A 272,688-nucleotide genomic window follows, 5' to 3' on the forward strand; every position below is an offset into this window, starting at 1 on the left:
AAAACCAACTCCTTCCTTTATCTATTAGATCACTCTCTAAACTACTTAGAAGTAGTATAATATTATATATATTTTTGAGTGAGACAAATCCATTCCTGGTGTAAATAGCTTGAAGTCAAGTGTCTTACACTAAGTCTGAATCTTTTTTATTGCAGTCACAAGTGAATAAAACAGTAAAGCTATTTTCAATATAATGCATTATATTTCAAACCAGTAAAGTCTCATTGGCTATAACAATCAAGTGCACATAAAAGACCGAGTGTCAAAATTAATTCTCTTTTACAGTGATGTAAATTCAGACTAACTCTTGAATTAAATTAAATTAAATTACACTGGTGTAAACGGCCCTAGACTTTGGCCTTAGAACTCTACGATGCCTATTATTAGGAGCTACAAGATGATTGTATTCCAGAGACTTAAGTTGCAAGTTCTGTTTAACTGAATGCAGATCTGGTGAGAGCTTAGAAAAATGTGTGTCGTTGATTGTGATGTACTTTTTAGACACCATGGCATATTGTCAGCAAAGTCTGTTAACCCCCTTTGTCTTTCCCTGACCAGAGTAATTTCTTGGGTGCAAAGCTACTGCCTCCTGGTTCTACCCACACAAGAAAAAAAAAGTCATGATGTCAAAAACATTACAAAGTCCAGAAGCACTTTAAGGTTTTTCAGCAGTCATAACATGGTGCTACAGATTAAATTGCAACAAGGAGAAACTCAATAGGGAGGGTGGTTTCTTGACCCAGCTGTTTCTTTCAACAAATGTGATAAAAAAAAAGCCAAGTGTTCAGGTATTTATTATGTGATTCATTGTTAAGTGAGTCAGTTTTTCCAGAGACAGCACTTCCCACATCTTTGCTCATATCCTCCTCACCCTATCCATTTTTCACCTTTGACATTCCTCCCACTCCTCTACTTCTCTTTTGCTATTCCATTTTCTTTTACAGTTTTACCACTCTCCTCAGTTAAACTGATATCATTGTTGTACATCCTCCTCTTGCACAATTGGATGGCCCTCTGTAACCACAGCATCTTTTCTTATCTGCTTATACTGAGATTATTGTTACTTTTCTGAAACCTTTTCAAAATGCGTTGTGGAGCACATTTCTTTTATAGTAGTCGCATTATGATTTGCAGTGAGCCGGCACCAAAGAAGGAGGTGATAGACTTTGGATGCTCTTATAATCCATGTAGGTTGTCATGTAATGGAGCCAAATAATTCTTTTGGAATAAATAGTGCATGTTCCAGTGACTACTGTTATTTACACTATTTATTGTAAGAGCGCCAAAGGAGATTAAAAGCTTGTGTTTCAGATTGAAGTTGCACAGAACAGCAGCACTGTGCATTAGAGAAATTCATTTTCTTGAAACATTCATGTGACCTCTGTCTAATTCTAGTCTGCACTTGGAGTGAAGTATGCATATCACTTATGAGTTGTGTAGTTCCATGTTTATTACCAGCTTATATTTCCAAACTATGATTTTTTTTCTTGTTGTTCCTATATGCTGGAGAGGCAACTTTTTGCAGCTACGGGGCATTTTTCATTTATGAAAAGATGTCTCCAAATGTTGTGAGATTCAAGACATATCATGAAACATATTATAGAATCAGAACAAAATAAGGGGGCAGCTCCTGCTCCCAGTTACACTAGACTAATCCTGTTTAGAAAGCAGAGATACTATATTATGACCAGAAATGATCTCATGAACTGAGACTGGCATTCATTTATATTTATTTGATTATAATAATGTACACCCCTGAAAATGCAAGGGCAGCTGGCCTTTAGGATCCAGGATGCCCAGAGCTTGTGAGTGGTCCCTGATCTGGGTGACCTAAGTTTCCTCATCAAAATAGCCCTCAAAATGCAAACTGATCTTTAGGGTTGAAATTTTGCCACTGCAAATTTTCCTAAAGATCATGGGATATTCATAGCCCCGCTAGTTGCCCAGGTCTGGACTTTGGGACCCACGAGACCTAAAGCCATAGGTCTTTTGATTTACATAGGGAACTCAAAATATCCCATCTTTTTAGGAAGGAGGGGTTTGAGGCCGAATTAGAGGTTAGAGGCACCCCAAGCTCCTTTCCCTCTCGCTGCTTGTAGTTGAGATGTCCCTCTGTTGAGCAATCACTGTAACCTCTAGCCACAAGATCTAAAATTTAATAAGAGACAGCCTGGACTAGCAGACTAAGCTTGGGACGTAGAGCAAGGGACTCCTGTATGCTAATCCCAATTCATTAAGATCAGGGTTGCCCCAAAGAAGCATTTATCTGACCCTCCCCAAAATCCTAGTCCTGTTACCATGCGTAGCAGTATAATCACAGTAGACAGGGGTTAATTACCCTTGGTGGAACCTGTAACATTGTTACCCACTATAAACATCAAAGCCTGGCTCTGACAGTGACAGCAGTGGGTCAATCCAAAGCTCTGCTGGGCTCATCTCAATTGTATTCTGCTTAGTTCTAAAATGGCGTGATTTATTTTCATCATACTGATATAAATGTACTAAACTATACTAAGAATTAAACATGAAAACAGAGCTTCCATCACCTTTACAAAAGACCAGCTTGAGCCTCTGGGTTAGCTTCAAAAAAATCACAAGATTTCCCCCCATCAAATCTGGTTGTCGGGGTCCCCCTGAGATGGGAGCCCTGTGCAGGTGCACTGAGTGCATATTGGTTCATCCATGCCTGAGAATTCTGGATTGCAGGAATCTACAGGAATTCTGAATTGCAATGAAGGTACTGAAAGAGTAAATGGCCAACTCGCCGCTCATATCAATGAGTGTTCCATTAAGAATAATGGACCAGCGAACGTAAATTCATTTCCGTTGGAAAAATATCTGCTTATCAATTCTGTTGCCTCTAATCCAAGTGGAAATGTATGCTCTGGGTGTAGCTGTGCACATCATCTGAAACGTTGTGCACTTTAGCAGGGTTACTATATGTGGACTTGAGCCCTACTGGGAACTGGCAGTATGCTTTAAAGAACATAACAGTATATGGTACTTAAACCACAAATCAACAATTGGATCAATGCTCAGCCAGAATTTTATCTATACAGTACAGGCCTAGCCTAACTCAAATTATCTACTTTTGTGATCAAGGCCTATTCCCCTGTGTATGCATTTACAGGGGGAGGCCCTTATTCTACAAGATTTTCTTTTCTATTTGTGTGCACATTTATACTTGCAGTTATTAAAAGTGGACATCATTTAATGTAGCATTTGCAATATTTCCTTTACTTACAGGGAAATCCCACAATAATTTTAACTACCGCCTGTGGTAAATATCCAGTTTTTCTTGGCTGACTGTATACATACTATTGAGTGAGATCCTGTGGGACTCCTGTGGGAGTAAGGATTACTCACATGAGTATGTGTTATTGGATTAGCTATACCACTACATTTTTTATATTCACTTTCTCTGGATTTTCAAAGATTAGTAATGCAGCTATTTTAGTTCATTCTCTGCCTCCGGTTTTACTTGGATGGAAGTCATAAGTACAAACACTCTGGTTGATGAAAATTAATGTAACCTCCACATCTTTAGCATGTTGTACTTTGTGTTCATTGTATTTAGAGCTGGCCAGATAATGGAAATACCTTCCTGTGAAATATGTTGTGGTTTTGAAAAATGTTTCATCCCGAACCAAGATAAAAAGAAAAACAATTTTATTTTTTTTTTTTGGTGGGAAAGGATTTCAAGAAAAAAAGTTTGGTTTCCTGGCTGCTTGCAAGAAAGGGTCTTGTCAATTTCACTTTCTGCTCCGCCTCCCCACTAGCTCCAGCAGCCAAGGAAGCAGAAAGCCCGGCTGCTCATTGTCCCCACAAGCCCCACATTGGAGAGGCAGAGAACTGAAGTGGTCTGTCTCTTTGATCTTGAAGCTGGGAGCGAAGCATTGAAGCAGAATCAGGGCACTCAGCCTCATCAGGCCTCCTAGAAGTCTGTTGTCAAGTTCACTTTCTGCCAGCAGGTGAAAGCCTTCTAGTCGAGCAGCTGGGGAGCCACCATTCCGATTTTCCCAACGAACAATCAAAAATGTTCAGCAAAATTGAAATGTTCCCATGGACAATTTTGACTTTGTGGAAAAGGGCATTTTTTCCTGGGAAAATTATTGTGACAGAAAATGCCCAACCAGCTCTAGTCATAGTCTATTACTTTGTAAGGTAAATAGGCAGTAATTTAAGACAGGGTATGCATTTGTCACCTAATCTATACTCACATCTTCATTGCATCTCAAGCCTTAATACAGCCATGTGGCTAAATTCTGCTTGAATACAGCAGGGCACTTCAAGGAGATTACACCAATGTAACAGACAGCAGGATTTATTGGCCTTCTGGGGATGAATGTAGACACTAGAGCAGTGGTTTTCAAATTTTTTTTTTTGGAGACTCAGTTGAAGAAAATTGTTGATGCCCATGACCCAACAGAGGTGGGGATGAGAGGTTTGGAGTGTGGGAGGGGCTCAGGGCTGGGGCAGAGGGTTGGGATGCGGGGCTGAGGGCTGCAGGATGGGGCCGGGAATGAGGGGTTCAGGGTGTGGGAGGGGGCTCTGGGCTGGGGCAGGGGGTTGGGGTGTGGGAGGGGGTCAGGGCTATGGGCTCAGGGTACAGGCTCTGGGGTGGGGCCAGGGATGAAGGGTTTGGGGTGCAGGAAGGGCCACCGGGTTAGGGGGGATCAGGGCTGGGGCAGGGGATTGGGGCATGGGGTTGGGGCACGGGAGAGGGTCAGGGCTCTGGGCTGGGAGTGCAGGCTCTGGGGTGGGGCCGAGGATAAAGGGTTTGGGTGCAGAAAGGGACTCTGGTTTGAGGGGGCACAGAGTTGGATGTGGGCTTACCTCAGGTGGCTCCCAGTCAGCAGGGATGCTAAGGCAGGCTTCCTGCCTGTCCTGGCACTGCGGACCGACCTGCGCCCCAGAAGCAGCCAGCATCAGGTCCGGCTCCTAGGCAGAGGCATGCAAGTGGCTCCATGCGGTTCTTGCCTGCAGGCATTGCCCCTCCTTCTCCCCATCTCCCATTGGCTGGGAACTGCAGAGCCAGTGCTCGAGGTGGGGGCAGGGGCCTAGGAGCAGGACCTGCTGCTGGCCGCTTCTGGGGCGCAGCGCAGTCCTCAGTGCCAGGACATGCAGGAAGCCTGCCTTAGCACCCCCGCTGCATGGCTGACCGAAAGCTGCTTGAGGTAACCCCGCAATGGGAAGGAACTGTATCAGAGCATTCCTTGGCAATCCTGCTGTGCAATGAGTCAATGCCTACCACTTCTTTGGCTGAGCTAGTCCCAGCAGAGGGGAACTTGCAGATATTCTGTGCTGGCAAAACCTTGTCTAGTGGACTTTCCATGGGTGGGGGGGGAAGGGGATGTTATAGTGTCAAGGGAGATCAGGCACACTTTATTAGTACTTCTATAAAAACAAAGAACAGCAGCTCCTTATAGGCTTGATCCTATGAATTCCCATGTGTCTTCTACAAGGTGCTGAGTGCATTCACTTCAGCTATCCTGAAAGAGCTCAGCAGTTTGCAGGATTGGGCCCTAAGGAAGTGGAACAGGAAACCTTCCTGCTGTGAAGTGTTTTCTACTTATGATTAAACACATTTCCAATAGATCTAAGTTACTTTGAACCATTAATTTGAAATGGTTAAAAAAAGGTAAGGAATATTTCACAAATATTGCATGCACATCTGCAACATTATCTAGAGCTATTGCTCAGAGAGACCGATTATACAAGTGCACAGTAGTTTCCCATAACTTGGTGTGAAACTGCTAATGAACTACAGTTATAAACAAATACATCTCCAACATGTTCTATATCAATACATCATCTAACATTGCTTTAATACATGATTTTTAAGAGCCTAATGGGAGCTCAGCACTTTGCAGGATCAGGCCCTAATTGCTTTTCAGGGAATTAAACTGTGTCAGATTATCTCCCTGTTTGCAAACATGGGGCTCGATCCTGTGAACACTGACTAGAGGGTTCAGCACAGTCACTGGATCATAGGTATTTGCAGGATTGGGCCGATGTGCTTTATGTTGCAACCACATGTGACAGCTTTATGCTAAGGCAGGGGTTCTTAAACTGGGGGTCGGGGCCCCTCAGGGGGTCTTGAGGTTATTACATGGAGGGTTTCAAGCTGTCAGCCTCCACCCCAAACCCCGCTTCACCTCCAGCATTTATAATGGTGTTAAATATATTTAAAAGTGTTTTTAATGTATAAGGGGGGGTCGCATTCAGAGGTTTACTGTGTGAAAGGGGTCACCAGTACAAAAGTCTGAGAACCACTGTGCTAAGGCAAGAAACAGTCAGCCAGTTTGCAAAGCCCCACTTTGTGACTTTATAACATGTCTATGCATCAGCCGAATATTGAAATTTTAGCAGAAAAGTGTTATGGTACCTGCAGAAATCAACGTGGGACCGCTCACTATAGAAGTCTGACAGGGGCTCAAACGTGTCCAGACAAGAACTTGCTGTTCACCAGAGCACAGTGGACTTAGCCTGGAAGCAGGGTTCCAGACATCAAAGTGAACTGCAAAGAAAACCGAAAACCTGATAAGAGAAAGATTTCAGCCCTTGAAATGATGCTACGTCCCCAGTCAAAGAAAGACGAATCGTTAATCCTTAAAGAAGTGATAATTAAAGGGTGATCTGAAGAAATAAGCAGTTGCTGTCCAAGTATATGAGACTATTGGAACTGCAGACATGAATTTACTGTGATGGATGGGGTGATTTTCAAGGGCAGTAAGATTGTAATTCCAATGAGCCTCCAAAAAGAAATGCTACAGAAGATCCACGAGGATCATTTAAGAACTGAGAAGTGCAAACAATGAGCACGAGAGGTGCTGTATTGGCCGTGGATCAATCACAACATTACTAACGTTGTAGGAAACTGCTTTTCAATCTTTATATACAAGCCATGCCACCAACAAAGCCACTGAGACCTCCTCCTGTTCCACAACGGCCTTATGAGAAGGTCGGCACTGATTTATTTAACTGTCACTCAAAGGATTATTTAATAGTCACAATTATTATTCTCTGTATCCAGAAATTTGCACACTGCACAGTACTAATAGTAAATCCATGATAGCCGGCATAAAGGGAATCTTCTCCAGACATGGAATTCCAGATGGAGTCTTTAGCGATAATGGGCCGCAATTTTCCAGTGCAGATTTTAGGCAATTTGCCATAGATTGGGATTTTCATCACAAAACATCAAGTCCAAATTACCCCCACCCCCAAACAAATGGTCTTGTGGAAAGGTCTATATGGACAATAAAGAACCTTATGAAAAAGACTTTTGACAGTGGGGGAGATTTGTTTACCAAAGTACACCCATGGAGAATGGCTTTTCTCCAGATCAGCTGTTAATGGTGTGGAGATTAATAGAAGGAGGAGGCACACATCAGAGCCCTAGGGAGTTTACAGTCAGGGCCCTAGTGGGGCTCTGGGTGATCACTACTTCCCACCACCCAACACAGATGTAATGAGGTTGAGTAGTGTCTGCAAAAGAGAAACTAAACAACTAATTATTCCTCAAGAAGGGTTTTTAATGACTTATGGCTATAAAGGCAACACAGACAGAATAAGAAAAACAAAATTAAAGACCAGCACTGAGTGAGGATTAATATAAATGGCAAGTTATACTGGAGACAAGCACAAGCACAAGTAATATTATGCATTAACTACCCATTTCTATAAGTGCACATATAAAGGGTAAATTATATTGAAAATAGTTACAAGCACATGCAACGCTACTATTACTGATTGCCTAACAACTTCACATGTACTGTAACCACCCTCAACAAATACAATTCTATATGCAATACTAATACATTGATTAACTATATTTTGCTAACCTTAACTTACCTATAACCTTATATAACAACTTATAAACTTTTATTGACTTTTATGATAAACTTGATGGTAACTTATACTGAAGACAGGCACAGCGACTTGTAAAGCTATTATGATTTATAAACTACTAACTTCACCAGCACTGTACCTGCTTCCAGCAAGGCACCAAATATATACAGTTACTATTGTGATAGACCCAGGCCAGTTGGGTACAGCAGAATAGCAGAAGGCAGATATACTGGCCACTGGATTAACAGTTTTCTGTTCCCTGACTGACCAGAACAGGGGCTGCTCCAGGCTAATGAGAACACCTGACTCCAATTAACCTGCAAAGAGTCAGGTGAGGCCATTAAGCTAACGTACCACCTGACTCTAATTAAGGCCCCGCTGATACTATAAAAAGGGCTCACTCCAGTCAGGCAGGGGAGAGCCAGGGAGCCAGAGGAGAGGATGTATGGCTGAAGGACTGGTTAATGAAGACACCCTCAAGTTATTGATAAGGGAGCCCTAAGGTAAGGGTGAAGAAGGGAGAAGCAGGAGAGCTGTGGGGAAGTGGTCCAGGGAAATGTAGCAACTCTGGCAGTGAAAGGTTGGCTGCCACAGCTGCTACCATTAGGGTCCCTGGGCCGGAACCCGGAGTAGAGGGCGGGCCCGGGTTCTCCCCAACTCACCACTACAGGAACACTTCCTGGGAGGGGAAGTCATGCCCCTGTCAGGACAGGAGGCTAAACTGTTCTAAAACAAGCCCTAGGGACAACAGAGACTATGGGAATTCTCTCACCAACCTCCTTGCTGGCTCAGTAGACTGTAACCCTGGCCCTAGAGAGAGAAGGGCTATGTGGAGGGTCACAGAGAGCCCCTGAGGCTAGCATAGACCGCCTAGAAGCGCAGGACCCACGGGGACAAGGTCAGAGCTCTGCCACACTATATATTGATTAACTATTGACTACTACTATTTTTAAACAATTTAAACAATTTACTAATATACTTAAACTATAGTATTAATACAGACTTAAGATTAATTAGCTCAAGCACAACCAGACCTCTTCACTCCAAAACCTTACCCTGCGTTCTTCCAAAGATACATTACCTTCAGTTGACCATTTCCTGCACTGGCCAGGCACAGATAGTCAGTGAAGCGCAAGTCCCTTTTGTTCAGGGGGTGTATGTGAGCCTGACAAAGAGTGATCTCTTTTAGGTCAACACACATACAAAACACTTGCGTCTTTACACCTTATTTATACGGCATTTGCTGGCCATGTTTCAAAACAGGTCAACCAATGAAGGTGGCCAAATGTTTCAGTGTAGTATTTGCAGTTGTTTTGAACATATGAACTGTGCACCTATGCTCAGTTCATCTCTTCTCTATATGGCTAATTGTGGTCAATTTGCTAGACTCAAAAATGCTTGATTTATCTTAAAGAGATATTTGGTTGCAGAGCATAGTAACCACAAGTCTGTATCTATCTGTAAGAGTTTCCTTTTAGGCTATAAAGCTTCCTAGCTAGATTATGCTTATGCTTGCAGGATTCAACTGTACTCGCTTCTTACAACTTCTGGAAGTTTTAGGCCCAACACTGCTTAGCCTGACACTACTTGACAAGGCTTATGCACATTAATCACAAATGGGAAGAAGGATCAGCTCTAATTTGCCATTTACTGATAACCTGCTGAAATCTAATAACAATGAAATCAAAATGAAAGAAAATCAGAAGTGGAAGCAGAAATATTATTTGACAAAAAGGCCCGTGATCTCCCATCTCTTAACTGAGGTGATAGATTGTGCTTGAGGAATCACACCTCTAATACTTGGCACCAAGGGGTACCATTAAAAAACAGCTGCATCCAAGGTCTTGTGTAGTCCAGACAGGCCAGGGGGACACATTTAGATGTAATCAAAGGGATCTATGAGTAATCCTAGAAAGTTCCAACACATTGCCAGTAGGTGTGGATGTTGGCATTTCCCATCTGACTGATCCTTTATCATCAATGTACAAAAAAGAAACTGTCAAGAGAACAACTCAGACTCTAATGAAAGGCTGATACTGAGAAGTTCAGAACAGAAGATTAAACATTTTGCAAGACTCATACAGATTTGCTAACCTGCCTGGAGAAGGGGTATTTGAGAAAAGAGAGTGGTAAAGACTCACTTGAGATTGATGTGCTGGTAACCTCTCCTCTGTAGGTAGTTGACACCTTGGGTTTATGGAAATGTACTACATGAGTTGAGAATTTAATACATGTGTTATTACATAGTTGTTAGCTGTTTATATATATATATGCATATAGCTATATGCATCCGAAGAAGTGGGCTGTAGCCCACGAAAGCTTATGCTCTAATAAATTTGTTAGTCTCTAAGGTGCCACAAGTACTCCTGTTCTTGTTATGAACATAGGAATTTGGAGATGTGCCTTGGAGGCAGGGGTTGGGAATACCACATGGCTGTGTGCAGCAGTTCACCAGAGATGCTCTCCAGTTTGTTTTATTAAAGTTTTATTCCTTTCTCATTCCCTGGTTTGTTATTTAATGAACCCCAAGATCATTACACATACAACTTTTCTTTGAAAATTACACTTGAATAACAATATGCATAGCTCTTTCCACTCTCCAACTACTTTTGAGCAGTGCAGAAAAAGCCAGGCAGGCACATTCTTGCATTCTCGCGTGGGTTAAATATGCCTTATGGTTGTTTGCTTTGTGCATGTCCACTTTCTAATTTCAGTGTGTTGCAAAGGCATGACATGTCTTGAAATTCTACCCCACAATGTCAAGGATATCATTGTAAAGTAAATATTAGCTGTACCAAATGAGACATTCCAGAGATGTATTTCTTCTTCAGAAGGAAAGCAATGGAGCTTTTCACCCACCTGTAATATAACAGAACAGATCAGGTATTTAGTCAGTTGATGAGTCAACAAGAGGATAAGGCCCAATCCAACAGAAAATTACTCATGAGATTAATCCGTCAGCTGGACTACTGCATGAGTAAACATTTGCAGAATCTGGCTCATCGTGTTTTTCTTGCAAGGCTGTTGCAAGAATGGAAGGCAAATGATGTTATTTTAGCCACTGTGCCCCTCTTTACGGATTTCCCATTAGAACTTTATTTGCAACAAGAACCTTAGCTCGTAGTCTATAAGAAGGAAAATTTTGCTTGCAGCAGAAATACAGGGTTTGTATCTTGTAGCCAAGTAAAAAGTACATTTGTATTTTTAAAACTCTACAATTATAAAAATAGATTGGGGGCAGGGACTGTCTTTTTGTTCTGGGATTGCCCAACCCCTAGCAGAGTGGGGTCCTGACCCATGACTAGGGCTCGTAGGTGCTACAGTAATATAAATAAATAATAATGAATGTACTAGACAATTCATTGTCACTAGGTCAGTGATGAGCAGTAAAATGGAGTAAGTCACATATCAGTAAATGGGTTTAGAAAGATCTCAGGGACTCTAAATTAGTGAAAATCTCATTTCAGATGATAGAAAGGTGCTAGTGCTCTGAAATTAGGTGTAACATCACCTGAAATCCATGCAGAAACATACACCTAACCTCTACTGCAGGAACAGTACAAGGTGAAAGGTACAATGAAATGTTTCCTAGCCCTACGCACAGCTCAGTCCCCACCTTCACTCCCTTGTGATTAGATGGGCATTGTATAGTGACAGTCAGAATGGGTAGGTAACAAAACATCTCGGACACTGATCAAAAGGCACCACTGTCATTATCAGCAGCTAGGACCTTGGTTCAGGATGTGTTTCCTCACTGGTGAGTACAACCATTGTTGCTGCAGGCGCGAAATCAATGGCAAAACTCCCATGACTTCAGAATTGCCTGGATTTCACCCCTCACATTTCGCAGCCGTAGTTTGTAATCTGATTAAATTCTGGTTAAGAGGTGACAATCATGGTTTACTGGTTTACAAATAGAGGGAAAAAAGAAATTAAAGCCCCGGTGTCAGAATTTTAGTGCCTCTGACTGAGCAACAGTCAATGATTTCATCATCTACAGAAGAGTTAGCATGGAAATAGCATGGACCAGGCTCGCAGCAAAACTATCATTCAGTAAAGTCTCACGCCACCTAGTGAGAGGAAGGTAAAAATATATTTTTCCCCATTGTACAGAGGGGAAAACAAAAACATGTGGGGTGAAATCCTGGCCCTTTCAAATCCAATGGTTTTGCTATCTACTTCAATGAGGCCAGGAGGGTTAAACAACTTGATCAGCATCATATAGAGTTAGTGAGAGACCTGGGATGAGACCTGAGAACCATCTGATAGAACAAGCATAGTTCTGGTTTCTTGGACATGCCAACTCTGCCTCTATACCCACCTTTGCTCACTTTGTGTGAGCACTGCCTTTCTGTTGCCTCCTGCTGTCTCCTTTCCTGAGTGCCACTCACTTTGTCTCATGTAATGGTCTGGCATTGTTTCAGCATGGAATCACTTATTTCTGGAGAGCTGGCGGTGTGAGTGTCTAATGGTTGATAACCATGTCAGTGACTTTGGGAACTAAGTTTGTTTCAGTGATGTGAGTGTAAGACTACTATTTCTGTATGATATTTTGAATTCTCCCTGTGTTTCCCTATGCAGCTGTCTCCTGTTATTTTGCCCAGTGTGAAAGCTGAACAGTTTCACTAAAGTTCAGTGGATGTTCAGATCTAGGGTCTTGGTTCAGGGCAATCTGTATGTATTTAAGATTATGCATGGGCAGCAGGTATAATAGGCCAGGGGAAGCTAAACCTCCCTTAATCTAGACTGTGGCCCCACCAACACTCTGCCCTGAGGCCCCACCCTCACTCCCCCTCTCCCTCGTTCCCCCTTAAGCCAGTGGAGGCTATCTTGGGCTGGCGGCATGGAGCTCGGAGCTCGGCACACTGGCAACTCAGGCCAGCTCGAGCATCGGGCTGGTGCTTGGGCCAGCTGGCAACCCGGGGCGGGTTAGGCCAGTGGTCAGCTGGCCGGACTGCCTGGGGGTCATGGTAGTTTGGCCGGGACTCCTCCGACCACAGGGGAGCGAACTCGAGGCTCCAGCAGGCGAGGGGGTGAGGTGGGGTGGGGCCAGAGACTAGCCTCCCCAAAGGTGGAGGGTTCACCCACCGCCTATGAGATTATGCATTGGATTTCACACAAAATAATACCTCCTTTTGATTTTCAGTGCTCCATTACATTCTGAAATACAGTTTTTTGATGAAGCGATATCTCCATAGAATTTATACATACCAGAAGTTATAAGTATACTGATATGACTGCTTTTTAAAGAGTCATTTAATCTTAAAATAAAAGTATCCAAATGCTAAAAATAAATATTTTAAAATAAAGGAAGTGTGTTGCCTTAATCATTCATGTAGTCAATTATTATCTATATGATTATGTGACACAAATGATGTCTGGTCCAGGTTTGTTTGTTACTAGGTGCACTCCTATGGTTTTATTGTCTTAGGTTCCTGATCTACCAGACAACTGTTGCTCCAGAGCAGTTAAAAATATGTGAGTGGGTGGCATGTTGAGCTTCAGTATTACAAGGCAAAAAAACATTAGTTTCAAGACATTATAAATGTGACTCCAAGGAGGAAAAGGTGGATGAGGTAATATCATTTATTGGACCAGCTTCTGCTGGTGAGAGAGACAAGCTTTCAAGCTTACACAGAACTCTTCTTCAGCTTTGGGAAACTAACTCAAAATGTCACAGTTTATCTCTATCACCAATAGAAGTTGGTCCAATAAAAGATATTACCTCACCCACCTTGTTTTGCAAATATCCTGTGACCAACATGGCTATAACAACACTCCATACTCTAACCAGGAGACATTTCAATGTCTTTCACTTTACAATCTGTTGAACACAATTGGATTTTATACAGAGCCTGATAGTTTTAAGGTGTTTTCAGAATGATAGCTAAAGTGAGGCCAATCTATATTTGGAAATTTCAGCATGTTAGATCACATCTTAACGAACATGATGTTAAATACAGACTGTCATATTTTAAAATTATGTCAGTTGGTCATTGTTGACCCTAGGGTCCGCAACCACTCGACATGATTTAAACACAATAGTCCTTGTCTACACTGAGTGCTAAGTCATGTTTAACATCGTGTTTGCACCATGTAATTTCCCCACTTACACAAACCCTGAATGAGCCAAATTCTCCCCTGACTTGCCTGCAGTGAGTAAAACCACCCGGAGATCAGCAGAGCTAACAGGGTTTAAGACAGGGTAGAATTTGGCCCTTCTATTAATGTAGGAAAACCAAGCAATCATTATTAAATATTATGATTTATTTCTGTATTATTTGTTAAGCACCAACAACATGCTGAGAAGCCAGGGTCTCTGCCCATAAAGCTTGCTATCCAAAGAGACAAAAGCATATCTCAGTCTCGTATGTGCTAGGATATCTAGAGCAAAGTCCTACTCCAGAGCTTTGTCTTGATTTTATATTTTCATTATGGGGGGTGATGGCAAGTCTGTAGTGACTTATAACCTATGCAGTCCCATAGTCTTCAGTAGGGTTGAATGCGGTGTCTAGCCACCATAGGATTTGTCTTTGTTTATATACACCTGCTTAGGACATCACCTATGTTTAGAATTTAAAATACTGGCCAGGACACTTGTGTTATCCCATAATCTTTTGGTTCTCCTCAGGCCCCCATAATATCCACCTAAACAGCCATCAGAGACAGAACAAGGACCTTGGGTTAACATCTCATCTGAAGGACATTACCTCTTACAGTATGTCTACACTGCAATTACGCACCCGTGGCTGGCCTGTGCCAGAGGACTCCAGCTCACAGGGCTCGGGCGAAGGGGCTGTTTAACTGTGGTGTAGATGTTCAGGTTTGGGCTGGAGCCTGGGCACTAGGACCCTGCAGCCCTCTACACCACAATTAAACAGCCCCACAGCCTGAGATCTGCAAGCGTGAGTCAGCTGGCACGGCCCAGCCGCAGGTGTCTAATTGCAGTCCAGCTCCCCACCCCAATACTGCACTGCTATGTCTACTGGGTCAACAATGTTATCAGCATAATCCATATTATCAGGAAGTTAAGCTCCATCTTCCTGAGCCCTTTGTCTCCCTCTTTCATTCACAGCTACGCATCAAGATGGAACAAACCAGCCTGGTATTGCTACACAGCAAAGCAAAACCTGTGGCTGGCCAGTGCCAGCTGACTCAGGCTCGCAGGGCTGTTTCATTGCTGTGTAGACTTCTGGGTTCTGGCTGGAGCCCGAGCTCTGGGGCCTTCTCACCTCACAGACTCCTAAAGCCCGGACTCCAGCCCAAGCCCAGAAGTCTACACCGCAGTGAAACAGCCCCGCAGCCCGAGCCCCGCGAGCCCAAGTCCGCTGGCACAGGTGTCTATACATATCCTAAGTAGACCCAGAATCTGGCCCTTTATCTGTAAAGATTTCCAAGCGGTGTAATTTAAAAGTATTGCACATATGTGGATTAAAACCATATAACATCCATCTATCCATTTTTATAATCTTATACTTGCCTAAATGTTATCAATAATCCTTGCAAGACTACATGTGTGCTGTTTAATATGCTACAGAGGCATGTGCTGTCACAACAGAGATAATGTAATTCCTTCAGGTAGGATATTAGGTGGGAACCTATTGACTATTATAGTTATTCCTTAAAACTTTAATAAATAAACCTTTTCTCTGGCATTAAATCTGTCAAAATGAAATTAATTGAAAGCGGAACTTTCTCCCTAATTCATGTCACTGATATAGTCTGTCTTTTAAAGAGGGCTATTGTTGTAATAATTAGTCATTTCACATGATCATAGAATTTTTTGTTGCTATGTTTGTTTTATTTTATCCAGGCTCCAGGAATTTCATAGTTGTTGCCTTGGATCTATCAATCTTATGACTCAACGATTCCACAGTTACTGCCAGATCTCTGTGGACAACGGAGCAATTATCTTGTTAGCTTCTATTACTGTAGCCCTGACTTCATGAGTAGCCAACACAATGGTTTGAGTCCCTGAACCGCTTTTTTGTATGCTTTCTGTTGCTTTTGCATTTGGGGTTCGTTTGTTGCTTGTTTTCACAACTTCCATGGCTCTTCTGTTGTTGGAATGCCTGTAGCACTCATTTATTTATAGATACCCCAATAGGGCCCCTGACATTTTTCTATGATGTTTCACATTTCTTGAAACTGCCCTCTGAAATCAACACTTAACAGGCTTGTGGCTAGTAAAGGTTTGAAGTGTCAATATTTACCCAGTATTTAAGGTACCAATTAAGTAACGTGATTATTTACCTGCCAGCTGTTATGAAGGGTGAACTTTTCTGTAACTAGTAACCTGATGATAATCAGCTATGATCATGACTCAAATTTCTCTAATAAATGTCAAAATAAAATCATGGTCCATTCTCTATAGTCCTCTCTCTAAATGGGCCATTTTGTCTTTTGACTACATGTAGGTTCTAAGGGACAAATTTTTTTGAAGTGATGATCTAGTGACAATTCTGACATAAAATTTGCAAATCACAAATATTAGGATATAGACATCTTATTAGCCTTAATAAGGCATTTGGATGTCTCCAATTATGCCCATAACTGATTGTAGGCATATAATTAGCGGGTAGGTTGAGACATCTTTATAAATTTGGATACAAAGCACTCAGGTATTGCAGTGAAAGTGCATTAAATATAGATAAATAGGCATGTATCTTGCCTTCTCCCATGGAAGAACCTATGGGAAGGCCAACATTAGGTGAAAAAATCTACAGGTTTGAGACTGTAGAGTTTCTGTTCCGCTATAAGATAGAGTCAGATTTTGAGAATAGAATGGGCAGGAAGCAATGCCATCCTGACCCACAGAGGACTTTAGATCCACAGGGATATCCTGAAGCTCTTGGGCATTCCTTGGAGGACTAGGGCAGCCATATGGATGCCCAGGCTCTCTGGGGCACTTGGCAGGCTGCTTGCCCTCCATGCACCACACCTTCTTCAGGGATTGTTGCCCACCACTGACCCACAGTGCATTCACCCAGGGATGGTTTCAAGATGTGAAGCTGTAGTTCATTCTGATACTAACATCAATAATTTAGTCAAGTAAATCCGCTGGGGTGACACCATAGAAAGCGGCTCTCCCCAAACTCAGCCCCCACCTCCCTGCCCAAAAATGCTTCCTCGGAACCCACAGAGGCCCAGCTGTGTGAAGTTCCATGGGATGATTTCCGCAGGAATGGAAGGAAAGAGGGCTAATGCTGTGTTGACTCAAATGCACTCCCCTCTAAAAGATTTTGGCCCTGATGAAGTTTTCCTCTCAGCTCATCCTCTCTGTGTCACCCGGAGAGATTACTTAGCGTTTATCCAAATACAACTCCAGTCTGCAGAAGTGCCTTCTCTGCTGTCCATTCCCCTATGACCCACTTGAGTTTTAAGTGGTTGTAAACATGTCTGAAATTAGACAGTTGTCTCTAGCCATAGTATGTTCAGTGCTGCCAACTCAAAGTTTCTAGCCCTCTTGGTTTCAAGAGAAAAGTTCAAAAAGAAGTGAGCACACACTAAAGACTCAGAAGCTGAAGGCAAATAAAAAGAACCCCAATTTTTTATTTTAAAAGTTCTGATGATTTTTAAGCCAATCTCATTAATTTTGTGGCCCTGACATGATTTATTTAATATTTGGGATTGGTGACACTGTATGTCCCAACCCAGTGTACTGTAAAAAATTACTGGCTTCCACTCTTAACACCTCTGTTTGGAAGACTAGGACTAAGGACTGTATAGATTCAAAGCCTGTTTGATTTGGAGTTATAAAGTACTGTGGCTTGACTGAAATGGAACAGGCCAAGGAATTCCCACCCCCTCCCTCCCTCTGCAATTTGAGGACATTAATTCAATGAAACTTATATGGTAGAAGAAAATAACTTATGGCTAAAAAGTTTTGCCCACTTCTTTCTGCTACAAGGCTCTGTTAGTACAGTAGCTCTAAACTGTGATGTTGTAATGAATACTGCTGTCTGGACTGCTTTAGATTGACAAAATACTAAAGTACTGCCTAAGAAGGAGTACTGCGGAAAGGGATCTGGGGGTCATAGTGGACCACAAGCTAAATGTGAGTCAACAGTATAACACTGTTGCAAAAAAAGTGAACATCATTCTGGGATGTATTAGCAGGAGTGTTGTAAGCAAGACACAGAAAGTAATTCTTCCGCTCTACTCCACACTGATTAGGCCTCAACTGAAGTATTGTGTCCAGTTCTAGGTGCCACATTTCAGGAAAGATGTGGACAAATTGGAGAAAGTCCAGAGAAGAGCAACAAAAATGATTAAAGGTCTAGAAAACATGACCTATGAAGGAAGATTGAAAAAAATGGGTTTGTTTAGTCTGGAAAAGAGAAGACTGAGAGGGGACATGATAACAGTTTTCAAGTACATAAAATGTTGTTACAAGGAGGAGGGAGAAAAATTGTTCTTCTTAACTTCTGAGGATAGGACAAGAAGCAATGGGCTTAAATTGCAGCAAGAGAGGTTTAGGTTGGACATTAGGAAAAACTTCCTAACTGTCAGGGTGGTTAAGCACTGGAATAAATTGCCTAGGGAGGTTGTGGAATCTCCATTATTGGAGATTTTTAACAGCAGGTTAGACAAACACCTGTCAGGGATGGTCTAGAAGATAATATTTAGTCCTGCCAAGAGTGCAGGGGAATGGACTAGATGACCTCTCGAGGTTCCTTCTGGTCCTATGATTCTATGATTAAATTGTGTTCAGGCCATGCAAAAAACATTCATTTCAAAATTACACTTTCCTTTGAATTCATAGAATCACATGGTGCTCTTGTCACTGTTGTGTTCCAAATACTGACTTATATTATTTCAGGCAAATTGCTAGGCAATGTACTCTAGAGCAGAAGTACTATATTCCTTGGGAAATATGAATTCTGCACAGTTGTTTGCTCACTCCCTGATGGGCAGTACTAAACCTGGAGGTCGTGTACATCCACTCTGTATCCCCCCGCCCCGTCAACTTTTCATCCTACCTAGTCTGTCAGTATAGGTGGTGTTGTTCAAACACTCAGCAAGCTGACTCCAGTCAGAGCTGAGTCGGGCCTTTTGTAAACAAATCCTGTACAGCACAAGATGTGGAGTTCACTTCTTTGTGTCTGTCTATTTAGGTAATTATATTGTATCCGTCTTTGTTGTGCCTGAGCTACTAGGGTGGCCATTTGGCCCATCATAGTTACCAGTTTGCATGTTAGAACTGCTGCACATCTGTCCTGACCTTGGAGTTATGCACCCAAAGTCCCTTAATATCCCAATCCAGAGTGGGTCTCTGTGTTAACAACACCCTTGTTTCAAATACTACTTTAGGAATGGGACACTGGACTGAGATTTTCCCACTCTACCACCCAGTGACATGCTTTGTGACCTTGAGCAAGGTATTTTACTTCTCTGCCTCTGTTTCCCCATCTGTAAAATGGGAATAATGATGCTTATCTTTCTTTGTAGAATGCTTTGAGATCTATGAACAAAATATACTTTATAAGAATGAACTATTATTATCTTTATCACCATAGTGCCACTCTGGGTATAAGGACTATTGTGCATTAAGAGCATTTTGCTTTGCTAAATTGCTAAATAGTCTGTAATCAGCAATACCTGTTAGGTATCTTCAGTGTACACACACAGACACACACACACACACACACACACACACACACACACACACATGCAAGAAGCTTTCCAAACAATCAAAATCTTTTCTTTAACTTCCAATAAAATCTTTTAGATTTCATGGTGGGACTCAAAGGCAGTCAAATATTTTGTTTGTTTTATTACAAGGCATGTAAATAAAAACTTGCATAATCTGAAAAAGATATTAGCTAGAAAACAGTATTAAAGTGTTTTTCTTGAGAAACCTGACAATAAATACATTTTCACCCCCAATACTAAAAATGCTTATTGCTTTGCAATGAAATAAATACAGCACAGCTCCTTCATACACAAGTCTGGGTACAAATGTCCATGTGGTTTCTTATAAAAGATCAGGTGGTTTTACAATTTGGCATCTCTCACGTGAAGCATTTTGAATTTTAATCTGATTTTTGTTGTTGCTGACAGTCCCACAGTATGAAAATCAGAGGGGAAATATCGTTTGGCTAGAAGTATTTTTTCCATTAAAATATTACTTTTTCAAAAGTAAGAGATGTGTATGTTCTTGGGGGTTACCCCTGGAAACAAGACAGTTTCTCAGTGACTATTCTAGAGAAATGCAGATTTTGGGTGCTTAAGAAAATCAGACCAACTATTTGGCAAAGGATCAGTTCCCAGTGAGTTCATCATTTCTCTACACATTTTCCCAAAAATAATAATGAGAAGGTGCAATTCATTCACCAGATCATGAGTGTTTAGGTTCTTACACTATTATCCAAAGGCAACAAGAGAAACAAGAAGTAAATTTAAAAACACACCCTGCTTAACTTTAGGATGTTAGAGAAAGCTTTTTAAAAAACTACTGACAAAAATATTAAGAAAGGCTTTTGTTTTCCATGCATTGTGCTATGCTTATTGCCAGCACATTTTGTCACCATCACAACTGTGAATCCAAGTCAAAAATGTTTTTCTTGTAGTCCAATCTAATATAGATTGATTATTGTTCACATTGTAGTTAAATAATGTCCACAGAAGAGAACATCTGTCATAGTCCAACCTTCTTAAAGTACTGATAGGTCATGGCAAGACTTGGACTTAAGTTTGAAGGCCATATTCTTGTTGTTCTTGGCAACTATTTTGCCCCAGAACCGCCTGGCTTTCTTAGGAATGCTCTCTCTCCTCTTCTGATATGCCTGCCTCCTCTCATTCTTTTCCTTGCTGTCCCTTCTTAGCCGGACTTGCCGCACAATTCCTTCAAACAGTTCCTTCACGTTGTGCTGGACAGCTGCAGAGGTCTCGATGAACTTACAGTCAAACACAACAGCACAAGCTCGGCCCTCTGTAAAATGGTAAGGGATTTATGTCAGTGGGCATAGCGCTCAGATAGTGCACGTTCCCTAGGCAAAAGGGAGAAGGGCAAAGCCATGCACAGTACAGAATGTGAGCTATCTATACATGCCATAACTAGAGTCACTTGTGCTTCACGGAAATCTCAGTGACTCACGTTCAGAGGCAATGAGGTTACCATTATTGAGAGCAATATATTGCTTGATCCATTTACAGCCATATTTTCAAAATACAACTTTTAAGATTGCAGGCATAATTTTGCATACGCCAAAACTCAGATCTCTACGTGCACACTTCGGGTACGTCTACACTGCAATAGAAACCCTCAGCCCTGAGTCTCAGAGCCCAGGTCAGCTGACTCAGGCTCACAGGGCTTGAGTGTATAGGTATAAAATTGCTGTATAGACGTTCAGGCTCGGGGTGGAGCTTAAACCCTCCCCCTCGCCCAGGCTCCCCCAAGCCCTAACATCACCTTGCCATTTTATAGCCCTGCAGCCTGAGCCTCAGTTAGCTGACCCAGGCCAGCCATGGCTGTGCCACGGGTCTTTTATCACAGTGTAGACATACCCTGAATGGGTAAGTTCCTACCTACCTGATTTGTATGTGTAAGTATAGGCCTGATTCTACCCTCATTGAAGTCAGTGGTAAAACTTGCAACTAACATTGAAAGGAGTAGGACTGGGCCCACAGGTTGCATACACAAATTGTAGTCTTTGAACAGCAAAAACTTTAGGGTGAACAGCAACATGTGCAAAAAATGAAGTATTAGCTAAATTATGCCCATAAATTTAGAAGCCACTTTGAAATTGTGGCCCTTATTTTTTATATTTGAACCTAAACTAACTCTAATTATCTTCTTCTTCTAAATGGATACCAGCATGCTCTGATACTCCCCTCCCTCTCCAAACACATCAGGTGGTTGACTCATGGAGTGCTTAAAATGAAACTCAGCTTCCTGCCTTCACTCCAGGCAAAGTGCCTTTAACAGCCAGCAGTAGGAAGAATGTGAACATGAAAACAAGAAGCCTAGTAATACTACTGAGCCCTGGTGCTCTACTGCTATGCCTCGCCCAGTGAGAAGTTTCATGTATGGCCATTGTGACAGGGGCCAGAATGCAGGGTAAAGTCCAGATCAGCTTTCCCTTCCCCTTGCATGGGGACCTGGGAAAAGGTCTTGGAAGACAGAGGAGAGGGTGAATACCTTTGGAAAGGTCAAGCTCTACAGTCAATAGTCATGGGACTGAGTTGAAACCTAAGCTGGGGGGAGTTTCTCATCCGTTTCAGGTTAACACTATTTTATTGTGTTGTTGTAGACACTACGCATCCAACACTCACGGATAAGTTTCCAGGAAGAGACTTAGCTGACCAAAGACTCGATCCATCTCCCATTAAAGTCAACGAGAGTCTTTTAATTCACATTTATGGGAGCTGAATCAGGCCCTTAAACTTGGGATTTGGGGGTTAAGGTTTTTTGTTTGTTTTTTGCTATTGAACCATTCTACCCATTCTCAGCCATAGAGTACTCCTGACATCAGTGGGAATTCTGCAAGCAGATCTAGGCCAGTACATGGCTCTTAAAGTTATAAAGTGGTTGTCATGGTAATTTTCCATACCTGACACAGAGACTTCACGGCACCTGACGAGATCGCTTTTGTTGCCCACTAAAATAATGGGAATATCTTCTGTCTGGCGTGCCCTGCGGAGCTGTATTCTTAGTTCAGAGGCTTTCTCAAAGCTCGCTCGGTCTGTGATGGAGTAGACAATCAAGTATGCATCTCCTACTTGCATGCAGTGATCTTGGATCCATTCTTCTTCACGCTGATAAAATAAAATAGATACCGCCAGCATTAGCAAAAGCCTGGCTTTCTTAACTGGAAGCCCCCAACTGAGTGTTTACAGAAAAAATGTAATATTACACAACCCAAATTCAACCATGGTGTAACTTTGCTGGGTATGGTTCTGATCACAGTTACACCAGTATCAAACCAAAGGAACATGGATATACACCAGCACAAATCTGGGCCAAAATTGGCCAATAGACTTCATTAACTTGTGCTTGCTTATGCCCAGGTCAAATGTAGCTTTGATCTTGTTTCCAGCATTTTTGTTTTTAATAATAAATCAGACAAAGAAATTTCTTTACCATTTTCAAATTTACATGGAGGAGCTTGGACATTTTTAAAGACCCCATGCTTTCACTGACTATAGAATTATGGATAACACCTCACTTGTTCCACAAATGCATGTTCCTAGCAGAACTATGGTATTACGGCTCATTCATACTTAATTTCCCTTGGGCACTTGAATGGAATGAATGGAATGGATACCTTATTTTCCCACATGTCAAGCAGTATAATGGTTGCGCTTTCACCATCTACCATCAAGGTCCGTTCATATGTATCTTCTAGAATAAAAAACCAAAGTGTTAGCAATACATCCCTTCCTGTTGTTATATATGTAGCAATAAAGAAAAATAGCCATAAACATATGATTTGTTCCAAGTTGAATTCAGTGAACCCAATTCACTGTTGGTATGAGTCCATTGATTTCAATGGAGTTGTATCCATTTCCATGAGCAGTGCATGTGGCCCTATGTCTCTTTACTGTTTTTTTCTTAGTTTTCATGGTAAATGAACGAGACTGAAAGATTTTGCAACTAGTGTTCATTATTTTGGCTGAAAAGCTTTTTAATCCTATGTGGGGCAGGGGTAGGGTTGGGGGAGGGGGAAGAGGAATATAACCAGTGAAAGAAATAAATCAAATGCTGAACATTTGACCCCCTGGGAGCAGCTGACAGACGTACAGACTCCAGCAAGGCTTAGTAATGGAAAATATTTGTTTTCCCTCTAGCAGGGACCCTTTCCGGGTGAACTCCGAGCAGTTCAGCCATCAAGCAGCCCTAGCAACAGGCAGCGGTGTGTGAGGCAAAGGTTGTTGGGCTCTATAAATCTATAATAGATGCTGCTATTGCAGTACAGATCTCTGAACTGTCCCTAATTCCCCTGGCTTTATTATGTCCCATGTTAGTGCTTCTCACTGAATGGTCACCTATGAACATTAAAGAGGTGATGAAGCATTTCACGGCAGTTTGGTAGGGTGTGACAGAACCTGCCTAACCCTGGATAAGGACCTGCAACATTCATATCTGGATTTCAAACCGCACCCAGTTCAGAGGTATTTAGATCTGAGGTCAGCGCCAGGCCATTATAGAGATCAAGGGCCACTGTAAAATTTGGATTCCATTCCCCGTCCCTTTCACTCCCTTGAAGTTTGTGGTGTCTGAATGCATGTTTTTGGTTTGGGCCCATCTCTAGTCTTGTGTAACTGCTAGCATAATAAAATCCAGAGTTAGGGCAGACAGCTTCTGAACTGCTTACATCCATCACCATGCTGTTTAGAGCACCTATCCAAACCACTCTGATGGAGGATATTGCTGTATTTTAAATAAAGGCTCTTCCCTCATAAACTCCGACTGTGCTTTTGTGAAGTGATCTTTCCCCAAGTCCTAATCTTGGACTCTCTTGGAAGCCAGAAAACAGTGAGTCCATGGAGTAGAATGAGCCAAAGGGCACTAAATAATAGCCAAATGTTTATTTTTTTAGATCAGTTCCGCCACAGAAACTTTAAAATGGAAAACTCTTTGTAAACAAAAGGACACTGGGCTGACACAGCTGGCCACCTGGGGGTGGATGGGCCTAAAAGGAAGAAAGCAAAAGGAAAACACTAACCAACAGGAGCAATTTGACTTCTAGCCCCGGTAGGTTCTCCTTGTGCTTGTGCCTCAGATTAATCCTGGGCAAATGTCTGAGTCCAGCAAAGCTGAACAGAGTGCAGGCTGTAGGAGACATAAAGCTCACCTTCACACTCCCCCTCATCTTGGGGCTACTCTGTGGAGGACTGATCCTCTGGAGTAAGTTTAGAGCAACTTGAAGGCTGCTCTACCTTCCCCTGGCTTCTGGCAGCTCCCAGTGTTTGGAACAACGGCATAGGAGCATCCCACCCATGTGCCCTACATCAGCAGCAGGAAGATAGCACAACATAGGCACTGCTACACTGATTCTACACTAACTGGAGGCTCCCTTTGACCTGGGGTGATCCTCTGAATTCTGGTTACCCCTGCTGTAAGGACACATGCTGCCCACAGTGCAGCACAAAGCACCAACACCCAACAGAAGATCAGATCCATCATATACCATAAAGCAGCTGTGCAAAATTCCACTTCCTTGGGGCAAGTAACATTTTAAGATAAGTAAAATATTATTGTTGGTTTGGGGATTATTTTCCCCCCATCCTCATAACTGTGAAGGTGGGTGACTAGGCATGGTGCCTGGGCTAGTAGATTTTCAGGGCAGTTTTGCAAGTCTGCAAGAAAGAAGAGTGGACGGGACCATAAGCATGTACTATGCCGTACTCTGTGTGCTGCTGGAGTCCAGGCTAGATAGCTGCTAGAAGGCCCATCCACGCAAATGAGGTCCTGCATGATTACAGGACTACTCAGTGGAAGATGAAAACAAAACACACCTGATTGGCTGATCCGTGTCCTGTGCATCAAAGGGGTCCTCAAGTTCCCCTCAGGCCCTCAAGACTTATATTTCCAGCTTGTGGTCATACACAAGCAGGATTTGGACCCAGTATTTTTCATTCTGGGGCATGTTAAGTGGTAAATCGTTCCAAGCCCGGCACAGAAAGGGAGAAGAACACAAGGTGCCTTCCCTTCTGGCCTCCACTGAACCATTGCATAGGAGCCAGACACATTCATGTTCCTGGTGCTCCTTGAACACAAAGACTGCTCTGGTGCTGCCTGTTTGCTAGGCATCCCAAAGAGGCAGGGCGACAAGGAGTAGTGGAGGGATGGGGCCATCTGCGCTGGTCAGTGAAACTGAGCCAGCCAGAGTGGGAGCAACCCCTGCCCTTTCTCCAAAGCGTGGCCGTATCCACATCTCCAAAGCCGCAGGACCTTCTGCTACAACACAGCTCCTCCCCAACGGTCTCCCGCACACAAAACATGGCCCATGGCTCAATGCCACTGTTTAGCCTTAATTGAGCCTTGGGAATAACGAAAATACGAGTCCCCTCGCTCTAAAGCAGAGGAGCATAGTAAAAGAAAGATGCCTAGCAAAGAGCTGCAGACCATGTCAGCCTCCTCTTTTCCCCAAATTAATTGGGGAGCAGGATTTTTTCCTCACACTACTGAGGCTCCGTTAGCTGCACTTCCCTTGTGGGAAGTGGGGGATCTGTGCCATGCAGGTGATATGAAATGCTGATGAGAAGAACCCAAATAGCTTATATTGAGGCAATTTATTTGCATACAAATTTGGTGAGATTACTTAATGACCAGCAAGTATTTTGTTTGTATCTGGAAAGCAGGGCAGGGATTTTTATTTTTCTACCCTTATCTCTTGCTGATAGGTAACTCTTAACAGTTTCTTTAAAACCCAAATGATTTTAGGCACTGATTTCTCATAGCATCACAAGGCTGGCAGTGCAGTTTACAGGCCAGGCTATTACCTCACACCAGGGTAAAGCAGGAGTTGATCCACTGAAGCTTATACCAGGGTGAAACTGGTATAAGATCTGATTCAGGCCTTCTATGTAATGTATTTACAGCACAGTCAAGAATTAATCAGATTCCAACCGCCCTTTTTACAAAGAAAGGGCTCCGAAGCTGTATTGTTCTCCTTTGTCTGTATTTCAGCTGATTTAGACCTTTGTCAATGAGTGTCTTTTTTCATAGCCCCTGATTTTTGAGACAGATGCATGTGCTGGAATCAACTTTGAAAATAAGGGCCAAGTGTGCATTACCTCAGTTTCAGGCACTCCAGATTAAATGACCTCACTAATTTTCTGAGTCTTATTGATGATGACTATTGACAAGAAAGGCTTTAAGTAAACATAAGCAGTGCAGAATGTAATGACCTACCTCCTAACACATCACAGTCACTGTCCATGCTGTCATGTACACCTGCAAAGATATTGGCCAAGGTAGATTTCCCCACTCCATGCTCCCCAATCATTACCACCCGGTAGTAGGTATTTCCGGACTCGGAGGAAATGACTGAATCGGAAGACTCTGATGACCAACTCCGTCGGTAATAATCATCGGGGTTCATAGTGTATCTCTTGCGCACGTTGTACTCATGTGGGGTTTTGTGGACGGTCAGGTGCCTTCCATCGGCAGGGATGCTCCAGCGTTGCTGCTGTGCGTGCAGCGCGCTGCTGCTGTGACGCATGGTGACGTTATTCAAAGTCATGGTTTTTCCCTAGGAAAAAATAGTGGAGTCGCAAACGTTACACACCAGGAATTTGAAATGAGCTCCATTTTTAAAAAAAAACATTGATAAGGTATATCCTTTGCATCTGCAAATGCCTAGTGCACAGACAAAAGAAGAATTAGAACCTGCCTCTTTCATTTGCCTCTAACATTTCTAATTAGCAAACCATAGTCATGGCTTTAGGATTCAGGTTGAAATCAGCATTACATATTAAGCCCTATCTTTGTCTCCCCCTAGTTGTGAATATTAGGAACAGCCCTGCTTTGGGGATGATGTGGAGCTGAACTGCCCCAAAGGGAGCAGTAGGAGGCAGACTGCCTTTCATAGCAACCCATCACATGGGGGACCGTGCCCACTGCTGTGTCCTTTCAGAGAAGGCATAATCCCCTGTGTGCTGGTCCCTGCCCATTCTGGGGCACTGTGTACCTCTAGGGGGGTGCAGAGGGAGAAATACAGAGACTGCAATTGTGCCTGTCTCTTACACAGACCATGCAATGGAGTGAAGGTTCTTTGCACCCTCTCCCATCACTGCATACCCATGTAAAGTCCAGCGGAATCTGCCGAGGGGATGTTAAACAAGAAATTGTTCTTTGCCTGCAAAGTATCATGGTTAGTCTCAACTGACAGTTGAATCTGTTGTGAGAACAACAAACATTATGCTCTGCACATTTAGATAATTTCCTCTGGTGGAAAACGAACCACATCAACAAGTCTTACTAGAATGGGCTTGATTTTGCACTCAGTTATACCAGTGTAAAAAAAAGGAGCAATTCCATTGCACACAATGGAATTAAGCTGGTATCAAACGGGTGTAAGAGAGAGCAGAATGAGGTCTGATGGGATCCCAGAGTATGTACCTGATCGCACCACTAGAGGAGATACCACTGGGAGAAAATAGCTCATAAATTTACAGTTTTTAAATCAACAAATGAATTGGCTGAGGAGCAGCTAGTCAGGTTAGCTCCTCTTGTCTAAACATGGCTTTTAATTACATTTAGCTTTTGAATGTATTTTGCCTTGGTTGGAGGCAGAATGTTGTGATGTCATTCCTAGTGGTCCACAGCTACCATTTTTAGGAAAGTTACTTTGATGCTCTCCAGTTCCCAAGGTGACAGTTATTTATACATTTTGCTTTTTTAGGCTTAAGTCTGATGGCTCTCAGTTCTCTTCTGCATATTAACAAAGAGATCATCTGCTATTAAAACATCCGGGGCCGCTTTCAAACTTTATTCCTCTCTTGTGTTTGCAAAAAGTGCAGCATCTCATCAAATCGCACACTAGCAATTATTTTTTCTAACTCAAACAACCCTTGAAAACTTTTTAGAGCAGGTACAGAGCAGGTCATAAAACAAATGTGCTGAAAAACAGCAAACTGTACCTATAATTTGAATATCAGCCTTTACCAAGGATATTGCCCCTTTTCTACAACTTGTGATCTATGCCATTTTCTATCTGTAATTACAGCATTTGTTGCAAAATCAGTTCATCTGTATTCCATACAGTCACATAAACTTTTGCCAGCAAGAAATGTTTTTAGCTGGAGACCAGGCACCAAACAAACACTGCTTCACAAACAAAATTAAATATTTTAACTTTCAAGCATATATTTTTCTGTCATTTCCCTGTCAAAAAGACAGAATGAGAAATGTTAACTTTGATTTGGCTAAATAATAAACAGTCTACATTAGTAGTGCTTCCTTAAGAGATTTCCACAGTTTAATAAAGTAAACAAGACAATGTCTTATAACTTACTGTAGTGCATTCAATTCCAAATTCAAACTATATTTCACATTACATATTTAATTTGTCTACTTAGTTCTATCATTTCTCTTCACTAAAGTAATACATTCAAACTAATACTTTTCAGCCAGCACCACCTTACTTTTCACAGTCTCTTCCACCAGTCAGCTCCTTTGGTCTTATTGTCTATTTCTTGCAGTGGAGTGTGATATATTGAACTGGTCTGCTGGAGTAAATCCTCTCCTGTTAAGTGGCTGCCTCTCTAATTCTTTCTCAGCAAACGTGGTTTATATTAGTCCATCTGACCAGAGACAGGGCTTTTCCGTTACGTCATTGGCCTGTTCACACAACAGCCAGCCCCCAGCTGGGAGGAAGCAGGCATGCAGAAGAGCAAAAACTTACAGACAGTAACACTAATGAAATCACTTACTTGAAGTCATATGATTTTTTTCTTCATTAATAATGCCAGTAAACCTTTTGTCTTCTTACAAAGTGGAAAAATACAAAAAATTCTCATCACAAGTCTCTTTCAGTTTTACACTCAAGTGCTCTTGAAATCAGTGATGTCTAAAGAATTGCTTGTGCTTTTCTAATGTCCCAAGTGCTACAAATATATTTCATTATCGAACTACAAAATGGAAGGGACCCCATCCGGGAATACCTCATCTCCTAAATGTAATCATAGATCAATAATTTGTAAATACCTGAAAATTAGGGATTTTATCCTATTTTTCAGTATAAGAATGACTAATACAAAAGATCCCATTTTTCATTTTCTTTAAAATCTACAAGTCACTGAACAGTTTGCTCAGACTCACTGGACTGCTTTTTGGATGCACAGATTCTTATTCACTGCAGTGTTATTCCAGTTTGATGCTAATGTAATTCCACTAGTATGAAAGGTGTTACACTCGCATAAAATTGGAGTAGCACAATGCTGCATAATTTTAGAAAAGCTGAAACTATATTGTACGTTTTACAAATGAGGGGCTTGATCCTTAAATCTTTACTCCTTCAAGCCTCCTTAACTGCAAGGAGTTTTGCCAGAGAAAGCACTGCATTATCACACTCCTAGCCTGATACTTTTAAGGCTAGATGGAAAATTTGTATTCATTCTACTGATAAAGACTGGGGAGATTCCCTTACCAAAGTGTATAAGGTCTCCAGGTGTTACATAAAGTCATATAATTTTTTTACTAATAAAGCACTATAGAAATCTGACCAGATGAAGTTAATCCATTTCTGAACATGGACACAGATGTCTTTGTGGGCATGATTCACTGCTGTAAATCAGGAGTAACTCCGTTTCAGGAAATAACCTAGAAACATTGCTAAGAAAAGATGCAATTTACAAAATTCTTCAACAGAAACTTGTTAATTTTGTTTTTGGGCAGGGATTCTTTCCATGCTCATTCTCCAACATATGAAGACAAGAACATTCTCCAAAATAATATTCTCCTATAAAGTCAATGGGAGTCACTCAAACCTGGCAAGGGGAGAATTGGAGAAGCAGAATATGTCCTTACTTTCACCTGCCCATGTCTCCGAATGCAAAACTGATTGCATGACAAACACTGAACTTCATCAGAACTCTGAATACTAGCTAGCTTTTCTGGATGACTGAATCACCAGCCAGCCCTGTGTTTGCAATATTGGGATTAAGCGTCAACGAGCAGCATGCACCATAAGAAACAGCCTTTTATTTGGTCTACTGGCCATATGGAACTGCTATGGATACTGGACTGTACAGCACTGCAAAGTCCTATCGTGCAGAATTGACTAGTCTCTTGTTGGAGGGACAACTGCGTGCCCCACAGGCCGTGCTCAGAAGTGACTTTACAGAAAGGGCACATGGTTCTTTGGCTGGATATGCATTTGGCTTCACTTTTCATTTTGCTAGCAGTTGTGGAACTACCCAGAGGTCATGCAGCTGACTAGGTGCCTGGACTGCCTTGTTCTGTAGCGCATGTTCATTTGGCTCCTTTTTTATTGTAGTTTGTAGTTCTAAATGTGAAAACAATCTTTCTCCGCCACAGCAATGGAAAGGTTTATGGCCAGACTAATCAGGCAGAGTCTGAGGCTATGAAGGTTTCACTGGAAAATTGTAAATAGATAATACTGGAAAGCATAGACAGTAGCGCTGTATCTAGCAAATAAACCCAGAGTCAGACAAGCACTTAGAGATCATTAAGGTTCATGTTAGACCCACTGTCTTCAATAATTTTTCATAATATTCAAGGGCCTTTTTAGGGTAGAAGAAGAAAACACAGCTCTGTAGTAACCTCACAGAACATCTCTTCCATAAAACTGTCAGTAAGGACCACCCTGGCCTGGTATGCGGCGCTGGTATTTGTGAAACTTGCACGCACGTTTTTCCTTTTGTTTTTTTCTCTTAGGAGCCTATTTATCAGTTTTTCTGATGTGACACTTAACCCCTTCGTTTCTCATTCTAGCCTAGATTCTGCCACCTTTAGCCACGTGGAGTAGAACTTTATCTCTTGAGCAACCTCTGTGATGTCAGCAGAGCAATTCTGTGTGAGGAGGGGTGGCAGAATCTGGCCCTCTTTGTTTTTAATTGTGTGAAAGTAGGGAAAATGTGCCGCATTTGTATACTGCAGTTACATAGACAACAAAACAGGAAGCCAGAGGGATAACTAATTAAACATGCGAACCAAGTCTTTATTAATAAAGCTTATTACATCCTTGGATTTCCAAATACAATCCAATTGACTGTTGCAGGGCCAGGTGATCTTGAATAGTTTTGCCCTCTTACCCTCCTAGCAGATCAACCGTTTTGCAACCAAAAGTCACTGAACAGCTAACTACTGTTTGAGAGGGGATCACATACATGATCATGTTACTTAGATGTCAGAAACCTTAGCACAAGGAACTGTTATACTTAGGGCCCTTCATTTTCAGTTTTTATTTTATTTAATTTTCCCCGGGAATTTATCAGTGTTTATTACCACCACAACAAACAAGGTGAAAATCAGTGTAAAGGACTATTCATAATTTTTCTGGGTAAATATCGGGGTTTATGTTCATGTACGGAAAGACAGGGACAAAAGTATTCAGTAGATTAATGCTTCGAATTCCGCTCTTCAATGTGGTTTGTTGCAGAACTAAAACAAAACTCAAAACACAATGCCACCTCTGAGTTTATCTCTAATCCCCAAAAACTTTTCATTTGAATTAACAGTTTACTGTTGTAGACTTAGAACTATTAGCCTATAAATATTTACATTTAATAATTGGGCCACACCATTTGCAGCACATACACTCAACTTCATTCTTTTCTCCTGTTTTTGTTTTTTAAAACTTTCGAATACTTCCTTGCATTCTGAAGCATATTCTGATACAGATTTTCATTTTCTTCACATTTTAGTGTGTCAACTCTTTAAACTGTTATCTGCTAACAGCTTGAAATGTGTACATGGTGGGCATTCATCAGTATGTTCACATGCGCACGCACTTCAGAGCTTGCCTGTTTGTTTATGGTGTATATCTTCTAGACTAATACATAGCCTTACTTCAACAAGCAGCTTTGCATATACACACAGATTAATGTATTATAATACATATATCTCATGCAACATTTGTATTTTCCTAATAAAATTAGTACTTTTTATATATTTTAATGATACAAAAGTAGGGTAAAAAATCAGAAAAAAAACTGAATAATACTTTTTGTAAAACCTGGGAATTTTTAGGTAAAAATCAGTTTAAACTGGAAATGAAGGGGTTTGGTTATACTGCAGCACATTTGATCAAAAAGAGCCCATAGCTGAGACATTTGAATTTAGTGCAGCATTTGGGGTAGGAGTGCTCAGATATCACAGGTGGGAGCCATATAAGAATTATAGATTGTTTTGCTCTCCTGCTGCTTTTCAGGCTTCTTCACCAGGCAGAAATAAAAATTGTGGTGTGACAACTTCCGATCCCTTTATGGTCAGCCGGCTGCACAGTGCAATTAGGTAGATATTTGCAATAGAAAATAAAATAGGGGTTTTTTTCTGCCACCAAGTTAACCACTATATTTAGTGTTCGTTTGCCAGGGGTAAGGCATCTCCTCATTTCTAAGATTGAGCAGCACATCTTGCAGGCAGACACATTAGAGTATATTTCCCCCCATTATATGCTTCAGTTGTGGTTGGAAATTGGGGGCAGGTGGATCTATATCACTCCAGTAATGCCTCAGCTATCAGTCTGTGCTATAGACAGAGACATGGTGCACCGTCTAGGTCTGACTGCTGCGCTGAACAATGCAGTGCCACTAGCCACCATAAGGGGAACCCTGGTGGGACTGAGCATCTCCAGATCAGAAGGTGAAAAGATTCTGAAACTGGGGGTGGTGATAGAATGAAGGGATCAGAGCTGGGGTGGGCGGGGCAGGGAGTAGTATTCACTGCCTGGGTTGTTCTGAGCCTGATGCAGAAAAGAAGGAGTTTATGGCGCAATGGTTAAATGTCCATTGACTTCAATGGGAATGGAGCCAAGCCAACACTGAAACTTCTGAAAGTCCCATCCCACATTTCTAGTAAAAGGATCAGTCTGTCATTCAGGTTTGTTTTCCCTCCGAAAGACAGAATTTGAGACTGCCCTTCCTGTAATCTCTCCTTTTCAAGTGCTAGAAAATTAACATCTACTCAACAAAACAAACATACCACCAGTCGCCATTAGCCAGGCCACAGCAACATTTTACATTTTTCAAATTGATCATCGAAAGTGGGAGGTTTCCCTTAAATACTAGAGGAAGAGAATGACAAAGAAGCACTATTTTGTACTCCTGCACATAAGATAGCATTGACGATAAAAGGTAACGTTAGAGCATTCAGAAGATGGGATTGTAGCTAATAAGCAAACTACCTGATTAAGTAGATTGGCATTACTATATTACTTGTAGATAATCTGGATTCTGACATCTCAAAGGTAAATTCTGCTACATATACGTTCACTGCAGAGCCATGAGAACTATGCCTACCAGCCACAAAGTGTCATCCCATCAATGCATTTGGAGGGCCCAATAGAACACTGAGGCTAAGACTAAGAAACAGAGAACTAATGAAGGGGTTCAGTTCACAACACATCATACATGTTTTTAATAAGTTATTTTCCAATCTAGTTTATCAAAAGGAAAGAGAGATATTAACTCTTTGAGGTTAGCTCAGTAAAGATAAACACAAGGATGTGGAAAAAGAATTTCCTTTGTGTCAAATTCTGCACAATGAGTTTTCTTGCGAACCCCAAAAATAATCCAATGAGGAGGAGAAATGCATGAAATATGGACGGGGAACAAACCCAGTAATGATAATTAAAGGTGATGGCAAAAAAAGAACCAATGATGAGCATTAAAGGCAAAATACAAAACTGTATTATTAGAGTAAGAAACGCTCAAAGAAGGAACTACTATGGCAGTGGTGGGAAACCTGCAGCTTGCGGGCCTCATGCAGCCCATTAGGGTAATCTGATTGCAGGCCATGAAACATTTTGCTGATGTTGACCATCCGCAGGCACGGCCCCCCCAGAGCTCCCAGAGGCTGCGGTTCACTGTTCCCGGCATGTCCCTGTGGCCCCTGAGCGGAGGGGCGGCCAGGGAAGCTATGCACGCCGCCCCTGCCTCGGGCGCCTGCAGTTCCCATTGGCTGGGAACGAGGGCCAATGGGAGCTGTGGGGGCAGCACCTGTGGAAGCAGGCAGCGCACACCATGCAGAACTGCCTGGCCACACCTCCACCCAGGAGCCAGACAGGCCAGCCACTTCCAGAAGCAGCGCGGAGCCAGGGCAGGCAGGGAGCCTGCCTTAGTCCCACTGCATCACAGACCAGGAGCCGCCTGATGTAAGCACCGCCTGGATCATATGAGCTACCTTTTAGCAAATGCTGTGTATCCCTGGGCTTAATTAATATATCTTAATACTTAGAGGATGGCACATCTCCTTTAACTTAAATACACCTATTCCTTTGTCAGTTGGTGCAGTCAGGTGCAATTGATTAGAGCAAAGTCCACTGTTCCCAAATAAAATACAGGAAAATGAACACAGACATAGTTTTTAAGGGCCTGAGTCTGCCTTTTGTTACATCCGTTTTGTGCCAGCATAATGGAGTAGAGAATCAGGCTAAATCCTGCCTCTCCCTAAAATGAGTTTGAAATGAGGCAGATGCTCAGAAGGTATCCTGCCATGCTATAGAAGAGCGCATTAGCACGTACTTCAGCCAACACAACTTGACCATAACACAGGAGGGAACTGGCATGTGTAGTACAAAATCTGTGAACACAAAGGCTGCCATCCACACAGCGACTGCACACCTACCCCAGTAATAGGGAATACATTCTTTATGCAAAAAGAAGCAGTAAAAACATTCCACAGCATGCTGAGGGGCCTGGCGGGTGGCAGCCCGACCCGGGATAACATAGTGTCAGCGTATTCAGGATATGGCTCTAAGAGTCCATCTTTTACAAATCATACATGTGAGAAGTACAATGTGTTACCCTGGTTCTGTATTAATAGATGCAAGTCAGCACTGTCAGGCCATGTGCCAACAAAAACAGAGAGAGAGGCCTTAAATAAAATGTGGGCAAGGGCTAGGTGATTATAATACTGTATACAGTCTGGGCAGAAATCCAGGCATCCTCTTTCCCGTACAAGGGGTGATCACAGCCAGTACTTTTTACAGGGGACATAGTTAATGCAATGCCAATAGCTACAGTACTTTTGGCATCACTCCTGCTTTGTATCCCCAAGGGGTGTAGCAGCTTGAAAGGTGCAGCATGGAGAAGTGTTAGAGCAAACCATACACACAGAGATTTTGGGACCCACTTTCATGCACAGGACTTTCATCTTTTCCTTTCTCCCTCGTCTTTCACAAAAATCTATTGATTTGTGAAAACAGACACTGAAGAAGAACAGAGGGGTTGTATGTAATACAAATATTATCATTACAACTTTATCTAAAGTAAAGTCAGTGCAGAGGATTTTCTAGGCTTATGATAACTTTTTAGTGCAAAAGTTCATCTGACACATCAATCGAAGGTATGTCTGAGAAAGTGAGTGGTATAGTATTGTCTCTCTTAGAGGTACTGAAATACAACAGCCCAAGGAAGTTTCTGCGTTAACCAGGATGTCTTGTACCTAGTAGTTAACGAATTATCTGGTGGAGGAGAGCAAGTCCCCCATTAGATAAATTTTCTCCACTGACCCTTTTCTACTTGTAGGGGCTTCACATGAGAGGGGCTGTTCTTGTGAAGTTAATTGAAGCTGAGGGCACTGAGAACCTTACAGGATCAGGCCCAGAGAGAGGGTCATTTATAGACAGAGAAGAAAAAGTGTTTCAGCAGCTGCTCAAGCACTGTGTTTACTTGGAAATAGCGCATTTCTATGCAAGCCCCTGTGAATGGTGCATAGAGTTCATTTGAGGAAAATCTGCCCTTAAAGAGCAAGTTTGGAGAAATGGGCAAAAGCAAGTCTTGAATTCTTGACACTATCAGAGCAGCTACATGTCCTGCTTTTAGAACTCCAGCTTATGTTGCTAGCAGTTCAAGCAATGGCCATGGGATGGACCTAGAAACAAGGAGGAAAGAGATAACCCAAAGTCAGAAGCACACGGAGCATAATTTTTGAACGACATAAATCAGATCTGATTGTTGAGTCACTGCAAAACTCAGCTGTATGTAGTTTACAGCTTGGTTATTCAAACACTTCCTGGCATGTATCATTCAAGGGCAGGTATTTACACACACTATATTGTATAGCAGTAGTTCTCAAACTTTTGTACTGGTGACCCCTATCACATAGCAAGCCTCTGAGTGTGACCCCCCCCTTATAAATTAAAAACACTTTTTTATATATTTAACACCATTATAAATGCTGGAGGCAAAATGGGGTTTAGGGTGGAGGCTGACAGCTCCCGACTCCTCCCCCCCTCCATGTAATAACCTCATGACCCCCTGAGGGTCCTGACCCCCAGTTTGAGAACCCCCATTGTATAGCAAGGTGAAAGTATCTTTTAATAAGTTTTAAACAACACTGTCATAATATAAACTAAGACCCAATGTGCCACATACACAGACTAAAGAAGAAGATGATAAACATCACTCTGAACAAATAGGAAAACTAGAAGGCAAAATATAATGTAGACATATCCCATTACACGAGGGACAGAAAATATTTTGACGTCCTAGGTACAAGCCCCACCTCTGTTTGACTTGTAACCTAAAACTACCCTATGAGTGAACACATCATACCTGCTAGGCAGTATGGTGCTGTTTCCAGACACTCCTTGGCTCTTAGTGGACAAGCTTATAGAATTGCATGGCACAGCAGAAACTTGGTGCCAATTCTTTCCTCAGAGCTGCACTGGATATCTTCAAAATATCTATGAAATTAAAGGCCCGATTCTTGCTTCACACTGGTGGAAATCAGCAGCAACCTTTGAAATCAATGAAAAACACGGCTAAGTAAGAAAAAAAAATCATATCCAAAGTGTTTAACGGGCTGACAGCAGTCACTTTTCTTAACTTATGGCTCACCAGTCCTGTGACCGCCTCGGTAACACAGGTCCATAGGGCCAATCTCTTGTAAATATGCAGTCAAAGAACCTAATTTGTAGTAATTTTGAGCAAATTTTGAGCAAAAACTCAATGTGCACAAGCAAATCAGATATTCAGTTTGGTACCTGCAACCATGTACGTGTACACTTTCTGATGGAGTACTTGAGTATTTGCATGACTAAGATAGGCATACACAAATGTACGCAAGAAATTGCACGTGGCTAACTTGGCTATGTCTGACCCTAGAGATGTCATGTTATTTCACTTTCTGTTGCCATTGTTCAAAGATGTAAGCCTCTTACAAGCAGATTTACTGATCTGAAGTGTGTCTGTGCTGAACCAAATGGTGGTAATAAATTCCAAATGTAATAACTGAAATACAATCCCAGTCCCTCCACTAGAAGCCCATTTAGTGCTGTGCTGCTAGTGGAGAGCAAAGGTCTCTGCCCCTCACTTCTGCTTCCAGGTGTCTCCCTGTAATTTCAGGCAGGGCAGTATCTGCAGAAATCTTGGCTGGGTGACTCATACTTGGAATTTACTTTCTCTGTGTCTAGGGGAAGATGGGAGGAGGTGAGTAGGAGAAGGACCTGGCAAAGATAGGAATTGGGATGGTGCGGGGGATAGGAGCAAGTTCTTCACCCACAGTAATACAGTGACTGACTTTGAGGGGGAGATTTCTGTGCAACCTGGGGGTTTCCCTTCATGGGGGAATCCCAAGCAGCCACATTTAGCTGGCTTTCTGCCTGCTTTGTACTTCTGGAGCAGCACAAATCCAGCCTGTGATCTGCCCCCTTTTCTGTTCAGGTTATAAAGACCTTTTCTCTGTTTTTTTACCATAATGTTTGCATTGCTGAATTAATATTTAAAATGTATGTTCAGAACAGTATAGAAAAGCTGTCGAGACATTTCCCCACTATTTTCTTGTAGATTTCTACTGAGAACTACTTTTTATTGTGGAAGGAAACACATGGCCCAGAAACAGTCTTTTGAAAAGTGTTTTTCAAAAGAGTAAACTAAAGAGCCATGCTCCGAACAGGAATAAGTTAGAGCAGGGTATGTGTTACTAAGGTACTACTCCCCACTTCTCTCTCACCCAAGGCGTGCATCAGTAGCCTATTAATGTACACTGTGACGTGGCTTTTTGCTACATTGTAACACCTCGGCTGTGTTAGCAATGTGGTATTAGTACCTCAGCTGTATTAGTAATATCAGGAAATCCTGACCGCCTGTGCTAAGGGGTTAATCTCATCCCTGGCTTTTCCTGGAAGCAATGAAAGGCACAGTGGACGTATATGTTTATGCTTTCTTAAAACCACTGATTAGAGAACTGCAGCTACAGCAGTTCTCTGAATCCTTAGATTACATGTTAGCAGGACCGGCTCCAGGGTTTTTGCCACCCCAAGCAGCGGGGGGGGGGGGGGGGGGGCCGCAATCAAAATTGCGATCGGCGGCACTCCGGCGGCGGCTCCACCGCACCACTTTCTTTCTTTGGCGGGAATTTGGCAGCAGGTGCTTCCCTCCGAGAGGGACCCGCCGCCAAATTGCCGCCGAACAGCCCGATGTGCCGCCCCTTCCCCTTGGCCGCCCCAAGGACCTGCTTGCTGGGCTGGTGTCTGAAGCCGGCCCTGCATGTTAGAGAAGGAAAATGCTGTTTTCATAAACTAAGCAATCTTAGGAAACTGACAATAAATAGCCATTGATTCTAAATGCAAGAAAGCAAGATATGATGCATTGTATAATCAAAATCCCGTGTACTACGGAATAGTATTAACTGCTAATTCCATTAGAAACAAGGAGGTTCCCAAATCATCAGGTAGTAACCTTTTGTTTACATCCCCTCCAGAGTAATACTGTAGAGTCTGCCTTACTGGTTTAGTAGCAGCCTTTCCTTGATGCACTCAAAGGTATGTCTACACTACCCGCCAGATCGACGGGCAGCAATCGATCCTGCGGGGATCGATTTATCGCATCTAGTCTAGACACGATAAATCAACCCCCCCGAGCGCTCTCCCGTCGACTCCTGACTCCAATGCTGCGAGAGGTGCAGGCAGAGTCGACAGGGGAGCAGCAACAATTGACTCACCATGGTGAACACACCACAGTAAGTCGATCTAAGTACGTCGACTTCAGCTACGTTATTCACATAGCTGAAGTTGCGTAACTTAGATCGATTTCCACCCCCCCACACCAGTGTAGACCAGGGCGAAGTGAGTATACATCATTGCAAGTGAGGCAGCAAGAATCAAAAGCTTTTTTAATCTACCGAATCCCTTCCAATTTAAATGCACAAATTTTACTTACCATATTTCAGAGGCGACAAACTAATTTAGCGCAAGAATACGTAAGTACATTCTTGCATCAGTTGAACAGAACATCTTGGGTTGCTAGCACCTTACCAGTTTGAAAAAAAAGTTTTTGCAGTGGGGTGAAGGAAACAGTGAGTTCAAAATTGAATTGGAAAATATTTGGTATTGCCATAAAATTTGTCTGTTTAAAGGTTCAGGCAAACAAATGACCTGGGCATCAGACACAGTCTGTGGGGCAAGCTTGAGATCAGAACCGAGCGATTTCAGATTGTGAGAGTTGGTGCTTGTCACAGTGTTTTATATTTATATCCATGTGGCTTCAAGAGATCACAAGCATACTAAAGCTTGGTCAAAGCTTTAATTAAACACAGTGAGTCTGAAACGCCTTAGTGACAGAAATAACCTCTGTTAATACCTAGTGTTACCCAACTGCTGAACTAGGTTAAGGTACTGTTCAGCTTAGCTAGGTATGTCCCAATATATAAATAGGTTGTGTTTATCTTTAGCTAGGCAACAGGATTCCTACAAGGGCTAGTGTAGTACACAGAAGAGCTATTGATAGACTACCCCAAGAAAATAGACTCACTCTTATTAATGATTAAAAATACAGCCTAGTGACAACACCAAACCCGAGTACAAGAGTGTCATTAAAATCAGGATGTTTACCAGTCACAATGGTTAAAATTATTGTAGTATTTGGGGAATTCCCTAGTCTAAGTATAGGAAATGCGACAAATACTGCGTGCAAGGTACCTCCATGTAGTAAACATTAAGGGCTGAATTATGGCTAGTTCCGAAGAGGCACACTGCGGACTTAGAAGGTGCAGGTTTTGCTCCTTGCGCTCTCTCTCTCCTTATCAAGGTATTCACAGATGTATTTGAGTGCTTGGTTTTCAATGCTCTGTACTTTCTCTGAGCTACCATGGGTAAATCATTAACATCTGTAGGCCTCAGCTTGTAAAACAAGTATAACAATGCACTGCATTGTAAGCCCAGGGTCAGGGTTAGTGGGACTCACGTCAGCAAACCCTGGGTTTGAGAGTCTACACTGATTGCTAATTCTATGTTAAGAATATTTTAACCCAGACCTGAACTTGGGGCTCCAGCAGCTACACTGCAGTACGCAGACCCAAGTCCAAACAACCATATCCCAGACTTCCTAGTACCCTCCCAAAATGCAGTGTGGGAAAACTTGACTGTCCATGCCCCCTCTCCCCCACATTACAAGAAGTTTGAACAGCCCACCAACACATCAGGCCAAGCCATCATCTTGGTCTGTGCTCTCCCAGCAACCAGAGCCAGCAACATGGAGGAATCATCATTTCAAGAACTTCTCTTGCTTGGGCTTTCACTCCGGTTTCAGGAAACAAGCAGAGCTTCCATGAGATGCTTGTGGGCAGTTCAGTGGCGTTTTCTGACCCACTGAAGGCACCTGACAGCTAATGACAGAGCAGGGGGAGGAAGACCCAGGCCTGGCAGACTCGAACTGGCTGAGGCTGCTCATGACACTCGGAACAGCCGCTGCTGTCTCCTACGTAGACTGGCGTTCCTGGAGTAGGGAACCAAACACAGACTGGTGGGACCACATTGTCTTGCAGATCTGGGATGATACATGAAGAAAGCACTGCAGCTTGCCCCACCCCTGCAATGTAAAGACATATGCATGAAGGTGGCCATGCCAGCTGCTGTAACCATCTAGAAGCTTGCTACCCCAGACTGTTACAGGTCCAGTGCCAATCAGTTTGGTGTTGGGAAGTCAACTATGGGTAATCAGGTGTGTGATTTACCTTAAGGTGGCAGGTATAAAAGATATTCCTGAGGTGACTGCTGGCTTTGAGAAAATGGGGTTGTCAAACTTGTCTGGGGCTTGTGCCCATAGTTGCCCTCTTCAAGGAACACATGAGTACATAAACTGCAAAGGGTACTACTCCATTGTTAGGCAGGCCCTCATGGACCACAGAGGCTGCTCTGGAAAAGTTCATGATGTCAGAGTTTTCTGATGATCATTCATGGAAAGGCTGGGACACTATTCACAGCACATAGCATTGTCATAAGCAGAGGTACTGTCCCCACAGTTATTCTGGGGGATCCTTTGTACCTCGGCTTATGAAATTGTACCGGGATCTCAGAGGCCCTGGCAAAAGAAGGTTTAATTACACTCTCAGCAGGAGTAGAATGGTGGTTGAATGTGCCTTTGGCTGATTGAAATCCCTCTGGTGATGTTTACAGAACACTTTGGATTCCAACGTTATCAATCCTGTCCGTGTTACTGTGGCTTGCTGTGCTCTTCCCAATCTTTGTGAAGCCAAAGATGAGCCAATCCCCCTGGACCTATCACAGCGAGGGGCGACCGAACCAGGACACTCAGCCAGAAAGTGCACCTAGCACAGCTGGACCTGGATGCACCCTGTAATTTTATGAAATGGGAGGGCACAGTTTGGAGTGATGTAAATAACTGATGTATGGATTGATGCATATAGCTGTATTGACACGTTGGTTTTTGCATACAACCTCCCAGTTTGCCCTGATCATGTGTTTGACTTTATTACTTGAAATACTCATTAGATGGTGTATTGCAGTGATGGCAATACAATTTCTTTATAAAATAAAAACCTCTATTTTTACACATTGCGGCGGGACAACGACTCACCAGTGTGGTGCCTCCTGCTGGTCATCCAGGGAATTAACTCTTTCCAGCCTGGAGCACCCTCTGCAGGCCAGTGTCTCGCCTGCCGCTGGCCCCGTGTCCTTCCCAGACCCAGGTGCCCTCTGCCCAGGAGTTCTGCCCACTGCAGTACCCCCTCACTATGGGTCTCCCCTTCTAGGGGAACCCCCAACCCCCTATCCCCACCTTGCCTCAGTGGCTACTGCCAGTCTCCAATTAGGCCCCGCTCACTGGGGCAGACTGCAGTCTGTAAACCACTCATCATCGGCAAGGGGGGGGGTTGGACCAGCTGTCTCTGCCTATTCCTGGGCTGCCCCTCTGCAGCCCTAGTACCCTTTTGTGGGCTTTAACTCGGCTGCAGCCTGGGGCTTTGCTAGGCTCCCCAGCTCCCTCTGCCCTTCCCCAGCACTGCTCCACCCTAGGTGCCCTCCTCAGCTTCCCAGGCAGCCAGGTTCTTCTCTCTCTGAAGAGCTAGAGAGGTGTGGCCTGATTGGGGCGTGGCCCCTCCTGTGGCTGCTTCCCCCAATCAGCCTAGCATTTCTGCGCCACAGCCCTCTCCAGGGCTGTTTTAACCCCCTCAGGGCAGGAGCGGGGTGACCATAGTGGGAAATCCCTATCACCCCAGCGTCCCTCGTAGCTGGGCCCATAGGGAATCCCTCTCCTGCCGCAGGCTCTCCACTATTTGGAGTCACCTGCTTCCCTCTATTACAGTCTGGATCCCCACCGTAGCCCTCTCAGCTCCCGCGTGGGTTTCCCTCCTGGCTTTTGTGTGGGTTCCCTGGTTTAGCTGGGGCCTTTTTGCCCCACCCCCTTTCTCGCTGGGGGCCTCAGTCCACACTGCCACTTCCCTTTGGCAAGTCTCAGACCCGGCCCATGTCTCCGACACCCCCCCCCCTTTCTGCTTTGGGGGGCAGTGCCATTTTATATGGCCCTTGTTGTGGCAGAGGAAGCACTTCCTGTGCCTGGCCTTTGCCACGGCCCTGCCATGGTTTGTTTCAGGCTTAGCCCTTCCCTGAGGGTTAGCCGGGGCCCTGTGAGTCCTGTAAGGGCAGTTCCTCCTTAGGTGCCCGGGCTCCTTGCAGGCCCAACAAGTTTGTGGCCGCCCCGTTGATCTCACAGGGGGTGCGTTTTCTGGGTGGGGCCTCTTTGTTCCACCCCAGTAGGGGCACTCCCTCTCATAGTGTCCCGGTGGCCCACAGGCGAAACAGTTTTTAGGCCCCAACACCTGCCTCCAGCCCCTGGTGCCTGGTCTCCCGAGTAGTCTTGGTGTCCACCCCCGCAGCAGCTGGAATAACCCCCTCTGCTGCTCGGCAAGCTGGGCTACCCATGCCCTCCAATACCAGTCCATCTTTTCTCCACCTTCAGTTCCGGATCTACGCAATAGTCCCACAGTCCTTGACCTGCCCCTTGTATTGGGGCAGACCGCATGTGCCCACTTTCTCCACCACTTGCGGCGGGACGACCAGCAGGAGGCACTGTGCCGGTGAGTCTTCGCCCTGCCACACCCATGTATTGGAAAAGTACACTATTAAACCATTGCCTGGCAGGCCAGCTGCCATTAGCACACTAAAACACCAGTAACACCCAAAGCTTTAAAAGTAACCAAGAACAAAGCACATAAAAATACAAACAGCTGAACCATGTACAGGATGCACACCCCTTATTATTGCATGGCCCCTGGTACCCCATTCTCAATCCCTCTCTTAAAAAACATTTCCAGCTGTGCAGTAGGAAACAACGCGTCTATATGGAAGGATGTTCTCTGCTGGCTTTTTCTCAGCTGTTTGGGCTTTCTTTGTTTCCCCTTCCTGCTTGATGACTCTGTTCACTGCTTAAATGCAAATTAAGCAGAGCATACATTCCTTTGCTTAGGACAGACCTATTTGCCAACCTCTGTTTGAACAGGGCTGTGGGGTTTGGATCACGTGTTAATAACATCATACAAGTAAATATTATTACTTCACATACAATGTAGCTGTACATATTTCACTTTCTTCCATGTTTGCCATGCACTTGGTGCCAAGGCAGGGGGATGGAGACATTGTAATATTTTTTGTACATGGCACGTCTTGTAAGGTATCATTTGAAAACTCATAATTTGCTGGTCAGTATTGTCCTCAGGGCCGGCTCTAGGCACCAGGCACCCAAGCACATGCTTGGGGCGGCACCTGGTAAGGGGTGGCGGGGGGGGCGCGGCCCGGCGCTTGGCGGGGGGCCTAGGGGGCGGCGCTTTTTTTTGCTGCTCCAATGTGCCCCTCTCTCTCTCCCCTGTCCATCACATTCACTGCATCTGAAGCAACAAAGGAAGCAGGCATTGGGCTTTGGGACCGGGGTCCTGACCTACAGAGTTTGGTCAGTAAGACTGCTGAAAGCATGTGGTGAAAAACTTTCATAGAATCATAGAATATCAGGGTTGGAAGGGACCTCAAGAGGTCATCTAGTCCAACCCCCTGCTCAAAGCAGGACCAATTCCCAACTAAATCATCCCAGTCAGGGCTTTGTCAAACCGGGCCTTAAAAACCTCCAAGGAAGGAGACTCCCCCACCTTCCTAGGTAACGCATTCCAGTGCTTCACCACCCTCCTAGTGAAATAAAATAAAATAAAACTTTGCTTGAATCTGATATAGTTTAAGTTAGGTATTAGTAAATGTTTTTATTTTTCTTGTAATCATTCTTGACTTTTATGCCCCATTACTAGTACTCATTTAAAATCTCTCTTTGTAGTTAATAAACTTGTTTTACTGTTTTATCTAATCCAGTGAATTTAAATTGAAGTGTTTGAATAACTATTTGAGATAAGAAGCGGCCATTTTATTGCCTTGAAGGAATAACAGGACTTAAAATATTTTGTACTGTCCAGGAGAGGGCTGGGCAGTACAGGACATACATTTCTGGGGGGAAATCTGAGATTGGGTGTGTTTTTTGGGTCACCCTGCAGTATAACCAAGGCTGGTGAGAGTCAGAGTGTAACCCAAGTGTGGCTGGCAGGCTGCAGGTGCATAGAGACACTCAGGATATGGCTTGCATACTGGAAGGCTGTTTGTGAGTGGCCCATGTGGCAGGGCAGGGGTGACACAGCTGCTCATTAGTCTGGATTGTACCCTGGTATGTCACAGCATCTATGGGGCAGAAGTTCAGCACTGAGGACTTCATAGGCACATTTGCCATGTCTAGCCTCTCATAGGGCCCAATTGCATGGGCCACCCAGCCATGGAGTTGTCCAAGCTGTTCCTGGAATGCAGGCCAGGGTACTGCAAAGCGGACACAGCACTTGGTCTCTATCTTCCTCCCTTAACCACCATTCCTGTTCCAGCAACTGCAAAGCAAGCACCAGCTCCCACGCAGCTACCATGTCCTCAAGCTGCAAAGCTAGCCTGAGACTTTCTTCTTGGCTCTTAGCATGTCTTTCCTCTTGCTGCAAGTCCCTTTGCCTTTGGTACTCAACCTGCTTTTTGGCCCTGTCGAGAACTTCAATCATAAATTCATCACGCAAATATTTCCTCATGGAACTGTCCATGAAGATATAGTGAGCCAAGCTTCTGCAAGTGCAGGCGAGCTGTGGAGGTAGTGCAGCCTGTAGAGGTTGAGGGGCCTGGAATAGGACAAGACACAGAGGGTTATTGTCTCAAATAGCTCAGTGCAGGAGCACAGAAAAACTCATTTTGGAATCCAATATATATAGGTATCAGTTGAACACCATGTTTTATTGCTTTATTTACAATTTTTAAGCAAGTCCAAAGCTTACCAGTGCCCTCAATCATAATAATAAAATAAAAATAAATAGAATTGCAATTTGTATTTCTTACATATACCAAATGCTTCTATGTCTGTATTTTATACAGAGGAGCCCCATTTATCCAATCTAATTGGGACCAGGGTCAGATCAGTTGAAGCCTGAGCCGATCCGTCCGGGGCTGAGAGCCGGAGCCCCGCCACCCAGGACTCAGGCTGTCAGCCCTAGTTTGGTTAATACGGAGAGCCAGATAATGGAGGCTCAGATAAATGGGGTTCTACTGTATGTTTTTATTTTTTCACAAAATGTAAAAACTAAAGATTCTCTGTAAAAATTCAAATTCCACGTTTTTCTGTGGATTACTATGAGCCTTGCTGAACAGAACATCTATGAGTGGAGTGGGCTAATGTGCTACTGAGGTGGCCCTGAAATATACACCCTTCCCTGGAATGTGACTACCTAGCTGGAGTTCCTGCTATGGGAAGAGTTTGCAGCTATCAGCACCTAGGATTGGGTCAGAATTCATGAGGTAACCAACAGCTTCCATGTGGGTTAAAAATGACTCCCCACAGCTTCCGATACAGACTGTTAGGGCAGCAGCAAACACACAGAACTCCACTCCCTTCTCCTCCTGACAAATTTCTGGATTGCATTCAAACCCCCACTAATACTTGGGACTAATGATTTTTTACCATAAAAATGAGGAGTCCTTGTGGCACCTTAGAGACTAACACATTTATTTGGGTATAAGCTTTCGTGGGCTAGAACCCACTTCTTCCGATGCATGAAGTGAAAAATACAGGAGCAGGTATAAATACATGAAAGGATGGGGGTTGCTTTACCAAGTCTGAAGTCAGTCTAACGAGATAAATCAATTAACAGCAGGATACCAAGGCAGGAAAAATAACTCTAACGTGAAGCTGCAGAACTGGAATTAATTTGCAAACTGGACACCATCAGATTAGGCCTGAATAAAGACTGGGAGAGGTTGGGTCATTACAAAACCTAAACCTAATTCCCCCAATACTAATTTCTCCCTACTGTTACTCACACCTTCTTGTCAACTGTCTGTAATGGGCCACTCTCTTATCACAAGGACTCCTAGTTGTTTTTGCTGATACAGACTAACATGGCTACCACTCTGAAATTTGTTACCCATGGAATTCATGGACTATATTTTACAGAAATGGACTACATTTGAACCTCTTCCCCTGCCCCACCACCACTCCCACACAGTTCAGGCTTTTCAGGTGGTTCATTACAGTGTTGGGTTGGTGCCAAGCAGGGTACATACAGGGAAGGTAATATAAGGTTCTTATTTTAACAAACTGGAATGTATTAGCAAAATGTGCACCTTCCCAGGAAAGGGCTGCTTCTTACATACTTTACGTTTCCAGCTCTCCCTTTTGAATCCCATGTGATGGGGGGGGGAGGGGACACTGAGACCTAGGCATGCAATTCTCCATTAGCAGATACACGCTGCTGCCCAAGGCTTTTAATATCTTGTGCTTTGGTTTGTAGGTAGAATTCCCTGCCATTCCTAGATTAATAAACACAAAAATGGAGCCAGAAATTTACCAGGCTCCAGGGCAGCTTTTCCCTCTTCTGTTTCTGCTGCCAGTTCCGCTGTGGGCTGCTCCTCAGAGGGAGTGGAGGGAGAGGTGTCTAAAAGCTTCTCTGAATACAATCCCAGGATGTGCTGCAGCTGCTCCTGTGGCAAAGCTTCCTCAAAGACCAGTTTCATCAGCAGAGGCACTTCATTTGCCTCATTCAACGCCTGCTTCCGGCTGCCACCAATTCCTGTGCTGGCTTCTGGTGCCAGCAGGGCACCATCCCTGATGGTGATGTCATCGTGCGCCACTGCTGGCTCTGTGCTTGGTGCAGTCCTTAGCACCGGATTGAACTCATCATAAAATGGGCATGATGTTGGCGAGTTGCCAGAGGTGCAGTTGGGGTTTTCCAGTATTCGGTCTTGAGCCATTATCCCATTCTGGGGTGCATCCAGAGTAGTCAGGGGTGGTGTCACCACCTGCCCTGCAAACGTGGGTGCCCCACAATGCTTTGCTGTTGTAGCCCCCCATCTGGGCTGCCCACAAAAAACCCAAAGGCCAGGTTGTGATTCTACAGCCCCTGGCCAGATCAGAATAAGAAGGCTGTGCAGTGCCTCCAGAAGAGAAGGGGAAAGCAACTGCAATGCCTTTAGATTTGATATTTTGTCACTGATAATATCCTACAGCTTTGTCTATTTCATACCTTTTAACCAAATGATTCCTTCAGCATACACAGAGGTCCTGGCAGATTAGAATGTGTACTGTTACTGCAAATGTTTCATCTGGTTATTTTTAGGGGCTTGATCCATCAATCCCTTCTATGCAATTGTGTGTTTGAGCAAGGGATGGAGAGTTGGACTCTGTGTCTGGATAAGAGAAAACAATCTCATCTGCTTTACTGAGAACGCAAATGATGTACTGAAAATGTCTGGCTGTAGTACAACTTGTATAGCAGATAACAATGGGCCAAATTGGGGGTATATAGCCAAAGCCAGGCATTGGAGGCAGAATGCCTCCAACTCCACCCCAGTGGGTGCTCTGGGGAACAATGTGCTTCCCAGAATTCCTAGTCACACAGTCACAACACCACCTTTAAGAGGCGGCAGTGTGGGGTCCACTATGTGGCCAACCAATTCCACTGAAACAGTAGCCCAGTTTTAAAGGTCTCGGTAACTGTTATTAAAAGAGTGGACAAACTGCTGAGAACTAGCACTGGGACAAAGAAGTGATTCCTTAAAGAAATCAGAAAGGCAGCAAATAAATATATTGGAAACCATAAAGACAGCGAGAAGCAACTACTAACTCTGGGAGCTCTTGGGAAAAGCAGGGGTGGGTAATTGAAGAATAGAAAAGGAGTAGAGTGGTGGCAGAGTAGAATGGTCAAAAAGAACCCTCAACTACTCTAACATTTCCCTCAGTTTCTCTAACTGAGTATGTTCCAAAGGAATTTAGATAATCCACCAAGAGGATCTATTTGTCAGACATACCATATGGAATGCTTATTTTTTTACTAGTTATCAATTCACTTTTTAAATGATTGCTGGCCTAAGAGAAGAGCTCAAAGCCACCTTTGAATTTAGAAGGGTACGGTTTAGCTTTACCAGTGGAATCTCTGAGTCTGGCTATCGAAAGAATGGGGTTAGCATCCTGACTCGCAGCTGCCAGCACTTGCAGTACACTGAACAGACCTGTCGGGAGCCATAGTAGCTGCCTGGCAAAGAAATAGAAATCCCAACAATGCAGAGCTCCTTGACATTAATCAATTCATACAACGTTTGCAGGGAAAACATTTCAGCATATCTGTAATTGAAAAGGGGCCTTTTATACAAAAACTCTGTAAGAAAAAAATAGTCCTATTTTTTCAAACTGTCTTTTCTTTGTGTATTTGCCTGAAAGCCTGCCACGATCATAACTTGAATACTGTCTAAACCATCCATGGGTATTTCAAATATTTCATAAGACAACAGCTGATTGAAACCAGATATTTACTACAGTAGCCCAAGCCAAATACACACTGAAAATGATTTCTTAACAGTTCACCTATAATGTGATTCCCTAGCCATAGTGTTTTATCCTATCAGGAAAAGGTGTACAATACAGTGAACATTCATCTGGGAACATTAACAGAACAGTAGAAACTATGGGAAAGAATTTAATGTGACTTCCAGGCCTTAGAAGGTTGTTGTTAGCAGGGTTACTATGGACAGAGTCCTAATAACACTGAATTCCAGTGGCTATGATCTTCCAGCAACCTGCAGCTTGCCATGTATTTGAGGAGATGAAAGGTGGGCAAGGTAATATCTCGCATCAGACCAACTTTTGTTGGTGAAAGAGACAAGCTTTTGAGCTACACAGAGCTCTTCCTTGGATCTGGGAAAGGTACAGCCACTGCAACACTGCAAACATGTATTTGAGTTCTCAGCCTTTGTTTTTCATCATCTCCAGTTGCATCACCCCTTCCTGTGTAGTTATCTTCACCATTCACTGCATATTTTGGCATAAGCTATTTTTCCTAGAAAGAATAGTTCTCAAACTGTGTTCCAGGAACCAGTCTGTGCAGGATAACTGGCAGTAACCAACAATGCTGGAAGGAAAGATGGGAACTGGTAGTTTGAGTGAGCCGCAACATGATCTCTCTGACGTAGTGCGTCGCAGAATGGAAAGCAATGAAGAAACGGTGATCCATGGCTAAAGAAAAAACACATAAACATACAAGCCACCCATTTGTGCCAATCTAGCTTATGTTTTTGTGTGTGTATAGAAGGGTATGTATAACACATACAGCAGGGAAAATAAATTGCATCCAGTGCATACTAGATGTGGGACAAAAAAAAAATCTCTATCATGATAATTTGAGATGAGTTTTTCAATACAAAGTGCTGTCCTAATCCAGGCCAGCCTTACCAATAGGATAAAAGAAATGGCACATGGCTCATACTCATGCTGGATATAATTCTATATGCATGATTTCACACCAGATCTTTGTATTCTTCAAGGCTTGGTCTCCGTTTCTCTCTATGACAAACGGTTGCAAATATGGAGTATACAAGCTGCTGGCTGATATATTATTCACTCCTGACATACCTATTTCCTCTTCCAATGAGTCTGTCTTATTTTCTGACTTGTGATTAAATGATTCCATGGATTTCAGGTATTTTGAAGCCCAAGATCATTTGGCTGACCACAGTCAAAGGCCAGTCTTGCATCTGTAACTCACACAGATATTCGCATTGATTTTATTTGGACTATGTGTATGAGTAAGGATTATTGGTGTAAGGGAAGCAAGATACAGAATTATAGGAAAAAGAAACAGAACAGACATTCCAAAAAGTTAGAGTAAATCATGTAAAATAGTAAGTATAGTACACAAACTAACTGTGACAAAACACAGTCTCAAATATGCACTTGTTTTTCCCAAAATATTTTTACAAATGGTTGCAATTGCATCATCAAGGGCCAGTTTTTCAAATTTCATCCATCCATGTGCACTCTTGAATGTGTTTGCACAGGCCTGTATGCTTGTGCAAAATGGTTTGGCTATGCATTGGCATTAGTCCGCGTGCAAGTGGGTGAATCCCAGAATGCATGCACACACTTCTGAAAAATCTCTTTGTTGTGTTAACATTAAGAGCTAATGTAAAGAGCAACCAGAGGAAGACATTTGTCCTGTACAGTGTTTTATTCTCGCTTTGTACAGTGCCTAGCACAACAGGGTCCTGGCTGGGTCTCCTAGATAATATGATAATACAAATAATAAATAATAACAAGAAGTTTTATTGGTTCTACAGACCCAGGAGCTATGCTGCATGTCCTTGAGCACTATCTACTGGTGCATTATCTATTAGCTATTTACATACATACATAGAAAACACTCCAATACCATATCCCTTCCATAATGGAAACCAAGTAATTTCAATCAACTATGTAATCCTTCAAATAACTAGGCAACTTTATGGCTCTTCCATTTTGTGTGGTTCCACTCTAAGTCCCTTCCTTCTCTGGCAATTTGCCTTTATTTTGTATATGGTGTTTCTCTCCTGTTATGCTTATAAGAAGCACATAGGATTTTTTTCAGGGAAAAAGGCAATACGCCACATTTATTGAGAATACAGCAGTTAGCATATGTTTTTCAGTCACACACACACACACACACACACAGTCCTGCGAGTTGATGTTTATAGTTACCAGTACAGAGTCTGGATCAATCTAGTAGCCAGCCAGATTGGTCATAGAGGGGAGCTGGGCTCTGTCAGTCGCAATCTGATGCTCCTGGAGTTGTGGCAAGATGAACCCAAAGTCCCATGGCCAAGCACCCTGTTCTTATAGTCTTTTTTCTCTGTTGATGTCTACGGATTTTGCTGTGTCAGTTTGTGACCGGTTACTCCTTAATTGGCGTTATCTTTTGATGTTAACATTCCAAAACACCTCAGAGAGGGTCATCCTGTCCTGGTTTCGATTTAATCAATTGTCTTGTCTTTAGGGGTGCCAGCCTCCACCTCAGGGTTGTCAATCTGCCCTTCCTCACTTATGGATGTACGTTGATGGTTCTCTGGTGTCGTTAAGTTTCTTCACTCCTCCTTCCTTGACCATCTGACTTTAACAATGGCCTTCACACCTTATCTTTTCCTGATGCATGCATTCCTCATTCACACAAACAGTCTTTTACAGAGACCTTCAAAGGTATACAGCAGTTTTTATGTTGAGCAAGAAAGGCATTGTAAATTAAACATTACTAAATCTTGTAATCAAAACAGTTCACATTGTAGCCTGGGCCTTCAACATTCCTCTAATCTCCTTAACATAGACACAATACAAGATCCTGTCTCTTACTTACTAAACCTTAAAACAAAGAAATGTATATTTAACTAAATTGCCTAATTTATAATACATATAGGAAACCACAGTAGACATTATAACTTATCCTAAAACAAAAGGATGACCATAATCAGTCATAAGGATTGTTCTGGTCTGTCCCTGCCTTAACATCAGTACAGACACTGGCAGTCTGTCAGATGCGTTTCTACCAATGTCCCAGAGGGTCATTCCTTTTTGCTATTCAGAAAGGGTGGCTGGCAGGATAAGCAAATCATATATTAATTCTTATAGTACAAATATAAAATCCTGCTCCTACACTCCTCCTATTTTGAATGCATTCAAGTACAATTTTTAGCTGTTCCTTTGTTTTTTCACTGCTGTGCCAGTTATCAACAGCATAGTTAAGTTGCAAGTGTGATTGTCACAATATGTGTGGGCTGGTTTTATCATCTTTAGTGCCTAAAAGTACTGCATATATGGTCTCTAATAAGTTAGTGTGGGATTCACAAAGGTATTGGCCCAGCCTGGTTGCATGTTGGTGTATCATTTCAGCCGTATTTTGATCAGGCATAATGAAAAAAAACCTCCTATATATTACATTTCTTTTCGGCACAAAGGATGGCATTCACAAGGGGGACTTGGGTGCCTAAGTCCAACATTTAGGTGTTACTGGCATTCATAAAACCCTGCTCAGCTGCCACCTAACTCTGTGGGCACCTAAAGATCCTAAGGGCTAGATTCACAAAAGGACTTAGGCACCTAACTGCCACTTTAGGCATCTAAATCCCAGAATCAGGCCCCACTGGCATTCACAAAACCCTGCTCAGCTGCTGCCAAACCCTGTAGGCTGAGGCTCCTACACTCATGAGGCTCAGCACCTATGTTGTTGCAGTAAAAACTCCCGTGATGCCTCTGGGCATAATCACTGCAGCACCACTCTAGGTGTCTGGACGCATAAGACCAAGTGTGAAGCATGACCTGGGGGTAGGATTACCAGATGTCCCGTTTTTAAAGGGACGGTCCAGTTTTTGGGGCCTTTTTCTTATATAGGCGCCTATTACCCCCCCACCTCCTGTCCAGTTTTTTCACAGTTGCAATCTGGTAATCCTACGTGGGGGAAGATAGGTGTTCTTCCGCCTAACTCACCTGCAGGGCCCAAGCCAATAAGTATGCTCAGAGCTGGCCTACCAGATCGGGACCCTGTCGGTAAACTCACACAAGCTGGAGCAGGGACAAGCACCCTCATAATTTTTAGCCCAGTGGTTAGGGTACTCACTTGGATGTGGGAAACCCTCAGTTCAAGTCCCCCCTCTGCCTGGGGGGGGAGTAGGGATTTGAACGGGGATCTGCCACCCCTCAGATGAGTGCCCTAACCAGGGGACTGTTGTTTCATTCACAAAGGGCAAAGCTGAATGCAGGTTAAGTTGAACAAGGGAAACTATATTCAGTTCTGTGCACTGCTCTGTCCATGTGGCTGAGTTGCTTTCAGCCTAACTCCTGCATTTCCTTTTCCACTGGTGTCCTGTCAATAACAGCCCCTCCGGGGAACACTAGTCTCTGACTCCAGTTCCGCTGATCATGATACAGCTTTTCTATTTCACAGATGTTTTAATACAAACATTAAAAACAAATAATTGACGCCCAGGCTCCCACCCCATGTCCCTTCAGACAGAGGTTGCTAGCACATAGCTAAATTGGAATCTCATCTTTATGACAGACTCTGAGATAGTTTAGTCTCATCAACAGACAACCACATGAGGTGACCTCTCTCTGTCTCCCTGTCATCAAGCCTAGCCCACTATCTCTCTGTGAAGTCTGCTCCCTCCCTGTGGGGAAGGCCTCCAGCTGGTTCTCTGTCTCTCTGTTCTGATCTCTGTAGGTTTTCTCTGGGTCTTGTGTCTGCTGGCTCTTAAGTGACTCCAGTTCTTTTGGATCACTTGTCCCTCTTGCATAATCACCATGTATGTCCTAGGTGCTCCAGCACCCCTCAAAACTCCTTCAGTGCACTGCTTCCAGTGTCTCTCTCTAATGACTGGATCCTCACAGGAGTTCCCATTTCCAAGGCCAAGTAAGTCTTTGGCTGACCTGATGTACTCTAGTGCCTACTTTCTCTGACCATTGGCCATTTCCTCTCAGCAGTGTTCCCATCCTGCTGGCTGTAACAGACCGCCCCTCAGTCATCCCAACAGTGCCTGCACTGGACTGCTTTGGCACTCCAGTGTGTGTGACAAAAATGCTAACAAGAGGGCCAAATCAGAAGAAACAGCCTTGAGTAACTCTCTCTTAGCTGTTTCCACAACTGATTCCACCCTATCATTACTCTGTGGGTATGCTGGGGAGGAGATGTGGTGGTCAAACTCCATTTGTGTGCAAATTCTTTGAATTCTTCTGAGGCAAATTGGAGTCTGTTGTCAGTGCATGCCATGTCCAGAATGCCGTATCTCACAAAGTGGGCCTTCAGTTTACCACAAACTGATTGGCTTCTTATGGCAAGTAGGGTATTTGACCTCCCAAAAGTTTGAGCAGTTCATTTTAGATATATTATATATCAAATGACACCTGCCATTAAGAAAGGTATCTTTGAGTCTTAGTTGAAAGCAGTCAAATAGTATTAATAATATTCCTAAATGCCTGAAATATGCTTTCTTTAGACCAATTACTGTATTTTTCAGTAGATTGTATTTCCTTTCTACTTTATTTATATAAGGCCAAATGATGTTGACATCAGGCTACTCAAACAACCTTAACTCTGCCCCAGACCATCATCAATCTCCTATTTCCCACCCAGCCTTCTCTACTCCTTCTCTGTAAGATGTGGGAGGGTTTTATTAAAGTATTTTCCTGCATGAGTTTGTAAGTACATTTTCATACTGCTAAGAGCTTCAAGAAGTTTGCTGCCTGTCTGTCACATTCAATTTGGAAAAAAGCCCTGTATTTCTTAAAGTTTCCATCTGGAGTGCTGCAAGTACACAGAACTGGTTTTATAGATGTTTGTCTCTGATCCAAAAGATATGTTTACATTGCAGCCAGGGGTTTGAATGGCAGCGTATGCAGATGCACCCATGCTACCTGAGATCTAGCTAACTTGCTAAAACTATCGATGCTGTGGGCTGCACAAGCCCACTTGACCCTCCTGGATACTCACCTATTTGTACAGCCTGCACTGAAGTCCAAGACTACGCAGCCTCACTTCCTTTTTTAGTGTGCTAGCTACCTTACACAAGCTGCCATTCACCTCTGGCTGCAACACAGATGTACTCTAAGTGTGATCTTTAGCAACCACACTAAACTTTGGTCTCACCTTTTCTGTCCCATCATTGAAGGATCTAGGCTAGTATCTGCAGTTTGTGGCCTAGTAATTTGAATCTGTAGATATGCTAACTGTGGCTAATATCATTGATCTAATAGGTGATGCTCACCTTTTGGAAGCAGTGGGAACTAAATACAGGCTTTAGAAAGGCAGGAATCCTTGGAGTTAGAGACATAAACACTGGTGCAGTTTGGTTTAAATTACATTGTCATGTGTAAGATTCTGTTTTATTATTTGTTATAATTATTACATTCAATATTATAAATAAAGAAAAAGGTGCCTTTTACAGAAATATATAAAGTATAGTACAGATATTAGATCAGCTGCTTACTTTCTCCTGCCCCACATAACCCGCACCAAGTCAGTTAACTTTAAAATTACCCCATCTCTATGAGCATACCAACCAGGCCTCCCCTCCCACCCCACCCCAAAAGCCTGGTAGACCCCCATCTAATTAGATGATCCTGGCTGTGGGCCCTGAGTGTCAACATGTTCAGGTTATTTCAGACCAGAGGCTGTGAATTCCACAGTAAAAGGTCCTCCATGGAGAAGTACCCTGCCAGCTGTCTCCTTTCTTTTAAATCATGGTAGCTCTAGCTTGAGCACCTCCACTGAGGCTAACAATGTCAGTCTGGCTCAGAGAAAGAGGCAGTGTCTCAGGTAGTTTGGTGTTAGGTCATTTGGGGCCTTTCAGGGATGAGGTAAATGAAGTAATTGAATCTGTGTGTTCTTATAAGAAAAGTGTCTCTCTACATTTCTGGGTATGCTGAGGATAGCAACATAGGGTCAGAGTTGAAGTTATTTGGGTGCCCTAGCGACATGAAGTCATTACGTTTGTTTGGGGGACCTTATTTGACCCTCTCCAGTGGCTGGTGTGTGTTTGTTGTAATTGAAACCTTAACTTGGATTTCCCAAGTTTCCTAAGTTAACTTTTTCTTTTTAACTGAAATATTCTTTGTCTGCATTTTCCAAAATGGTTAACCTCGCCCAACAATTTTGGAGGGGCACTTGGGACTATTTGTTCATTGGCTGAGCTGGATTTCTCCTATTTAGGGGTTCATTGCATTGTACCCTCATTCTACAACTTCTGGGAATATATAGCTGTATATGGAAGGCTCACTTCGCTTTTTCTTGTAAGGTGTATGTGGTTTAGCCCCTGCCCATTTGGTGACTGATAAAGCTGCTGGGTCAGACCTGTGGTAAAGTCCTGCATTCTCAAAGGTCGCAGAAGGGAACTTTGGGGCTTAGCAAGGAGGAGATTAGGGTAGAGCCCTATGCAGATACAAAATTTGTATTTGCATCTGATCCATGATCCAAATAAATGATCCGTGGATATCTGCACATAAAAGTGGATATAATCAGATTTGCAGGGCTTTAGATATAAAATTTGGCTCTGCATCCATCCACAATCTGCAAAAATGGTCTGTGGATGCAGATATCTGCAATATAAAGCAGATATCCATGGATTTGCAGATCTCTAGATTAGGGTTCTCCAGTCCAACATAAATGGGTGGGAATTTGAGAAAACTGAGCACCTAGGGAAGATTGCCACAATCTGTAAAACTGAACAGTATTTTATGGCTCCGTGACTCATTCTTGCCCCTAGCCTTGGGTGGACAACTAACCCTGTCACTGACAATCAAGTCTTACCTCCTAAACGTCCCAGTTTCCTGTCCTCAATTACCCTCCCTGAAAATCAGCAACTGTGTTTGTTGTGTTGTCTTTGCCCCTCTCCTATCACACCTGCAGATTTGTGCAATGTATTGCTTCATCCCAACAGCAGCGCATTGGCTTGTCAGGCATACTGTACTTTTGAATGGAATCTAAACTACATTTTGATAGAAAACAAAACAAACAGATTACCTACCTTCCGTGTTTTTGAGATGCCTAGAACCTGATTTTCTAAAGCACCTAATGATGCAGATATAGACATACAGTTTGTGTAGAGAAAATCGGTTAATTATTATACAGCTTATATTTCAGATTTGTTTTCCTTACCAGAATTTATATTTGCTGAAATTTAAGTTTGCTGAAAATGTGTGTGCGTGTCTGAGAGAGGAAGAGAGAGAGACATCACCAGTTTCAAAGGCTGCCTAACTGGTGACACCATTGCAGCAGTGGGGTTTTCTCTTTGGAATTCCCCATTTAGTATTGGCACTGACAGCAAACAGAGGGCACGATCACTTTGATTAATAAAATGTGTGTGACATTGCTTAGCAACCAGAGGTTGTTTCTCTGACTAACATTCTCAGGCAAGACTCATGTGAATGTAACTTTGTATCACCGAGGAATGCAGGAGTCACAATCTCATTTTCATGAGCTCAGAAGAGTATGAAAGAAACGTTATTTACCTAAATGCTTTATTACGACTGTTCTAATGCAGCAGAGACATTTTAGCAAGAACAGGTGAGACGACAGCAAGGGTTGGAAGGACACCATGTACAGATGGGGAGAGTGCAGCTGGGAACAGTGTGAAGAAACATCTGTTGCAAAAGTACTTGGTTTGCTATCATCTGTTTAGTTCTCCCCAAAAGGCTACTCAGTGTAACAAATGAATGACTAAATATCATTTCAATGTGGCAAATACAAGGAGGACCTCTAAGGATACAGCTTTGACACTCTCCTGGAAAGCATGTGAAACACTGTCTTTTTGTCATTAGGCTGGTGCAGTGTTAACTCCTGGTAAACAGCCGAAGACCAGCACAGCCTGGGTTTCACCCTTTCTTCTATAGTAATGTTCACACACTTTTGACACTTTGACACTGACTATATATTAAAGAAGGCTATAAGGCTACATATTCTATATATTTGCCCTCCCCAAAACAGTTGTTAAAAACCAACACAAGTAAAGATACCACCACCAAGCCATTAGAAAAAGCCAGGAAACCCCTGTTGACGCCCTCACTCAATCCCTGCAACCGACAGCCATGATTTCATTGTCTGCACATTACCCCACTCCCCGTACTAGGGAGTCTCCTCCCTCTGCCTCCACCCTTAAGTCATCTTCTGGCACCAGTCCCACCACTCCTTCCGCCTCCCACTTAGAAGAGGGGGCAGGCAGAGTGGAAAATTTGCACCTGGAGTGTCTGATGAGCAGCGGCTTCTCCCTGCACTTGGCTACAGGGGAATGCTTGTCAGACTGACCTGAAGAGGTTGGTCACACTGGGACTCCAGCTAGGGAGGGTGAAGCCTTCTCCCAGAGCCTGGGGGAGGGGGACACAACTGATCCTACTCTCCCCATCCTCCCTCTCTTTTTCATGGCTGTTTAACCCCCTTGATTCCCCTTGCTCCAGGGAGCCTGGGGGTAGACGTATGGGGCAAATAGGCATGTTGTGGGGCAGGAGAGCTGCTATCGGCCTACTTTAACAGTGTTCTTGCTTGCTTGTAGAATCAAAACAAAGCTATGACAGACATATATGTAAGTGCTGATAAATGCCTTAGCTACGCTAGCAAACTGAACCTTTGCTGGCAATGGCTGTGAGCAATGGGTCTGCTTAACCAGGGCAGAAATGGTGCAGCCCATGACAAGACTGTTTTCAGCATCCGGGAAGTGTGACTGAGATGTGGTGGTGCCAGAGCCCTGCACGCTCAGCGAGGTCTGGACCAGTGACAGAGAACTCTGTTTTGTACAGTTAAGTGGCAAGATTCTAGAGTCCATAGAAGGGTCAATGCGCTGGGCTTGGCAATCAGGTAAAAGACGTGAGGGCAGATCTTCACTACCCGCCGGATTGGCAGGTAGAGATCGATCTATCGGGGATCGATTTATTGCCTCATGTGTCCTAAGGAAGTTTTGTGGGAAGGGGAGATGCAGATGACTAGCCCGGGAGGAGGAATATCCCATCTAGTCATTTCATTCCCTCTCCCCCTCCCCACTCCCATGGCTCCACTATGGCTTTGATCCAAGGATTTTCTCCCCTCTACAGTACACAGTAGTGGGAGCATTTGGGTCAAAATTAGAGTCAAGACATGAAAACTGTGTTACAATTTACTTAGCAGAGTTAAGTTTCAAGGATAGTTTTTACAGCTGTGGGGAATGTGGCTTTGTCCCGTTCTCACTAGCATTAAATCCATGTTCGGGGGACAACTGTTGGCAGCAATTGCTGACTGCATGTCCAAGGGATTCACTGTCTCTTGAAACCCAATCTGCACACGAGTCCCATGGGCAGAGGCTGCTCAAGGGCTACATTGAACCAGTACAACTGTGCTGAATGCTGGGCTCCAACCTGCCAGCAACAGATTGAAATCCAGTGAGTGATTTAGAGCTCATGTGCCACTGCCAGCTGGTGTGGGGTACAAGTGGATTGAGAGTACCCCCACAAGCTAATTTCTCTGGGAAGAGCACAGTGCCTGTCTCTCTGAGAGCTCCCAGATGACTGGGTCAATGCAATTGCCATTTGGGAGGAGGAAGCACATCTTTCCCCTGCTCCCTGCCAGCCAGAAGGAACTGCTGTGCCTGAACATAGCTGAAGGACTGAAATAAATTAGGGTATAAACTGTGACCTATTGATAAATGGTTGACAAATCCAAATACCTGTGTATGTAAATTGCCGTTCAGGCTGGAACCTTTGGCAGTCAGCAAACCCCTGCTTGGATACCTTTTGGGCCCCACCAGAGACAGAGATGCATTTGAAAGAGAAGCAGACATAACCCAGGAGTAAAACCGGTTATGAAAATCTGCTTGTTACTTGAACTAGGAACTACAGCTCTGTAGGGCATTCCCCCAGCTTCCAGGCAACCTTCCAGGGCAAAAAACCACTAGGGAATCCTCTTAGGGAAGCCCAAGGTTCCAGACAGCTAAACAGAGAGATTAGTAGAACTATGGCCTAACTGGGCCTTAGATTATTATTCTTGTTATTGCAAGAGAGATTCATGGTCCCACTGCTTTGTCTGCTGTATCAATGCTTCAGTGAGAATTATTTCCCACCAGATTCTTACTTTCAGGATTTAGCACCAGACCCTAGTTCCTGCTCTGGCAACACAAAGGGGCTGGATTCCCAAGTGGGTATAGAGTAAAGGCAGCTCCCTTCCTGCCCACTACAGGGACATGTTTGGAGAGCACTGCAGTATGGGAAGTCTCAACCAGCATAACCACCCCTTTGAACCATGACCAGCCTTTTTTTTTTTTTTTTTTTTTTTTAGAGCAGCCCTGAGGCTGGTCTAAATTACTTCAAGGACTGCACTAGCTTTCACCCGCCCTGGAGATTAAGGGAGGTCAACAGCAAGTCGCAGCCACTTTTGCCCCTCCCCAGCCTGGCTAGACCCAAGGACTGGGACCTTGGTACCTGCTTATATCTGCTGCATTGAGTCCCATCTTAGGTAGAGCATTTGCAATGGGGTGCTGGTTGCAGCTGTGATTTACAAGATGTGACCTTTCACTTGGATTATAAATCATGTGGTATTGCCCTCCTTTCAATGAAGTTTATAAAGAAATTACATTTTATTTACAGCTGGGTTGTTCAGCAAACCAGTTTCCCAATATGCGTATCTCTGAGTTTACTGTAGAAAACTGGAGATCAAGCCTTATTTCTACCTGGAGGATAATTCTGTGCACCATGCTTTGGGTCAGTGATCAGTTTAAAGTTTAGTGTAAAGCACCAAAACTTCTGTCCACAATCTTTGGCAAATGCCTACATCCCTATTTCAGTCTTTTGTTGTTGTGCAGCTCTTACTTTACAAATTCACCCTGAAATCTGAATTATGGATGCTGCCACGTGAAGGCTTTTGAAGTCTGGTTAAATCCTAACGGCTTATGTGCAATCATTTGTGCATTGAATCTTGACGGCAATGAGAAACAGTACTATGAGCTGCTGCTGACACCATCAGGTCACCCTAGCAAAAGAGGTTGTCTTTCAGCCTTTGGAGAGTCTTGTCTGGTAAGAAAACATGCATAAGTTTGCAGACAATACCAAGGTGACAATACTAGCATACAACTGTTTTTTTTTTTTTTCAAATCACTGTATTAAGTTTATCCCTCAGTAACAGAACCTCTTTAAGGTAGAGCAGTTTTTTCCCCTTGTTACTTTGTACAGCCTCTCAGATTGTCATGCCACAACATATCAGTTATTTAAACTGCATATGAACAGAAACAAACACAGTTTACATTAAATTTTCATTCCATAGAAAGCACATGAATGAACTACTCTCCTTCCACATGCATTTGGCCTGCAAAGGCTGAAATCTCACTTTGCAAATTCCTGATGATAACCCTGGGCAACTGGCAAAGATTGTTCGAATTTGGCATTTTAGAACCTCCTGTGTTTGTCTGCTCCACCAGCAACTGTATTAACCGAATAGAAACATATCAAATTTTTATTTGGTCAATTTATGAATCAATAATGAGGTACTTCATGTGTATGTGTGTGAGTCAACACTGCCATCACCTGAATTAAAGAAGATGTGAACCAGGGTGAGTAAAGCTGGAATCGGGGAAACCAAGCACTTAGAGCTGAGGTTAATGGAGATTGAAACAATTTTTGTAATAAAACAAACATGTTTCCCCCTAAAATCAGGGTAATCCCCAATCCAAAACATGGTGCATTTGAGTCTCTCTAGCAATATGTACTGTAGCAGGAATAATAGGGTAGATTCTCATCTGCATCCAAGCCCTGTTTGTCTAGCGTAGGTGTGGCATAGAGCCTGTCATGTGTTGCTGATTCTGTGGCACACTTTGCCCTGCTGTGACAGAGCAGCACAGTGGCTGTTTTAATCTATGGTAGTGGAGTATGGGGTCTAAGGCACAGATCCTCAAAGTTATTTAGGTTCCTAACTTCCAGCCTAAATATCTTTGAGGATCTTGGCCCAAGACACTGTATGCCAGCTGAGCACTGGTGTAAAGGAGGAGTCCCCCCTACGTGCTCACATACCAGAACAGAAACTGGTAGGTGCAGAAACCAGCTCTCCTGCATTATGCCAGATGAGAGCTCCCACCCCCATCAAGGGAACTCTCAGCTGGAATAGAGCTGAGCTGGAATTCTAGCCAGTAATGGCCTAGACCGTAACTGAGAATCTGGGTGTGTATTAACTAAAACTGATCATGCAGAAAAATAAAAGGTTTTGACCAAAAATAATTTGCACCAGCTTATTTCATTCTGATCCTCAATGGAGGACACAGACTGACACACCAACACAACTTGTCTTTTAAAGTGTTTACATTTTAGTGCCCCCCTCAATCTCTCACTTCCCTCCCCTACTTAGACTACCCACAACCATTGCATTTAGAAAGTTCAGTGCTTTCTTGGTTCTTGTCATTAATTCTCTGCACTTAGATACCATGACAGGTGCACCAAAAAACCCTCACAGATTCACGGTGGAGTCAGTGGGAACCAGGACAACGGGAGCCCTAAATGTTGTGAACAACTAAAACAGAGGACAAATCAATTACAGTTATTTCCTGCAGGTTGCGCTTTATAGTGGAGACTCCAGATACCAAACACAGTTACCAACTGTTCTGTCTTTCTACAGCACCTAACACACTGAGGTCCTGATCAATGATTATGGCCCCTCAGCACTACCACAATACAAATAAATAAATACCAATGAATTCCAAATTACAATTTTAATTTTATTAAAAGTGATTTCACTTTCTAGAAACTTCTAGTATTCCTGGAAATAATGCCACATTTTTGTTCATAAGATTCCATTTTTCACATTTGTGAATAAAATATTCTACTCAGAGAGGAATTGCATAGCTGAGATACCACACAAGGTACTTTTAAAGCTACAATTGTTATTTCAGATTCTTATGCCTGATCACATAAAGAAACAAATTATTATCCTAATATTATACATGCAATTACATTGTATGAAATGCTTTGAGAGTCAGAAAAATATGTTCGCCATATGTATTTAGATAGAAATAACATGCACCTGCATTGAGTATACCTGGGGACCACAGAATGTTAATTTCCTCAATTAAATGCACTGTGCACTGCTGTTTCTCATAAAAGATGGTCAAGCACAATTAAGTTGTGGTCTCAGAATCTGGGCCTGATTGACCACTATGCTATTCTAGTTTTATGATGGGGTAACTCCACTGAAACCACGAGTTATATTGGGGTAAAGCTGGAGTAAAGTAGTGGTGAATCAGACCCATTATCTTTACAGGTGCAGAGACAAATCCAGTCAGAGACTTGTAAACATCACATTTATACTATAGCTTAACGTGCCTTCTAACATCCAGCTGCTATATTACTAATAATACAGAGATGACAATTTATCATTATCATTGAAAGAAAACTGTCAGGTAGTTTAGGTCTAACTGCGAGGTTGTGTAAAATAGTTTAACCACTACTAATTATTATACCAAACCAGCAGATATGTTGAAAAGCAAATTCAATTTTTAAAATTCTTTCAGTTATAACTATTTACTAATAAGGTACTTTTAATCCGATGGCATTTCTCTAACTTTACAAAAAACATCAACAGCTGTACGTTTACACAGAAACCTCCTCGTAAAAACACAAGGCCTAAACTGAGTTTTGGCAGTAACATAAAGGCTACTGCATACTTTATTTTTCTTAGAAGACTGGCACCAGCCAGTACAAGGCACATTATGTACATGGAAAAAATAATTGAGTTTTATGGGGTGGGAGTAGCTGGATTGGTTACATTTTGGAAAATAAAAGAAATATTATTCTTTATTCTTTCAAGGAAGGGATCAGCAAGTGTCTGGTGCTGCCCTGAAAAGTGTTTCCATTGCATCAGCTGTGACATAGAAAGAGGTTTCTTTGAATCAGCCTTCTCATGATGTTGTCCCAGCTGGCAACCTCTATACACGGGGAGCTTTTCTGAAGAAGGATCTGAAAAGTGATAAAGTGAAACAGAGATTGAGAACTACCAAGAAAGTTCTCAGTCTGGATCAGTATTCTATTTTCCAGAACAGCAAGTGAAACCTTCTATAACAATAAAAGCCACACACAACAAAGGGTAAATTACTTGTTAATTTTGTTTCTCAGAAATCCCCCTCTGCCAGCCCAGAGTATAAGTCCTTGTACAAGGAGATGTAATGGAAAGTTTCTTATCTGATAATTTCCTTTCTGCTAGCAGCATCTCCTGCAATTCTGTGACACATGGGCTATTCCCCTCTTCTCCGCAGTTCTGGAAGTGGTTCAGTGTTGCAGCCTGTGCTGGTACTACCCCCCTTTCTGGCTTCCTGCCAGGAGTCATTCCAGAGCTGTGGAAAATATCTTAGAATAGGAGTAACAATAACCTGAATGCCAACCAGTGAACTATGTACAGTGGGCTACTTGGCCCACAAACTGTAGATATAGAAATTAAATGTTGTTCTTTGGCTAATAAAGCCATACAGGGTAGGAAGAATTGTGGGAGATACTGCTAGCAGGAAGAAAATTACTGCTAAGAAATTTTCCATTCTGCAGCTCGGCATCTCCCACAATTCTGTGATGTAGAGGAAGTAGCAAGCAGGCAACATTCCCGTCCTCTTCAATTCCCAGGCACCTCCCCCCAACCAGCCTGCCCCTCCTCCTCTAATCAGCCTGCCCCGCCCATCCTCTGAGGCCCCGCCCCTGCCCCCCTTCTTGGAGGCCCCACCCCCGCTCACAACATCCCCCCTCCCAAATGCTTGCTCCCCCAACCCTCACTCACTCATTTTCATCAGGCTGAGGCAGGGGGCTGGTGGGGGGGGGGGGCTCTGGCTGTGGGTGCAGGCTCTGGGGTGGGGCTGGGGATGAAGGATTTGGGGTGTAGGAAGGTGCTCTGGGCTGGGGCCGAGGGGTTTGGAGGGTGAGAGGGGGATCAAGGCTGGGGTGGGGTGAGGGCTTGGGCTGGGCAGGAGGTTGGAGGGGGGGTGAGGGCTCTGGCTGTAGGTGCAGGCTCTAGGGTGGGGCTGGGGATGAGGGGTTTTGGATGTAGGAGGGTGCTCCAGGCTGGGACTGAGGGGTTTTGAGGGCGGGAGGAGGATCAGAGCTGGGGCGGGGAGGGCTCGGGCTGGGCAGGGGGTTGGGGTGTGGCGGGGGGGGAGGGCTCCGGCTGGGGGTGTGGGTTCGGGAGTGGGGCTGAGGGGCTTGGGGTGCAGAAGAGCGGGATGGGGATCAGGGCAGGGGCAGGTGGGCAGGGCATGGGAGGAGGTCAGTGGGTGCAGCCTCCAGGTGGTGCTTACCTCAAGCAGCTCCTGGAAGCAGCGGCATGTCCCCCCTCCGGCTCCTATGCGGCTCTAAACACTGCCCCGTCCACAGGCGTTGCCCCCTCAGCTCCCATTTGCCGCAGTTCCCAGCCAGTGGGAGTTGCAGAGCCAGTGCTTGGGGCGGGGGAAGTGTGCAGAGCCCCCTGGCTGCCCCTATGTGTAGGAGCCAGAGGGGGGACATACTGCTGCTTCTGGGAGCCTGCCTTAGCCTCCCTGCACCGCCAACTGGACCTTTAATGGCCTGGTCGGTGGTGCTGACTGGAGCTGCCAGGGTTCCTTTTTTAACTGGGCGTTCTGGTCAAAAACCGGACACCTGGCAATCCTATCTTCCCACTGCCAGCCTGCTCCTCCTCATCCTCTCCCAGGCACCTGTTCTCACCAGCCTGACACACACCCCATGGTTCATGAACCCCTGCACCCACCCATCCCAGTAGCCTCAGCCCAGCATCCACCTTTAGTATTTCTGTAACGGTATTTTTTGGCTCTTGCATCTTATTCTATCTAAGTGTGTGGCTGCTTATATGCTTACCCTTGGGATGGGAAAAAAATGGCAGAACTCTACATAAGATGCATAATGCAAACAACTTGCACTCTGTCATCTCCATAACTTCTTGGACAAAATCAGGGTGTGTGCGCAAATTTTTTCCCTCTGGGAAGGTCTAATATACTACTGTAACTGCAGCTCTTGATCAAGTCACTATCAGGATACTAGGTAAAAAAACAGGCCCTGCGCGCGTGCCCATAGAAAACATAGAGCTGGATCCACTAGGTATATTTTACCAGCTCACATGAGCTCCATTCCCCCCCAAGAACTGAAGCTCCAGCTTTTCAGCCATGAAAAGAACACAAAGACAATGAAATCAGTGGATTGCTTGTCAGAGTGCTTTAACCAAAAGTAAAGTGAAAACCAAAAAACTCTTCACTATAAAAGCACCCTACCTTAACCATACAAACCCTGCCAGACTTTAGGTGAGAAGAGGAGGAGAGGTGAAATGAGCAAAACTCTAGTCTATCTGCTGGAAACATGTAAACAACCAAACAGGATCAACCCCTTTTTTTATTGCTTAATTTCCTGTCTGCATCTGCTGGTAAGAAGACATGCACTCAGATGGCAGGCTTAGGAGGATTTTAGAAGAATAATTCTTACCAACTGCATTTTTACTTAGTGCTGTTAAAATGCAATTTTAAAATGTTGTAGATATTTCTTTGGGTCTCATTACTATGATAGCAGAGAGTGTCTATTTAGAAGAGATCAGCATTTGCACCATTGTCACACTAGTAGCGCTATTATAGATGAGCATCTCATGCCCATCAGAAGAAGGGAACTTATTGAGGCAACAGATGCCCTGTTTCTTAGATGCTAGGTCTGTCATAAAGGTTAGACCTGATGGAGAGCTACCTTAATGAAAACAAGATTAAGACTTTTAAAAAAAAAATATGAAAACAAAAAATCCTATCCCTAATTTAAATCAACTATATGCAAAAAAGTATTAAACAACACACCACACAGAAAGAGTGGAAAGGGAGGTATTAGGAACACTAGTGGAGGTGGCACTACTTATATCTTTGGCATAGGGCAAGCAGAAGCTAGGGGTCTGTTTTTGCACCCTTCTGCTGACTGTTCTAATCACTCTTTTCCAATTTTAGATAGTAACCTTGCCACAAATGGTTGTCTGTATTTTGGGCACTATTACACCTTTGGCCAGATCCTCAACTGATGTAAGCTGGTACAGTCCCAGTCAAATCAATAGTGCTACAGTGATTTACACCAACTGATAATCTAGTCCCTGGTTTGTATCATCTAATCATTCTTGCTTTTGATACTTTCTTTCTCTGAGTTTCATAAATAATCTTGCCTGATTATAACCATTGTCACTAGTCCAATTTGCCTTGATTGGTTTAAGGATTTAAGAGGCTGTTAAAAGTAGAGGTCATTAGTTCAAGGAATGACTCTTTTCTCATCATCAGCTGATGAAAGGGTCCTGTGGATCTGAAAAAAAAAATCAGGCATAAGGCAATATCATGAAGATCCAATAAAGAATTTCATTACTTTAATCCTCTTGTAGTGGGTGTCCCTGGAAATGGATGTACCAACCCTGCAAGTGCCAAAGAGATAAAGAACAGAAAGCTCACTTTGATGGTCTTTCTTTCCCATACAGTTGCACTCAAGTAGGTCATGGGTAACACAGCTGGAATCTTCATGTAGTATAAAGAGATTTTTAAGTTCCTCAATGGAAAAACGGATGTGTTCAGATGTCTTGGAAAGGTCTACGACTGCCCCAGAAAGGCCTTGCTTGCTGATCTGTCTCTGATAGATCTTTTCTTCTATTGAGCCTGCATTGAAAAACACTTCCGTTACATAAGATTAATTTTAAACCAGTATTTCTAAAGGTAGATTCCATTTGCTTGATAATTGCATAATTTGAAATGCTGGAATATTACCTTCAGTTACTAAAAGAATAATCAGAACAAAGCAAAGACATATGTTTATGAGATTTCCAAAAGTGCCCCACCCTCTTCTGATACTTGCCAAGATTTGCCTCCCTCCAGCCTATGTTAGAGTAGCATTTACATGTATAATATTTCTGACCTGTAGTTAGCAGTCTGTAAATATGCACAGTGTGTTTCTGACCATCTCTCCACACCCTGGCCATTGCCTAAAGAAGATAAAAAGTAAAGATGTTATTTGAAATCTCATTACACAAAGAACATTAGCTAAAACGTTTATTCTTTTCTAATCAAGTTCTTAGCACTTGCTAGCTCCTTAAAGGAACACTGTCAAAATAAATTTTTCCAAAAGATTGTCTTTATCTGTATTACTATTAAATCTTAGGTTATTAAATCTGAAATATTTTTAAAATCTAATTTGCTTCTACCATTTACTCTCTGCCTCTCACCTTGCTTAGATTACCACATGAAATTAGATTAGTCCATTTCATTTCTGCTAGCCCTAGTTTCACTTGTGGCTTTCAGGTATTAGCATGACTGTGTTGGATTTAGGTTTCTAACACTGCACAGGAATATTTAAGTTCCTCCTCCCTCCCCCCAAATATTTTTTTCAATATTTATAAAAACAGTGAAAACATGTTCATTTCAGTTGGGTTTGGAAAAATCAGCTTTTGCAGAAAACCTTTAAATCTTAAAAAATTACTTGACAGTGTCCACTTAAGCAAATTTTTGGCAACAATTTAAGGGTTACAAGTACATATTCAGCACAAGTTTCAGTATTTAGCAAGCTGTAATATTTGTGGCTGATTTTACTAGACTGTGTTTCAAGCAATACGACAAGTGACCACATGATGGTGCTGATGAAGATCAGGAACAAGAGCAAAGCCTTTGAGTTCCACTCAGGTGATAGCAATTAGCATTACGGTACAATCTGAGGCGATGTATTGAAATCGTAAGACTTTTTTTTTTTTTAAAGACATTTAACATTTGTTAAAAAACAGTTTTATCCAAGCACTCTTATGCCAGATAAAATAATACCTATAGAGCTACTGCAATCATTACAAGAATAGCAGTAACTATTTTTTTCTTGTAACATCTACTGCCATTTGATTTTGTCCCTTTCTTCATGCTACTCAGGACCTCTCCCCTTAGCTCAGATGTAGCTGAGCTCCCTGTTCATCAGCACACACCGCACATAATGATCAGTAGTTTTAATTTCATTTTCTTTTGGGAAACATGAGAGAGATGATGGCCATTCTACTAGAAAATCAAAGTCAATAGAAGACTGGGCCATATGAGAAACCCCTCCAGGGAGACCAGAGATTTATTCCCCTAAACTTTATGCTCCTTGTTTGTCCCAATCAGCTGTTCTAATTTAATTTTACCCTGAATATTCAAACTAGAGACAAGCATCTCCTGGCTAAATGTCACAATACAAAAAGAGATCCAACGGCTGATCGATATGGATAGCAAAGTTGCATGGGAATCCTTCAGATGTGTTTCTGATATGGAGACAAAGCTAATTTAAACAATCTGCCAGACAAATTTTTCCTCCTTTCCCCACATAATTACACTTGTCTAGTTGCAGGCTGAGCAATATTCAATATGGACCAGAGGTTTAAGATCTGACATTTTAGAATCTATCTCCTCATCAATTAAAATCCCATTTGGTCTACATCCCATCCCCGATACACACAACTGTATCAAACCTGAATATCTGTGGCTGGATTCCAGTCAATATCATACAGAATTAAATGAGATGCTCCAACAAGGTTCAGACCTACACCGCCAGCCTTCGAACTCAGCAAAAAGATAAATGCTGAACGGAATTTATTATTAAAACTATCCACAATCTGTTGCCTCTGGGAGATAGGAGTGTGTCCATCAAGTCTTGTATAAGAATATCCATAATGTTTGCACATCTCTTGCAAAATATTCAATGTCTGTGTATAATTAGATACCAACACAATTCTGTCAATCAGAGAAACAAAGAACTTGTTATGTTGTGCATTAGTAGTTAAATCTAATAAAGCATTATATTTATTTATTGTAGACAACTGAAGAAATCAAATGACAACTCAGATAAAAATTGCACATCAGCCTGATTTTACTCACCTCTCTTTAAAAATTAAGTATTTGGCATTGCAAATAAAGACATCAGACCTACTGTGAAGCATTCAAATAAATTATTAATGTTATTTTTTCAATAGGATTTTGCTTAATGTACAAACAGGACCAAGCACAGAGATAGGATTATAAAATTTCTACTTACACAAACTAGGTCTTGCAAGAGGAACTATATGCGCCTGTATGTGGCTCCACTTAAAGAAAAAGCTACTGTGACATCACTGCACAATTTGAGAGATTTCTGAGCGGGAGTGGAATTACAGATGGGCTAACTGGGGGTCATTTATCTGAAGAAAATTCCTCCTCCCCAAACTGGGGTTTGGCAAAATGGGATGAGGGAAAAAGGAGGGCAAATGACTTTGTAAATATTACAGATTTTTGGTAAACTTGGTCTCCTGGTCTTTTGAGCTATTGATATCCCACTTACTTCTACTACATCTGCCTACCATTTAGCAACAGCTTTTAAAGGTTTTCAAACTGTGGAGCACGCCCCACTAGAGCGGCATAGAAGAACATTCAGGGGGGCAGGCGGGGAGGCCAGATGGCTTGGGCCAGCCGCCCATGGTGGAGCTCAGGGAGGGAAAGCCACCTCCATTCCCTGACTCACCTCAGCGGGCCACCCAGCCTGCCAGGGTTGGGTGGGGAGGGAGGGGGCGCGCAACCAAAAATTATAACAAAGTGGGGGCTCAGCTCCAAAAATTTGAAAACGGGGTGGAGGTGGTGCTTCCTCCCCAAGCCCCGCTGCATGGGGCTGATGCCCAAGCTGCCTGCTTGCCCCACTGAATGTTCCTTTGTGCCCCCCTAGGGGGACGTGCCCCACAGTTTGAAAACCTCTGCTGTAAATTAACAGTAGGAGGAGACAGCAGCTCCCTTTATACTGACACACTGGGGAGTGCTTCTTCCTGACATTCTCTTTTGAAAAGGAACTTATAGACAGCTAATGTCTCCTAAAATGGAGTAAAAGGAAAACCCTGAATGACAGCTAGTCATAAACATGACTATACAGGAGAGAGCTCACAGTCTAGTAATTAAAAAATATTTTATTGAACAGTTTAAAATACTGAGCACATTAAATGATTGCCCCAAGAGATACAAAGTGCTGGAAAGTCTATGCACGTAACAGGCAGTATGTCACAGAACAGTAGTTTCAGTGTGAGACATCTGCTTAGTTGGTAGAACTCAGCATGAAAAAGAAAAACTAGATATCTGTCCAGAAATAACAGAAACAGAAACTTGGACAAGTGTCCACCAGCTGTAATTCCTATGTTAATAATTTTAACAAGAGGCAAAGCTATAGAGTCGAATACATGTATGTATGAATAAGTATGCTTGGTAGCTGTGCGGAGTGACAGATCCCTCAGGGTAAATATTTTGGCATAATGTTTGTGTGAAAACAGAAAGTGGGATAATCAAAGGGATCATCTAAATTCAAAAGTACCTAATATGTCTCTCCTTCCTTTCTTTCTCTCTCACCTTTCAGAAGGGCTGAGTTCACTGATCGCTGCCAACAGCTTTGCCAGGACCTGTAATTTTCCTGAGTCAGTTTCAGTGAAAGTGGTGGAGGTATAATCTTGTGGGAAAATATCTCTCAAACCTTCATAAAGATGGGATTCCTCAGATTCATCACAAGTTGGATTACATTCTTTTTCCTATTAAAAAAAAAAAAGATTCATCTGTGGTAACCGCATGACTTTTTGAAAAGGTACTTAAAAAAAAAAAAAAGCTTTGTCAATATTTTCATTATGATTACAGAAAGCATTAAAGAAAGACAAGACCAAGAACGAGCACACAGATTTTAATGAACAAACAAGTCATCTGGCTGATAACCTCTCATCATTGGCTCTACTGCAATTTTTACAAACCATTATTATAATAAAATTCAACTTGATTCTATACCCTATACACTAATGTCTCATCTACAACTGGATAGAGGATGGGGAAGAAAACAGTATTGCTCACTCCTGCTTCTCTGATTTAAAAGTAGTTACATGACATCAGAAACATATGAGAGGTAAAGTAATGCTTTGTTTGCTCCCGCTTCATTCTGTGCCAGCTTATTACAGAGCTCTATGGGCATTTATTTTTGAGAAAACTGTTCTCTTCCCAACCAGAGATTAAATTACTGAACTGAGAGGATGAAGAGCAGCTATCAAAGGGATAATGCAGCCAGAATGAAGGGGTAGAGGAAAAATGGTAAAATCACTTAGCTGCAGTCTAACAATAGCTATATCAGTGTAATAAAAATAACAGCAATAAAACCAACTTGTGTTTATCTCTCTCTCTCCATCCCACCAATTTCTACAGAAGTTAAGCTTTCATGTTAAAAAGTTTCTAGCATTTACAGTGGTGAAGCAAATTTATTGAACACAGTATTCTCTCTTTGAGTCACAGACAGAGACTGAAACAATAGCTCTTGCAATAGGTTTACACATCTACATCTCAATTAGATGTTGACTCCAAAGCAGAGGTCCCCAAACTATGGGGCGTACCCCCCCCCCGAGGGGTGTAGAGGAATGTCCTGGGGGACATGGCGGGGCCTGTGGGGTAGGGAGAGACCACCACCCAGCCCCTTCTCCACCCCCATCTCTGCTCTGGTCATCCCCAGCTCTCAGCCCCGTTCCTGGGCCCAGCCTTGGCCTGGCTGGCTCCACTCCCAGCCTTGCCCCCTACCGCAACCTGGCTGCAGCTCCACCCCCGCCCCCATCCCCAACCTCAGCCCCTGGCCACAGCCCCGTTTCTGGCTGCAAATCCACCCTCTTGGCCCCCTTCCCCCAGTTCCCATCCCCCCTTCCCCAGAGCCACGGCCCCACTCCCAGCCCCAGTGGGGGGCATAGATGGGGTAAGGGGGGCATGACCTTAAAAGGTTTGGGTCCTGCTGCTCTAAAGGCTATGGATATTAATTTTAATGTCAATCTAATTATGCCTTTTGCAGCTGACATTTTAGTAAGAATACTGAGGGAATCATAGAAATGTAGGGCTGAAAGTTACCTCCAGAGCTCAGCTAGTCCAGCCCTCTGTGCTGAGGCAGGACCAAGTATACCCTATACCATCCCTGGCAGGTGTTTGTCTAATCTGTTTTCAGAAACCAACAACAGGGATTCTACAACCTCCCTTGGAAGCTATTCCAGTGCTTAACTATGCTTATAGTTAGAAAGGTTTTCCTAATATCTAACCTAAATCTCCCTTGCTGCAGATTAAGCGCATTACTTCTTGTCATAACTTCAGTGCACACAGAGAACAATTGAACACCATCCTCTAGAACAGCCTTTGAAGACTATCAGGTTCCCTCTCAGTCTACTTTTCTCAAGACTAAACATGCCCAGTATTTTTAACCTTCTCTTATAGGTCAGGTTTTCTAAAATGTTTATTGCTCTCCAATTTATCCACATTTTTCTTAATGTGTGGCGTCCAGAACTGGATACAGTAGTCTAGCTGAGGCCTCACTAGTACTGAATAGAGCAGGAAAATTACTTCCAATGTCTTACTTACAAGACTCCTGTTAATACATCCCAGAATTATATTAGCCTTTTTTGCAACTGCATCACATTGTCAACTCGTATTCAATTTGTGATCCACTATAACCCCCCAGATCCTTTTCAGCCATTCTATCATCTACCCAGTTATTCCCCATTTTGTAGTTGTACAATTGATTTTTCCTAAGTATAGTACTTTGTACTTTTCTTTATTCAATTTCATCTGGTTGATTTCAGACTATTTCTCCAATTTATCAAGGTCATTTTCAGTTTCTCCAAAGTATTTGGAGGTGTCATCTGCAAATTTTATAAGCATATTCTCCACTCCATTATCCAAGTCATTATTGAAAATGTTGAAACGTATCAGACCCAGGACAGAGCTCTGTAGCACCCCTTATATACATCCTCCCACTCTGACAGTGAATCATTGATAACTGCTCTTTGAGTACGGTCTTTCAACCAGTTTTACATCCAATTTAATATAGAACACATTTCCCTAGTTTGCTTATGAGAATGTAATGTAGGATGGTGTCAAAAGCCTTACTAAATCCAAGGTATACCTCCTGCTTGCCCTCATCCACTAGGCCAGTAACCCTATCAAAGAAGGAAATTAGGTTGATTTGGTATGATATGTTTTGATAAATCCATGTTGGCTATTACTTATTATGCTATTATCCTTTAGTAGCAGTACATCCTTCCCATATCAATGCTGGTGAACAGGGTGGAAACTAGTCTCTTCTATTCCTCTCTGTCATTTGCTGCTGCTTTCATTTTCACTATGGCATTGAGATCTATTATTACGCCCTTCCTGCAAAGAGTTCTTCATAAAGTTTCTATTGGGTGCCGTTTTTCTCTCACACCAGTTGGCTTCCACTTGACAGCATCTATAATTGCTTTTAATCATTCCCCTATCATGGAGATTAGGGGGTTTAGTCCCAGGGTTCCCCCCACTCAGGCCAATCACTTCCTTCTGGGGTCCCCACTGGTTTTCACCCCTGCCTCCTTCTTCCACCTAGGACTCCCCAGGTGTTTGGCTGCCCAACCTTCCAGGGTTGGGGTTGAGTGCTTGCTTCAAAAGGAGCCTTCCTTGGGTAGTTGGGTCAATTCCCTGGCTGTTATGCATCTTTCTACCAGCGTCATCATCTCGTCATAGGTGGACGGCTCGTTCTGGCCTATCCATTTGCGAAGATCTGGTGGCAGTCCTCGCATGTAATGGTCCATGATCAGGGTCTCCAAAATCTCCTCTGGGCTGGATGCCTTGGGCTGTAACCACTTCCATGCGAGGTGTATTAGGTCGAATAGCTGGGACCTCAGGGGTTTGTTCCCCTGGTATTTCCACTCATTGAACCTCTGGGCCTGTACTGCTGCCATCACCCCTAATCGTGCTAGGATCTCTGCCTTAAGCCAGTATAGTCAGTGGCATCCATGGCAGGCAAGTCAAAGTAGGCCTTCGGGTCCTCTCCACACAAAAATGTGGCGAGAATGCTGGCCCACTGCTCCTGGGGCCACACCTCACGCTGAGCAGTCCTCTCGAATGAAATGCCTCTATGTCATCTTCCGATGTCATCTTTGGCAGACAGCTAGTGGCCTTCAGGGTTCGCATCTTGTCGGACCCCCAGGCCTGGGTGGTGAGGATCTTTAGCTGGTTCACAACCTCTCACAAGAGGGCACAATCTTGGGTCGCCTGGCCCATCAATAATTAATTGGTTTCCTGCTGTAGCCACATAGACTCCGGTTGTGCTATTGCCTGAACCCAGGTGACCTCCTGCTGGGCTGCTGTGGCTTGTACCAGGGCTCTTACCACCTCCTCCATTGTGGTACAAAGCAAACAAATGCCTTTTGAAAAATCAATTAAATTGATGAAGAGGGGAGCATGCCATTGTACATTCTTCTGTGATGGTCCTTAGTATGAATATCTGATCTACACTGGATCTCTTGGGCCTGAATCCAGCCTTTTTTCGGCAAGAAATTCTAACTTGAACTAAGGAACAGATTTGAGGCATCACCAATGGCAGAGGAAGATGAGACACTGACTGGACCTGAAGAAAAATAGGCAGTGTTCAGAGACAATGTGATTCAAGCTGCAGCAGATGGAAATCAACACAGACAGAGCAAGAACTGGATGTGGCATATGGAAAGTACTGAAAGTGAAAGTCCTGAAGGCTAAGATCAAACAAACAACTGGAAAAGACAGAGGAGTATAAGAAAGCAAAGCAGTGAAAAGCAATGCAAAGAAAGATGTGGAGATGTATTGAAGTTGACACTGAAGCTGCTGCTATGAAAGGAAACCACAGAGCTGTTTTCCAAGTGACTAAAACACTGTGTGGAAATTTCAAAACAGGACACGGGACAGTAAAAAGCAAAGATAGAAAAATGCTTACAATTGAGGAAGAACAGAAAAACAGATGGGCAGAGCATTTAAAATATGTCCTCCATAGACCCAACCTCACTTAGTACCAGATTTTGATTAAGCACGTTAACCTGATCAACTTGAAAATAACATCAGTTCAAGGAATGTCAGAAGTACAAACTGCAGTCAAAAAGCTGAAAAGTAACAAAGTGGTGGAAGATGATCAAATTACAGCAGAAATGCTGGAAGTACTTGATACCACCACCCTAATGAAACTGACAGAACTGACTTTCTAATGTTTAGGTTTTTTGAAAGCTCTAAAGGATATAATTTTGGGAGGGCATTTGTGGAACTTCACTGATACAGTTTTTAATAGTAACTCATTTTAATTACTTTTATTGTGTAGGAATGTCTAATTATTTGTGTTGATATATATATAGTAAATACCTTTATGGCTTTAAACAGAAGACAGGGATGGTTGCAGAGTTTTTTCAAAGCTCCTATACATATCAGATGAGGACTGTTTTCTAGTACTCCTTGTAGGCAGGATCTAATGACTCGAGAACTAAGCAGTTTTCTATAGAGTTCAAGCTGCAAGGCTGTTGGTCGGCAGAAAAGTATGCTCTCCTTTTTCGGTGGGAGAAATTCGTTTATGATCTCTTGTGTTCTTCTAAGAATAAACAGTCCAGTTAGGCGAGTGAGTTCTGCTGCTCTTTTCTCTCCTAACTCCTTTTCTTCCTAATATAACAAACAGAGGTTTAGATATGACTTCACAAGCATGTTCAGTTATATCACAATTCTTTGCTATATGATTCTTAATCAGGTAGTAGTGAACACAGTTTATATGTATGATACCACTTTCTGACACAGGGTTTTAATGATTAGTTCCTTCTCAATTAATATCAATGTATTTGGTTTGTCATAGGAGTTTTTAAACTCTTAACCTAGGCAAGAGCTAATGCACTATGAGTCACTATAGACTCAAATTATGTGGCAAGGTTCCTGATTTATGCAGCAAAGCTGCACTGAATTCTACAGAACCGTGCTGACGTGATATATGAATGGCATCATATCGCAATTTGTACAGCTCCTAAAATGTGGAATGGGCAGACAGTGGCAGGAGTTGAAACAGTGTCTCAGGGCTTGTCTACACTGGCACTTTACAACGCTGTAACTTTCTCGCTCAGGGGTGTAAAAAAAACACGCTCCTGAGCGCTGAAAGTTTCACCGCTGTAAAGTGCCACTGTAGACAGTGCACCAGCGCTGTGAGCCACACTCCCAGTGCTGGTAGCTATTCCCCTGGTGAAGATGGTTTTTTCATAGCGCTGGGAGAGCTCTCTCCCAGTGCTGGTGCCATGACTACACAGCCACGCTAAAGTACTGCTGCAGCAGCGCTTTAATGTTACTAGTGAAGACATGCCCTTCGAGAGAGTAAAGGAAATGACTGCCATCTCAGAGCATATCCACACTTAAAATGCTGCATAGGCACATTTACACCAACTGGAACAAACTACCAAATAAACCACTATAGAACTTTAATGAAAATGCTCCACACTGACAGGAGAGAATTAATACATCTCCATGAGAGGCAGTAGCTATGTTGGTGGGAGAAGTTCTCCCACCGACATAGCGCTGTCTACATGGGGGGGTTATGTTGGTATAACTACGTTGCTCCAGGGTGTGGATTTTTCACATCGCTGAGCAACATAGTTACACTGATATAGGTCTGTAGTGTAGACCAGACTCCCAAACCGTGCCAGAAGCTCCACTCCTTCACAAAGTAGCAGAGGAAGACAACTGCCATGAGAAGCTCCTCAGAACTGCAGAAGTGAAGAATAATATCTCCATTCAATCCCTCCAAGTGCTTCATCCCCCTTCTTCCCCTCATGTCACTATATGCCCTCTCCCCTTCTCCAGCCAATCACACAGTCCCCTTCCTGCCAGACTGCTACAATGGCAGGTGAACAGGCTGAGGAGATGGAAGATGGCATGAAAGTGACCATTTTTGTGGGGTTTGCCAGGACAAATTTATGCAGCACCTAGAAGGAAAGAAATGTTGTAGCCATTTGGACAGTGGTAGAACAAGATTATATGTGGAGCCCTTCAATTAATTGGAGTGAATGATAACCAATTGTTTAGATTCATTGTTCCTACCATCTAAGATCATTATCTAATCAATAATCCACAAACTAATTATTCAATAAAACAGGCGTTCTAAAAACTCAACATTATATAAACCTTACAAAGTTAAATAATTCCAATCCAGTTGATTAAATAACAGCATTTAACTCTAATTTCAAATAGGAGGCTGAGAAGTCTGTGTTACCACAGCTGCCCTAGACCAAATTAGTTGGGTGGGGAGGGCATTGTAGTTTGGTACCCCCTCGGTCCTATGATCCAGGCTGGAAAACACTGAATTGGGGTCATAGAGTCTGACACACACAAAAAAGTGGTGTTGTAGCCATGTCAGTCCCAGGATATTAAAGAGATAAGGTAGGTGAGGTAGTATCTTTTACTGGACCAGGTTCCATTGGTGAGAGAAACAAGCTTTTGAGCTACACAGGGTATGTCAACACAGCAATTTAAGCCCGGGTCTGAACCCAAGCTCGAGTCAAACCCCCCTTGCATCCACACTGCAATTTGATAACCTAGGGTTCAGACACAGGGTCCCTGGGCTGGAGGGTTTGAACTTGTGTTAAGCTGGGACCTAGGGTCCGAGTCCTACTGCTTTCCTGTGTGCATGTGGCCCCGGCTTGATTCAGAGCCCAGAAGTCCTCTGATGTATCCCAGAGTTCCTGGAGGGAGAGGAGCAGCACTGCAGGCAGCCAATACAGCAGCCAGAAGTACCATTACTGCCTGGCTGAACATACTTCCCCTTCTTACTCTGGCTCCTCCGCTCTGCTACATGGAGCTCGCCCAGAGCAGGGAGCAAAGCTGACAGGTGGGAGATGGCTCCTGGCTGCAGGGATGTTGCAAGTCATCCTTCCCCTGACTGTGCTGAACTGGGACCTCAGGCACTCCCCCTCCCTGCAGGGTGGTGCTTGGTCCCCAATCTGCTATCTTGGCCCCTCTTACCCTCCCTGCATGTGCAGGGATACCTCGGCTGCATGCACTGAGGGCAGTGAATGGGAACCAGCCCCAAAACTTCCCTGCAGCCTTCTGAGGATCCCTTATCCCTGCTTCCTGGGGTGCTGTAGGGGCAGAGATAAGTGATCCCTGGGGGTTGTTGAAGCACACTGCACCCCAAGCCCTGGGGGTGCACTTCACCGCTCCGCAGCTGACAACAGCCAGGCTGAGGTATGAGTTTGTGTTTTTACTCTGATACTTCATTTTATGTCAAACTTCAAAACAAACAGACAAAAATAAATAAAAAACCAACCAAACAAAAACCCCTTCATTGTTCATCTCATTTTAATAATTAAGAATTGCAGTTTCATTTTAATAATTTGATTGCCCTAGAGACTGATATCCTAATTATCCTCAGAACAGATGCACATGGGCATTTTTCTGTAAATGTAACTTAGCCTAGAGCTGGAGAGCCCAAGCTTCAGATTAGATGGTAGTTCAGTATAAAGCCTTCTCAAACTGCCATCATTCTATTGAGACGGTCACCAAAGGAGCTAATTATGTGGTTTATGGGCACCTGAATCCCATCAATAGCACCACCACATTTAGGAAACAGAATGAGCAGTAGGGTTTTCCCATAGTGCACCACACTCCTAGGGCTAGGAGTGTTGACACTGGGGAGGATGGGGCTCTAGGCACTTTGGGATATGTTTACTTTGACTTGGGTCTGTGCACTGCAGTGTGGATGCCAGAGCCCTAGGTTCTAGCACGAGTCAGAAAATTCTTAACCTATGTAAAAAAAATGGAATGTAGACGCTCAAGCCCAGGGTTCCCTGACACAGGTCAGCTAACTCAAGTCCCACTAACCCTAGGCTTACATTGCTGTGTAGACACAACCACAGAGCTCTTCCTTAGGTCTGGGAAAGGTACTCAGTGTGTCACATGTAAATATAGATTCATAGAACCGTAGGACTAGAAGGGACCTCAAGAACTCAACTAGTCCAGTCACCTGCACTCATGGCAAAGTAAATAGTGCTGCAATAAGCCATAAATTCAGTGTTTTATTATAACAGGCAAACTGGCTTATTACAACAATCTGCAACCCACTAATTCCTCTTTTTGTCCTATGACTACAGGGGTGTTAACAGGCCATTTGACCTTGAAAGGTCCCTTAGAATATGTGCTAACTACTTGCGCTAAACTATATGTTTGATCTCTTATTTAGCTGTGACACTGAGTACCTTTCCCAGACCTGAGGAAGACCTCTGAGTAGTTCAAAAGCTTGTCTCTCACACTAAGGGTATGTCTACACTGCAGAGTTTTTGTGCAACAAGTTATACCATTTTTATTAAGGCGCTGGAATTAAACCACTGTTGCATGTCCACACCATGCTCCTTGTGACAGTGGGGCGCATCCACATTAGCAGCTCTTGCAACAGCAAAGAGAGCAGTGAATTGTGGTAGCTATCCCACTGTGCAACTGGCCGCAGGGTTCTTTGGGAAGAGTTCGCAATGCTTCATGGGGCAGGCACAGCATCACATGATGCAGGCTTCCCAATCCCATTGTTCCACGGGCATCCTATTACATTGCCAGCTGCTTTTCAACTGAAGTAGAGGGGGGAGTGTGAGAGACAGGGAGTGTGTGTGTCTATATGGGGCGGAGGGTGGGGAGAGACTGTGTTTTGGGAGACAGAGAGTGTGTTAGCATGCTGTCTTGTAAGTTCAGATAGCGGCAGGAAGCAACCAGTCCTGATGCAGGGAGAGGGGGGGAAACCCCGACATCAGCCCCCGCCTCCCTCACCAGCTCTCTGCACAGCAATCTGTCTGTCTCTCTCTTTCTCACAAACACACACGCCTCTGTGTTCAACAGCACGAGCATTCCACAATAATGGTTTGCTTTGTGTCCTGGAGCAGATCAGCACAGCATGCAGAGCTGTCAGAAACGGGAAAGAGGTGCATGCCTTCAGGACAGCCAGCCAGAGTTCAAAACAATGAGCAGAGTGGCCACTTGCGGGATTATGGGACACTTCTGGAGGCCAATTACAGCACTGAAAGCAATTGATGTGTTTACACTCACAATGCAGCGCAGGAGCATCTGCGCTGTAAGCGTTACGACTCTCGTCGAGGTGGGTTTTTTTGTAACACTGCAACTGAGGAGTTTCTGCGCACTAAGTGGCTTGGCAGTGTGTACTCCTCGGGAGTTACATCGCAGAAAGCTGCTTTACTGCACAGTAATTTGCCAGGGTAGACAAGGCCTAACAGAAGTTGGTCCAATAAAAGATATTACCTCACCCACCTTGTCTGACATAAAAGAAAGAAATGCCCAGAGAAATCACGCTGTGAGTATTATATGAACTTACTTATGTTTTGATACTGGAATTTTCAGAGGAGCCCAAGGGAATCAGGCTTGTTTGAAAAATCTCAGCCATAGTTTATGCATTAAAGAAGAAAAACAGTCTAAATTACATTTGACTCTCCAGAAGATGAATTTTCTAACTCTCCTTATGAATTATATTCTATGACTAGATTCTTGTTTTTAAATGATGTACCTTTGTTGCTGAAGGCTCTCTGAACCGAATAATAGGCTCCTCATATATTTTTCTGTATGTGGACAAAGAACCAAGTATTCCTGGATTTACAAACTCTATTAATGCGTAAAATTCTTGCAGGTCATTTTGAATTGGAGTGCCTAGGTGAAGAAAAAATAATTCAATATGTACTTTTACACATTTAAGAGTTTTTTTCTTGAAACTGATAGTAAGTATGATTGCTGAATACAACAGAGTTTAAAGTTGACAATAATAGTAGGAACGTTGAAGTTCTTAACTAACTATTAGGGGGTAGCCGTGTTAGTCTATATCTACAAAAACAACAAGGAGTCTGGTGGCACCTTAAGACTAACAGATTTATTTGGGCATAAGCTTTCGTGGGTAAAAACCTCACTTCTTCAGATGTATAACTAACTATTGTATCCTGACTGATTAGATTGTATATCTAGTTATTGTGACTCAACTAGTCATGAATTTGTAATCTTGTTTTGCCTTGTTTTCTTATTTAGCTCTTTTCTTTTTTCATTTTGAAGAAATATGACAGTTACTTACCTGTAACTGGAGGTTCTTTGAGATGTGTGGTCTCTATCTGTATTTCACACGTGGGTACACATGTGTTCAATGCTCCTGAGTCAAGAGATTTTTATCAGGTAGTGTCCGTTAGTTCATGCCAGCACAGCTGCTCCCCTTATGCACCACACTGAGAGTTTATGGGGTGGTACAGACTGACACCTCTCCAGTTCCTTCTCTTACCCCGAATCAGATAGGATTTGAAACAGAGGGAAGACTGACATGTAGTGGAATACAGATTGGGACCACACATCTCAAAGAACCTCCAGTTACAGCTAAGTATTTCAATTTCTTCAAGTGGTGGTCCCTATGTGTATTCCACACATTGTTGATTGATCAGCAGTATTCAAACAGGAGGAGGTACAAGAATGCAGCTGGTATATAGTGTATAATACTGCTGTCCCAACAGTTGCATCTGCAGAAGAGGCCTGAATTAAAGGGTAATATTCCATAAAGTATGGACAGAATTTCAGATTGCTGCCTTTTATATGTCCAGTATAAGTGCTTCTTGAAGAGATGTTATTGAGGTTGCCTGTGCTCTAGCGGAATAGGCCCTTACCCCCAGTGGGGGTGGAATACTCACCAGCTGATGATAAAAAATGCTATAGCCAGAGACCCACTGCGAAAGTCTCTGAGCAGATAATGCTTGTCCCTGCAATCAGTCTGCTATAGCGACAAATAGTCTAGGCATTTTCCTAACTGGTTTAGTTCTTTTTAGATAGAACACTAAAGCCTGCTTGACATTGAAAGAGAGAAGTCTCTTCTCCTGATTGGAAGCATGAGGTTTTGAAAAGAATACCAGTAGGTAAATAGGCCAATTTATGTGTAACTCAGAAATTATCTTAGGCATGATTTTCAGGAGGAGGCAAAGGGAAACCTTCTTCCTTTGAAATGTGGTATATGGCAGTCATCCACAAGTGCTCCCAGTTCTCTCACCCTTCTAGTTGATGTGATGGTGACTAGGAAGGAGACCTTCATGGACAGGTGGGACATGGAACACATGGCTAACAGTTCAAAGCGTGATCTGGTAAGTATTTGGAGTACAAGATGGAGATCTCATTGCGGTGCTGGTGTCTCGCCAGGGGAGAAGGTCCTAATAGATCTTTCAGGGATCTGACTCTTTTGGGTGAGTAAAAATATAATTTAGCCTTTCAATTCTGTGCACCACATTTCAGGAAAGAATGGATAAATTGGAGAAAGTCCAGAGGAGAGCAAAAAAAAAATATTAAAGGCCTAGAAAACATGACCTATGAGGAAAAATTGAAAAAACTGGGTTTGTTTAGTCTGTACAAGAGAATATTGAGGGGGGGACATGATAACAGTTTTCAAGTACATACAAGATTGTTAGAAAAGGGACAGTGAAAAATTGTTCGCCTTAACCTCTGAGGATAGGACAAGAAGCAATGGGCTTAAATTGCAGTAAGGGAGGGTTAGGTTGGACATTAGGAAAAACTTCCTAACTATCAGGATAGTTAAGCACTAGAACAAATTGCCTAGGGAGGATGTGGAATCTGTCATTGGAGGTTTTTAAGAGCAGGTTAGTCAAACACCTGTCAGAAACAGTCTAGTTATTAGTTAGTCCTGCCTTGAATGCAGGGGACTGGACTAGATGACCTATTGAAGTCCCTTCCAGTCCTACACTTCTATAATTCTATGGTTCTACCAAAGGATGAAAGGCACTGTTGCTGCTAAATGGACCCAAAGGGAGCTAAAAGGAAGACCCGATGTCTTGAGAATGAGGAAATAGTCTCACATAGCACAAATACCTACTTTTTCTGGGGACAACTGGTCCTGTTGTATCCAAGTAGAGAAACGTCTCCATTTAGCTAGACAGAATTTTCTGATGGAGCATTTCTGCTTTGATTGGGAATACACCTCTACCACGATATAATCCGACCCAATATAACACGAATTCTGATATAACATGGTAAAGCAGTGCTCGGGGGGCGGGGCTGTGCATTCCAGCAGATCAAAGCAAGTTCGATATAACGCCGTTTCACCTATAACGCGGTAAGATTTTTTGGCTCCCAAGGACAGCGTTATATTGAGGTAGAGGTGTAGTCTGAACAGCCTCTGAACATGGATGCTCTAGGTCTGACACCCATCCAAAAACCAGGCTGTGAGATGAAGAGGATCTGAGTTGGCATGTTTGATCTTACTGAGTTAACAATTCGAGAATGTTCAGATACTGATGAGAAAAATGGGTAAAAGATCTGGGAAACTAGATTTGTCTAAAGCAACAGAGGGTCCTGTGGCACCTTTAAGACTAACAGAAGTATTGGGAGCATAAACTTTCGTGGATAAGAACCTCACTTCTTCAGATGCATCTTACCCACGAAAGCTTATGCTCCCAATACTTCTGTTAGTCTTAAAGGTGCCACAGGACCCTCTGTTGCTTTTTACAGATTCAGACTAACATGGCTACCCCTCTGATACTAGATTTTTCTAGGCCAGTTAGGTGTGACGAGAATGACAAGCTTTGTTGTGATGAATCTTTCACAAAAACTGTAGTAGCGGTGGGATGGAATGAAAGGTGTATCTCAAGTGGTCTGTCCAAGACAATAAAAGGGCACCACCCCTGAAGTCCCAGCTTAGTGCTGCTCTGGAGCAGGTTAGGTTGAAGTTCTTGTTCATCTGGGAGGCAACAGGTCCCAAGATGGCATTCCTCACCAGGATGGACTGGTGTCCTAATTTTGTCCACCAGAGAGTTCTGCACACCTGTCAGGTATGTTGCGGAGACCATGATGTGGTTTCCTGCTGCACCAGTTCCATAAATTGACTGCCTTTACAGGAGAAGAGATTTCACTCCACCGTGTTTGTTATACAGAAGGTCATCATGTTGTCTGAAATTATCTACATATGATGGGACTGTATAAGTGGGAGGAGTCTGGGTGGAGGCCTAAGCAGCAGTGCTTAATTTGTAATGAAAGAGGTGCTGGGGTCAAGCATTTAGGTGCTGGGGCTCAAGCAATTTTTTTTCTTTCATAACTGACGTGGCAAGCCCAGAGGTGCTGGGGCTCGCACAAATTAAACACTGCATTACAGGCTAGGCAGACAGTCCTTAATTCTAGGAGATTGATATGCATCCTGGCCTCTCAGGGAGTCAACATGCCTTGTGTCCGGTCCACATGGACTGTGCATCTATGAGGGATGTGTCCACTGTTATGGTTGCATTGGGTCTGGATGGAAGGAAAGGGACTCTGACACTTGTTCCAGGTTCATTCACCATACAAGAGAAGCTGTAACCTTGGTGGGGATTGTTACCTTGTATTCATGCTGTCTCTGTTTGGTGAGTAAATAGACTTGAGCCAGTCCTGTAGACAATGAAGGTAAAGCCTGGTGATCAGTGTATTACATGTATTACACAGGTACATAAAGCCATGTGGCCTGGCAAGGAAAGATTGGACCTTGACTGTGGTTTGAAGTTTGAGGGTGATTTGACTTATCAGGCGGTTCGTGGCCTGGAATCTGTCCACAGGGAGGTAGACCTTTGCTGAGGCTGAGACTAGGGTCGCTCTTATAAAGCCCATGATTTTTTCAGGAGTCAATGTAGATTATTCTTTGTTTACACAGACTCCCATGCTAGGAGACGGAGTAAGGATAGGGTTGCCAACTGGACCTCCTGATTGGATCTGCCCATTAGGAGTCAAGTATCCAGGTACAGGAAAATTGTACAGCTGTTCTGTCTCATCTGGGCTGCCACCACTGAGAGGATCTTCACGAGGACCCTGGGCACTGTCACCAGCATGAATGGAAGTACTCTGAACAGGTAGTACTCTTGTTCTACCAGAAATCTGAGGAACCTTCTGTGGGGTTGGATGAATGTCCTCATGAAAGTAAGCACCTTTCATATCGGGATCCTCAAACCATGTGCTCTTCTCCAGGGAGGGGATTATTGATGCCAGCATGACCATGCAGAATTTGGATTTGCAAATAAAGATATTCAGCTGATGTAGGTCAAGAATGGATCTCCATCCTCCTTTTTTCTTGAGATCTATGAAATATTGGGAGTAGAATCCTTTCCCTGGATATTGAGGTGGCACTTCCTCTGTAGCCCTGTGCTGTAGGAGAGTATCCACATCCAGACAGAGGATCTCCTTGTGAGAATGGTCTCTGAAGACCGGCTGGGGAAGGGATTTATGCAGAGGAGGAGAGAGAAACTCAATGGTGTAGCCGGAGTGGATGATCTCAATACTCACTTGTTTGTTGTTACTGCCCTCCAGTTGTGAGCAAAAGGATGAGGCACCCATCAAAAGTTTGGGAGGCAGTAGGGAATGGCATCAATAGAGGTACATGGTTCTTAAGCGTCCCATCAAAAGTAACCCCTGGTTTGTGGGCGAGACTGAGCAGCTGTGGTTCAGGTGGAGGCAGCAGTATATCTAGGTCTTTGTACCCTTTGACATTTACATGGTGGCTCATAAGGGTGCTGGAGATAAAACAGCTGAGGAAAAAATCTTGGCTTATTTATGTGTTTCTGGTGTTTTTTCTTCAGGGCCAGGGTATAAAAGCCCAGGGAGTGGACAGTTCTCCTGGAGTCTTTAGTGAGTGCAAAGACATGTCAGTCTTTTCGTTAAAGAGATTAGACTTGTCAAAGAGGAAGTCCTCAGTGGTATTCTGGATCTCCCTGGGAACTCTGAAGAGTGGAGTCAAGATTCCACAGCTATAGCTCTAGATTCTGTACCAGCCGCATCCACTGCAGCTTGAAGAGAGGGCCTAGCTACTGGTTTGCCTTCATCATTGAGGGAGGACTATAACCTGGAGCTCCCAGTTGGTGTCAGCAGGTGCCTATCCTTTGGCTTATGAGCTGGAGCCATACTTGGAATTGTGAGGCAAACCCACAACCAGATCAGGGCTGCATGCTCAGTTACAATGATTCACCCCTCCAGTGACTCATCTCTCAGGCACACTGAAGCAGCCAATCCCTGGGAAGGGCCTCAGTCAGATCACCCCCATGCACACACATTTCATCCTGATTGCCAGAGCTGCTAGGTAATCTGTGCAACAGCGCTACTTGGCTAGGAAACCTCCTATTGCCTCATTGTGTTACAGACTCCCTAGGCTTCCAGCCTGCTCTTGATCCTGGTTCTGAGCCACAACTTGTCCCTGGACCCTGGTTTCAGCACTGCCCTCAGCCTAGTCCCGACTCTACGTCTGGCTTCAACCTTTGGTACCTATTCTTGACCACTCTCCAACCACTAAGCCTGACCACCTAGAACCCAGAGCCCTGATAGGCTCTGTCAGTACCTCTCTCCTTCACACCTTATCCTCATGTTTGGGAGGTTCAAGTGAACCTCAGTTGCTACAACCCATGTGCAAGGACGCACTCAACTTGGATGGAGTAGGGAAGGCATCCTTTTTTTAGGAGCAGATCTGGAGGGGGATCTGTCCTTGTGTTTATGAGCATCCCCTTTACTCTCATGAGAGGCTAAGGCAGTTACTTCTTTGGTTTCACAGCTCTGGTCCCTGTTTCTGAGCTTGTGTTCAGAGAGGCACTACTTGTAGTCTGAGGCTGATGTACAGAGGGAATCTTCCCAGCTTGGATCCAACTGGGGTCTCATGGCCTTCTCCATGTAATATTTCCTCAGTCGAAGCTCTCATCCTCCACAGGTTTGGGGAAGGAAGGAGCTGCAGATGCTGCATTTGGCAGAGATGTGAGCCTCCCCAAGGCAGTAAAGGTAGCACTAGTGTTCATCGCTGATCATGAAGGAAAAGGGGCAGGAGATATAGTCCTTAAGCCTCTGGACATAGTCCTTCTCCCCATGGAAAGGATCCCTGAGGTGCGGAAAAACTGAACTATGTTAACTAGAGTATAAAAACACTAAAAGATTAAAAATACTAAAACTATATAATTATATTTACAGATTTTTGAAAGATGATGTGAAAATAGCTTTGGATAGAGAATTCTGACTCAGGCCATATGGTGGGGAGAAGGAACTGAAAAGGCATTGGTCCGCACTGCCCTTTATACCCTGAGCATGGAGCACGAGGAACAGCTGTATAGGCACGGATAAATGGAAACTACCTGCCAAAAAATCTCTGGTCTTAGGTACATGGAGCGCATGTGTACCCACACATGGAATACACATATGGACCAGCACTCGAAGAACTATTTGTTCTGCTTCAGATTTTGCGTTCCTAGGGAAAAAAAGTGTGAAGACTGTAGCTTCATTTGCAAGACTATTCTTATTTTGAACAAATGCAGCAGTATCTCCTGCAACAAGCTGGGTTATAACTGTTCACATATAGTACAAGGGCTTCTCTCCAGGATCACAGTTTAACTTTAACACAATACAAAATAACTAAGAAACCAGAAATATTTTTTAAATCTTCTTTTAATTTTAATTCTCCCTCCTGCTAAGGTCCTATTATGCAATGATAGTCTCTCCAAACTTAGATGGTCTAAATGGAGGTCTTTCTGATATGTAATCAGTGTTGCTCCAGGTATCAACCAGAAGTCAACAGAATGCAACATTAATAGATTAATAATTTCATGGATTTTAAGGCTATATGGGACCATTAGATCATCTGGTCTGACCCCTGTATTGACCCTAATAACTTGTGCTTGACCAAAGCATATCTTTGATGTAAAGACATCAAGAGAGGGAGAATCCATCACTTCCCTTGCTAGTTTGTTCCAATGGTTAATCACCCAGAGGCAGAGCAGTGTTTCCAGCTAGGGATCAGAGCCCAGGTCTTGTCAACACAAAAAAGTTATATGATTTAACTAAAAAGGTGATGAAACTGATTTAGTTTCATTGGTGCAGGCCTAAAATTCCCTCTAAGCTGTGTGGCCGTGCGGCCAACTATTAAGCCCCGCGCAGGGGCTCAGGGCTGCGGCAGGGAGAGGCGCCCCTCCCCGCCGGCCCCAGCACGGACCTGCCATGGCCCGGGGAGAGTAGCCCCTCCCTTGGCCCAGCCGGGTCCAGGCCCGCCGGAGCTGCCGGGGAGAGCAGCCCCTCCCTCGGCCCAGCCCAGCCCCACCAAAATTGCCACAGCTGGGGAGAGGTGCCTCTCCCCTGCCCCGAGCTGCTAAAGCGAGAGAGGGCTGGGGGGGAGTCCTCTCTCCCCACCACAGCCCCGGGGCAGCCTGCACCCCAAATCCCTCATCCCCTGCCCCATCCCAGAGCCTTCACAGTCTGCACCTAACCCTCTGCCACAGCCCTGAGCCCCCGCACACACCCCAAACCTCTCATCCCCAGCCCCACCCCAGTAGTTCTGCAATTTCATATCTGAGTTCTTTCAGAATTCCATCTGGTCCTTGTGACTTATTACTGTTTAATTTATCAACTTGTTCCAAAACCTTCTCTATTTATACCTCAATGTGAGACAGTTCCTCTGAATTGTCATCTAACAAGAATGGCTCAGGTGTGGGAATCTCCCTCAGATCCTCTGCAGTGAAAACTGATGCAAACAGCCTTGTCTTTCTTGCTTGCACCTTTATCACAATGACTGTCCATTGGCCCCACTGATATGCTTCCTGCTTCTGATGTATTTACAAAACTTTTACTCTTTGTTGTTTCTCTTCAAATTCCTTTTTAGCCTGCCTAATTATACTTTTACACTTGACTCACCAGAGTTTATGCTGATTTCTATAAAAACAATATATCTGATAATGTTGCCAAAATTTTCATACTTGTATAACTTGCAACTTTCTTTCACATACTCACCAAAGTTAGCTCTTTTCATCTAGCTATAAAATAGGCTATTTGTAATATACTGACCAGTCAGGATAATTCTTCTCTCACAGGACAGACTGACGAGGGCTGTAGTTGTCTTAATGGAGCTGTTTTTCAAACGATGCCCCTCATCGCAGATTAGGAGGTTAAATTCTATAGTCTGAATTTGGTCCAAGGTGCGCAGCAACATCTCATAACTGATTATCAGAACTGAATGAAGTGGGGAATTGATGAATTCTTCTACTTTGTTATCCTGTACAGCATAAATAAAAGTTACATCACACAGCCAATTCTCTTTGGAGCTCCTCAACCCTGTTCCCTGATTCTCTGGTTTAAGGAGGAATTTCTGCTGCATGACTAGAGCCCTGCACGAATACAAAATTTGCAGATATCTGCCAATTTGCAGGGCTCTAAATATAAAATTTGGATATGCATCCATCCATGATCAGGAAACATGTTCAGCGGAGATCTGCAGGGCCCTGTGCATGACATGAGTCATTCCCCACCTCCGGAGGGGGCTAGGACTACTTCTTCCCTCTTAATTTGCAAAAGAAATATGGGAATCCGATATGGCAATACAGAATACTACTACCATGCTGGTTGGCAGCTCACTATTCTTTGAGTACACCAAGTCTACTAAAGCACATTACTACGAACGTGAAAACTACAGACCCGGTGTAACAGCTACAGAACTCCTCACTTAACGTTGTAGTTATGTTCCTGAAAAATGCGACTTTAAGCGAAACGATGTTAAGCGAATCCAATTTCCCCATAAGAATTAAATGTAAATGAGGGGGTTAGGTTCCAGGGAATTTTTTTTCACCAGACAAAAGACTATATTATATATATACACACATACATACATACACACACACACATGCAGTATAAGTTTTAAACAAACAATTTAATACTGTACACAGTGATGATGATTGTGAAGCTTGGTTGAGGTGGAGGAGTCAGAAGTTGGGATATTTCCCAGGGAATGCCTTATCACTGAATGAACTAGCAATTGACTGAGCCGTCAAGGGTTAACTCTCAGAACACTCTACAAGGCAGCAGGAAAGGAGGGAGGGCAGACAGAGACACACACCCTGTGTGTGAGAGAAAAAATGCGTATTTCCCCTTTAGGTAGCTGATCCCAGGCTTAAGTACACTGTCTTGTTAATTAAATCAGCTTGCTGAGACCTGAGATGGAAGCTACTGCCTAGAAGCTCCCTCCCTCTGTCGTCTGTCCCCCCTGCTCTATGGAAGATGGGGTAAGCGTGGTGCAGGAGCAGAGGGGAGGGGGAGACACCCTGACATTAGCCCCCCTCTTTCTCCATACAGCAAGCAGGAGGCTCTAGGAGCAGCTCCAAGGCAGAGGGCAGGAGCAGCACATGGCAGTGGGGGGAGGGACAGTGCTGCACAGAGAACTTAGGGGAGTGGGGAGCTGATGGGGGGGCTGCTGGGCCACCCAGGTTCCAAGCCCCAACCAGCTAGCTGCAACGGGCTGCTCTTCCTGCAAGCAGTGGACAAAACAGGTGGCTGCCAAACTACGAAGTTAGAAGGGAGCATTTCACAACTTTAAACGAGCATGTTCCCAAATTGATCAGTAACTTAACATCGAAACAACGTTAACCGGGAGGACTTTAAGTGAGGAGTTACTGTACTTAACCCTGGTGTTGGGGGTAAGTTTCAAATTGATAATTGTAATGGAGATAATGAAAAAGCCTAAGCGACTCCCAGTACGTTTATGGTGGGAATCACAAGATGCAGTAAACACCAGTTTATGCTGTAATCTTGTAATAAATTCGCCACCGTCTGTTTACCTGTTTCAGTTCAATCAAATAGTTCTCACTCTGTTATGAGCCACATAAAATTGCTAACCCTAGGAGAGCATACCTAGCATGAATAAGTTAGGGCAGCATAGAAGCTGGGGAGACAGAGAATCAGGAACCCATAAGCAGCTCCTTGACACCACTCTTGCTCTGTTGTATCTAGCAGAGACTCTATCCTAAAATATTTTAGTAACAGTCAGGAAAAAGCTATGAGGCCTATTATTTTGAATCTTTGATGCCTTTTTCCTTCAGAAGGCATCGACATATATGTTTCACTCGTGTTTACTCTTTGCTTTGGTGTCTTTCCTTAGTTACTTATTTCAAGGTATAGAAATAAAGAAAAGTGACCTGATACAAATTGCGTGTGTGATGATAATTGAGTCTGAGCAGCATGGGAAAAATCAGAGGTTTTAGATCTTGAAAACAGCACTAAATCAAACAAAAGTTCAATATAATACAAGAAAGAGTTTTTGCCAGATTAGATGGTTAAAAGTAGTCACATTTGCACACACGACTTATAAAATTACATCTTTTTATTTAAATCCTTGCACCATACCTATTTGATTGTCCATAGAAATCTTTTTGTCCCATTGGACCATTCAGACATGCCATAGACTAGCCAAAGGCTTATGATCTCTATCTGTCAAAAATTCAGAAATATATGGACAAAAATCATTACAAGAGACTCTTCAGCCCAAAGCCACTTAATAGAACAGTCTACTTTATATCCCAAATAGATCATTTGGCAGTTAATATTAACTATAGTACTACTAACTAATACTTGCCATACTAATATCCCACAGTCAACCACCTCAAATCTTTCAGTGCACCTCTCTCCTGAAAACCCAAGAGACCAGTCTTGCAGCATGACCTAAAAGGTCAACACTTTTTCCAATGAGCTCTCCAAAAAAAGGGATGTTTGATACAGAATGATAGTTAAGATGGTCCAAAGCAATGGATGGTTTCTTCAGTAGAGCCCTACCAATTGTTTTCTTAAAGGAAGCCAAATCCTTTCTTCCTAGAGGGAGGTGATGATAATCTCCACCAGGAGTTAGGCTGTACTTCCCTGCTGGCCTTCTCCAACTACAAAGGACATGGCTCAACCCATAATCTGCAGCCTGAAGCTCCCTCAACACCCCAGAATTTTTAAAATTATGTTTTTTGCTTCCAGCCAAAGCTCAGTTACCAGAGACAGACAACTCAGTCTGGATCCAAGTGATTTGGTCCACTGAGTTAGCAACCCTATTTATTCATTACACCCTATCACATGATTCACTATGGTTAGATATAATGGGTATATGAAGATGAACTATGGAATTAACAGTACTCTTTGTAATGATTTCAAAACATTCATTCATCCTCTCAACATTTCTGTAAGGCAGGTAGGTATTATAACCCCCTGTAATGGAGCATTCTGGCCTTTTAAGCCTAGGTACTATACATGCCGCCATCTCTCAGAAGAGGGGAGATGTTGATGGGAGAAGGAAGCCAGAACCAGAATGCTGAGCTCTCGCTATGAAGGCGTAGAAGTGGCAGCTTCATGAAGAGCAGGTTGGGATAGAAGAAGAGTTCTGTATGCGGCAGAAAAGCCTGAGCTGAGTATGAACTTTTAGGTTGCAATGATGGACTTTATTTTGAGGACTATCTTGAGTGGTTTCTATTATTTAACCAATCCCAGATGTGGTGTGTGAGTGTGCGTTTTAGTGTGTTAGCCACAAGACTATATTAAAGCTTAAGGGGCTCTAAAGAGGGGAACCAGAGGCAGGCTGCAGAAGAGCCTTCACCAGCCATGAGGGGGCAACCAGGAAATGGCTAGGTGGCTGCCCAGGTACACCCTGATTTTACAGATGCAAACACTGAGATGAAAAGTTTAAGTGACTTGCCCAAAGCTACACATGGAGCAATTGCCAGTAAGTATGAGACCTCCACAGTTCCTGGATCCCACTCCTGTACTCTGAACACACCTCTCTTGGCACCGGTTCAATGGGCAGTGAAGTCAACAGAAGCCTTTCCACTGATTTCAGTGAAGTGTAAATGATAAACATCTCAGTGACTCAAGTAGCACAAACTTTCATTATTATTATTATTATTTATTATTGTAGGTGTTTTGCTTTTTAAAGTAGTAGTAGTAGTATTCTGGAAACTGATAATGACAACACTCCCTCAAATTTATATTGCATATAATCCAGCAGTATGATAATTGCCATTCTTCCTATAAAATAGACAGGAAATTACTAATTAAAATACTTCATTATATTTAGGCAAGTGGTATTGTTATCTCACTTTTGCATGTCAATGTTCTCTTTGCTTTTTAGGTGCCCAATCTTACAAACTGCCGAGTGCCCTCAAATCCCATTGGCTTCAACCAAATGAATAAGAATGTTAGAAGGATTTAAATGAAAAGAAAAATATGTTGCTGTCACTTTGGGTCACATTAATTGCCAATAAATTCAATATAACATTAGTGTTATAAAAAAACCCCCTAACAATTGAGAGAAAATGTGCCACAACGTCTAAATAGCTCTTTAGGTAAACTTTTTTTTGCATTAAACTGAATCTTTTTTGCACCAAAGCTGCTCTCTCAAGAACACACACAGCTGATCATTTACTTTGCTCAAACTCAGTTACTGCCACATAGACAATTTCTGTCAAATCAGTTCACTTCAGTTCCACATCTTGAAATAAGTTACTGTAAGGAAAGTGATGGAAGCAAAGAGGATATACGAGTTAAATAGACATCTAGATTGGCTTCAGGGGAAGATGTGTATGTTCAGCATCATAGCAGGAATGGATGCTAAATCAGTAGAAAAAACAAAAAAGAGGTACACATGGAAAAAATTAGAAGTTTGTAAAACATATAAAAACACTTGTAAAAAGAGCTTTCATTTCATCTGAAAGACTCATACAGACCATGAAGGAAGACTGCTGAAAAGGAAGTGTTTAAGGCCATATCTACACTATGGATGCTACTGTGGCAAAGCTATGGCACTGCGGCTATGCTGCTGAGGTGAATTTTTCACACCCCTAAATGCCGCAGCTAACTTAACTTTTAAATGTAGACCTGGCCTAACTTTTAATCTATTCACAACAGATATTAGGTCAGATTTAGAAGGCAGCATTCTCTCTGTTACTTCATACAAATACACTTTCAAGGAATTATCAGGTTAAAAAAATATATTTTTGAAAATAAATTGCCTTATGTTTGTTACAAACAACATGGCAGAGTAATAATAATTATGCTTTGAAGTTTTCTTTTCACTATTTCACTTTTCACTTTATTTTTTGCATTACTCTAATTTTGGACAATTAAAGTACACTAGTCAGTTTCTAATCAATTTCCCTTTTAGTTTTCATGCATACATTTCCCTCCTGCAATGTTTTGGTGCAAACACTGTAGACAAATATTTGCTTTTTAAAAAACAGCTTACTTGGAATGTTGGATTTTTTTTTTATTTATTTTGAGCCAGATTTGACCTTTTTGAATATAAATCTCACCTGATCAACTGTAAACACTTTGATCCTTTCACTTCCCAGCCATTTCTGAAATTCTTTTTTCCAGTTCTTCACCAGACTCCCAGGAGTGACAATTAGTGCCTGCTTTATTATAGGTTTGCATCCATACAGCCCCTGACGTAGGAGAGTCCAGACAAGCGAAATGCATTGCAGTGTTTTTCCTAAGCCCATTTCATCAGCAAGAATAGCTCCAAATCTGCCACTTAGTCTGTAAGAAATAATGGCAATTTAGTAATGCAAAGGAAACCCTGCAACTATTTGTATTCTGATCTGGCAAATATGGTTTTTTTTTTAAATTATATAAAAACCTATTTATTTCTACTATGATCTGTTGCAGTTTTTTATTCAGTTAAACCAAAAAGTTCTATATGCCTGTGTGAAACTCGGATTCATTACTAGATTAACATACGATCATCCAGATTAGAGATCTCAGTTGAATTCTTTCATATTAACAATATTTACATAATTTATGTTAAAGCACATGAAAACATACCATAAGCAGCCTATAGTATATAAAGCTGATGTAACAAGTGTAAAAGTAATATAGTAATTTTTCAACAGAGTGGTACATCAGTGAATCTTTAGACTAGACTGAAAATTTCTGAGGTACCAACTAGCACTGCACTTTGGCTTGGGTCAGATGGTTTATAGCAGTGGATCTCAACCTATTAATCATTGTGGGCTGCATATTCAGGCCACAATGTATTACCTGGGCCACAGGTTGAGAACCACAGCACCCCACCACCACCACACCACTATGCCCAGCGCCCACAGCCCAAAGACCCCTCCACAGAGTGAAGAGAAGACCAGAGCCCCAGTGGTGTGGCTGAGTCCCCATACCCTGTTGTGAGGGGCCGGGAAGCAGCCCCAACCCGAACCTGTCGCCAACCCCGATTCCCGCCAGGTGGGGCCGGACAGCAGCTCCGACCCTGACCCCAGACCTTGCTGTGTTGGGCTGGAGACAGCCATGACTCCAACCCCGGACCTTGCTGGGTCGGGCCGGGCAGCAGCCCCGACCGCAGTCCCTATTGTGTGGGACCTGGTGGCAGCCCCGACCCTGGTCCCTGCTTTGTGGTGCTGGGCGGCAGCCCTGATCCCAGACCCTGATGCAGGGTGCCAGGCGGCAGCCCCGACCCCAACCCTGGACTCTGCCATGTGGCAGCCCAGGCCCTGGACCCTGCCGCCCTTTAGCATACAGCTGGGCCGCAGCTGTGTGCTAATTGGGCCGCATGCAGCCCGCGGGTTGAGAACCACTGGTTTATAGGATAAAGTCAACCATTCTCTTCTAACAGAGAAATACAGAATGCATCTCAGTTTTGGGGTGTGTTTTTTAAACAAGCTAAAAATTATCAGAGTTAAAATTAACAGGACAGTTATTCTCCTACCTCATTCCCATCACACACTCGTACAGGAATACAATTCCTTCTTTCTGATGTGGGCGAAGATGATTTACAAGGTAAGGATCCACAACTACATCTACCACAGGTAAACCAGCCTTATTGAACATCCGCTGGTGATCTGAAGTTGGACGTGGCATAACTAAAGAATCTTAAAGTTCAAAATATACACAGATGTGGTAAGAGAATTTGTGTTTACTTCGTAAGCAAAAAGTATTGTTTTTCCAAGGTAACTATATCAAGTAACTATTTGCTAAACTTCAATAACTGCGAAAATTGCTTTTTAACATATTGGTCATTTCTAGACAAAGAATATAAAGACCAACCTCTGCTATTGTTACTTATGAGTACCTAGATACAGTGTTGATGTAAATAATAATAATAAAAAAATCTATTAAAACACTGTCTTATATCCTAAAGGTTTCAGAAGTGCTATAAAAATTTAATATATATAAGAACCACTTCATCCATCACTTACTACAATCTGCCACCTTTGAGATCAACTATAGCAGCTGTTCAATTGAGGATTACCAACAATAATCAGTTTAGGACAGGAAATGAGGAAAAATACCTCATCCAATTAAAACTGCAAGGAGTACAGAACATAATTACTCAAAATAGTGTTTATCAGAACACTGGCTAACCTTTATTTCTTTTTCATATATATATTTTCATCATCCCCACTCCCCCTCAAAGACTACAGATGAATGGGCAGAATACTTTGGAGCCCATCAGCACTGGAAGGGGTTAATATTGAGCAACACAAGACACTGAACAGACACAGCACGCCCTACTCATGCTAATTTATAGATTAAAGGTCCCCATCCTGTAGGGTTCTGCGTTCTCTCAACTTCCATGGGAGTTGAGAGGCTCAGCTTGCAGGAGGCACTCAAATCCATCACAGGATTGGGCCCCCCAAAAAACAAAAATTGGAGAGAAACCCATGTCTTTCACACAGCACTGCAGAAACAGACAAAATGCAGACAACTCTGTGGTTGAACATAGCAGCGCTACACAGCAATTTAGAGCAGTAATCTCATATCATCTTGAAACCACAGCAGAGAATTCAGGGAGACAGAACATCATACAGTTGGAATTAGATCAGAACACTGGTCTATTCTTACAAAAAGTGCCATAAGTTAATAAGAAGATATTATTATTATTTATTTGTATAAGGCTAGTGTGGTAGGCAATTTACAGAGGTAGGAAGACATGGCCCAGCCCTGGAGACTTTATAATCTCAGATGACATACAAATGAAAGAAATGGGATGGGGTTTAACAAACTGCAGTGTGAATGCTAAGTTGTGGTTTAGGTGCATTTTTTAAAAATTAAAATTATGCATCATTTAGTTTGATAACACTAATATACTTGGTGTTTTTCTCTCATCTGAAACATGGCTCCTTCTCCAGAATATTGTCCCTAAACAACAGGCTGCACCACTGGCTTATTAAAGACAGATGGAAGATATCGATCTGCTAAATATTCAACACCACTTCCTGCAACTACCAGGTGTTCACTGGAGCTCTCCCATACAAGTACTCACACAATCTGATCCTCCTTAAACTTGTGGAATTTAATGGGATGACAGCACAAAGGAACTATAATATTGTGTTACAGAACTTTTTTTCTGCAGTAGGTGTCTCATTGAACTTGGTTACTTTTAGTTACTTTTGTGTTTGCACATTGGTGGCTATGAGGGACCGGACTCCCCTGGAAGCAATTCTTCTAACTTTGTTTAACCTCTTCACTGCTCGTTGTCCACAGCAACTACCATGCTGGTGTAGTCTGTCAACACTCCATTGAACTTGGTGGCAAACTAGAACTTTTCTAGCATGTTTGGCACTAGTCAGTTTCTCGTTTCAGTACATTTATTTTTCTTCGCTAGTCTATTTTTGGAACCATTCTCATTTAAACAATTTGTAACGCCATCAATAATATTTATAAAGAACTGCACTATAAGACACTCTAGGGTATATGGACTGTTTTAGGATACTAACACTTTCTCAAATGTCAGTGACACCGCCTCCAATCTCATGGTTTACAGCACACCTGCCACTTGTAGAACAGAATCATGTTGTGATGTTATTGGTTAAACTTCATTTTCACTGGGATACCCTAGATTCTCATTCAGTACTTGGGTAGGGAACATAAAAACCTTGATTACGCATTGAACTTTCTTACAAAAAGGACAGTGGATGGTTAAATAAATAACAGAATTTTAAATCTTACTTGATGCATTTGGATCATGGCGAGGTTTGTAGTTCTGGGACTCTTTAAGTAGATTTTCTTTATTGCTTGGCTTGCAGACATTTTTGAATGGGCTACAGAATGGTTTCAGGGTACTTTGTGAAGAAGCAGTTGGGACTGTGGTGGACGTCCCAACATCAGTCTGAAAACATTTGCCACTATTAAAGTCCTCTGCTGAAATTATACCCATCACTTCAATTTCTTTTCCTCCAATCATCAGCGTTTGACCTTCATCAAGACTTTCAAGGTCTTTAGATTTATATCCAGTACCTAAAAATAATAATTCATTTACTTATGTTTAGCAATTAATTAGGACCACACAGTGGGTATCACTGCCTTAACATCAATATTCAACTGCAGGAAGTGAAAACAGAAATGTCATCAAATCCTTTAATAATTAAGCATATGAATTTGAATAACCTTTCATACTAAGAAAACAAAGTGGCAACAAGGTTTTTCATTTAAGTGAAAACAGATTCAAGTAGATCACAATACCAAGAAAAAAAATGGAACAAACGGAACATCATCTGGAAATTGTTGTACCAAATATTTTAAAAACTGCTGTGAATTATCCTCTTATAACTGAATTTAAGCATACATTTAGATATTGAAGTACCCAAACTATTTCCATGGAGTGGACCATATCTTAAGAAAGAGATTGTCTCATTGACTACTCCTCTTCCCCCAACCCCCCGACTCATGATCAAAAGAACTACCTTCCTGTCCCATTTGCAATCTCATAATATGCCTGTGGCAATCATGGCAATGGCTTATATGGAAAAAGATAAAAACAATATGTTTTAGCTGCCTTTTAATGCAAGTTAGCAGATGGATATGGGAGGGAGCCTGCATCACCTGACCAGCCACCTCTCTGCAACAATAAGCAAGTGCTCTGTGTACCGCTAGTAACAAGCGGGGGAAACATCTGATCACTCCTCCATAGGCATTTAAGAACTCAGTTTGGTTATCTGACAAGAAAGCACAGTGTGATTAATGTAATAAGTATTGTATAAGCATTATCAATGTTAGGCCTAATGGTAGGTGCCTCTGCAAGCATAAGTCTTGTCAAGCAGTGTTAGGCCATGAACTTCTGGGAGTTGCAAGAGCGAGTACAATAAAATTCTGCAAGCATAAGCAAAATCTAGCTAGGAAACTTTATAGACTAAGATTAAGCAAAAAGGAAGCTCTGTGAAATTAGATGCGGACTTGTGGTTACTATGCACTGCAACCAGATACTTCTTTAGGCTGACTCGAATGTTTTTGAATCTAGCAAATTAACCACAATTAGGACAACTGGTCACATAAAGAAAAGATGAGCTGGGCACAGGTGCACAGTTCATAAAATCAAAACAACTGCAAAATACCACACTAAGACATTTGGCCACCTTAATTGGTTGACCTGCTTTGGAACACGGCCAACAAATAATGTATAAAGAGATGCAAAGGCGCAGGTGTGTGCTTATGTGTGTGTTGACCTAAAAGAGATCTCTCTTTGATCAGACTCACACATACACCCTGAACCAAAGGGACTTGCACTTCATCAACTATCTGTGCCTGACCAATGCGGAAAGTGGTCAACTGAAGGGTAAAGTATTCTCAGACAAATGCAGGGTAAGGTTTTGGAGTAAAGAAGTCTGGTTGTGCTCAAGCTGGTTAATCTTAAGTCTGTATCGATACTATAGTTTAATTATACTAGTAAATTGTTTAAAAGTAAAAGTAAATTGGTTAATAGTAGTAGTTAATTGCTTAGGAACAGTAGTAGTAAATAGTTAAATCAATATATAATAACTGTATAGGTTCTTGTGCCTTGCTGGGAACAGGTACAACGCGGGTAAAGCTAGTAGTTGATTAGTGATAACAGCTTTGCATGTCGCTGTGCCTGTCTTCAGTATAATTTGCCACTTAGTTTTATAATAGAAGTCAGTAGTTTATAAGTTGTTTAAAACTAATAGTAGATACTTATAGGTAGCTTAAAATTAAAGAAATTTAGTTAATCAATGTGTCATTATTGCATATAATTTGTGTTTGCTAGAGACTGGTACTGTGCATGTAGGGTTAACTGATTAATGAGTAATGATAGCTTTGCCGGCACTTGTGCCTGTCTTCAGTATAACTTGCCATTTATATTAATCCTAATTCAGTGCTAGTCTTTAATTTTTCTCTTCTTATTCTGTCTGTATTGCCTTTATAGCTGTAAATCATTAAAAACCTTCTTTGAGGAATAATTAGTTGTTTTAGTTTCTCTTATGCGGACACTACTCAACCTCATTATATCTGTGTTGGGTGGTGGGAAGTAGTGATCACCCAGGGTACAATTAGGGCCCTGATGCGTGTCTCCCCCTTCCACCATCTCCACACATAGCTATTCCAATTTTCAGACTGTAATATTCTCTCAAGTAAACTGAAGTGGTTGTGGGGGCCTGGTGAAACTGGTATCAGTGTCAATGGCTGCTTCAAGCACAGAGATTTGTTTTTTCTGCAGCTTTGCCTTTAAAGACCAGAAATGTTTAATCTTTCCAACATAAAAATATCCATATTTAACTTTCTATTCATTCTGGAAAGCATCATGTGAAAGAAACGGGATGGGGACCATCAGTATCACCCTCTGCTAAATGAAGCTAATGTGATTTTAAAAAAAAACTCAACAGGGTGGTTGATGCATTCCAGACATTTCTTATTCTCTTGCTCACTTTTTTTTTTTTTAAAGTCAAGCAAGTCAGTGTATATATAGTTTTGATACAAATTAATTAAATTTGTAAAGTCATGGAGTATTTTTCAATTAAGGTGCCTGGCAGCAGCAAAGTTTGCAATGCTAGGGTTGTAACAAATTATTAGAGGGCCATCTCTGTCTTAAATTCAAATACAAGTGTGTTTTGCAGCAATACCACAGCAAAATTGTAGTATCTTACTAAATAATCTACTTTGGCTTTCTTGGCAACTTAAATTGTTGCTTGTCTTTCAGGCAAAGTTTTTGAGTTAACTGCAACCCATAGCTTACAAGCCTTATTTTTTTCCTCTTAATCAAAATATATCTTACAGTAGCTGCTACTAAGATTGCAAGACTAAAAATTGCAGCAGCATCAACTCTGGCTTGCATTTCAGGCAAAGGCAATATTTATAGTTACTTCACTATAGCAGAAAACGCAGCTCCAATCTCTTCCAGTCACCAGACCTCTGATCAGAACATTAAGAAGTAACACATTTAAATGGAGGTTCAGACTCAGGACCGCCTGCTCAGCTGTGAATTTGTCCCTGGTGCAAACCCACTTCTCCAGGGCATTATTTGTGTGGCTGATGTCAAAAAGGCCCAGCCCCTCCCTTTTGGCAGCTCTACTTGGCCCTTCTTTTCTAGCCTCTCTCCTCGGACTGGCAGTGCAATGCTTTTGCCCTGATGTAACTCAGTCTGCCCCATTTTCCCCTGTACTTTTTGCTTGGTGGGCAGGAAATGTGATCCTTTTACTTGCCCAAAAACATTTCTACTTGTCCTGGGTTTCTGTGTAATAATTATTTTTCTCCCATTCTGACCAGTGGGCCACAGACCACAGTTTGGTCATAACTAATTTACATGATTTATTAACAGCTTCATTTCACTTCATTCATATACTGTATGATCAGAAGGGACCATCGTGATCATCTAATCTGATCTCTTACACACTGCAGGCCACAGAACCTCACCCACCAAACTGCTGTAATAGATTCCAACCTCTGGCTGAATTACGGACTTCCTCAAATCATTATTTAAAGACTTCAAGTTACAGAGAATCCTCCATTTACACTAGTTAAACCTGCAAGTGACCCATGCCACATTCTGCAGAGGAAGGCAAAAAAAACCCAAGGTCTCTGTCAATCTGACCTAGGGGAAAATTATTTTCCAACCCCAACAATGGCAATGAGTAAGACCTTGAGCACGTGAGCAAGACCCACCAGCCAGATACCTGAGAAAGAATCACAGAATCATAGAATATCAGGGTTGGAAGGGACCTCAGGAGGTCATCTAGTCCAACCCCCTGCTCAAAGCAGGACTAATCCTCAACTAAATCATCCCAGCCAGGGCTTTGTCAAGCCTGACCTTAAAAACCTCTAAGGAAGGAGATTCCACCACCTCCCTAGGTAACCCATTCCAGTGCTTCACCACCCTCCTAGTGAAAAAGTTTTTCCTAATATCCAACCTAAACTTCCCCCACTGCAACTTGAGACCATTACTCCTTGTTCTGTTATCTGCTACCACTGAGAACAGTCTAGATCCATCCTCTTTGGAACCCCCTTTCAGGTAGTTGAAAACAGCTATTAAATCCCCCCTCATTTTTTTCTTACACAGACTAAATAAGCCCAGTTCCCTCAGCCTCTTCTCATAAGTCATGTGCTCCATCCCCTTAATCATTTTTGTTGCCCTCCGCTAGACTCTTTCCAATTTTTCCACATCCTTCTTGTAGCGTGGGGCCCAAAACTGAACACAGTTCTCCAGCTGAGGCCTCACTAATGCCGAATAGAGGGGAATGATCACGTCCCTCGATCTGCTGGTACTGCTCCTACTTATACAGCCCAAAATGCTGTTAGTCTTCTTGGCAACAAGGGCACACTGTTGACTCATATCCAGCTTCTCTTCCAGTGTAAACCCTAGGTCCTTTTCTGCAGAACTGCTGCCTAGCCACTCGGTCCCTAGTCTGTAGCACTGCATGGGATTCTTCCGTCCTAAGTGCAGGAATTCTCTGTAGTAACTCAGAGCCCTTCCCATCTAGTTCCCATCAATGGCCGTTGAAGTTATTTGTTGCTAGCAGTCACAAATCAGCTACATACTATTGTAGGCAGTCTCATCTTACCATCCCCTCCATAAACTTATCAAGCTCAATCTTGAAGCCAGTTAGGTTTTTTGCCCCCACTGCTCCCCTTGGAGTTTTTTTGCTCCCGTTCAAAACACACATTATTTTTAGGCCAACGTTTAAGCAACAACTATAGGTAAATCTATAATACCTCTTCCAATGTCTTTGCCTTCCATATCTTTCAGTATCACAGACTTTCCTTTTGCAATAAGAACAGCATCACCTTCCCACTTCTTGTGTTTTTTCTTTGAAGCCTTACACCACACAACACTGAAGTATTTTGCAAGGCAGTCAGGTTCGTCTTCCTCCTTCTTATGTCTTGCTATTTCTGGTATTGGTACATGCACTGGATCTAAAAAGAAGCAAGATGACTAAGAATATCAAAAGATCTCTGTTGATGTAGAAAATTATTTAAAAAAACCCCCAACACTATCATCAATCAAGTGCAGTCTGTGCATTTCCTGCTATACAAACATAAGATGGCATGGTTCCTGTTCTGGGTAGCTTACAATCCAATTGAGAAAGAGACATCATAATTCAGGCTTAAAACAATGGATGGGGATGCAAGCTCAAAGGGGCACTAATTTTATGAAATACTGTGTGGAAAATATATGCTTTAAGGAAAGATTTTCAAGTAGGAGGGAAGTTATTTAGTCCATGAAAAAGAGGTAGTTCCTGGTGTGGAATGGAAGAAGGAGACAGTGGGTAAGGGATAAAAAGGAAGTTTTTGAAACAACAAAGCGGTGAGAAGAAGAGAAGGAAATGAGAGTACGGTCTCAGATGAGGAGGAGATAAGCAATGCCTTGAAAGTGAAGATGGGAACTTAAAATTCAATGCAGAAGGGGAGGCAAGTGAATAGATCCACAACTAAAGCCAAAAGATTGAATTCAGAATAACTATTACTGTAGCTTTAGAAAACCTGAAAACAGTTAGAAAATAAAACTATTTTACATTTCCAGTTGAAAGAATATTTCACCCACTTTCTTTGTAATATATTAAAAACCATCCGCTATCCTAAAATCCTGAAAAACAGCAGCATGACTTGAGATGGCAGCAAACCAAATGTTTCTACCTATAAATAGTCATACATTTGGCAGCATTGCAGCTACTTATATCTATAATCAATGCAAGTATTAGCCAAATATAATTAGGTTAATAACTTTAAGGATTCTCAATATTGCAAGCAACAGTTGTCTATACTATTAAATAAAGACATACTATTGAATAAAGATCACATGCCTTCCATGAGTTACCAGTCTGGCATGAGTCAAGTAACAGTAGAGCAAGTCTGCAGAATTATTTGAAGGAAAATCTGAAATATTCCTTTTTAGCAAAGCACATGTGCCCAACATCAAAGTGAAAATCAGACTAATTTTCATTAAAATACCCTTGCATGCTGGCCAAGGCTTAATCAGCTTGTTCCTTTGACTCCATCTGGATTCAGCACTATACAGATTTGACACTAAAAGACTGCTCATACAAAAGACTAACTCTTTTTATGAGTTTATACTTAGACCAGAAGAAGCAAATATAAAATTCCACTATAATAATGACCTGTGAAAAAGGGAAATCAAATAACCTGAACATCACTTCTAACGGTAATTGTTTAAAAAAACCTGCAAAACATGATTATATGAACTGCCTAAAAATTAAAGTAAATTATCAGATGAATGTTAACTTTATTGTTAATAAAACGATATAAATGCAAGATATTTTATTTATTGATAGAGATTTTCATGCCACAGCACTTTACAAATTTCAGCCCCAGTCCTGTAGAGGGATCCATTCCCATGGAGCTTTGTGTGTGTGCAGAGTCTCTGAAGTAAATGGGACTCCACGGGTGAATCCGCATGCTTAATACATACACGTGGATCCACCGTAGAAATGCTTCCACCTGGAAGATGCAACAAATCAGCTATTTAAGAGTACACAGCAATGCTACACAATGACTAGAAGCAAAAAAACAACAACCCCAAAACCAAAAAAACCTCCTCCTTTTCCACCTGAAAATACAGAGAGAATTTAATGTAGGTGGAGTGTGGTAATTTGACTAAGACACATGACTAAATCCTTGCACTTTTGCAAAAAGTACCAGAGACCTAACAGTGGCCAGTAGTCGTCAGGGTGGTGGGTTTTTGTTTGGTCTGATCCTAACAATGGCAGCTACAGCAGTACAGTGCTCTTATGATGCTAGGGCACTGGTTCAGTACCATCAGAAGAAAGAATGCCCCCTACTAACTTACCAACACAACTTCCTGCAGCTGTTTTAGATAAAAAGCATTGCAGATCCATCCGGCACTTAAATACTATGGCAAAGGGGCAGAGAAAACCCTTAAGATAGTGAAAAATACAAAGGACTGAACTTGTTTGGCTTCAAATTCCTAAGTTTAAAGTGGATCACAAAGCAAATATAGAATTGCCATCTCTACGTTTTAATGCACAGCTTTCAATTGCCGTCTCCTTTTAAGATTTTAAATGTATATTCCTGCAAGAACTGGAGACTTGTTGGCAGCTGAATGTCCTTCCTCTTCACAAAAGGATGGACATCGTCAAGTGGGTTAACACTTCTTCCCTTTCTCTTACATAGCCCTCACAAACGAGTTCACAGAGCCTTAATGTCCACTACTTTTTACCCTAATGATTCTATTTTAAAATGTACCTGGGTATTCTTGATGTGAACAACCAATTAGTTAGTTGCCAGGCCAATATTAATCCCTCAAGGTATTTTATATACCTAATTTAAAGCAATAGGAAAAACAAAATAGGATAGAATGATAAGTTCGGGAACTATTAGTTTTTGGAAATGAGGTTTTTGCAACGAACAGTTTTTGAAGCAATTTGCCCGAGAGAGAAGAAAGCCAGATAACATATGCCATCCACATGCTCAGTGAGAAAACTAAAGATTAGGTAAAACATCATATTACTGAGGTTCATTCCCCAAATCAATCTTCTGAATCATCATTGCAATTTACATATACAAAATAGCTGGGTTGGGTATCTTTCTATCGTACACAAAATATTCTCATGATTACCATTGCAGCATAGTGCTATGTCAAAATGTCAAGATATTTGGCTATGTTTGCAGCAATATTTCATGCCTTTAAAATAAGATTATTATCAGATTAAAAAGCATTACACACCCCCAAAATATTCTTGTATGTTAATGCCAGAGACCATTAGATCTGTAAGAAGCTATTGGCTTGTGTATATAGGACATTAGTGCATGGTAAGACAGAGTGTGAACTCTGCAGTCTACTAGTTTGCCAGACAGTAACATCACAGGGGCACAGCTACAGAGCACTCAAAGTTCCATAGTGCATTCTGACATACCCCTGTTTAAACATCAAAGCACACCAAGGAACTTTTAAAGTGTGCTATAGCAACATCCACATGGGATTTTACTGCACAGAAAGCTATTGCACTGTAGATTCACACCCTGGGTTGCCACACACTTACAAGTTGTTTAGACAAGGTCAATATTTACTTTACACCATCAATGACATTTGTTTGCTTATATTCAACCTTGCATTCAATTTGGAAAATATGAATAGACTACTGAGTTTTTCACTTTTGTTTGTACACAGTATCTAATCAATTTAACAAGAAGGTTTTAGTCCAATAGCACAATGTTTGCAAACAGTGGGTGAAATTTTTTAAGGCAAACAGTTTATTGGGGGGAGGGGGAGACTGTTTGGGTCAATTCAAAACTATTCATGAATTTGACAAATAGTTTTGGCCATTTACAAAACAGCTAGAAGAAGAGAAGGTGACGGTGCCCTCCATTATAACCTTTTATCCAGTGATTAGGGCACTCACCTGAGATTTGGGAGACCCAGGTTCAAATTCCCACTCCGGAAAAGACCCAAAACAGACTTTTTCAATTCACTAAACATTCTGAAAAGTTTCAGATTCAGTTCGACCGAAACCTATTTTTTAAAACATTTTTGGAACTGTCACCAAACCAAAAAAATAATTTATTCACCTAGCTCAATGTTTAAATCATTTGGTGTAAGGCTGACGCACTCCATACAGCTGCTAAGGGCAGTGTTTGGTAGCAGAATACAGAGCAGCAGTTTGGACAGTGAAATTACTGCTAGCTGAAGGCATCCAAATACAGTTGCTTTTGCTGACGTCCTAGAAATGAAGCTACACTTATACGTTGTAAGCTCTGTTGTTGCTTCTGGTTATTATCTTGCACACAGACTAACAGAAATATGTGCACACTATAAACAAAAAGAGATAGGGAATCATCTGTGTTCACTCATTTTTCTCTCAACAAACAAAAAGCCCACTTTATAAAACTAAACTCTTCATGACCACTAAGAAGCTGTTGCAGGTGACGTGTTCCTTCTTCCTGAAGTGAGAGAATACAGCTGAAGTGTTATCGTCCAAAGGCTAAAATGCAGAGACCATAAAAGTGGGTATTTACAATAGGTGAGACAGTAAACCCTTAAGTTTCAAGATTTCAGCAAATGCTTGCTCCATGTGAGAATGAATTCCTGTAACATAATGGAGTTGATGATTTACAGAAAATGGGGATGTGGGAGGAAAAAGAAAATACATGCTGCAGTGGCAAATTAGTGTAACCAGTTTCTGCAGAACAGGTTTAGAGGTAGACACTGATTAAATCTGCACAGAGAAGTAAAAGGAAATCTGAAAGAATGCAAAATTTAAATAAAATACGCATTCCCAAATTAATCTGCAGCATTGTACAGCAGCTTAAATGTGAAATTCCCATAAGGAATGCAGCATGCTCCAGTGGACAGTACAGGACTAGGGGTCAGGATGCTGGCTTTGCCAACATACACAGTTTGATCTTACTCAAGTCATTTGACTCCTCTGTGCTTTAGTTTCCCTCATCTATAAAATGTACATAAAGATATCTACCCTCTGTAAAGTGCTTTGAAATCTCCTGATAAAGCATTGTTTAAGTGCAAGTATTACTGTTCAAAAGAATAAGAAATCTGCTTCTAATTCTGCCACACGGTAATAAAAAAGGACAGATGAAGCCAAAATTTAGTTCAGAATATTTGAACATCCCAGCATACAACGGAATTTGGACCTAGGACTTGGATTCTGACCCATCTCTACAATGAAATGCCACCTTTGTGTATTGGTATCTGAAATTAAATCCATTCCCATACATTCTTAGAACATATGCTCAGCAGAGCTCTTTATGTCTTCTGAGAATGAACAGAAGTTTTATTTTAGTTCAATTTCATACTAGCAATCAGAATAGTTAAGAGACCAAATGAAAAACAGTACATAAATTCAGAGAACAGCTCTTTGCATGTAACTCGGTATTCTGGAAAGTGTATATATTATATTTAAAATCACACTGGACATTTTTAATCAAGATTGCTAGTTTTTCTAAAAAATATGCTTTAGTTCAAACAGGAATTAATTCAGGGCAGTCCTGTGGCCTGTATTATACAGGCAATCAGACAAGATGATTGCAATGGTCCCTTTTTGCCTTATAATCTATGAATCTCACAATGGTATTGTGGAAATAAATGCATTAATATTTGTGAAGAACTCCGATAGTCTAGTAATGAGTGCCATAGAAAAAAACTATGAGGAAATTAATAGTTCTGTCTGCAGGCCAGGACTGAAAATGTGTAACAAATAAGACATAGGGCCACACATTGAACAATTGAACATTGAAAAATCTCCATCATTGGAGATTTTTAGGAAGAGGTTAGACAAAGACTTGTCTGGGACGATAATACTAAAATAATATTTAGTCCTGTCTTGAGTGCAGGGGACTGGACTAAAAGACTTCTCAAGGTTTCTTCCAGTTCTACAATTCTATGATCGGGGAAAAAATAAAATATTGTATAGCTGCTTGCTACATGATCACCATCTAGCCTGTGCACTGACTGAAGCAGGGGTTCTGTGGAAAAAATAGTATGTGATCATGTAATTAAATGCTTATACACCACAGGGCAAAATTAAGGTTACACAGGCATCCTTAATTTTGACATTTCCTAATGTTTGAGTGCTTGACTTTGCCATCTTAATAATGTTCTTTTAATGCAGTTTTGTGTGTGCATGCGTGTGTCATAAGAATACGAGAGTGATGATGGTCTTAACTATAGCAGTTGTGAAATGACTGCATTGTAACCTCACCTCTTAGCAAAATATTTAGCTCTTAAGGATACTACTTTAATGGAGGGATCATAGGTAGAGACAATTTCCAATACATAGCTTTTAAGTGGAAAAATGTTCTTAAACCTCTCTACTGTCTGGAAAAACCAACTGACTCCACTATTCACAGTAAAAATTTAATGAACTAAGTTGAAAGCTTCTGATAAATCCACAGAAATAGTTATGCATGTTCTATCATCAAAGGCAACAGCAACATCATTGACAACTCTGGAATGCTGGCCGGCATCAGATGGTGCACTAAACCAGATTACTTAAGTAAAATGTTGAATCCATTCAAATGCCATCCAAGTTGATTGTTTACAATGTTTTCTAAGATGTTAGAACAAACTGAAATCAATTCTAACATCTTCACATAAACAAAAAACAAAAACAAATGTTCGGTGACAAATTAAATGCAGGTAAGACTTCAGAAAGTAAAATATACACTTGAATGCCATGTACGGTATTTTGTATGTTATTGTAAAATGTGTATTTAGAATTATTTGATTTCTGTTCATTTTTTTCCTGCTTATTAAAATAGCAAAACACCCAATAAACTTAATCACTACATACATTTTTAGTAAGACAAAATAGTTATGATATTTAATAATCACAAGTGAATTGTACCACAGTCAAAGAGGTCATTTTTCAAAGCATTTCATAGGGATTTAGTCATGTAATTCACATTAAATGTTAATGGGAGGCATGCAGCTAAATCCTCATATGCCACACTGAAAATATACCGCTTGGCATTCTCTGAATATGTGCTATTTATTGCAACTTTTTTGAGGGATTGGGGGGTGGGGGTTGGAGGGGGTTCCCCCAAAAAAAACTATTAAAAAGTAGGACTATTTGTGATTTACAAAAAGACAAATCTTCATAGTTTCCAGAAACCCAATAGAAGTGAAGCAAAGAGTAAGTAGGCAAATAGAGGTTTATTAAAGATTATGCATACTTGGTATTAATATCTATTTTAACTCATATCTGAGGAAAACCTGATTTATTTACTTGTTTGGATTTATTTATTTTGGTGGTGTTGTTTTTCTGCCAGTGATAACCTTCGATTGGCTTCAATAAAATGGATTCAGAGAATCAACAATGGCCCATTAATGTTCTAGTCTGTATTTTAAAGAGCATTTATAAAAAACAAAAACAAAAAACAAACAGATTATACCCTCTGCAATGGTAGGAAACAAACTATTCCTAGGCTATCTAAATAATTTAAACATGCCTGTTTAAAATTCATGAGATTACCCTGGAAGAAGGCACTTCTTTAGTATTTTCATGTGTTATGAAGGAATGATTACTTACAGACTGGCTGATGACATTACTGGAGGGGAAGGAGTAATATTTCCAAACCAAGTTACATAAATATGATTTACATAAATGTAATCCATTCAGTAGTTCAAGCAGAAAAATAATGTTTAGGGCCAAAACTCAACAAAGCTGGTGCATAAGTTGTAACTTGCACCTGGAAAGCACACTGTGCCAGAGGGGGGAAATTCATTCCTGTGGAGGGTAAATAGTGGTTACTGTGCTGCCCTTGCTTGTCTAGACCGCAGGAAAATGGAAGCAGTTTTAAATTACAGGGGCTCCAATGCAAATTCACAAACATGAACTTCTGCAGGAAACCACAGACTCAGGCTCCATTGGGCAGGCTTTATTTTGTATCAGTCCTGCCCATTTTTGGAGCTGAACTGACCCCCAATATATGGAGGCATACACACATGAAGATGTAGCAACTTTCAACCAACACAGTCTGGTTTCCAGTACCATTTCCAAGGAATCAAATCCCTCTACTACCTTTTACACGAATGTAAATCCTTCCACTGACATTTGTTCCACAGGTGGCTTTAGTCCTACTTACCTAGTTGCCTTTTTATTTATTTTATTAATAGTATTAAGAACTATCTCATTTGTCTCTTTACAGCATATAGCAGTTTTAAATTTGCCATCCAAAGACCTATTATATACTCTTTACAAGGTTCATTTGCATTTTAAGGATTAAAATAACTAAACAAGTTAAAACAGATACTTAAAATAATTTCTGGACTTTTGCTAAAGCTATTTTTAGTACAGTACTCATTTTTGCATCTTAGAAATGGATTTACAAACAGCCTTATTTAAAAACTACATTGATCTAAGGTCTAGTAATTTATCATAAAAACATTGGTGTCAGGGACACATTTTATCATCTGTGCTGAATTCTAGTACGTCTGCAAACGCAGACAAAGATTTTACTAAAATGAATTCAAATAGTAAGCAATCCAATTCACTGACAGTTGTTCCCAACATAAGAGGACTGCCCCAACCATAACTTTTTTAATTCCCCTATCTTCCCCACTGAGTTTTCTGTTTTACTAGTTTTGTGGACTGAACCATAGTTTGAAGCAGGGAAGTACAATCCAGATGAAAATATTTGCAGCCTGCAGAGTACTGCAAGGCCCTGGAGGACTTTAATACTATCTTGCCAGGTGGCCAACTTATTTATTTTACACATGTGCACATGCACACCATCTGTTAAAAGAACTTTACTGTTAATGTTGCAAGGTCAAGCATTCAAACATTGGGAAATGCCAGAATTAAGGTTGCCTGTGCAACCTTAATTCAGTCCTCTTGTGCATATGCATTATGATATAATCTTTAATTACATGATCGCATATTATTTTTTCCCTTGCCTTAATCAATGCACAGGATGGATCATGTTCACTTAATGCGCAGCTACTGAATATCTTGTTTTCTCCTCATTATTCAACGTGGAGCCCCATGCCTTATTTATTTCATATTATTCAAATCCTTCTCTGACGACAGAATTATTAATTTCCTTCATGGGCTTTTCTATGGCGCTCATTATACAATATTTCAGTTCTTCACAAGTATCAGTTAATTTATTTTCACAACACCCCTGTGGGATGAAGGGCTATTATTATCTCCATTTTACAGATGCGAAACTGAGGCACAGATCTCTGCAACTTCAGCTAATGGAGTAACTGATGGCCATAGTTGGTTGCCATCCTCTGTAGATCAGCATTAACGGGGGATAAGACACTTTGCCAGTGGGTTTCACAGATATTTTCTAACAGCAAAGGAATGGTGACACTCAGGAAAAAATGCTTACTAACCTATTCTCAAAGAACAGTTACAGATGCATTTCACATGTCCATTCCACTTAAAGCGTGTGCACGCCCTCTGCACTAGAGAGTCAGAGATTTTCCTTTAGCAGTACCTGTCATGGGGAACATGTCTTTGCTGCTGCTGCTGCCTTGTGCTACTGCATGATGGAATAAAGGGCAATGCCAACCCGACCATCCCCCAGTTCCTTCATACTGGATAGAGTCTGATATGGAGGAGAGAAGAGAGGAAGTCTTGGAATGGACATATGCTACACATCTCAAAGAACTACACAGTTACAGAACACATTAGTAATCATTCTTTTCTTCGAGTAATTGCAAATGTTCATTTCACTTCAGGTGACTCACAAGCAGCTCAATCTGGAGATAGGTTTCAGAACCTACCTGAACAATGACTGAAGGGCTACTTGTCCAAACCTGGCATCATCTCTGGAATACTGAGATAAAGCATAGTGAGTTGTAAAGCTCTCTATTGATAACCAAGTTTCAGCTTTACAAATGTTTGTTGTAGGTACTTGATCCAAAAAAACCTGTGGAAGCTGCTTGAGATCTTGTAGAGTGCTACCATTCTGCTTGCAGAGGATACATCAGCAATGTTAGCACAGATGTATGCAAGACGAAATCCATGAGGAAATCCTCTGCGTCAAGACTGGAAAGCCTTTCATCCTGTCTGCAACTGACAAGAAAAGCTGGGATGACAATCTAAAAGACCCAGATCTGTCCAAGTAAAAGGCCAACACCTTCTAACATCCAAGGTATAGTCTCTCCTCATCCTTACAATAATGGAGCTTAGGAAAGAAAGTTGATAAGTATATGGCTTGATTGAGGTGGAATGCTGATATTACTTTAGTCTGGAATTTCGAATGTAGGCATAAGTAAATTTTGTCCTTATAAAAAAACTGCAAACTGGGGGTCAGCTACCAATGCTCATAATCCCACCACCCTTCTCAAGAAGATAATAGTTACCAAAAACAGTGCTTTCATAAGCAGATGAAGTAAAGAGTAGGTAGCCATTGGTTCAAAAGGCGGACCCATCAACCTTGTTAGCACCAGATTTAAGTCCCAGGGAGGAAGGGATCCAGATACGGAGATATAACCTGTCCAGACCCTTTAAGAATTTAAGTGACATAGGATTAGAAAATACTGAGTGGCCCGTAATTGGAAGGTGGAAAGTGAAGATACCTGCCAGGTGAACCCTGATGGAACTAATGGATAAGCCTTGTTGTTTCAAGTAGGACAAGTAGTCCAAAAATGTTGGATAGAGGCGCAAGGACAAACTTCCCTTCTGCTTTGATCATAAGGAGAATAATTTCCACTTCAGCTGGTAAGTGTATCTAGTAGATGGCTTTCTACAATTTGAGAAGATGTTCTGCATATTCTCCAAACACTCCATCTCATGAGAAGCTAACCATGGAGCATCCAGGCTATCAGATGGAGAGCAGCAGGGTAGGGATGTAGGGATGACTGTGGTCCTTGGAGATTGGATCAGGTTCTGAAGGCAGTCTCAAAGGAGCCCTGAGGGATAGGCTCAGCAAACTGAAGAACCAATGCTGGCAGAGCCATGACAGTGCTAGGAGGATCGTACAAGAATGATCATGCTTGAGTTTGAGCAACACCCTGGGAAGAAGTGGAATGGGAAAATAGGCATGCAGCGGCTTGTCCTTCCAAGATTATAGGAAAGCATCTGTCAGAAATCCCTGAGACCTGCCCTGGAACTAAAGACCTGGCACTTTGTTAAGACAAGTTGCAGAGAGGTCTATGTGAAAGATACACTTGGTTTGAAAAACGAATCTCATGATATGCAGCCTGAGATACAGCAGGGATCGCAAGTGAAAGATCTGCTCAAGCGATCTGCCAAGCTGTTCTGAGCACCCGGAAGGTGGGAGGCTTTGAGATGCATTACACTGGTGATACAAAACTCCCAAAGACGTATCACCTCCTCAGAGAGATGATCTGATCTGGCACCTCCCTGCCTGTTCCCGTCGAACATCACCACAGTGTCGTTCGTGAAGACATGAAGATTTTGTCCCTTGATGAGAGTGAGAAAAGCTTGATAGGCCAGATGAATAGACAGCAATTCCCACATGTTTATGTGGAGATCCAAATCTTGTTGACTTCTTACGTCTCCTAGATGAAGTCCCCAACTAGAGAAGAAGTGTCTGTAACTAGAGTTAATATGTGAAAGGGAGGGGCAAAGGGAACACCCATAAACACATTAGCCAGATCTGTCCACCAAACCAAGGAGGCTGGCACTCCTGCAAAGGGGGTTGGCACTCCTGCAAAGGGGGTTGGCACTCCTGCAGTGTCAGGACAGCTGGACAACCAGCAGAGGCTCAATCAGGAGTAGACTGAAGGTGAAGCAGGCAAGGGCTGGAGCAAAGGAATGACCAGGCACTGGCTGGAGTAGGAGCAATCTGTCAGAATTAAACAGGCAGCTAGGAATATCTCCAACAAGGAAGCAATGTTGAGCAGACTGGAGTAGCTGCTTTCATTAGGAGCCTATACACCTGCCATGGGGTGACCTGGTTAGACCCCTGCTTGTGGACTAGCTAGACCCTTAGGACTCTCCGGCTCAGCGATGACTCCTCAAACTCAGAACACCCATCATATGCAAGTACCTGAATCAACATGTCCAGTGGATGATGAACTAAGGAGTATGAGGACTTTAAACATCCCTGAAATTTCCTGAGATTAACTCTGGCATTCCAAACCATATACATACAAGAGACCATGTGTCCAAGCAGTCTGAGTCAATTTCTCATTATTGTAAGCAAATGGGCTTTGAGATCTATGGAAATGCTTAACACTGTCTAGAATCTGGCTTGCGATAGGGATGCTCTGGCAACTGTAAAATCCAGAACCACCCCCATAAATTCTGTTTTCTGAACTAAGGAGAATATTGATTTGTCCTTGTTTATCAACAGATCTGGAACACTGAAGAGAAAACCGTTACCTACCTTTCATAACTATTGTTCTTCGAGATGAGTTGTTCATGTCCAGTCCATGTCAGGTGTGTGCGCGCGCCATGTGCACCATTGCCAGAGATTTCCCCCCCACTGGTATCCGTAGGGCTGGCTCTAGTGGCCCCCTGGAGCCCTGCACTCATGTGCTGGTATAAGGGGTGCCACCGGCCCCACATCCTCCCAGTTCCTTCTTACTATCACCTCTGATAGGTGATAGGAGAGAGGATCATGGAACAGTGACTCACAAGCAGTGCTTTTGGAGGTGGGCTAGGAGTTCACGGGTGTATTGACTGGAACAGAGCTCTCCCAAAACTGGTATCGTCTCTGGCCTGTTGGATGATGGCATAGTGGAATGCGAAGGTACAAATTGATGACCATGTCGCAGCCCTGCAGATACCCTGGACAGTATCTGCGCAAGGAATGCTGCTGAAGACGCTTGTGCTCTTGTAGAATGGGCTTTCAAGAAGCTGGAGGTGGGACCTTCGCCTGTTTGCAGCAAGCATGGATGCAGACTATGATCCAGGACGAGAACCCCTGGAATGACACCAGGAGGCCTTTCATTCTATCTTCAACAGCAACAAAAAGTTGCATGGATTTGCAGAAGGGTTTTGTCTTGTCAATATGAATGGCTAGGGCCCTTCTAATGTTCAGAAAATCCAGACGCCTTTCCTCCTCTGACCTGTGTGGTTTCAGAAAGAAGATTGGCAGAAAAAGGTCTTGGTTACTATGAAACTGTGACACCACCTTTGATAGAAATGCTGGATGAGGACGTAGCTGAACCCTATCTTTGAAGAAAACAGCAAAGGGGGTCCCCGAGGTCAAGGCCTGAAGTTCCAATCCCCTTCTGGCCAAAGTAATTGCCACCAGGAAAGCAACCTTCCACAAGAACAGCAGCAGGGAGCAAGATGCCAGGGGCTCGAAGGGAGGCCTCATGAGCCTGGATCAGACCCCAAGGAGGAATTGGGTCACGAACTTGCAGGTAGAGACGTTCCAGCCCCCTGATGAACCTGCTTCTCATCTCATGGGCGAAGACCGATCTGCCTTGGATTGGAGAATGGAACACCGAGATGGCTGCTAAGTGGACCTTGATTGATGACCATGATAGACCTTGGTGCTTCAGGTGAAGGAGATACTAGTCTAGGATGAACTGCAAGGATGCCTGAGCCGGGCAAAGGCTCCTCTTTGCTGCCCAGCATATGAAGCGATTCCACTTGGCCAGGTAGGCGGCTCTAGTAGAGGGCTTTCTGCTGTCTAGCAAAACCTCTTGGACTTGCTCCAACCATGCTCTCTCCTCTGGATTCAGGCAGGCAAGGTTCGGATGGAGGAGTCGCCCATGATCCAGCGAGATCAAGTCAGGTCTGGGCAGGAGCGTCAATGGGGCTGTGACTGCGAGATCTAGAAGCATGCCGAACCAAGCCTGATGAGGCCAGGCTGATGCAATAACGATAACCTTCGCCTTGTCCCCCTGGATCTTCAGAAGGACTCTGTGAACTAGGGATATTGGAGGGATGGCGTGCAGCAGGCCGTCTGACCATGACTGTAGAAAGACATTGGACAGGGAACCTTTGTCTTGACCGTGCCTCATGCAAAAGTGAGGACATTTTGTGTTCTGTGTGGGGGCGAATAGGTCCACCTGGATAGTTCCCCACCTCAGGTGGAGAGACCACTCATGGTGAGAGGAAAAAGACTTCCTGAGGTGATCTGCCAACATGTTCCACTGCCCAGGGAGATGAGATGCCTCCAGGTGAATGGAATACTTCACACAGAAATCCCATAACCCGAGAGCTTCCTGGCAGAGGACCTTGGCCTGGAGCCTCCCTCTTTGATGACAGGTGGGTTGGGCAAGGAACACTTTGCAGGCCAAGCGTATTGTCCTGAGCTCCTTTACATTTACGTGTAGGGATAGCTTGTTCTGCTACCAGAGACCTTGGTTCCTGACATCATCAAGGTGAGTCCATTACCCTAGATTCGATGTGTCGGACGCCAATGTTGTGCACCAGGGGGATGCGAAGGGTACTCCAGACATAACTGAGGCCAGACCCAACCACCACATCAGGGATGCCAGGACTGGCAGTGGGATGGTAAGAACCGAGTCCAAACAGTTTCTGTTCATGGAGTAAACTGAGGCAAGCCACATCTGAAGCAGTCTGAGATGTAGCCACACGTACTGTACCACGTAGGTACATGCTGCCATGTGTCCCAGCAGCCGTAGACAGACACGGGTGGTCATCAATGGGTTGCCCAACGCCTGGGGTGATCAGGTCCGCCATAGCTTGGGAGAAATGCCCAGGTTTGAGAGGCATCGAGCACCCCTCCTATGAATTCTATTTTCTGCACCAGGACCAACATCGACTTTTGCTCATTTATTAAGAGGCCCAGCACCCGGCAGGTGACTCACACTTGATGCTGTGCTGAACTTGAGCTCATGAGCGGCCTCATATCAGCCAGTCATTGAAGTATGGGTAAATCTGTATGCCTCAAGGCCTGAGGTAGGCTGTGACTACCACCATTCACTTTGTGAAAACTTACAGAGCCACCGACATGCCAAAGGGAAGCACCGTAAATTGTTAGTGGCTGTGGCCCACCACGGAAGATCGAGATGTGGAAGTACACATCCTTTAAATCGAGGGCGGAGTACCAGTCTACTGGATCCAGGGAGAGAATAATGATGATTTGGATTTGGATGATTTAGTTGGGGATTGGTCCTGCTTTGAGCAGGGAGTTGGACTAGATGACCTCCTGAGGTCTCTTCCAACCCTGATAGTCTATGATTCTATTCTATGAGTCTATGAATAATGGAGGCCAGGGAGACCATGCAGAACCTCAGTTAGGATAGGCCAGAGGTCCCCTTTCACCTTAGGAATCAAGAAGTAATGGGAATAAAATCCCTTCCCTCTCAGTTCTGGAGGAACTACCTTCACAGCCCTGCCTGCAGGAGGGCTTGTACCTCCTGGACAAGAACTTGCTCATGAAAAGGGTCCCTGAAGACGGACAGGGAAGGGGGGTACAGTAGAGTGTTAGAGACACACTGAAGGGTGTACCCCTATGCTATAAGTACTCAGTGGTTCAACGTAACTGATGACCAAGCTGAGAGGTATGGTGAAAGGTGGTTTAAAAATAAAATGGGGAATGGATCCAGGAGGGAGACCGGTAAGTCTTCCCCAAGCATGCCTTCAAAATGCTTGTCTATATCTGCTCAGGAACTGGCTAGTGCCCTGCTGAGTGGTGGTAGAGGATGGCTGGCCCTGGTGGCGCCTATAACCTTTTCCTCTTCATTTATATGGCTCATGTCTGGGTGGCCCCGAGAACCTGGGTGGTGGTTGTGGTCTGAAGTGCTTCCTGGAGGTTGACAGTTTATAAAGGTCTTAAGACCACGGCATGGCCCTGGAATCCTTGAGGCTGTGCAGTTTGGTGTCCATCTGGTCTGAGAATAACAAGGTTTCCTCAAATAGGAGATCCTGCACTAACTGCTGAACCTCTTGGGACAGTCCTGATGACTGCAGCCACAAACTACGCCTCATAGTGACTGCCGATGCCATTGTCTTGGCTGCCAAATCTGTTGCATCTAAGGCAGCCTGGAGGGATGGTCTGGCCACCACCTTTCCTTCCTCCACGATGGACGTGAATTGCTGCCATGACTCTTGATGCAGGGAGTCCTTAAATTTTCCCAATGAATCATGGACATTGAAATCTTATCTCCACAACAGCGCTTGCTGATTCAAGATACAAAGTTGGAGGCTAGCAGTGGAATAAACCTTCCTACCAAATAGATCTAGGCATTTAGCATCCTTGTTCTTCGGGATAGTGCTTGTTTGGCCCTGTCTATCCCACTCGTTAGCGGTGGAAACCACCAAAAGAACTCAGGGGTGGGGTGCAAATACATATATTTGCATCCGTTGGTGGGAACATAGTATTTTTTCTCCACCCTTTTAGAGGTCGGGGCAGAGATGATGGGGTCTGCCACAGTGCCTTTACCAACTTAACTACCCCATTATGCACTGGTAAGGCCACTTTAGAGGGAACACTGGCAGCCAGAATATCAAATAATCTGTCTGTGGGCTCTTTCAACTCCTATGCCTCCAGGCCCAGGTTGGTGGCAAAACTTTTAAGGCGCTCTTGTTAGGCCCTAAAATCGTCTGGAGGCAGCAGGTTAGCGAGACCTGTGATTGGCTCATCTGGGGATGAGGAGGAGGATGTCACTGGTACCAAAGGAGCTGAATCCTCTACCGCCTCCAAAGCAATCTCTATCGTAGGTACCACCGGGGTCTCGGTACCACAGTCAGAGTCTGAGCCCACCCCTGGAACAGCTATGGTGGGGCTGCAGCCTCTCTCTCGGAGATCACGAAAGACTGAGGATGAGAGAACTGCCTGAGCACCACAGGGAACCCCACGGGTTCCAACGTTGCCAACACATGGGCCACTGCCCCAGAGATCATACACCGATAGATGGTCCAGTGCATAGGCAAGGAAATACGTGTATCCCTGCTATTCCTGCTTTCCACCATGCATTCTGTAAATAATTGCAGAGCAACAGACAGGCTGAAGGGTAGGACTGTAAATGGTAAATGCATGGAGCAGCACAAAGCAGCAAAGGGCAAATGCATGTTGTTGACTAGAAATACTAAGAATCTCCTGTGACTTTGATGCACAGCCACATGGAAATACGCATCCTTCAAGCTGAGGGCAGCGTACCAGTTGCCAGGATCCAGGAAGGGGACGATGGAGGTCAGGGTGACCATATGAAATCTTTATATATTTATTCAGATTTTGCAGACCTAAGATGGGTCTGAACCCTTCTTTTGCCTTTGGAATCAAGAAGTAATGTAAATAGAAACCCTTCCTTCAGAGAAGAGGGGGGACCTTCTCTATAGCTCCCAAATGGAAGACTGGGTCTCCTGGAGGAGAATAGCCTCATGAGAGTGGTCTCTTAAGAGGAATGGGTTAGGGAGTAGAAGGGAAGGATGGAAATAAAGTGCAAGATGTATCCCTGCTCCACAATTCTTAGAACACATCAATCTGTGGTAACATGGGACCAAGAAGATAGGAAGTGGGATAGCCAGTCAGAAAAAAAATGAAGGAGAAACTTGCAAGAGTGGATCTGGTACTCTATCCTCGACAAAGTAGTCAAACATACTGCTTGGAATTTCTAGACTGCCTCCAGAAACCTGCAACAGATGAAAATTGAAGAGGTAGAGGTCTCCTCCTATGTTTTTTTCCCCTTTGGCAGAGCTGCTGCTCTCCTGCTCTCCCCTTATGCAGCCCAGGTGGGGAAAGTGACATGGATGCAGGGAGCCCTGATGTCGCTCCTCGCTCCATCCCTCACAACCCCCCCAGGAGAGAGCGAAGCAGCAGTGTTCAAGAGGGGGAGCGAGCAGCAATGCCAGCTGTTCTGTGCATCCAGGTCAGTTTCCCCACGGGGCACAATACAGGGGTGCAGGGGTTGGGACGCAGGACGGGGGCACAGGGGATGAAACAAAGGGAACACAGTTTAGGGCTTGGGGAGCCCGGGGAGCCCATGGGGACCAGGGGCACCAAAATACAAGTTTGCCCAAGATGCTATTTTCCCTAAGGCTGGCCCTGGAAGCAAGCCAACATGCTCCAACTACCAACCACAGGTGGTAAAAAGGAACTGAGGATGGTCTAAGATGGCTCCACCCTTTATACCATCATGGAGCAGCATAAAGCAGCAAAGGGCACATGCACCACACCGACAGGTAACACTGAGGGAAAAAAAATCTCTGATTAGTGCACTGCACACGCGCACACACACACACACACACACCCCCTGAAGTGCAATGGACATGTGCAATTACTTGAAGAACCATCTTCAGTTCCATCCCGGGCTCTGGAGGGGAGTGTTCTCTAGTGGGCACAGACTCTTGTGCATCTTCCCCCTAAGTGTGATCCCTTCTGCTCCATCCCCTCCAACCTGTCCCGGTCCTGTCTCTACCCTAACCCTCGCTCCTCATCTTAGTCCCATTTGCTTAACCTAGGCAGTCCCAGTTTCCACTATTCTTATCACTATCCCAGTCTCCTTACCCAGCCATTGCCAGCTCCCTGTGTATGCCCTCTAGCTCCTTGTCCTGACAGTCCTATCTCCCTTCCTGCCAGCTCCTCATCAGATCTCTCTCTCCCACCGCAGCATTGCCTCCAATCATCCTCCACCCATATTCCCAATCCCCACTGACTCCCAGTCTCAATTGCTCTGCCCAGGCTCCTCATCCAGTCTCAGTGCTCCTCCCCATCCCACCTTCCATCTCCTTTTTCCAGTAACTTTGCCCCGTCAGTCCCAGTTTCTCTTTCATACTCCGGTTTCTCGTCAGGTCTGTATCCCCCCTGCACCTCCTCCATCTCACCCCACAGGTTCTAATCCCAGTCTCCTTGCCCAGCCAGAAGCAATCTTCCCCATACATTGTCATCCCATATATCCCTGTATTTATGGCTCCCAAACTCTCCTCCATTTCCCTCCCAGGATCCTTGCTGAGCCAGTTTCAGTTTCCCCCCAGGTCCCAATCTCCTTGCCCAGCCATTACCAGTTCCCCACCCCTCAACTCCCAATATTCCTCTCCACACCACCAGCCTCCTCCGCCACCCCCAAGGCTTTTTTGTACTAATCTACTTTCATCCCATCTCCCTGATCTGGGTCTCATCCCCTTTGCATTCAAATTGGACAGCTTCCTCCTCCCATGCTGCCTGGGCCCAGCAGGGCACTGAGAGTGTAGGAGACATTCTCCCTGCTCTTAGTTCAGATGCCCAGACCTGGCACTGCCTGAAGCAGCCCAAACCTGCAATTGCAAATCTTTCCCCACACTGGCACTTTCATTGCATTGCAGCAGTGTCCACGCATCATTTTATGGCAGGGTAAGCTGTTGCAATGTAGATTCACACCTTGGCTTATCACACAGTTACTTGCCATATAGACAAGCCCGTAGCAGTTAATTCTAGGCAGTGCAGGTAGTACCAGCCATAGTTATGTTTCTATTATAAAACCCTGTGTTCAGTTACTTTTAACTTTGCCAAATTTTAACCATTCAGGCTGAAATTTCCCATGTGGGGTATCTGCTTCAGGCTGAATTAAAAAAAAAAAAAAAAAAGTTTTAGCTAAAATGGTTCTGCCATTTCTGAGGAGATTCGTAACTTATAAGTGTTTAACTTTACAACCTTAACTTTAAACATATTTTCTTTTGTTTTTTATAAAATATATGTGTGTTGATTAAACTTAAACAATATGGAGAATCAAAGCTATAACAAACTCCCTTCAGTTTGAAGAAGCTCTTGTGCCAAAAGCATTGTAACCATAAGTAACAGAAATAGTTTGGACCATAATATGTATTTTATACAGAAATGAATGTACACAAAAACCTATTTAACAAATAATTAACAGGCACAAATGTAACAAAGGTATTTGTTTTCTATTTTAAAACATTATATATTCTAACTGGTATGTTTAAAGGTCAACAAGTAATCAGGTGAACCAAGATGTTGTAAGGACTGAGTGACCACAATACTAATTAAATGCTGGTTAGCAGTCACAAGGAGACAGAAGAGAGATTCTAGCTTACCAACTGAAAGGAACAGAACGGAATTATTGATATAAAGCTGTTTTGTCCTACTGTTTCATTAACTGCTACATTCATCCAAGCAAATCATTAAAATTGGTCTATACCACTGTGTAATGGATTGATTAAACTAATTTATAAATTATCAAAGAATGTAGAGAAATTCTACCTGAATGAACACATTTTCAAAGGAAGAAAACTGAAAGAAGTTGCAACTTAAAAGGTAAACAGAGATATGCAAAAATTGGCCAAGCGCTCCACCTTGAACTTTATAAATACTATTACCTAGCTGTCTTTATTCCTTCCTCTATTATTTTTAAATTCTATTTCAGCTAATGAAAAGTATAAATTTATAATAATTCAAGTGTGTAATTTAGCTAAGCAACATATATATAAGAACCATGAGAAATGTGGTGCAGTAACTGGTCAATTAAAATTACTCAACTAGTTTGTATTGTATACCATATGGTTCTCATATATCCAGTCAGCCAAGGAAACACCATTGTCAGTGTTACACCCACCAGGAGATCTTTGGAACACATCAGGCTTCAGGGATTATTCCACATAGCAATAACGTTGGGTAGTATCAGATCCTACACTGCAGAAGGAGGACAGGTACATTGGAGAATGTCTATGGCATTCCATGATTGCAGAAGGTAAGGCATTCCCTCCATTTCGCTCTCTCCTCTCCTCTCCCAATGTAAGAATCACAATTATCTCCAAACCTGGTAGAGTACAGGATGACTGTGGAGGATCCATAAGCCAGATCAACACAGAAGTTTAGCTAGCTAAAACCCAGTAAAATCTAAAGAAGTCACATCCTTGCTACTAATGGAACTTTGTTCAGGCCACATGGACTCCACTTTAATAAAGAACACCACTTTATCCCAGTCAGACTGACTATAATGATTAAACTGAGTGTTTTCATTTTTAGTATTAATCAGCAAGAAGCATAATTCACAGGACATCTTAATTTCAGTAATCTGTTACACAAAGAAGCCCAGTTAAAATTCTAAAATGTAACAATAGTAAATAGCAAACACTATGTGTCAAAATGTTATGCAATGAGCTTTTCAGATGATTTAAAAACAAATTCAAAAGAAATAAAAAAAAGAAACAGATCAAAAATGTGTATTATGAAGTACATGCACTATATTGCTATATTTTAAATTGTATTTTCAACCTTTAAAATACAAATTATTTCTAAAAGACACTCACTATCCTAAGGTTTCTATTTATTTCCATCCAAAGTATGTAAAAGAAGTCGATATGCTAAAACCGTAATTATTTAAATTCTCTTCTGTGGCAAGGAATTTTTGATTATTATTATATCACAACTAGAATTGATCAATCCTATAACACTGTGGAATAAGATAAGAAATTAAACCAAAAGTCCAGTGTGCTGTTAAAGTTTTTTAAACATGGAAATTTAAAAAATGGAATATATTCAGCTTAATGCCTGTAGAGCTATGTAAAGGTTAATGTTTCCATAACATGTGTTTTTAATTGAATGCTGTAGAACAGAGCAATTTTCAAAAATATGGAACAAATTCCAAAGTTTGTAATCTCTCTTTACTTCCTGGCTTTTGCACTCCACCCCAACACCCAACATGGCATCCGACTACCTTGTTAAAAGGAGTTAGAGGTGAAATAAGGGAAGATTGCTCACCAACAAACCTATTTGTCATATCCTCTCTTCTCTTCTCCCACTCAGCAATAGCTCTTACAGACAGTATTATGGCTTCACCTATTGGGAAGCAGGAGGCAAAAGGTCTGTCAATCAAAGACACTATATAAACTCTATTCTGTCCAGTGGAAAAAAAATATCTAAAACAGGATGTAAGATACTAAGGTGTAGGCAGTACTTCTGGGCTGGTGTCGTGGAGTCCAGAGGCGGCTACAAGGCAGTGGTCAGAGTAGTTGTGAGAGTTGAAATGAGAAGGCAAAAGTCAGGGTAGAAGTCAGGCTGGGGTTGGAGACCAAAGATCGGAGAGTGAAATGAGGTGACACAAGGCAAAGTCTGAAGCTGCAGCGAGCCAGAAGTCTGTGTGGTTGCCCAGACAACTTTCTGGGACACCCTTCAGGGTTAAAAAGTAAGAATGGCCCAATCAGAGCACCACATGGTGCTGCTGCTCTGGCCCTTTTGGGCAGTACTTCCTGCAGCATCTAATTGCCACTGTGGTCCTTGGATGTGGCTCTGCATGTCCTCCTGGGGGCGAGGTGGGAACATCAGTTGCCCCAGGCTTCGCTGACCTAGATTCTAGTCCTGTGGATCCTTAAACAGGAAAATAGCAAGAGATGAAAGAAAATAATTGTCAACACCCCAAGTGAGAAGGTGGGAGAGATGGAGGACAAGAGAAGAGAGAACTATGACAAACAGGATTATCTGTAAGCAATCCTGCCTTGTCATATAGTACATCCCAATTCTCCCATTTTACCTGGCAAAAGCCCTTACAGACAGCAACTGTATCCCAGAACTTATCTGTATAGTAGCCAAATGCAAGAGTCTGCAGCAAAAGACTGGACCATCTGGTAGTGATGGGTGAAACTAAGTGGCTGCCTTGTTAGTAGTAGAAGCAGGTATTTAAACCCTCCAAGCTCAAATTATTATCATTACCCAAGAGCGGTGACACTTCTGACATGACAATGAGATTTCATAGCTTGGTCATACAAGAACAACATTCTTGCTCCTTCTGGGCAATAGCAGGTGGCCTTGTCTTTATTACAGTTCTGAAAACAAATTTTTAAGAGTTTGTGTAATATTTAACATGACCATCCACTCAGGGAGAAAAAACAGTTGGACACAAAGGGAAATTAGGGAGATAATCAAGTAATTCAAATCACTCATTGTTGCAAGAGAGAGATTCAATAGCAAATAGAAGTGCCTCCTTGAGAGAAAGCCATTTCAGAAATGCTTTTCACAATTTCAAAAGGAGCACCTACAGACATTTGAAAAATGAATGACAAATGTCTGAGGGCTAACAGGCCAGTACTTTGACAGTTGCAAGAGGAAGCAGTCTCTTCACATTGAGATGGGAACCAATGTCCTCTACCTGAATGGTCTGCATATTGCAGCAATTGCAGGAAATTAACCTTGAAGCCTCCACATAGAAAGTAGAGGACTTAAGGGAGCATAATTGTACATTCATCCCTCTCTCTAATACCTAGCAGGTGAAGGAATTGTCAGCTACTACGGTGATAAGGTACTATAGAAAACCCTAAAATAGAAGGAAAGATAGATGTCCCAATCTGAGTGTACAAATTTAAGTCCAATTCCTCAAGGACAATAAGGCCATTGTGGAGAAACTAAATGAATTCTTTGCATCAGTCTTCACGGCTGAGGATGTGAGGGAGATTCCCAAATCTGTGCCATTCTTTTTAGGTGACAAATCTGAGAAACTGTCGCAGATCGGGGTGTCATTAGAGGAGGTTTTGGAACAAATTGATAAACTAAACAGTAATAAGTCACCAGGACCAGATGGTATTCACCCAAGAGTTATTAAGGAACTCAAATGTGAAACGGCAGAACTGTAATTCTGTAGTTTATAACCTATCATTTAAATCAGCTTCTGTACCAAATGACTGGAGGATAGCTAATGTGACGCCAATTTTTTAAAAGGGCTCCAGAGGTGATCCTCGCAATTACAGGACAGTAAGCTTCATTCCCGTACCGGGCAAACTTGTTGAAACTATAGTAAAGAACGAAATTGTCAGACACATAGATGAACATAATTTGTTGGGGAAGAATTGACATGTTTTTTGCAAAAGAAAATCATGCCTCACAATCCACTATAATTCTTTAAGGGGGGTCAACAAGCATGTGGTCAAAGGGGATCCAATGGATATAGTGTTCTTAGATTTTCACAAAGCCTTTGACAAGGTCCCTCACCAAAGGCTCTTAAGCAAAGTAAGCTGTCATGGGATAAGAGGGAAGGTCCTCTCATGGATCTGTAACTGGGTAAAAGATAGAAAACAAAGGGTAGGTTTTCAGAATGGAAAGAGGTAAATAGTGGAGTCCCCCAGGGGTCTGTACTGGGACCAGTCCTATTCAACATATTCATAAATGATCTGGGAAAGGGGGTAAACAGTGAGGTGGCAAAATTTTCAGATGATACAAAACTACTCAAGATAGTTAAGTCCCAAGCAGACTTCAAAGAGCTACAAAAGGATCTCACAAAACTGGGTGACTGGGCAACAAAATGGCACATGAAATTCAATGTTGATAAATGCAAAGTAATGCACATTGGAAAACATAATCCCCACTATACATATAAAATGATGGGGTCTAAATTGGCTGTTACCACTCAAGAAAGAGAATTTGGAGTTGTGGATAGTTCTCTGAAAACATCCAGTCAATGTGCAGCAGCAGTCAAAAAAGCGAACAGAATGTTGGGCATCATTAAGAAAGGGATAGATAAGAAGACATAAAATATCATATTGTCTCTATATAAATCCATGGCACGCCCACATCTTGAATACTGCATGCAGATGTGGTCGCCCCATCTCAAAAAAGATATATTGGAATTGGAAAAGGTTCAGAAAAGGGTAATAAAATGATTAGGGGTATGGAACAGCTGTCATATGAGGAGAGATTAATAAGACTGGGACTTTTCAGCTTTGAAAAGAGACAACGGGTGGGGGGGGGAATATGACGGAGGTCTATAAAATTATATCTGTTGTGGAGAAAGTAAATAAGGAAGTGTTATTTACTCCTTCGCATAACACAAGAACTAGAGGTCACCAAATGAAATTAATAGGCAGCAGGTTTAAAACAAACAAAATGAAGTATTTTTTCACACAATGCAGTCAGCCTGTGGAACTCCTTGCCAGAAGATGTTGTGATGGCCAAGACTATAACAGGATTCAAAAAATAGATAAATTCATGGAGGGCATTGCCATCAAAGGCTATTAGCCAGGATGGGCAGGGATGTTGTCCCTAGCCTCTGTTTGCCAGAAGCTGGGAATGGGTGACAGGGCATGGATCACTTGATGATTACCTGTTCTGTTCATTCCCTCTGAAGCATCTTGCATTGGCCACTCTCGGAAGACAGAATACTGGGCTAGATAGTCTTTAATCTGACCCAATATGGCCATTCTTATGTTCTTATTCCTTCTCTAGGAGGAAACACCCCAAGCTACACCCTCTGAAAATCCTACAGTGAAATACCATCTTCATTCAACTTCTAGGATGTCAAGTCTAGGTGACATGAGCTGGGGAAACTGACTTGTCTCAGGAACATACTCCAGTTGAAGGGCATTTATCAAGGATAAGAACTTGGTGATGCTCCTGTGCTCAAAGATGAAGAGCAACAAAGGAGGCAGTAGTATCATTTCTGACATGTCTTATTTTTCTCAAAAGTTCCGAGTCGAGAGGAGGGGAACACTATCACAGTTCCTTGCCTCAATCTCAAGCAAATGAATATATCCACCAAAATTGCGATTGCAGCTCTTGCCAGGACTCATTTAGCATGGTTATCTTGCTGGAAGCACACTAATAAACTGTTGGAGACGCCAGGAAAGTGAAGGCTCCATTCACTCATCCTTGCTAGAGGTACAGGCGAGTCTCATCTTACACAGGGGTTCCGTTCCGCGGTTAGCGCATAAAGCGAAAACCGCATATAGTCAAAATTACAGTGAGGTCAATGGCAGGCGGAATCGCCCGCACTAAAGGTATAATATTAAAATTGTTATTTTTCTCTCTTTTTTTGTTTTTTGTTTGTTTTTGTCGACCACGTAAAGCTGAAATTGCGCGTAAGATGCGACAGACCTGTACACTTTTCTGAGGCAGACAGGGATAGAGGCACTGCTAAGGTACAGAGACTGGGGAAGGAGAAGGACAGAACATGGTGCTGTGTTTTCCATGCTGCCCTGTTCATATATGTTAGCTCAGTATGGCTGTGTACTAGAATAGAGAAGTTCCTAAGATTGCAGGTCCAAAAGAACTACCTAAGGGTATGTCTACACAGCACAATCCTGATGGCAGTGTGTAGAGTACATACACTGCATCCTCCTCTAGAATGGGTATAAACGACATTCTAGATAGTGAGGCACTGTTTAGGCACATAAAGACATGCCAAAACACTCTCTCTACATGCTCAAGCAGTTCCTCCCACATCTATACTGCTATTTTTTAGCAGTGTAATGTCCTGGTGCCTCCCCACTGCCAGAGTCTTTTCATGCAGTGAAGAAGCAGTCACAAAAGACTCCAGCAGCAGGGAAAGACTCTGGCAGCAGGGAGACAGTGGGAAAAGGCTCCGGCAGCTCCCCATGGCATGGAAAGTGGGAAGTTGCCAGAGCCTTTCCCTGCGACAGTGAAAAACTCATCAGTGCGGAAAGGCTCCCTCAGCTCTCCGCTGCATCCCCCTGGCCAGAGCCTTTCAGTGCCATATTTAGCTACCCACTGTAGTGTGAACACAGCTTGTTTTTTGCTGCAGCATACACTATATGTCACCGCCAGAGGTGTGCGATGTAGATATACCTTAATGCTGCAACACAACAATACTGAAGGTACATCTTCCAAGAAATGAAAGATGCCCAAGTCTAAGAGGCAGATAAAGTGATGATGCAAACCAGATATGGGTGCTGGAGAAGAAGTAAAGATCCACAATAACTGGAGGGAGAGAAGCACCAAATATGGTTGACTTTTTGATAGACTAAGAGAAGGAAAGGACATCTTCCATGGAAAAAAAATTAAAAAGTACATTTGAAGGAGGATGGCTAAAGGTAGACGTGAACCCACAGGACAGGGTGCAAGCCAACTGCAAAATGACCCAAGAATTGAAAGATCCACCATGATGAAATCAGAACAAAGGAAACTGGAAATATGAGATGTCTCTGGATAGAAGATGCTGCTAGCACAAAGAAGAAGAGAAAACTCTTTTCTCTGAGAAACAAAACAATCATAATATGGAGTGAGGATGGTGGAGAAAGGGTCTTCATGGGACCTCCATATTCTATTATGTCTTCATCCACCCAACTCTTTCCCTCCCAGAATTTAAAACCCTGGGGAGGTTCTGCCAATTTCGTCTTTGCATCTACCTCTACATTCCTGGTGAGAAGCCACCTGATGCTGGCAAAGAGTGGAAAGTTCCATGGTTCTGGCCCTCACAGAGATAACATCTGTAGAGAGAGATGTCAAAAGAAATGGATATGTAGGTAGAAACATTTCCCAAGTCTATGTGGAGGGCTCTGGTAACCAGTATAGAGTGGGTTGTAGTCAAGACAACCACTGCAACATCATAAGCCCTATGAGACCTCATTCTGGCCTCTGTTGAACATGGGACCACATCTATGAAAACTTGGAACAAGAACACAGAAACAACTTGGCATCTACCCCATAACACTGGACAACGAGAATCTAGATTATCAGACAAAGCCAGGTATTTCCATGTTATGAGGAAGGCACTGAAAATTTACTTTATGCTGGTTCCCATTCCTCAGAAGCCATATCCTAGATGGTAAAGTACAGCAGGAAGAATGCTTTTTATTTTTTAAAAACAAGTTTTGAGTCTTGTAGGCCCAGAAAAATGAATGTCCTGTGGAAGTGATTCCAGCTCTACAAGACATATCAGTATCCTGGAATTGAAGAATGCTGGGGTTGGCCAGGATGTGCACTGAAATCAAGGCTAATTATTGAGAGGTTAACACCTTCAAGGCATACAAAAGGCACAATGGAGAGAATGGGGCTCTCATCTTAGGCCATGTCTACACTAGCAAACTTACAGTGGCACAGCTGTACCAATGCAGCTGTGCTGCTGTAAGATCGCTCATGTAGCTGCTCTACACAAGCTCTCTCCGTTCAATATAATAAAACCACCTAAATGAACAGGGACACAGCGCTATATACATGAGCACTTACGCTCACAAAATTTATGTCACTCGGGGGGTGTTTTTTCCTGAGCGACGTAAGTTTTGCCAACATAAGTGAGAGTTTAGATGTGGCCTTAAAATGCTGCTCTATCCTAAAGTGATTGGGGGGGGTAGAGGGGGAAGAAGGGTTGTGGAAGTCCATATTCATTGAATCTCAGTGATTTCAATTTCCAATTTCCTCAGGTTACAAGTAAAAAATTTGTTTCCTCTCACTTTCCCACCCACTCCACCCCCCTGCTCCCCCGCGTAACTCCACAAGCTCATCCTGGGTTCTGACAGTCAAGTTGGTTTCTCTCCATCTCTCATAACAGCACCACAAATAAAGGTTCTTTAGGCTCAGTTAAGCCCTTAATTAAACCTATGCAATCCTGCAACCTTCAGATGTTGTTAGGAAGGATAGGGGAATGGATTTTTTTTTATATATTTGGGATTTTTATTTGTAAATAAAATCAAAAAAGTCATACCATTCACAAAAATTATCCTAGATAATAAAGGATCTTACTTGGATTTTGGGTCACAAATTATTTATGTAGAGAAAACTATTGCATTTTGGTAGCTATAGCATAACAGTGATGTTGATCCAAATGCACCAGCATCTATCTTGGTTGCACATGTATCATAGTAATTATGCATGGAAATGAACAAATTATATATCTTCCTAGTCACTTGCCAGTGTAATTACCACAATTGAATACACAATCACAGTAACTGTGCACACAAATTATGCATACATGTAGTCCTGAAAATTTAAATGTTGCCTTCAGCATCTCTATTTTGAAATTCTTACATAAACTTTCATCCACCGAATATAAAAAGTGTTAAATTTTAAAAAGATATGTGCATTTACTCAACCTTTCCTCAGTTGAGAATAAAAAATAAAACAATCCAGTCAGTTTCCTATGTTCTCCAAGCTAATATAACACATTAGCAAAATCTCACCATTGCCATAGGCTTTACTAATTTAAAATGAGTGAAAAAGATATATAAAGAAACATGGCCTTTATTTCTCTCTATATATACGCATTTATTAACCTTCAAATAACTTCATAAAGAATACTAAAAAGGCTAGGAATTGCTTTGAAAAAAGAATAAAGCATAAAATCAACATCTTTAAGAACACCTGTCTAAATTTTCATTAGCTTGTTCCAGGTCTAAAAGTTCAGTGGAAGATTTCCAAAGGCAGTTTTTTATCTTACACACTTAGAACTACAGTATCTGCTTATACTTCAGACTAGAAATATTGAGAAGACTCAAACCTGTGAAAGACATTTGACATTTTTGCTAATGTACATAAACAACAAAATGGAAAACATGCATTCGTTTTTCAAGGCTAGATTCTGATCCATCCAAATTAACATAAAAAAATCATTTTGCTAGGCCAAAAGAATTTATCATAAAGTATCTCAGAGAATAAAACATCTCAGATTACATGACAGAGATGATAAATATTTAAAGACTATTGTATTCTGGCAGATCACGTCGTAGTCTTATTGCCTTCAGCTTCTCTACTTTGATTTTTGCTTTCAGTAGCTCTTCTTCCAGCTGCTGCTTTCTTTTCAAGCCATCCCTCTTTTCTTGGACGTAAAGCCCAATTTTTCTTTGATTTTCCAAGATTATCTGATGCTCCTCTTTCAGCATTTGCAACATCTGTGGCTCATACCCACACGCTGGCCTAAAGCGTTCTCCAACCTCAAGCCTAAAAAAATCATCTCTTCTTGGAATGGGAGATGAAGATAACATCATTCTCATATCAACAGAAGACAGTGAAGTTGAAGGAGATCTCTCCATAACATGCACCAATTGGTGTTCTTCTCCTTGTTCTAAGTCCTCACTCTGCTGTGAATCTACAGCCAAGGAAGGAGGAGGTTTGACATCCTCTTCTGGTTCCAACTCCATTGTGACAGTCGCAGGATGGTGATCCAACACTGCTTGTGGGGAACTGGTACCAGCAACTGTTTCTTTATCTATGTTAGCACTAAAACATATATATAATAATTAAGTCATTATCTGTAAACAAAAGCCATTATATACAAAAATAGGAGCAGATTTAACTTGTGATAAATATTGTAATTTCCTGCAATATATCTTGGAAGAACTTACTTTATTAAGTTTAGGTATTAAGGTGAGCTAGGACCTAGGACTGTATATAACTTCCCCAGTGGGGAGAGGTGACAGATGTAAGCCCTGGGAAGTATATAGGATTTCAAGAGACTATACTGAATTGTGACAAACAAATGTGTTCTTTTTGGGACACCTCAATCTGGGACAGTTCCTCAGATTTGTCACCTAAAAAGAATGTGTCATGTGTGAGAATCTCCCTCATATCCTCTGCAGTGAAGACCAATGAAAAGAGTTCATTCAGTTTCTCCGCAATGGCCTTGTCTTCTTTGAGTGCTCCTTTAGCAGCTCAATTGTCCAGTGGCCCCACTGATTGTTTGGCAGGGTTCCTGCTTGTGATGTACTTAACAGCAAAAATGGTTTTAGTTTGTGTGTCTTTTGTCAGTTGCTCTTCAAATTCTTTTTTGGCCTGCCTAAGCACACTTTTACACTTGACTTGCCAGAGTTTATGTTCCTTTCTATTTTAGTCACTAGGATTTGACTTCCAATTTTTAAAAGATGTCTTTTTGTCTGTAACCGCCTCTTTTACTCTATTGTTTAGCCATAATGGCTTTTTTGGGAGGGTCATCTTGTAGTTGTTGGGTTTTTTTATTTGGGGTACACTTTTAATTTGAGCCTCTATTAGGGTGTTTTTTAAAAGTTTCCATGCAGCTTGCAGCCATTTAACTCGTGACTGTTTGTTATAACTAGCCTCCCCATTTTTGTGTAGCTTCAAAGTTAAATGCTACTGTGGTTGGTTTCTCTGGTATTTTTCCCCTTACAAGGATGTTAAACTTAATTACATTATCGTCACTATTACCAAGTGGTTCAGCTACAGTAAAAGCTGTTTTATCCAGCATGTTGGGGAAACGGGGGGTGCCGGTAAGTGAAAAATGGTGGTTAACTAAGAGGGAGGGAGTTTGGGTGTGGGAGGGGATGTGGAGTGCAGGCTCTGGGAATGAGTTTGGGTGTGGGAGGGGGCTTGGGGCACAGGAGGGGGTGCAGGATGCCGGATCCGGGGGTCGCTCACCTCAGGTGGCTCCCCGCAAGCAGCGACCTGTCCTGGCTGCTCCTAAGTGGAGGCACGGCAGGCAGCTCTGTGTGCCGCTTCCGTCCGCAGGAGCTACCCCTGCATTTCCCATTGGCCGTGGTTCCCAGCCAATGGGAGCTGTGTTGCTAGCGCTCGGGGTGGGGCAGCAAGGAAAGTCGTCTGTCGGGCCTCCGGCTGGGAGCAGCCAGGACAGTTCGCCGCTTATGGGGACCTGCCCGAGGTGAGTGGCCGCAGGATCCGGCACCCTGCATCCCATCCCATCCCATCCCAGGCCCCAAGTCCCCTCCCGCACCCAGACTCCCTCCCAGAGCCCACGCTCCACTCCCTCTCCCGCGCCCCAACCCTTTGTCGGCCCTGCACCAACCGGACTATAAAACAAAATTTTAATGAAGATCAGAAATGCCGGTTTATAGAGCTTTCTGGTTGGTGAAGTGCCGGATAAAAAAAACAGCTTTTATTGTATTATCACTTCTTGGTGATCCTGTGCTCCACTTAGGACTAAATCAAGAATTGCCTCTCCCCTTATGGATTCCAGGACCAGCTGCTCAAAGATGCAGTCATTAATGGTGTTTAGAAATTTTCTCTCTGCATCCCATCCTGAGGTGACATGTTTTCAGTCAATATGAGGATAGTTGAAATCTCCCATTATTTTGAGGTTTTAACTGTTTTGTTTTTGAAGCCTCTCGAATCTCCGTGAGCACTTCACAATCACAATCACCATTCCTTGTCAGGCGGTGGTATAATCTTCCTGCTATACTCATTATTCAAGCATGGAATTTCTATCCATAGAGATTCTATAGTATTGTTTGATTCATTCAAGATTTTCAGTATATTTGATTCCATGCTTTCTTTCACATGTAGTGCCATTCCCCCACCAGCACAACCTACTCTCTCATTCCGATATATTTTGTACCCTATTACTGCGTCCCATTGATTATCATAATTCCACCAAGTTTCTGTGATGACTATGATATCAATAGCCTTATTTAATACCAGGCACTCAGGTTCACCCATCTTAGCTTTTTAATTTCTTGCATTCGTATACAAACAATTTTAAATTTTGTCAATATTTAGTTGTTTGCCTTCATGTGATGTAACTGAAAGGCACTCCTTTTCATTTGCCTGTTTCTCTTCAGAGCCTACCTGTACTTTATCAACTTCTATCCTCTTCTCTTTACTAGGTTATAAAGTATTCCCTTTAATAAATCCTCCCCTAAGGGATGTCTCTGTTCTTCCACATCTGTCATCTTTCCCCCAGCCCTTAGTTTTAAAATTCCTCTTTGACATTTTTAATTTTACATTCCAGCAATCTGGTTTCATTTTGGTTTAAGTGCAGCTCATCCTACCTGTACAGATCCTCCTTTTCCCAAAAGGTTCTCCAGATCCTAATAAACCTAACTCCCTCCTCCAAACTCCATCATCTCATCCACACATTGAGACCCTGCAATTCTATCTGTTTAACTAGCCCTGCATGTGGAACTGCAAGCATTTCAGAGAATGCTACTAATGAGGTCCTGACTTTAACCTCTTACCTAGCAGCCTGAATTTGGCCTTCAGGACCTCTCTCCCACCTTTCCCTATGTTCCTGGCACCTACGTGCTCCCCAGCACCACACAGAAGTCTGTCTAGATGTCTTGAGAGGTCTTCACACCTGGCAGGTTCTCCCAGTCATCACAAATCCAACTATCTCCCATTACTATTACCTGTCTCTTCCTAATAACAGGGGTCCCCTCTCCCAGAGAGGTAGCCTCAGTGTGAGAAGATACCATGACATCATCTGGAAGAAGGGTTCCAGCTATGGGATTATTTCCCTCTGCTCCAGTTTGATATTCACCTTCCCTGAGATTTCATCCTCCTCAACAGCACAGAGGTTGACAGATGAGGGGGTGGGACCACTCTATGGCATCCCAGAAAGTCTCATGTATGTACCTCCCTGTCTCCCTTAGCTCCTCCAATTAAGCCATTCTGGTCTGAAGAGCCCAGACGTGGGCTTTATGGGCCATGAGTCACTTGCACCAAATGCACACATTTGCTACCTGCCCACAAGGAAGCAATCACGCATGCTGCATTAAATGAAATAAACTGGATAGCCCCCCACTCTGCTGCTGGACTTCTGCGTGCGTGCGTGAGTGAGTAGCTATGAGGTAGCAAGAGAGTCATAGCATGGAGTAGAGGTGGGAAACCACAGACAGGGAGGAAGGCTGGCCAGCCAAGAAAGCTAAGTACCACCAGAATTAAGACCCATGCACTCTTAATTGCCCCCCCAGTGCATACGCATTATGATATAGTTTTTAATTACATGATTACATACTATTTTCTTCCACAGGAGCCCTCTCTTCTTCAGTGCATAGGATGGATGATGCTTACTTAATGATCAACTATTCAATATTTATCCTCCTTGTTGAATTTGTGGACCTAGGCCATATTTACTGCACACTTTTAAAACCCTGCTCTGAAGACCGAATTATTAATTTCCTTATGAACTTTTCTATGGTGCTCATCACTACAGAAGCTGAATGCTTCACAGATATTAATGAATTTATTTTCACAACACTCTGACAAGAGTGCTATTACAGTATTATTATTCCCATTTTACAGATGAGGATCTGCCTAGAGTCCTGTGTGGATACACAAATATGTATCCGCATCCGATCCGCAAAAATTATCTGTGGATATCCGTGGATTTGTAGGGCTCTCCACTGGGGGGTGGGCTGAGGCTCGGAGGCATTCACCCACCCCCCCCCCCCCCCCCACCAGAGCCCAGTCGGGGAGAGCCTCTAGGGCTGCTGTGGGGAGCCTGTACGGAATCGCGGACCCTCCACCTGACCTCGGCTGGGCGGGGAGACGGCCGGGAGCTGCTCTCAGCCCCTTTCCCTGCACCACAGGCAGGTGGAGAGTTTACCGCGGCTCCCCAAGGCTCCCTGGCTGGGCTCCACACTGGCCTGGCCAGGGGAAGGGGCAGGGAGGGAAGAGACCTGTGGACATGCCCGGTGGCTGCTCGGACCTCTCACCCAGGGCAGTTGGAGGATCCGCCACAGCTCCCCACAGCTGCCTGCATGGCTCTTACTGTGGCCCGGCTACGGCTTCAAGCCACCCCCTCCCCCAGCCGGTTCCGGGTCAGGGAGAGACGCACTGGCAGCTGTGGGGAGCTGCAGCCCCCGACTCCCGCCCAGTGACCCTGCCCCCCAGCCTCTCCGCTCAGTGTCCCTGTCCCGCAGGCTACCCGCCCAGGGCAGGTGGAGGATCCATGCCACAGTTCCTCAAAGCTGCCCGCCCAGCTCTTACCGTCAGAGCCCTGCATGGATACAAAATTTTTATCCGCATCCATGCCGCTATACACAGAAATGGTCCACAGATATAAAGCGGATACCCGCAGATTTGCAGGGCTCTAGATCTGAGACACAAAGAGATTAAGGTCAAAAGTGGCCACTACTTTTGGATGCCCAATTTAAGGGCCTATGGCCTCATTTTTTACTTAGCATTCATTTTATAGCACTTTATTTCTTTAAAGCACAGCTCTTGCCTTCAGTTTCACCTGTAAGTGTTCTGCACTTCTGCAAATCTAGCCCCACATTTCTCAACTTGGGCACCCAGAAAATGAGCAACACATAGGCTATGTCTACACTAGAGACCTTACAGTGTCACAGCTGTACCAGTGCAGCTGCGCCACTGAAAGATCTCTCATGTAGTTGCTCTATGCTGATGGGAGAGCTCTCCCGTCAACATAATTAAACCATCCGCAATGAGCGGTGGTAGCTATGTCGGCAGGAGCGCTGTGCATACTACCACTTATGCCGGCGAAACTTATGTCGCTCAGAGATATGGTTTTTTCACACCCCTGAGCAACAAATTTTGCCGACATAAGTGGTAGTGTAGACATGACCATAGTTACTGGCAACCTGTGAAAAGTTTAGTTTAAGTGAGTTGCCTAGCATCACAAATGATCCACAAGGGGACTTAGGTGTTAAGTCCCAGGCCTTGGCTACACTTGGGGATTGTAGTCATGTCGCCAGCGCAGCACGAGCTCTCTCGCAGCGCTGTAAGTACTCCAACTCTCCGAGTGGAGTAGCTTGCAGCGCTGCAAGGGAGCGTGTAGCGCTGCAGGCGCTGATTACACTGGTGCTTTACAGTGCTGCACTCGCTGCGCTCGGGGGGGGGAGGAGGGGGCGTTTTCACACCCCTGAGCTCAGCAAGTTGCAGCGCTGTACAGCACCAGTGTAGCCAAGGCCCTAGTTTTAGGCATCACTGCAATACACAATTCCCTGTCTCAGCTGCTGCCTAATCCCACAGGCACCTAAACTCACTCAGTAACTTTTTTACTGTAGATGCCTATGTTTTCTCACTTTGAGCATGTACACTGCAGCCTCACTCTAGAAGTCCAGACATCTAGCTCATGCCTAAGCCCCAGCACAATCCACAAAGTAAGGGAAATGAGGCAGTCCCCTACCTATCTTCCCTATGCAACCCAAACAGGGGAACTAGACACCCTGGGTCACCCATCTGTCAGGTGGGTGCCCTAACCACCAAGCTATAGAGTCAGTCTCGCTCTCTCACTCTGCCCTAATTACTCTAATTATTTACCCAAAGTGGAGGAACAGATTCAACAGAAGAGACTGAGGAAGCCCCACATCAGAATATTCCCTATGTCTGTGGTTATGGCACTCTCCTAAGAGGTAGGAGACCCCTGTTCAAATCTTTTCTTGCCATCATACAGAAGGGGGAATTGAATCTTGGTTTCCCACATCCTGGGTGAGTGTTCTAACCACTGAGCTAAAAGTTATAAAGGAGATACCTCCACCTCCCTCCTTCTCCATTTCTTGCTTAGGCACCTAAACTGCCTGGCTCCAAGAAAGGAACTCCTGGCTGTAGAATGCAGAGATAGGCATGTAAATCTCAACTACAGGTAGGTGCCTAACTCCATGAGAGAGGCAGGCTTAGGACACACCCTTCTTGTCAGCATCTCCAATTAGCTAGCTTAGGCAACTCCCCGTCTAGTGTACTGGCTTTTGTGGATCCCACTTTTAGGCACCTATTTCTCCCTATGTATTGTATAGGGAGCCTAGACACCTAATTCAGGCTTTGTGGATCCCAGTGATTACAGTGATTTTCTAGGAACCTGAAAGCGAAGCATTGCAATTCTGAGTGTCACAACACCTAAATCCCTGTGTGGATCCAAGAGCCTCTGTGGCAGAGGCAGGAATAGAACCCATTTTTCCAGGGTAAGATTCAATTGCCTTAACCATGAGACCATCCTTTCTCTTCAGACAATACCCTGCCTCATTCACCACACACCTTTCAACTTGTACAACAAATGAGGCAGGGGGCCTACTGACAACTGCTTCATTCAATACACAGCCCCGATTAATTCCTTAAGCAGTGTCCATCTTGTGCACTGAATGAGGCAGAGGTCCTGTGGGAAAAATATGTGATCATGTAATTAAAGACTGTATTATAATACATACACAAAAGGGGCCAATTAAGGTTGCATGGGCCTTAATTCTTTTACTTCATAACTTTTGAGTGCTTGACTTTACAACCTTAACATTCCCACTGCCAAGTACGACTGCCAGTCTCTTCTCCACTGCTACATGCTGTTTTTCTTCCTGCCATAACCTCAGCTCCTAATGTGGCCTTCCTCATCCTTACTTGCTGTTCCTAGCCTGAGCCAAGGGGTGGAAACAAGTATCAGGAGAAGCAGGTCAAGCTAAAGAGAAAGAGAGGCTCCCAGAAAGGGGAGGGGAGGTAAACTGGGAGTTGATACGGTCTAGAACAGCCCAATGGTGAGAAATCCACAATGATCCACTACAGTGGACCCCACCAAGAAACTAGCAAAATGATAAGCTTCCACGTAACTCAGACCTGTGAATTAGTTTTAGTTAGTTTCTTAAGAGCTAAACAACAGTAAGATAGAAGGTGAAAACAGAAAGAAGGAACTGTAATAAGAGAAGCTCCTCTTTGGCAGTTACAGTGGGACTCCTGCCAACTCCACTGAAAGAAAGGGAAACAACAGTTACCATAATGGGGGTGGTATTTATAACCCTGAGGCATCCATGATTCATAGGTTTTGTTTAATTTAAAGTAAGGTAAGAATTTCTTACCAGATACCAGGTGACATTAGGACTTTGTCAACTACTTATATATACCTCCAAAAACAAGGTCATGTTATAATGGGTTAAAACTGGTTATGCTTGGAGGGGGGGGAATGTATTTTAGGGTTAAAATGGAAGAATACAAAATAATAGTGCATTTTGCATAAGCTATTTAAAAGTATTTCTCCAATACTTAGTGCACCAACTGGTATATTAGGGGGAAATCATTTTGGGCACCAATTCAGTGTTCCTGGAGTCCTAACAGATTCCAAATATGTTTGAGTTGCAGTAGTCAAATTATGGAGATCACTGGCTCTTGAACATGCTGTGCATGAAAAGCACCATTACTGTATGTAAGTCCATGAAACATCTATACCTCTCAGACTAATTTTTCTCATTACAGTAGGTGGTGATCAAAACATCACTTTTATACCTAATTAAAAAGGCTGTTTTGTTTTTTATAAGATCTTTTGAATTTTACCTATACGGGCATTCACCAGTAGCAACTAGGCTGCACTGGTGCTACAGATTTCTTTACATCAAAGCCCCACAAGAGCATGTTATTTTTTTTTTTTAAGAGAATCTAGCACGATAGGATTTAGACAATTGTTACCATTCAGTTCAGTCATTGGCACCATGAATCAAACTTCCCATGTGTGCACATGCCAGCTTCCCCTAGAACATTTAGCTGTTGCACCAACCAACTATAAGTAGTATCTGATTAATGGGAAGCCAGCTTCACATACTATTTTGATCTGCTAGTGAAAAGAATGTAAAAATGTAGCTTTATCATGATTTCTGGGTAGTGGACGGAGTTTACTTTTATCCTTGTTAGTTTAAAATATCTGCATCCAGAGGAAGCAAAATCTGACCCTAGCAGTTTCTGATCCTGAAAAGACCAATACTGTACCAGCAGAGTGTGTTGCAAGTCTGATTTGAGGGGCATTATAGCAGCTGTGGGGGGAAGCTTGCCCACTGCCTGCTTGTATTATGTCTGGCTCAAATCTAGACAGTCTCACTTCATGGAGCACTAAAAAGAACTACAAAAGAGAAAACTACTGATTCTGTAGCTCCCTAATCTCTGTTTATATGCTTACAAACTGCCTAACATACAATACATGGATTGTTATTTACAGTTTATATTGCAATTAGCTTTGCTCTGGTTTCAGAAAATGTCAGCAAGTGAAGGAAAAGTAATCTGTAAAAATCTATTTGTAGTGTTAAAGGCACTTTACTGAATGGAGACAAAGTGCTTAAGGTCTGGATTCAGTTAAAACATATTCAATATTTGCCTAATAGAATAATTTATGATACAGAAAGGTATATGAAATAGATTTCTTGGTTCCCTGAACTTTATATAGATCTTATGTAAACTGGTAATAGTTTTATATGCAGCAAGATGACTGCAGTATTACCTTAAATGGAGGAGAATAGCCATCACTTTGTCAGTGTTTGAATAATCTGCCTATTAAAAGGTGAGGGAGGGGTAGAGGTTGGAGCTACTATTTCTCTGTGATTCCCTCTTAACCCTCACCTTCCAGAATATGACACAAAACACTGAAACAAGCTTTGAAACACAGCTGAAAATAGAATGCAATGTTAAGTCACCATAAAACAAAGGAAATAGTATCTTGCTATTGTTTCCAATCCTTTTCAACTCTGTTGGGGATATTTGCTTTAGGACACTGAACTCAAGTTAAGAATAAGTCTTATAGAGTAGGTAGGAGGCGCCATAATTTTAATTTAATAACAAAGTAAAATGTATCTCACCTTTGAAAACTGCTCCTGTCTCTTAAACACACACTGGAAATCTGTGGAATCATCTCCACAACTTTCTTGGTTGGCTCAGAAATGCTGCTTTTATAATCTGAATGGGTCTCCTTTTGCTGCAATAGCTCCTGTTTGGCATATTCTTTGAGCCTCTTGTACAGCGTGCGCAGGCCCTGTGCAGTACGAGGAGGACGATCTACTCCGATGGCATTGTAGTTATCGGCTATGATATCCCAGCATTTGTTTTTTTCCACTATTACTGAATGCTTATTGGTATGTTCTTCAAGAATTTTAACATACGGCTTCACAAGTTTTAGCAAATCAAGCTTTTCAGATAAGGTAAAATTAGAAGATCTGGCCTTCCCAACCATTGTTATCTCTGAATTAAGGAGGCAGTTTTTGAAACCACCATGCAGTCCCTAGCTCTGCTCAGCTCTTTTTCACAAACAGAAAAAGATCAGGCTTAACTAGGCTAGTCTCATTTAGGCCCACGCCTACAAGGGAGGGTTTATTAAAATTCCTTCAGCTTAAGCTGACGCAGGTTCAGGAAATCTGCTTAAGCCAAGCCTGACCTACATAAGGCTTCAGACTGAAGACGACGGGAAGAAACAAGCAAAATACACTTTAGTATGAAGGGACCAGACACACAGGATTTAAAAACAGAAAGGTTTAAAGATAAGCATGTTACCCAGCTGAAATTTAACCAATTTAGCTTGAGTAAAAAGCTCTCACAGATCTCTAGCTGAAAAACTGAAACTGCTCTGAGATTTTAAATTTAATAATGTCAAAAAAGCAACAATTGTTTTGTGTAATGTATTGATTGTTGAAATTAAACACAACAGCAGACGAGATAAAAACTAGAGAGATAAGTGTGGCGTGTGTAGAGAGATCCCTAACAGAGCCCCTGATCACTGTTCCCCAGCTGCTGTTAGCTCTTACAACATTTGCATAATGCTAGTCCTGCTGTCAATCAGGAATTGCATATCCTCTAGCTAGTTAGGTTACACTCAGACTCAGACTTCACAGTAAAGCTAAGCTTCTCCTGCATTTTGCAGGCTGCTTTCGCTACCTACACACAGGCGTTTTAAAGAAGCAGTCTCTGTTAATGATAAAACATTTATCTAGAGCAAAAACAAAAAAGAGATATACATGAACAATTAATTGTCCTTTAGCTTCTGCCTGCAGCTGTGCCCTGCTAAAACATGCCTGTCCTGTAATGTGTATGTCATCAACATTCAGTCTGCAGTGCCTAAGAAATGGCATGATCTAACTCCCAGTCTGCATGTAATAAAGGTTACATTCAATCATGACAGATTTACTGAGTGTATTACAGTGTGTAGATACTGGGATTTTCATACTATCCACCAGGAAAAAAAATCTACTTTTATGATAATACTTCCAGGCATTCTTTCAGTGTCAAATATTTTTATTAACAAGATGCGCATGCTGTACCAGTGCTAATCATTCTGCATAGCTAATATTTTTCAAAAGTCTCACTTTAAACACAGTCTTATTTAAAAATACATATACCAGGTTTTAAACGTCTATGGTCTAAATTAAACCAACAAAATCTGAGAAACACAAGAACTTATAAAGCTAAGGACAAGAATGGTTCCACTTAAAAGGGGGGAGCTTGTAGGGGGTTACTGTGTACAGTTCTGAGCACCAAGTTTGAAAAAGGACGTCCATGACTACAAAATCAAGAGTTTGAAAATGAGCTTGATTTGAAGGGATACTGGCAACAGCTTCTCAAGCTTACCATGTTTATCCTTGAAAAACATAGGCTAGGATGGGGGTGAAGGGGAAGAAATCTAATTATAGTTAAAAGTATCTAAAGGCAATAAAGACAGATCTAGGTAGGAGTGTGCTCATTCGTTTGGACTGCATTCAAAGCAAGATTAAATAGAGTTTCTTAAAGTTCTGAAGCCTATTGTAGATGCAACTTGAGAAACAAAACTCTTATTTGGAGTGTGAGCACTTGGTAAAAACACTGCTTTTTATGCTTAGCTTGCCCGCTTTTTCCCATGCTTTGCTCTTTGCCTATAGTAATGTCTAGTGTGAAAGATTGAGGTGTCTGACCCTGAATGAGAGGACCATCAATTATGAATGACTCTATGGGAACAATGGTATTTTCCAAAGAGAGTAATCAAGCAAAAAAACTGATTCTCCCAGTTTGTCTCTAAGAGGGGCTAGGGCTTTAACCACCTGACTAGGACACTGAAGCCAGTGAATGAGTCACATTATAGAGGGGACAGAAACTTTACTTAAGGTGAAGATCTACTCTACTCCCTCTCGCACCAACCAACCATTGCCCACAACAAGAGGACTGCAGGAGGGGCCTACCCTTTGATATACGGACTACGTCCTGAGGACTCACAAGAAAGCGTAAGGGCATATAAGTTCTTGTTGTTTCGCCTAAAGATCTGTAACTCTTGTATGCTTTGAGAGTAAAAAGTTACTTTGGTTTTAGAAACTCCTGTGCAAAGCCTCTATTCCTGACTTTACCTGCCACGTGGTCACCCAAGAGTTCAGCTATAAACTAGAGTATCCAAAATGAAATGGAACTCTGGGGGAATAAGCATCAGTAACTGGAGCGATTTAGGAAGTCCGGGACTGGTCTTAAAGCCTATTGCAGTTGGACTGTGAAGTCTCAAGTCCCAAGGAAGGATTTCTGGCAAGGATCTGCACCTAGGAGCGAGCCTTACAGGCCCAAATCTAAAGATCATGGTGGGACTCTGCCCAAAGCCAGTTGGCTTGGAAGAACATGGAATCCAAAGGCTGAGTCCTATTACTACATACTGGTGACCCAAAACTAAGAGGACTCAGGCAGGTCTGTACAATGATCATTAAAGTGCCTGGAGCCTTCCCATTTCCCCTGAATGAAACATATCCTAAGCCTTCATTTGACGACCCTAATTGCTTCCCCCAAATTTCTATCTACAACTCCAATGTTTCCACAGCTCTTGACCAACTTGTAACCTACCAGTTTCAATTCTCATTCCACTCACTCACATGCTTCAGTATGTGTATTAACTCAGTTAATTCAAGTGCACAAATCAGAGCTCACTTAACTGGGACACTTGAAAATCTCAATACACTGTCTATTGCCTACTCCTGTGGGAATTCTGCGCCACTGCGCATGCACAGAATTTATGTCCCCCACAGATTTCTTTCCTTCCCTGCAGAAAAATGCAGTATGTTTCGGTGCCCAGGGCAGCCAGCAGAGAGGTAAATCACTGTGGGGCAGGAAGCAGGACTGGGAAGACCTGGCTGGTGGCTCCTACCCTGTGCCAGGCTCAGCTGCTAGTCCAGGCTGGGCTGGGAAGGATGAGACTTCCTCTTCCCCCACACAGCATCCGGGGCTGGGTCAAACCCACCCCCAGATTTCTCCCCCTGCTACAGGAAGCTCTGCAAAATTCCTTCTCCTCGCCCCCCCTCCCCCCACCGCTTCTTGCACCCATCGCTCCTCAGCTGCAGGGGGAGGGATTCCTGTACAGGGAACTGCTCCCCCATCCGCACAACCCCTGTGCATCCAGATCCCCTCATACCCAGACCCTGCCATTGAGCCTCACCCCCCTGCACTCAGAATTCCACTGATAAGCCCCACTCGCCCTGCACCTGGACCACCCTGACGAGCTACCCGCACCCCCACCCAAACAAGCCCCAACCAGTTGCACATGGATCCCCATCCCAGAGAGTCCCACTCCCCCAGCATCTGGACCCCCTACTGAGCCCCACACATACCCAGAACCCCCACACCCAGACCCCCCGCACTGAGCCCCAACCACCTTCACCTGGACCCCCCTGCAGAGTTCCATTACCACTGCACCCAAAAAATCCCAACAAGCCCCTGTGCATCCAGACCCCCTCCTGACCCAGATTGCCCCATACAGAACCCTCTCAACCCACACCTGGATCCCCCCACACTAAGCCCCTCCACACTTGGATCCTGCCTTGCTGAGCCTGCCTCCCCACACCTGGTATGGAGGAGCAGGGCTCTGGGGTGTTTCTGGGGCAGGCCTGGTCCTTGCACTGTATCAGGGTTGGGTGCAGCCTCACTACTGAGTCCATGTCCCGGGGGTGGGGAGAAGCTGCACAGTGATTTCCCAATTCTGTGCAGCCAGTGGCCTTCCATTGCTCCACAATGCCCCATGCTGGAGCCTCCACATTTCTTTGACAAATAAAATATGCAGAATTTTAAAATATTGTGCGCAGAATTTTAATTTTTTCGGTGCAGAATTTTTATTTTTTTGGCACAGAATGCCCTCAGGAGTAATTGCCTCATTACACAAAGCCTTGTTATTCATGTGACAAAGTGAAATCAGACTATCAAATTATGAACTCTGTGTTACACAATATGTGAAAATATTAGCACTGTGACTGTTCAAGTCTGGACTTGGCCCAGGACAGCCTCTTGTACTGCATTCCAGACAGCTGCCCTGCCTGGGAAAGGTGTTAGACACCCTGAAGGACTAACACTGATCCCATCAAGGCAGAACAGATAAAACTAATTTCTTATTAACAATATTCACAAAGGCTCTAGAGGCCAACCCCCTAGCAACAAACCAAGAAATAAACAAATGGTGCAACTCTGTGGACCTACGTACATTGCAAATAAAACCATGCCAGAGGTTTTGTTATAAAATTATTCAAATTTCTAAAGTAAATATGACCTTAACTGTTTAAGCATGATAACATGTCCAAGAGGCATTAATGTCAAGGGAAATATGGCCAATGCTTTAGCCCTGTTACAAAACATGGTCACAATCCTGGCTACACTATAAACTGGAAAAATAGTATAGCTCATTCACAGAACAATTGTGGTGTAATCAGGTCTCCCAAGCAGTTGTATATGAAGCTGTGGTGAGTTAGGACGCTCTGTACAACTTATGAATTCTATTTGATACTGGGGGATCTTTGCAATCTGCACCGATGCATACAAACTCCATCTGAATATGCAGCCTTTTATCTTTATTACCTGTTTGCATGGGCAGCGGGTGAACGGTGGGCTCTGGGAGTCTAACTCCCGCCCTGGCTGGCCCCTTCTGCCTGACGCCCCCTTTCCCCCGCTGGAGCTCAGAGCCCCCACCCCTACTGCAGCCGCCGCTACCCCCCTTTTCACCCCAGCCGTCCAAGCGCTCGGTGAGTGGCACCCCCCACCCCCCGGCTGCTGCGGTCCCACTGCTGAATGGCCCAAGCACCGAGCGAGTGGCTCCAGTGCCCCCAGCACGAGGTGGGCAGCCCCAGCGCCTCCAGCCCCCCCCCCCGCCTTCCCTCGAGAGCTGCAGGCCCAACATTCCCAGCCTTGGAGAACCAGGCAGCACGGCCCTGGGCGGCGCCAGCCCCCCAAGTCCTGGCCACAGGGCAGCTGCCCTAGCCCCAGCACGCTTCCCTGAAGAGGAGTAGCCTACCTGGGTTGGGGCCAAGGGGGAAGCAGCAAGCAGGAGGGGGCCTTGGGACTGAGTGTGGACAGGGTCACGCGGGGCTGTTTAGGGAGACATAGCTTCCCCCAGCCTACAATACGCACTGCCCATGCCTGTTTACCTCCACATTGGGCTGAAATTCCAAAAGCTGGTGGCAAAAAAACAATAGGGAGTCATTAAACTTTGACAACTGGTTATCCAAAGAGATAGCTCCTACCCAGGAGAATTGCTTTGTCTGGGGAGAGATTGCCTTGGCAATGAAGTCATCTGGCAGGGTTCTCTGGTCACCTGGCAATGGCTCCAGTGGAAAGAGGAAGGTTATAAAGAGGGAGGAGCTGATCTTTCCTGGGCCATTTTTTCTCTAGCTCACCAGGAGGGGGAGAGAGAAGCAGCCCAGCATGTCAGGGCCTCCAAAAGGTATTGTCTCCCTTCCTGAGACTACATGGTCCCCCTCCAAGGACTCCCAGGAGTAGGGTGAGCTAGTAAGGGGCACTGCAGTTAGGATGTTTATTGTTTTCTAAATGATATCCACACTTTCTTGTATTTTATATTATTAAGGAAGAGAGCCCAGAGTGTAACACAATTACTGAGTATCTGGGTGTGTTTTATGCTTCACAATTACTACAAGGCTTCCAAGATAGTTGAACTGTAAATCAGAAGCTTCATACTTTTGGGGAAGAGTTCTAAGAGAAGGTATGTTTATGTACAGGGAGTCTGGAGAGTCAGCATTGTGCCCACAGGAGCTATGTAGCTGCACAGTGGATTCCTGTTCTCAGGATAAGGAGCTAGATAGCAGGTCTGTACCCCAAGAATGGGCCTAGGGACCCCAATATTGGGACATTGGCTGGACTGTGTTCAGGTTCAGGAAAAAACAGTTACTCACTGTCATAACTATAAAGGGAAGGGTAACAGCTGTCCTGTGTACAGTACTATAAAATCCCTCCTGGCCAGAGACTCCAAAATCCTTTTTCCTGTAAAGGGTTAAGAAGCTCAGGTAACCTGGCTGGCATCTGACCTAAAGGACCAATAAGGGGACAAGATACTTTCAAATCTTGGGGGGGGAAGGCTTTTGTTTGTGTTCTTTGTTTGGTTGTGTGTTCGCTCTCGGGACTGAGAGGGGCCAGACATCAATCCAGGTTCTCCACATCTTTCTAAACAAGTCTCTCCTATTTCAAACTTGTAAGTAAATAGCCAGGCAAGGCGTGTTAGTTTTCCTTTGTTTTCTCAACTTGTAAATGTACCTTTTACTAGAGTGTTTATCTTTGTTTGCTGTACTTTGAACCTAAGACTAGAGGGGAGTCCTTTGAGCTCTTTAAGTTTGATTACCCTGTAAGGTTAATTTCCATACTGATTTTTCAGAGATGATTTTTACCTTTTTCTTTAATTAAAAGCCTTCTTTTTAAGAACCTGATTGATTTTTCCTTGTTTAAGATCCAAGGGGTTTGGATCTTGATTCACCAGGAGTTGGTGGGAGGAAGGAGGGGAGATGGTTAATTTCTCCTTGTTTTAAGATCCAAGGGGTTTGGATCTGTATTCACCAGGGAATTGGTGAAGGTCTCTCAAGGCTACCCAGGGAAGGAAATTAGCCTTGGGATGGTGGCAGCGGAACCAGAGCTAAGCTGGTAGTTAAGCTTAGAAGTTTTCATGCAGGCCCCTACATTTGTACCCTAAAGTTCAAAGTGGGGATCCAGCCTTGACACTCACCTTCTCGTAACTGTTGTTCTTTGAGATGTGTTGCTCAGATCCATTCCAGTTAGGTGTGTGCACGCTGCGTGCATAGTCAGAAATTTTACCCCTAGCAGCACCCGTCGGGTTGGCTGTGGAGCCCCCTTGACTGGCGCTTCTATGGCGCTCAATATATGACCCTTCCAACACGGCGCCCCCTCAGTTCCTGCTTGCTGGCTACTCTGGACAGAGGGGAAGGTGGGTGGGTCTGGAATGGATATGAGCAACACATCTTGAAGAACAACAGTTTCAAGAAGATGAGTAACCATTTTTTCTTCTTCGAGTGCTTGCTCATATCGATTCCAGTTAGGTGACTCCCAAGCCCTACCTTGGAGGTGGGGTCGGAGTTACAGAATGACAGACTGGAGCACTGCTCTGCCAAAGGCTGCTTTGTCTCTCGCATGCTGGGTTATAGCGTAGCGAGTGGCAAATGCATGCACCGAGGGCCACGTCACCACCCTGCAGATTTCTTGAATTGGCACCTGGGCCAGGAACGCCTATGCTGAGGCCTGTGCCCTCGTGGAATGGGCCGTGAGAGCCGGGGCTGGATCGTTGGCTAATTCGTAGCAGGTGCGGATGCAGGAGGTAATCCACAATGAGATCCTCTGCGACGAGACCAGGAGACCTTTCATACGGTCTGCTACCGCCATGAATAGTTGGTTTGACTTTTGGAACGGCTTCGTCCATTCCATGTAAAAAGCAAGTGTCCATCGACCATCCGGAGAGTAGAGCTGTTACTCTTGGCAGGTCGCATGAGGTTTAGGGTAAAACACAGGCAGGAAAATGTCCTGGTTGGAGTGTAATTGAGACACAACCTTTGGAAGGAAAACTGGGTGAGGCCGGAGCTGCACCTTGTCCTTGAAGAAGACCGTGTATGGAGGGTCAGAGGGCCTTCAGCTCCGAGACCCTCCTTGCCGAAGTAATGGCAACCAGAAAAGCAACCTTCCATGATAGATACAGGAGTGAGCAAGTTGCCAACAGTTCAAACAGGGCAGGGCGGTTGGCCGAGGCCACTAGCACCCTGAGCTTGGATACCACCAACCGGGAGCTCTTAGTCAAGGTACCCTGGGCCTTGTGATATGCCCAGGGGGTCCAAAAGGGACACTGTGCCAGCCCCTGCCATTGCGCTGGCCATGGCATTGTGCCCACATTGGGGCGTCTATGTGCCGACCAGTGCCAGCTCCGGTGCGAATATCTGGACCCCACCTCCAAGTCTGAAGACGAGGACCGGGATGTTGATGGCCATGGCGGTGCCAAGTGAAGCTGGGTTGATGAGTGGTGCTAGGATCCGGAGCGGCACCATGAAGACAACCAGAGCTGAGACCTCGACCGGTGCCGAGAATGGGACCTGTGCCAAGGCGGGGACCTGTGCTGAGGCGGGGATTGGGGCCAGGATGGTGAGCGGTGCCACTAGTCAGAGCAATGGCGTGAGATGGATCAGTGCCGGGACTCAGAGCGGTGCCTCCTTGTCGGTGCCCATGAGCAGTGCCTTGGAGATGCAGATGGATGCAACATCACCGTCTTTCCCCGTGACGGTGCTGCCTTCAGTGGTGCCGGAGGCTTGTCGCAGAGGGCCAAGGACCACGGTGCTGTCATGGCAATGAGGTCCCTCGCAGCCTCAAAGATGTCTGGGTGGATGGTAGCCCCACCATATGGCTTAAGGAGTCCAACGGCACCAGACTCAACGGTCTCCTTTGCGGGGCCAAATTCAAAGGTGCCAGCTCCAAAGCTCTCAAGGATGCGCCCTATTGGCCAACTCCAAAGGAGTGGGTCTTGAAGGCAGTGATCCACTCCTACCCTGCTTCCGGTGCCGCTCGTGTGGCGCCGGGGAATGGGACTGGTGCCAGACAGTTCCCACCGGCTTCAGCGCCAGGGAGTGGCGGTGCCACATGTCTCTGTGCCCAGAATCCTTCTGTGGTGCCATTTCTGCCACGGATATAGGAGTGCTCCGCACCGATGAACTCTGTGTCAGGTCTTGCCGTGCCAAGGCGGATTGCGGCCTCAGAGCTGCCTCCATAAGGAGCTACTTTAAACAGACGTCCCACTCCTTTCTTGTTTTAGAGCGAAACCCTTTACAAATCCTGCACCTATTGGCTTGGTGTGCCTCCCGCGGACACTTTAGACAAGTGTTGTGGGGGTCACCCATTGGTATGGACTTATTGCAGGACTTGCAGGGTTTGAACCATTGCGACCGAGGCATGGCCCAAGTCCCTAAGGGAAGATGGGAATGGGGGTTTCCCTACCTAACAACTAAACACTACTAACACTAATAACTACAGCAAACTGAAAGACTAGGAGAACGAGAGGAGAACTTGCTAAGCAAGCCACCACATTTCCAATGACTGTCACTGGCAGTAAGAAGGAACTGAGGTGGCACCGAGTCGGCAGGGTCATATATTGAGCGCCACAGAGGCACCACTCCATGGGGCTCCACAGCCGACCCAACGGGTGCTGCTAGGGGAAAACTTTCCAACGACTGTGCACGCGGCGCACACACACAAAACTGGAATCTATATAAGCAAGCACTCGAAGAAGCAGCTTAAAACATCTGGGGATCCAGGAACACAGGGACTTAGGCCTTGGCTACACTTGGGGATTCACAGCGCTGCCGCGGCAGCACTGTGAAGCACGAGTGTAGTCACGCCGCCAGAGCTGCGAGAGCTCTCTCGCAGCGCTGCAAGTACTCCACCTCACCGAGGGGAGTAGCTTGCAGCACTGCGAGGGAGTGTGCAGCGCTGCAGGCGCTGATTACACTCGTGCTTTACAGCGCTGCACTCGGGGGGGGGGCGTTTTCACACCCCCGAGCGCAGCAAGTTGCAGCGCTGTACAGCGCCAGTGTAGCCAAGGACTTCGATTCCCCTCATAGCAGTCCTGTGGGAGGGTAGGGGGCACCCCACTTGATCTGTAACAAAAGTGTAGACAGGACCCAAAGAAATCTAATTATCCCCAATGAGTCCATGCAGTAGAAATACTTGATGATTAATGGTACTGAATACAGGTGATAGAGCTAACATTAATAGTATGAAAAGCCATCTCAGATCTAACAGTTAACACTCTATCACACAACTAACACTGTCTCAAGACCTGCAGCTAGACCAAATGATGAAAAATTCCACTGTGAGTAGGTATTCATGGAGTTACAAAGGAAATCTTGAGACTAGGCAATGTCAGACCATTAATAAATACCAAGAGTAGGTTTTTGAGCATGGACTCATTTCAGCCAGGGTTGCTTCCTTCCCGCTAAAAAAGAAAAACATAAATGATAACTTTCATCTAATAGCAAAGTGCCTTGTTGATGTATTCCACAAACATCAAGAAGCTGTCAGCCTAAGCAACCACAGAATTTTTTATGACATGAAAAGTGACCCTAAATTAAAGGAAGCAATGGTTGATCAACGACAAGCCTCATACACCCAATCTTTATCCTATCACAAACATTAGATCCAGACTGTGGCCAGCTCTAGCAAATTAATCAGAATCCACATGACACAGTCCCACAGTTATCATAGTATCACGAAACCCTCAGCCAACTCAGAAAAACCATCATCATCTGCGTAGACACTGATGCCGCTAAGCACTATCAGTCTTGGCAACTCCATTACTGTTACAATTAGTAATGGCAATAAATTAACAAAGGGGTTCTGATGTGACTCTTCTGCAATGTGTATACCAACTCTTGGCCCACCTTAATCTCATCTTGGGACTTACATTCAAGATGGAGACTCACAATCACATCTAGTTTAGGGGCAAGCAGTCTCCTGTAACTGAGGTCAGAAACAAACAACACAGTTACACCACATTCCCTGATACTCCCTCTATGCAGAGCCAAATACCCAGCTAAAGATTATCGCGCCAATAATGTCCTGTAGTGGCATCCAGCTAGGTGATCTCAGTTACACATGCAAAGTCAGAGATCACAATCTTAAGTCATGGGGCATGATTATTAAAACACTCTCCTTCCAGTGAACAGCATGATTTGAGGAGCCAGCTCAGCAATCAACTAACACCCTGGCTCCTGAAAGTAAACAGTCAAAACCAATGAGATTAAAATCAAACATGACACAGGTTTATGCGCACACTTTTCTCCTGCGTCATCTTACCTCACCAACCCCGCACAAACAATTACCCCCCTGCACTCAGACTACTGTATTCCTAGCACAGCAGCAAAATTCAACATGGTCATTCTCAATGAAGAGACAGTCACCACAGCTGAAAATGCGCTACTGCTAGCCAGAACCAAGCTAGTACATAGGTCGGGGGGGGGGGGGAGGAGGGAAGGGAATAAAACTTAAACTTACTTGTGTTCCTTTATTTAAAGGTAAACAGCTTTTTAAATAGGCCTTCTACTCCTGCACACAATATTTCACATCCAAACAAATGCCAAACAATAGGAGTCTCTTACCTCCCCCGCAAGAATGGCTGTTACTGTCAACATAACCCCACTTGCCCCTGTACAAGTCTATCTGACAGACCAAATTCAGAAAGAAGGCAAAGGAAAATTTAACAACCTTTCTGGATGGACCATTCATATCCACCTAAAGCCACAAGTCAATATCCCCCAAAACAAATATGGACTCTGCAGTCAATCCTCACAAGTCTTACTGTCCAGGGAACAGCACTATAAGTTAATCTACTAAATCGGGATTTGTTTCGACATTACAAAATTTCCTGTACTGTGCAGACAGTGCAATAAACAATTTGATGCATGTGGATATAAAATATCCAAGTTTATTTATTTCTTCTTACATGTATTATAATCTTTCTATTACAATTTTTCCTATGTCTTTTTGTTTGTTTAGCTAGTTACTGAATATTTACATTATTTGTACGGGACATTTCCTTGAATTGTGCCCCAAATTTAATAACTTTATTGCACAGCTTGCCTGTACATTGCAGCCAAATGTATTCTGAAATAGTGAGATAGAGCACAATTTTGCATGTTAACATAGGACTATTCAAGAAAAGGAGCTATCACAGCTCTCCTTCGCTGAGCAGCAGTTGACTCAATTGCAGATTTCTAGGCCAAGACCTGCTCAACCTAGTTCAGAAGGACATTAGGTCCCTCAGAAGCCTAAAGAAACTGAAAAGCGAATGATACCCAGATAAAAAAAAAGAACATGTGTTCAACTGTGGACAGGAAGGACATTTCATAGGAGACTGTGAGAATACTCCTAACCCCATTTACTGCACCAACACCTGATCAGCAGATATTCAGGGTGGCATAAACTCAAAGTTAAAAGAGAAGAACAGGAGATTTTCCTGCTTGGGGAAAATCTTGGGGAGATTTTCCCCAAGCAAAGCTCCCTGTTGGAGGATTTGTACGAAGAGTACAGACAGCAATCTTGCAGATGCCTGGAGTACAAGTTAGATCTCAGGAGGATCATCCTGAAAAAGAATCAGCAGCTCATGCTACAGGATTTGGAGACAAGTATCAGAGGGGTAGCCGTGTTAGTCTGAATCTGAACAGGAGCCTCTGTTGCTTTTTACAGGATTTGGAGACACTGTCTTATGATGAGGACAGCATACCACATGAGTTTCAAACTCCAAGTCCATGGCCTGGAAGACCAAGTGCCCAAAATTCTATTCCCATTGACTGGAAAGCATACAGCACATGTGATTCACTTTCTGAAGTCTCGCCATAGACCAAGTCAGAATGAGGAGAAGGAGCAGAACTATGAGACCCAACTATACTTGCAAGAATGGCCAAAACTCTTCCTGTCAGATGAGATTTTATACAGGAAGGTTCAGAGGAGAGGAGGTGGTCAGGGACAGCTAGTGAGTCCCTGCACTCATAGAAACTGTGCTTTAGAATCCACAATGAAATGGGCCACACAGGAGTAGAGAAAATGTTAGAATTGGCTAGCAGTTAATTTTATTGGCCTCGAATGACCTGAGTGGTGGAGAGGAAATATCAGATCTGTAAGCGTCGTCTCAGACGGAATGCTACTGTAGAAAAGCCTGTCAAGCTTTTGAACATTAAAGCATCTGTTCCAAAGATAAGAGAGGTAGAGTTGCTGGAAGAGACTCAAGTAAACAGGAGTTATCAACAGAAGGGATCTAATGCAGGTGTGCAGACTTCACACAATCTTCATTTGATTTGACTCTGCAATCTGAACTTAAGACACTGGCGGAGGAATTTGACCCAAATCAGAGTACTTCACTTGATGAAAATCAAGGGAAATTTCATGATATGAGCACTCCACTGCAGCTAAGGTGAAACTGCCTTTTCCCATCACAACATCTGTGGAGGGTAGCACAGATGTGGTGAGACTGCCTGACCAGGTAGAGCTAGAAGTCAACCCAGTCAAACTTGGGGACTAGTCCTTGATTCTGTACTTTTCTGGAGACCCAAGATCTCCAAGTGATACTTTATCACTACCTTTCTTTACTACCTGACTTTGCAGACAGATGTAGCTAGGATATTATTGTGGGTCACAGATGTCATCAGATTGCAGGGATGTCATTTGTTTAAATAGGAGCACAACCGACATGCCATATGTTGGCAGTATTTGACTTTCTTTGGCCCAAAGAAAGGGAGAAAAGCAACGGGGGGGGGGGGGGGAGAGGGGAACAGGGATTTTAGTTGGAATATTTTTAGAGTTACCTATAAAATTTTGTTTGCGGTCACCCCCTTTTACCCTCTGAGAGCTGAGCCAACCAGAGCTCAGAGGGGAAGATGAGAAATATAGGAATTGAAGACAGCCTTGTGGATTTAGCAGCTGATTGACACAGGACCAAGAGATGTCTCTGCTATGAGTGCTGGGTCTCAAGACCTTTGCTGCTTTGGATACAGGTTACACATTTTTATATTACCAGCAACTGAGACCCAGTCAACCCCAGAGCTGGAATGCTGCTGTGGAGATCCCCAGACTGTTTGTTTGCTTTACAGGATTCTGAATTTTTTGGATAAGGACTGAGATGCTACCATTTTTCTCAAGCTCTGAAGAGTCCAGGTGACACATGCTACACCTTATGGTTGCACTATAAAGACTGAGAAACCCTCTCTAAAAAGATTAGCAAGGAATGCGTGAGAGTGTGTGCGCACGCTGAAGTATAAATTCATAGATTCCAAGGCCAGAAGGGACCATTGTGATCATCTAGTGTAACCTCCTGCATAATACAGGACATGGGGGGAGGGATAGCTCAGTGGTTTGAACGTTGGCCTGCTAAACCCAGGGTTGTGAGTTCAATCCTTGAGGGGGCCACTTAAGGATCTGGGGGGAAAAAAATCAGTACTTGGTCCTGCTAGTGAAGGCAGAGGGCTGGACTCGATGACCTTTCAGGGTCCCTTCCAGTTCTATGAGATATATAATATATGGAGATATACCTATTATAAAACTTCCCCCAAATAATTGCTGTTTGAACTAGAGCAGATCTTCTACAAAAACATCCAATCTTGATTTTAAAACTTCCAGGAAACGAGAATCCACTGCAACCTTTGGTAAGGTGCTCCAATGGTTAATTACCCTCACTGTTAGAGAAGTTATGTTGGAACTAAATATTTAAATATATGTAAAAGCAACAAAGTGGGGACATCTGTATAAAGAATATCACATAGATTTATTGTCTAACTCCTCTTGTTTAAAAGTTATTCATAGTATTCCAAGTACTATTTACAGTGCTTCTGTGCATTAATGTTTGTTTATTAAGAAGCTGACTGGGAACAGCTAATTATCTGGGTTTTACATACAATAGCCCTGAGGTTTAACTTGTAATGCCTTCTGAAAAGTCCTGAAAAGACAGAACTCTGATCTGTACTTCAAACTGAGGTGCAGGAAGAAGGAGAACATAACAGAGTTGTACATATTATTACTTTTGACATTCCCCTACTACATCACACTTACACTGACATTAATCCTTCAAACTTGCAGTTTACAAAATTACTGTCTTCATGACTAAGATTAACAAGTGTGGCAGAATTTGTGGATGACACAAAGTTGGGAGGTATTGCCAGTATGGAGGAGGACTGGAATATCATACAAAAAGATTTGGACAATCTTGAAAACTGCAGTTATAGAAATGGGTTGAAATTTAATAGTGCAAAGTACAAGGTAATGCATTTAGGGATTAACAACAAGAATTTCTGCTATGTTTTGGGGACCTATCAGTTGGAAGTGACAGAGGAGGAGAAAGCTCTGGGTGTATTAGTCCATCACAGAATGGCTATGAGATGCCAAATGCAATGTGCCTATGAAAAAGGCTAATGGAATCCTAGGATGCATCAAGCAAGGTATTTCCAGCAAAGATAAGGAACTGTTATAATTATTATACAAGGCAATGGGAAGACCTCATCTGGAACACTGTGTGCAGTTCTGTTTCCCCATGTTTAAGAAACATGGAACAGGTGCAGAGAAGGGTTACTTGGCTTGGTTAGCCTAACAAAATAAAAAGCTGAGGGAAGATATGATTATCCCTCTGATGTATTTAGAGACAGCAAACATCAGAGAAGGAGAGGAGTTATTTAAGTTAAGGGCCAACGTTGGTACAAGAACAAATGGATATAAACTGGCAATCAATACTTTTAGTCTTGAAATTAGACAAAGGTTTCTAACCATCAGAGGAGTGAAGTTCTAGAACAGCCTTCCCTGGGAAGTAGAGGAGGCAAAGATCCTAACTTGTTTCAAGACTGAGCTTGATAAATTCATGGAGCAGATGGTAAGATGAGATTGCCTACAATGGCATATGCCCCATCTGCGACTCCTATTAGCAAATAGCTCCAATGGCCAGAGACGGGACACTAGATGGGGAGGGCTCTAAATTACTACAGAGAATTCTTGCCCAGATATCTGGCTGGTGGGTTTCAACAACATGCTCAGGATCTAACTGACTGCTATATTTGGGGTTGGGAAGGACTTTTCCCCCCAGGTCAGATTGGCAGAAACCTCGGGGTTTTTTTGCCTTCCTCTGAAGCATGGGGCACAGGTCACTTGCTGATATGAACTAGAGCAAATGGTGGATTCTCTGTAACTTGAAGTCTTTACATCAAGATTTGATTACTTCAGTAACTTAGCCAAAAGTTATGGGCCTATTACCAGAGTGGGCAGGTGAGGTTCTGTGACTTGCAATGTGCAGGGGGTCAGACTAGATGATCATGATGGTCTCTTCTGGCCTTAGAGTCTATGATAATTTGATTTTTTTTAAATTGCAAAAAAATGTAAAAAAGATTTTTTATTTATTTAATTTTTTATTTTTATAGTTGCAGAAAAGTAATGGGGGGGGAGGGAAGGGTTGGGATTAGGGCCACACTGACAGCGGGGCTCTATGGGGTTCCCAGCACTCAGAGTGGAGAATTCAGGGGGCTCCCTGCACAGCCCAGGGGCTCAGCACACCCAGGTGTAAGGCTGCGGTCCTGGCCCAAGAGAGCAGACCCACCAGACAGGGCTGCAGGGGAGGCCACCCCACTGCTGAACAGTTCCTGCCTGGGGACAGCCCCCACATTCCTGGCTAGTGATTGGGAGAAGGGGGCCATGACAGCAAAGCTGCAGAGAACTCCCTGAATGGCAGGAGGGCCAGTGACACCCGATCCCTGCAGGCACAAGTTACCAAAGGGAGGTGCACAGGGGAGGCTACACTCATACTGACTGTTCCCGATGGATGTTTTTTCCCTCATTGATTTCACTGTGTCAGATGAAATTGACGTTTATTGATATCTATCCATTTAAATGAAAAAACATAAGAATGGCCCTACTGAGTCAGACTAAAGGTCCATCTTGCCCAGTATCCTGTCTTCCGACAGTGGCCAGTGTCAAGTGCCCCAGAGGGAATGAACAGAACAGGTAATCATCAAGTGATCCATCCCCTGTTGCTCATTCTCAGCTTCTGGCAAACAGAGGCTAAGAACACCATTCCTGCCCATCCTGGTTAATAGCCATTGATGGACCTATCCTCCTTTAATTTATCTAGTTCTTTTTTGAACCCTGTTATGGTCTTGGCCTTCACAACATCTTCTGGCAAGGAGTTCCACAGGTTAACTCTGCGTTGTGTGAAGAAATACTTCCTTTTCTTTGTTTTAAACCTTCTGCCTATTAATTTCATTTGGTGACCCCCTAGTTCTTGTGTTATGAGAAGTAGTAAACAACACTTCCTTATCTACTTCCTCTACACCAGTCATGATTTTATAGACCTCAATCATATATCCCCTTAGCCGTCTCTTTTCCAAACTGAAAAGTCCCAGTCTTATTAATCTCTCCTCATATGGAAGCCATTCCATACCCCTAATCATTTTTATTGCCATTTTCTGAACCTTTTCCAATTCCAATATATCTTTCTTGAGATGGGGCGACGGGCATACCATGGATTTATAGAGACGCAACATGATATTTTCTGTCCTATTATCTATCCCTTTCTTAATTATTCCCAGCATTCTGTTCTCTTTTTTGACTGCTGCAGCACATTGAGTGGATGTTTTCAGAGAACTATCCACAATGACTCCAAAATCTCGTTCTTGAGCGGTAATAGCTAATTTAGACCCCATCATTTCATATATATATTGTTGGGATTATGCTTTCCAATGTGCATTACTTTGCATTTATCAACATTAAATTTCATCTGCCATTTTGTTGCCCAGTCACCCAGTTTTGAGAGATACTTTTGTAGGTCTTCGCAGTCTGCCTGGGTCTTAGCTATGTTTAGTAATTTTGTATCTGCAAATTTTGCCACCTCACTATTTACCTTTTTTCCAGCTCATTTATGAATATGTTGAATAGGACTGGTCCCAGAACAGACCCCTGGGGGACACCACTATTTATCTCTCTCCATTCTGAGAGCTGACCATTTATACCGACCCTTTGTTTCCTATCTTTTAACCAGTTACCAATCCGTGAGAGCACCTTCCCTCTTATCCCGTGGCAGCTTACTTTGCGCAAAAACCTTTGGTGAGGGACCGTGTCAAGGCTTTTTGAAAATCTAAATATACTATATCCACTGGATCCCCTTGGTCCACATGCTTGTTGACCCCCTCAAAGAATTCAAGTTGATTGGTGAGGCATGATTTCCCTTTACTAAAACCATGTTGACTCTTCCTCAACAAATTATGTTAATCTATATGTCTGACAATACTGTTCTTTATTATAGTTTCAACCAGTTTGCCCGGTACTGAAGTCAGGCCTGTAATTGCCTGGATCACCTCTAGAGCCCTTTTTAAAAATTGGCGTCACATTAGCTATCCTCCAGTCATCTGGTACAGAAGCTGATTTAAATGATAGGTTACAGATGACAGTTAGTTCTGCAATTTCACATTTGGGTTCCTTCAGAACTCTTGGGTGAATACCATCTGGTCCTGGTGATTTATTGCTTTTTAATTTTTCAATTTGTTCCAAAACCACCTCTAATTATACCTCAATTTGGGACAGTACTTCAGATCTGTCACCTAAAAAGAATGGCTCAGGTTTGGGAATCTCCCTCACATCCTGAGCTGTGAAGACCAATGCAAAGAATTCATTTAGTTTCTCCGCAATGGCCTTATCGTCCTTAAGTGCTCCTTTAGCACCTTGATCATCCAGTGGCCCCACTGTTTTTTTAGCAGGCTTCCTGCTTCTGATGTATTTAAAAAATATTTGCTATTACTTTTTGAGTCTTTGGCTAACTGTTCCTCAAATTCTTTTTTGGCCTTCCTAATTGTATTTTTACACTTCTTTTCCCAGAGTTTATGCTCCTTTCTATTTTCCTCACTAGGATTTAACTTCCACTTTTTAAAAGGATGCCTTTTTGCCTCTCACTGCTTCTTTTACTTTGTTGTTTAGCCACAGTGGCTCTTTTTTAGTTCTCTTACTATGTTTTTTAATTTGGGGTATACATTTAAGTTGAGCCTCTATTATGGGGTCTTTAAAAAGTTTCCACGCAGCTTGCAGAGATTTCACTTTTGGCACTGTACCCTTTAATTTCTGTTTAACTAACCTCCTCATTTTTGTGTAGTTCCCCTTTCTGAAATTAAATGCTACAGTATTGGGCTGCTCTGGTGTTTTTCCTGCCACAGGGATATTAAATATTATATTACAGTCAGTATTACCAGCGGTCCAGCTATATTTACCTCTTGGACCTGATCCTGTGACTTAGGACTAAATCAAGAATTGCATCTCCTCTGGTGGGTTCCAGGACTAGCTGCTCCAAGAAGCAGTCATTTAAGGTGTCAAGAAACTTTATCTCTGCATCCCGTCCTGAGGTGACATGTACCCAGTCAATATGGTGATTATTGAAATCTCCCAATTATTATTAATAATTATTGAGAATGATTATTATGATTACTAATGATTAGAGATCATCATCTCTAATCTCCCTGAGCATTTCACAGTCACTCTCACCATCCTGGTCAGGTGGTCGTAATATGCTATATTCTTATTATTAGAGTATGGAATTTCTATCCATAGAGATTCTATGGTACAGTTTGATTCATTTACAATTCTTCATTTGATTCTACGCTTTCTTTCCCATATAAAGTCACTCCTCCACCAGCACGACCTTTTCTGTCCTTCTGATATATTTTGTACCCTGGTATTACTGTATCCCGTTGATTATCCTCATTCCACCAAGTTTCTGTGATGCCTATTATATCAATATCCTCATTTAACACAAGGCACTCTAGTTCACCCATTTTATTATTTATACTTCTAGCATTGGTATATAAGCACTTTAAAAACTTGTCTCCTTTTGGCCATCTGCCATTACACGATGTAACTGAATGGGACTCTTTTTTATTTGACTGTTTCTGATCAGACCCTGCCTGTATTTTTATCATTTTCCATCCTCTCGTCCTCACTAGGACAGAGATTCTCTATTAATAAATCCTCCCCTAATGGATGTCCAAACCACGTGCTCCTCGCACCTGTCGGCTTTCCCCCAGCCCTTAGTTTAAAAACTGCTCTATGACCTTTTTAATGTTAGGTGCCAGCAATCTGGTTCCATTTTGGTTTAGGTGGAGCCCAGCCTTCCTGTATAGGCTCCCCCTTTCCCAAAAGTTTCCCCAGTTTCTAATAAATCTAAACCCCTCCTCCCTACACCATCATCTCAGCCACGCATTGAGACTCTGCAGTTCTGCCTGTCTAACTGGCCCTCTGCATGGAACTGGGAGCACTCCGGAGAGAACATGCTTGTTAACAGCAAAAATTATTTTAAATAAATAAATAAATAAATAATTTATAGAGGTAAGAAATAACAGACCTCAACCCTACTGTCCCTCTACAAATTTGTGTACACAGAGTCAATCCCTTACCTCTCTCTAAAAGTGCAACGTTTCAAAAAGTTCAATGAATAGAAGATAGTTGGGGGCAGAATAGATCTGGACAAGGAGAAGTCTGGAGATAAATGTGAGAAGGGAGAGACAGGCAGTAGAAAAAAAAAAGTGGAACTGTTTGAGCAGCATATTCCAGAAGTCTTGAGGTCTTTCTGAGCGTAGCCTTCATTGATTTGAGATTTACCATTCCATTCTCTCACTAGAAGAGAAAACCTATAATGGCAGCAGGCCATAAAAGAGACCCAGTTTGGAAATAAGAACCATTCAAGAAATATATGTTTACTGATGATGTTTTAAAGAAAGTCACACCAGTGAACTGGTGGAAATCACTTAAGCCAGGGGTTTCAAACTCAATTTACCTTAGGGCCAGTGCCAGTCCTCAAATCCTCCCAGCAGGCCAATAATGTCACTGAAGATGGTGTTCACACCACCTCCCAGCCTGTTTCCCACCCTTTTCCCTCTCTCCCTTGGCCTCATGCCACCCCGGCTGACTGCCCAGCGACTAATGATGCTGCCTCCATGGCTGACTCTGCCCGGCAACTAGTGATAGTACCTCTGTCCCTCTCCCCCAGCCAATGGGAGTTGCGGGGGCGGCACCTACAGCAGACAGCCGGCAGCATCGGTCGCTCCTGCCCCTCCCTCTTCCCCCTCCCAAGCCGGCAGCCATGAGGGTTGAATGAAAGAACTTTTTAAAAAGTTTCTGCAGGCCGCAATGGGGAGGTTCTCGGGCTGCAGATGGTCCGTGGGACTTTGAGACCCCCGACTTAAGTACTTGGATTCAGAGACTGTTGAAGTGATAATCTCACTTTTAACAGCAGTAGCTTCTTCTGACGGTGTAGAAAGAATATTTTCTTCCTTTGGACTAATTCGTTCCAAATTGAGAAATCGTTTGGGACCTGAAAAAGCAGGAAAGCTTGTTTTTCTTTTCCAGATTATGAACAAACAGGAAAATGAAGGTGAAGAAGACCGAGTTAGCTGCAAAAGCCAATATTTTAAGTTTCTCATGTTGACCTGGCTGCCATAGTTGATTTAATTTTTTTAAAAATATTTAATTTAAACAATTTTAACAAAAACAAACCTGATTTAAAAAAAACTTGAATGTTTAACTAAATTCAGAAATTCATATGATTGTTTTGTTAAAATATTATAGGTTTGCTGTTGAAGAAAAAAGTCCAGAATACATAACGTTGTTGTTTTAGTTAAATAAAACAATTTAAATGTCTGTCTGGTGATGTTCTCCTCCTAATACAGCATGGCAAGAAAATCCTCCAAATATTAATGATTAACCTCAAAAAGAAGAACAGGAGTACTTGTGGCACCTTAGAGACTAACAAATTTATTAGAGCATAAGCTTTCGTGGACTACAGCCCACTTCTTCGGATGCATATAGAATGGAACATATATTGAGGAGATATATATACACACATACAGAGAGCATAAACAGGTGGGAGTTGTCTTACCAACTCTGAGAGGCCAATTAATTAAGAGAAAAAAAACTTTTGAAGTGATAATCAAGCTAGNGTATTCTCACACTTATTATCAAACTGTCTGTACTGGGCTAGCTTGATTATCACTTCAAAAGTTTTTTTTCTCTTAATTAATTGGCCTCTCAGAGTTGGTAAGACAACTCCCACCTGTTTATGCTCTCTGTATGTGTGTATATATATCTCCTCAATATATGTTCCATTCTATATGCATCCGAAGAAGTGGGCTGTAGTCCACGAAAGCTTATGCTCTAATAAATTTGTTAGTCTCTAAGGTGCCACAAGTACTCCTGTTCTTCTTTTAATGATTAACCTGTTGAATTGGAGATAGTTCACCTCCCAATGACTTCATAAATATCTGCTTCAATTACCTTTGGTAAATGAAATAACTAAACAATCATTCATTTTCTGATATAGCTGTAAAACTAATCTGAAAAGTTTTCAAAATAAATCACTATTAAAAAATGTATACTGTATACCTTCTAAAAATGAAACCTACATCTATCTGAGTTGTGAAAAATATGTATTAAGGTTATAACAACCAACAAGAATGCACTTTTATGTAGAAATCTGTGATTAAATCGAGTCTTCCTGGCTAGTGATTTAAATCAAATCCACCCTGGATATTTGGGCTACCACATCCATATTTCCTGACTTTTCTCTACATGCACAAGTATGTCAGAGAAAGTTAGATATGCTTAAACCTGAATTTACAAGTGCTAGAGTGAAAGATACAGCCTTTTGTGCTGCTAACTTTCACAAGGTTTGGGGGGGTATTCGGAGTACGGCAAGGAGTATATTTTTCCTGATCACTAGTGACATAAGAATAAATTTGACATACTCCATTGTGAGAAAAGAACAACTTATTTACCAATTTTTTTTTCTTAATTTTGAATAACTATTTGGGTTTCACTTTTCCCTGCTCTTTCCATGTTATTTTTATTGTATTGAATATATTTGTCAAGATTTACCCTGGAGATTGCATGTTGTAATCATTCTAGTCTCACACTGAATTTACAGTACAGTAATACTTAGTTTATAAATGTATGTTTTTCAAATTACTTTATAAAATTAAAAAGCAGTAAATCATTATAAAAAGAAAAAATGAAATATCTTCCTTCATCTGAGGTTCAGATATTGAATCTTCTGAATGTCCAGCTATGTTTTTGTCCTATTGTTATATTTCAAGTTTCCTTTTAAAGATTCCATTAAAAATAGCAGTAAACAAGTTTAAGATATGCTTCTGTTTTTGATTCATGTGATTTGTATTTATTAAACTGAAAGTCTGATTTAAATTTAAATTTCTCACAGCACAGTGATTTGAATAAGTCCCCCAGCACACTCTTGAGAATAATAAAAAAAAAAAAATTGTTTGACTCACTTCAGTTTTTCAGCTGAATACAACTGAAGAAATTCCATGAAAAAAAATGATCAAAAATATTCAGTTAAATGTACTGTTCAATTCAGACTGATAGAAACAATTAGTTTTATGATTCTTACTTCAAGATTAAGAATGTTGCTTTTCACAATCGCCTAAAGACACTGATGTATATCCACTGACCCTCCAAATGCAAGCTACTGTCACACTGTTTACAAGTGAAACTTGACAGGCAATTAGGAGAAGGCAGAAAGATTTATCAAGCACAACTAGATTCTCCCTGATAGCTTCTGAACTCAGCATTCTTAAGAATTTTCATACTGGGAGATGTATCACACTTTTTTCAAATATATTAAAGTTTTTTTTTTTAAATTATCCAAACTTCTTGCATAAGAACACTGTTGCCCAATGTGAGGACAGTAGACTAGTCTGGAGGCAAGAAAGAAGAGTAATAAGGGCAAGGTTAAATAAACTACTGGATTCCCCACACCCCACCTCGCTGTCTCCCCTCCACTTCTCCAATGTAAATGTGATCTGGCTGGAGGCCTTCTTCTTAAAAGCCACCTTCTATTTGCACAGCTGCCCCAAAACAGCTGGCTGCTGGAGCAGTTCATATGAAGAGAGCTGTAGTGTCAGATACAGTTCTACAAATCAATTTTCTCTTCTCTCTGCTGCCACGGTAGTCAGGTTAGCAATGAAAGTATATTTGGCATGGCCCCCAGGAATTCTCAATGTATACTACTTCCAAAGAGCATGCAAACTTTGAAATACGGGAAAAAGGAAAAGCCAAAAAATAAATAAAAAAGAGAAGACAGAAACCTCACCCACTCTTCACCAAAAAATAACAGTAATAAAAAGACAGAGAGCACAACACTCTCTCAGGACATCAAACAAAGGAATAAAGGGTAAGGTTTCCCATATACAAATGGGTGGGAAGAGTTCTAACAAATAAGATTTATTTAGGCTAGGTCTACACTACAGCCTAGGTCGGCATAAATTATGTCACTCGGGGGTGTGAATAAACCACCCCCTTGAGTGACATAAGTTACACCAACATAAGCGCTCATGTGCACAGAGCTTCTCCATTTGACTTAGCTTCTGCCATTTGCAGATGTGGTTTTATTATTATGTATCAGTAGAGCTGTGCTGCTACAGCACTGTACGTGTAGACATGCTCTTAGCCTCTTCATGGCACTTACCACCCTACAAAGCCCCTCTAAAATACAGAAGTATTATCACCTCATTTTGCTGATGAGAACTGAGGCACAGATAACTGATTTGCCCATAGTCATATATGTGGCAAAATCAGGAACTGAACAGAGTTCCCAACTTCCAGTCCAAGGCTTGGACTGCAAAACCATCCTTTCCCTTCTTCATTAAGAACTGCCCACTCCTGCTACCTCCTTTGGATTGATTTAGAAGTAGCACTTATTTATACTAAGATAGTGCTCAGAGGTCCTGTTATGTAGGAAATCACAGGACCAAATGTATTCTCTCACTAGTAACATTGTTCTAAGTTTTCAAAATGTGCTGGTAGCACATTTTAACAACTAGTCCCCATGCTTTGTTATTATGCAAGCTAACTTAGCTGCCAACAAATCACGTCCTATGTTCTGAATACAAAAAAGCCCACCAAGTTACACTACCACACTTTGCCACTTCAAAAGAGACTGATTTTCCAACAAAAGTAATGATTAAAAAAAGTATCCTCCAAAACAATATATTTTTGAAGGAGCATCATATTTTTCACTAGTCATAATTATACTTAAATGGCTTGTTGTGTAATAGGGCCTTTTTGTCAATCTGCATCTAAAATACTAAAATTCAATGCAAAAATTCTTCAGGGTTGTGTGTCTGAGAACATGCATGGTTTTAATGAGTAAAATTTTCCAGAAAACAAATACATAATATTTTCAGTCTAAACTAAAGCTAGCAAAGCAAGAGTTCTTTTATGTTAGATATGAGTACAGTTTTTACATAGATGCTTTCTAATACAATTGTATATGTTCCAGAAAATGGACACAATGAAAATGTGCAGCTGGAATGTCAATTTTCAGGTTTTAGAAGATTGAATGCAGAGCATTCTCTGGGAGAGGTATCAGAATGACCATCCAAATGAACTCAATTGTTTCAACGTCTACAGGTGCTTCATAAGAATTTCAATGGAAATTGAGGCATTTATTTGCACATTCTCCTGCTGTGTTTGAAACCTAAAAAACACAGCAGCATTGTGCCAGTACAGAAGAAACAAAAAGTGAAAACTTACTAATCCAGCTTCATTGTCCACACTGAATGATATGTAGGTAACAAATATGGTAGAAGAAATTAAGATTTGTTAAGTTGTTTTAATCATCTAAAAAACCCAGCTTTTACTAATAAAAATTAAATTACATCATCATGATAATATCCCTTTAACCAAACCAAACTGATTTTACCACTTGGTTAGAAAATTCATGTATAATTCATTACAGTTAAAAAAAAAATCTATGGAATCTGATTTTCATGACTGGTTTCTATTATTTTTGAGTTTCATAATAGCAGTAGCTTTAACAAAAAATTGATTATTAAGTTTCATGCTCTGACTGAAGTTTATGACTTACATAATTGTTGCACTAGTTGTGCTGAGTAGCAGATGAAATGGTACAACTGGTAGGACTTATATGGGTACCTTGGAAAATACAGGATACTGAAAACAAGTTAAGTCTTGGTAAAGTCTGGATCCAGGGATATGCTAGCAGAAGCTGGTGCTTGTATCCCAGTAATAGTGATTACTTTAAGCAGTATTTATAACAACAACAAAATAAAGCTCTTCTTATATAGTGCTTTTCATCAGTGCTTTACAAAGGAGGTCAGTATCTATTTTACAAAAGGAGAAACTGAGACACAAGAGATGAAGTGACTTGTCCAATGTCACCCAGCAGGCAAGCTGGGAAGAAGAACCCAGTGTCCTGAGTTTTAGTCCAGTGCTCTTCCATTAGGAAACACTACATCCCTCTATTCAAAACTCTATTTCAGAAGTACTAACATGGATTTTCACAGAAAATCTATGCCAGCAGTATTCTCCCTTTAGCACTATGACTTCCAGTGGGAATCTTTCATTTCTATAGCAATTTTTGTGGGGGGAGTCTGCTGACAGAGGTTCTCCACAAGAATATCATTTTGAAGCGTCTGCCAATGTGCAATTTAATGGACCCAGAGAACACAAACACTGAACATGCACTTACATCATAGAATACCATAAATTACTCAAAACCAAAAAAAAGTTGTCCTCTGGCCACCCTTCCTACCACACACAAACACTTTAAAATTTGTATTTAAATTATAAGCATCAGAAGGAACAGGCGTTAACGTGTAAGACAGGTAAATGTGAGGGTCTTAAAAAGTTGAGAAGTCCCTTTCAAACAAACCGAGGTTTGTGATTTTATTGTGAAAGCCTAGGTCACCATAATCCATGAGGACAAAACAATAATTTCTAACCACCATTTCACAGTTCCTTGCTATCATTACAAGACACTTCAGGTAAAGACTCAAAAAACAAAGTACTGAAAGAAGCCCCTAACAACTGCTCCAAAGAAGTCAAGTGATCATATGCACCAACATATATTATGAAGTTCTGTAAAAATGCAAGCAAAAATGTTAAACCATCACATCAGTCACATTTTATAATAGGGTTGAACATCACTTTGTTAAACAAAGACTTGATTACAATTCCAATGGTTATAAAGAATCACAAATTGTAGTTTAAATTATAAACAGTGGTGGAATTTTTTTAACGTCAGGCCCAATTAAACACACTACACTTAAAATAATAATGTAATGATTAATAATAACTTAAGTCAGAAAAAATAAAAATAGTAACTTAACAGAAAACAAAAAGTGTTAGGGCTTGTTTATACTTGAAACGCTACACCAGCACAGCGGCAGCATTGTAGGGCTTCAGTGTAGACACTACCTACACCAACAGGAGGGGTTCTCCCATCAGCATAGGTAATCCACCTCCCCAAGAGGCGGTAGCTAAGTCAACAGAAGAATTCTTTGGTCAACCTAGTGTTGTCTACACCAGGGGTTACATTGGCTTAACCATGTGGCTCAGGGGTGTGGACTTTGAACATCCCTGAGTGATGCAGCTAGGTTGACCTAACTTTTTCGTTTAGATTAGGATTTAGAAAGGTGGTACCAACAGCTGGTCTCCAAGAATCTCACCACTTTCTTTTAGATCCCACACCCAATAAAAGGGAGGGGTTGAGGAAAGCAGTGGATTTGAGCAACTTTAATTTTTTTTTTGTAGTAATACAGGAGATAATGCTACCACTACAAGACTTTAAGCATTTATGCAACATTCATGTCATGTCAATGAGTAACAAATCAGACTTATGTTTTTCAAATACTTCCAAATTATATCACAGCAACTTTAAAAAAGTGGACTCTCTTACCTGCTTTAATTCTATTTACTTTTTTCATTCCAGCAGCCTCACACTCTTTTTCTCCATTACACTTTTCCATGGAGCTTATTTCTCCAAGAGATTCCACAGCCCGTGTAGAATTTATATTTATACCACATATTCTAGAATGAGTTCTTATATGCCCAGAGCCGCTCTGCTGTTTCTCTTCTACCTACAAAAACAGAAATTCAGGATAGCATTTTCCCAACCCTTAGTGCAAAAGTGAAAAATCTGCTTTTCCTTGAAAGCTGTATAGTTCTTTTCCATATTTAAATGTATTACAGAAAATATCAGCTCACACTTTACAAAAATATTAAAATCTAAATTTCTCCTGTTGCCATTTTAAGACAATAATTAGGTACTACCCACATCCAAACTTTAGTAGCTCTCTGCAATTTTGAAGTTTGGTTATACAGGTCAGGATTAATCATTCCTTCTCTATGGTAAGTTTGCAAGTCACTCTAGTCCAAATTCCGCCACCCTTTACTTACATTGAATAGTCCCATAGATTTTCAGTGGTACCAACTGAGAAGTAAGGTACTATTCATGCATAAGGATGGAAAAATCAAGCCTCTACTGTGTATATTTGTGTGTATACACACTGACACATGCAAATAAATAAATGTGCTTTTAATATAAATGGCCATCCGCAAAAGCAGCAACTCCTATTTATGAATTTTATTCAACAGAAGCCTTAAAATTAAAGATATACTAAAATGATGACATACTGAACTTCTTTCTATATCAGAGGCTTTGCTGTCTTGTCGCCACACTGTGACTCAGTATATTGACATTTTTGAATTACCATCTTAAGAAAGGACCTTATTTTCTGAAATGCTTTTGCCAGGACATTCAAAGCATTTTACAGTTCAATCTCTCAGTAACCCAGTGAAGTACAGGCCAACTCTGCAACCCATGCATTGGCTACAGTAAGACATATATATATATGCTGAATTCTGATACTTTTTACTCAGATTGAGTAGCACTTTTACTTCAATGGTGAAGTTGGAGTAGTAATAGGACTACTTGAGGAATAAGGTGCAATTCAGCATGACAACTACTTGCATGAATAAGAACTAATTATTGTTGGCATATTTTAGTTGTGGTGCTGCATAGCTAAATGTTTCCCCATCCCATTTTTCTTTTTACCTCAGTCAACTTAATTTTTGGGACCAGCTGTTCATTTTCTTTCTTCAGACAGATTGTGTTATTTTTTCCTGGGGGTATAAACCTTGGCTTTTTAGCTGAATTCCCTAGACGTTGACTTGGAGCTGCTGATCGCCTCATATTTACTTCTGCCAGTCTGAAAAACAGCAGGTACAGAAGGTTTTTGTGGCGAGAACCATTAACGGCAGAAATATTTCAGAATATTACTCTACGTGCACATCTTAAAAATTAAAGTATCTATCAGAGTCTGTATCTCAGATTATTTCTGAGAGCAATTTTAGTTCTCAGGTTTAACATACTATATGTACAAAACTGATGTAAGATGTTCAAACAAGACATGCAACTACCATAATTAAAAACAGAGAAATGGAAATAGTAAACTGTATCTTTGCTAATCCACACTGTAGGATTCAGTCATTAACATTTCCACTTTCACCTAAGAAATTAATGAGCTCTCAAGAGCAAGAGGTACTTTAGGGATGAACACTATACAAATTACTTTTCTAAAAACTGTACATGGACTAATAAAGACAGACATTTGGAAATGGAAACTTCTCTTGTGCCCTTCACAGCTAATCTTGAAAATCCATTACTGTACTCATAAACAGAGTACTGAATGTTCAAGATGCGCATCTGAGATTAGAATTCTGCCTTTAATAATAAATTAAGATGGTTGTGTAAACTCTCCATATCAAGATGGGAACAGAGCTGGGTATAGTCTCAGCTCTATATGCACTGTTACAATCCGGACAATTACTCTGTATCCTTTATTTCTAGTAGCACCCACAGCATGCTAGTTGCTTTCCAAACATCAAAGGTCATTGTCCACGCAGATGAATTCAAGACTATAATATACTCCAAGAAGTCATTCTGATATAGTATACTTGCATCTATGGCAACTGAACTTGAAGATGATAATGTGTTTTTACTATAAAAATGTTATGTGGCAGTACAGGGACACAATGTATGGGTTAAAGTTTTGTTTAATTTTCTGAGATTATTTTATAATTAGGTTTCCAGAATTATTTGTTTTAATTACATGACAGATATTGACCAAGAATACAGTCAAAGATTAGTAGGCCTCCATGTGACACAAACATCTCTGTCCTTCTGGGAACAGGACACAGACAGTATTGGTAACTACTGTATACTCCAGTGCCACAAATCTTTTTCTGCACTATTTTGCACTCTAGTGGTCTACTAGCTGCGCAGCAACCCGTCTAAGAACATTCACACAAAAGCAATTAAGAGGCTACAGTTAAGAAAAAACACTTCTTAAAAGATTTAGATACAAAAATGCTTAGCATCAATTACTGTTTTATAATTGTGTTTTACCTAACCAGTCAAACAGAGTGCATGTATGAAGCTACTGGCAGAGCTACACCTGAATGGAAGAATGATCACCATTTGATTTCACCCTGTATGTTAGTCACTTTCAGTGTGGTTGTACTAGGAACCACTCATATTTTAAGGGATATCTTTGCTTTTCCCTGATCATATTCAAGATTTGCAAGCCTCTGCTTATGGCTCTGTTGATGCAACCAGTGGCTACCTTTCTTGTATTTATAATAATTCAATATCAGTTCCTTTGCTGCTGTTAAACTTAAGAATCTTTAACAGGCTCTCATGCAGGTATCTTTATGCATCTATGGAAAGATTTAGGTTGACTGCATTTTTTTTAAATGTACTATTTTTACAGCAATGAAAATGATACCAGTCAACATTATTACAAGTTACAAGGGTTATACTTCACATATTATATATGTTTTCTTAGGACCAGTCTTCTTTTAAATTGTAAACTCTGTGCAAGGATGTCCTTTACTATTACTTCTGGGGGAATTCTGTGCCACTGTGCATGTGCAGAATTCATGTCCTCAGCAGAATCTTTTTTTTTTCCCTTCAGAAAATACATTCTGCCAGAGAGGCACTGCAATTATGCCTTTCACCCACGAGGGGATGCTGTTGTGCCAGAACAGAGGGCAACTGCTCCCATGCTGGAGCAGACCTCTATAGATAGGGAGAAGAGGCTGCCTTCCTCACAGCACCCTGCCTGTAAGGCCAGGTGAGGAGGCATGAAATATGGGGGGCAAAGGGCTAGTGGGAGGACAGACTGGGGCAGGGGCTGAGTGGGGGTGCTGGGCCACATGAGGATGAGGGAATGGGGTGGCTAAGTGAGTGTGCAGGGGCACATGGGGACAGAGTGGAGGGGGTGCAAGGACATATGGGGAAGGAGAGAGGAGGGGCAGCTGAGTGTGGGGGTAGAGATATATAAGGAGACAGGAGGTGCATGGACACATGGGGACAGGGGCAGATCTGTCTGACTGAATGAGAGAGGCAAGGGGTCAGCCAGGGTCTGCATGGGGGAGGCTCCCCAACTCCCTAACAATGCCCGCCTCCTTCCCCGCAAAAAAACCTGTTTCATACTTCTCTCACCTACATCCAACAACCTACATGTTCACTCCCAGGCTTCTTTCCAGCAATTACTTCCCTCTCCCTCAGTTCCTCCATTACCCCTTTCTCCCACAAGCCTTTCCACTACTTCTGAGGGGTGTGGGAAAATACATTTCTATATTATAGTTTAAATGAATTATTACTCAAAGTTCTTTATTAATATGCCTTGTAAGGAATTTATTTGTCAAAAAACATTTCCTGAATCTTTTTTGTTGTCTGTATTGTTATAGATATACTTGCTGACAGGTATTTTGAAATAAATTACCAAAATAATTGAAACTGGTGAGAGTATATTGTGTTATTTTGACAAATAAAACATGTAAAATTTTAAAATACTGTGTGCAGAATTTTTAATTTTTTGGCACAGAATTCCCCAGGAGTATATTATATATCTGTACAGCCCATAGGACATTTTGGGTGCTATTGTAATATTACATTATATATATTGTATATTGCAAAGCATAATGTAAAGAACACAGAAAAATATAAAAAGCAAGAGAATAATTTTACACTAGCTCACTTTTTCTCAATGTACATACTCCTACTTTTACTAAAGCAATCAGTGAAAGAATACCCTATATGTACAAATACATATGAATTTTTAGAATACAACTGAGCAGATCTGTACAGATACACAAGGTTCCAGGCCTGTTAGAAAATTTCCCATGTTGGAACAGGTTTCAGAGTAGCAGCCGTGTTAGTCTGTATCCGCAAAGGTCCTTCTCCTGCAACTGACTGTACGAAACAGCTAACAAGAGCAGCATTAACATCTGGATCTCTCTTTTGGAGAATTCTCAAAATACAAATTATCATAGGACTTTGGAGTACTAGTCAAAAGAAAGCCACTAAGATGTATAACAAGCAAACAACACTGGATATTTTGGGGCAGAACCAGAGTACAGGTAGCTAGGTGCATTTTCTCCAGTGTTTGTCTTAAAGATGGCTTGCAATGTTACCCGCCTTTACAGGCATTCGTTACTATTGTATTGCAAATTTATAAATCAGGAAAGAATGTGAGTGGTCTTGTTGTAGTCGGTTATACTAGTCACATGTATAAAGTTAAGCATTTACCTAAATGTTCATGGGAGTGGAGCCTTAAATTTCATGGAAGAATGGCCCTTATACTATTGCACTGCCCAGTTTGTTTGTATTTTTTAATATCATGAAAGGAGCAGACACCATGTTTGAGATATCGGGGGGTAGCCGTGTTAGTCTGTATCTACAAAAACAACAAGGAGTCTGGTGGCACCTTAAAGACTAACAGATTTATTTGGGCATAAGCTTTCGTGGGTAAAAACAGGCATTATATCTGTAACTTTCACTCTACGCATCTGAAGAATTGAGGTTTTTACCCACGAAAGCTTATGCCCAAATAAATCTGTTAGTCTTTAAGGTGCCACCAGACTCCTTGTTGTTCATGTTCGAGATGTTTATATAGCAATCTGAGACAGCAGATGGCTCACCTTCCCTACCCTAATAACATCAGGTTAAATCTTTGTATAGGAATAATAATCAGGAACATCCAAAATAGGTACAAAATACAATGCAATTTGGAGTGCACTGACCTAACTTGATCTACCCACCTAACTGGCAGTAACTTCCAGCTATCACCTTGTGAAATAGTGCAAATTAATCTGGAAAGTTTGCGTTATACATGGTATGCACATTAGATGTCTAAAAAATATCCAGATACTTAACTTTAAATGAAATCCATTGAAAAAAAGGTTTTCAGGGTCAGTGCAATTTTAAAAGATTCTACCACAACAAATCAGGAGAATCTGAGATTTTGACAAATTTCAATTTATACCCCAAAACTTTACCAAAGGTTTTAATCAAAAGTAATAGGTATGGACTGTTCAGGAACAGAAACAAGTAGATAAATATACAAATCATCTTCTTGTCAATGCCTGAGACTGATGTCTTTGATAGCAGCACTATTTCTTATTACTTGTATTAGGGGTTCAAGACTGGTGCATTACTTTAATTTATATACATATATACCTCTACCCCGCTATAACGCTGTCCTTGGGAGCCAAAAAATCCTACCGCGTTATAAGTGAAACCGCATTATATCGAACTTGCTTTGACCCGCCGGAGTGTGCAGTCCCGCCCCCCCGGAGCACTGCTTTACCGCGTTATATCCGAATTCGTGTTATATCGGGTAATGTTATATCGGGGTAGAGGTGTATCTGGAAACACACATTTACTTGGTTATGTATCATATACCTCAAAACAAAGAAAGGTAGAGCTTATTTCTGATAAGAAGGCAGAGCATGTCTAATTTTACAGGACAAGTGGTTGGAAGAAAACTGGGAGAGCACGTTAGAGAGGAGGGGTGACTGCCAATAGTCTCATACTAGGGGCATAGCCACTTAGCATCCTGGCCCACCCAAATCTGAGCCAGGATGTAGTGCTGCCACAGCAGCCCGGGGCATCACTCGGGCACCTGAAATCCAGGACGGAGCTATGCGCCCGCCCTACAGAAAACTACGCTCCGGCAACTCTGCCTTGCCATTTTCTGTGCTGCCCCATGCACGTGCCCAGCTCAGCAGGTGAAGCTCAGTGTCTGGGGGGTACCAGGGCTAGGAAGAGGGCGTGGCATCTGGGGAGAAGCTGAGCTAGCACAGTCTGTCATTGCCCATCCACCCAAAAGTCAGGGCCCACCAAAATTTCCATTCCTAGGTATGCCGCTGTCTCAAACATACACGGGCATGCCGAGAACACGCCAGTTTCCCTTTCCCCTCTTATGCCTCACACTCCAGTCACTGCATGAAGTGTGTTCCAGAGACGTGCAAGATTAAAAGTTAGCTAAAGGAAACGGGGCTTTACACGCTGATACCCAAAGCAGGCATCGCCCTGCAGGCATGAGCTGCTGGGCCGGGCTCAGCACCCTCCGCCAAGCCAGTAGCTTGTTACAAGTACCCTCTGCTCCCCCCGCCGCCGGCACTCACTGCCAGACTCCGCCTCCTCAGTCACTGCGCCCCTGCCCCACTCACGGAGCGGTACGCTCAGCTCAACTCAACCGTCCCGCCGCAGCCACCGGCTCCCGTCAGCCACTTGCCACAAAGCGCATGCGCCCTGCTTTCCTCCCACCGGCCATCGTTCAACTGCGCATGTTCCTGTCGCCCATCCAGCTGTCCTGCACCCGCGCGTGCCCACTTGCCTCTCCCCTCTCGAACAGGTTTGCCGGGTGCTGCAGTACGCATGCGCATGCTGCCACCCACAGTATGGCCGTCCTGCTGGGTTCATCCTGGTGTGACACGCAGCCGTCAAGCAATGGCAGTCGCAAAATGCATTGCTGCTTGCCGTTGCGGCCGTGCTTGGAAACCAACCTAGAGAGTGGGTGTAGTGTGAGGTGCTGCCGGGCTGGGGCGCGGAGGGAGGGACCCCCGCTGGGCGGGTAAGTGGGTCACTGGGAGGGGGAGCGGTTAGCGGTTAACCGTGCGTGGTGGGGCCCATCTCCAGGGGTTGGGGGCGGGGAGCTGCGGGATCCCATCCCCAGCGGGGCGCACTGGCCCCTGAAGCCAGCGTGTCATGGCCAAGAGCCGGGGATGGTGCGGGAGGAGCGGGGTATTGGGCCAGGCGGCGCCTGAGGGGCTGACCCGGTGAATAACGGCTCGTCGCCGGTAATTCTCTGTCAGCGGCATGTGCGGGACTCAGTCCGCGAGAAGTCGGAGGTGGAGCTGTGACTCCGAGCTATAGATCTGCCAGCAGGAAAACGGGCAGCATCTGTCCATCCAAGTCCGACTTTCCTCCCCTTGGTGGTCAGTTAGCTCTGCTCCAGATCCATCAGGGTCTCACCCACTTACCCAGATACAGTCTATAAGAGCATTAACTTCTATTGAATAATTTAATTTAAATTACAAGAATTTGCATTTAAGTGTAATGTTTTTTTCCTATGTAGTAGCATATAAGAATTTGTTCCCCTTTGTATTGCCATTCAGTTTGTGTAAATTGATCGAATGTTATCTGCATGTAACTAACCTTAAATGAAATGTTGCTAATTACACCTTGCTCCCAAACTGGCCTTAAAAGGAATAACTGCTAAAAACAAATTCTGAAGTATGGCAATAACATTGCTAGTCTTCACCTTTCACAATTGTAAGAAAAGTTTTAGATAGAAGTATGGGGGTGAAGTTCAGTCGGTGATGTCTCTTTAAGCAAGTGTTGACAGAGAGAGGAGCGCTTCTCCGTTTGGAATTATTAGTGAAATTAGTGAAACCTCATACCGAAAAGTTTTCATTTTAAAGCATAGTTTCTCTCCCTTTGGGAGAGAAGTGTCTGTAAATTGTTGCAGAAGGATTACTGAATTCACATCTTAAATACAAATTTGTGCTGTAACTTATAATGTGTAAAAGTAGTATGTGTCAAATATGTGCATGCCAGGTTCAATCTTGCTTTTGACACTAGTTGTTGGAAAATAGCAAACAATGAATCTAACTTCAAAAAAGTTGCTAGCCCTTTTGAGGGAGGATTATTATTATTCAAAATGATCATGACAAATTGAGAATTGGTCTGAAAGCAACAAGGTGAAATTCAGTAAAGACAAGTGCAAAATACTACACTTAGGAAGAAAAATCAATGAACAGCTACGGAATGGGGGATAACTGGCTAGGCAGTAGTACTGTTGGAAAGAATCTGGGGATTATAGTGGTTCATAAATTGATTGAGTCAACAATGTGATGCAATTGCAAAAAAGGTTAATGTCATTCTGGGTTGTATTAATAAGAGTGTCATATGTAAGATACAGGAGGTTATTGTTCCACTCTACTTGGCACTGTGAAGTCCCATCTGGAGTACTGTCTCCAGTTCTGGACTACCACTCTTTAAATAAGATGTGGACAAATTGGACAGAGTCCAAAGGAGACCAACAAAAATAAGAAGTTTAGAATTCCTGACCGATGAGGAAAGTTTAAAGAAACTGAATCTTGAGGAAAGACCTTTAGTCTCGAGGGGGGGAAACCAGCAAATTCACTTTTACTGGCCCTCATTTTAGACCAAAATGTAACACTAGTTCCCCACAGTTTCTTATCCTTCTTATAAACTATGTAAGTCAAAAATAAAGAATTATGAAATTTTATGCTAAATAAATAATTTGTCATCTTAAAGTTCCTGTATTAGCTATTCTCTTGTGTCTCTTATTTTTGGGTTATTATCCCACAGTTAGCTATCAGCGCACTGAGAGCAATGACTATAAATAAGGATCAACATTCTGACTAGTTGGCACGCATTCTTTCAATATAATATTACAATTATCCTTACATTGGGTTTACCTAGAAGATTTAAAAATGGTCACTTTTTCTTTTTAATAAATTCTGGTTTCATGAGTATTGTTTAGGCTAGGTATCAGAACTCGATTGTTTTTTAGCACTATACACTTGCTTGCAATCATGCTTTTTTAAAAATCTAAACTGCATCTTATGTTCTGGATATAACTTCAGTTAGTTAGATAAGAACGTTTGATCAGTTCAAGCAATTTGACCTTACCAGACTTCAGTTGTAATTATTTTTACATAGTATTGTATTTTTTATTTTTGATTGAATTGATCTGAACATAAGATTTAGAGTCCATTTACAGGAAGAATAAAGCTGTGACCTTGTAAACTCATGTTAACTTACTGGCTTTGTCTTTTAGCTCCGCATAGAGTCTATTTGTTGTACAGTAACTCCTCACTTAAAGTCATCCCGGTTAACTTTGTTTCGTTGCTGATCAATTAGAGAACATGCTCGTTTAAAGTTGCACAATGCTCCCTTATAATGTTGTTTGGCAGCCGCCTGCTTTGTCCACTGCTTGCAGGAAGAGCAGCCTGTTGGAGCTAGCTGGTGGGGTCTTGGAACCAGGGTGGACCGGCAGCCCCCCTATCAGCTCCCCGCTCCCCTAAATTCCCTGTGTGGCAGCTGCCCACCAGACTATCAATTGCCGGGCAGTTCAGCTGTCCCTCCCCCCACTGCCATGTGCTGCTCCTGCCCTCTCCCTTGGAGCTGCTCCCGGGAGCCTCCTGCCACAGTTCCCAACCAATGGGAGTTGCAGAGTCGGTGTTCGGGGCGGAGACAGTGCATGGAGACCCCTGGCCCCCCCGCCACAAGGGCCACAGAGATGTGCCTGCCGCTTCTGGGAGCGGCAGTGAGCCAGGACAGGTAAGCCTGTTCCCCAGCATGCTGGAGGTGCGCCTGGGAGGGAGGGGGAGGAGTTTCTCAGCAGGGCCCACGGAACCCCTGGAGTCCCCTCAGGCACCCCTAGGGGTATGCAGACCCAAGTTTGAGAAACGCTGATCTAGACCATCCTTGACAGGTTTTTGTCTAACCAGCTCTTAAAAATTTCCAATGATGGAGATTCCACAAGCTCCCTATGCAATTTATTCCAGTGCTTAACTACCCTGACAGTTAGAAAGTTTTTCCTAATGTCCAACCTAAACCTCCTTTTTAAGCTCATTGCTTCTTGTCCTAATAACCTTATCAGTACTCCCTCATGAGCTAACCAATTGCACTACTGGAGGACTGAAGGATGTCTTCCATATCCAGACAGTTCAAGTGGCTTTTCCTAACATAGGAGGATGGGATATCTGAGGCGGAACTCCAGTTATCAATTTCTACATTACTTATTTGGCAAAAACAAGTCTGTGAATCTAGAAGTTGTAACATTGTTTCACGCTGTGAAAGTATCAGGGTGGATTTGATTTAAATTAAATTGATGATTTAAATCACTAGTCAGGAAGACTCGGTTTAATCATGGTTTTCTACATAAAAGTGCATTCTTGTTGGTTGTTATAACCTTAATACACATTCTTCACAGCTCAGAGATAGATGTAGGTTTCATTTTTAGAAGGTACACATTATACATTTTTAAACAGTGATTTATTTTGAAAACTTTTCAGATTAGTTTTACAGCTATATCAAAAATGAATGAATGAATGATTGGTTATTTCATTTACCAAAGGTAATTGAAGCAGATAGTTCACCTCCTAATAACTTCATAAATATCTCCAATTCAACAGGTTAACCATTAATATTTGGAGGATTTTCTTGCCATGCTGTATTAGGAGGAGAACATCACCAGACAGACATTTAAATTGTTTTATTTAACTAAAACAACAACATTAAGTATTCTGGATTTTTTTCTTCAACAGCAAACATATAATATTTTAACAAAACAAGCATATGTCCATCACTTCTCACATTTATCTCCAGACTTCTTCTCCTTGTCCAAAACTATTCCGTTCAATACTATATCATGCCATCCCTACTTCTGCGCTGCTGCTGCCGGCAGCTCTGCCTTCAGAGCTGGGCTGCCAGCCAGCAGCTGTCGCTCTCCAGCTGCCCAGCTCTGAAGGCAGTGCCGCCGCCGCCAGCAGCAGCACGGAAGTAAGGGTAGCAGCCCCACAACTCCCACCCCCAACATAATCTTGTGACCCCCCTCCTCAAACTCCTTTTTGGGTCAAGACTCCCTACATTTATAACACTGTGAAATTTCAGATTTAAATAGCTGAAATCATGAAATTTACTGTTTTTAAAATCCCATGACCATGAAATTGACCCAAATAGACCGTGAATTTGGTAGGGCCCTAGTCATTAAATAATTACTGTTTGAATATATACATTTATTTTTTTAAATGCTTAAGCTACATAATTTTGGGCAACTGAAAATATAAATTGATAAAAATAAAAATGCTTTCTGTCAAAATTATAACAAAAATAAAATATTGTAGTCTGGACAGGGCCCAGGAAAATAGGGGGTGTTTTTAAAAGCATGGTAAAATATTTTTATTAATGCTTTTTAAACAATACTTAGCACCTAGTGTAGATATGCCCTCAGTGCTATGTATTGTTTAAAAATGTGTTAATTTAACGCCTATTAGCTAATTTTTCCAGTCTATATGAGCCATGGGTGACAGCAGGTTAAAGTGTTAAACATACTATAAAGTAACCTTTCAAATGCATGCCACTGTAAAGTTTAGTTTTAATGGCTATGAGAACAATAGTCTATTCAACAACTAGCTGGTTAAGCATGGGGATCTGTAACTTAGGAAACACAACAATTGATTCTGGGGTTTTTTTTAGTGTTCTTGTAGAAAGTAACATAAAGCAATGAAGAGGTGATAGAATAAGGTGATTTAGTACTGCTGTCTCCTCTGGAAATCATAATTCCAAAGCATTTATGTGGAAAACTGCATGGTATTAATGTGAATTAAATCTAAAAGGTAAAACATTTAATATTTTTATATTTATAATGAATAAACATTGTTATTTAGAAATTCTAACAACTTAGGAAATACTGTTTCATGATGCTTGACTGTGTTGCAAAAGTAATTTTTTATGATTAAGAAAAAATGTGCAACCTAAAACATATTTTATGTAATTAACCATCTTGATAAGAATTGTTAGACTTTAGCCACATCTTCCTTGATAGAATTGTACTAAAGTACAGAAGCTTGTTTCTTCTCTTTCGTATAACTTTCAACTTAGTTTTAGGGCTATTGATTTTATAAAACTCTCATGTGTTATGGGCAGAGCTGGTAGCACATGTCATGGTTACAAGGTTAGCGGCACTTCTTTCTCCTTTCTGGTCTCTCTCAGTTCAACTCTCTCAGGTGTCAGGCTGAAGCCTTTACCTATCCTAGGGTGGAATTCTGCAATTCTCTCACTGTTAGACCAGACCCTGAATTACAGTACAGACGGTATCAACCATGCTTACCCAGTAGGTCCAACTGACTTCTGATGCCTGTCATCCTTCCTATCAAGGGTCTGTGACCAGGGTATCCAGTGACAAAACAGACTTCTTCAGGCCAAAGTATAGTTTATTATTAACAGTACAAACTGTTTAAAGAAAAGAGATTTTTTTAAAACAGTCTACACACCTCTATCTTACATAAAAGCTAACCATGCCCTGATAGTAACTTACACAGGACTAACTTCTTCATATTCCTCCCCTCTTCCCCTCCCCAGTGCTTGTGCTCTAGTTTGTTCCCCAAGCCCCGCTTGAGAGAGAGCTACAGTTCTTTTGATCTCTGCTGTCCATGGCCTTTTCCTCTAATGGCTTTCATCTTAACAACCCTCAAATGTTTGTGGAGAAGTGGCTTATCTTAAGCCATTCTATTTCCTTCCTGCGTGTTGCTCCAAACAGTCCCTTATTAAATGAACTAAAATATTTATAAAGTAATCATCCCAATAACCCTGTCAACATACGGTATTAATAAATTACAGAATAGCTCCACATCTGTCAGTGTTGGTTATAATTAACATTGCCCCCTAGACTTTCCATTGTAAGACCCTGTTTTCAGTTGGTTATAACTTTTCCAAACTTAAATCATTTGGGCTGAAATTTTCCATGCTGTGTGTGTGCGCCTCTGGCTGTTTTTTAAGCAAAGTTCAGCTAAAACAGTTCAGCCATTTTTTAGAATGAAGTTAGGGAAAAATAAATTGCAACTATTTTTAATATGGGCAAAACATCTGTTTTATTGAAGAGCTCTACAGCCTCCATGCTTTAGAGCAGGGACTTGAAACTTTTTGGGGAGGGAGGTCTCCTGGTGTCAGGGATGTGTCTTTCACCATCACCATGAAAATTTGGTCTAGTTATATGATTCGAAAAACTACAGCTTGCACAAACTCAGAGGTTTGTTAGAGTTTGGCTGTGAAACCAAAGACTCAAAACTGCCCCAGAACAAGCCTAAATAGCAGGAAAAACCCATGAAAACCAGAAAACCTAAGCAGGGGGTGGGGGTTAAATTTCTGCACCATGATGCTGGGGGGTAGGGTGGGGAGGATGCATAAAAGAAACCCCAGAGGGCCCAGTTTAAAAACAAAAGGGGCGGGGGAAGCTCGTGAGACAAGTGGAAACACCGACAGCCCGTGGCTGCCTAAAAATGCCACCACAACTGCTCAAAAAGCAAGAATACTTAGCAACCTGCACAGAGCATGCTTCAGTCCAGGGCTGCAGGGTCCAAGCAGAACTTTCTTTGTAGTTATTCTTCTTGGCTGTTTCCAGCTGCGGTGGTGCCATGTACAGGAGCTGAGGGCTCCACTGCCTGGGCAATCTTAATTTGGCTCCCTATGAATTATGGTACAGTCTGTAAATACATGATCATATACTATTTTTTCTAGACTCACACCTCATTCAGAGAATGGGTTGTTGTTAATGGTTCTTATGAGTATAAAAGGAAACATACATAAAATTAAGTTACCTGTGGTTGACAGATATACATAAAATCATATGGATAAGAAGTACTCAAGGGTGTTTAATACTGTCAGTAAAAGCATTGTTTTACAAATTTGCAGAGTTTTATACAAATAAAGGTAAAGAAACGGAAATCAGGTTCTGACATTTGAACAGCATTTTTTCTGTAATTCATCTTTAAATTTTCAGTTACAGAATAAATCTTCAGTTATTCTCTAAATAATCTCAATAACATTGTGCAAATGCAGAATTAAACTGCAATCTTTCACAGTGTCCACAAGAATCACATTTTGTAATAGAGTTCAAAACGAGAGAGAACCTACTAAATTAATCCTCTCTATTTTTACCAATGTTTCTGCTTTCAAGATAGAAAGCTCTTTGGGCAAGACCTTTCTTTACCTTGACTGCTTTACTTTTGTGTATTCTGCAGCACCAAGCATTCTGTCAGTGCTAAATAATTAGTTATCAATCAGTTACTAATTGCTGTTTTAACATTATAATAGGTTGGAAGTCTGTGGAAAAGAATGGGTTATGATATTGAGCGTTTTGTTGGCTATGTTAATGAAGGACTTTTATGCTGTATATGCCGAGATGTATTAGAAGATCCCTTACAGGCTCCTTGTGAACATGCTTTCTGTACTGCCTGTATACATGGATGGCTTGTTCATCACAATAATTGTCCTGAAGACAGACAAGCACTTGATATGTCTGTGCTACGACCTCTCTACAGGTACGTAACAAATCTGATTGTTGAAGGGATTTTTCTAAAGCCTGGTTTAGGAAATTAGTTCAGTATAACTATGTCACTCAGGGCTGTGAAAAATCCCACCCCTGAGCCACATGTAGACATCATTAGATGGACTGAAGAATTCTTCCGCCTGTAGGGGAGGAAGTCCCATCAGCATAGGTAGTGTCCACAACTGAAGCTCTACAGCGGTACAGCTGTGCCACTGTAACATTTTAAGTGTACACATGCCCCTAGTTAGTGCTAAAGACTTACCGGTAGTTTTGGGACCTCTCAATAGCCATTCTTCATGAACTAATTTGCATATTTAATTTTGAACCTTAATATTCCATTATCATAGCTTTCACTACTCCCAAACCCCTGTCATCAAATATAGTTACTTGAATGCTGAAATATTGTGAACAGAGCATTTGACTTTTTTCCTTGTGGAAGGTAGAATCCCTGAAATGTGGCAAAAGTCAACTACTTTTACAGTGTTGCAGGAGTTTAAAAAAGAAGAAGAAACAAAGTAACTCTTTTCTGTATATAGATACATGAAAAATGATCTAAATCGACTTCAGCTTCATTGCAAAAACGGAGAGCATGGTTGTGAAATGGTTTGTTCTCTAGAATCTATAGACAGACATGAGAGAGAATGTGAATACAGCCAGATACCCTGCTCAAATGCTGGTGAGTAAAGCTCAAAGTTGAGCCTTTTGTTCAGAAAATTGGTATCTGGTATACTTAATCACAGTAGGGTGGCAGCAATGGACATTCATTCACTTCTATGTTGAGTTCCACCTTGTGAATTTCTGAGTTCTAGCATGAATATGGTCTAGACCAAAAAAGATTGAAGTAAGCTTTCTTTAGGCAAGGGGGTAGGTACTTCTGCTAGCACATTGCTACACAGACATGGCCTCTGCAATATGGTTGCTTCAGTTTAACTGGCAAAACAGAACAAAAAAAGAGCCAAATAAAAATTCAAAAGATAATAGTATGATAAGCGCTTGAGAGTTTGCAGAAATTTTTTTAGACAATGGATTTGCTCTCTGTTGTAATGATGATTGTCATCCATCATCAGTTTTTCCTTTTCATGTGAAAATTAACCAGAATGAATTTGAATACTGGACCCCTAATTTATCAGAATACACAGCAGTGCATGGTTTTTGCTTTCTGCCAAGGTATGATTTGTCTAATATTCAGCTTTTATTACTCATCTGATTGTGGTTTTTTGCATGTGATGATTGAACCAGCTTTTTGGCCAATTTAGCATTTATTATATTAAACAGGATTACACTATAACTTGCTGCTTTGCTCCTTTTCCAGAAGGTATCTCAAACTTTAGCCAGAGTAGGTAAGGCTGAGTATGTATCTGAGAAACCACTGTTTGGTGCTTAATATGGGACAGGAAATAAGGATTTCTGCGTTCTGTTCCCAGTTCTTGCCCAGCCTTGGGCAAGTTATTTACATTTGTGTGTTTCTTAATCTGTAAAATGGGAGTAATAGCTCTTTCAGAGAGGTGATGTGAGGCTTTTGAAATCTTCCAGTGAAAGGTGATATGAAAATGCAAAATATTTTTATTAAATTATATAGGTGTTTGTCTTAATCAGAAGTGCACACACTCTGAAACCTACCACTTGCAAGGTTTTTATGGCACATTTTTGTTTGTGCTTGTAGTTAGGCCACCTCTACTTGGTGATATTTTCTGCTTGTCTTTACCAGCCTGTCTGCAATACACTGCACTTGATCATGCTGCCTTTTATCTCAGACTTGTCAGGTGGGCAACCCATTACTTGAAGTCAGAAATGTGCACAACCTACTTACTTTTATAATAAATGTAAGAGTAAAAATTTATACTATTATTACATTTGACCTCACAAACTTTGAAGGCTTTTGACATCCCTAAGTTATTTTCAATTTCCCCCCACCCCTGCTTTAGAACTGTAAATAAAATGTAATTGCCTCACAACCCTCCTGATTCCTTTTGGCCCCCACCCTGCAGGAGTCGCGACCCATTGGTTGAGAAATACTAGTCTAGTAGTAGGTAAGGCACAAGTATAGCAGTGAAGAGAACCAGGTTCTAGTCCCAGCTCTGTCGTTGATTTGCTGTGTGATCTTGGACAAGTTGCTAAGGTCCAAAATTTTCTCTAACCTTGGGTGCCAAATTTTTGATACTCAAGCTTTGTCTAAACTGGCATTTTTCGTAATATCTCCATCCATTTCTGTTGGTGGTGGAGTAGGGCTGGTGGGAACATAGTGTAGGCCAGCTGCCAGTATTTTTTCAACTATCCATGACTTACACTAGTGTTACCACCAGTGTTAGAGCAATGATGGGAGACTTGAGCAAAAAGTTTTAATGTAGACAAGGCTTTGGTACCTATAGGTGTATCTCTTCATGCTGTAAGGGAATCACTTTGTTTTGACAGATTTGCATATGATCAGTCTATGCTCTATGGTTTGTTTTTGCCTGGAATGGACTATGCTTCTGTTAATTGCAAGTGATTTAATATTGTCTTAATTTACTGTTTCCTGATCAGGTTGTCCAGTTCAGATTGAACGACGTAACTTAGATAGCCATATGGCGGTGTGTGAATACCGGAGTCGTGAATGCCCTAATGGTTGTGGTTATACCATTTTCAGGGCAGAAGACACGCAGCATAATTGTGTAGCAGAGCTAAGAACAGAACTAGAACTGCTCCGGTAAAATACTACTTCTGTTTCCTGGGTATTTGTGTTTAACCTGGGCCTAAAATCACTGCACATAAGACACGGTTCCAAGTACTAGCTCTGTTTAATTCTGATATCTAACCCATAATGTGTAAATCACTTGGTATTAACTGGTGAGGATATTTTTAAAAAGCCATTACACACTTTAAACTCTTACTGCACTTTTAGTCTGAGTTAGTTAAATTAATTTGATTAGCCCAGAACCCTAATGAATAGGGATTGCAATTATCCAAAATTATGTCATGGTTACATGAAAAAGTGAAATACATACAAAGAACTAGACTGAGGCCATTAAACCTTTTCACTTTTTACCTTAGTCTGATATGAACCCAGAGCCAAATTATGAAGTAATATTTATTATTTAAGATTTTTAAAACACTTTGGAGATGAAAAACTCCAATTATATTTGGCAGTTATAAAGTTATCAGAGATGAGAGAGGCAGGTGACCTACGAGTTCAAGCTTGTACTTAGGCCTAAAATGCTGGAAGACTACTAATACTTATCAGCGTTGGTCTTTACCTTCTGTCTGTCCCTCTCTTTCTTCTTGCCTCTGTTCCTCTTCCAGTTTATCATTTCCATGATCTTCCAGCAGTTTTGTACCTCTTCCCACCCCTTCCTGCTGGTACCTTCTCTCTTGCTCCTTTGGTCAGTGGAGGCCCCAGCTCTCCTGCACTTTGCTGGTGACCCAGGTTCAGTTCCTGGTAAGTGCAGCAGGAAACAAGTGAACTTTCCTGATACCAATAAAATGCCAAACTGCTGTTCAAAACTCAAAAGGTTAACCTGTTAATGTTTCAGTTTTGGCTATGACTGTGTTTAATAACTAAATGATACTAGTTTCCTTCTCCCACAACTACTGTCATTTCACATCCACAATAAACCAAAAAGTGCTGATCCAAATGCTGCTAGATGGTATGCTATCCTGAACTTAACCTGTAGCTTTCTGTATTATGTCCTTGTTTCAGAATTCCATTCTCCTTGGGTTAAGTGGAATGACACAGACTGAGGCATATTCATGCTTTTTATTTTGAGACATGTATTACGTTTCTCTTAAACTTCTGCACAAAGTTACCATATACTCTTAAAATAAAATTAATCAAAATGACAGTTATATATTTGGATGAAAGGAAATAAACCATCCAAAGCCAAAAAAAAGTTAGTCGATAGCTTCTGGAATTATTTCAGAAACATCTATCTTGGAGTTCTGTATCGCTGCCCATCACCATAAGATTTGAGTACAAAGAATCTCTGATGTTGATGCCAGGACTAGAACTTGCACATTCTATCGAGAGATTAAAACCCCTAAATAGGTACATACTGAGCAAGAATACTGTTTGTTGGTAAAACAAACTCAGCTGTGTAACACAAGACTATAGCAGAGCTTTAATTTAGGACTAGATCCGGGCAAATCACAATTTTTTTTTTAAACTCATTTTGTGTTTTAATTTGTTTTAATTTTGAACATTTTTAATGTTTAATTATTTTAAATAAAATTAAAGGAAATTTCTAAAGAAAAGGTAGTTTAAATTTTTCAATTTTTCTGTTTAAATCTAGAAAGTGTCTAAAATGAAACATTTTGATTTGGGGGGAGAATTTGCTTCAGTTTTTTTTTCCCCCTTTACTGAAGCAACTTAGTGAAATCAGCATGAATTTGCAAAATCTTTTGGTGTTGTTGAATCTACATTTTTTTTCTCCTGAGGAAAAAAGTTTTGGTCGAAAAATTTCACCCAGTTGTATTCGGGAACAATGTGGCTATTTGGCAGCAGTAGTTACTCTGGTACTTGAAAGTCACAGGTATAATGGTTAGGTTTAAAAAGGAAAAATACACTTTTTTAGGTCAGAAATGATCTGCAGAGTGGAGGAGGCAAAGCATGAAATGGAGTCCAGATTAGATTCACAGAGAAGGCATATGGTGCAAAAAGAGAGTCTTCTGCAAAATGAAATTGAAGAACTAAAGGTAAATAAGTTCCAGTGTCATTTGTAGAAATGTGTTTTTGTTTTCTACCCCTCTCCCAACAGTCTACTTTTTTTGCCTTTTCAAGTAGTGGGGAGTTTGTTATCCTAATTCACTAGAGAAGATACAATTCTACATTCCAATGGTCTGAACCTTTCCTTTTCAAATAATTGCAGTGTTGTGGCCCTGGTAAAGCTCCCCTGCTGGACACTCACCAGGCTGCTGTTTTGGACCCACATGTTGGGGCCGTGTGCTTTTAAGCTTCCCTGTGTCTCAGTAGGCTCCAACGGTCTCTCTATTGGCCTTTCTGGCACAGGTTTTCTGTCAGTTACCCCTTCGGAGAATTGGCATCTAGGAGTTCAGCTTCACTAGGCCCCTACAAGTAGTGCTGACCCCAAGATATCCCAGTATGTTAAGCACATCCTTGGCCACAGTTCCACTGTATAGGCACTCTAGCAGACACTTCAACTCTTTAGGGATATGTGATAATTGAAACACTCCAAATTAGTAAATTTCTTACCTGATGGTAATTCCCTTTCTGCTAGCAGTATCTCCCACAATGAGGGATAGCTCAGTGGTTTGAGCATTGGCGCGCTAAACCCAGGGTTGTGAGCTCAATCCTTGAGGGGGCCATTTAGGGATCTGGGGCAAAAATTGGTCCTGCTAGTGAAGGCAGGGGACTGAACTTGATGACCTTTCAAGGTCCCTTCCAGCTCTATGAGATAGGTATATCTCCATATATTATGAGATGTATGGGCTAGTCCCCTCCTGACTGCAGTTTCTGGAGGCAGTTCAAAGCGGTAGCACAGCCTGTGCGAGCCATGCCCTCTTATCCAGCCTGCTGACAGATGATTCATTCCAAAGCTGTGTAAAAACTCATAGAATATGATTAGTAACAGTAACTTCAGTGCTAGACAATAAGTGGGCTACAGCCTATAAATATAACTATCAAAATTAAATACTGTCTCCTGGGTAGGATCCCAACCAGGGAGAATAGAATTGTGGGAGATGCTGCTAGCAGAAAGGAAAGTAACAGGTAAGAAATTTACCATTCTGCAGCTCAGTCTCCCACAATTCTGATACATATGGAAATTAATGAACAATGAACAGAAATGGCGGGGGGAGATAAGAAAAACAGAATGAGATAGGGAAGATCCCCCCTGAGTTAATTGCCCAAAATAGCAATGCTATTCCTAGCCCAATGCCTGCAGCATCTTCCTGCCAAAGAAGACCTCCACAGAGAACAGAAAGTCAATTTAGGGTGTACTAAATGTGTTAACCTATAACCATATTGCTGCCCTGCAGCTCTCGACAGTGGAAGCACAAGCTCTTTCCACCAACATCTTCATAGATATTGTGGAGTGTGCCTTTGTGTCTTTATAATGCATAGCTTGATCCATCTAGCTAGTAATAGCTTGAATACCCTGAGCCCTTGGCACTTTGGATGAAAAGAGACAAATAAGGAGCCTGATCTTCTTGTCAATTTGGTATGCTTGACGTAGATCTTTACTGCTCTTCTAATGTCCAACATGTGACACGGTTTTTCTGTCGGGAGCTCTGGCTTTTACAGAATGAAGGGAGGACAATCTCCTGTGTGGCATGGAAAGATGAATTCACCTTAGGCAAAAAATGATTCTGGTATTCTTAGTACCACCTTGTCATCATGAAACCCCCAGTGGCATTCCTGTATGGCTAGAGCTGCCTGTTCAGAAACTCATCTAGTAGACATGATGATGACCTAAAAAAGAGTTTTGATAGGTGGAATGGAGATATTGATGTCAGCAGCCCAAAAGGATGTGTAGTTAGGTCTTTTGGAAAGATTGGTTTAACCACAAGTTTAGTCAGTCTGACTACTCTGAGAAATCTGGATATCTGAGGGTTCTCTGTCAAGGAGTCAGAGGATGTGGTGAATAGGATACTCCTACAGCTGACATCAGGCACTATGGAGCTAGTCCCTTGTCTGTGCCTTTCTGAAGAAAGTCCAGAATAAGTGGGATATCAGGATCCTTTGGATTTTTGTTGTTATTGACACCACACACTAAATCTAATTTGGATAGAGGAGTAGGTCTTTAGGGTTGAAGCTCACCTGGAACCTGGAGGAGAATATTGTTCCATCTCTTTGAAGGATAGTTCTAGTGTGGCTAATGCTTCCCTCTTGATTGCAGGCTATCAGTTGTAGATGCTCAAGATAGAGTAATGGGCTTTGTTAAAGGATGGTCTGGTCTCACTGGTAGCTACAGTGGCAGTTCCAATTTCAGTTCTCTCAGATCAGAGAGCCATGCATCTGCTTGGCCAGCATGGAGCTAGCACTGTCACCTTTGCTTCTTCTTGCCTTACCTTATTTTCTGGATCACCTTTCTTAGACGTGGGAAGGCGTATAGAAGGCCTTGCGGCCATATGTGCAAAGAAACAACCACCCCCAGGGATTTGGGGCCTGCTTCCCTGATGAAGTACTTTGGCTGCCTTGTCGTCTTGTTATTGGCAAACAGGTTGACTGCCAGAATGATGAACTTCTGCAAAATCCTAATAAAGATTTCATGATCCAGACACCACTCTGAGTTGTTGACGGTGCATCTGGTGAGTCAGTCTGCCTTTTAGTTCAGCTATCCTTTTATGTGTTTTGCTCTTATAGAGTTCTCTGCCATCATTTCTGTGTGTAGAGTTACACTCATTGTTTCCACTTGGTTGTTGACATATGGCACAATGGTCATGTTGGCCAACTGGATCAGAATATTTTCATCCTCTAGATAGTTCTGGAACCTCTGTTGGGCTAGCTTGAGAGCTCTGAGCATCAATAGGTTGATGCTCTGGTTCCTTTCCCCTGGTGTTCCAGGTGCCTTGCACTGTTCTGTTCCCCTGCTGTGCTCTCCATCCTGTCAGGCTGGCATTGGCTGTGAGTACTTATAGGTCTGGAAGGCATATGGAAAGTCCCTTGCAGACATTCTCTGAGATTGTCCACCATCTTAGAGAGTTCACCATCTGGTTGGGAACTGGGAACTGATCTTGCATGTTTTCTGGTGAATGGTTCCATGCTTTTAGGAAAAAGACCTGAAGGCATCTGATATGGGACCTTGCCCACAGAGTGATTCCTATATTTGAAACCAGGAGGCCCAGTAGTTGTAAATATTGAGCTATGGGTGGAGTTGTACACTTTACCAACATGCAGGTTCTGGATCTGGTTGAATATGTCTAGTGATGGGTAGAATCATAGAACCATAGGGTTAGAATGGACTCCAAGGGTCATCTAGTCTAACCCCCTGCAGGATTTGTTGTGTCTAAACCATACAAAACAGATGGCTATCCACCTCTTTTTGAAAAGCTCCAGCGAAGGAGTATCCATGACTTCCCTAGGCAGTTACACCTCTACCCTGATATAACGTGGTCCTCGGGAGCAAAAAAATCTCATCGTGTTATAGGTGAGACTGCGTTATATCGGGGTAGGGAGAGGAACCGCTCCCCGCCCCAGCTAACCTCCGCTCTGCCTCCGCCTCCTCCCTGAGCACGCCGCCGCTGCTCTGCTTCTCCCTCCCTTCCAGGCTTGCTGCGCCAATCAGCTGTTTGGCCCAGCAAGCCTGGAAATGGGGGGTGGGGGAGAAGCAGAGCGGTTGTGGTTCGCTCAGGGGAGGAGGTGGAGATGAGCTGGAGCGGGAAGCAGTTCCTCTGAGGCCCTCTCCAGGGCCCCCCCATCCCAGCTCACCTCTGTTCCACCTCCTCCCCTGAGCGTGCCGAAGCTCCGCTTCTCCCCCCTCCCTCCCAGGCTTGCCGTGCCAATCAGCTTTTTGGTGCAGCAAGCCTGGGAGGGAAGAGAAGCGGAGCTGAGTGGCGTGCTCGTGGGGGGAGGAGGTGGAGCGGTGAGCTGGGGCGGGGAACGGTTCCTCTGTGCCCCTCCCCTTACTTGCTGCGGCCTCCCTGCCCCAGCTCACCTCCGCTCCGCCTCCTCCCATGAGCGCGCCGCAGCTCCGCTTCTCCTTCCTCCCAGGCTTGCCGCGCCAAACAGCTGATTGGCGCAGTAAGCCTGGGAGGGAGGAGAAGCGGAGCTGCAGCGCACTCGTGGGAGGAGGCGGAGGCAAGCTGGAGCTGGGGGGCTCCGGGGAGGGCCGCAGCAAATAACAGGCAGGCGCAGAGAAACTGCTTGTGGTAACACGAATTCGGATATAATGAGGTAAAGCAGCCCCATCCCCCGGAGCGCTGCTTTATTGCATTATATCCGAATTCGCGTTATATAGGACTGCATTATATCGGGGTAGAGGTGTAGTTCCACTGTCCTTCTGTTCTTACAGTTAGGAAATTTTTCCTAGGATTTAATCTAAAATGAATATGCTGTAGTTTTGAAAGGGTTATCTAGGAAGGGATACAGTTAAGTGCCTTGAGACCTGAGTCTGGCATCTTCATGAAGATCCTAGGAGCTGAATGGGAGCATTTGGTACTGGTAGCAGGCTGTGCTGTACATAAATCTTAGCAGTCTGTAGTGGTATAGTCATATGGGAATGTAGAGATATGCCTCTGCTAGATCCACAGAAGCAAGAAAGTCCCCTTGAGACAGGGATGCCAACGTTGAAGCTAGGGTCTCCATCCAGAATCTCACTTTCTTCATCCATTTATTGAGTTGCTTGAGATCTAGGACAACTCTGAGTCCCCATATGCTTCTGAATAATGAAGAAAATGGAGTATAGTCCTAAGAATCTTCTGAGGGAAACCTTTTTATTGTTCCTACATCCAGGAATAAAATAATAAGATATCAAGAAAAGTTAGGAGCAAAGTGAACCATCGTTTGACTGCAGCTGTAGAGGCAGAAAATCTGTCAGCAGGCTGGAGAAGGGGATGTGGCTAACATGGGCTGTGTGACAACTTTGAAACAGTTCCAGAAAATGCAGATGGAAGGGGAATAACCCATACATTGCAGAATTTGCAAAGGTTCCAAAGCCAATCACTGTTTACTTTAGATAGTATCGGAAATATACAGATCTAGACAAAATAATAAAATACCTATCCACATTTCCCTTCCTCAGATTTTTGAGCATTCTTTGGGCTTAGGTCAGAGGCCTCTCTGGTGTCCAGGATCCTTCCTCTACTCCACATGGCTTCTTGGCTGGATGATGGAGTTTGTCTGTGTGTCTGACTCTCAGATCCCTGCAGCAGTACCCTTCCTTTCTCTCCAGTGGCTGGTGACAGACCTTCTCTCTAATAACCTCCAGTCCCCTGTGTCAGGTGACCCACCCATCGCCTTGTCAAGTGATCAGCCCCCCACATCTGTTGCTAAGTTACCACACCCCTGGAGTTCAGAGTTGGCTTGCATGGGGAAGCAGCCATCTCTTTGTCAAAGCTGAACAACCCTCCATTGTTAGCTCTGTGCAAGTTGCAAGAATTTCTCTTGTCACCTTCTGTGGGTTTTAGCTCAGTATGGAGGCAAAAGACAGCAGAGAAGGCAAACAAGTCACACATTCCAAATGGAGTTTGCAGTTTGACACAGATGTGCAGAGAGAGTCCCCAGTATCAAACAGGAGTCATAAGCTGTACATAGTCGTATTCCCCAATTTGTAACATGCAGCATCTGTTTAAATCTGGGCGCTTTAACTACAAGACACATCACTGCAAGGCAGATATACAGTACTTTAAAAAAACAGCTCTTCTGCTCATACTATTTTAAAGTAGCTCAGTGTGGATGGAAATATAGGAACCTATGTTCTGATCCTACACTCGCACACTGCAGTCAGTGATGCTTCATGTGAAAGTAAGGGTCTGCTGCCCACATGGATCCAGTTGCTGGATCAGGGCCCCGTACTCTAACATAGTGTTTGAAACCAGTTTAGCTAGAGCTGTGTTCAGACTATGTACTAACTTGCTTCAAAACCCAATGGGGTTAAGGCCAAAGTAAAAAGCAGTGGGGAGAGAATGTATTATCTAACCCATTCATCCAGCTTTTATCCTGTAACAGGAAAAAAATAACCATTAAAACCCAAGACCGTTGAGCCTTTGTATGTTTTAAGGTTTCTTTGTATTGGATTTGAATTAAAATATTGGAAGATCATTTCTGCAAGTAAGTCACCCAGCTCTGTCCTGAACACTTTTGGTTTTTGGAATAATGTTCATTTGGGTTTTAAGATAGAGAACATAACCAGGAGCCAGTGAAATCCACTGGTACATCTGTGATCAGTCGGATTTGCACTGTCTCTCATGGCTCTCGCAGACTGGAATATTTGAAATGTGTGCCACAGCAAGCAGAAACTGCTGCAAATCAGCAAAATTAAATTTGTTTAGTGGTTTATCAAAAATTGCAGATTATTTCAGCTGTGCCTGGTCTTCATTATTTCTTCTCCTATATGCAGTAGTCATTTCAGCTTCAGTACCACCATTATTGGAAATGTATTTATATGATCTCTTATTCTAGTCTGTTTTCACACATGCTTTTTAGAGTCAGATGTCACGAATGATGTCTGAAGTGCGCTCCCTTATGGCTGCAGAGAGACAGCATCGTCAAGAGCTGGAGCAAGCAGAGCTCGAAAAGCGTGAATTAATGGAGCTGCTGAAAGGCCTACAGAAAGACTGCCGATTAAATAATACAGAAGGAAACAAGAAATCAACAAACTTTCGCCCTCTAACACGACTGGAGAGTGTGAAACGAAAACCCAGGGAAGTTACAGTCATCTAAACAGAAGTAAGCTCACAGACATATAGGATTCTGCTTCCTGTGAACAGTTAGCAAACTTCGTATTAGTTCTAAATGACCTCTTTTCTATCTAAAGTCTGAATGGATCAAAAAGAGTGGGGGAAAACACAAGTTTTTATATCTAGCATACTTTGCATACTATGCAAATAGTAAAACTAGTTTTTAGGCATTTGGGGGAAGTTGTAGGCCCAATATTAGTTTTTAAATGTCCATTAATAGTATATTGGGCATTACAACATGCATTGAAAAGGACATTTTCAACTAATATTTTCATATACCAGGAGCTCTTAATCTTGGTCCTCCCTGGATTATTTACAATAGCTTCCTTACAGACCTGAAAACTAGAACTGCAACTAGATGACATGGAATTTTTTTTCACTGCTACTGCAATTTCAGCGCAGTAAAAGCTGGTATATGACATCTCTTTTTTCTTACGTGTGTATATGCATAATGAATGATAGCAGCTGGAGTGTATTCTAAGAATAGGACTAATTCTAGGAATAGTATTTAAGTACTTCAGTCAAACCAGCAGGGGAAACTAACAAATTTGGAGATAGTTGTGTCCTATAAAAACACTGTACATTAGAAAGGAATAGTGGCCTAAATATTCGTAATTCCATACAGTTGCCACCAGCATACAACAGCTTTAAACTAGGTCAGTTTGGACTTTAGAGTATTTGACAGTTTTCCTTTAATCTCCAACCCCTTCTTAGTTTTTCATCAAGCTAGCTGTTACTAAAACCCATGATAGTGCAGAATTTTAGCAATGCAGTCCAACTCACTGCCAAGCTGTCTAGAATTCTCCTTCATCTGTTTCCATCATGAAGGAGCTTGCAGAAGATTACATGTTCATGTTGAAAACTTGTAGCAATTTGTATTGATCAGGATCGCTTAAATACTGTTATTGCCCTTTCTTGCACAGCCAATGCTTTTATAATATTTGCATTACACAGTGAAGATTAGTGCATATTCAGAGTTCTGCTTGTTATCACAGTCTGGGTGAATTGTGTATACATTTCCTTGGTGTGAGCAATCTATTAGCTGTTTTTACAAGGACTCTAAGGTTTAATAATGCTGACTGTAGAAAGATATACATGTCTTTGTAAAGCATGTTAAAAGCACCTGTTGAACGTCTTTAATTTTCTTTTAACAGGTATGATAAAAGCTACTTGAATGTTGTTTTACCCACAACAGACCTCAATTTTATACAAAGGACATATGATCAGGTGGACTTCTATATTGATACTAAAATCTGGAACTATACAATGGCAATAATAGACCCACGGATCTTGAATCATGGAGTTTCTTACATTTTAGGACTGCAGGACACTGTCATATTTGAGCTCTCCAAATTTCTAGACAGTTAGACCCTGAGCATGTGGGTGAAACCCACCAGCCAGACATCTGAAATATATGCATGATGAAAGAAAGCCCCATGTTTATGTAAGTCTCCATGCCTGGTCTGATTATTTTTTTCCCCTACTGAACTTAATACTAACAACATACTGAAAGAAACAAGTAGATTGTTAGTGAGTGCAGTAAGTCTGTCTTGGAAGCAGAATTAGCACTTAGTGATTAAGACCTGAGGATATCACTAATCTCTCTCAAATATTTTATTAAGTTAGTACATTGTAGTTTCACTTAATCCAGCTAACCCAATAACTTGAATTGAGTCAGCACATCTTTCAAGACACAGCCCTCTCTGACTCTTGCACCATCAATTCCCATTCACCCTTGCAGCTCAGTTTTTTTCATAGAAGCATACAGTTTCTATGGAGCAAGTAGTGAGCCAGACTAGATTGCTGTTGCTGCATATAATTGCTTTCTTTATTGAAATGTAGCCGTAGAATAGTGTTCAATGAGTGCCTGTTGGTTTCAATTACCCTTCTGAATGCAAGACTTTCAGGAGAACCCTACATCTGCTTTTTAACTGAGTTGCAATGTACCAGTTTGCTTGTAAGCATCCATGTAATTTTAGTTCGGCTGATTCTAATATTAAGTTAAATTTTCATCTCAATCATTATTGTTCATGTGTGTTAGCAGATGGTTAGCTTAACATCCCAATTGCATGGCAAATTTATTTTCCTTATTAGTAGCGGACAAGTGAATTATGTAGCCAGGTAACGTATGCAATTATTGTAAAAATTTTAGTTGCAAAATTATTGTATTTTTTACATCTTAAACATTCTTAGGTGCTTTAAGAAGTTTTTTTTAAAAGTGACCCTCAGACAGTGAACAGGTCCTGGAATACACTAAACTAAGAATCCTTGTGAAATTTGCTACACTCTTCCCCTGGGATGTGGTTTTGATAGTGCTTCTCTACAGATTATTTGTTAAGAGTCCTGGATAATTTATGTAGAATGGCACCAGCATTTTCCTTTCTCATGAACATCTTTTGGATAGACCCATACAGTTTATCCTTGGTATGTAGGGGGGATCTTTTGCAGTTTTCTCATATTGACAGATGCCTTTCTAAATACCTTTAAGTCTATGCAACTTTTATATGAACAAACGAACTTTAAAATGTCTTCCAGCCACATCGTTCATTGCCAAGCTGAAATTAGATTTTTTTTTTTACATTTAATAAAAAATGGGAAATGGGCTCAAAAGTGGCATTTGGGGGCTAAATGTCATATTGTGTCTAGAAGAGAGCTAACAGGTAGCTTGTAACCATTTGATTTGCACTTTGTATAAAAGTTGAGCTACTCAAGTGTTCATAAAAGTAGTTATTCATTTTGCTTCTCTTCTTTTCATTATGAAAGATCAGATATCCTCCCCTTGCCTAATAAAATAGTGAGACATACATGCAAATAAACTTGCTCTCATTATTTCCCGTGTACTTCACTCAACATGCAAGAAAATGAGGGACTAAAGTACTATAATAGGGGACAGGTACTTTATTAAAAGGGACATAAGGAATAGGGGTCATAGTTAAAGGTCTTTGTCTGACCCATGACTGGGATACATTAAATAATAGACAGGGCTAGCATTTGATCAAAACAGCACTGTCCTCAAAGACTTTGCATCTCCTCTTCACGGATGGGAGTTCTTGCTGCCATTGTCTCTGGGGTGTAGGCAAAGGCAAGCAGCCATGCTGAAGGGGAGATGGCACAAGCCTCAGAAGTTACAGGTGCCTAGGGTGCAGTAGGGAGGGGGTCTAGGTCCTGCTTAGCAGGTATTGATTCAGGATAAACAGAACTTGCTATCCACTGCTTAAAGGGTTCTCATCACAAAATGTATTGCAGTAAGGCCTAAAGACCCCTTCTGTTGTGGGAAGGCCTTTGTGTTGGAAACTATACAAAAACAGGATGCCTCAGTCTCTGCCACCCACGAGAGTGCACTCTATAGCTGAAACTTTCTAGAGACTCCTTTGCTTTGGCATCAACACCATCTACGATTTGGCTTTTCTGAGAGGCATTATGGAGCTGGTAGCAATCTTAATCTATCATTTATTTCATTTACTCCCTCTGAGGGTAGAGTGCATCATTGTGCTAGAAACCGCCCACTGGAAAAAATTCAATTTGACAATTATCTTAATGAAAATGGACATTAACTAGATCATAAAAAACTGGCAGATCTTGCTAAAGAACATTCTACCTTAGATAGTGGCTGTTTACAGTTTAATTAGGCCCACAGTGGTAGAAAGGAAAATCTGTTGCACACTGCTCCTTTACAATAAACATAGAGGTTTGTAAAGTATGCAATACATGAAGATTACATACACACTCATCCTTAGCTAGAACACCTGGAGTTTTATAAAGGGACACGCTAACCATGCTAAATTAGTCAGGAAAGACCAAACTATCTTTAGGGAAAGTGTCTCATTATGACACAGTCAGATTCAAAAGTCCCACTCTTTGAAGGCTCCAATTTGATCATGGAGAGTGCTTTGGTACAGAGCAAAATGGTTGATATGTCTTAACTTGTGCAAATATGGATGCTGGTGCTCTACATTTTTACTCTCTCTTCTCTTGCTTTCTGGAGCCTTGTTGTTTCTGTGTATTTTTCCCCACAAGGGAGCCAAGCTTGAGGCCTAGGAACTTTACATTGTTTTACAGCCCTGAACAATTACCTAGCTAGGGTCCAAAATGCAACACTAATACTCCTGAACTAATATTCGTCCCCAACTCTGCAGTTACTCCCTCACACATGAGCTCAATGGAACTTCTTCTGTGCAAATATTTTCAGGACTAAGGCCACTGTCAATTGCCTAACAGCATTGTTGCTGAACTGAGTGGACATGAAGAGCAAACCTGACCTACCTGTCCTGTCGATCCCTGCACGGCTTCCTACACAGGACTGATGAGGAGAGGAGTAAAGGAACCAGACTGTTAGCCAAAGATGTTCTAATTATTAAAATAAGATGTAAAAGCCACTATTAGCTAATAGCTGTATGGCAGAAATGTACCTAGACTGATTTAAATAGTTTCCACTTCAGTTCTTAACATAAATAACACTTTGAACATTCAAAGATGACTTTTGGTGGTCTATAGAATAGATTTCCATTAGGAAAAAAACCAGGTACTCTAGCTGCTGTAACATTGCCTCATTTCTCCTTAGAAGAAGTCAATGGGACTGCTTGCAAAGAAAGCTGCTATTCAACACTAATCTGGTCCTTTGGCATTAGCCACTTCCAGTGCTCTAGTCAATTAGAAAACAAAGTTCCAAGTTAAATTAAAAAGTGGAATTTAATGTTTTAAACCTGAGTTGCTCATGGTAAGAATTCAATTTAAATGTATCAAATCAAGTAAATTAATTTTAAACATAGCATTTACAGCATTATTTCAAGTTAATTTAACCTTGAACGAATTCCCACAAATATTAAAGTCCTAAGCAACTACAAGGCCTAGAACTATGTTTAAAGAAACTGTAGACATACTGCTCAATTTTCAAGTTTGACTAATGATTTACTGAGATTTGTTCACCTTGATCAATTTTACCAGCCTTTTATTTTTTAGTTTGAAAATGACAAGCATGACATGCTGTATTTCAAACTTTCAAGAACCAATTGAATATTTACAGTTTGTTCCATACTTCAAGCTTTTCCTTAACTTTTCATTTCAAATCCCGACTAAAAACAAATCACTCACATCCCTGCTGCAGTTTCGTAAGTTGTAAAGTTTCTAAAAAAAATAAAAAACCTCAGACCCATGGTTTAAAGGAGCCTCAGTCTGCGTTACAAAATATTTATGCAATGCTCCTCAATTTAAAAAAATAGCATGAATACCTATGTTTGCTAGATCACCCGTTTTAGTCTTACAATTGCATTAGTAAAATTCCATCTTCCTTGATCGGCTTGAGTATCTAATGCTTTTTTCACATTTCAGATTCTACAATTCAATCATTTTTCTGAAGTCTGTTACTTTATACAATATTAAAATATACAACTGTATGAAACAAAATTATTCCCTTTAGCCATGCCCAGTTAATTAGAACAAGTTTAGTTTAACTATCCTATAGGTCCTGTCAATTAACTTTCTTTGTGCAAAGTAATTGTCTAGAAACTTGTGGGGCTATGATGCCCCGTGTCTCCACATACAAGGCCCCTTCCTACACTTGCTTTCTCTGTGGTTTCAGAGAAAACTGTTGAATTCAACTTAGCCAATAGGGCTAAACAGTGTTTTAAAACATGTTCTTACTTAGTCTACAGTACACATTAAAATATGCTTTTCTATTTTATATAGGTTCTCATCACTGTAGTATCTGAGTCCCTCCCACTAGTGAATTAAGCAAGGTGACTAGCAGTTCTCATGTGTTTATTCCTTTCTTCATCTCCCCAGGAGGAGAAGCGTGGGCAGTGGAGTGTCTTGTTTTGGTAGTTACAGATAAAATAAATAAATACACCCCTTCCCCCCCCCCTACACACACACACACACACTCAGTGCTGTGCATTTGTTAAGAGAAAGTAAGGTCAAAGAAATGTGCCTTGCACTTGGAGTGGAAGGTGGCGAGTTTTTAATGCTTAATGGCAGCATGCTTGCTGGTTGACCAAAGTACATTAAGATCAGTTTTAGCTGGAAATGTATAAACTAACTGGGCTTGATCCTCGTTAAGATTAAGGCTCATTTACACCACTCAGGTAGTGTTAAGGGACCTATGTGTAAATGAGAATCAGAGTCTAAATTCAGTTGTCTACCATGGGTTAATGTATACAGGGCCTGTATAATGAGGGCTGCAGCTATTAACCTCTTATCTTCTTAGTAATTATGTTGGACAAATTCCACAGAGATGAAAAGAAAAAGTAAACATTTGAGTTCCAAATATATTTGATTCTGAGTTTTTTAGCATGAAAAGAAACGTGAAGGTGACTATACAGATTCTTTTTATGCTCTTAATTTTCAAAGCTTTTCCTCTTGCATTGTATATCTTAACCTCAGACATCTCAAACAATTACGCAAGCAAAAAGCCAAAGTGTCCATTAAAGGGAAAAGTTTTGTATCTCTTGCTTCCTTAGGGAATTGTTTAGTTTTATGAAAGTCTGCTTTTAAACTCTCGCCCCCCAACTACACAAGTCAGCAGGCTACAAATAATAATTTAACACCATCAAGCTTCTGTTTATACTGAAGGTACCTCACCCTATGATCTCCTTATAGCACACATTAGAAAGACATGGTAGGTGAGATATCTTTTATTGGACCAACTTTCGAGCTACACAGAACTTTTCCTCATCTTCAGAAGCAAGCTCCCCACAGACCAGGACACAGCAACTCAAAGCGGCATCAGACCCTGCCAGAACAACAGATGCAAAACTTGTAGACATATCTACACTGATACAATGATCAACATCCTCTCTTCCCCAAACACACCTTTCAAGATCCATGGTTACACACATGCCTATCACAACATGTGGTCTACCACATCCAGTGCACTAAATGCCCCAGTAACAACTATGTGGGTGAAACCAGACAACCATTACACACACAAGTGAAAATGATAAAAGACAAAACACAATATCACCTGTGGGTGAACACTTTTCACAAAGCAGTCAGTCACTCTTTCTGACCCCTGTCCTCATCCTCAAAGGAAACCTGCACAGCACTTTCAAAAGATTACCCTGGGAGATTAAATTCATAACTTTGCTAAACACTAAAAATCATGATCTTAACAAACATACTGGATTTATGGCTTATTACAACAATCTGTAGTGCACTACCTCTGGTTTTTGTCTTAATGATTATAGGGGGTTAATGGGCCACTCCACTTTAAATGGTCTCTTCGAATATGTGTTATCTACTTATGCTAAAACTATCTGTTCTACCTTATTTTTAGCCGTGACACTGAGTATCTCTCCCAGAACTGAGGAAGAACTCTCTGTGAGCTCGAAAGCTTCTCTCTCTCACCAACAGAAGTTGGTCCAATTAAAAAATATTACCTCACCCATCTTGTGTCTCTAATATCCTGGGACCAACACAGCTACAACACCACTGCATACACGCAGGCTCTTAACATACAGGCTTAGAGTGATAACATCTCTAAAAGTTACGCTCTGGGACTTAAACTTACTCTTACTAAAGTCAGTGGAAGTTTTCCTGCCAATTTCAATGGGTGCAGGTTTGAGTTTAATGTATGTAATGGTGGTATCAGTACTTATCCATAACTTCTAAATTAACTGTGTAAGTTTTGTGTTCTTTCACATGTTAAGTCTCAGTCAGTCTTTTTCTCATTTACTAGGACCATTGGTAAGATGTACCTCATTCATTTAATAAGTAACAGACCAATAGGAAACTGAGCTAATGGTTCTAAACCTGAGAGGAAAACCTCAAGCTTCCTTATGTACTACTGCAAAATTAGCACACCTGTACCTTGCTTTTGGCACAATTAATATTTTAGAAGAGGAATTCTTGAAGTCTTAATTCACATGGATTCCTTATTCAGTATCGTCTACAGAAGTCCACAAAAAAGTTAATGTTCTTTCAAGAGGAACAAAAGATATACAATTGTACACAAAGTCTTGAATTTTATTGAAATTTCAAGTCTTGTTTCAAACAAAAACTGCTTTCTTCAGACAAAAATATTCTCTCGTTGTCTTCAGATACCAGTAAGTCTAAATTGGTCCTTTAGTGCCTCTTTTTGTTGTCATCATCATGAGACGTTCACCCTGCTGGTTTGTTCTGTAAGGTCTCATTTTTATCGTGTGAAGGAACGTACATGACGACCTCTTCCACTGCCTCCACTAACAAACTTTCCTCTTGAGCCACCGCTACCACCACTACCAGCACTTGCCCAAGATGGTCCAATTCCACCTCGGCCTCTGGAAGCACGATCACGAGGACTGGGTCGATAGCCTTAAAGCAAAGAAAAATATATTAACGGTAGTAGTGCCCACGGATTAGCCCCGCTGAGCTAGGGGCTGAACAAACATAAGGATACACAGTTCTTACCTTTAATTTATTTTCTAGTCTTTTTTCAATTTTTCATTAGGCAAACGTTGTTTTGTTTTAACTAAAGATGCAATTACCAGGGTTGTTAAAACTATTACATTGCAAAAGTTAGTATTAATGCAAGATTAAGATTGTAAATTCAAGCATTCAAATCTGCGAGTTTTGTAAATTTATAATGGATTACATTTTAATAACAGTTTATATTAAAGTATATTTTGGATTTACCATTAATGAACCATAGTTAATATATATTTAAAACTTTTACTGTATTTCAAGATGCCTGCAATAAGCTTCATTTGTAAAAAGAAAATGCAACTAGAAGCTTTGTACAATTTGATGCCCACTTCTGTGTACTGTAAAAAGAATACCACATACCTGCAGAACTTAATGGCCTCAATGGTGGCAGGGGGCCCCTATTAAAATTGCTTTGACCCCCTCTGCTTTCATTGTAGGTGCCTCGTGGTGTATTTTGTGCACTCCAGCTTGAACCCCGGGCTCCTTCACGACGATTGTAATTTCCTAAACACAAAACACAGGTGCTGAGTAACGCTCAGAGTTCTCTGCACTGTTTAACTAGTAGTATGCTGCAATACATGACCAGTCTACTAGGAATAATTCTACTGTAATAGGACAAGAATGCATCTACACACAATCCCAATGTTTTAGATGACACAAGGGGCTCACAGTCCCTATATGCCTATCCAGCTCTATCTATAGGGAGACTGATATATTAACCTAGAGATGGCTTGAGCCTACATCATAGGCACCAGTGTCAATACAGTGCTGAGACTGGCACGCCTAAAGGAACAGGATGCACACCATTACGCTTTGGAGATGCAGGGAACTTCCTCAATATACCGAGCTCTGTACGGATGAGAAACCTTACTGATTTGATGCAGTCACATCATGAAACTCATTCCAAAGGCCAAGTATTATACAATCTGCCTGAATTCTAATACCTGGAACAGAGTCTCACCAATACATAGCCAAACAAGGCTTAAGGCACCGAAGGCCTCAGACTCCAAGAAAAATGTTAAGGGAAGGACTTGAGTGGCTGAGATTTTTTTAGACAACTGTCAGATACCTCACAGTTAGCAGCAGGGGTGAAACCTATCCCTGCCACTGCATACTCTTGTGGCAAAGCCCCTTACTTCTGCAGCACACTGAAACTTACCTGTTTTTTAATGTACTGATTCAAATATAATGAATATGACCAGTACTGTATTTTGACAGTAAATTCACACAAATTATGGAATGCTTTATCAATTTAACACTGCCCAGCCCATTTTCACTTTTCCACATGCTACAGTATTTTTATATCAACTGCATTACAGAAGCTGTAATGGCAAAGCTGGAGGGTCTGGCAGCTGGTAAGGGAGTAGGTTGAGATTTTGGCACCCAGAAAGCTTTTGAGGGTTTTGCATCTGGGAAATGGTTGAATCTCCTCCTCCTTGTGGATAGGGCAGAGGCTACTTGACCTTTCTTTGTATGGAGGGATAGCGGAGGAGAAGTTGGGGTACATACTGATTTTGGATTACAGCTGAACAAATAACTGATTTTTCAGTTCAGTAGCTTAACCAAAAAAAGTTTGTTTGAACTGAAAACTTAAGAATTTTTCTCACCAAATGTAAAACTTGAAAAACAATTATTCAAAAACGTCAATTCAAAACAGTTTTGACATTTCTGGGGGGAAAAAAATCAGTGGAAACTATTCACCAAATTCAACCCAAATTTGCACAGTTGCAGTGCCTCCCAAAATGCATTTTTTGGCAAATTTGCTATTCACCACACACACACACACACACACACACAAACACACAAGTTTTGCCCAGTTCTAGTTTGGGCATCTGTTGGAGGTAGAAGAGAATGCCTCATGAAGCATGAGTGTGTTTTATTAACAGTGCTGTAGGCAATACAAAGGTGGAAAGGAATGCACATCTATCCCCTCACAAAATATAGGTTTTTTTGGTCTGCTAATTTAAAGAAAACCTAAATTCTGCAGCAAAATCTCTAGCCAGAGAATCACTGCAAACATGGGGCCCTGCACATTCTTCTTCTCAAGAAGACGGGGAGCCTTTCTAATCAAAATGCATTTAAAGTTGATAGTACCGTTATGCTTAATTTGACAAATGCCCATATCATTTCACAACAAGGCAGTTAATTGTTTTTCTGTTACAGCTACAAGTACTCCTGTGGCCATTGCACACAACAGCATGAGACCAAAGAGTGAAGATCTAGCTAAATTCTTTTGCAAAAATGTCACTCAGACCAGAACAGAGAATAGTTAAACATAGCTTTGGTTTAACTCCAGCATAGCCTAGAGAAACATTTTTTTATCCTAGACAGTAATCAGTTTACTCCAAATCCTCAGACAAGAGGCAACATACCTTTTGAAGCAGGTGGTGTAAAGAATCTGTTCTGACTGTGAAAAGCTCCCCGTCCTCCACGATTCCCTGAGAACCCGCCACGTGAAGATATCTTCTGGGATACTTTTGGTGGCCTTTTAGGTTGTGGTATCCCATCTGGAGGGACCACTTCTTTGCTCTCTGCAGCAACAAAATCGTCCACATGCATAGAAGGCGGTCTGCTTGTATTCTGTTTCCTTTGACGAAAGATATCATGTGGTCGAATACCTTGTCCAAATCCTCCCCGGCCTCTTCCTCTAGGAGGTGGCACAACATGTGCTCTCTTTGCAGGTTCTATGTACTCAGATTTTCCACTATATAGCAAAACAAAATTAACAGGATTATTTACTGACCTAAGAATTTATTCCAGCTGAATGTTCGGCATTCTCTGAATTAGTATTTAGTAGAAGTTTAAATTCATAATGTAAAAACTGTGTAACATAACTGGCAAGATACGATGAAGCTTAATGTTGTAGGCATGCTCTTTGCTTCTGCATATTTCAGAAATATGCATCATCCATAATATCTCACTACCTAACTACATAGCTTTGAATTCACTGCTCAAAAACCAGCTTTTTGTTAGTACACAGTCTCAATCTCAATTTTAAGTACCTTCCTGTGGATAGATAGATATCTCCCACTCAGCTAGACTACATTAATTGTATACTGATTCGAAGTCAGCAATACGTCTTACCTTGAAGTTATAAAGGTCTCATGCTTGTGTTTGCCAAGTTTGAACCCTTTTGTGGTTTTTGTCCTACCAGGAGATGAAGGTTCTGACAAAAATGATCTCTCCAGTTCTGCTTGCAAGTCAAAGTCACTGCAGCCTTTCTCTGACAGTTCAATTAAGTCTACCTTTACCTGCAATAACAGAATACAGTTACACCACAATAACCACAACCAACAACGCTGGGTAACACTTCAGTATTTTTGAAACAGGAGAAGCTCCAGCAGCAGGATGGGAGTAGTTCAGCTGGGGTTCCATCCTGCTCTGGAATCCCCCATAGGAGCACAAAGCCCCAGTCAGCCCCTTTAACCCAAGTCATATGGGCTGAGAGAAAAGACGCAGCACCCGAGAGCAGGAGCTGCAGCAGCAGCACCTGTCCAGTCCTGGACATCATCAATGGCAGGGCCTAAGGTTCAGATTTTGATTTTGACAGTCTGCTGTCTGATTCAATTAGAACTCCAGCAGGGCCCATATCCTGCCTGGAGAACAGCCTCACAAATTCAGTTGTGTGACTTCTTTCTGTACAGGAGGGAGGCATAGGAAGAGACAGTCTGCTGAGGAAAAAGTTTATTTACATAATATCTGTCTTTGTGTATTAGTAAGAAGAAAGGAAGGTATAACTATGAAAAGATGAATGAGAATTAAGTTTGAGATGAGATATATTTGATAGTTTTCTCTAAGTATGGAAATCTAAGAATCTGTCATTGTTTCCATTAGGATTGCCTAACTTCAAAAGCAGTAACTCCCAGGAATAAACTCTTACCTATGGTACCCTCACAGCGCGGATTTTTTTAAATCCAAAATTTGGAGGTCATGTGTAGAAAGACAAATGAAGTTTTTACAAATAATTTAGCCTGTAACTATGAACTTTTCTTTAATTTCTTTAGATCGCAAGTTCTTTGGGGAAAAGGACTGTCTTTTATTATGTGTATACAACTCCTAGCACAATCCTAATAAGGATTTCTGAATACTATTGCAGTATGAATAGATGAAAAAGAGGAAGAAATTTGGTTTTTCATATACCTGAGTCCCAAAAAGCTCCAAGAAGTGTTATAGAAAGAGAACTTAAGAACATAAGAACGGCCATACTGGGTCAGACCAAAGATCCATCTAGCCCAGTATCCTGGCTTCTGACAGTGGCCAATGCAAGATTCTCCAGACGGAATGAACAGAACTGGTAATCATCAAGTGATCCATCCCCTATCGCCCATTGGGAACACCATCCCTGCCCATCCTGGCTAATAGCCATTGATGGATCTATGAATTTATCAAGTTCTTTTTTGAACCCTGTTATAGTCCTGGCCTTCACAACATTCTCTAACAAGGAGTTCCACAGTTTGGGGGGGAAAAAAAAAAATTCCACAGTGTGAAAAAATACTTCCTTTCATTTGTTTTAAACCTTCTGCCTATTAATTTCATTTGGTGACTTCTAGTTCTTGTGTTATGAGAAGGAGTAAATAACACATCCTTATTTACTTCTCCACACCAGTCATGATTTTATAGACCTCTCTCATATCCCCCCCTTAGTCATCTCTTCTCCAAGCTGAAAAGTCCCAGTCTTATTAATCTCTCCTCATATGGAAGCTGTTCCATGCCCCTAATCATTTTTGTTGCCCTTTTCTGAACCTTTTCCAATTCCAATATATCTTTTTTGAAATGGGGCGACCACATCTGCACACAGTATTCAAGATGTGGGCATACCATGGATTTATATAGAGGCAATATGATATTTTTCTGTTTTATTATCTATCATTTTCTTAGCTTTTTTGACTGCCGCTGCACATTGAGTGGATGTTTGCAGAGAACTATCCACAATGACTTCAAGATCTCTTTCTTGAGTGGTAACAGCTAATTTAGACCCTCATCATTTCATACAGAGAGAGAGAGAGACAGACAGACAGAGTTAGGATTATGTTTTCCAATGTGCATTACTTTGCATTTATCAACATTGAATTTATCTGCCATTTTGTTGCCCAGTCATCCAGTTTTGAAATCACTTTGTAACTCTTTGCAGTATGCTTTGGACTTAACTATCTTGAGTAATTTTGTATCATCTGCAAATTTTGCCACTTCACAGTTTAGCCCTTTTATAGATCATTTATGAGTATGTTGAATAGGACTGGTCCCAGTACAGACCCCTGGGGAACATCACTATTTACCTCTCTCCATTCTGAAAACTGACCATTTATTCCTACCCTTTGTTTCCTATCTTTTAATCAGTTACCAATCCATGAGGACCTTCCCTCTTATCCCATGACAGCTTACTTTGCTTAAGAGCCTTTGGTGAGGGACCCTGTCAAAGGCTTTCTGAAAATCTAAGGTTATTGTGTATGCACTTTAACTATTCTGGAAGTTATTCCAAGCACCTCAGCGATTTTCTATCTGCTTCTGCATACATTTAAATGTGTGCAATATTAATTTTTAAGGCGCGCCTGCACTGTCAGATTGTAGGGCAAGGGCAGAAAGAATGAGCCACTCACCTAGATGGCATCATTGATGCCCATTGGCAACCCTCCTTTTTTAATTATTTCTATTCTTAACAAGCACTGAGGCTGGTCAGGTGGAAGCCGGCCTCTTCCTGCTCTATCCTCAGCTGCTTCAAAAATCCCACCCTCTTTCCCCCTTCTTTGTGGAGACTGTTTAGACACATATTGACAAAGTAATAAGGAACACTGAGATGAAGAAATTCTACTCTCAGCTTAACAAGGAATACATTTTTTCCTCAATTTTAATTAAGCCTTTTACCATATCCAGATCAGTGTCAATTTCTTCAGCCTGGAATGGTGAGAACCACATAGATTTCAGCTGGTCATCCATCACATCTGCCAACACATATGTTGTCCTGTAACAATGAATATCAAATGTATTTTTGCTTAAAGACCAATATCTGCTGTAAGTGTATTTGGTTATTGTACTGGGGTATCATGTGACTCCTGGAGTCACTGCTCTTGCAGAAGTGCTCTCTCAAGGGTTTTCTTTACATTCAAAGAAATTTAAATTTGGTATTTTGTGGCCAATCAAGAAAATGCAGATTATAAAACATAAGCTTCAGCAAGAGCAGCAAATGTACTATGATTAAGCTAATACAGTAATTAGAAAACTGAACTGAAAAAACACTTCAGTAGTAATTGCATCTCATGAAATCATTTTATAGTGTTATATTTAAATTTCACCTCATCTAAGTGCAAGGCTGCCTGAAAAAAGAACAGGATTCCTTCATTGAATTAGCATGAAAAACCTTTGTAAGAGCTACTGTGGGAGAAATCCTTATCTTTAGCATCATATGAAATTCCATTTGGAAGGAGTTACCAGATACAGTTTGTTCCCCTACAATGAAGATATACTAATAACAACAGTAATATGTATAAAGCACAAAACCTGGAAATTAAATCCTACCCAGAACATACTAATCCATAAATTGTTGCATTTTTACAAGTTAAGCACACTCAACCTCCAACATATTTACTATTTTACCTATTATTAAACAGATTCTGGAGAGAGTCTGGTGCAGAAAGAACTGGTTCTACATCTTGGTCACTCAGAGGACAAGGATCGCCTGCTGATTCCAGCATCTGCCTAAGTCCAGCTACATTGTCCAATAAGGATTCAAGGCTGTCATCTTCTTTAGAACGTTCCTGCATAAGAGACATCACAATCAGAAAAAGATGAGAATTTAGAACAGTCAACATTAAGTATTTGCCAGATTGAAAAGAAAATGTTGCACAGACTATTTTCTGCACACTATATTCTGTTCATCCATATATACTCTAAAATAAACAGATCCAGAAAAGCAGATAGGACAGCAGAGGGCACCCTAGTACCTTAAAAAAAGAACAAATAGCAGTCACCACTCCTCAGGGAGTCTAGCCTTTGTTTACATACCAGCTGACTTGCAGTGGCTATTAAAGAGACAAGGTGGGTGAGATAATACCTTTTATTGGACCAAGTGCTGTTGGTGAGAGAGAGAGAGAAGCTTTCAAGCTTATACAGAACTCTTCTTCTGCAGTGGTTAGACAGCTAATTTAATAAACCGGTCCCAGCACACCAATCATCTTACTATCACCTTATGCTCCCTGTCTGTTGTATTCACCTGTTATCTCTTGTCATATATAAAGCTCTCAAGGGAAAGGATTATTGTCTCATATGTGAAAACAGTGTCTTAGCACAAGGGTTTCCCAAACCTTGATTGGGACCTGTTGGCATTAACACAGTACAAATAAATAATAATAAAGCCAGCATACAAACAATTCTGAGCACCACTCATAAAACCATTCTTACTCATTTCATTAGCTAGTGCACATCAACATGAGCCCTCTTTACTAATAAGTAGACAAGCATCTATACATACTTGTAAAGCGAGGTCAACTAAGGACAAAAAATTAACTTGATTATTCAAAATTGTTTTACCAAAACATGTTTCTCCAGTTCAAGGAGCAAATTTTCTGGAGTTTCTTCTTTGTTCTGTAATAAATGTTTTAACTCTGCAGTAGTAAGACCCAGTGTTCTGGCTGGATGGGAACCATCTACTTCCATAAGACTTCCATCATCTCCACAACATCCCTGGGGGGGGGGTGGGGGAAAAAAAAATCACACGCTAAAGCTAATTTAAAAAAAAAACAAAACAAAAACAAAAAAACAAAAAAACAAAAACCCAACATCAAAAACTGGATCTTGTGACAGCATTACAAAACCTACAGCTACCCAGACAGACTTTAGAACAAAATACAACAATATGGAAATTCATTGGATACCTCCACCCCAGACACGTGCAAATAAAAACAAAAGATAATACTGCAGCTCAACTAATGGAGAGAGAATACACCAAAATCTCAGAGGAAGATTTTTTAGAAATATATATATTATTTTTAGTGATTTAAAATGAAAACACAAAAAATATATCATTAAATAAAGTATACCCAAAAGGACAAGGTTAGCTCATCCCATCAAGAGGTTCCTTTTTTCCATGTACTGTACATTGAAAATAGATTTGTATCAGAGCATTAATAATGTTTCAGGTTGTTTCTATCCACATGTTAATTTTAGGGTTGTTTTTTTTAATTAACAACACAAAATTCAGAAACACAGCAAATCTCTATCTTGACAAGACTCCAATCCAAAGTCTGGACACAATATCACACTGATCACCTCAGAAACCACACTTAAGGAACTCCACAGAATCAATTTGCAAAACGGTCTTATATACTTACATGCCCCTAATATTACAAATTCTGTTTAAGAAACAAAAAAACTTCTACTGATAACTTCTCTCCCCCAGGTGTATTTCACTATCACCACACTCATTACAGCTACTGTCTCCTATTATTTAAATAACCGAATCTGTAACACCCACCCAAAGTATTTTGAAGTTGCTCTGACAGGTCATAAGAATGCATGCATCTGAACTGTGCTTTTTAATTGGGAAATTAATGTAAAAATAAAAGGGAATCTATTTCTAAACTTCAGTAAATTTGAAAGATGAAGAAAACTGCTTATAGAAATACCACAATAGGAACAGAAATATGGGAAAGCATTCCAAAGAAGCATTCCAAACATTGAAAATATGTAAAATTCATGAAAAAAATATATGAAGGCCAGATGACTGCATTTTCTCCCCGAGGAATGCAACTGGACTTTCTTCACATGCTGAGAAAAGTGCTACTCTTCATTAACAGACATTCTTTGCAACATGTAGCGGTAAAGGATGCACTAAATTATTGATGAAAAAACATTATATCCAAAACTACATTATATCCAAAACTGAGCAAGCAGTTTTTACTTTTACATCACCTCTGTTATCTGTAACAAAAGCAGTGCTTCTACAACATTTGAAAAGCATTTAACATATAATCACTTACCAGTGTGTCGGAGTTTAGAATTTGTCTCATAAAATCCAAAAATGAAGAGGCCAGTTCACCTGTATCCTTACTAAAGCTACTTATTACTCGCTTTGATACGGTATACAGAGCATGGTTGCGTTTTCTTAGAGAGCTGTTTTCATAATAAAAAGAGGGAGGAAATTACCTAGTGTTTATACCACATCTCGCAATTGCTGCATTTTATTTCATTGTAAAAAATAACAACAACAAAGTTGCATATAAGGAAAATAATCAACAGTAAAGTAACAGAATATTGTTTAGAATAGATTTAACTAAAATTCTCCTATGATGCAGTGTGACAGCCACTCTGTATCCATCCTCACTAAGGAGTTCCTATTCAAAAAAAACACACCACCACTTGATGACAGAGAACAAAGAAAATGCTACAACAGCTCAATACCCATCTAGTCAAAGCTCATTATCTCTTAACTGTCCCACTTGAATTTTTTCATAATATCTTATGGAAAAATTAAGTTTTTCTCAGCATGAAGTCTTTCTGCACAGAAAATAATTAGCATCTTAATATTTTTGGCAACCAAGAAACAAAAAGTGCACCACCACCACCCCCGCCCCAAAATGATAACTACAACTCTTATCAGACAGTTGGGAAACCATGTAGTCCAGTGACTAGAACGCTCTATTGGGACTCACAATAGCTGGGCTCTATTCCTGGTTCAGTCACTGACCTACTGTGGCCTTCAGTAAGTCTCTTCACATCTCTGTGCCTCTGATTTTCCTCTCACCTGTTCTGTTTTATCTATTTAGACTGTAAACTCTACAGAGCAGGAACTACCTTATGTGTTTGCACAGTACCTAGCACAATGGGGCTCCAATCATGTTTGGGACTGCTAGACACTATTGTAATACAAATAATAAGTCAGAATTAAAATATTCTCTTTCTACATCTTTGTTTCAGAAACTTGATCTGATTTTAAAAATCTAGATGATAAAAGGTTGTTCAAAATCACTTATAAAACAGTACCTCTTTAAGTGGTAGAATCCATAATCATGCTCTGTAAGGAACATCATTGTCCTGATACATGTCAGGAGACAATTGTAACTGGTCTCTGCATTAGCAAGTGTTTCCATCAGACAGTCACAGATTAAGGACATCAATTCCTTGCTTGGTAATGAATTGGAGAGCTGTTCTAATTCAGAAACAGATCCCTCTGAGGAACTTGGCAAAATTAGTGCTATGTCCTGTAAAGAGAAACCATGACTACTTTATAAGCATTAAAATATCCATTATGTGTAGAGCTGGTAAACACTGACCATGTATTTAGACTATTTACTTTAATTTTCATGAAGAAAACAATGGATTTGCTCAGTACCTACTTAGAAACTTAAAAGTGTATTGGATTTTTAAAAGAATGTATTCAAAATTAAAATACAAATTGTCAGGTTTATTGTTTTACTGGTTGGTAACCAACACAAGAAACCCAAAATAAAAAAGAATAGTTTAAATGACACAAACAATTACTGTTTTTTTTCTTTTAAATATATGTAGGATGAAAATGCTGGCTAAGATACTACTGTACAGTACTGCTAGAAACAGTAATTGTTTTTAAATGATTCATTAAACATCTGCTGTATTGACTGAGATAGAGCTGCATAACACGAAAGGGCTGTCTAGACAAACATGCACACGTACACTATACATTTTTATTATATATTTATGTATATTCGAGTTGTCCCTCTCTATCACAAAAAATGGTTAAATTAACCATGATGAATAATTTGAGATAAGTCTTAGAATTGCTAATACCTTCTGGAAAGTTTAAAAACATGTTGATTCCCGCATATTGTAGAATTCATGCTACACAAAATAAGGTAAGACACATGATGTATAAACGCAAACTGATAATTAACCTTTTTACTGACTAAGCATGAACAAAGGCTGTTTTGTACACACAAATCAAGGTGTCTGCACATAAATCACACATGTGCAAATGGATGCATGTACCTAACAATGTTTGTCCCTAAATGGTCTATTTCTTAAATATGTAGTTTTCAGATTCAATTTCCTATTTTACTGACTATTTTTACCTGACTGATTTTCTTAATGCTGAAATTTTAGGCTAACAGCATGTGACTAGTATTTATGTTTGTTAGATGCTTCAGGCGGACAGCATGGAGGAAGAGATCTATTTATTCATTGATCAGGTAAAGCAAGCGCAGTGTGAGCATCCCACTATTCCATCCATGTGCCAAAATCTTCACATGAAGGGGATAATTCAGTCTCCATGTCCATTCAATTCTTGGTCTCTACTGACACCAAACAAGGGTTCTGGTTGCAAGAGTGATTTTTATATATGTGGACACCTGTTCACTGAGATCAGCACTGAGAACAAACCCATTTCAAAGAAGCCAGTGAACAGCCATCAGTGGTTATTTGCATCATATGATACAAATCTAACTCTCCCCACAAAATTTTAACAGTAAATTTTCCCTAACATTTTTTGGGAAAACAGACACGTAAGTGCAAACGTCACGGAGTTTGTACCCTAAGGAAAACAAAACATGACGTTAGAATGTACTAAAAACTAAGGGGCTGTACAAGAACTGATAACATTATCAAAACAGTTCCCATTTGAGAACAGATAAATTAAGAATGCCCAAATTATCAAGGCATCAAGATTATAGATAACATTCAAGACCCTATTGCAAATGTAAAGAAGATCTTTTTCAGTGGCATATAACCACAGCAATCTAGAAGTTTGTGTACTACTGTTTTCTTTCTCTCTCACTCACACACCCATCAGATTATTTATAACAACATATAGTAATTTATATTTTAACTGTATAAAATACCTGATCACAGAGGGACTGCAAAATGGATGTTACATATTCAGCACATTGCTGATGAATAACATTGTCCCCAGTAGATCTCATTAAAGCCAACAGCTCCTGGAAAACTTCTGCATACTTCTCATCGCCTTTAATAGTTCCATTAACTAGATGCAAAATAGCTAATTTACAAGCTTTGTGTGAAGCCAGGGCATCAAGTAAAGCAAGTAATCGGGTAGTCTGGCCAGTATACTGTTTCTCTTTATCTTCTGTACTGCTGAAACAATATCAATGCACTTTAAAACAGTGTTCCTACATATTAGAAAGTTATTAAATAGACTATATTGTACAACCATTTTCATTTTAGTTAGATTTCAAAGTTTGTATTTTAAACAAAAACTATAATTTAAATGTTTAAAATTTATGTAATGTATTTAGAAATTTCTATCTTAATTTATATTTCTGGAAAACTACCACAACTACTACATTATTTGTATACTTATATTGCATATGAACTCATTATCATCAATTTAAGAAATTATAGTTCACCTAAGCATATACAGATATATGTTTTTAAATACTACTCATAATTTTGTTTCAATTTCTCCCAAACATTTCCTATAAACATACAATAATGTGAAATTCTTTACATTAAAATAATATATTGTTTGCTTGGTTGGCAACACAGGATACTGTAGCAGACCTGGATTGAGGACTCAATCCAAGTCTGTAATGGACTAAAAATGTATCCAAAATTCAGTGTTCTTCACCTAAGAAAATTACTGCAGAGAACAGGGATGAATTCAACAGCTATTAAAAAAAAAAAATCTTTGTGCAATGGAGAACAAAGATACCTTTGTAGATCTTCTACAACCAGATCCAATACAGTCCTCATGATAAGAAGAGCAGTTGGTGTTGCCAAGTCACACAACTGAACACAAATACGCCTCAGCATATGCTGAATAGGCTGGCAAGTTGAACCAGAGAATGATCGAACTATTTCTTGTAGCAATTTGGCCTGAACGTGGAGATGCATGCTCCACAGTTTTCTGGTGTTGAGTGCTACCGATATATCATGTGGTTCAATAACCTGTGGAAAAAGGATAAACAGGCTCTTTAAAAGATTTTTGCTTTACAGGAGAAAATCATTCAGGACCAAATTCTGCCCTCCTCAGATACCTTCCCACAAATCTAGGGATATCAATGAGATTTTCCAAGCATGTATCTCAGGACAGAATTTAGCCCTAAATTGAAAATTAAATTAATAGTCATCTCAACAGATTAGGTACTCCTTTGGGGCCTAGTCTAATCTGACACCTTTGTAAACACAATCACAATGAGGCTGTTTATTTTTATTCTTTTGTTAAACATCAAAAATTGAACATTTGAACTCCCACCTCTTCCGGTACTAATGTACACTGAAAAGTCCAAACATCTCTATGCAGCCATTTCAGCTCCTAGTTTTGGATACAAAAGCTGTAAGGTTAATAATTTAAGTAATATAATGGGATACCAGAAAACTAGCTAGTTAAGTAAGAGACAAAATCAATGTAAGACTGACTTAAACCTCCAGTTATCTGGGAAGCTTAAAATTAACACAAAACATGCACACGTTGATTTCTGATGAACAATTAAATATACCTCAAAACAACCTATTTGATTACAAATCCCTTTTTATAAGTCTCAATCAACCCTTTTATTCACCTCGGTCTTTTCCTCAACAAGAACATGATCTTTAAAGGAAATATAGAAGTTATTTATTAAATTGCTAATTTAATTAAAATCATACCTGAGTTGTTTGCATGGGCAATGGAAGAGGCAGCAATTCTGAAAGCAGTATAAGTCCAGAGAAAAATCCTTCAGGAATTCGCAAAATTGAAGAGAGGACCTCCTTTAACATTAAAGACCAAGTATTATTGGCCAAAGTTTCTTCTGAGATTGTAAGTTTTTCATTAACTCCCTGGGTAAAGGTCAATAAAATATCAATAATGTCATTCTGAATTTTTTGTTCATCACTATCTAAACGGCCTGAGAGAGGGATAGAACACAGAAGCATATGTAAAGAAACAAGTGCTGAAGGAACACGCATGTCTTTAAATTCAAAAGATCCACCCCTCAGGAGCTCAGTTAACATGGTTTTAAGGAGATTAAGTGTACATCGCGCCATGGAAATGGTAGTAACTCTATGAAGTGTGGTTCCCATGTTGACATGGAGCCTCCAAGGCTGAATAAGAATACTGTTCAACTTTTGCAGAACACGAATGAAGGTGTCCATTCCTTCAGCAGAAAAGAGCTGAATAACTGCAAGGTTCCATTTAAGATCCTTCTGTTGACCTGTGAAGGGGCGGGGGAGGAACAAGGAATTAACTTTCACACATCTCATATCAATTATATTTAAATCAGACTATCAGGTGTGATTAAATAACAGATACTTAGAAGACTGTTTTTTTTTTTGTAGGAAGTGATCTGTAATATACCTTCAACAGGAGGTGGTGGGCATGCAACATGACAAAGAACACGGAGTGCAGTAAGAAGACCAACTCCTTCCTGGGTCATCAAACTATCAATATTCTATTAAAAAAGAATAAAGAACATATGTTACAAGGGACTAATTTTCAACAAAGATATGCTTGATACATTACACTAACCTATTTTCCTAGCCTACATCATGTCAGAAGACTATTTAGCCATCACAATATATACAAAAAAAATTAAAGCGATTTTTTGTTATAAAGACAGAATAGTCTGAACTAACTGATATGGATCATTAAAAAAAGCTGGATCTTATTGACATTCATTTTTCCAACTCTTCAAAAACCTGGTTCTCTCTGTCTATGTTCTACTCATGGGCATGACTGAAACTGCCAAGTACTGACGCTCTTCAGTTGCGGAATAAGCCCTGTCAAAATTTACAAACATACAATACTTTAGGAAAACACTTCAAACTGTCACACTAAATTCCGTATGTCATCTTCCATCACAGATAACTGCCAGGTTGTTAGCAATTTTAAGACTGCTTCCTCTTACAAAATGAGCCTACTCCTTCCTTCTATTTCAATGGCATCACAATCTGCTATGCAAGTCACAGACTTTTCAAATGTTGGACTGAGACATCAAGAATGGAAGGACAGATTGATTGCTTCGGCAAAAGCTTCTAACGTCACATTCCCAAACAAAGTAACATCTGTATCAAAAATTTTACTAACCTGTTTAATATATTCAATGAGATTTGGGATACAATTAATTTCAAATCTAAGATTTTTCAAAGGTTCAAGCCACTTGCAGAGCTCTAAAAAACAAGATATTTTGGTGAACAGAAAGGTCATAAACTAGAATTGCATTTGTTTTATAAACCTGTGCTTTAAGAATAATTTAACTGATACAGACTAGTCCATGCACTTAGATGAAAATTTGCTAGGTATGAGCCATAGTATGAATTATAAACAGAAGGGATTTTAATGATCTGCATTAACATAATGAGGAAGGGGGGAAAAAAATCACATTAAGGCAGGGCATACATCTGATTTGAATGCTGTAGTATTCAGCTCATGCAAGTTTGATGCTGAAATGATTTTTTGGCATATGACCATCTTATGGCTAATCACCTTCTAATGGAATAAAAGTGAAAACCTGGAACATTGCTAGATTGGCAAGGCATTTTCCCTTTCTAGTAATTTTTTTGGGGGAAGTCCCCAATGAAGAGATTTGTTCTAGAAACAACATCAACATGTTATTTATTAGAAACACTCCTGTCCCTGTTTTCATTACTACTACTCATACACGTAAACAATTTGTGAACATCACTTTGTATGTAAAACTAAATTATAAATGTTTTTTTCTTATTTATTTTAAATTAAATACGCACACCTAAAGAAAATCTCTCATGGACTCTAAGGGCCCTAATTCCCTTTAAAAATACAATGCCAAAGCCATTCAGAACCAAAACAGCAGCACATTCCTCTCACGCATAGTGGCACGTAAAATAGGTAATTACAAACCAAATCAAAATCTTCTGCTCCTTAAATGCCCAACTAAACCCCATCCCCAGCCACAGGGCATTCTCCATCAAAGTTTCTCAACTCTGGTGTTCACTCCCCTCCTTGGTCCACAACAACCTGGATTTGTTAACCTGCCAGTTTGGGGGTTCACAGGTGGAACAGCTGGAAGCTGAAGAATGGCTTATGTAGGATTTCATGATATGACTGGGTAAAGTGGCATCCCTCTTTGGGCAAAAGACTAGTAATTGGAAAAACTGATGAACTGAAAGTTTCGTATTGAACACTTTTGGTTTCTAGTAGTGCATTTTACTGTTTGGAGGGGGCCCAGAGTTCTGGGCTGATGGGAGAAAAATTTAAAAAACAGCCAAAGTAAGAATCAGCCACTGACTCCCTATTTTTGCTAAATCTTCCCTTCCTAATTATTTCCAACAAAGAGTGCAAATTTCCTGCAATTATCTGATATTCTTGGTAACGAATATTACATAAAATATAAACTTGGAAAGTATTCAAGTTGAAGAACTCATATTAGTATAACAGAAAAAATTATACCCCTTTTCAATGACTCAACCTAATCATACACAGCTAAAAAGGGAATTTCATTATACCCATTATCAAAACCAGATGATCATGAAGTACTAATTACCGACATACAAAAAATTTTCTATACATTCTAAACAATTCACTTGATAATGACACATACTGTACCTTGCAATTTGGTGTTATTTTCATCTGCCTTACAAAGCTTCAATAAAGGCGCTGAGTACTGTTCCAGCATTTGGACATCACTGGAAGACTGAACCACCAGCAAAACAAGTATGCATGCATAATTATAGGCAACCGACTTCTTGGACTTGGAATCACTGAAAGAAGGATATAGGATTTTCCCCTTAAATTCTAGGCTAGCACACTGGATACTTGATAGATTTTTTCATTCCTGAGCCTTTATGAATCTGCCTGCAGAACTCTATCTTCATTACAAGTTCACCTAGAGAATTTTCATACTGTGGAATAAAAATCACTCTCTCTTTATAGTAGTTTTTGAAAGCTACAACAATTGACAAGAGTTCAAAATATAATTAATATCTGGTCAGTTTGTTTTTTTTTACAGTAATTGTTACTTATATAGTTTATACATTTCTTATGTTTCTCCTTTTGAAACTTCAGTACTCAAAAAAAGGGAAACGGATAGCATTGGCTATATTCAAGCAAGCAGAGAGTATATTTTCTTACGCTGCTTCACCACTGCTGTTCAAGAAAGGAATAAATAAATCTGCTCCTCAAGTCATTAGTCTCTCCAGAAAAACATAGTGACAACATTTTCAAGATTTGGGGAAACTTGTGATGTGTGTGTGGGGGAAAATCATCTCTTGTACTGTACAGTTCCCAATCAGGAAAGCCAAGGCAAAGAATGAGTTTCAGCTGGCAAGGAATGTTAGACACAACAAGAAAGAGTTCTTCAAATACGTCATACAAAAAAGAAAGATCAATGATGGTGTGGGTCCACTGCTCAATGGAGAAGGAGAACTGGTAACAGAGCTGCTCAATGTCTACTTTGTTTCAGTCTTCTCACAAAAAATAACGTGACCGGACAACTAATGAAATTACCACAGACAATAAAGAGGGAAAGGATGCATATTGGGAAAAGTAAAGAACATTTCAGAGATCTTCTGACCAATCTGAATTAATTCAAATCAGTGGGGTCAGATGCTATTCACCCGAGGGTAGTGAAGGAATTAGCTGAAGAAATCTCGGAGCCACTGGCAATAATATTTAAACTCATGGATGTCAGGAGAGGTCCCAGAAGGCTGGAAAAGGGCTAACGTAATGCCCATCTTTAAAAAGCGGGGGGGAAGGAACAGTCGGGGAACTATAGACCAGTCAGCCTGACTTTGATTCCTGGGAAAATAATAGAGCAATGTTTAAAACATTCAATCTGTGAATACCTGGAGAATGAAGGGGTGACCACTAGCAGCCAGCATGGATTTACTAAGAACAAGTCATGCCAAACCAGCTTGATTTCCTTCTTTGACAAAGTAACTGGTTTGGTGGATAGGGGGAATGTGATGAACATAATATACCTGGACTTCAGCAAGGCTTTTGACACAGTTCTACATGACATTCTGATAAGTAAAACTGAAGAAATGTGCACTAGGTGGAACTACCATTAAGTGGATACATATAATTGGATAAACAATCGCAAACAAAAAGTAACTATTAATGGAATGATGTGGGATTGGAAGGAGGTCTCAAGTGGGGTTCCACAGGGATCTGTTCTGGGTCCAGTCTCATTTAACATATTTATTAATTACCTGAATGTAGGAATAGAGAGCATACTGATCAAATCTGCAGATGACAGAAAGCAATGGGGATTGCCAACACTTTGAAGGATAGAGATAAAATTCAGAGGGATCTTGATAAATTGGAGAACTGGGCTATAGACAACACAATGAAATTTAACAAAGACAAATGTAATGTGCAACACTAAGGGAAGAACAACCAAATGCACAAACAGGAGATAACTGGCTTGGCGGCAGCACCGCTGAGAAGGATCTGCGAGTTGTGGTGGATCACAACCTTAACAGGAGTCAGCAATGCAATGATGTTTGGGGGGAAACAAAAAACAATTTTAGGTTGCATTAACAGAGGCATAACATGCAAGTCACAGGAGCGGATAGTACCACTCTACTCGGCGCTGGATAAGCCTCAGCTGGAGTACTACGTCCAATTTTGGTCACCAATGTATAGAGAGGTTGTAGAGAAACTGGAAAGGATCCAGAGATGAGCGACAAAGATGATCAAAGGGATGGAATGCAAGCCATGTGAGTAGGGTCCTACTAAATTCATGGTCCATTTTGGTCAATTTCATGGTCATAGGATTTTAAAAATCGTAAATTTAATGATTTCAGAAATCGGGGGGGGGGGGGGGGGGAAGACCGAAGCCTGAGCCCCACTGTCCTGGGTGGGAGGGCCAAAGCCCAAGCCCCACCGCCCTGGAGGTGGCCAAAGCTGAAGCCCAAGGACTTCAGCCCCAGGCCAGGGGCCTGTAACCTGAGCCCTGTTGCCCAGGACTGAATCCCGCAGGCTATGACTTTCAGCCATGGGCTGTGGGGCTCAAGCTTCAGCTTTGGCCCAGACAGTCTAAGCCAGCCCTAGCAACCCCATTAAAATGGGGTCATGACCCACTTTGGGGTCCCAACCCACAGTTTGAGAACCGCTGACATATAGTATAGGCTAAAAGCACATAGAAGACCAGATTTCACAGAGGGAGACCAGACTTCATGGTCCGTGACGCGTTTTTCATGGACGTGAATTTGGTAGGGCCCTCCATATGAGTAAAGGCTGAATAAACTAGGTATGTTTAGTTTGGAAAAGATTAAGGGGGAACATAAAAACAGTCTTCAAATACTTGAAAGGCTTCCGTTAAAAAAAAAAAAAAAAAAAGGATGGAGAAAAGTTCTTCTCTCTTGCCACAGAAGGCAGGACAAGAGGCAATGGGTTCAAACTACAGCATAACAGATTTAGATTAAATCTCAGGAAAAAACTTCCTGACAGTAGGACAAGGAAACAGACTGCTTAGGGAGGTTGTGGAAGCTCCTTCACTGGAGGTTTTCTAAAGGAACTGGATAGCCACCTGTCTTGGATGGTTTAGACACAACAAATCCTGCATCTTGGCAGAGGGTTAGACTAGACGACCCTTGCTGTCCCTTCTAACCCTACGATTCTATACTTGGTTTCACAGGCAAACAGTAAGCTTGGATAAAACACTGCCTAATATTTCGTAATTTTTTTTTAAAACTGACCTGTAGTGAAACAACTAAACATTTTTCTTGATGACCTATATAGTTTCTATGCTAACAGATATTTGATTACAAAAGATGTCTGCAATTTCTATGCTGTAATTCTATTTTGAATCAATGGTAATTCTGCAAAACCATCAAAGCGTAAGGTTTTCTTTTGTTGTCTTCTACGCCATCTATTTCTTTACAAAAGGGACAGCTAATATATGCAAATAAGGAATAAACACAAATATACAATTACCCTAAAGCTTCTTTGGAATAGTATTCCATTAAAGTAATAAGACTTTGGAGGTTCTTCTCAAGGCTGAACACATGAGCTACAGCAGATCTTCCAACAGGGTTAAAAGTAATCAGGTAAAGGTTATGAAATGTTCCCAAGAGGTCTGAATGGTCAGTTTCCTCACTGGCTGTGCACCGCTGAAAGTGGCAGAATAATTCTGAAATACACTGCAATGTCTGTGTTGAATGCAGGAGCCACAAGGCAAATGCATCATCACTGGCACCATATGATTGGAGACCTTCTTCTTGATCTGGATCAGAAAACTGACACAGCGCCCTAATCAACAGGTTTGTTGCTTCATACTCAGACAGGAAGAAGAGGAGACCTTTTTGTGACTGTCCCAGGAACTTCAACACGTCTCTGACAGCCTGAAGCACACCCGGATGAGCACTTGTTATTGGAATGGATAGTAGCAAGGTAATAGATTCCAAGAAATGGTGACTATGAAGGTATCTGCAGAAAGGTAAAACAGAAGTATCTATAACATATGATGATCTGGATACATAGAACATTGACAGAAAATAGATCCTCTGTATCTTAGCCTATATTTTGGACCTCCAAAATGTATTCTTTTGTATATTATGAGAAACCATATATTAACCATACTTCATGATTAAGTAGCAGAATTCAGAGTCTTTTTTGCACAAGGTAATTATTGTAACTATGTAATGAGGAGTAAATCCCCATTGAAATAACGTACACAATAAAATCACACATTGAACACCACCACCAATGAGCAAAAACTTTAATTTTTGTAATAGTCTAAATTTTGAGTACTTGAACACTCAACCTTAACTTTTTAATACTGCTAGTTTTTTAACTTAATTTCTCTTTTAAAAAAATAAATAAATAAATAAATAAATAAAGAACACAACTTCTTTAGGATTCCATCTTTTGCAATATACAGACCCCCTGCCCATTCAGTCCTTGGTCACTCTGCTGCAGCTGCCAAAGATGACAGTGAAGGATTTTGTGATATGGATGCTTGTCCACAGCAGGAACTAGTCTCAGACCATCGAGTGCAAGCTCTTCTGGGGAAGGGATTGTCTTTTTGTTAAGTGTTTGTACAGTACCTTGCACAGTGGACCCTGATCCACGAACGGGACTCGTAGGTGCTACCATAATACGACTAATAAATAGTAAGACGGTAACAACTTTTGGTTAGTATTAACATAGGCTGAACTGGAAACAACAACATAATTGCAATCCCATAAACCATCCAGTACTCCCTAAAGCTTATTAAAGCAATATGTAAGCCTCCACTAAAGGTATATTAGCAAAGTGAAAAATCTAGCATAATGTTAGTCATTACTTTACTCTATTGCATATGTAGTCCACAAAACATGCACCAAACTGAAAAAAGAACCCAGTTCTGGTACCCCAAGCTGGTATCGAAAGTGAACCACAGCTGTCTTACCTGAAAAGGACTGGATAAGGATCATCCCTTTCTGGGGGTCCTGTAATGCGTGCCATTGTTGGAAAAGATTTTACTGGTGGCTGAATCATTGTATGTGGTGCAGTCTCCATCAAATGAAAGATTTCATCTAAGAGGCTAATAAGTTTTTCTACTTCTCCTTCACTGATATTAGAAGATTCCAAAAGATGATCCATATCCATAGGTGCCTCCACATCATTTTCATATTCTGGGTTGGTTCTCTCAAGCCCAAGGTCTGGTTCCTGCTCAGACTCCGTATGATTAGGAAGGGGAGGAGTGTTCTCTGCTAACTGGTCACCAAGCTTTTTAATGTCTGACAGAATCTCATAGAAATGGCATTTCTGCAGAATTGCAGAACCTGCAGTAACTACTCTCACAGTCTGATCTAATAGTATGAGCTCCAAGAGTTTCTGATAACCACTTTTTTCATGTACCTCTAACCCACCTCTTAAAAACATTTCCATTCCCTCAGTCATGCTGATAACACTATCCAAAGCTTTAAAAGCATTAAGTTTAAGGGAAGATGAAACATGATCTGCAAATAACAGTTCAAATAATGCATTAATAACTCCTGCATGCAAGAGTCCCATGATTCCTTGAGTCCCACATTCTGCTAGCGATGACACCAATTTTGTTCCAGCTTTAAGCTGTCGGACATTCAAAGCAATAGGCTGCCTGAGAGCTACCTGCAAGTTTAAAGCCTGCATTGTCCAGTCTACTAATTGGGTAATATCGTCCTGTTTTGTGTTCTTCACTTGCAGGTAGCTTAGTCCTTTTGTTATTAAATTTGGAATTTCTTCTAAAGCTGTAACCCACTTTGCACCCCTTTCTTCCTGATATAATTCCAGGAGTTCAGTTAGCTTAACTGAGGCTTCTACTGCCCCTGAATTTTCCTTGTCTGGATCTTGATCCTTTATTTTACCAACTTCAACCTCAAATATGGTCTTGTAAGGGCAGTTAAAGTACAAAAGAGGTCCAAGCTCTCTTTCATAAGGCTCGTATGTCACAGGTGGCACGGAGGCTAGATCCTCAGGAGTATATTCAATATCAAAGCTTGGATACTTAAATGTTTCACGTTCCAGATCAGCAATTCCATCTTCATCACTTGAAATCTGCTCATAGCCATCATCACCTGCAAAAGAGATTTAAGTTTAATTTAATAAATAAATCAGCTACATCAAGCCCAGTTTATGAACTTCAGAGAACTACTCAAAGTACAAAAGTAACATACAAATTTCTATTTTGAAAATATAAAATATCCAAAACACTGAAAGATTTATTTCTACCACTATACTTGGAAGTCAAAATTAGTAGACTACTCTTTCTCACAGCACGGCTGCAGCACATCCATGAATAAGGAAGCAAAGAGCCTGTTTACCAGAGTGAGAAATCCAATCATAAAATGATAGTTCTAGACAACAACATTATGTAACAGCAGCAGCAGCATATATCATGATTACTCTTTTAAACATCTCTGATTCTGAAAGGCTGACACAATAAGCTGAACAGCTGCTAAAAAATCTCTCCCTGATAATTTTATTAATTTATTATTATTTATTAAAATCTTTCCATAAATCTAGTGGTCTCTTGTCCTTCTTAATGTTCACTGCTTGGCTGCTCTTCTCTGCTGGAGTCCCTATGTGCCAACAGAACTGCTTTGTATTCTTTGAAATGCTGACATTCTGTTGGAATGTTGGCACATTGGTACAAACCATAGCAGGTCCATGGAACAGCAATGGAAGGGTGTCTTGCTCCACACAAGTTAGGCATCAGTGAAGTAGTTAAACAATTTTCAAGGCTGAGAAGCATGGATTATTTTGGGTCGGATTGCCCAATCAATATATGCCTCTTTCCTGAGAACACAAGGGGGTTCTTGGGCATTGGTGAATATCAACCTTCCCTTTTCCTTTCCATATATTTTCACATATCCTTGAAAATTCAGTCTAATCCCTTTCCAAAATATTCAATCTTCCATCATGTAATTATAAAAGTTTGTTACTGTGGTATCAGTCGTGAGCAGTGGAGTTTGGCAGGTTTTATTTGTTTTTCAGGGAATATTGGGCAGGTTATATTTTAAGAAAATAAAGATTATTGAGTTGTCATAGCACAGGGTTTAATACCAGCTATTTTGAAACTTACTTGTTCATTGAATTAATTTGGATATTTATAAAGTCAAAGGTGCAAGATAGTGTAGGTAAAGCACACACCTTCACAGTTACTGAGATGAAGAATCAGATTTTTTATTAATAAATAATAATTTAAATTTATAGTGCCTTTCTTCCACGTTCTTTACAAATTGAGAAAAAGACAAGCTAAGTGATTTGCCCAAATGTCACACAATCAAAGCAGTGATAGAGCTAGGATAAGAATCACATCTACTCACTCCGAGTCATCACCTTTTTGACTACACTCCCTCAAAAAATTCTATAATCTCAATCATTTCTATTTGTGTATGTTACTCACCTTCACCCTCCTCCTCCTCCTCACCTTCCTCTTCTTCATCTTCCTCCTCCTCCTCCTCCTCTTCCTCCTCCTCAGGAATACTCTCTACTGTATGGCCATCCTCCTCATCCTCTTCCTCATCTTCCTCAACATCCACATCTTCCTCCTCATCCTCCCCTTCTTCTGGCTGCTCCTCCTCTACCTCCCCTTCATCAGAGTACTGGCCTTCTTGGTGAACGGATGTTCGATCAGGAGAAATTGGCTCAAAGTAGTCCTCCCTGTGATCAACATCATCTTCCTTTTCCCCAGCCACTGAAAAAGTAAGGGATAAATCTCATTACTAAACCCAGTAGTTAACAATGTTTATAGGTTTTGTGGTGTGAACAGTGAAATTAAAAAAAAAAAAAAATTCAAAAAGCATTCAAATGCTTTTACTTCATATTCACTACTATTATTTATCTTATTAGAATTGTATTTACATAAACAGTTCTATGCACTTTTAATCCATAGTAAAAATCATAGACTACTACTGTACTTTGATTCTGTAGTCCTTATGCGGGAAAAAAATTCAGTGAAGTCCATGGAAATTTTGCATGGGATATAGAGTGCAGGATCAGGCACTACACTGGTCTATATTTAACATTTCAAATGTTTACACTGAATATAGTTATTGAAAATGACACAACAGAACAAGGGATTCTCCTACCAATCCTACACCTGCATTGCTTTTCCTAAAGATCATAGAATATCAGGGTTGGAAGGGACCTCAGGAGATCATCTAGTCCAAACCCCTGCTCAAAGCAGGACAAATCCCCAGACCGATTTTTGCCCCAGATCCCTAAATGGCCTCCTCAAGGATTGAACTCACACCGTGGGTTTAGCAGGCCAATGCTCAAACCACTAAGCTATCCCTCCTCCCCGCACAATGAATCTGTCAACATCAATGAGAGCAGAAAGCTCACCTACCACTAGGCAACATTGCAGGCCTTTTTCCCCTCATTATCCACTGCTGTGCAGTAGACAGAGAATAAGAATCTACATTAGCTATACCTGTCACAGGCATGGGCTCGTCTTCATCATCGTCAGGAGGTGGAGGACCTGGAGGAGTCCTTGGTCCCCTGGGCTGTGGTCTTGGAGGGCTCCCATTGAACTGATCTTCTTTCTCCCCATCAACTATATTTTTGTTTTTCAAAAAACAAAAAAAATTATTTTGGGGGAGGAGGATGGAAAATGTAGCACATTTTACAATGTAGGTGCCAACCTTGATTAGGAAGCACCCCTCATGTAGCATATGCACCTTCATCATGCAACATCTAGGGGGAAAGTTAATTAAATGGAAGGTGCCCTCATGCTGAAACCACCCTTGCTGAAGCACCCATAAAGATTTAAAGCCACCGGGTGAATTAAAAGCTAACAGAAGCCACCGCTTATGAACAAAGACATTTCTTACATAAACACTGTGTTCAAGATTCATTTTAAAAGTTTTTTTTAAATCATAAGTTACAGTGCAGATTTGTATTTACTTAGCCACTTGATTATTTGCTTTGAATGTGTCTAGTAATACTATAAATCTACCATGACTAGTTAAAATTATTTAATCAAATTTTAATCTGAAGCTGAATGTTTATAGTACAATAGTTATATTTCTACAGTAAAATGATTAAAGATCTGAACAGTGCAGTTCTCTCCCTAATTCTGAAACCATTACTGAGGCAGAAATGGAAACCTGTTCGTGACTGCTGCACAGGGCCACTCTACGTCTGGTATGATCTCAATCGCTTTTTAGCAACCCGGGAGTCACAAACAGAAGGCTAAATAAAAGGCTTTCCTTCATGTCCTTTAACTACTGCTTTGTTCATTAACTCTCAGTTTTGGAAGCAGTGATTTTAATCACCAACACTTTTACTTAAAGTTTAGCTCATGGGAAACACAAATTAATTTACGTCTTCAGCTGCACCCTTTCATCAAGTATCTTGTGATAAATCAAAGTCACTTGCTCTCACTAAAAGCATTAGAAAAAGAAGAGGAACTTATTAAGAAATATTCTATCTAAAACCTACAAAGAGATAACATGGAAAAAGACAAAAATTTACAGCTGGATAATTAAGTCCAATGAAATCTCAGAATATGAAGATTACCCTTTAGCCGCTGGGATAATTAATTTTAATGAAAGAAAACTTTTGCTGTCCTACTTCAGATAATTCTGACATACTTACCATGTTTTGGGTTTCTTTTCAAACCTGGTTGTTGCTGGGGAGGAGGAGGTGGTGGTGGAGGGGGTGGAGGAGAATCTCTGTCATGACTTATTACCCTATCAACTGATCCATATATTGCTAATGTCAGACAGTTGTACCAGCCTCTTAGGACCAATCCATCCGTGTTGACCTAGTTTGTAAAAGAAAAAGCATCTTTAAAAAACTCAAAGTGAATTTGAGGATTTGTACTTAATTTTAAATTATTCGTTCTGTATGGGTATATGCTTAAAATACACACAAGAAAAACTGCAGATTAATATATTTTATATCTCTTCAAGGTTTTGGAAAATTAAACATATTAATTATACCACATGAATAATTTTACAACAAAAAGAATTCATTATAACACATTGTCAAAGCCACTACATCCAGTTTATTCAAATATTCAATGGGGCGGATTGCACTGGAATGCATCGGACAAACCTAACGGATATGCTCGGATGTGGGCTACAATCATCAATAACAATTCTGTTTTGTAAATGTCAAAAAATTATTTAAATGACTTAAATAAAGAGCTTTATGTAGCTCAAAAGCTTCTTTCTTGCACCAACAAAAGTTGGTCCAATAAAAGATGTTACCTCACCCACCTTGTTTCGCTAACAAATTAGTACTGATATGCCTCTGTATTAGTAATAACTAATCTGAAAGGAAAAAGGCTAAACCCTCTTTATTCTTCACATATTAATATACTCGTGATGTTTGATTTTAGTGTTTTCCAAATATGCAGACTGAGACCAGTGACTAGACCCAGACATGAAGTGGTTTGGCTCTCTCAAAATGAAGCAACCCTGATCTCAAACCCCTTCCATTTCATCAATCAAGCCAAATTCTGAGGTGAACAACCACCAAGATGGCTGTGATCACCCAGCTCATTCTTATTAGTAAACTTAATAGGAGCTGTTGAGTGATCAACACTTTTGAAAATCAAGCCACTTACTTGGAACATAACTTTAGGCTAATTTTTAAAATCATGGCCCTAGTGTATTATACAATTGAACTGTATGGACTAGCTTAGAATATGAGCTCTCCAGAATAGGATCTTCCCCTACAACTGCTTGCACAGTGCTAAGCACGCTAAATAGCAGCACCATGGTATTCAAATAATAGCCACTCCGGAATAAGAAAAACATTGAAATTATAGCATAAATAGGTACAATTATTACCTTTGCATTGGGTCTAAAGATAATTGAAGAGTTCTCATCATATTCAAGGCTGTTAAACAGAATACAAACTTATTTTTCAATGTTTAACAAAAGTCCTTTACACACAAAGTATGGACATTTCTGTACGTGACCCTTTAATAATACCTTATTTTCACCTTAAGTGAAAGAAAGAATGAGACATCAAGCCAGTATCAAACACTATACAATATCTATGTTTATCAACTTAGGAATGTAAAAAGCCCAAAGTACTTTCAATATACATTGACATTAAAGGGACACTGTCAGTTTAAAAATCACAGTTGGGATCTTCTACCCAGACCCTTTAAGCATAGATCTCTCTCCCCTTACACAATGAATGAAGAGGGGGGCAACTAGGGTTCATGCTAGGGAAAGAGTAGAAAGAGGCAAACATGGAAGCACAGATGGGCAGGCCTGGATGTACATGCATCCTCTAGTCTCAAAGATTTTCAAGAATAGATAAATTCTAAAGCTGTACTATGTTTTCTGCTGGGCCATCTCCCCTCACAGAAATCTTAAACAGATCCACAAACAGGGTGGAGTCACGGTGGAAGAAACAGAAGCATGCTTGCAAACAAAAAATTGTGAATTTTTGTTATTAACAGTGTTTACAAGTAAGGGCCCAATCCTAGAAACACTTTTTACTAACTATAATACTTATTAGCTTCAGTAATCCCATTACAGAGAACAGGGCTACTCAATGAAGTAAGTATTATGTCCACTAATCACTATCAGACCCTAAACCTTTATTTTAAAAAATAAGAAACTCTTTTGGAGATTTAACAATACTGTATTGAATTTCTCATTTCTATACATCAGGAAATGCAGCACATTCTTCTACAGAAAAACATTCAGTGCTACGCAAAAAATTCATGAATGTATGAAGTACATGAATTCACAAATTCTTACCTTCCCAGCCTGTCAAAAACAGGGGCACTTGGCTTGCTGACATTGTTGAAAAACAGGTCTAACTGAAATGTATGTGGGGATGTCTCTCTGGTGATAGAACAAAGGTAAAAATTAATCCTCTCAGGCTTCACTTAACCAAAACAAATAAGACCTGAAATCTCTAAGATGTTATTGTTTAAAACCTGAAAGAAAATACTAAATATATATATATATATTGCATATTCAGTGAATGCATAAGCACAGGCTACCTTCCTATATTGCAGTTTTTAACTGTGATTCACAAGTCCCAAACAAAATGCAAGGAATGTGCATCTGAATATTTTAAGACTTACCCATAAGCTCTATTGTCAGGCAAACTTGTGTGAGCTCTTACTCCTGGAGGAATGACACGTACTTCATTTATGTAAACCACACATGGAAAACGAACTACATCTATATTGGTACTTTGCTAAAAACAAAGAGCAAACAAAAGTTATTAAGCTTGAAAAATACTATATTGTTTTTACTTTACATTCCAACTTATTTATGTACCCTCTATTTAAAAAAGCACAAACTTAAAAATGACAATCCTGATAATTTCTTTAACTTCTTATTGTGACAACACCTAAGGTTAATGTAATTGAAAGGGTTGAGAAAATCTTCTCCCCCTTCCTCCCCCCCAGTTTGTACATTTGAAAGCTTCTTGTGTATAGAAAGTTTCATTGTTTCCCCTACAGAATTATTTCCCTTTTTATTTGTGAGGCCCTTTCAAACAGCAACAAGGGGGAGAAACATTTTGAAAATTATAGTAAAGACAAAAATTGGCAGAGGAACTGAAGCTACTTTCAAAATTCACTAATTTTCAAGTGGACAGTGCCACTTTAAACACTGCCAAGTTTATTACTATAGAAGAAATAAAACGTGTTCTAATTTTAAATATCAGAAAGTTATTTTATTTTTTTAAGAGCAGCTAACACTGTTGATGATATTAAAGACTACAGCCGGAATTTTGTGAGAGCTATGCAAAGATACTATTGGGTGCTGACTTTTCTACCTCTGCAGCAACATTTGAAAACTTTCAGATGCTTCAGACATTTCTGCTGACATCATATAAGTCAGAGATGGCAGAGACCTTTCAGGCCATTCAAACACCAGGACATAGATATGTTTACACAAAGAAAAATATAAACAAACACAGAGCTATGATGGCTTCCAATGTATTAGAAATTGAAAAATAATCAGAGTTTATCAAAGTAAAAGAAACTGCCTCAGCAAACCACTGACACTGATCATTGAAAGTCTCTTTTCACTAAACTGTATATATCCTCATGAGACACATTTATAAAACAGGAAAAATATATTTATCCGTAAATACCAGACAATGTGCAAGGAATTAAATTGTATTTCTTACACATGAGCAGTTACTTTCCCTGAGGCTCATGATCACATTTCTCAGTAGAACAGCTTAATACTATATATCCACTAGCTGGCCTATAAATTAACTACCTATCAACACATTCTAAAAAGTGGAACTGCAGTTAAAAGATTTTTAAGACAACGGGAACAAAGGGAAACTAGATAGCTCATGAGACTGCTTATGGGATACAAAATCTTTCACTGTTACATCATCTGTTCAAATCAAACTCTGGTCATTAGTATCTGCTGACTTTCCAGCAATCGATGTGAAATGAATTCATAGCCTCATTCAAGTTTCTAGAGAACAACCACACTGCACAAAGCCACCACTATAATTGAATTCCTTGTAGGAAGACTTATCAGAAAAGCAAAGGATTAAATGATTATGAACATTTAACTAAACACAACTGTGCCATTAATGGGGAAGAGGGGGCTCATACTGTTAAAATGTTTTTTAAGAACTATTTTAAATACAAGAATGATTTTTATGAGCTGTTTTAACAAAGTCCACACTAACATACAAACATACTAACTTTGCACTAAGATGACAGTGCAAAGTGCAAGGTCACACACTTAGGGACAAACAATAAGAATTTTTGCTATAAGCTGAAGACGCAACAGAGGAGGAGAAGGATCTGGGTGTACTGGTCAATCTCAGGATGATTATGAGATGCCAACGTGATGCAGCAGCAAAAAAGGCTAAGGCAGTCCTAGGATGAATCAGGAAAGGTATTTCCAGTAAAGATAGGGAAGTGTTGTTACCATAATACAAGGCACTGGTGAGACCTCATCTGGAACAGTGTGTGCAATTCTGGTTTCCCACATTTAAGAAAATGAATTCAAACTGGAACAGATGCAGAGAAGGGCTACTAAGATGATCAGAGGAATGCAGAATCTACTTTACAAGAGACTTAAGGAGTTTGGCTTGTTTAGCATGACAAAATGAAGGCTGAAGGGTGATATGACTGCACTCTATAAATACATCAGAGGGATAAACTCCAGGGAAGGAAAGGCATTATTTAACTTAATGGCCAATGTTGGCACAAGAACAAATGGACATAAACTGGAAATCAATAAGCTTTAGGCCTGAAATTAGGTGAAGGTTTCTAACCATCAGAGGAGTGATGTTCTGGAACAGCCTTCCAAAGGGAGGCAAAAAACCTAACTTGTTTTAAGACTGAGCTTGATGAGTTTATGGAGGAGATGGTATGATGAGATTGCCTACAACAGCATATGGGCCAATCAGGACTGCTATTAGCAAATATCTCCAACAGCTAGAGATGGGACACTAGATGAGATGGGTTCTGAATTACAACAGAGAATTCTTCCCAGGTGTCCAGCTGGTGTGTCTTGTCCACATATTCAGGGTCTAACTGATCACCATATTTGGGGCCAGGAAGGAATTTTCTCCCAGATCAGACTGGCAGGGGCTCTGGGGTTTTTTTTGCCTTCCTCTGCAGGCTGGGGCATGGGTTACTTGCTGGTTTGAACTAAAGTAAATGGTGAATTCTCTGTCACTTGAAATCTTAAATCAAGATTTGAGGACTGCCATAACTCAGCCAGAGGTTAGGGGCCTACTACAGGAGAGAGTGGCTGAGGTTCCATGGCTTGCAAGGTGCAGGAATTCAGACTAGATGATCATGATGGTCCCTTCTAGCTTAAAGTCTATGAGTCTATGAGCATCATTAAAACAACGGAGTGGGATGTTGCTCTTAGTGCACACAATTTATGAAGAAGAGAGTAGATCACAAAAGTTGTTTGCTTTACAGATTTTTGCTTTGTTTTACAAATATATTTGACACAGACATCTTTCATCTGGTCCTTTCATTTCTGCTAATACCGTGGAAACATCTCTCATTCAGATTCCAAGCCAACAAAGCACTTAAGCACATGCATACCATTAATCATATATGCACTCCTACTGAAGTCAACAAAAGTGCTCACATGGTTAATGTTACACATATGAGCAACTAAAAACATAGGATGAGAATCTGTGCCGCACTTCTAAGAGGCGCGGTACAGAATTTGTCGCCGTGCAAGGGGAAAGGGTGGATGGTTTTAAGCCCCCTTTGGGCCTTCCCCATCCTAGACTATTCTGGGGAGCTAGAAAAAGCTCCAGCATAACTCAGACAGGCCCCTGGGGCCTGTCTAAGGATATGTCAACACCACAAATGAAAGTATAATTGTACTGCAGGAAGGCATACCCACATTAGTTTTAATCTGGCTAGGGCGGGTAACAAGAGTTGTAGTGAAGTCAGGGTGGCACTGGCTTCAGCACAAGCTAGCTGCCCCAATGCAAGCCTGCTGAGGACTCTAGTGCATACTCCAGTTTCTAGGCTGCACTACAGTCCATGTTACTAGACAAAATGTGGTGGGTGGCATATCCATGCTACCCTAAGTTACATCAGACTCAAGTTGCCTTATGGACAGCAGCGCTTCACAATACAGCCCTGCTCCCCACACATAACCCATACCGCCTATGGGGCTTACGATTGAGTCCTCAAAAGGTAGCCTTAGGGCTGTCTTCTATAATGCTTATGCCAGGGAAATCCTTCCCCAGCTGCAACTAGAGCTTTTCGGGCTCCTTTACACAGCTCTATACTTTTTTTTTTTTTACCTGCCATAAAGGGGACAGAGTAGGGTGAGGTCTCACCCTTGGTCTTAAAATGGAACTGCTTAGACAATTTTAAATATAATCATCACAAGTGTTCCAGCTATAATTCAATATATGGAGTAAAATAAGTATCAAAACAGTGTGTGCATGTGAGAGAAAAACTCCCACGTGCAGATCTACTCTAGTCTCCTCACTTATTTAGGAAGAAGGATCTGTGGAACTCTTTGCCAGTGGATGTTGTGAAGGGCAAGATTATAACAGGGTTCTAAAAGGAACTAGATAAATTCATGGAGGAGAGATCCATCAACGGCTATTAGCCGGGATGGTGTCCCTAGCCTCTGTTTGCCAGAAGCTGGGAATGGGCCACAGATGATGATTTGATGATTAGCTGTTCTGTTCATTCCCTCTGGGGCACTTGGCATTGGCCACTGTCAGAAGACAGGATACTGGGTTAGATGGACCTTTGGTTTGACCCATTATGACCGTTCTTAAGGGAGACTCCCTCTGTGGCATTAGTTTTAAAGCAAAAATTAAAATCTCCACTGGCAGAGATTAAGTATTTTGCTATGTTTTTAATCACGATTTACACATGCCACAAATGTATTCAGTGTTCTAGAAAATTTGTGTTTCCATGTTCCTTAGCTTCTAAACTCTTTAAAACAAGAATGGTCTTTTTGTTATGTTTCTACAGTGCAATAGGGCCCTGATTCATTGCCCCTAAGCACTACCATAACAACAACAGTCATGATAAATAACAATGAGCAACTAAGGACACATTATCAAAAGGATGTGTACCAGACAGACCATCATTTGTATGGAACAAATTTGACAATATTTTTGCAAGCACAACTATATGGCCTGTATAGACAAATGGAAAGGGTTTGTGAGCACAGGAATTGCTACCCCAGATCAGACTTGATCGCTACCTAGTTCAGGATTTTGTCTGACAATGGCCAGTCCCAGATGCTTTAGAGGAAGGTGTAAGAACCCACAGCAGGCAGACGTGGGATAATCTGCTCCACATTAGGTATCATCCTGATCTCTTATAATTAGAGACTGGCTTAATCCCTAAAACTGTTAATTAAGAATGTAAAAATGGCCATACCGGATCAGACTAATGGTTCATTTAGTGCAGTATCCTGTCTTTCGACAGCAGACTGTGCCAGATGCCTCAGGGAGAAAAGAACAAAACAGGGCAATTTATTCAGCAATCCATCCCATGTCATCCAGTCCCAGCTTCTGGCAATCAGAGGTTTAGGGACACACAGAGCATGATGCTGTTTCCCTGGCTAATAGCCATTGATGGGCTTATCCTCCATGAACTTGTCTCATTTGTTTTTCAAGCCATTTATACTTTTGGCCTTCAAAGCGCCCCTGGCAATGAGTTCCACAGGTTGATTGGGCACTGTGTGAAGAAGTATATCCTTATGTTTGTTTTAAACCTGCTGCCTGTTGATTTTGTTGGGTAACACATGAACCAGGGGTCACATGAAGGGATAAATAGCACTTCCTTATTCACTTTCTCCACGCCATTCATGATTTTATAAACCTTTATTGTATCCCCCCTTAGTCGTCCCTTTTCTAAGATAAACAGTCCCACTCTTTTTAATCTCTCCTCATATGGAAGCTGTTCCATACCCTTAATCATTTTTGTTGCCCTTCTCTGTACTTTTTCCAATTCTAATATATTTTTAAATGGGCCAACAAGAACGGCAAGCAGTATTCAGCATGTCAGCATACCACGGATTTATATAATGGCATTATATTTTCTGTCTTATTATCTATCCCTTTCCCAATGTTCCTAATATTCTGTTAGCTTTTTTGACTGCCACCACACATTGAGCAGATGTTTTTGAGAGAACTATCCACTGTGACTCCAAGATATCTTTGAGTGGTAACAGCTAATTTAGACCCCATCATTTTGAACATACATTTAGAACTATGTTTTCCAATGTACATTACTTTGCATTTATCAACACTCAATTTCGTCTAGACATAAGACCGGCCATACTGGGTCAGACCAAAGGTCCATCTAGCCCAGTCTTCCGGCAGCGGTCAATGCCAGGTGCTTCAAAGGGAACGAACAGAACAGGTTATCATCAAGTGATTCATCCCATCACCCATTCCCAGCTTCTGACAAATACAGCCTTGGGACAGCAACCCTGCCACTTTGTTGCCCAGTCACCTAGTTTTGTGAGATCCACTCATAACTCTTCACAGTCTGCATTGGACTTATCCATCCTAAGTAATTTTGTATCATCTGCAAACTCACCACCTCACTGTTTACTCCTTTTCCCAGATCATTTATGAATATATTGAACAGCACTGATCCCAGTACAGATCCTTGGGGAACTCTGCTATTTACCTCTTTCCACCGTGAAAACACTAAACACTTTTATTTTAAGACCAAGGTGACAGCCATACAAATGTCCAATCTCTTTTGAATCTAGTTAAATTCTTGGCCTCGATGACTTCCTGCAGATCCACTTTTGACAATTTCATTTTTAACATCATGCTTGCTTAAAGATATATCTCTCCCACACAAAGTGTCACATCAGGTGACACAATCACTGACAAAATTCTCCGCTGCTGCAACAAAAGTATCTTTGCAACACTGGGCTTCTGTGGCAACAACAAGGAGGATCTGTCTGTAGGGTTATCCTCTGAGACTGGGAGCTTGGTACATCCACACTACGCCTACTGTGCAATGGGACACAAAGGACATATGAGCCTAAATAAATATTCCCCACCTCCTCATTAATTGCTGCAAGGGAGAAATGCACCATAGGCTCCAGAAAAGCACTCTTGTTCCTGACTTCTCCCCTCATCCTCACTCACATAACCTTATCAAACTGTCCCTCTTATAATTCCTCTCCCATTTCCCCCTTTCTCCATCACCCACCCCTTTAACTTCCTCCCCATCAAGTCCTATTTTCTTACTCAGCTACCTCCTCATTAACACCCACCCCATTTCTACTCTGCCAGTCACCTGCACAACAAGCCTTGATAAAGTTTATGGGGCAGGGAATATCCACCTGTTGTAGCTTCAATGCATCAAGCATCTGACCAGGCCGGGGCTTCACCGTGTGATACGAGGGCACTGGGGGTGTCTCCCCTGCATGCTTATGCCATGACGGCCCCCCTACCCGGATCTGGAACAGGCAGCGTCACCCTCCCAGTCCTTGTCCCTGCCCCTCTACAGCCCACCCCGAGACTCGCCCCCGCCTGCGCTCTCCCACGAATCCTACCCCAGCCCAGCCCCAGCCAGAGTCCCGGCGCTCTTGAGCGGGCCAGCCCAGGGGGAGAGAGGAGGATCTCTCTGCCTCCCTCCCTCTTTCTCTGAGGGCAGCTGTACCTCCGCGCTCTGGTGCTTGAAAGTGTCTAAAAACAGCAGCTCCGTTGCGGTGTCCGCCGCCATCTTTGCTCAGCAGCAGCGGAAGCACTTCCGGGTGAACGCAAGCGCTTCCAGGGTCGCTCGCGGTGCCTGCGCCCTCCGGCCCCTCCCCAGGGGCTCCCTGGAGCGCGCATGCGCACGCTACTGCGGCTGGGGATGAGTGAGTGGGAGGAGTAGTGGGAGTCGCGGAAGGTGTAGTGGCGGGACAAATGTGCTGGTTGCCTTTGTGCCACTACCTCGGCTGTATGCACTGAGCCCCTTAGTGCGGGCAGGGGTCCATCACCTGTATTTATATTGTGTTCATCACCATAGAATTTCCTGGGAGGGTTCATTTAAGGCGAGGGAGAACATTGAACCGGGGCGGAGGGGAATGATCCCTTACTTAGGATTCTCCTTCCAGATGCTGTCATGGTATCTTCTCCCACTAGGAAACCTCTCTGGGGGAGGGGACTCCTGTTATTAAGAGATAGGTAATAGTAGTGGCGGTCTTGAGTATTAGAAACACAGATAGTTGAGTTTGTGGTGACTGGGAGAACCACATTGTGATTTGCCTGCTGCGTGCAAAGGTTGTGGCTACCTCAAGACATCTAGACAGTCTTATGTGCAGTGCTGGGGAAGAGCTGGAGGTCATGGTACATGTAGGTACCAATAACATAGGGAAAGGCAGGAGGAAGGTCCTGAAGGTCAAATTAGGCTGCTAGGTAAGAGAGTTAAGTTCAGGACCTCAGTAGTCGCATTCTCTGAAACTGTTTCCAGTTCCACACACAGGGCCAGGGTAGACCGGCAGAACTGCAGGGTTTTCATGCATGGATGAGACTATGGTATTTGGAGGAGGGATTTAGGTTTATTAGGAACTGGGGAACCTTTTGGGAAAGGAGGAGCCCACAAAAAGAGGATAGGCTCTACCTAAACCGAAATGGAACTAGATTGTTGGCATGTACAATTAAAAAGGTAGAGGAGTTTTTAAACTAAGCACTGGGGGAAAGATAACAGGTGTAGAGAAACACACACATGGGTGGCAGGTATAATAGCCCAGGGGAGGCTGAGCTTCCCTTGGCGCTGCTGCCGGACCCCGGGTTTGGGGTGAAGTTTTTCATTTATTATGCCCCATGCAGGTTCCGGAGCAGCTGAGGAGGCAGTATGTGCTATTCAGCTTCCTGTGGGATTACTGATGAACCCAGAAAGAAGGTGAGTAGCACATACTGCCTCCTGAGCCACCCCGGAACCTGCATGGGGCATAGCAAAGCTTCTTCCAGAGGAGCGTTGAGGGACGCACACTTTTCTCCAGATGGCTTGGGGTCTGGGGAGGGGAAGCGCGGCAGCAACTGGGCCAGGACTCCGTGCAGGGGGGCTCAGGGCTTTGACCAGTTGGGGGCTCCTCTGGGCAAGTGTGTGTGGGGCGACTGAGGGCTCTGGCCATAGAGGGGGAGGGGGGCTTTGGCTGGCTCGGGGCTCCTCCAGCCGTGGTGGAAGAGGCTCCAACTGTGGGGAAAAGAGGGGGTCTTAGGGCTCTGGCCGGCTCAGGGCTCCTACGGCCGAGGGGGGGGGCGGAGCCGAGGCTAGCCTCCCCAAAGGGGGCTCCACCCATGAGCACACGGTTCAGACAAAGACACCCCTTAGAGGAGGATTTATTAACAGGAATTTTCTATATTCCTGTAAAGAGGTGAGGACAAGTTGTTAAAGTACAACTGAAGAGAAACAGTCAAATGAAAAAGAGTACCATTCAATTACGTCACAAAAAGGCAGACAGCTAAAAAGTGACAAATTTTATAACTGCTTGCATACAAATGCTAGAAGTCTAAATATTGACATTGATGAACTTGAGTGCCTGACATTAAATGAGGATATTGATATAATAAGCATCACAGAAATTTGGTGGAGCGATGATAATCAATGGGACATGGTAATAGCAGGGTACAAAATACATAGGAATGACAGACTAGGTCATGCTAGTGGCGGGAATGGAATATGAAAGAAAGTAGTGTCAAATATATATCTAAAATCTGAAATTAATCGAACTATACCATACAATCTCTATGAACAGAAATTGCATGCTTGAATAATAAGAGTGTAGCAGTAGGGATATACTACCGACCATCTGAACGGGATGATGGTGGTGATTATGAAAATAGAAAACTAAGTAAGAATGAGGGATTTCAACTATTCCCATATTGACTGGGTACATGTCACCTCAGTACAGGATGCAGAGTTAGTTTCTAGACACCTTTACAGCATTACCTCCTGTAAATGTAAATAAACTTGTTTGTCTGAGCGATTGGCTGAACAAGAAGTAGGACTGAGTGGACTTGTAAGCTCTGAAGTTTTACATTAATGACTGCTTCTTGAAGCAGCTAATTTCCCACAAGGGGAGAGGCAATTCTTGATTTAGTCCCCAAGTGTTGCACAGGATCTGGTCCAAGAGGTGAATATTGCTGAACCACTCAGTGACAGCAACTGTAATGTATATAATTTAACATCCTTGTGGGGATAAGAAGGGGAAAACCAAATAAGCCCACCACAGTAGCATTTAACTTCAAAAAGAGGAACTATACAAAAATGAGGAAACTAATTAAACAGAAATTAAATGGAACAGTCACAACAGTGAAATGCTTGCAAGCTGCATGGAAACTTTTTTAAAACACCATAATAGAGTCTCAAATTAAATATATACCCCAAATAAAAAAAGTAAGAGGACCAAAAAAATGCCACCATGGCTAAACAACAGAGTACAAGAGATGGTTAGAGGCAAAAAGGAATCCTTTTAAAATTGGAAGTCAAATCCTACTGAGGAAAATAGAAAGGAGCATAAGCTCTGGCAAGTCAAGTGTAAACGTACAATTAAGCAGGTCAAAGAAGAATGTGAAGAACAACTAGCAAAAGAGACAAAAACAAAAGCACATTTCTATAAAGTAGATCAGAAGCAGGAAAACAAAGTGCTGAAGGAACATTCAAGGAAGACCAGGCAATTGTGGACAAGCTGAATAAATTTTTTACTCTTCACTGCATAGTATGAGAGGGAGATTCCCACATCTGAGTCATTTCTTAGGTGACAAATTGAGCATTGTCCTAGACTGAGGTGTCAATAAAAGAGGTTTTAGAACAAATTGATAAATGAAACAGTCACCAGGACAAGGTGGTATTCACCCAAGAGTTCTGAAGGAACTGAAATATAAAATAGCAGAATTACTAACTGTGGTATGTAACATGTTGCTTAAATCAGCCTCTGTACCAGATGACTGGAGGATAGCTAATGTAATGGCGATTTTTAAAAAAAGGGTTCCAGAGGCGATCCTGGGAATTAGAAGCCGGTAAACCTAACTTCAGTAGTAAGCAAATTGGTTGAAACTATAGTAAACAACAGAATTACCAGACACCTAGATGAACATGATTTGGTGGGGAAGAGTCAGAACAGTTTTTGTAAAGGAAAACCATGCCTCACTAATCTATTAGAATTCTTTGAGAGTGTTAAACATGTGGACAAGGGTGATCCAGTTAATATAGTGTATTTGGATTTTCAGAAAGCCTTTGACAAGGTCCCTTGCAAAAGACTCTTAAGCAAAGTAAGCAGTCATAGGATAAGAGGGCAGGTCCTCTCGTGGATCAATAACTGAATAAAAGATAGGAAATAAAGGATAGGAATAAATAGTCTGTTTTCAGAATGGAGAGAGGTAAATAGCAGGGTCTTCCAAACAGCTATACTGGGACCAGTGCTGTTTAACATACTCATAAAAGTGATTAGGAAAAGGGGCAAACTGTAAAGTGGAAAAGTTTGCAAATGATACAAAATTACTCAAGATAGTTAAGTCAAAAGCTGACTGCAAAGAGTTACAAAGGGATTTCAAAACTGGATGACTGGGCAACAAAATAGCAGATACATTCAATGTTGATAAATGCAAAGTAATGCACAATGGAAAATATAATCCCAATTATATATGTGAAATGATGGAGTGTAAATTAGCAGTTACCACTCAAGAAAGAGATCTTGGAGTCAGTGTGGATAGTTCTCTGAAAACATCCACTCAAAAAACTAACAATGTTAAAAACTATTAGGAAAGCGATAGATAAGAAGACCGAAAATATCATTATACTACTATATAAATCCATGTTACACCCCCATCTTGAATATTGAGAGTATTCTAGTCACCCCATCTCAAAAAAGTAGGGCTGTCAAGCGATTAAAAAATTAATTATGATTAATCATGCGATTAATCGCACTGTTAAACAATATCATTTATTTAAATATTTTGGATGTTTTCTACATTTTCAAATATTGATTTTAATTACAACACAATACAAAATGTACACTTTATATTTATTTTTTATTACAAGTGTTCACACTGTAAAAAGACAAAAGAAATACTATTTTTCAGTTCACCTAATACAAGTACTGTAGTGCAATATCTTCATCATGAAAGTTGGACTTACAAATATAGAATTATGTACAAAAAACTGCAAAAATAGAATGTAAAATTTTAGAGCTTGCAAGTCCACTCAGTCCTACTTCTTGTTTAGCCAATTGCTCAGACAAAGAAGTTTGTTTACATTTGCAGGAGATAATGCTGCCCGCTTCTTGTTTACAATGTCACCTGAAAGTGAGAACAGGAATTCGCATGGCACTGTTGTAGCTGGCGTTGCAATATATTTACGTGCCAGATGTGCTAAAGATTCATATGTCCCTTCATGCTTCAACCACCATTCCAGGGACATGCCTCCATGGTTCTGCTCGAAAACCATCCAAAGCAGTGCAGACCGATGCATGCTCATTTTCATCTGAGTCAGATGCCACCAGCAGAAGGTTAATTTTCTTTTTTGGTGGTTTGGGTTCTGTAGTTTCTGCATCGGAGTGTTGCTCTTTTAAGACTTCTGAAAGCATGTTCCTTACCTTGTCCCTCTCAGATTTTGGAAGGCACTTCAGATTCTTAAATCTTGGGTCGAGTGCTGTAGTTATCTTTAGAAATCTCACATTGGTACCTTCTTTGCGTTATGTCAAATCTGCAGTGAAAGTGTTCTTAAAATGAATAACAACATGTTCTTGGTCATCATCATAGACTGCCATAACATGAAATATATGGCAGAATGTGGGTAAAACAGAGCAGGGGTTGCACAATTCTCCCCCAAGGAGTTCAGTCACAAATTTAATTAACGCATTATTTTTTTAACGAGAATCATCAGCATGGAAGCATGTCCTCTGGAATGGTGGCTGAAGCATGAAGGGGTATACAAATATTTGGCATATCTGGCACGTAAATACCTTGGAGTGATGGCTACAAAAGTCATGCAAATGCCTGTTCTCACTTTCTGGTGACATTGTAAATAAGAAGAGGACAGCATTACCTCCTGTAAATGTAAACAAACTTGTTTGTCTGAGCGATTGGCTGAACAAGAAGTAGGACTGAGTGGACTTGTAAGCTCTGAAGTTTTACATTGTTTTGTTTTTGAGTGCACTTATGTAACAAAAAAGATCTACTTTTGTAAGTACTTGTATGAGGTGAATTGAAAAATGCTATTTCTTCTGTTTATCATTTTTACAGTGCAAATATTTGTAATCAAAATATATACTTTGATTTCAGTTACAACACAGAATACAAGCTATATATGAAAATGTAGAAAAACATCCAAAATATTTCAAAAATTTCAATTGGTATTTTCTTGTTTAACAGTGCGGTTAAAACTGCAATTAATTGCAATTAAGTTTTGTGAGTTAATCGCATGAGTTAACTGCGATTAATCGACAGCCCTACAAAAAAGATATTAGAATTGGAAAAGGTACAGAGAATCGTGACAGAAATGATTAGGTGTATGGAACAGCTTCCATATGAGGAGAGATTAAAAAGACTGGGCTGTTCAGTTTGGAAAAGAGACTAGGAGGGATATGATAGAGGTCTATAAAATCATGAATGTTGTAGAGAAAGTGAATAAGGAAATGTTTTTAGCCCCTTCATGTAACATAGGAACCAGAGGTCGCTCCATGAAATTAATAGGCATCAGGTTTAAAACAAACATAAGGAAGTACTTCTTCACACAATGCAGTCAGCCTGTGGAACTCATAACAAGGGGATGTTCTGAGCACCAGAAGTATAACTAGCTTCATAAAAGAATTAGGTAAGTTCATGGAGAATAGGTCTATCAATGGCTGTTAGCCAAAATGGCTAAGCCTGACTGCCAGATGCTGTGACTGGACTACAGCGAATGGATGAATCACTCAATTTTCCTGTTTTGTTCATTCCCTCTGAAGCCTGTGATATTGGCTACTATCAAAAGACAGGAAATGGGCAGATGGACCACTGGTCTGACCCAATATTGCTGTTTTTAATCATGAGGTGAGAATGACTATGTAGCCCAGTGGTTAGGGCACTATCTCGACAGGTGGGAACCTGCGGTTTAAAACATTTTTCCCCCTTCAGGCAGAGAGCACGGAACTGGATCAGGTTTCCCACATCTGGGATGAGTGTTCTAATCAGTGGGCTAAAAGTATTAAGAGAGGGAGACACCACCACCATCTCCTCCTCATCCAGCATTTCTTGCAAGAAATAACTTGGGCACCTAAGCCTCCTGACTCCAGGAGAGAGGCTTCTGTCTCTCCCCATGTATTGTATAGGTGTGTCTAACACTGGATTTGTAGATCCCATTGTTGTTTCAATTCTTTTCTAGGCACTGAAAAGTTAGGCATTGCAATGCCTATGTCCCTTTGTGGATGTCTATACTACAAGCGCTGCAGTGGCACAGCTGTGTAGACAATTGTTACAGTGATGAAAGGGGGTTATCCATCACTCGAGTAAATCCACCCTCTCTAGAGGCTTTTTAGCTAGGTTGAATTCTTCCATCCACCTAGCTTTGTTTTAATGGGGCTAGGTCAGCTTACCCATATCTCTCTTGGGTTTGAATTTTTCACACCACTGAACAACGTAATTAGGTCAACCTATGTTTTAGGTGTAGACCAGGCCTAAGAGTCTGCTCCAAAGCTCTTGAAGTCAGTGGAAAGGCCCTCCATTGATTTCAGAAGGTTTTGGATCAGGCTACCCAGGAAGGGGAACTTGAAGTCCAATGCCTTATTAGTACAATGAGAATCAAACTTGAGGACATGGCTCCTCAGACAAACCATTCTCTGCCCATACCCTGTCCCTTTTTGATACTTGAGCACCTGAAAATAAAGGAGCAAATATGCAGAGAGCTTGAGACTTAGCCCCATTGGAACTGCTGTGTGAAAATTTCCAACCTTATCTCTTGGTATCTCGGGTTACATATTTTTTAAATGGGTATAATACCACCTAAGTGATGATAGAGATACTTGTATGAAAGGCACTAGCTGCCTAGAGCCATTAGTTCCATTTGGAAAATTTTCACTTCCTGTCCCAAACTGTTGTGTAACAACTGCAATTTGAAGAAAAAAAAAAAAAAAAACCATGGCTCCATTTCAGTGCTGATTAAAATGTTCTGCAGATCTCGTTAAAAAATGTGTGTATGTATGGGGAAGGAAGATTTAATTAATGAATAATTGTAAAGACCTTTCAGATCCTTGAATGAACGTTGCCCTAGAAGTACAAATAAGTATCTGCTATGTCTAATTATGAAAAATTTGGAAGTGAGTTTTCACATAAATGGCCTTTCACAGTAGTCACGTCTCTTCAGTATGCCCAGCACATGTGTCTGTCTGGGGTCGGGGGTCAACTACACTGTACTGCACTCACTCTTCCCATTCTCCTTAGCAGCAGCCCTGTACTCCCTTGGGGAGGGGGGGGAATGGGGAAAAGGCAGCTGGGTCTCCCGTAGGGATTTGATTGATGGTCTGAAACCACTTTATGAAACATAGGTGGTGTTTGTGGGGGCAGCAGTTAGAGTTGCCAGGTGTCCGACCAATGGGAGCTGCAGGGGCACCACCTGTGGGTAGTGCATGGACCCTCCCTGGCCACCCATGTGTCTAGGGCTCCAGGGACCTGGCGTCTATGGAAAGCACCACCGGGATCCCACATCCAAACCCCCTGTCCCAACCCGGAGTCCCCTCCTGCACCCAAACTCCCTCCCAGAACCTACACACTCCCAACACCCCTGTCTCAACCTCCACCTGCACCCTAAAGCCCTCATCCCTGGCCCTACCCCAGAGCCCACACCCCCTCCCACACACCGCACCCCCTGCCCAGCCCAGAGCCCCTTCCTTCACCCCAAACCCCTCATCCCCAGTCCACCTCAGAGTCCACACCCGCAGCGCCTCCCACACTCTGAACCCCTCAACCCCAGCCCCACCCCAGAGCCTGCACCCCCTGCCGGAGTCCTCACCCCTCCACACACACACACCCCAACCCCCTGTCCCAGCCTGGAACCCTCTCCCTCACCCGGAGGGGTGTTCGGTTTTATGCAATTAGAAAGTTGGCAACCCTGGCACAGACGCCAGACGTGCCTGCTGAAGTCACAGCGCAGCGATGCGGGTCTCTGCCTGAACCACACGCAGCAATGCTGCCAGGGTGGCCGCGGTGCTGATTTGATGGATGCCTCTCAGCAGTATTGTTGCCATCTTCTTACCCTTGAATAAAACGCGGTTAAAGGGACAGGGAGGTGCTGAGAGAGTGAATGAAGGGGTCCTGGGCTCAATGCCTTGAATTGTTGCTAGGCTCCCTCCTCTAATCCTGAAAAGGTAGTCAGCGGAAAACTGCCCATCACCCCCTTCGTAACGTGGGAGGCACGCCGCGCTGCTGCGGCTGCACAGAACAAGTTCCAGCAACGCCCGATGAGTGATCCCCACCCATTCGCCTCCCTTCCGCTCCCAGCCCCACAGGCTTATCGCTCTGGGGCACCCCTCTGCTCCACGTGATCGGCTTTCCTTATACTCACCTCACCTGCGGCTCTTCATCATCTCCTTCCTCTCCCCAGGAGCCTGGCTCCCCGCCCCCACAATCCACCTTCCCTTCTCTGACCCTACTCCCCATCTAGCTCCCCTCCTTGAGTCCTTCCAACTTGGAACTTCAAAGCTTCAGCAGAGCCGGTTTCCCTGTAGCGTGGATTTGGCGCGGGCTGGAGTTTCTTCTCCCTGCGGTGAGGGGGAATGCGATCCCCCCCGCAGGCCAAATCAGGACAAACTCCTTTCTCCTCTCACAGAGCCCCAGGGGAGAGCGGCACTGGGACTCTAGTGATCACCAAGCGGTGTTATAGCTGTTCATGTTTTTCTTTCTTTTTTTTTCTTTTTTTTTTTTTTTACACATCACCCGCAGGGAGGGGAAAGGGCGGTTGCAATGACCCCGCAGAGCGAGCGAAGGGCTGGACGCAGCCAGGTCTCAGCTGAGCTCCATCCTTGGGGCACTAGAAGACGTGTTGATCTCATAGCGGCAACTTTGTCATTCGCTAGGAAGTGCGTTCTCCTCCTGCCCTATTACCTTCGGGTTGCGGCTGCCCCTTCCCCATGCTATTGGCGTCCCTGTCTCCTATTGCCTCTCACCCTCGCATCCCCCAGTTTGTGCTACCCCTTCTATCGCCTCCTCCTTCTCCTGGGACCCCTCTGGTTTTCATTCTTCCTGCTGCTGCCCCCTCAACCCCAATTTGGTATTCCCGCCTCTTTTACCCCCTCTTCGCCCCTGACTGCTCCCCCCTTTCACCCTTTTAATGTTGCTTCCTCCCACTCTGCTAATTGCTACCCCTGCCATCACCTCCTGCTGCTGCCTACCCGTGGCCGTTGCCTCCTCCCCTTCTGCTGCCACGTCCTTGTTTGAAGGAGCCAATGGGCGGGCTCAGTCAGGTGTCTCTTACCTGCACCACGTGGGGAGGGAGGGTGAGCAGGTAGAGCCACATCCCAAAACAGAGACGCTCGCAGCCATTGTGTGCCTCCTAAGGGCGCTGCCCTGGTTTGCCTCTGAACAGGTTCCCAAGCAGTCAGCTACAAAACGGGGACGCTGCACACGCCTCCCCTCCTGAGCAGGTCTCCGGGGAGTGGTGGTGGGTGGGGGAGAGCTAAGTGGCTGCAGGTGTGCGCGGGTGGGGAGGGGCGAGTTTCTTCCTTTACACTCCCGGGGTGGTGTGTGTGTGGCAGGGTCTTCTCGGTAAAATTGGGGCAGGAATCTAGTTTCTTGCTCTCTCCCGGCGATCATCATGACTGCGTCTCTTGACTACCTGGTGATCTTGTTCGGGACGACTGCTGGTGCTCAGGGGGCTAAGCTGGGATCCGATGAGAAAGAGCTGGTCCAGCTGCTGTGGAAAGTGGTGGATCTGGCCCGCAAGAAGGTATTTCTCTGAGTAGTCCCCAAAGAGGGAAGGGAAGGGGGGGCTGCTGGCAGGGATTGCCCGTGCGCGTTCCGCTGGGGGCTCCCTGCGGGGGGATTTAACCAGCTGCCAAGTTAGGGCTGGTGTCTGCCCGCGTTGAGAAGGCGCCGCCTGGGCTAGGAGCGCAGACGGAGTTAGGCGGCAGCCCAGCCCACCCCGCTGTGATAGGGGTTGTGTTCAAGCAAACAGCCTCCACCGAGCCCCGTGGCGCGCCCGCCCACATAGGCTTTTTCCCCGGGTCTCCAGCCCCCGGGGCAGCCGCCCTACACGCCACAGGGCGCGGGGAGGAGTGCAAAGCCCTGCTTCCCACAAGTCCTGCAGGGGGGGGTTCTCCCTGGGCGCTTGCTCGCCAAGGCGGGAGCAGAGGGCGCTGACCTCTTTCTCCCCCCGGAGGCGGGAAGCCTGCATGAAGTGCTGGTCAGACCGGAGCACCTGGACCTGACCGAGGAATGCAAAGAAACAACCAAGCTGGAGGTGGAGAGCCTGGCGCGAGCCCCGCAGCTGGAACAAGCCCTGCAACAGGTGAACCCCCTTCTGCTTTCAATGGGGCTTCTCAAACCCCTCTTCAGGGAGTCAAGCCTCCCAGAGACACGCTTCCACTGCAAAGGGTGTGCGAATAGCCCGCGGGCTCCCCGCTCCCCCAGGACAGACAAACTCACGGGGGGAGGGGATGGGATAGGGTGACCAGATGGCAAGAGTAAATATCAAGACACACGGGGGACGGGGATAGCCATGGGGGAGGGAGGTACACGGCCCCCAGTTCTAGTCCCTGCTTTAAGCTATGGGTCGGGAGGGCACTGCTCTGGCTCTAGCCTCGGCCCCCCATGGACTCCACCCCTGCTTCATGGGCTCCAGCGGCCCCCACCTCCATGGGCTTTGTGTCCCCCCCCGTGCTGTCCACCCGGTGGCCCCCCCCATTTTCACTGCTCCGGACCCCTTCATTCATGGGCTCCAGTGGCCTCCCTACAGGGCTCCCCCATTGTGAGGCCAGCAGAGCTGGCTGGGGTTCCTTCTAGGAGCTGTCCATCCTTCCGAGCAGTCAGGGAGTGTGTGTGAGGCAATCATGGCATCCAGTGAGTGATGGTTTTGTTTGGCTTCTCTCTCTGCCTCCTGCCATGGCCGGACCCCAGTGTAGCTCCTGCTCTTGACAGTCTCTGATACCTGCTATCTGCGGGGCCCCGCCTGCCTCCCCAGAGCCGAACTGCATGGGACCTGTGCAGAAGCGTGGCTGGTCTTACTCAGTGTGGGGAGCTTGGCTGGGCCCCTCTAGACAAGTGGGTCCTGAGGGAGCCTGGCCGGGGCAGGCCCTGCGCATTGCTCCCAAGGGTAGGGTTGCCAATTTTCTAATCCCACAAAATTAAACACTCTAGCCTATAGGCACAGACTCCGAGGGTGCTCCGGGGCTGGAGCACCCACGGGGAAAAATTGGTGGGTGCTCTGTACCCACCGACAGCCAAGCTCCCTGCCCCGCCCCAGCTCATCTCTCGGCTGCAGCATCCCCCCTTCTCCTCCCAGTGCTTGCGCGTGAAACAAGCTGTGGGAGTGAAGGGGGAGGAGTGGGAATGTGGCGCACTCAGGGGAGGAGGTAGGGAAGAGGTGGGGCCGTGGCGGAGATTTGGGGAAGGAGTCTAATAGGGGCAGGGAGGGGGTGGAGTTGGGGCAGAGACTTTGGGGAAGGGGTTGGAATGGGGGCAGGGCAGGGGGGTTGAGCACCCACTGGTGCCAAGAGAAGTTGGCGACTATGCCCTAGCCCCGCCCCTGCCCTGAGGGTCCCCCCCTCCACTCACTACATCTCCTCCCCCCCTCCCCCCGATTGCTCGCTTTCCCTCACTCTCAATCACTTTCACTGGGTTGGGGCAAGGGGTTGGGGTGTGGGAGGGGGTGAGGGCTATGGCTGGGGGGTGCAGGTTCTGGGGTGGGGCTGGGGATGAGGGTTTGGTGTCCAGGAGGAGGCTTCAGGCTGAGGGGTGGGGCTGAGAGATTCGGAGTGCTGGATGAGGCTGCGGATTGAGGCAGGGGGTTGGGGTGCAGGAGGAGGTATGGGATCTGGGGTGGGGCCAGGGATGAGGTGTTCAGGATGCGGGAGGGGGCTCTGGGCTAGGGTCAGGGAGTTGGGGTGCATGCTCCTGCTGGGGATGCAGGCTCTGGGATGGGTCTGGAGATGAGGGGTTTTGGGTGCAGGAGGGTGCTCCAGGCTGGGATCGAGGGGTTCAGAGGGTGGGAGGGGGATCAGGGGGTGGAGGGTGAGGGCTCTGGCTGCGGGTGCAGGCTCTGTGGTGGGGCCATGGATGAGAGGTTCAGGATGTTGGAGGGGGCTGCCGGTTGAGGCAGGGGGTATTGGCTCTGGGCTGGGGGTGCAGGCTCTGGGGTTGGGCTGGGGATGAGGGGTTTGGGGTGCAGGAGGGGTCTCTGGGATTGGGGGGGGAGCAGGGATGGGGTAGGGTGCGGGCTTACCTCGGGCAGCTCCCAGTCAGTAGCACAGCGGGGTTAAGGCAGGCTCCCTGTCTATCTCAGCTCCATGCTGTGCCCTGGAAACAGCCAGCAGGTCCGTCTCCTAGGCAGGAGGGCCAGGAGGCTCCTCGCCTGCAGGCACAGCCTGCCCCCCGCTCCCATTGGCTGTGGTTTCCAGCCAATGGGAGTGCGGAGCCAGTGCTCAGGGTGGGAATAGCGCACAGAGCCCCGTTACCCCCACACACACACACCCCGCCTAGGAGCCAGACCTGCTGGCTGCTTTTGGGGCGCAGCACAGTGCCAGGACAAGTAGGGACTAGCCTGCCTTAGCCCTGCAGCACCAGCGACCAGACTTTTAACAGCCCAGTTGGTGGTGCTGACCGGAGCTGTCAGGGTCCCTTTTCAACTGGGCGTTCTGGTTGAAAACTGGACACCTGGCAACCCTACCCAAGGGACCGGAGTGATTTCCTGCCCTAGCATCAGCCCTGATGCTGCTGGCTCAGACCATCACCTCACCTCCCAGGGGCAGGGCATGGGGGTGTGAGTGTCTGGTAGATCTGTGTGTATGTTGGGGGCTGGGCAGTGGAGGAGGTTTGTGTGTTTTGGGATGCTAGGCAGTGAGGGGGCCTCTTGGGGCGGGGGGTGCTGAGTAGTGGGGGGCTGTGTGGAGCACTGTGTAGTTGTGGTGGGGTGGGGCTGTGTGGAAGGGCACTAGGTAGTGTGGGAGGGGGAGATCTGTGTGTGTTAGGGCAGTTGTGTGGGGTGCTGGACAGTTGTGGTGGGGCTGGGCAAGGGTGGTGGTGTGCAGAGAACTGTGCAGTTGTGGGGCAAGGATGCTGGGCATAGCCAGTCTAGGGGGTGTTGGGTGGGAGGGCTGTGTGGCATGGCATGGGCCCGCCCCCAATGGGAAGGGTCACGCTGGCAGTACAGGGCCAGGCAGACCAATGTGCGTCTGGCCATGCCATGTATGCCCCATTACCTCTGGCCACCCCCCTTCCCCCATGCCTGCCACTCGCCTCCTCACCTGAGGGCTGGGGGAGGAGGTGCGGGGGCAGGGCCTAGGAGGCGCTTACCTCGGGTGGCTCCCAGGAAGTAGGCCTCAGGTCCCTCCAGCTCCTAGGGTCAGGGATGGCCAGGGGGGCTCTGCCCGCCCCCACAGGCCCCACCCCTGCAGCTCCCATTGCCTGCAGTTCCTGGCCAATAGGAGTTGCAGAGCTGGCACTCATGGTGGATGCAGCATGCGGAGACCTCCCTGGCCATCCCTCCACCTAGTGGCCGCAGGGTCCTGCCGGCTGCTTCCTGGAGCCAGATAGGGAGCCTGCCAGCTAGGTTGACCAGTCCAGCCCTGCGCCAAATATTGGGACAAATGCATCCTGATTTTATTGGGACATCTGGTCTCCCTAGGGTGGGATACTTGAACATCTCTTTCTGTAGGGGCAGGGAAGGCTTCTCTCTCTAAGTTTATTGCAGATGGTCTAGCTGGGAAGACAAATATGGGAGGAGGAAATGGGCTGGGGCATGGGGTTGGAGTCGCAGCCTCTGGAAAGCTGAAGAAGGCTCTTCTTGCTAGGGCCATGTGGGTGCCCGGTGGCTGATGAGCATGTTGGGAGAGGCCGGCACCTCTAGGAGCCTCCTGGGATCCCCTGAACCTGCCCTATTCTCTTCCCATTTTGGATTGGGGTAGCAAAGGTTAAGTTCAGAGTGACCCAACTGATGCTCTCCCTGTGCCCTTTCATTGAAGATCATTGGGTTTTAGTTCTCTCTTTGAATTTCTTTATTAAATTTACTGAAACTTTTTTTCTTCTCTGCATGTGAGTTGGGGTAGAGACAGGCTCCAGCGTTACCAATCATATCTCCACAAAGCTCTGTTCCTCTTTCCTAATAACCAGGAGGTTCCATTACTCATTGCTGCAGTGCGGCTCACCATACAGTGAAGAGCTGCACCTCATTAACTTCCCCCAACTTTCAGCCCCTGCCAGGAGCTTTAGTCTGAAGAGTTTAGCAGAAATTTTCAAACTAGGGTGCTTAAAGCTAGGCTTGTGATGCCCTATTGAGGTACCTACATACTTTGGGATGACTTTCAAGCGTGTTGGGCATGTGTAGTCCCCGTTAACTCTAATCGGATTTGTGATGGCTCTGCAGCTTTGAATATTAGCCCATAGTATTTAGGTTCCTAAATAAAGCATAGGAATGTGCCCTGATTCCTATTAAGAGCATTATATAGAACTGAACGTTTACCTTTTCATGTTCAACAAGTTGTAATGATCTGAAACTTACACTGACTTTTTCATAACAAAGTGTAGCAGTTCATAATTGTGTACTATGTCTATTTTTTTTCAACTTTCAGTTTAACCAGTCTGTGAGCAATGAACTGAATATTGGTGTAGGTACTTCCTTCTGTCTCTGTACTGATGGACAGCTTCACATCAGACAGCTTCTGCATCCTGAGGCTTCCAAAAAGGTAAGGTGGTTGCACTCATTAGACGTTCCTTAAGACTGATCTACTGTGGTGGTGTTTGGGTTTTAATGCAGAATTGATCAGCTTCTTTTTGCTTTATGATGCCCAATATGAGTCTACTTCAGCATAGTCATAACAGAGAAATTTCTCATCCATCAGTAAGCTTATTAGACTCTTTGGGCTTGTCTATACTAGGGAATTTTCCAGTTTATAATGATATAGTTAAACTGCTGTGGTTATACCAGTATAATTCTTCATGTGGATGCTCTTATTTCAGTTTAATAAGGCCTTTTTCTGGTTTAGTTTATCAGCTTTGGAAGTGGCTTAAGCTAAAACAGAAAAAGGTCCCCTGTACTGGAAGAAGTATGTTCACATTGGGAGTCCTATTGGTTTAACTACAGCAGTTTAAATTCACACTCTACTCTATACCGGTATTTCCCATGTACAAAACCCTTAGGTTGCTATAATGGGTTAATACAGGAACTAATTTGTAGGACTTGTCAATTATTTTGTGAAAAATTTACGATTTTAACATTGCTGTTGTACATACTGTTTTGAAACTTTGAAAGCTGACAGATCTAAAAATAAGTGTTCAGCCTTTATGTAATATTCAGCTTGCACTCTGATAATGGTACTTGCCTGTATTTGTAAAGAGCCAAACGCTGGTCTGAGAGCATGTGTCTCTTCATCATCTGCATCAAATTTTCTATAATTTGATGATGTATTTCCAAAATTACCAATCACTAATAGACTTGCAAGTCCCTATCTGACTTCTCTATTGCTAATAGAATTGCAGTTGTGTAGACGGACCTCAGTTAAAACATGGTTGTCCCTGCCGTGCAATCAAGCACAGTTCTGTGTTTCAGTACCATTAGGAACTAACAATATTCTAAGAATCATGCTACAGATTTATTCCAGTTTTCTGTTTTCACTGATGTTTTTGAACCATGCATTTCATTCTCTTCTGTGTCTTGTTTCTTTAAATGGTTGAAAGCATGATGCTAGTAAAACAGTAAATCTTACTGCTAATATCAAACTGTGATATCAGATTATTTATTAATGTAATACTTGCTGCTACTATTTGGTATTTATCACTCAAAAAAAGTCAGTTTAACAAACGGAGAATGCTCCTGTATTATGAATCACTTCATACTATCTGATGTGTTCTAAACATGAAAAAATAAACTATATTTTAATAACTATACCTTTCTCTCCATATGATAGAATTATTTCTCTAACTGCTATACAATTTACCTATTTTATGCAGTTTATCCTCCATGCAATTAGATTAAGTACATAATAAAAAAAATACAGAATCTTTGAAAATTGATTTTTGTCATCTTAGTTTGTAAGATTTTTAGGGGGGACTAACACTTTTCTATGTACTTGTACAGTGTCTAGAACAATAGGACTTCAGTGCTGGCCAGGGTCTTCGGTTGCTATTTCAACACAAATAGCTGGTAATTTGAAATCTGCTCTGCGCTGATTATAGATTAAACCAAACAGACAACTACAGAATGTCACTGGCATTTCTTCAAAAAGAAGAACAGGAGTACTTGTGGCACCTTAGAGACTAACAAATTTATTAGAGTATAAGCTTTCGTGGACTACAGCCCACTTCTTCGGATGCATATAGAATGGAACATATATTGAGGAGATATATATATACACATNAAAATGTTGAGATTAAAACCTAAGTGTAAACTAAAACCAAGACTTGGAAAATCATTAGCTGTTTTTGTGTGCCTCAGTTTTGGATGTCCAATATGAACTACTTCAACAGGCCCTGACTTTGAGTGGTGGTTATGACATAGGCAGGTTCAGTTTATACTTAATCATTAAGAATAGAGTTTGGGGGGGACAGGGGACTGAAGTGTCATGAAACCACAACTGGGAAATACCGAAGGTTGACTATTTGCATAAGAGTTTGCAGGGGCGGGGTGACACTTATGAAATAAAAGTTCAGTTTTTCCATTTTAAAATAAGAGAGCCAGAGTAGCAGTTTTAAAAATATGTTGCAAATAAAGGAGAAAAGAACCTGTAGTTCATAACTTCTATAATAGAGAAAAATGCAGCTACTCTGGCTGTAGAGCTGATACTAGGTATAAGCACACTAAACACATAAGCACACTAAACAATTGCTTACAGACCCAAGCAGGTCAAAGGGGCCCACTATTCACTTTTTATTATGCATTTGGGGGGTGGGGGGGAACGACCCATAATATTCCTGCTTAGGGCCCACAGTGAGCTAGTACTGACTTTGTCTGGCTGTAGCAGTCAAGTACACGTAGATAATAAGTCATTGTGTGGGGCTCTTCCTGCCCTCCCCTGCTGGTGCGGTTGGTACAAGAAAATTACGTTCTAACATCTGTGCTGATCTTGCACTTAAATGCAAAATTTCTGAAAATAGTGATAGATGGAATTTCCAACATAATAACTATCAATACTCTAAAGTCAAAACCCAACTTCTTAGAGTATAAAATCCTTCCAACAGCACCCCACCCCCCTCCCCGTGCGCACACACACATACATACACCCTCTCATCCCAATACACAGTACCCCATTAAATTGTGGATGCAAGGATCTTGTTTTGCTGACTTTTGGAAAAGAAGCATTACTTCATGAACAGCTGAACTAAACATGGAAGCTTATGGCTGTAGGAGATACTGACTTTTCAGCCAGATACAAATAAGGACTTTTACGTGTGGACACCATTCCATGGTCATTAACTCAAGACATTTCCTCTTCCAAAACTTAATAGCTTTCAATGAACTTAAAAAAAAAAAAAAAAAAAAAAAAAATCTTACAAGGAAATTCCTAAATATACATCATCTCCCCCAACTCAGTACCTGGCCCAATCCACTTGTGTTCTGCCTGTTACTAATCAATCCCCTCTAGGATGACTTCAGACTTTCCCAACCTCTAAGAAATCTGCCTTTTTTTTTTTTTAATCAATCCAATGTATTTTAAAAAAAAAAGTGTTTCCTCTTTCCTCCAAATATGAAATTCCTCCATACCCCAAAATAAAATAAACATTTTGCCTGCTGTAAAAGGAGTGGCAATAATCAGTTATGCACCAGCGACTGGTTTCAGGAATCTGACTTCCTCTTTCGGGCCACCCCCATTGTTAACCTTGATAGAATCACACAATTAGGAAAAAGAGTTAGACTTTAAAACATGAACTTTTATATGTATTAAAAATATGTTGTAGGTTACTTTTAGAGGTTATCCTGCATTCATTTTCTTTCTCTTTGTGCAGTTGGGTTCATGGTATTAAGGGAGCCTGCCTTTATACCATAGAATGAAGAATTATTCAAACTCTTAAATAGTTTTGTTTATGTGGCATACCTAGTGATAGGGTATAATGGCTTTTATTGGCACTTATGTGAGATTAGCTGTATACACTCACGCTTGGCTTTGTTGCTCATTAGTAATGCATCCATAATAAGCACATGCTGACAAAACCTTTACACCACATCATGCTATAATTTGTCTGTTTTACAAAATAGCCAAAACAACTATTTGAAGTGTGATTATACTCTGCAAATAGAATCTGAGACTTCCCTTAATTGAATATGCTGTCTATAAAATTAAAACGTCTTCTGAAAGTTTGATTGGGCTCTGTAAAGCGAGCTGTGACCCCTCTAGTTTGATAGGGCCAACTAATGAAAATTGGAACCAAGAACTGTTAAGTGTGGTGTTGTAATAGTATCTATTTGCTCTCCCACAGTTATATTGAATCCACAGCATTAGTAATATCAATAAAAAGCAGCAATAACCTTTCTTTTGTCAGTAAAGGAAGCAAATATCCCTGACTATACCATGGGAACAGACTTATTGAGTAAGAAAGATTCATAACAATATTTAAGTCACTGAGAGACGAGCCTTGTAAAAATATGTGCTATAATGTACTCAGGTGAATGTGGCTATTTTTACTTGAAAACTAGTTGTAAAATGTGACAACTCAAGAGAACATAGACTGGATTCACCTTAGTTTACAGTCACTATCATGTCCTCTTACAGAATATCTTATTGCCTGAATGCTTCTACTCCTTTTTTGACTTGCGGAAAGAGTTCAAGAAATGTTGCCCTGACTCATCTGATGTTGACAAACTGGATGTTGCTGCCATGACAGAATGTATCCTTTTTTAAAAATCATAACTTGAATTATAATGGCAGCCTAGTACTTCTAGAAACACAGCCCAGGAACATAGGAGTGTTCATAATGCTTGTTTAGGAATGATATAATTTAGTAAACAATATTGAGTCATTAAGGGGTTTTCTACTAAATATGCTTCTGTTTCTGGTAGCTATGCAAAAATTTGTGGTACCTTGCAAAAGCTTTGAACAGTCTATAGGAGACTTTGAAACTCTTCTTTACCTCTGAATTTTGCCATATTAACAATCACTGCCTTAGTGTCTTGTTTAATGTCAAGTTTTGATAAACCTTGACTCCTAATTACTAAAACACTTGAAAGGAAACACGGAGATAAAATTTGCATGTTAACGGAGTGCATTTAAAATACTTCCAATTTTCATAGCATTTTTTCAGCCTTGTTTGGCAGATATTAGATCATGGATGTTGTGGGAGCACATTTTAACTTCTGGAACATTTATTTCTGAAGCAATTATGGTATTCAACCTTTGAATAGTACATGGGGTTGCTTTTAATACCTGAGATATCCAGACACCTGATGCTTCATGTAAACTCTGCACAGTATACCCTCTAACATGCAACTAGACTAGGAATCCTGTCTCTTCACTGTCTTCTCTCCTTCTCTAGTATGGAGAGGGCATACAATGGCTAAAAAAGCTTTCAGAAACTGTTCAAGTAGCCAGTAACCCAGTTAAATATGGATCTTAAAATCTTTGCTGCATTATTCTCAGTCTGCACTGGAGACAATCCATAGCAACTGAAACTGACCTCCAGAAATGTCCTCTGGCTAGACTCTTCCTCGCACCTCCCTGGTGGCTAGTGTTGTCTCTTACTTCTGCACACATCCCTGTTTTGTAACTCAGAAGTAGAAAACACTTGGCTCCTCTAATGGCACTACCAAAGGGAGCCTGCAAAGGCTGACTGGCCAGGAGGGATATGAATTTAAAATACTTTTCTCAGTTTTCAAAGCTAAAACAAATATTGGTGAGAAACAGTTGATTAGGTTACACTCCATATGTAAACACACCTGTTGTACATGTACAGTGATTACCATTAAAGCTGGCATCTGCCACACAGTGACTTCTGAGATAGTACAGCCTAAATAAAAATAGGAAATAACTGCAGTTTTTTTACACGTGACTATGTAGCAACCGTGCATAAAGTGGTGGTTGTGTCAATGTTTTAACTGTGGAATCCAAAGCTTGAAAGTAGCTTCAGATGTCAGAACAGTGTAACTAACTTTTCCACTAAGGGAGATGTGCCTTATTTATCTCACTACCCTAAAACACGTGTGTAAATTTGTTAATATACAGTATCTCCTCCATTTATTAGGTTCTCCTACACAGTCCAGGAGTAGGGGGTAATGGTATCTTTTTACTACTGTTGTCTGCAAACATGCAAGGAACTTCTTAGAAAACATAAGAAAACTCCCAGCTTCAAAGAGCTTACTTCATATAACTTCAAAGTGTATCTGTTGCAGCATCCCTGAACAATAAACTATTTGTGTTTTGTACAAAGCACTTGAAAGAGACTGCACTGGTGAGAGATGTTTTATCCATCCAATGGGAAGTGAGGTCTGATGTACCTCTTTCCTCTTCTCTCTGGGTAGCAGAGATTCTGACCAACCGCAGGAGGGTCAAATGTTCAGTTTCCCAAATAGTATAGTACTGGCCAAGACACAAGGGCATTCTTGGTATTGGGAGGGCAATGATGTATCTTACATTAAGAATTTGACCAGAAGATTTTCATGGCCATTGGCCTCTAAACGTCACTTAGACCCACTCTGAGCAGGGTTGGATGGCATGGTGCTTACAACTCTAGTGACTTCCTGAAGCTTAGTTTAGGACTATATGTATACCGCATGCTGCTGTTATGTGCAGATATGCTACACACCCCCTAGCAAGGGTATAAATAGCAGTGTAGATGGTGAGGCACTTAAGCAAATAAAGACACATCAGAACCTTAGGGTTTATACTCTACATGCCCAAGCAGTGCATCCTCATCTACACTACTGTTTTTAGCAGTATAGTGTCCCACTGCTGGAGCCTTCCCCACCACAGTGAATGGCTCTGGCAGGGGTGAAGCAGTGAAGAAAAGTTCCAGTAATGGGAAGCTGCTGGAGCCTTTCCCTGCTGTCCCTGCACCGGAGCCTTTCTCCAGTGCTGCATGTAGCTACACCACAGTGCAGGTGCAGCCCGCTTTTCACTGCCGCATGTAGTTACACATACCCTACATGCCACTGCCAGTGTAGACAAGGCCTATATTGTAGCTCCCATTGCTTCTACAACCAATGGAGCTTCAACAAAACACCATATTGTAGAGCTCAGTTCTGAACTGGATAGACTAGTTAATTGAACACCTCTCTGAAAACATATAATTTCAGTGATTTGTTTTGTTTGTGGCTTTTTGTTGTCTTTCTGGTTCCTGATTATTTGACTGATTTGTAGGTCTGTTTACCTTGGTGACTTCTCATTGTAAACCTGTTCTGTTTATGTGAAATGGCTAAAATATTCACTGTCTCTTCTACATGTGCTTAATTTGATTGGATAATGGATTTTGTTCTCATGGTAGGCTTTCTGTTTTTTGTTGGTTGGTTCATGTGGCTTCTTAATTACTGTTACAGAGTGGCTTGTTTCATAGACTTTTTGTCATAGAATTTTTGTCAGGCTGGGATAGTATTTCTATGTTCTTAAAATAGTGGTAGAAACTGGTAAAAATGTCTAGCAGATGATCGTTTCCTGATGTTGGGGAAAGCACTGTATAAGTGGCTTGCTTACTTATGACACCAATATCATTAATTGGTGGGCTGTAACGATGTGCAAAATATTTGCAGTAAACTGTTCACATTACTGACTTAAACAGTCCCATTTCACTGGAAAAAAATTAGTACATTTGGCGCTTTACTACAAAATTCTCTCATATTTGAAATAAAGGTAGGCAGACTCTGAATGAAAGGTAACTCAAACTAAAAATAGGCATTTAAGGGAAAAGCCAGACCTGCGGAGTATGAAGTCACTTGAAAGGAAACTTAAAAAAATTGCAGACTTGCGCAGAATTTCTGCAGTCCCTCTGCTCTTAAAGCAACCAAGTATCTTCCATTTGGTAAGTGGAGAGGGCATGAGGTCTGAATCTAACGTGAAGCAGTGGAACTTCGTGTAAGTCAAATTCTCCGTTGCCCTGTACCTTGTATGCTGACTGCAGAATAGGGAGGCAGTATGGGCTAATGGATAAACAACTTGCTTGGGCCTCAGGAGACCTGGCTTGTAATCCTGATTCTGCCACTGGCCTGATGAGTGACACTGAGTAAGTTATTTTGCCTTTCTGTGCCTCAATTTCCCCATCTGTAAAATGAGGATAATTCTTCTTTGAGAAGAGATTTGACATCTGTGGAACAAAAAAAAGTATAAAGGTGAAGTATTATTACTATATAAAATGCTACCAAATCAGAATGATACCTTTATGTATTCATTCTCACTAGTGTAAGTGACTGTACAAGGTGCAGGATCATGGACAATGTAGCCTTGTGTGTGAGAGGCCTGTATTGCACATGTGTGTATTCATTGTCTCTTTTTGACTAACCATAAGTAGTCATCTTGCACAGAATGTTAAATAACAGTATGTTATGTTTGATCATGTATCTTGTGCAGGGGAGGCAACCTCATGTAAAAAGAGTACAGAGTTATTAAACTGAATTAATAATTGGGTACCTTATTTTGCTTTTAGAAAGGGTTTATAATCAATTTCATCAGCTAAAACTACCACAGTCTATGGTAAGAAAGGGATTCCAGTTTCAAGAATTCCACTCCATTCTGTGAAAGCACTCTGCTTTCTCCCTCCGCTCCTCCAGTGGAAATCATAAGTAGTTTTTTTATTTGTTTGTTTTAAAGACTGCTGGGATGCTAAGGAAGGGAAATAGTGCTCTAAAAGGTGCCACCTCTAATTTAGGGAATTGAGGAAGAAAGAACTGATGCTACCTAACTAAGAATCTTCTCTCTGAGGTCTCCTCTGCTATCTTTATTATGGAATCAAGCAGTATTTTTACTGTTTGAGTTTGTGGCAAACCTTGTTTTCTTGGCATGACCTAACAGTGAAAGTAATGTGACAGTAACAAGAAAATCAACTCTCCAGAAAAGTCATTGGAGAAACAAGTACATTCCTGCTAAGAAAGGAGTTGTGGTTATTCAGGAAATTATGTTCAACTCTTATGCAAATATTCAGAAGGCCAGGGAGTGTTCATTTTGCACCTCTGTATCTCCCTAATTCACAGCACTTCTTGATTTACAGAACTTGCTAAGCCAGTTTTCACTGTTGTGAATGCCTTTGGGGTGGAATGAATAAAGCTTGCATGACTATTCCTAGATCAACTCCAGAAGACTCATCCTCCTTTCCCTCAAGATCAGGCGTGCAGAAGCCATTAAATGGCAAGTAAACAGAGGATATAATTGGAGCGAGACTAGCTGTCTTTCTTCTTTCTGGGCTTAGTGGGAGGCAGACTGTCTTAATGAGGAATATATATTGAAGGATAAACTGTCTAATCCCCTGAAGAAAGTACTCCTGTTCTGTTGTTGTTGCTCTGTTGTGAATCTGTGTGTGTGTGTGTGTGTGTGTGTGTGTGTGTGTGTGTGTGTATAAAATACTCTTTTTATTTAATGAAACATAAATTGGAACATGCTGAACAGAATCTGGATAGTAAAGTGGCAAAAGTAGTCTCTCTCTATCAGGAAGCCTGTAAAAAGCTTTACATGGGACACAACTATAACTCAGCGCTCAGAAAGGTTTTCATCTTAACTTAATCCCCTCACCCATGTAAATTATCTATTATTCATATTTATTGTTGTGGTGCCTAGGGATCACCCAGGATTAGGGCCCCATAGTGCTAGTCAGTCTTACTTTCATTTGGCTTAAAATGTTAGATGTCCAAGTCTAGATTGGTGATCCAATTAATTGGTGACAGGTGACATGGAATGGACAGCAGAGACTGTGCCAACTGAAATAATTTTGGGGTCCTGTGCACTATGGGAATGGAGTCGGGGGGGAGGGAGGGCACCTGAGTGGAGTTGTGACCTGGTATGTGGAGTCAGTGCCACTCAGGTTTGGCCTGGCTGCCCCCTCTGAGGGAGGGAGCAGCTGGGCCAAATTTGAGGGAGTGGTGGTGTGACCTAGTGTGCAGAGTTGCAGCTCCTCCCATTTCTCCCCCTCCCCCTCTCAGTGATTGGTGGGGCCCCTGTGCTAGTGCCCAGAGAGAACATTGGGTAACCTGGGCCTGGGCAGATGTACCTCTAGAAAATGATTGTGTGAGAGACATTGGTGAGGCATTTCATAGTTGGATGTCTGTTTCTGCAGTCATAGATAGGGTCTGTCACTGTTCATGGAGAAGGTCTGTACATCTGCCATATGATATGCGGGAGAGGTTCAAAGTGGACCATGTTTCTGTGGAAGTGAAAAGGGAGGTGTTTTGGGGGAGGGTTGGTTTTTTTTTTTTTGGTTTTGTTTTTTTTGGGTCACGGGCATCCCTCCACCTTGCTTGCCATTAGTTTTTGGGGAAACCCTACATCTTCAGGCTCTTGCACTGCAAGCCAAAAAGGTTTTCTGGAAGTCAAGTTGGAATCTCGGTATATTATTTAGGTCTTTGTGTATTGAAAGATCCTTGTTCCCTCAAATATAATGGCTTTTCTGAACTATCATGCTGAGACAATTTTGGGTGAGTGGATACGTGCCAGGATTGAAAGCCATGGTGGATAAGCTAAATGAAAAGGGAAGGGAGAAAGAAAGGGAATGGGAGGAGGGAGGCCATATGGGGCAAGTGTGGAGTGAAACTGAGGGAGGGCGGTGGTAGGGAAAGAAACTATCTGTACAAATGGGCCTAAGGTAGAGTGATTGAAGTGACTCTCCCTCAGAGCTACAGAAGGAGTTGATGATAGAGCAGAGCAGTAAAATTCAGGAGTTCTTGGCTCCCAGTCTTGTACTTACACAATACAACACCTATCTTTTGCCTCTCACTCTAGTTGGAATATAAATGTACTTATGCTTGGGTTGTAAACACATCCTGTATCTACACAGGTATTCGTAGGATTTAATTATTTTGGACTTCTTTCCTTGGCTACACTTGCAAGTTACAGTGCTGTAAAATCTCCCCCAGCGCTGTGACTCACTCCTCGTCCACACTGGCAGGGCACTTACAGTGCTGTATCTCCCAGGGTACACCGCTGCAGGTACTCTACATCTCCGAGAGGAATAACAGCTGCAGCGGAGTGGCTACAACTCACAGGTGTGAGTGTAAACCAGGGGTAGGCAACCTATGGCACGCGTGCCAAAGGCGGCACGCAAGCTGATTTTCAGTGGCACTCACACTGCCTGGGTCCGGGGGACTTTGCATTTTAATTTAATTTTAAATGGCGCTTCTTAAACATTTTAAAAACCTTATTTACTTTACATATAACAATAGTTTAGTTATATATTATAGACTTCTAGAAAGAGACCTTCTAAAAACGTTAAAATGTATGACTGGCACGTGACCTTAAATCAGAGTGAATAAATGAAGACTCGGCACACCACTTCTGAAAGGTTGCCGACCCCTGGTGTAAACGCTTGCAATGCTGTACTAATCACCTTGTCAAGTGGCCAATCCTCTCCATTGTTGTGACCAGCTGCAGGAATGCGGAAGTACCGGTTTCAAAGCTAGTACCACAGAGAAAAGCAAACAGATTGCAGCTTGCTTTGAGTGAGTGAACGAATGAGCAGGGGGCCGGGAGTTCGGAACTTGCAAAATAGAGAGCTGACATGCTCCAAAAAGCACTTTCTCTCCCCACACTCCCTGTCACAATCCACCCCTCTCACTCCCCGCCTCCGTTTTGAAAAGCACGTTGCAGCCACATGAATGCTAGGACAGCTGCCCATAATGCACTGCTCCCAACACAGCTGGAAATGTTACAAGTGTGGCCACACCACTGTTCTGGCAGCTGTCAGTGTGAACAGACTGCAGCGCTTTTCCCTACTCAGCTTCACGAAGACAGGTTTACCTCAAAGCGCTGTACAGCTGCAAGTGTAGCCAAGGCCCACAGTGAGAAGTCTTAAAACTTTCTTTAAACATCCGCTTTCTCTTCTCTACTATGGAAATAGACTATTTCTGTATAACAGTCTGAGAGAATTCACGACATGAAATTATACTTTTTGACTTATTCTTTATTTAAAAAAAAATTACTGTTTACAAAGTCTTCCCCTCAAAACATTAAAAAAACTTTTTCTAAAGTAAAACAAAACAATGCTTGGAAATCACTGCTACATGCAAACAGTCATACACGCTTTGCTGACTACATCAGAATCTGTTTTTATCCAGAGCAAGTTTTTGTTTTTGTTTCTTATGTGCACAGTGATCCATTTCTCTCTTACCCAGGGTTGTAAAAAAACTGCTCTCAGGTAAAAAGCAGCAAAAATGAGTGATCCCAATTACTCCCACTAATGTTGACCACCTTTTTCTCTCAACTCCTCTTAATACAGTACTTGGTCCTGCTAGTGAAGGCAGGGGGCTGGACTCGATGACCTTTCAAGGTCCCTTCCAGTTCTAGGAGATAGGATATCTTCTCTTTCCCCCCCCCCCCCGCACTTGCTTACATTTTTACTCTCCCCCAGTCTGTGGGGGTCAGGGATGGGGGGGCTTGCTTTGTTCACACTTTAAGTGGAAATAATTGGTGATTTTTTTTTCCCCCTTTCTCTGTTTGAGGAGGGATGGTAGTATAGATAGGAAACAATCCTGAAGTTAGGCCCATTACTACTAGGTAATGGTATGTGGCATGAAGTGAGGTGAGGAATTCTAGAATAAAGAAATAAATATTGGCGATAACTCTCTTAAACTGATTTAAAAAAAAAAAAGAGCCTTCCCCAAATAATATAATAAATTGGACAGTTGGATAGAAAAAAGTCTAGAAAAATATGTTGAATAGCACTAGCTTGAAAAAAGTGAGTATATTCAATGAGAATATTAGTTAAAAATTGAATGAAAAATACTCTTCATGAGTGTGGGTTTTTTATATTTCTATTTTAACAAATTTCAGTTTCTTTCAAGTTGTAGTGGTCAAGGCCTTGCTTAATCAGAGCCATAACTTCAACTGATGTGGAGATATTGAAATGTCTTGTATATTGTTTTGTATCTCTGATTGTAAATCTGACTATGGACAAGCAACAAAAAACACTCTTAATAGAGTTAAGCCCTGTATTTCTGTGCCAGCTCCACAGCACTTCCTAAGGGATTGTCTTCACTGCAGAGTTTACTCGAGTTGTAACCTGAGTGTTGTCCCTTACTCAAGTCCCATCTGCACACACAAACCCTTAATGCAAGTGTGGTGATACAGGCCTTGGCTACACTTGGGGATCAAGTGTAGTTGCGCCGGCAGCGCTGCGAGAGCTGTCTCGCAGCGCTGCAAGTACTCCACCTCTCAGAGGGGAATAGCTTGCAGCGCTGCGAGCGAGCGTGCAGCGCTGCAGGCGCTGATTACACTGGCGCTTTACAGCACTGCACTCGCTGCGCTCGGAGGGGTGCGTTTTCACACTGTACAGCGCCAGTGTAGCCAAGGCCACGGTTACACCTCCTGGTGGATCAGCCACCCCGAGTTAAGCTAAAATCTGAGTGAGCACAACTCAATTGCTAACACAATCACGCTGCAGCTGAAGTGTTATTTGCAGGAGACTTTCTGTAGGATCACCACATTCCCAAACAAAGGTATTGATGCTAACAGAAGCTTTTTTTCCATTAATATAGCTGCACCTACACCTGCGATTATATCAGCATAGCTATGTCATTTAGGGGTGTGTTTTACTTTTTGTTTTTGTTTCACATTCCTGACGTATGTAAGTGTAGACCTAGCTGCCTCTTACCTGAGATAAGCTAATTTGAAAGGCATTCTCTTGAGTTAATTCTGCAGTGAAGACATAGCCTAATCCGTTTCTGGTACCTCTCTTGAATGTCTGTGCCTTCCTTTAGATCAGTGGCGCTCAACTCTCCAGACTGCTGTACCTCTTTCAGGAGTCTGATTTCTCTTGCCTACCCCTAAGTTACACCTCACTTAAAAACTACTTGCTCACAAAATCAGACCTAAAAATATAAAAGTGTGTCAGCATGCTATTACTGGAAAAATTGCTTACTTTCTCATTTTAACATATAATTATAAAATAAATAATTGTAATATAATATTGTACTTACATTTCAGTGCATAGCATATAGAGCAGTATAAACAAGTAATTGTATGAAATTTTAGTTTGTACTGACTTTGCTAGTGCTTTTTATGTAGCCTGTTGTTGTAAAACCACGCAAATAACTAGATGAGTTTGATGTACCGCCTGGAAGACTTCTGTGTAACCCCAGGGGTACCCCTGGTTGAGAACCACTGCTTTAGATAAGGGATACATTTTTCCTGTATCCTATAAAGCTAAAAATATTGGAAGAATTTCCTAAAGAGCTTTACATAAAGCATCATAACTAGCTTTCAAAAGTGGGACTGAAGCAAGACCACTTTTCCCCAACTCTTTCTAAAAATCCTTACCCAACAGGATGAAATTTGATCCATTTTAAAGAACTTTGGAGTCTGATGTAATGAAGAAAAATAACATGACCATGTGAACATGGTGGTATTTGCCACTCAAACTTAAACCAGTCTCCGAAGACGGAAAGGTAGATAGTAAATCCACTAGATATCAATCCAAAACAAACCATTTCTGCTAGTTTCTTCCATCCAGAGGGTTTTATCTTCACCTTTCCCTTTCCATTCTTTCCAAATGGAAGGAGGAGTTAGGGTAGTCAGTGTTTTACCAGGATGATGTGCCATTAACAATTAGCCTTGCTATACTTCAGTATTGGGTTAGCAATCTTTTTATTTATTTATTTATTTAATTTTGTGCAAGTAGGTAAAATTGGAGAAGGTGCCATTTCTAAAGTTTCTGAATTGTATCCAAGTAGGAAGTGATATGCTAGTTCCAAGGAGTGGAGTAAATTGTGAGAGGTGCCATGTAATCTATATTAGGAAGTACTAAGCAACCTCTTTTCGTTTTTATGAGCTTCTAGTCATTGTTTTAATTTGCCTTTTACTTTCCCACAGAAAGAAAGGTTTTAATCCATGTGGAGCATTTATGGTGGGGGTACAATTACTATGGTGAGATTTAAGAGATGACTCCAATCTATTCTGAATGCAAGAAGGTCTTTGACTTTCATTAAATTCTGTCAAATAACTTACACTTTTTATGGAAGCTCTTTTAGCATCTCTGCTGTGCTGTCACCAAATGCTTCCTAAAATGACCTTGTATTCTGGTAGGTGACAGTGGTTGGGGGAGGGTGTTTGAACTGTGAAGATAACTAAATCATGAACAAGAACACAGATTTATTATTTTAAGTGTAAATTGACTGTCAGGGATACCATGGAAAGCTTGTTGGCCCATGTATGGGGTGGGGAATTCTCTGTTCAATTATAAATTCATTTACTCAATGACTGTTGACTTAACTTCAATTTACAGATTTAAATCTTGAAAAGAGCAGTCCAGCATGGTGTTTTGGAGCATCTCAAGTGGAAGATATGGGCAATATTATTTTAACACTAATTTCTGAAGTATACAGTAAGCAACAGTAGTAAACTTGGGTTTAGCTTTTTACTTTATTTCTCCAGAATGTTGGGGAGAGAAATAATTTCTGCCGTGTTTTGTAGATCACAGATTTGCAGATCCAGAAAGAGTGAACTATAAATTTGAAAGTGGTACCTGGTAAGTGGAGTGAGTGTGTGTGTGGGTGTTTTTACAGCTAAGGCATAAGTACAAAACCTGACCTACACTTAAAATTTCTGTACTTGGCTACACTTGCAAGTGGTCTTTGTATTTTTTAATGTGTCTTCTATTTTGCTGGGAAGCTGCTTTTAAAAAAAAAAATAGGTTGCTTAACTGAGATGAGGGGTTATAAAACAGAACTATATGCTGAGTATCCTATGCTGGACTTGCATGGTATTGGTTAAGAGCTGCTACTATCTCCAGAATTGTGGTGTTAATTATTATTGATGATGGTGAACACACTATCCTATTAAACAAAGATAAATAAGTTCTTGTTAACCCTATTGACTTTGGCTTTGTTTCAAGTGATAGGGGAAAAAATATTTGCTCAATGTAACAATGGCATGCAAATGTATCTTCATGTGTCCAAGACAGTATGAAAAGCAATGTAGAATTTTTCTAATAAATTATAAATATTAGTGTCTTTTTAAATATGTTTAGAAATGACAGCACAGTTTATGCAATTGCAGTGGTACCAATTATGATGCAAACTTCTTAATCTCACTCATCTCTTTTTAGCATATAAGATTCTTCTCAATGGTATTGCTAAATGCTTTCTAAGCAGTGCCTGCAACAGACATTAGTGTCAGAATTGGTCTTACTTAGAATCTTCATGAATGATCTCGAAGGAGGAGTAAACAGTGTGGTCATAATAATCACAGATGCTACTGGTATTTGCAGCTCTTTCTAGCTCAGTAAAGCAAGGGAAATACTATGATCTAAAAAGATCATAAATATTGGCAGAAAATAATGAGATTCATCCGGTAAAATCTATTTAAGAGGAGGGAGAAATCTGGACTGTAACAATGAAATCTGGGAATGAGAGTAGGCAGCAAGTTAGATAGGAGTTTGCAATGGAATACAAGAGTGAAAGAACAACAAAGAGTCCTGTAGCATCTTAAAGACTAACAGATTTATTTGGGCATAAGCTTTAATGGGTAAAAAACCCACTTCTTGCATTTAAAGAAGTGAGTTTTTACCCACGAAAGCTTATACCCAAATAAATCTGTTAGTCTTTAAGGTGCCACCGGACTCCTTGTTGTTTTTTGTGGATACAGACTAACATGGCTACCCCCTAATGCTTGAAGAGTGAAAGAGTTAATGCAATGTTGAGCAATCTGTATAGAGGCATATTCTTAGAAGGGTTAAGCATTTGATATTCTGAAATATCAGAAACTTTGTGCTCTTCCTGTAGACTCCTGCTCATCTTTTAGTCTGTAAGATAGAATTTCCTCTGTATTCTGGTAGGTGACAGTGGTTGGGGGAGGGTGTTTGATGGAATTTCCACTGTACACGTCAACTTTAAATGAGTCCAGTAAATGGTTGAAATGGACTCCAGAGATCAAAACAGTCTATTCACAAAATCAAAATTCTATCTGAGAGTCTATAAAATGCATCTGCCTTGATTGCTGCTGTGTAACACTTGACTCAAATAGTTGCTTGGATGTGATGCACAGGAGTGTTAGTGAGTAACAGAGCTTTATTGCTGGGTCCCAGTCACCTGACATGGGCCAGGGTTTCAAAAAGTTAAATTAACACCCTGTTGCATGATTCAGATGAGTATCCTCTTAACTCAATAGATACCAGAGTTATTGACTTGCGGCTGTAACTTCTATAGGATCACCTTCCTATAAATATTATGTTCTTTACATCAGGGGGAGATGGGGTGAGAGAGAGAAGAGTGACCATGTTCAGGAGGCTAATTTCCCATAATGAAACATCTCACCAAAGCTAAACTACATGATGCAATTCCCAAGCTAGCAGCACAACTGTCCACGACTCCTCCAGGAAGCTAAATAAGAGCCATGGCAACTGGATTTTTTTGTCATATCCAGTCAAATATGTAGAGCACAATTGATGGACTTTATATTCTGTACATTCACTGCTGTAGAATTTGCTGCAAAATCAGCCCTTTGCTGCAGAACTGTGCTCTAGTAAAATAACCTTTCTTTTAACTGTACTTTCTAGTCGGTTTGATTATGAGCCAAACTTCCCAACATGAACAGCATGTAAACAATGCAGTGCTGCCTGCCTTAAAGGTGGGAGGACAATAGGGCTACCATATGTCCGGATTTCCCCGGACATGTCTGGCTTTTCGGTCTATAAATAGCTGTTCGGGGGGGATTTTTAAAAATCTAAAAATGTCTGGGATTTTCCCCCCGGTCCGCTATTTATAGACAGAAAAGCAGCGGCCAAGCGCCGCTGGGCACCCAAAGCCCCTTCCCGGCTCCCCCATCCCCTGCAGCCTTACCACGCTGTCCGGCCCTGCAGCTGTCTTTCCCCCACCTCCCCTCCCCTGAACGCTCCGCCCACCTGCTCCTCCCCCTCCCCTGCTTCCCACGAATCAAATCTTCGCGGGAAGTCTGAAAAGAAGCAGGGGCAAGCAGGAGGCAGCAGCAGGTAAGCTGGGGTGGGGGGGCGCGAGGAGGAGAGCTCTGGGGAGGCGCGGCCCTGGCTGAGCAGCTCCCTCTGGCCCGGGCTGAGCAGCGGCCCGATTCCTGGGCTCTTTAAAGCCGGTCCTGGTCAGGGGACGGTGGGGGGGGGGGGGGGGGGGGGG

General features: G+C 42.1%; 6 protein-coding genes across 13 annotated transcripts in view; 2 read left to right on the plus strand and 4 right to left on the minus strand.

Moving 5' to 3' along the window:
• Nucleotides 1-19,605: 19,605 nt before the first annotated feature.
• On the minus strand, nt 19,606-29,085 carry GEM (GTP binding protein overexpressed in skeletal muscle). The gene is made up of 5 exons (XM_034763288.1): nt 28,951-29,085; nt 26,717-27,056; nt 23,124-23,200; nt 22,410-22,614; nt 19,606-20,788 (listed from the first exon to the last, which is right to left on the minus strand). The coding sequence occupies exons 2-5, from the start codon at nt 27,045-27,047 to the stop codon at nt 20,511-20,513; spliced, it is 891 nt and encodes a 296-aa protein (XP_034619179.1). The 5' UTR covers nt 27,048-27,056; nt 28,951-29,085; the 3' UTR covers nt 19,606-20,510.
• A 34,223-nt stretch (nt 29,086-63,308) lies between these two features.
• On the minus strand, nt 63,309-176,932 carry RAD54B (RAD54 homolog B). 2 transcript variants are annotated; one of them, XM_034763289.1, is made up of 15 exons: nt 176,853-176,932; nt 171,433-171,586; nt 170,275-170,455; nt 104,079-104,279; nt 99,090-99,377; nt 96,847-97,009; nt 95,444-95,669; nt 90,177-90,384; nt 81,886-82,025; nt 76,719-77,009; nt 71,922-72,097; nt 70,031-70,292; nt 68,464-68,530; nt 68,007-68,207; nt 63,309-64,530 (listed from the first exon to the last, which is right to left on the minus strand). In XM_034763289.1, the coding sequence occupies exons 2-15, from the start codon at nt 171,568-171,570 to the stop codon at nt 64,310-64,312; spliced, it is 2,763 nt and encodes a 920-aa protein (XP_034619180.1). In that variant the 5' UTR covers nt 171,571-171,586; nt 176,853-176,932; the 3' UTR covers nt 63,309-64,309. The 2 variants fall into 2 exon arrangements, with proteins under 2 accessions (XP_034619180.1, XP_034619181.1); XM_034763290.1 differs by lacking the exon at nt 63,309-64,530 and adding an exon at nt 67,054-67,863.
• On the minus strand, nt 131,510-143,294 carry FSBP (fibrinogen silencer binding protein). Its single transcript, XM_034763291.1, has 2 exons — nt 142,604-143,294; nt 131,510-133,571 (listed from the first exon to the last, which is right to left on the minus strand). The coding sequence occupies exons 1-2, from the start codon at nt 142,972-142,974 to the stop codon at nt 133,046-133,048; spliced, it is 897 nt and encodes a 298-aa protein (XP_034619182.1). The 5' UTR covers nt 142,975-143,294; the 3' UTR covers nt 131,510-133,045.
• Nucleotides 176,933-177,119: 187 nt separating the features above from the next.
• Nucleotides 177,120-211,258, plus strand: LOC117873669 (RING finger protein 151-like). Of its 5 annotated transcripts, XM_034763299.1 has the most exons (8): nt 179,905-180,039; nt 181,960-182,099; nt 184,576-184,802; nt 185,347-185,486; nt 187,334-187,496; nt 189,358-189,478; nt 195,888-196,130; nt 197,296-197,583. In XM_034763299.1, the coding sequence occupies exons 3-7, from the start codon at nt 184,597-184,599 to the stop codon at nt 196,122-196,124; spliced, it is 867 nt and encodes a 288-aa protein (XP_034619190.1). In that variant the 5' UTR covers nt 179,905-180,039; nt 181,960-182,099; nt 184,576-184,596; the 3' UTR covers nt 196,125-196,130; nt 197,296-197,583. The 5 variants fall into 5 exon arrangements, with proteins under 5 accessions (XP_034619191.1, XP_034619186.1, XP_034619187.1 ...); XM_034763300.1 differs by lacking the exons at nt 179,905-180,039; nt 181,960-182,099; nt 197,296-197,583 and adding exons at nt 177,120-177,301; nt 211,144-211,258; XM_034763295.1 differs by lacking the exons at nt 179,905-180,039; nt 181,960-182,099 and adding an exon at nt 177,120-177,301.
• VIRMA (vir like m6A methyltransferase associated) lies at nt 200,812-240,068 on the minus strand. 3 transcript variants are annotated; one of them, XM_034763293.1, is made up of 25 exons: nt 239,980-240,068; nt 232,948-233,063; nt 232,616-232,702; nt 231,689-231,737; nt 230,487-230,655; nt 229,321-229,443; nt 228,292-228,582; nt 225,811-226,960; nt 224,355-224,846; nt 221,022-221,176; nt 219,525-219,607; nt 218,796-218,889; nt 218,108-218,652; nt 217,716-217,775; nt 217,173-217,408; nt 216,343-216,592; nt 214,514-214,731; nt 213,511-213,643; nt 212,063-212,215; nt 211,130-211,290; nt 210,401-210,497; nt 207,623-207,789; nt 206,911-207,242; nt 204,899-205,042; nt 200,812-204,427 (listed from the first exon to the last, which is right to left on the minus strand). In XM_034763293.1, exons 1-25 carry the CDS (start codon nt 240,040-240,042, stop codon nt 204,270-204,272), a joined length of 5,526 nt encoding a protein of 1,841 aa, XP_034619184.1. In that variant the 5' UTR covers nt 240,043-240,068; the 3' UTR covers nt 200,812-204,269. The 3 variants fall into 3 exon arrangements, with proteins under 3 accessions (XP_034619184.1, XP_034619183.1, XP_034619185.1); XM_034763292.1 differs by having other exon boundaries at nt 216,343-216,595; XM_034763294.1 differs by lacking the exon at nt 217,716-217,775 and having other exon boundaries at nt 216,343-216,595.
• A 9,953-nt stretch (nt 240,069-250,021) lies between these two features.
• Nucleotides 250,022-272,688, plus strand: part of ESRP1 (epithelial splicing regulatory protein 1) — a 70,403-nt gene continuing 47,736 nt past the window's right edge. Inside the window, exons 1-6 of the mRNA XM_034763301.1 lie at nt 250,022-250,224; nt 250,657-250,785; nt 255,062-255,175; nt 259,196-259,310; nt 269,829-269,927; nt 270,017-270,071. Coding sequence (XP_034619192.1) covers nt 250,093-250,224; nt 250,657-250,785; nt 255,062-255,175; nt 259,196-259,310; nt 269,829-269,927; nt 270,017-270,071 — 644 coding nt within the window. The 5' untranslated portion in view covers nt 250,022-250,092. The remainder of the gene's footprint in view (nt 250,225-250,656; nt 250,786-255,061; nt 255,176-259,195; nt 259,311-269,828; nt 269,928-270,016; nt 270,072-272,688) is intronic.

Source organism: Trachemys scripta, chromosome 2, assembly GCF_013100865.1.
Source record: "Trachemys scripta elegans isolate TJP31775 chromosome 2, CAS_Tse_1.0, whole genome shotgun sequence".
NCBI lineage: Eukaryota > Metazoa > Chordata > Testudines > Emydidae > Trachemys > Trachemys scripta.

What these genes read in the sequence shown, in the direction of transcription:
- GEM (XM_034763288.1), bottom strand. Translation starts at nt 27,047, where the DNA reads ATGACTTTGAATAACGTCACCATGCGTCACAGCAGCAGCGCGCTGCAC. An exon ending in TGACTGTGATGTGTTAGGAG is followed by an intron (nt 23,201 to 26,716) that starts GTAGGTCATTAC and finishes TTTTTATTCTAG; the next exon opens with AAGATACATATGAACGGACC. An exon ending in TTGACATGTGGGAAAATAAG is followed by an intron (nt 22,615 to 23,123) that starts GTATCCATTCCA and finishes TTATTTTATCAG; the next exon opens with CGTGAAGAAGAATGGATCCA.
- FSBP (XM_034763291.1), bottom strand. Translation starts at nt 142,974, where the DNA reads ATGGTTGGGAAGGCCAGATCTTCTAATTTTACCTTATCTGAAAAGCTT. An exon ending in GACAGGAGCAGTTTTCAAAG is followed by an intron (nt 133,572 to 142,603) that starts GTGAGATACATT and finishes TATATGTTTTAG; the next exon opens with TGCTAACATAGATAAAGAAA.
- RAD54B (XM_034763289.1), bottom strand. Translation starts at nt 171,570, where the DNA reads ATGAGGCGATCAGCAGCTCCAAGTCAACGTCTAGGGAATTCAGCTAAA. An exon ending in CAAAAATTAAGTTGACTGAG is followed by an intron (nt 170,456 to 171,432) that starts GTAAAAAGAAAA and finishes CTGTTTTTGTAG; the next exon opens with GTAGAAGAGAAACAGCAGAG. An exon ending in GAGAGCCTTCAGCAACAAAG is followed by an intron (nt 77,010 to 81,885) that starts GTACATCATTTA and finishes TTGTTATATTAG; the next exon opens with GAAGAAAAGGAGTTAGGAGA.
- LOC117873669 (XM_034763300.1), top strand. Translation starts at nt 184,597, where the DNA reads ATGGGTTATGATATTGAGCGTTTTGTTGGCTATGTTAATGAAGGACTT. An exon ending in GATACCCTGCTCAAATGCTG is followed by an intron (nt 185,487 to 187,333) that starts GTGAGTAAAGCT and finishes TTTCCTGATCAG; the next exon opens with GTTGTCCAGTTCAGATTGAA. An exon ending in ATGAAATTGAAGAACTAAAG is followed by an intron (nt 189,479 to 195,887) that starts GTAAATAAGTTC and finishes CATGCTTTTTAG; the next exon opens with AGTCAGATGTCACGAATGAT.
- VIRMA (XM_034763292.1), bottom strand. Translation starts at nt 240,042, where the DNA reads ATGGCGGCGGACACCGCAACGGAGCTGCTGTTTTTAGACACTTTCAAG. An exon ending in GAAAAGAAACCCAAAACATG is followed by an intron (nt 229,444 to 230,486) that starts GTAAGTATGTCA and finishes ACAAAAATATAG; the next exon opens with TTGATGGGGAGAAAGAAGAT. An exon ending in CCTTATCCAGTCCTTTTCAG is followed by an intron (nt 224,847 to 225,810) that starts GTAAGACAGCTG and finishes ACCTTTCTGCAG; the next exon opens with ATACCTTCATAGTCACCATT.